Source organism: Phoca vitulina, unplaced genomic scaffold (assembly GCF_004348235.1).
Source record: "Phoca vitulina isolate PV1807 unplaced genomic scaffold, GSC_HSeal_1.0 scaffold9, whole genome shotgun sequence".
NCBI classification, from domain to species: Eukaryota; Metazoa; Chordata; class Mammalia; order Carnivora; family Phocidae; genus Phoca; species Phoca vitulina.
In genome coordinates this window covers 52,568,240-52,786,314 of record NW_022589712.1, presented here as the reverse complement: position 1 = coordinate 52,786,314, position 218,075 = coordinate 52,568,240, and the positions used below count along the sequence as shown (strand labels likewise).

The following is a 218,075-nucleotide window of genomic DNA, read 5'->3' as shown; positions in this document are numbered from 1 at the left end:
CCCCCCCCCCCCCCCCCCCCCCGCCCCGGTGTACGGCCCAGGCAGAAGCAGCTGTGCCTCCACCGGGGTGCAGAGGGGCCCGTGCCCACCCTCTCTTGTCTTGTTCTTCGGAAGGACGCTCAGTTCACCATCCAGGATTCAAAACTGTGTCAGCGACCGCAGTGCTTTTCACTTACAGCTCATATATTAGCTCATTTTATCCTCAAAACAACTCCATTAAGTAGATGGTGTTAGTATTCTCCATGTTTCGTGTGAGAAAACTGAGGCACATCCAAGTTGTGTAAATTGTCAAAGGCCGCACTAGACAGGGATGTTATGGCAGGCAATCAGGCTTCTGAATCCATGCTCTTAACCACAGCATTACGCTAAGTAACAACCTACCAACCACTCTTTACTCTTCCATTGCTGAAGGGAAGCAGTCAATGTGGTTATCATTCAAGCAATGTTGCCTTTTCTTTTTTCAGGTATATCTAGTATCCTGCCCCTTTCGCATCACTCAAAACAAGTGTTAAAACAAAAACAAAAACAAAAACAAAACCTCGTTAGGGGTGCCTGGGTGGCTCAGTGGGTCAGGTCGTGATCCCTGAGTCCTAGGATCCAGCCCTGCCTTGGGCTCCCCTGAAGCTTCTCCCTCTCCCTCTGCCCTTCCCCCCTCCCTTGCTCCTGCTCTCTCTCGCGCTCTCAAATAAATAAACAAACCCTTGTTAATAATGAAAGATATATTGCCCAATTCTACACTCTTAAAAATAGCTTGTAAAACTCTCTTCCACTTTAAAGATGCTTTCAAATTTCTGATTGATATTTTTTTAAATTAGTATCATGCACAATACTGGACCTCTAAATTCGGGCTACATATAAAAATCCAGACTTAAAAAAGGGCGAATTAAAGAGTAATTATTCACTTTGCAGAAAGATGCTTTTCTCTACAAATGTTTAGCCTCAGACTCTCTTTGAATAGCAAAGTTCCCTTGTGATTTAACTTTTCAGGGGTACATTTTAGATGAAATGAATTAAGCTTGTAAGTGTTAAACACAGTCTTTGCCCACAAAATAAGTAAGGCAAGCTGAAGTTCAAAATAATTCCTGTGGAAGAGATAACAAACTCCTGGCAATAAAATTCAGCTCTGTTCTAGATGAAAATAAACGTGGAGAGTGAGATACCTTACCATTTCAAAAAGTTCCAAGGCCTGAGCTTCTGGGTTATCCAAGGTGAAAGAAGTCATGAAAAAATGAAGAGAGATAAAGACTGAATGTGATAGATTGTGCACCTGAGGCTGTTTCTTCAGAATCATGGAATCTTAAGACCAATTTTTCATGCAATTTCCTTAATACCAATTCACAGCATGTACTTTAATTTCTCCACAGAAGCCAAATGCATTATTCTCTGGTCATACTCTATTAACCAAGTTTTTGATTATTCATGGGACTTTTGGTCCCATTTACTTTAAATAATCAGCACTTTCTTTTATACTTACAGTTAAAAGGTTGCATTATACCTAATGATAATCCATTTTTAGAAGGTTAAAATGGTATTTATTCTTTAATCTTCCAGATAAATATGTAACTCCTTTGAGCCTTTCTGACTAAAGAGATTTCTGAATTGATAGTGACTTTTGGAGGAGCAGGGAGAGGAAGTATCTGTGATTCCACCACTCCTCTGCTACTGGTAATACTCATTTTGCAGATGTCTGTGAATATGTGCAAAAAGAAAGAATGTAGCAGAGTTTCTCATCCTTGGTACTACTGACATTTGAGGGCATGGAATTCTTTGTTATGGTGGAGGGCTGTCCTGTGCATGCTAGGATGTTTAGCATCATCCCTAGTTTCTACTCACTATAAGCCAGTGGTAACCCCCTCCAGGGCTGTGACAACCCAATATGCCTCAGGACGTTGCCAAATGTCCCCTGGGGGCAAAATCACCCATGGGAATCTAGGGAAGTGGGAGATGCTGAAAACAAACAAACAAACAAACAAACAAGGACCATTGATGACACTGACTCCCACAAAGCAGCAAAAGAAGAGGTCCTGTGTGTGAGTAGCCCTGCGGGTTAAAATGGCCACTCCACAATCTGTGGAAACTTCCAGCCATACACAGGGACTTCTCCATCTCCTGGGATTTGGGGTTGTTTGGGAGATAACAAGCTGACAAAAGATGGTCATGGCTCTTCCTCCACCTTTCTCAGGATCCTGAAGTTGGTACAATATTGGTGGATTTCACTTACTGTTCTCTCCGCATTCTGCTGACCTTAGAAACAAGTGAAGTTATATTTAATGTCCTTTTCTTGGGCTGGAAACCTAAGCCAGCCTTTGGAAGTGCAAGGTCTTAACAAGGATGGTGTGTGCTTTGGGCGTCGGCATTTCCATAATTAGGTGAGTGGACATAGATAGGGACATGGCAGCCATCCTCCTTCTACCAACCTCAACACAATCACCTATTGTTTATCCTAAGAGAGTTCCTCCAAAAGCAGTTGAAAACCACTGTGGCATATCTTGGGGCAGAATGATAAAAGGAGGCAAGTAATCAGATTAGCAACAACCCAAAAGTTTGACCATCTACTGGGCTGCTGGCTGTAGAGAACAGGAACAACACATATCGCCAGGGAGATTGTAAAATAGTTCACAGCATCTATGGAACGGAATTTGATAATCCCTAGAAAAACTACCTATGCATTTATACTTTGACCCAGAAATCCCAATTCTAGGAACCCTTTCCAAAATACAAAATAACTTATGCACAAGGTTATTTATTGCAATATTATTTGTAATCGCAAAAGATTAGAAACCAACCAAACAACCACAAGTAGGGAGTAGGTTGAATAAACTGGAGTAGGTCCATGTAATGAAATACACTGTGTAACTCTGAAAAAGAATGAGGGCCATCTCTACACTGATGTAATGTGAGCTCCAGAATATGGTTAACTTTAGAACAACAACAGCAACCGCAAACACACCAAGACGCAGAACAGTACAGTGTGTTTTTGGTAAGATAGGTGAACTACGAATATACACTAGCCTATATATTTGGGTTGGGAAGAAACAGCTGGAGGGGACAGGCATGGAACAGACTACCCTGAATATACCTTGACTATATAGTTTTGAATGTGAAGTCATGTATATGCATTATGGTATTGGTCAACTGATAAAGATAACAGTCTCGAGTCTTTTATTACACAATTTGTAAAAAGTAATTTTCCTAGATGTTTCCATTACATATCCCAATTTCTCATTTGTTATTTAACTTCGTTATTTTTTGGTTCTTTTGTTGTTCTGTTTTTCATTTTTTGTTATTGCTATACAAAGTTTCTATATTTAAAAAATAAATAAAGTCATATATGTTTTACAGATCCAAAATAATTTTAAATTCTAAAGAAAAATGTAATTGCTAAAATTTGAAAACAAGCGGAAGCAAATGATCTAAATGTATATTAAGTGGGTGGCATAACTACGGCAAGTAAATAATTAAATGAGTTTAGAAAATAATGTTTTTACAGGGCATTTATAGTGGAATATATTCTCAGGATAAATAAACCTATAAAGAAATCTTAAACTTCAGTCTGCAGTCTTATTGCTGGTAGAAATATATTAATAATAATAATAATAAATATATTATTTTATTAATAATAAAAATATTATCTTCAAACTATTCTTATACATTATAGGTTAAAACAAATGTTAGAATTGTTAGGAACAATGGAGGAAGTAGAATCCATGTAAAATTAAAGTTAAATTGGAAATAGTATGAACTTACAATTTTTCCTTTTCAAAAATGTTTCTTATGTCCCAATAAGAAAAGTTTTACATTTGGGGGGTGGAGAAGCATTTACTTGTTTTGTCCCTTGAAAAGGCCTGGAAATAATGAAAATCTTATAGCAATGAGCACCTTTAGTATTCATATTCATACTTTCTTTTTTTTTTTAAAAGATTTTATTTATTTATCTGAGAGAGAGAATGGGAGACAGAGAGCATGAGAGGGGGAGGGTCAGAGGGAGAAGCAGACGCCCCGCTGAGCAGGGAGCCTGATGTGGGACTCGATCCCGGACTCCAGAATCATGACCTGAGCCGAAGGCAGTTGCTTAACCAACTGAGCCACCCAGGCGCCCCAATATTCATACTTTCAATACATCATTCCCTGTTAAAAGGGGCGAGTCCTTTAGAAGAATGGCAGATTTCAGGTCTGGGGCAACAAATGTGCATGATGAGCCTGGAACACCCTGTTGTGCCAGAAATCAGGGAATCTATTATAGTCTAAAGTCTAATGGGTCAGGTCAAAGGGACAAAGGGATCAGCATAAAGGAGCTCCCACTAGCTGAAAAGGGGACAATCTGAGCGTCAAAACAGAGTAAGAACTACAACTGATCGAAATACATGGATGACATATAAATCCACGTGTTCGTTATTAGACGTAACTAGGGCAATACTCTGAATATGAAATGAAATGAAAGAATTGGACATTTATCCTGCCTTCCCGTAGGAATTGTATTTAGTGGTGTCTTAGTCTGGCTCACCCCCTTGAAAGCTGAACCTGAGACAAGGGCTTACTTTTAGGTAGTTTATTTTGGATAGCCATCTCAGGAAGCAGCAGGGGATGACTAGGGAGAGTGAATCACAAGGGGTCTAATACAAGGGTGTCTCCGAGTTAGTCATCACCGTGGGCAATGAGGCCTTGAGCCTGCTGGGAGTCTGAGTTGCCATGTAGAATGTACTTCATAGTTGTCCTCTTCTTGATGCAAGAGAGGAGCAGTTGTTGACCAGCAACCAGCCCTGATCGGTCCAACTTTTCCTCTTGGGGCATCGGCCCCCTCAGACTTCTAAGCTGTCATGTGAGTGCCAGGCAGATATCCCACCATCATGGAGTCAGAGGACCTCGGGGGCAGAATGTGATACGTACGCAGGGCAGATGTGCTGTCGGGTTACTCCTGCAGGAAGCAGGTAGCTTCAGCAACGGCTGTGGCAAGAGGCAGGCTGAGAGGATGTGCAACAGAGAACAAGCCACTTCTCATCGACAGTCCAGGCTGATGAGGGAAAGTTCTTCTTCATAACATAATTCCATCGACTAAAAGAGGAAGAAAGGATAGAATTGAGAAATCACCTTATCAAATCATGGATTCAGGCAACAATCATCAAAAGATGAGAGGTAGCTGGGAAAGAGCAGAGGAGCCGGGGAGACACGACTTGCACCACTGACTGATGTCGGCAGCACCAGGCACGGGGCTTCCCCACAGCCGTGCCGCCTGATGTGGTGCATTATGAAGTGTACGGCGCTGCCGAGGAACTATTTTTGCCAAAATAGTTGAATCTAAATCTCATCAAGCCGGTAGGTCCAACTTCCAATTTTCTAGAAATATGGGAGGAAGTGGAAGAAATGGACGAGCTTCCCAAGGAAACAAACAGACCAATCCAGCATGTCGGATGTCCTACAGCCAGCTGCCTGGGTTTCTTCAACAAGACAAGGGGCTAAGACGGGCTGTGGAAAAGGACTCCTGTAGATGGAGTTTTTTGAGAGGCATTGCAAGTGTAATGAGTGGACCTTATTTGGATCTTGATTCTAACAAACCAACTGTAAAAAGTAAATCAGGAGGCGATTAAAGAAATTTGAATTATGGTTTTGGTACATTAGATATTACAAAGGAATTATTAACCTTATGTGTGTGTCTATTAGAAAATTCCCATATTTTTTTTTAAAGATTTTATTTATTTATTTGACAGAGAGAGACAGCGAGAGAGGGAACACAAGCAGGGGGAGTGGCAGAGGGAGAAGCAGGCTCCCCACTGAGCAGGGAGCCGGATGCGGGACTGGATCCCAGGACCCTGGGATCATTACCTGAGCCGAAGGCAGACGGTTAATGACTGAGCCACCCAGGCGCCCAAAAATTTCCATAGTTTTAAGTAATGCATACTAAAATATGTAGGGATAAAACAATACAGTGTCAGGAATTTCCTTTAAGACACTTCTGGAGAGAAAAAATAGATAAAGCAAGCATGCTAAAATCTACAAAGTTGCTGATTCTGGATAATGAGTATATGGCATTCATTACACAATTCTATTTTATATATGTTTGAATATTTTCATAATAAAATATTTTCAAAGAGTCAAGTAAACATTCTCATTCTTTTTTAAAAATGGAAGCAAGTCAAATGACTTGCCCAAAGTCATAAAGCTGGAAAGTGGTAGAGGTAAGAATTAAAGCTCAAACCCATCTCTCTCCTTCCCCTGTGTCCTGTTGTCTTCAGAACTGAATGTGCTTATTTATTGATTCATTTATTTTCCAACCTCAAGTGCACATAGTTGCTTCTTGACACACTTTTATCATTGGTCCATGCATTGTGCTTTTCTATTTTATTGTGGTGGTAAACAGCCTCCAGATGGTGCCCAATGATCCCTGCCTCCTGGTAGTCTCACCTGGTGTTGTCCCCTTCCACATTGTCTTATGGTTGATCCGTGTCATCGGTAGTATCTGGCAGAAGTGATGGTGTGTGTCACTTTTGATATTAGTTTTATAAAAGACATTGCAGCTTCCTTCTTGGGCTCTCTCTTGCTTATGCTCTCTCCCTCACTCCTTCTCTATCTCTCCCTCCCACCCCACATTACTTGCTCTGAAAGAAGCCATGTCATTAGTAGTTCTATGGAGAGGCCCATGTGGTAAGGAACTGAGCCTCATGCCAACAGCCATGTGAATGAGGCATCCTGGAAGTGGATCCTCCAGCTCCTTCAGAGACTGGAGCCCTGACTCATAGCTTCACTATCACCTCATGGGAAAACCTGAGCCAAAACCACCAGACTGGCATGTGTACAGATTCCTGACCCTCAAAACTTTGTGAAATAACAAATGTTTATTTGGTGTTTTTTTTTTAAAGATTTTATTTATTTATTTGACACAGAGAGAGAGAGAGAGAGCACAAACAGGGGGAGAGGCAGAGGGAGAAGCAGGCTCCCCACTGAGCAGGGAGCTCCATCCCTGAACTCCAGGATCATGACCTGAACTGAAGGCAGACATTTAAACGACTGAGCCACCTAGGCACCCCTTATTGTTTTAAGCGCTAAATTATGGGATAATTTGTTATATTGCAATAAATAACTAATACAATGATCTGCTGATCTTTGTGTAATGCAATACATGCTGTGAACCCACCACCAACACAGGAACTAGAATATTGACAATAGACCCATCAGTGTGGACTTCTCCATCCCATTCTCCTTCCTCAACCCGAAGTTATCTTTATCTGGAATCTTGTATTTATCATTTTCTCTCTATTATCTCTATTTATCTATTATCTCTATCATGAGATTTTAAAAAATGTAAGTTAATAATATATGCATTTCTAAAAAAGTATATTATTTATATGTGTTAGTTATTTTTTTTTATTTTTTATTTGTGTGTGTGTGTTAGTTACTTTTATCTTGAAAAGAGATTCCATGCTAAATGTAATTTCCTGTGACCTCTTTTCTTTACTCAACATTATTTTATTGAGATTCACCCATATCGGTGTGTATAGTGGCAGTTTATTTGACTGCTGTATAATATCCACTGAGTCGATATATACACACTTGATCCATTCTCCTGTCAATAGACATTTGGATTGCTTCCAGATTTTTTTCTATTACAACAATGTTGTCATGAAGAGGTTTACAAATGCCTCCAGGTTCGTATGTTGAGAGTTTATATGTAGCATTGGAATTACTGGGTTGTAGGGTATGGGAATATTCATAGATAATGCTTTCTAAAGTGGCCTTATCAATTCACATTTCTACCAGCTGTTTATGAGAGACCCTGTTGATCACACTCTCTCAACACTTGATGTTGTCAGCCTTCTTAAAATTTCCAACAGACAGGTACAAAAGAGAATCTCATTACAGGATGGATCTGCATTTCCCTCATCACTAGGAAGATTGCTAAATACCCTTTCCATCTTACAGATGAGCCCTCAGAGATGATGTGGGAAAGTATATATGACTATAATTCTTCATTGTAATTTTTCTTTGGGGTTTAATTTTTTACTTCTTCCCTTCTTAGATCCTCACTCCCTAGGTACACAATAGTCCTTTCTTGCTGTTTCCTTCTGATTTTTCGAGTGTTTGACCTTAGAACAACTGCAGTTAGGGAGGAAATAGACCAAGACCTACTCTCCTTTTTCCCTAGTTTCTCTCCCCACAGGGCAGCAATGTGGAATTGACTAGCAATGCTGCTAGCTAATTTCACACTAGGATTAGCCCAACAGGGGAAGAACTTGGTCTTTTTCTTTTACAAAGGCTCTTTCCAGGAGACTGTTTTCTTTTAGGAACTTGGAATGACCAAAAAAAAAAAAAAAAATCAGCTGAGAAGGTTTTTACTTGAACATAGATGACATTATAAAAGGTCAACAATCTGGGTTCTCCAGCTCTGTCCTGAATAACTGTATGAGCATAGGCTAGTCATTAACCCTTATGAAGTTAAAATTACTCATCTGTAAACAAAAGTAGATGATCTTTTGTGTTCAGTTAAGTATCAAAATCTTTTTAGTCCATGAATGAAATTAACTAATAGACTAATCTGATTTTATGGTCATTTCATTCTCTCTTTCTCTGTCTTTTATTCAACCAACCTGATTGATCTTGGCATTGACATAGATTGAAACTTGAGGTCCACAAGGAAGATTTCAGAGAAGGCCCTATTGTTCTTCTTTAATTGTTTTGTTTGCCACTGCATCCCCATTCTTAATACAGTGTCTGCTGAAGAATAGACACCACATAAATATTTGTTGGTCAGTTGAATGAATAATGAATGAATGTGCTGAGTCTTTACTCTTTATTCCCATGTTCACTTCACCATCACGCTCAAATTCAGAAGTTATTTGAATTGTATTTGGTTTGTCATAAGATCAAGAAGCCCAGGCTAAAGAATATCTCCATCACTACAAGGTCAGCTAGCTGTCCATTGCTATTTAAACATTTCTCATGATGACCAAAAATCACCACAACCAATCAAAATCTCTGGGCTTGAGGACGAAGTATCAGTATTTTTCAAATATTCCTTGGGGGATCCTAATATGCAGCCAGGGTTGAGAATTGCTACTCTAGAAAAATTATAACCTAGTCTTTCTCTGTTTTTTGTGTTGATTCTGTCTCTTTTACTCCCCTTCCTTTCTTCCCTTCCCTTCCCTTCTCTTCCTCTTTCTTTCTTTCCTTCCTTCCTTCCTTCCTTCCTCCTTTCTTTCTTTGAGAAGAAATTCATAGGTCAGACTTCATTCCCCAGAGTTAGAGAAATTTTGATAGAATTGTATGTGCAGAAAAACCCTCATTCTGTTGCATATAATGCATATACAGCTAACATCAGGTAAAAGGGAGTCAGGACATACTGCATTTATTATATATATAAAGATTGACAACCTCAGACTATAGAATTGGCAAAGCACTTTGTCAGTAACTGCTGCCCTATAGTAATAAATACAACCCCTAAACTACCTGAAAATATTTCCTCTATCTTAAAATACAGTATTTTCCCTAAAATTGGAAAATATTTCATTCAGGGATGGATGTATCTAAGGGTAAACAATCAAATCAGCATGGTCAGTTAATTCGAAGAAATCACTTTTCACAAATTTGCTGATAAAAACTCTGTCAAGCCAGTCTTCTCATAACTTCAATGACCAATTCAGTTAAATCAGTCAATTTATTTTTTTAAAGATTTTATTTATTTATTTGACAGAGAGAGAGAGACAGCAAGAGAGGGAACACAAGCAGGGGAAGTGGGAGAGGGAGAAGCAGGCTTCCTGCTGAGCAGAGAGCCCAATGTGGGGCTCGATCCCAGGACCCTGGGATCATGACTTGAGCCGAAGGCAGACTTTAACGACTGAGCCACCCAGGCGCCCCTAAATAAGTCAATTTAAAGCCCTAGGTAGACTCACACTAATTCCTTTCTAGAAATAACTATTAAAAGTCCCCCAAATTAAAGTTACTGTATTGAAAGCCAATTATGATGTGGCCCATAGATAAATCAACTTTTATAAACTTTTTTTTTTTTGCCAAATAAAGACAATGGATCTGAACAGAAAGAGACAGTTTGAGGAAGAGAGAGAGAGAGAGAGGATTCCATTATTAACCTTGGCAATATGGAAGCAGAGATATCAACTTGCTGGGCTGAAAAGAATTTGCAAAAGACCATCTGAGAAGATCAGGTAATTAGGAAAAATTATGTAAGGTCATTTCCCAAAAGCTGACTCCCAAATAAGAGAGATGTCATTGTCAACTACTACAGTTGGTGGTTTCTCCCTCAAAGTGGTTTCTCAAAATTATCCTGGCTTAAATCAATCAGAAGAGCCTGTTGTGATGTTTTCTGTTCTTTGAAATTATGCCCCTAGCATCTGTAACAAATATGTTTGGATATTATACGGCTGGTATGACTACATTGGGAGTAATAGGTTTGAAGTGCATGACAAAACAAAAGGGACATGCTGATGTCAAAAGGAGTAAGAATCCCTGTATTTTTCTAAGAATTAAAGAGTCTCGGTCCCCAGTGTCTAAACAAAGAACAACTCTACAAGACACTTTTTCCATGGAGAGTGACAAAACTTGGTGATTAAGGGAGCAGACACAGGAGCCAGATGCCCTGTATTTGTACCCAGCTTTGCTATTACCAGTAGTGCAACATTGGGCAAATTATGTAATTTAGTCTCAGTATTGTGGCTTTCCTGTGTGTAAGATGGGAAGAACAATAATACCTATATCAATGGGTAATTTTAAATATTAGCATGAGTTCATAAACATAAAGTACTTACTTAGATCAGTGTCTGGCACATAGTAAGCTTACAATATGAACTCCCATCATTCTCCACTATGCAACTGTAGGTCCTCATAACTTCAAATCAATAAAAAAAAAATACAGATACAAAGTGCTTTTGCTCCTTATACTTCTAGGAGAACAACTGTTTTTAATTCCAGACCAAATTTTACAATTCGCCTACTTAGGGTAAGCATGTATATACATACAAAAGACCATTGAAATGCTAAATTGCTTGTGTATACTGTGGCGATGCTGTTTTAAGGATGTTCCAAGTTATATGGCTTAGAACTTATCATTTTATTTTAGAAATCTATTCACTGTTGAAGACATCTTCTGAGCTAGACTTTTCTTTTGGTGGTCTTTTTGTGGTGTTTTTAAATGGACATTTTCTTTTCTTTTTTTTATTATACTGTTTAAACTTAACACAAAAGTAGAAAAAATAGGATAATGAGCTCCTATGTACATATTATCCAGTTTGGGAAATTGTCAACATTTTGTACTCCCCTTCCCAACAATGCTAAAGTTTTTTGAAGCAAATCTCAGATATCATAATATTTTTGCCTGTAAATATTTTAAAATTTGATTATAAGAAATAAAAATTTCCTTTTAAAAAAAAAAGTAACCATAATGCAATTGCACCTAACAAAATTTCCAAAATTCTTAATATTCAAATTGTCTCAAAAATGTTTTTATACAGTTGGTTTGTTTAAATCAAGATCCAAACAAGGTGAAATGCATTGTTTAAGTTGTACCTGTTTGGTTTTATATTTTGGAAGATGTTTCAGCTTTATACTTGTTCTAAAAGGAAATGAATGACCACATCTGCAATTTAAAGTGAAATCATCATAACAGAATAGAGAAAGCTAGAGTGAGAAATGGGGCCCTCACACTAGGTGTGGGGTTTACTTCTAATACTGACCTAGGTCCTATTTCATGACATTAGATTCTTTTGCTACTATAGAAAAAAGAAAAATGATCATTTTAAAGTACTTGTTTTATAGGAAGCATATGAAGTTCAAAAACGGTCTGTGGGCATTGCAAGACGCTGAAGCTGCATGAACTGGTTAACATCTCAATCTTTGAAGTTCCCTGGGTAGAGAACTCCCTCTTGCTTCTCATCTAGCCCAGACTCTCTCTTCTCTTCTAACAAATTTTTCCAAGGAATTTGTTTGTGATGGTTGTACCTCAGTTCTCATATTTTATAATCATGCCTCAGTTTTTTTTCTTTCTATGAAGGATATTTGAACGTCTTAAGGCTTGACTCTAATGTTTTTATTAGACTTAATTTTTTAAAAATACTGATTTAATATGACCGCCACTGACATCCCCAAGTGTTTTTACAAGTATACACTTTATCACTATTTTATAGATAGTTACTCAGAATTATCAGAATAAATGAGATTTCCCTTTCAAAGTAGATGGATAGCAAACAAGTAACAAAGGTATTAGTATTTAAATAGATACAATTTTAACATATTTATATGGTGGGGGGATCTAAAAATAAATGAACCCACATCCTTCTGTGGATTTCTGTGATGTAATCTCCTGCAGTTATGAAAGCTAATAAGAAAATCATCTTTATTGATTAGGTCTCAAAATAGTCAGTCTTTGATCTTACACTTCTTTTCCTCAGGTCCCATTTATTATTGTAAAATTACCACTGCTTCTATATTTCCCTTTGTAATACCTCCTGGAGTCTGGTTTGTTAAAACCATACAGAGTGATAGTTAAGATTCTAGGCTCTGGAATTAGACAGGCTGGATTCAAATCTTGGCTTCATCATTTTCTGAGTCTGGCTTTGGGTAAATCACTTAACCTTTCTGTGCTTTGGTTTATTCATCTGTAAATGGGTATAGACTACCTGTATACCTACCTAATTATATAATATATTTGATTATAATTCGGAAACATTTACTCCCATCTCTCCTGGGGTAGAGTATTTTTTCCTCCCTATGACTGTTGGTCTTGGTCATGAAGTATGGGCAGGAGTGACAATGTGCCAGTTCCACACCTGGCATCATGTGTTTTCACTTCCTGTCTTGCACTCCTCCCATCGCCATGAGAAGAACATGCCTCAGCTAGCTTTCTTTCCAGAATGACAAGAGGCATAGGGAGCAAATCTGAACCTAACACATGCCCTGGAGCCAAGTCTCCCCAGTCCATAGCCTGAAGCGGAGCTATGCAACAGAGCTCAGTCTGGATCACACAAACCACTGCAGACTGAAGAGAAAGATGATAGATGCCTGTTGCTATAAGTTACTGGGTTTCGGGGTGGTCTGTTACAAGGCATTATTGCAGCAGTAGCTGACTAATACATATATTATGAGCAGCAAATGAGATACTTTATGTAAGTCCTTTAGCCTGGTGTTAGGCATATAGTCAGTGCTGTGCTCAATTAATATTTACTGTTATTATAGCAATTGTCATAATTATTATTATTTTGTTTTTTTCTGGGTAAAAATATCCAAGTTATATATTGTGATTAATTTATAACACAATATCAGACCATATACAATGAGCAATGCTCTGAGTTGGCTTCCGCACAGCTCCTGGTATTGACTATAGATGGTGTTTTATCTGGAAGATGCTGACATCTCTCTAACTCTGCTTGTGGCTCATGTGTTTCTACCTCTTCCCTCCTTTAGCTTATTCAGCCTCTCATCTAGTTCAGGGGCGTGTGTGAAAAACTTGTTTCACAAACATGCATCCAAATATTTCTTTAAAAAGATTTTATTTATTTGACACAAAGAGAGAGAGACAGCGAGAGAGGGAACACAAGCAGGGGGAGTGGGAGAGGGAGAAGCAGGCTTCCCGCTGAGCAGGGAGCCCGACGCGGGGCTCGATCCCAGGACCCTGGGATCATGACCTGAGCCAAAGGCAGATGCTTAACGACTGAGCCACCCAGGAGCCCCGCATCCAGATATTTTGTTTTATGTTTATGCTAGTGGTTACTGAACTCCATTTTTGCTACCTTATTTCTCTGGTTACCCCCCAAATAATAGAAGACTAGTATCTAGCTGTATGGTCTATGGAGAAGGACTGATAGAGGAGAAAGTCTTTTGGGATATTAGTCAAAAGATCATATGAGGTAGCAGGGGAGTAGGGACAGGTAAGAGGTAATGAAAAGCCACAGCTTACCGTTTTCCTAGCTTTCAACTTTGCTTACTATATAAATTTTAGTTTCCATTACAGTTAATGCCTGAGGTTATTCTGTTACCTACACTATGCTAAAGAGAAAGTATGTTTATCAAGAAAATTCTCACTAAAAATATGAACTCCACATCATCATGTACATAACAAGTCAACAAATATTTATTGGGCACCGGCTGTGTATCTTGTGCTGATATGTGATAATATGTATAATACATACCATATTGTATTGCTTCTAAGACATGCATTTGTTCACATTTTAACATCTCTGAAATCAAAATGCAGCTTACAATTGGTGGCATGTAGTAGTTTAATTGTCTAAGCTTTTGTCGTGATGATCAACATCTCAGTGGCTCACAAGGATATCTATTTTTTGTTCATATTATATAGGGACATGGGTTGGCTTTGGCTTCACTGGGCTTAGTTCTGCACAGCTACACATGTTGTTCTAGAATCCAGGTGGAAGGACTAGCCACTATCTGGGACTATTCTACCACTATCTTATGGTTGAGGAAGGAGCAAAAGTGGAATCTAATTTCACAAGCACAATTAAAACTGCCTGGATATGGTCTTTGTCATGTCTACTCACACTTAATTGGCCAAAGCAAGTCACATGGCCAATCCTGACAACAGAGTAAGGAAAGTGTATTCTATCCACCAAGAGTCTGGGAAGGGGCAGTGCGGACAAAAATTGAGAGCAATAACACAGTCTATCACAGCAGAATTTTTCCTTTTCTCATGGTACATAAAACAATGGTGTGTCTCACAATTGCTGGCATCTTAGAGTTAATGTAATATAATCACCTGTATTAGGATTTAGGAGAATCTGTTCTTTAGGGATAATATTTTTATGAGTTTCTTTTTATTTTTTTGGTTGGGTTTTAAAGGCCAAAAGCAGAGATTCATTTACTGTTTCTATCTTTCTTTTTCCTCATTAAATCATAACACTTGATAATGAAGGTAAAGAGACTTGTTGACATTGTTTTGCTAATCTTGGGTTGCCATTATTGTTACCTAATTTATCCTAATTTCAGCAGTAGGTGAGGCTAAATTATAAAAAAAAATTGACCCAAGGACTAGGTTCTTGTCATATTTACTATTAATTCATTTGTTTATTTGTCACACAAAAGATATTTATAGAGCACCTACTATGTGCAGGCACTTTCTTGGCACTGGAGATTCAAAAGGGAATAGGGCAGACAAGGTTCTTGATCTTATGGAGATTGTATTCCAGTGGAGAGTGACAGACAATAAACAGAGAGATGAGGACATTTCAGGTGTTGGTGAGTGCCATGAAGAACAGGATTCATGATTATGTAATAGAGAATAAGTGAGAAGAGGCTATTTTAGATGCAACATTGCAACCCGATAGCAAGGAGGCAGCTATGGGTACTCTTGGTGGAAAAGCATTCTGAGCAAAAGGAATAGCAAGAATAAAGACCTCAGAGTAGCAGAAAAGAAGATAGAGGATCAATATGGCTAGAAGGTGGTGAACAAGGAGCTGAGTTTCAGTTAGGATATAGGTTAGACTGTTGTAATAAAGAGCGAAAAATATAATCACTTAAATACAAGATACAGCCTATGTCTTGTTCATGTAAAAGATCAGACAGACAGCTCTGGCTTGATAGTATTGGGGGTCTAGGTCCTTTCTGTCTTGTTGCTTTGCCATGCTCACTGTGTGATTCCATCTTGGGTTTGAGATGGCTAGTCCAGCTTCTACCCTTTTACCATCATACTAATAATCCAGTCAGCAGGAAGTTGCACATGCCAAATCTGCTTACATCCCAGGCCAGGATTTGCCATGTGCCATATCTAGCTTAAGGGAGGCCAGGAGATGTGGTTATTAGCTTGAATTCATGTAACTAAATAAACTGTGGTGACTCTATTTCTTTTCTTTTTTTTTAAGATTTATTTATTTATTTATTTTAGAGAGAATGAGAGCATGAGCGGGAGGGGCAGAGGGAGAGGGAGAGAGAGAATCTCAAGCAGACTCCCCGCTGAGCATGGGGCCTGACACGGGGATCCATCTCATGACCCTGAGATCATGACCTGAGCCAAAACCGAGAGTCAGACGCTTAACTGACTGCACCACCCAGGCGCCCCTGGTGACTTTATTTCAAAAAAAGAGAGAGAGAGAGAGACAGATAGTTGTTAAGGGACCACTAATAGTCTTTTCTACAAAATGAATGGTAGATAAAGTTAGTAATATAGGCAGAATCCTGAGTATGTGGGGGCTTGACGGCCATAGCAAAGAATTTGGATTATATTATAAATATGTGTATTACATATCTATTGTTGCTTTACAGATTTTTCCCAAAATGTAGAAGTTTCAAACCAACATCTATTATCTCATAGCTTCTGTGAGTTAGGAACCTGGATGCCACATAACTGGGTGGTTCTGGCTCATGGTCTTTCAGGTAATTGGAGTCAGGACATTGACTAGGGCTACAGTAACCTGAAGGCTTGACTGAGGCTGGAGGATCTGCTCCCAAGATGGCTCATTTACATGGCTACTGGCAGAAAGCCTCAGTTCCTTGCTGGCTGTTGGCAGGGGGCTTCCGTTCTTTTCCATATGGACCTCTCCACAAGATTGCTTGAATGTCATCATGACATAGTAGTTGGCTTCCCCCAAGCAAGTGATCCAAGAAAAGAGAGCAAGAAGGAAACCACAATGCCTTTTATGTTCTAATCTTGGACATCGTATACCATCACTTTGCCACATTCTATTTCTTAGAAGCAAGTCACTAAGTATAGCACATAATCAAGGGAAGGAGAATCTGGCTTTATTTTTCAAGGGAGAAGCATCAAAGAATTTATGGACATATTTAAAACCATCACAGTATGATAGGAAATCACTGGAACTTTTTAAGCAAAATCTGTTTTACATTTTTAAAGAATTGGTTTGGTTGTTGTGTAGAGAATGGATTACACGGGGACAAGAGTGGAAGCAGGGAGCTCAAGTAGGTGGCGATTACTTGGTTTTGGCAACTGATAAATGGGCCTGAGATTAGGATGGGTGCAGTGGAATTAGAGGGAGGTGGTGAGATTCAGGATACGTTTCAGAGGTTGAGCGGACAGGATGTGATAAGATATTGTTGGATCTAATGTTATTGGGTGTCACTTCCCTTTCACATCTTCAACCACGGTGCTTTCCCAAAATGACTGATCATCTGAATCCCTAAAGTGCTTTAAAAATATGAATTACTGGTCTTCACCTCTAGACCATCTACTTCAACAGGTCTAGGATGGGGAGATGATAAATCAAAACTGGAATCTACGGTTCCACTTACTCAATGAGCTAATTAGAAGTGTAATTATTATTTTTGTTGTTGTTTTGCTGAAAAGATAGTTATTATGCCATGGGCTCTGTTATCCAAATACTCATTTCTTCACACATACACACCTTCCTCCTGTTTCATCAGGTACTAATTCTTATGGACTCTTTTTCTAAGGTAATTCTTTTTTTTTTTTTTTTTACATTTTATTTATTTATTTGACAGAGAGAGAGAGAGCACAAGCAGGGGGAGTGGCAGACAGAGGCAGAGGGAGAAGCAGACTCCCTGAAGAGCAGGGGGAGCTCCATGTGGGGCTCGATCCCAGGACCCTGGGATCATGACCTGAGCAGAAGTCAGACACTTAACAACTGAGCCACCCAGGCACCTTGTTTCTAAGGTAACTCTTTGAAAGAATTTCTCCCAACCACTACTGCACCAACCTCAAAAATCATTTATTTCATCTTGAACTCCTGAAAATACATCCTATGTAATCTCCTCCCTCTGGTCTCTCCTTCTGCCTTTAACCTGTTATCCAGATGACCTTCCTATCCCACTCTTATGATCTTAGCACCTCCATATTAAAAAAGACTCAGCAGCTTCCTAGGATTCTCAGAAAGAAGTCCACACTCCTTTAGGATGGTATTTGAGGCCATTGACAATCTGGTCCTATCCTCCCTTTGGACTGACCTCATAGCTCCCTTTAACGCATTCATCCTAGGCACACCAAATTATACACTCTTCCCTTACCTCTCCCTTCATTTTCACATCTTGACAACTTGCTTCATATTGTTCTTTCTGTCTAGCATGCTGCTCTTCCTCCCATCCTCACCTGACAACATCCTGCTGGTCATCATTCAAGGCCCAACTCAGATGGTTGCCATCTCTGTCTCCCTCACCGGGAATTCGTTGTCCCTTTTTCTTAATTCCTGTCTCACTTTTAAAACCCCTTTATCGGGGTGCCTGGGTAGCTCAGTCGTTAAGCATCCGCCTTTGGCTCAGGTCATGATCCCAGGGTCCTGGGATCGAGCCCCGCATCGGGCTCCCTGTTCGGTGGGGAACCTGCTTCTCCCTCTCCCACTCCCCCTGCTTTTGTTCCCTCTCTTGCTTTCTCTCTCTCTCTGTCAAATAAATAAATAAAATCTTTAACAACAACAACAATAAAAAAACACAAAAAAACCCTTTATCACTTATGTTTATGCTCACAGTGCCTAGTAGTGTGTGTGCCCTTAGTGGGCTCCAAAGAAAATGTTTACATGGACAGAATTTATTTCCTCCTCTTTACCCAACTTAGGCAATGGAGAAAACAAAAGGTAAACTGGCATCAGAAGTTTGGTTGATGAAATGTACATGGAACATCAACCCTGAGAGCTGTACACATTTAGCACAGTCTATACCCATTGTACTTTACAACCACACCTGGTTGCATTAATAATTCCAAGGCATTGCAAAATCTTCACAATCCAAATACTTTATTAAGAATTCCAGTGACAAGGTCTGAAATATAAAAGTTTGTGGGACTTTTTAGAGGCTTAATCACATTTAGTTAGAAATTGAAATGAACAAGAACATTCCATTCCCTAAACATTCTAATTAATTGATGTTTAGCATATGGGTTACCAAATTTGTCTTTTCAAAGGTTGCATTTAGAGATTGCAAATAAATCTATTAGAATGAATTTCTAGGTCAGTCAGGTTTTGATTTGCAATATTTAATGTTTGCACAATTTCACCTATGCCTGACCTTTCAAAATTATTTTAACAGACCTACATTTACTTTCCTAATGGAATGATTTGCTACAAAGTGGCTACAGTGGGTAGTCTGGAAGGACACTGTAACATTCCTTTGGCTGTCAAAATTCATCCCTCCTTAGGTTTGGGGAAATTCACAGAATGTGATGTTGGGATATAGGACCTTATCTTCCTGTGGAAGCCAAAGAGTTTGAATCTCAGTCTCCCCACATCCTGGATTATGAAGCAGGCACCTCAATACCTGGCAGTAGACCCTCACACCAGGCCTGTGCACCCCAAGATGAAAGAAGAACCTCCAGGGCAGCTCCTGGCAGAGGCAGAGATGGTGGGGTCTTAAATAGTCTTCCTATGACCTGGCCTTCTAAGGCCTTGGGCTCCTGCCGGTTTTCCCAGCCTGTTCTCTCAGCCACTTGGGCTCTATGAATCCCCTTTTCCCCAATATTCTTTTTTTCTTTAGACAGAGTTCATTTTCATTCCTTGAAAGCAAAAATCCTCGCCAGTACCATTGGTGTTTCAAGGCAGAGAGAGTTCTAGACTCTGGAGTCAGACTGCTGGCCTACTCAGTCCCATTGGCCCTCCATTTCCTCATCTGTAAAACAGGACCCAACCCAAATATTGTTGTCAACTGTGTGAGGACTGAACACCATAATCTCTGTAAAGTATTTTGCACAGTCCCTAGTGAATAAAGAAGCATTCAATAAATAGTAGCTTTTGTATTACTAAATTCTAAGCAATTGTCCATGTGTTCAGGCCACAAAACTCTACTGCTCACCACATAAAAAGAACACCCCAGTGCGCACTCTGTGTTCAGTAATGCACTTTATTTTTTCCTATGCTGGGTTTTTGTTTTGTTTTGCTTTGTTTTCCAGTTTAGGACTTCAGTGCCTGCCCAGCCTGCACATCCTGGGACTTTCTTGGGGAGTACAGCTTGCAATCACTCTACCTGGATCTTCTCTCTTCTGTCTGTCTCTGCCAGCTCGCCCTCACTTCGATGCTTTCAAAAGGAGATCAGCTGCACGAAAGACCCACCAACTTTACATGGAAAGGGCAAAATGGCGTCAAAGACACAGTCCTTCTTAGCATGTGGCATACAAATTTAGTAGCTTTAACGGACTTACTTAAAAAAACACACACACACACACACACAGCCTATATCCCAAGACCTACTATGGAATCCTTAATTTATGGACTTCGTTTTCGATGAATTTTTTTTCTTCCACTGAAATGTATAATGTCCTCTCATAGTTAAACTGAGGAATCTTTCCCATTCAACTTCCTCCCTCTGGGATGTAATAAAGAGACGACTTATGGCCAAACAGCACATTGGAGACAAATTTTCTGTGAAAGAAAAATGTTTTTTACTACATGTAATGTTTCTCAAAGGAGGTGGGTCAAAACACAGATATCAATCCTGTGTAACCATTTACTGAATACCATATTTGGTTCGAGAATATTAAAATGCAGTATGCTATTTCTGAAAGGTTGAGTGTTTTGGTATAGCTGTTTTAATTTTTATGACAGCCATGTATAAATTAAAATAAAGATGAAATTAAAATTTACCTAGCTGCACGCTCTATTTTCCCAAGAAAAGGGGGTAAAAGGCCTGAGCAGAGAGGAGCAGAGCGCAGTGTAGGTGAAAGCATACCTCACTTGACCTGGCATCGGTGGATCATGGACTTTTATCCTTGATTGGCCACTTCCTAGTGTGACCCTGTGCTCACCCTCACTCTCCTAAGATGTGCAATGGGGACAATTATACTCTCAACCATGGTTAGGAGAGATAAATGACATATTGTTTGCAAAATACTTGACTCGTAGCAGGAATCCACCACACAATAGTTGATGATATCACTCAACAGGACTGTCAGAGGTCTAATAAGTTTAAGGGCATTTGATTATTTGTCTAAAGGAAATATAGTATTATAAGTCTATGTTATTATCTATATTATTCAAATAAAGAGTTCTGATTTCATCAGTGGGTATCATTGAGGAAGGCAATGACAATTCAAGATAACTCGGATGCCAAGTTAGGTTTTATATGTACCAGAATTTTGACTAACTATTGAAAATGTTCTTAAGTTTTCGGGGCACCTGGGGGGCTTAGTCGGTTAAGTGCCTGCCTTCAGCTCAGGTCATGATCTCAGGGTCCTGGGATCGAGTCCCGCATCAGGCTCCCTGCTCAGCAGGGGAGTCTGCTTCTCCCTCTCCCTCTGTGCTCTCTCTCTTTCTCTCAAATAAATAAATAAATAAATCTTTAAAAAAAAGTCCTTAAATTTTTTAAGTTGGTCTTATTATGATATTAAGGCCATAACCCCAAAGAAACTATTTTTGTTTGGACAATACTATTTAGATGTTAAATAATTGGGCAGATAATGCCACAAATTTACTCCAGGAGTCAGAAAACTCCATTTGTAGAAATTGCTTAAAAGCAAATTTGAGTTACAGAATAAATATCTATGTGAATTGTAAGTATCAATGTAAAAACCCCAGGTATTTGTTGCTTGTAAATTTCTTTACTTCCGTATAACTGAACTCAGTCTCTGTTTCATACAACAACTGCTGTGCTAGGAGGCAGAAAACCTCCAGATAATCTAAGTTGATTTGGTCTTCTCTTGTGCCCACCCCCTGGACTTTTCTCACTGGGCTAGCATCTGCATGGCAGGTGGGGGTGGGGTGGGTGGCATTTACTCCTCGGACATAGTCACCTCTCCAGATGGCATCCTCTGAGAAGGAAGTCTTCATGGAGTCTCTCATCCAACATTTTGGGTGCAGGACTACTCTGATTCTGCGGTCTCTCGGAGTCACACCTGCTCCATTCTCAGCCTCACGTGAACACATACATTATGGCGAGTGGAGAGTATTTATGGCTACCCCAGGACCTTCTGCTCAGGCTTCTTCATTCCACTGTGCCTATCCCCACTGCACTTACCTGCTCTGTGTTGGGCTGATTTGTTCTATAAGGCTTGCTGCTGTTTCAGGCTCTGCCTTGAAGGGAGGGAGACACGAGTCATCTCTGCTTTCAGCCCTCTGCCTTCATATTCCCCCAAACCTAGCAAGTGTTCCAGTTTCTCCCATTCCCCAGGGCACTGGGACCTGGTTGGGAATCTACAGTAAGGTTTCTTCCATCATCTAAGCGTCTTTGCTCCTTCTTTATCCCAACCACACAGAATTGTGATCTCTTTCTGTTTTGGAAAAACTTCCCTTGGCTTGTCAATTTTTTTTTCTAAAGCTACTTTTTATGGCATAAACTTTTAATCTAAATCCTTCAGGTCATTGGGTCTTGACACTCAAAATCTAGACTTTTGAAACTCGGAAAAAGTTTTCTCTCAAACTCTCTTTTTCTGCCTTGAATTTCACAATTCCATTTTAAGTCTCAAAAGTCATGGATAACTAACTCATATTTTTCGGTGAATTTATCTCATAGCATCCTTACTCTGAAACAATGGATGCCAAATGAATGAATAAGTACATGGGATAGAAAGGAAGTAGCAAGTGTAAACAAAACAAAGCACTTCTTAATACATCAAAATATTATCTCACCACAAATGGAAGCTGCCTTAAACCTTGAGCTAGTTTCTTCTTAGTTGCCAGGCTTCAATTTGAGAGACTGACTGTACAAATGTACAATGACAAGGCCACATGGCAATAGAACTCTGACCCATCACACTGGAAGCAACAAACCAGAGAAGCCAAATCACCTCTGCCACCATCGGCCCAGGATGGTTGGGACTTGGACAATGACCCCCAGCTCTCCAATTCCTTACCATACTTCCCCTTTCCAACTTGAGACCAACTAGAGAAAGCCAAATATGCTCCCCAAATTAATCACATAGGATGTCCTGCTTCTAGTTGGTCCCCACCTTCTGGTTAGCCTTCAGTTTCTCCATGCCAAAAGCCTTCAATCAGAATGTACCTGAAGCCTTTTATTTTCCGCTATAAAGCTCTCCCACCCACATGCCTGCCTTTGAGTCTCTGCCAAATGCAGGTGATGGTGGCTGACTTCTTGCCCTAGATAAACAGGCTTTGCTTGTTTTCCTTTGGGTGGTCTTCCTTTATTTCCACTGGCTTACTACACATAAAGCTGTTATATTCAGACATACACATTGATAGTGGAGCTTAACATTTTTTTTTTTTTTTTGAGCATAGAGATGCTTGGAGTAAATAAATACTGGGCTTTGATCTCATTTTAATTCAGTGGATACAAATTAAAAATTATAACTCAAATTAATCTTTTCCTTGAATTGGTAGGTAGTGGTATGCTTGCCCCAATGGGTACTGTTGAAATGTTCTTGAAAGTGTATATAAAAATCTCATTTTTATAAATTAAAATTATAATATTCTAGCAAATTACTATTAAAAGGGACACGGGTGAGGGGCGCCTGGGTGGCTCAGTCGTTAAGCTTCTGCCTTTGGCTCAGGTCATGATCCCGGGGTCCTGGGATCAAGCCCTGCATGGGGCTCCCTGCTCGGTGGGAAGCCTGCTTCTCCCTCTCCCACTCCCTCTGCTTGTGTTCCCTCTCTCGCTGTGCCTCTGTCTGTCAAATAAATAAATAAATAAAATCTTAAAAAAAAATGGACACGGGTGTACATCATACTGAAAATGCAGAACACTGCTATTATGTAGGTGATTATTCCTCATGTGTCAGGTTTCCTTAAATTGTGACATATCTCTGTTCATCTGTACATGTAAACCTAAGGCTATTGTAAAACAATAATGATTCTCAAAAGAGCAGATAATACATATTTGTCCAGAGAAACTTGTGCAGTTTTATTTTTAGTTCACTTTAATAGATAATATGTGGTCACAACAACAGTACTCCAAAATGTAACTTACTATTCTCACTTCACATATGAGGAAATGAAGACTAAGGTAAAATCACTTGCTCAAGCCCTCACTAAAGAAATGAAGCCCCTTATTGTCCTGCAAAGAACCCTGAGTCTGTTTGAAGCTACTAGCTGAGGAACTTCTTATATACCTGTGACTGAAAAAAGAAAGTCATGGTCTTCACTTTGACACCATGGCAAAGAGGACATTTTTCTGGGAAAGTCATGGTCTTCACTTTGACACCATGGCAAAGAGGACAAGAATGTTCTTGGAACAGCAAGGAGGAAGGGGATCCCCAATCAGCGGTGTGCTTGGCTGTGTTAACCTGGTGTTTAATGGCAGAACTAATGATGGCCAGATGACCCCTATATACAAATAACGGAGCCAGGAAGAAACTCAGGCCTTCCCATGCAAAGGAAGGTTTCTTGACCCTGCGCATCTGTCCATATTGCTTTTTTTTTTTTTTTTTTTTAGTGACAGGACAGACTTTATTGAGCCCCTCAGCCCAAGTTCTCCTTCTCCCGCACAGGCTTGGCTCCCCGGAGACGCCCGGTCCGGCGGGCAGCAATAAGACCCACTTTGTGGCCAGCAGGGGCATCTCCGCGGATAGCAGAAGGTTTGCCGATGTGCTGGTGGTTGCCACCTCCAAAAGGAAGCTCCACAGGGTTTACGGCCACACCCCGCACACGTGGCCAGCAATTCCTCTTTGCCTTATACTTGTGGTAGGCACGGCCAGCCTTCAGAATGGGCTGGTCAATGCGGCCACCTCCAGCCACCACACGACCACAGCTCTGTTGGCTGAAGAAATGACCTTCTTTGAGCCTGAGGGCGGCTTCACTCGGGTCTTCTTGGTCTCTGGGTTGTGGGAGATGACCGTGGCATGGTTTCCAGAGGCTCGAGCCAACTTGCCCCGGTCACCAGGCTTCTCTTCCAGACAGCACACGATAGTGCCCTCAGGCGTAGTGCCCACCGCGAGCACATCGCCTATGTTGAGCTGGCCGCTGTGGATGCCCTCGGAGGCGATCAACAGCTCCGTCCGCTTCTTAAACCTGTACGGATCCCGGAAGACGACCTTGGCAAGGTGTGTACCGCGGCCCGGGTCGTGGATGATGTCCTTCACGATGCCCTTGATGTAGCCGTGCGGCCGGGCCAAGTCCACGGCGCACAGACGCGCGGCGCCCTTGCGGTGCTTCACGTGCGCGCGGAACACCGAGCCGGCGCCCTTTCTCTGCCCACGGATGACGCGGCCCATGGCCGTCTGCTGCCGAGCGCGGCTGGAAAAGGTCCACATTGCTTTTAAAATAAGATTTTGATCCTTTACGATGGTCTACAGGTCCCATACAATCTGGCCCTGCATTCCTCTTTCCCTGCTTCTCTTGCTGCTCTTTTTGTTCTCTACACTACAGGATACCTTTCCATTTCTCAAACATGCTCAGCGCATCCATTCTTTAGCTCCTTTAAAATTCTGACTAGGGACGCCTGGGTGGCTCAGTCAGTTGAGCTACCAACTCTTGGTTTTGGTTCAGGTCATAATCTCAGGGTCATGATCCAGCTCACGGAGCCCTGGGGCTGGCCGGCTCTGCACTCAGTGGGGATTCTGCTGGAGATTCTCTCTCTCCCTCTCCCTCTACTTGCCCCCTCCCCACCCCCGCTCATGTGCTCACACACACTCTCTCTCTCTCAAATAAATAAATAAATCTTTTTTAAAATATTCTGACCAGAACACTTTTCTCCAGGATTCCCAGATCTTTGCATGGACAGTTCCTTCTCATCCTTCCCATTTGAAGTGAAATTTCTGATTTTCATAAGGATCTTTTATGATCTTTAAAGCAGACCTCCGACCCGTAGCCTACTCCAGTTTCTCTATCACATTGTTCTTTTGTCATCTCTCTGTATCTAAAATTACCTTCTCTATTGCTTGTTTGCTTACTTATTGTCCCCTCTCCAGGCTATAAGCTTTCTGAAATTTGAAAACTTATCTGTTGTGTTTGCTGCTAGATCCGAAGCACCCAGAACAGTGCCTGGAATATGGCAGGGCCTCAATATACATAGTTGTTGAATAAATGAATGAACAAGTCATGAATCCTAAGTGAGAATATGATGACACATATGTGCCCATTCCCTAGAAAAAAATGAACTGAATGTTTTGTATATGATTTTAGGAGTTTCCAAAGCTCTGGAAGCTCACCTGTAGACCCCTGGCTAAAGCCCCTGCATTATAGTTAAGCTGTTTCATAATGTTCTTTTTGAAATTGATTTTGAATTTCCGTTCTCTGAATTTAAACATGAGCATGAACTTTGAAAGTATGTTTTAGGTGGCATATAACAAATCACAGGCCCGTTGCTGCTCATTGGTTTTGAATAAAAAAGATCCCTGATATTTACATTAATTGATCCTAATGACCATATCTCATTCAATGAAGATGTCTTGTGGTATATGTTAAATGCTCCCCCATATCCAGTTCTCCTCTCCTGTGGGGAACATGGGAGAATTAAATTTCCCAGCTTCCCTAGCAGCTGGGCAGAATCATATGATTAACTCTAGTCAATGGATTGGAGGCAGAAGTGACATATGACCCTGCCAGGCTGGGGCATTTAACTGCTGGTGAGAGATCCTGCAGGGTTCCATCTTCTTCTAGAGCAATGGCTGTGGAAGCACATGGTGGCATGGAGGTGCGATGCCAAGCCCTCACACAGAGGACAGTTGCTCTGGAGAGTCACACAGATCTTCAGGAGACTTTTGTGAGCAAGGAGTAGAAATGTTTGTTGCTTTAAGTCCTGAGATTTTCTGATTTGCCATTGCAGCATAACCTAACATAGCCAAATACGCCACTGATGGGAGAATGTGCTATTATTTTATGGAGTATTGAGGAGGGGAAAAGGCTGTCATTCATAATTGTAAGAAATCATTGTAAGATATATTACAATCTTAGAGGTGTGAAAATGTAAAAAAATCCATGGGGCTTAGATTAGATAAAATACAGATTATTCAAAGGGGCTCATTAAATCAGGTTATCGTAGTATCAAGAACTCCATAACTAGAGTTGGACAGAAAGTTACAGACTCAAATCCCGATACTTACTAGCTTGTGACTTAATAACTTAGCTTGTGTAAGCCTTAGTTTCCTCATTTGTGAAATGGGGATAACAGTAAAAGGTGCCTCATAAGATTTTGTAAATATTAAATGAGGTAATTCTTACAATGTGTTCAGCATAGTAACTACCCCATGTATTTTAGTCCCATATTTGGTTAGACCACAGAGCTTATTCAAGACGAGCATTAATTTCAAACAATATACAGTAAAGTCTCTTTGTAAGTTTGTTATTATGTCATACAAATCAATCAGCAAATATTTATTCATTCGTTACCAGGCATGAAGACTGGGCCTCTGAGTTAGGTGTTCTTAGAGATAACAAAGAAGGAGATCTAGAGGTTAAGAGCCCAAAGCACACCATCCTGGGGATTTCCTATCTTCTCTCTGATGTATTTTCCAGGTGAATCTGGTTTGAATGAATATCAAGAGAAGCCTTGAAGAGTAAAAGTCACAAAAATATACCTGAGAAATGTATGAAAAAGGTCACTCCTATGCTTTTCTTGGTGACTGGCAGAGGTAGTAAAGGGAATATTGAAGACGATTTCGATGTCTAGGGCCTTGAATGGTGGTGGTGGTGGTGTGTGTGGGTGTGTGAACTAGTGGCTGGAACATAATGGTAAATCATAGTAGGAAAGAGTGGCTTTTTTGAGATGTAGGAGATTGTTCTTACCTACATAGGGTTATAGTCCAACAGACTGTATAAAGTTACCTACAGAACATTATTAGACTCATGATATGTCCAAATTCATAAAGCAGCAACTGTTGTTATAATTGTCTTCATCTATAACACATTTGAAGAAACCTAAAACTTGCCATTAACAAGGTACAACAATCATTAGTTCTGAAGTTCATTCTGGACTAAAAGTTCCCTCACACATATTATATGGGTTTTCATTCTGTCACTGAAGATATGCATCGTGGATTCTAGGACAACATTCTCACCTCAGTTTTTCTGGAGGACATATGACTGTGAAAGGACAGGTGGCTGATTAATATCACTATTTTTATTAAATGAGCCAGTGCAGAAGAAGAAATTTTCTTTAAAGGAAGTATAGCTGCCTCTAAATATAACTCTGGGCTACAGTTCACCTTTTCTGTTTATTCTTAACTTGTGAAACTGTATCTTAGGACTTCGGGTATATAACTTGTTATTTGATATCAACTGAACAACAGTGAATCGATTGTAATGTTTCTGGCACCAAAGGAAACAGAGGGGACTTAAATATGTTTCCAGAAGACAAAAAGCTTCCTTTTGTGTATACTTTACAACATATGTTTCCACAGTTTAGAATATTCAAAAGTAAAAAAAAAAAAAGTTTCTGACTACTTCTCATTAAAGACCAAGAGGACAAAACAGAGAAAACAAACTACCTCCAACCCACATATTATCAGATGTTTTGGATGAAATTCAGATTGAAAAACCAAAAAGACCCACCCTTCATCTCTCCCTACTGGCAACAGCATTAGGATGCTATTCCTCACTGAGAAATACACCCACTTTCACACGTTGGGGGATCTTGTGTTATTGTTCTAGGAAAGAGGGGGAAGCGTGTGAGTGCAAACAGGATTGGGCTCCTCTCCTCATTCTTGTTGCCAGGGTCATTGTTGGTCATTTGTGGGCTACAACTGGCTTCAAGACTTCCCAGAGGACTTGGGTTCACACCTGTGTATACCTGGGTACGCTCCCAGAGGTTGCTGGAAAAATCTTGAATAAAGGGACGCCTGTACCGCAAAGCGCTCCCTAAAAACTCGGCAATCCTCCTCTCTTGACTTTTTCTGCCCCAGATAACCGCCCCAGGATCTTGAACATTTTTTCCGGGCAAATGTTTTGCTTGGACCCCTTGCAGGAGCAGAGTCTGATTCTGCCTTGCTCACTCTGGCCTCCTGGCTCGCCTGGGATCCAGCGAGCCACGCAGAGTAGGGTGCGGCTCCCCACCCCCTTCCCCGTCCCTCCACACAGGGAAGAAAAGAGGCGAGGGGAGGTGCTCAGCTTTCTTGGACACACTCCCAAGTATTTGTAATTTGGCATTTACGAAACAAAATAATGCTAAGATGCAAAATAGCCACCTTAGAGGTGCTTAGTCCTCCCGAGTACGTTCCCAAATATCTCTAATTCGACGTTCAAGAAACAAAACAAGGCTAAAATTCAAATTAGGCGATGTGATACCCAGAATGAGCCTCATTTGACAGGCCAAACAGATTTTAATGGAAAGCTGACTCACATTCCCCAAACCGATTCATTCAATCTTTAAGTACTTTAAAAAAATTGTGTAATTTTAAGTTCCACCACTGTTATAATGAACATTCCATAATAACAAGCAGTGGAACAATGGACACCCCCATATCGCATTGTGTCAGGTAATTACGAAGTGTCGCGGCGCGGGAAAGCGAAGAGGGGAACGTCAATGTGTCCCCTGCAGCGCGTACGAGCATCCACGGCTGCGTATCTCACGGAAGCTTCATGAAACCGCTCACGCCAGTGCCTCAACCCAGAGAGCGACGAACGCAATCCGAGCTTGGTTGGCCCCAGGCGTGGACCGAGAGGGCCCAAGCGGAGGCGCGAGAGCTCAGGGGGAGCGATCACGGCTGGGGGAGAGCAGCCGGGCGCAGGGAAGTCGCGGTGAAGTGTCGCCGGGCGCTGTAGGGAGGGTCCCGTCGGGCGGGGCGAGGGCAACCAGCTCCCGGAGGACGGAACCCTAAGCGGGACCCTGCGCTCCCAGCAGCACCCAATGCTTTTGAGGTTAAGCCCAGGGCACTGGGACAAGGGCGCGCGCGGGGTCACAGGGTAAAGCTGTTACTTTGTAGTGAGACACGTGTGTGTGTATGTGTGTGTGAAAGAGAGAGAGAGAGAGGGAGAGAGAGAGAACTGGAGGGAAAAGAAAGAAGAAAGAACAGGGGGCTGAGGGCCGAGATGTCCTACTTCTAAGTGGTTCACTGAGAGGCAAAGCGGTCTTGCCAGCGCAGTCGTAGCCCGCGCCGCGTTGGGGACCCGCGGAGCGGACGCAGGGACCTCTCCAGGGGGCCTCCCGCCTCCACGCGCCCTTAGGGGGCCCCCGGAGGGGAACACTGTCCTGGCAACTGTGGGGGGGGGGGGAGGTCAGGGCTGTGGTTTCCTTCCCCCGAGACCCCAGCGCTCGGATCAGCAGGCGGCGAGCGCGGTCTGCCTTCCCCCGGGGGGAAGGAAATCGGCCCTCTTGCAACTCGACCTCGGGTCCCCGTGCCCTCCCACCGCCCAACCTCCTCCCTATACCCCCATTCATTTTTTTTCCCCTCAGCAGCTTCTAGGACGGGCTCCAGACCCACGCGAGCCCACATCACGGAGCTAAGGAGAACAGCTGGGGTCGAGGCGGCCCCGGGGGGCCGTCTCGCCGAGGTGGCAGCCGCGAGGGGCGCCGTGTCCCGCCGGTGCCGGCCGCGGATGAGCAAGCGGCCGCGAGCAGCCCCCGAAGCCGCGCAGCATCCGCGTATTCAGTGACGGTGGAAGCCACGCCCGCTCCGGAGCCGGGGGCCGTCCTAGCCCCCCCCCCCCTCCCCCCCCCCCCCGCCCCCTCCCTACCCTAGCTCCCTCCCGCCCCCTCCTCCCCGCGCCGGCCCCCGGCCCGCCCCCGGCTCGGCTCGCAGGAGGCGCTGGGCGCCGGGGCTGGCGCGCTCTCCCGGGCGCACACACACATCCACGCACGCACGCCCAGAGCAGCTCTCTCCGCGCCCGGCCCTCGTTCCCCTCGCCCATGCAGACGGACAGAGCGACGGAAGATGGCTGACGACTCCACGGGGCACCGAGGATGCAGCCCGGCGGCGGCGGCGGCGGCGGGAGCGGCAGAAGCAGCGGCGGCGGCAGGGGCAGCGGCGGCGGCGGCGGCGTTGGCGGCGGCGGCGGCAGCGGCAGCGGGAGCAGGAGCGGCGGCGGCGGCGGCATCCCCGAGACTCCTCGAGCTACCTTTCCCTCTGACAGCCACTGACGTTCTCCGCCGCTAGAAGAGACCCCGCTTCTCCGGCGCCCGCCTGCCCTCCCCCCTCCCAGCCCCAGCCCCAGCCCCGCCAGCACCGCTACCTCCGCCAGAATTGCCACCATCAGCACCACCTCCACCACCACCACCACCACCACCACCACCACCACCACCACCACCACCACAGCCGGCGGCGGCAGCAGCCATTTCATCTCCACAGAAACCAGACACAAAAACATGGCAGAAATGGAGAAAGAAGGGAGACCTCCGGAAAATAAAAGGAGCAGGAAACCGGCTCACCCAGTGAAAAGAGAGATCAATGAGGAAATGAAGGTATTTTTGGACTTCGGGGCTGGAGAGACTGAGCTCTTTCTTCCTCCCGCTCCCTTTGGGCCGTTGTAGGGATTTGGGGGGCACGGGGAGCGCTTGTCAGTTTCTGTAGGATGCCCAGAAAGCCTCAGCTCCTCCTCCAGGTGCAAAACCGAGGCCAACTCGCGGGCTGCATCCCCGAGATTTGCCTACCTCCGATTTGATGGGGGTGGGGGGGCGCCCGGGAAACCACATACTATTTAACCTTATAAACCCCAGGTTGGCACAGGCGCGTTTCAGTGGGAGGGGACCGGGGGCCCAAGTGGCGGGTGGACCTGGTGAGGAGGCTTTTCTAGTCGGCGGTGTAGTTTTTCCCCCTTTCTTGGGGAACCATTCCTCGGATGCCTCCAAAGTTAAGGAGCTGCCAGGCCGAGGAACCCCGGGAGCGCTCGATTCCACCCTTCCCTCCAGGTCATCTCCCCGCTCCTCGATCCCGCTTCCCCCCAACTAGCCAGCTGCGATGGTGTGAAGAGGCTGTCAGTGCCCCGGCAAGTGCGGCCCCAGCGGCATGGGGCTGGGTACCGTTTTGACCGCCGGTTCGCCTCGCCCGCCCCTGTCCGCTCCTCTCCCTCGGCTGCCTCCGCCTCCCTCTCGCCTTGGCGTGCTCCACTTCACAGTTGAGCAGACCCGGGCTAGCCCGGCTGAGAGATAACTGTCTGAGGGGCGGCCTTCCAGAGCGCCTGCCCATTGTTCGGAAAGGCCAGCCCGGAGTCCTTTCGGCGAGGCCGGGCTCCCCGCCAGGCCAGCGGTGCTCCAGAGGTGGTGAGCGCAGCAGCCTGGCGCTCCAGCTGTTCGCGTTGGAGCGATTGCACAAGAGCACCGCTCAGCTCCGGACCCCCCCCCCCCCCCCCCGCCCCATCAAATCGGAGTTTTTCCATGAAGTTGAAGCTTTTGCCTGGCGAGGGTTTTATTCTGTGTTGATTTCACGAGTCTCTCTGGATTTCAAAAAATATATATTTTTTTCTTTCTGTGAATTACAAACAAGTAGCAGTTTTCAGGGGGACTCTAGTTTTCATTCTGCAGCCGTCCTGGTGTTCCCCATCTTCTGCATAGAATTCTAAACACTGCCAACTGACTTGGTCAGGTTGGGGAAGTTTGTGTTTAAAAGAGAGACTGGATGAAAATGGCATGCAACTAAATAAAATTTATCGCGTTTTGATGCTTTCTTGCTTAGAACAAGCATATTCTATGAGGGTGCCTTCTGGGAAGCCCCTGTTCAGAAGGGAGCACATGGATAAGACTTGCTATATGAGTACCTAGGTGCATATGTTTAGCTTTCCTTTCCACCGGAAAATGTCTGTAGCAATCTCAATTTGGAGATTAGAGTTTTTATTTCTGGGTGAGGAACTTTGTGCCTGAAAGCATGAGGGGCAGCATCAATCAGTCCAAGGAGAGTTAAGGAAGATTTGCCTTGGAAATCAATGCCATTCCTTCTGCTGGAAACCACCGTTGAATTCAATGATAGTTTTTAAAAAGAGAGACCAGTAGGAGTTGTTGTCTTACAATGGGGGTGGAATTCAAACAGTCTACAATAACCATTCTTTCTCACTTACCCTTCCCTCCTGTCTTGCATTTCCAGATTACTTTTCCATTTCATTTTAAATTGGGGGGTGGAGGAAGAGGAGAGAAGCGAAGCCACTAGGAAATCACAGTGTGCACTGGCCCTTTAAAACACTGCCTAATGTGATCTATATGGATGGCAGCTTTTAAGTTTCATAGGTTCTAGAATTACAAATTAGCTAATTTTAATCAAAACATGTGAAATGTTATCCCGGCTGGATATAAAGGCTGACTGTGCTCAATGCTTGGGGCTCGAGTTGTTGACTTTGGCTGCGGGCGCACTCCGTGGTTTGGGAGATAGTTGTCCTTCTACAGTATAACAGATGTTTGTCTGAACTGGTGAGGAAGAAACAAAAACAACATTGTGTGAAGGGGAAAAATTACACAATCTTTAGCCAATGCTGGAGGACTAAGTATGGTATTAACCTTCGTGCACAGAATTTCCTCTTTTTAAAACGTTATTTTTCTTCCAAATCACCACCTACTATTTGAAGTTTTAGTCCTCATCGTTTCTGTGCAGAGTAGCATTAAATAAGAAGTTTCACGCAGCAAATAATTCAGTCTCCTGTAGGACTGGTATTTTCTGTCTGGTTTGGACCCATGTATGAGAGATCCCGGCGGAAATCTTCAGTCATGTCAGTGCACACCATGCCAATAGGCATGAATTCCCATTTCTAGAGGAATTGTTTTGTAGGTATTCCTCTAATAGAAGAGTACCCAAAGTCCTCATTTGAAAAGTAATTTCTCAAACAGTGAAAAGGTTATTTTGAACTCATTACTATTTTTTCTGCTTTTAATATTAATAACCACATGAATAAAACCCCTCCTTAAGCCTCATCGTATTATTACTCCTCCTTGTCCGCAAACCTAAAGTGTAGAGTAACATAACAAGTTGGTTGCCCTGTATAAAAATATGTGCAACAAAATGTCACCGAGAACACAATGTGGCCTTGTGCAGCTTCATATCGGTGCCGCTGGAGCTGCCTGGCTGTGTTTGCCTTCATCTGAACGGCTTTCATCTGGACCAGTGTAAACTAAACCCTGGTAAGTAATCACTGCCCGGCAGAAAGAAAGGAATGTATACAGCTAGCACGGCCTAAGCTGTAAAAACGGAAACCTGAGCCCCCACCGAGGATCACATATCAAGGCTTGAAGGTAGGGGAAATGAAAGGGGGAAAGAGGAGAGAGCGAATGGAAAAGTCAGCCTGGGAAGTAGAGGATCAGGAGGAGGCCCCCCTTAGGGAGATTTGGCTCAGGGATTAGGGAATTTTATCATGGTGTACAGTGACCTACTCAGGTTTCAACACTGGTTGGATCAAGTGGCTTCTCTGTGAGCTGAAAGAAAAAGGACTGGTGTGTATGTGATTTTTTTTTTCCCCTTCGGGTAATAGAAAGGACATTGGTACAAGTGTCTATTTTAAGTACAGCAAATGCAGGGCACTGAGAATGAGCAACAAAATCACCTCATCAGGAGGCTTTCTTCAAGATCTCCTAGTTGAGATAGTTACATATTTATTTAAAAATGGCCAGAGAAGACAGACTGGCTGAGGTTTAGCTGACACCAATAATGGCATTGGAGATTGTCTTCATGTGGCTGGGAGCTAATGTTGGTCGCTGTTTCACTAGATCAGATATTGAGTTACATTTTCGTTATCACTGGTTTAATGTGCATGGCAGTTGTAACAAATTTAAATTTGATACAATATAATTTTGTGTGTGAAAAGTACATGACTTGGCATAGCTTGCTTATAGTGTAGTGAAAATATCTTCAAGTAGAAATGCTTGCCTCATTATGACCTTTACAATGTTTCCTTATCTTTCCTTTTCTTCTTCCTCGCTTCATCCTGGTTTTTCTTGATTAAAGAGACTTGTTACTTTACTGTATTTACAATAAGTATGCCTTATTTAATTAGTGACCAGTAGAGATGATTTTAAAAAATTAGATGGCGATGCAATTTACATTTTGACTATTTTTGGTTTCTAAAGTGAGTATTGTGATTGTATCTAATGAAGACATATTAGTCTTCAATATACTGTTAGCTCATATGTATCATAATAAATGGATCTTAGGAGGGAATCCCAACATATAGAAGGGCTAATTCATTTTAGGAGTTCATCTGGAGCATGGTAGATATAATATAAAAACTAGTTTGTACTACTGGATGTGTGAATGTAAATACATGTGTTAAGTGTAAATGTAGTTGTACTTAAGGGTATGTATTTTGCATACATAGATCTTAGTGAGCATGATTAGTGGCTACCGAACAGTAATGCAACTCAAAAAAACTACACTATGAGTAGAGGTGATGAGTCAGATTTTTATCTTTTAAAGTGCTTTGACAAAACGAATGTGATTAGATCAAGCACTCTGCCCTGGAAACCTTCCTAAACAAACCATAATTAATGCATTTACAATGTTATTTCTCTATCAATTGTTAAACTACAGGATACTCTGAATTAAATGTCTTAGGGTCTCCTTGACTGAAGAATTTTTTTTGTCTATAAATATTCCCAGTAAGTAATTTGTACCTAAAATTATGCTTCAGTCCTAATGCCGACAGTTAGTCAGGCACATCTGTTAGAGTTTAGTAGTAAACTCACCACAAGATTTGCTAATTTGGTTTCTGATGGTCTACATTTGGCATTAAAAAATGACCTGTGTCAACAGCATAGACAATAAACCAAGTTGCAGAGCCAAGCTGGTGAGTGCAGTGAGATAAATAGGTTTCCATTCTAAAAAAAGAGAGAGAGAGAGAAATCACAATGTGGAAAAGTCAGCATGTTCAAGGTTGAAATCAGCTCATTGCTAAAACAGGTATATTTTAAGTTTTGCTGCTGCAACTCCATCCTGATGTCAGACAGAGTCTCAGGAACCTAGAAAGTGGGCTCAGGACAGATCTCACCTTGGTCTTCACAAACCATGTGAGACCTCGCTGCTGAGTAGTACTGGCCTCAGGTGTGCCACGTGGCAGGGCTGGGGACTAATGTTAGCTGGGACACGGTCCTTCCTCCTTGGAAGCTGGAGAAGGATGTTCCTGAGCCCACCAGCTTTTTCCTCCACATTGCTCTCCGTTGTCCTGCTCAAGGCTCCAGTCAAAATCCATTAAGAGATAGTTGTGGGAGGGCATAGAGAGCTATGAATTCTCCTCTGTTCAAACCAGGGTTTTCTGAAAAGTGTCTCTTTCTCTGTCTGTGAACCTGTGAATGTGATAGAGCAAGATTCTCTAAGCCTTATACAACTCGCAGGTTCCAGAGACGAGGAAATGGAAAGGAACCACTCCACTTCCTCCCGAATCTGAAATAAACATTTGAACTAGAAGAAAATGAGTCTGACAGACTCATTCCCTTCTGCGTTTCCTGCCTCCGTGCTTGCCAAGCACTGCTCTGAGAAGCCAAGCCCTGCTCTCCTTGTGTGAAAGGCAGACTCATAGAAACCAAGAGGTAACAGTTTTTAAAGGAAAGTCCAAAACAGGGCCTCGAAAAGGGCAAATATCCGTGAGCACAAGGGACTGAAAAAAGGGGAGTTGCAGGGAGAGATAGTGTCTTGTTAAGGTGACCGTACTTTTTATATCTTCTAGGCAAGTGTCCTTGTCATTCAGAGTCTTTATACTTCTCTTTCTTTAAAAAAAAATTATTAGAAGCAGTAGAAGGCAGAATATTTAAAAAGCTCTGAAGTCTTAAACTTCCTCTTGTGGAATGGGAAGTCAGCCACCCTTACACTTGCAAGCTAATAAGATTATTGAATATTTTCCTAAAAGAGAAGGGCTATTACTAGGTAGAATGAGAAAAAAAAAAAATAGGGTACTTTGTTTTTGATGGTGCCAATTGAAACATGTAAATAGACATGAAAGAATACGGTGAGTAAGATTTTCTGAATGTATATTTTAGGATCTGTAGACTGATGGGTGTTAATATCTCTTATATAACCAAAGGGCTGTGGAACTCTGTCCTGTTTGAAGGCGAGTGGCTTTGGCAGGGACAGAAAGACAATGTAACAAGTCCTGGTGATTTTTGGGCAGTTCTGCAGCTGTGATTGGACACAGCTGCATAGAGCCGCACACCTGCCTTGCTTGCCACAATGTTAGCCTCAGGGCTGGAATCCACAGTTTCACAGCATTTGCTTGACCTTTTTGAGGACATTTGATGTCCTGGCCACAGATTAAAATGTGGGGCCATAACTGTCTGCTCCATGTCACAACAAGACAATAGAGCAATATAGGTTTTATATGTGGAAACACACAATTTTGGTTTCATATTCCAATTATACAGATATCCCATTTAGAATCTATCAATAAGAGAACAAGACTTTCTCCATAGGGCTGCTCCAGGCCGGAGTTGGATTTTAGTGTTATGATGGGTCTTCTGCCCTTTGAACTGCATTGTAATCATTGTGTTGTGGCTGAGAACAATGCTACAAAATGATCCAAATGGAGTGCAGTGACCATCTTTACAGGATCTCAAGATAAAAGGCTGTCGTTCAGGTAAAACCATCAAGGCTCAGTGGGTACTCTTATATAAATCCAACCGCTCTTATGATTCCATGCGTGTGGATAGCCCACTAATGGGTCATCTGTGGGGAGTGGCTCATCCTTAGGATACCATCTGATCCAGTGGGATCATGAATGTGGAAGTACTTTGTAATCTGTAAAGGGCTCTTACAGTATTTCTTCTGCATTATTTAAATTTTACCTTCTGACTTTCTTGCAGAACTCTAAAATAAAACTGATCCAGTGGGTCTGTGTTAAGACAGATGACTTGGACCCAACCTTAGGCCAGATGTGGGGATAGAGCTCAAAACTGACTTGTAATCAAGTTCAGTTCTTATGTCTGCAAAAGAAATCAGCTCTCTTCTGCAGATTGCTCTCTCACCCCCTTTTAAAATCTCAATTAATGAGTTCAATGACGCTTAATAGAAATCTACCTCAGAACACATGGAGATGAAAAGGGAGATAAAATATTTTCCGGAAATAACCATCATTCTGTCATTCATAATCTCAACCAGCAGAGATACTAGCATTTTTTCCCCCTACCTTATAAACTGTTTAGGATTGGGGGTTTCCTTTTCCTTTGAAAGTATTTCTCATAGGCTTCACTTTCATGGACAATGTGTGTCAGAATGTTTTGAAGTTAAGTCATGTAGCTGACAGATCCTTTTTATTGTCATTAGGACTGTGAATGCGACTGACATGGTTGTCTATGAGAAGACTATGTGTTAATTAATTTTTAATTAAAATGACTTATTTTTATAAAAATACATGGACACGATAGAAGTGGTAGAATAAGCAATACAAAGAAGCTAAAAGAAAAACAAAGCCTATAATTTTCCCACCCAGACACAATAACTATCAACATTTGATATATGTCTTTTAATGCTCTTTTCTATGTGTGATATATAGTATTTTTTAAAACAAAAATGGTCTTATAGTGTACTATCCTTCCTTTAAAAACTTAATATATTGTTAATAGCTTTTCAAGGCAGTAAAATTTTATCTACAGTGTATATTTTATTGGCAAAATAGTATTCCATTTTAGTCATTCCATGACTAAGCCGTAATTTATTTAACCAGATTCCTATTGTTTGGCATATAGTTTGTTTCTAAGAAAAAAACACCGAGATAAACATTCCTGAACATGCATATTTTTGCACTCATTTCCTTAGAATAGTTCCTACAGTGCTGAGAAATAAAATTGCTGAATGAAAGGGTATGTACATTTTTAAAGGCTTTTACTGCATACAGTCAAATAACCTTTTCTAAAAGTTGTGTCAACTTAAATTTCCAATACTAGGAGACTGCTCATTAACACTGGATATTACAGTTCTTTTAACTTGCACATACTTATTTTTAGAATCAGTTTCCCTGAAATTTATTTGATCCTTTCTCTGTATTTATACACTTAAGAAAATATTTGTGAATGTATTCAAATGTACTAGCCCATTGACTGAGTATATTCTAAGTGCTAGGCATTGTCCTAGGTGAGGCATGGGGGAAATAAAGGGTTTCTGCCCTTGGGTAACTTATAGTGTATTTGGGATAGGTGACATATTTTACCAAAACTGGGACTTGGAGTGAAAATTGGGATTATGTTTGTGGGGAGAGAGAGGACATGGCTTTTCCCTAATTTGAATGAATGATTGGGAGCTCTCTGAAAACTTTCTGCTCTCTTGGTTAGGATACAAAGTTGAAAACATGTCAGCATTTAGTTTTATGAGGACTGGTAAGAAAGAAATCAGTGATACCTACCTATATTTTAAAGATTTATTTATTAATTTGAGAGAAAGAGAGACAGCAAACATGAGTGCTTGGTGGGAAGGGCAGAGGGAGAGGGAGAGAGAATCCTAAGCTGACTCCTCACTCAGTGCAACTGGGAGCCTGGGGGCTCAATCCCACAACCCTCCCTCCCTCCGGGATCACCACCCCAGCAGAGACCAAGAGTGGGACGCTTAACTGACTGCGCCACCCAGGTGCCCTGGTACCTACCTATATTTTAAAATCTGTTTGGTGTTTTCAAAATAAAATCCTTAGTCCTTTTCAAAGACCTTGAAGTACTTGCATTTCAGAAGTATTGTGAGAATTTGTAATTACTGCAATTTTCAAAGTGTCTTCAAGTTAACTCTTTTTATTTACCGGTAAAATGTTCAATGAAAAATCAGTTAGACTGAACTTTGACTTTTGTATAGTACCTCCAGATAAATAAGGAGAGAATCTAATAAATGTCTTGGGAATTAAGTTTCAACAAAAATATATTTTGCCAGTATCAAAAGAAATCAGAAGGAATGGGGAAATAGTAAAATTTCCAGCCTTTCCATCATCTTTCTGTGACCTATTTTTTTTTAAATTCATGCTTTCAGACTAAATGTTAGGAATGTCTTTTTTCCTTAGGAGCCCTGGAATTGAGAGAGGGGAATTGGAGAGGGTAAGGAAGAAGTATGGGGGTAAATATTAAAAGTACAAAGCAATTAGGGGTGCCTGAGTAGTCGACTCAGTCCATTAAGCGTCTGACTCTTGATTTCAGCTCAGGTCACGATCTCAGGGTTGTGAGCTGGAGGCCCGTGTTAGTTCCCTGCTCGGTGGGGAGTCTTCTTCTGTCCCTCTCTCTCTCTCTCTCCCTCTGCCCCTCCCCCTGCTCATGTTCTCTCTAAATAAATAAATAAATAAATAAAATCTTTTTAAAAAAAAGTACAAAGCAATTAGAATCAGATACAATGCCCCAAAATTATAAAATGAGAAGATTAAATTTTAACAGTGAATTTTGAACACCCCCCCCCAACAATACAAATAATTAAAGAGAATAGAGGCCAATGATCAAATCCAAAAGCAAGTCAAGTGAAGTTTTAACATAGGTAGATAGAGGCCCTAGTTGGAAGGCTCTTTATACGCGATGTTGACAGCCTGTAGTATGATTTCTTTGCAACTCTTTGATTGGTCCAAGGAGGTAGTTTCTTTGGAATTGCTGACACATTGGACTATACGCAATTGATCGTAGAAAGAGGCCTGGTATAAGAATCAGAAGATCTGTGTTTTTGTTTTGACTTTATTGGGTGATGTCTCATGACTGTCATTTACTTTCTGGATGCTCTAATTTTCTGTTGTAAAATGAGGGTATCATATAGGTTCATCAGAAGTTTATTGTGGAAATCAAATACCCAACTTACAGGGTTATTGAAAGGAACAAGAGAGTTAAAGGATGTGGAAACACTGTAAAGGGCTGTAAGAGTGTTAGACATTATCATTATAATTATAGTGACCTATTTTCCAAACCCAAATTGGACCACATGGTATGAGAGAGGATTTTTGTGCCACTTCCAAGGGTGAGAGGCAGTCTGCAAAATGCGATTCAGATGCCAGAATATTGAAATTTCTGGCACAATTTTCATGGTTTATGGGAGCAATGATAAAATATTTGAAATAGTAACTCTTCAGTAAAAATTATGATGTGTGATCATGATAATTATGATATTTCTTTGCAAAAGGTACTTAATTTCTTGTGTAAGTAAAAATTCTTTGATTTTACAGAATCTTACTGCTGGGAGAGAACTTGAGGGACTTCAGTTTCCCATCCTGTTTCTAGGACATTTGCTGGGTGAAGATTTGGTGGGGAACAAATTTCAGTACCTCCCTTGGTACAGTAACCTGTCTTATTATTGGACATCTTTACCTCAAAAATCTCTGTAGTTTATCACCTTTTTAAAAAAAATAACATGCATGAGAAACTTTTGTAGGAACGGAATATTTTTTTTAAATAAAAAACTCCTTTTTTAAGGGTAATAATACAAAAAAATGTGGAAGAAACAACTGCTGGAATTTTCTACCAGAAGGATTTGAAAGCCCTTATGGGCCATAAACATTAAATTTACTTCTTCTAGAATATGTTATGTTTCTTGGATGATAACTGCAAAAATCTATTTCATTTCCTTTGGTTTAGTATCATAATGAGCCCATATGATATCTAGCGTCAAATGCTACCTAGCAATTAAAAATCTTAAACTATCTATTCCTTGGGGTTCTTTGATTTCTTAATACAGTAGTGTATAAGACAGAAGTAATAGTCTATTTCATATGCTACAAGAAACTTTGGCGTTCGTTTTTTTCTTTCTTTCATCTTGCTTCTCCTTTCATGAAAGATTTGAGTTTTATAGCTTGAAGGTTTATAAACCTTTTGTTTTCTGCTTTTGTAGGCATGTATCAAAGCATTAAGGTGTTTATTTTTATTTTCACTGACAAGAAAGGAAATGTTTTAGAGTTTATTTTCATTGACATTTATAGTAACTTGAAAATCATGGAATAGATCAAGTTCATATTGATTGTTCCATGAAGCCTCTGAGTTTTCAGCACAAACCATAAACTAAGTGATGCAGTTAAGATGCCCCAATAATATGAATTTGGTGTTAATAATCCAGTTGAGGTTTCAGTTTTTACCCTAATGTCTGAAACTTCTGGATTCCATCCCTGGGATTGGTTCTGAAAAGCTGAATGGATTTGCAGCTGGACTAAAACAAACAAATCTATATCCTTGGCTGGGAGGTTGTTCCATGAATTATGCATCTGTAGCCTTTGTGTCACTTCAGAGGTTAGACAGAACCGGAGAGGGAGAGGCGCCCAGATACAAACGGTCTAGAAAATTGGATATGGTGGCCGAGAGTTACTATGCAAAAGATTTTCTCTCTCGTTGGCACAGTTCTCTTGGAGATTCGGGTAAATAGCACACAGACCAATAGGGTGTCTTGAACTTGGCTTTTAACACTGTTGGGAATTGGTGTTTTGATGTAAGGTGTAATCCTTATCCTTGGAGATTTCTGCTGCCAGACCACTGATGGAGGGCCTCGATTTGTGTGCTTAGCGACTGTCATTCTCTGGTCCAGGCGCTTAGCTTAGTGAAAAGAATTGGGTGTTAGGGGAGACTGACGCCTCATTAAAGGGATCTCTTTTGATTGAGTAGAGCAGCATTTAGCTGAGTCCTCCTCAGTGGTATTCCAGAAGTTGCTGAGCTTATTATACATATCGATCATATCATCTTTGTGCATTCATGAAAAGAATGTCTATTTAATGTGGACATGACCAGCCATCAGAGAGAATAAATGCCTCACTAAAGCTTGATATGGCTGACTGTTGGCCTTGTGGATGGTAGCACTGAATCAATCTGGCTAGATTTTTTTAAATTGCCGGTGCACTATTCTGTCACAGATAGACCCAGTTGGAACTCTGAGCTTAAGTGGGCACTAAAGCAAAGAACCTAGCATTCTGTGGGTGGTTTGAAATGCCAAGTTTGTTTTTGTGGAGTCAGTAGTGTAATATCTTTTCTTTTTTATGCAACCCCTGCTGAAATCTAAAGTCATGAAATTCAAGAGAACAGGAACTCACACGTCGAGGCTGTGCACACTCTTGGTTTGGCCTGGGTGCTTTGTTTCAGGTATATAAATTATACATCCCAGTGTAATTCGGAAATGACAGCTTCTAGGGAGAACAAGAAAAGGTTCTTTGAGCCACAGAGAAGGTTAGAATATATAGTTTTTCTAGCAAGTCTGGGAAGCTCAGGATGCCTTGCCAGATAGAGATTTTTTTAAAAAAATAAATTCGTTGAATATTTATGAAGCCCTTATTCTGCAGCATAGAGCCCTTCTTTTTATTTTAAAAAATTTTCCTCCGCTTCATTGAGATATAATTGACATGTAACATTGTGTAAGTTTAAGGTGTTCAATGGGCTGGTTTGATGTATTTATATATTGCAAAATGATTACCATGTAGCATTAGCTACCACCTCCATCCTGTCACATAGTTACCATTTCTTTTTTATGGTGAGAACAGTTAAGATCTACTCTCTTAGTAACACTTGAATATATGATACAGTATTAGCTATCATCATGTTGTACATTTTATCTCCAAACTTGTTAATCTAATAACTGGAAATTTGTACCCTTGGACCAATATCTCCCCATTTCCCTCACCCCCCAAACTCCTGGTGACTACCACTCTACTCTATTTCTCAGAGATATTTTAAGGCACATGCAAGCACTAAGATCATTAATACAGTCTCACATCTTGTTTCCAGATCTAGCAGTTGATAAGGTCACAAAAAAATAGTCACCTGATAGTAAAGCTTTAAAGCTGTCCAACTATACCCATCATTTTCACAGTTTGGTATCTATAATAACAACAATAATACTATCTTACATTTATATATTGATTTATAGTTCATAAAGTGTTTTCAGGTGTTCTCTAAAATCTGGGCTATTAGCCTTAAGGTTATTTGGTACTTTTATGTTACTTGTCAGAAGACAATCATAGTGACCTTTCATTTTATGGAGAAAGAATCTGTCACTAGTGGAATTTGTAAAGCAAATTGTGCATTGATTTTTAAAGTATACACTTGAAAAATGGAAAATTAAAAAGGGAGACCCTTGTAGCCTTGACAACTGCGAAATTATTTCTTGGCTGAGATTTTGCTTTATCTGAGATAAGAGTTATGTTAAAAAACAATACCTGAATCAGAAAGCAATTCTAATTTAAATCAGTCTGAACCACAAAAAGGTCAATTAATTGTTTTCATTTTCAAAATATTTTCTTAGCTGTTTTTGTGCTTTACCTTTCAATATTTTTGTGCTCGTGTGGGATATAGACTTTGCAGAATATTCTAAAATATGACTTCCTATTTGTAAGCAAGACTGACAAATACCTTTTCTTCTTATTATCTTTAAATTGCAAATGTCTGAAGGCCTGTCATAATTGGATGCGTCATCCTGAGATTTAAATGCATTACAGTTTTTGAACGTGATTTGAAAAATGAACAGGACTCTAGGGGAGGTGGGGCAGGTCTGGTAGTAAATGGGTAGTGCAAACAGAATTCGATTTATGCATTCTTTTCAAATAGTTATTGATTATATAAAAAAGAAGCCTATGCTTCTCTTTCAGAACTTTGCAGAAAACACTATGAATGAACTCCTTGGCTGGTATGGCTATGATAAGGTTGAATTGAAAGATGGTGAAGATATTGAATTCAGGAGCTACCCTACAGATGGAGAGAGCCGGCAGCACATTTCTGTTCTCAAAGGTAATGACATTTAATGTCCCTTTGTTCATGCAAAGAAGGATTAACTATCTCAACCTGCCAGAATTGAGTTGCTTTGGGACTCATTTTGTTGATTATGCCAATGGTTAATTTAAATGTACAACCCCAGTAGTGCTTTCCCATAAGCAGAATTCCACAGAATATAAGAGCACAACATAAAACAAAAATAGACACAACTTAATCTCCTTCAAGCGATGGAAGAGCTAGCTAGTGAGGGCTAGGGACTTTAAGGGCTATGGTCCTGCACACAGATTTATAGAAAGGGACAGTGTTTGCTAAGTTCTCCTCCTAATTTCCTGAGTCTTTAGTATATTAGTTGTTGGGAACTGGTACTTTCTATTAAGTGAAATATTGGGTTTGGATTTTTAGACTTTAAGAGAAAATTGTGGTTAGTCTGGTAATCCCCTCTTCCTCCTTTTTTGGGTGGGAATTCTAAAGGAAGGCCTTATTTCTGTTTTGTGTTTGAAATTCCTCCTGCTCGCAGCCTTGGATAGGGTAGAGGAGTAAGAGAGTAGTGCATGATTGGATCCTACATTATTTTATAAGAGTTTTCATCAAAGCCTAGCTAAAGAGTGGAAATTAGACCCTTGGCCAAGTTGAATTAACACTGATTCTATCAGCGAATAGCAGTGTCAGATATCTCATAAGGGAAGCCTAGAACCATTGGTGGGTGTTGATATGGATACTGAATTTATGAACATAAATTTGGAGTGGGAGTTTGTTTGTCAAAGAAAAGGAGGATGTAAAGAAGCAATCCATTTGGTGAACTTCAATAAAATGTGGATAAAATTCATTGTGCATCATCATTGGCAATTTGATCAGTGTTTGCACTGCATTCAAAATCTGTTGGCATAAACTACCTGCTCATGCATTTTATTTCCAGTCTCTAAGATAGCGCTTTTCCTTCTTATATGCCAAGCAACAAAATGTAAATGAGCTGTCCTGCAGGCATGTGGAATTGAATGTATGTGACAAATTTCATGTTAAGCCCGCTATGAAATTGTACACATCATGTTACAGAGATAGTATCATCAATTTCACTGTAAATGAAAAATGCAAGTCATGAGTTTATATTCTATAAACTAATAGCTCGTATAATACTTGGTCTAGGTAATAATCTTTGCCTCTGGGGAACATGGAGAGAGTGCCAGGATATGCTACTAGAGGGAAAAAGTTGTTTTCCATGGTTGAATTTTTTTTTTTAAATGATTCACATGCAAGGATAAAATTCACAAAGTTCATATCATTGTAAGTTTTCTTTATTTTCATTTTTGTTAATATTTAATGGATATGAATGGGTTGATTTAAAGAGTTTACCCTATGAAACAAGTTTTCTTTCTAATAATCTGCTTCTTTCTCATTGGTTCTTCTAATTATATTATGACCAAACTTTTTTTTTTTTTTTTTTTTTTTTTATTTATTTGACAGAGAGACACAGCGAGAGAGGGAACACAAGCAAAGGGAGTGGGAGAGGGAGAAGCAGGCTTCCCGCAGAGCAGGGAGCCTGATGCGGGGCTCAATCCCAAGGACCCTGGGATCGTGACCTGAGCCGAAGGCAGACGCTTAACGACTGAGCCACCCAGGCGCCCCTATTATGACCAAACTTTTTAATACAGTGGGACCTAGTGATAGGACTGGAGGGGCCTGCTTTTCGCTTGCCCCCCTGGTAGCCAGAGGGTGATACCTGCTATTTATCACTTTGTACATGGACAAGGTTAATTGCCTCTCAAGTTTCTGTGGGCTTTCCCAGTGCTGAAATTCATCACCATGATACAATTGAGATATTAGCTATCATAGTGGAGCAAACTGTAAAGGAGCCCCCTGGAAATTTATGGTAACAAGACTAAAAAGGTCCAGGATGGTCTGTGGAGTTCTGGTAAAAATCTGCAAGGAAAAATTTGTTTTGTGACATAGCCATTTTACTTGAGAAAATGTGGTCAGAAGGAAAACAAGTCCTTTTATAATATTGAATGTGATTTTTTTTTTCTCTTACAGAAAATTCTTTGCCAAAACCAAAATTACCTGAGGACAGTGTTATTTCACCATACAATATAAGCACAGGCTATTCAGGGCTTGCCACAGGAAATGGACTCAGTGACTCACCTGCAGGGTCCAAGGATCATGGCAATGTGCCCATTATTGTACCTTTAATTCCTCCACCTTTCATAAAGCCACCAGCAGGTAAGTCACTACTGGGGTTTCCAATGAGAACTATTCATAGAAAGTTGTAATTATCTTATAAATAATTATTAAATGCCCAAGGTACCTTTGGAAAAGACTGTTGTAGGAACTTTGTAGACAAGAGATGTTAGTGCATGTGTTATTTGAAGTAGCATTACTCTGTTAGGCAAACTCAGGCAAAGTCCCCAATCTACTTTCAACTGAATGAATTTTTCCTACCACCGGCTAAAAAAAGTACTTTTTCCTTCTCTGAAATCATCTGTTAAAAATAAAAAAAAAGTGAAATAATTTTATATACCGACTGACTGAACCACGTGGTGGTGTTGTGAGGGCCAGGTCTCCTGAGTGGGCTGCCCTTCTTAGAAACAGCCTTTATCCATCTCTGCCACAGAGTTCTTTCTAATTCCTGGAAAACTCTCTTTGAGAGCTTTAAAGAAAAATGGATGTCTGAATTTCACTTGTATGCAAATGTAATCAGTTCTTTAATATTTCCAGAAAATCAGATGGCAGTGTATGAAGCTGAGCATTATGTGATAGAAGCTAGGTTACAGCTGCGTTCCATACAGAGAAAGAAGTTCAATAATATTGTATCTGGCTTGCTGTGAAATGTTAGAATTATGCTAGAATGCTTAATTGCTACACTGGTTATTTTTCTGTATATTGAGTTGAACAATGATAAATAGTGAGTTTTGATGGCAGTACTTACTATAACCTACTGAAGGGAATGTTTGTATTTTTGGGGGTGGGGGGAGATAGGTGTGTGGTTATGTTTCCATAAACAGTGAAGATATTTATAGATATAAATTCCTGGGCTTATGTTATAGATATATTTACACCATATTCTAAGTGTTACTAACATTTTTCTTCATAGTATGGGTACAGTCTCTTGCTTAGCCTACTACATTTTAGTAGTAAAAGTTTCCTTTCGTATTGAGGTCCTCAGACACGTCGTTAAAATTCATTTACCTGTCAAAATCACTTGAAATTGTGTTTATCTAATTACTAATATAATTTGTGTACCACGTAAAGTTTGCCTTTTTAATGCCCCTATTCTCCTTTGGTTGATTGTTTTTGTTGCAGAGGGACCCAGATGTATCTCCCAAGGACCAAAGACACACTTTGCATAGGCCACTGGGAAGGGGAGGGGTGACTCATTTTGTAAATGCAGGGTTCACATTCCAATGTGTGTCCAGTGGCTTGGGTGAGTGGTGATGATAAATGGGATCAGTAAGGCAGTGTGTCTAAGTGGAAAGAACACTGGCCTCAGATTTAGACAGATTTAGACAGATTGGGCTCAAATCTAGGCTTTGTCACTTATCAGCTCTGTGAACATGGACATGTTATATAAGCTCTTTTCTTCTCAGTTTCTCCATCTGTAAAATGGGGACCACAGTTTCATCTCATAGGATTGTGGCCATGAGATCAGAAAATATACGTAAAGCACCTAGCATAGTGCTTGCCACACTAAAGCCATTCAGTAAACACCATGCCTCTTTTTTTTTTCAGTCCTTAGTCTGCCCTAGAATTATCATGCACATAATTTGTGCATAAAAAGGTGTGCATCCAAATGCAAATTCCCTTCTAAGATTTATTTGAGCAAAGCAAACAGCTTTAGAAATTAGCATAGCTGAGGCTAACATGACTTTGGCATGCCAAAAAACCTGCCCTGGAGTTTCCTGCTGAGCCAGCCACGTGGAATTCAAGCACACAGCTCCCATTTAACTCTAATTCCACATCAGATCAGGAAATAAATATGCAAAGGGATACAGGCCAAAAATTGAGCTTTGGAAGTCTTAGACATAGGAACTCAGAGGAATTAGAAGCCAGAGTAACTGAACACCAGTGGTTTTATGCTGTCTTCATGCAACTCCAAAGCACTCATCTGTTGAAAACAAAATGTAGGGAAGGACGTGTTTAATTTTCTGTATCTGCTGTAAACCTTGACTCTGTGCTTCTCCAAGGTTCTATATGACAAGACAAAGAATCAGAAAGGTTCTCCACTTTCAAGGAGTTTTCTCCATTAATCCCTAAACAGAAACACTTACAGGAGAGATGAATTTTGATTTAGTCATATTATCTAGTGCAGGGGTCTGCAGACTTTTCCTATAAAGGGCCAGATAGTGTTTTAGGCTCTGGGCTGTGCTGTCTCTATCAGAACTACTGAATTCTGCTGTTGTAGGTAATACATAAACAAGTGGGTGTGGCTGCGTTCTAATAAAAAATCATTTACAAAAAAAGGAGCAGGGAGGGTTTGGCCCCAGGACCATAGGTTGCTGATTTTTGCATTAGGATAAGATTGGCAAAAGTTTCATGATAGTAAGAAGTTGAATAGAGTTTCTGAGAGTCAGGCCGTGAGCTTTGCCACGGTGCTCTATGTAATATCATAAGGGACAGCAACATGGATAGGAAGATGGTGGGGTTTTCAGGGTATGTGTGAGTTTTGGCACATAGAAGGTGTTCCAATAATGTTTGTTGAAAACTGAATGAATGGCTGATATTCAAATCCCTACTGCACATGCATAAGATGGTACGGGCCACGCTGTTGTTCACTGAGAAAATGCTAGTATCTTGGCTGGCTTAGTCCCAACCTGTCAGAGTTTGACTATAGCGTGATGACAGTGATGTGAATAATTATCCATGGATAAGTAAGGCCCACAGATTACCCAAAAACTTTCATCTAATTAATCATTTCAATTCCTCCTTTTGTTAAAACTTTTTACCAGGGTTATTATTCAGGGTAACTGAGTTGAGGCACATTCCCTGTCAATTTTATAGCTGTACGTAGGTTAACATGGCATTCCCAAGGGAAACTAATAAATGGTACAATAGCTAGAAGTAAAAGGCCCCTCGATAATCAGCCCCTGAATAATTTAGAACTGACTGTATCATGCAACCGTCCACCTCTTGGGTGGGGAAGACAGGGATCATATGTATGTTTTGGATTCCTAGAAAGAAAATAACTGTTAGCATTTAAATTATTCCTGTTCTACCGTAAACTGGCCATGTGACAATAATAATACCTTATGTTTGTATTAAATCCTTTATAGTTCATGAAGCGCATTCACATTCATTATTTGATTTGATTTGATCTTCACAATAACCCTGGGAAATAGCATGCTAGATATAGTTAAATAAAAAAACTGAAGGTCAAATAGGTTAAGTGGCTTTCTCAAGGTCAGGTGACTTCTAAGTACTTGAGCCAAGACTAGTACCAATGTCTTCTGACTCCTGATTCAATATCCTTTTTAATATAAAGTTGTTTTTTCAGCATATTTGTACAACACTTCCTCAGACTGCATCAGAATAAGAATACTTATTAGTCTGCTACTTCAGATTCCCCAGTGACAGGGGATACACTGTGTTTCTGTAAACGGTTATTTTTTAAAGTCCACATCTTTTGGGAGACTTGAGTTCTCTGAACCTGAGAATCTGTGATTCTGTGAACTGGGATGACCTAGTAGGAGTAAAATCCCAGCCTCGTTTTAAAATGCTCGCCATCATGAGGCAAGTTGCTGCCCCTCCGAGGTACCAGAGGGCTCCATCTGGTTGGGCACTGCTTCCAGAGTGTGTTTCATGTGCTGGGGCGGGCTCAGCACTGGATCCCATCCATGTTTGGCAGCCAGTGTGCCCAGTGGAATACTTGTGATTGGGAACATGGTGACACCACACTTGCTTGGATTTCTACTCTCCTTTTGCACAGCTGCATACAGAAGTGTGGGTGTAGCTTATTTCTGGGCCGGGGAATTGCTTTTCTGTTTCTGCCCCCACTTCTCTTCAGAGAAGGGGAGCTCCCTGTGCTTTGGTGATTACCACAAGTGTTGTCCCTGCTTTGGCCACACATGTTTGTGTACAGTCTTGTCTGATTTCCAAGGCTAAGCTGCCCTCCCCCCGTCAGGAACAGAAGTTGGCCCTTGGGGTAGGGTTTGTGACATCACAGTCGTTACTATGGTAATAGATTTGTTATAAACACAGGGTAATAGCCCCGATTTTGCTTTTTTTTTTTTTCCTCCAAGCAGTGAAGGGAATCACCATGATCCTTAAATAAGACTAACAGACTTTTCTGCAGACTAGAAAGTGGACAGAATAAGGCTTTGCCGTATAGAGCCGCCATTAAAAAAAAACAAAACCAAAACCAAAAAAACAAAACAACTGTTAAAAGAATAAAATAATAGAAAGCACTGACCACCTTTTTCTTTTGATGCAAACGTTCCTTTATCCTTTCAGTTTGAATGAATATGAAAGCCTCCTTCTCTGCTAATTTTAAAAATCACAGCATGAGCCTAGTCTGAAGTGGCAGAATATATATCAGCAAGAGTTTTGAAAGATAACTCAGGTTAATTATACTGTAACCTTGCTGTAATTCTTCTCATATTAGAGATTTTAATATAGGCTTCCACCCTTCAGGACTTCATTCGAAGACGGTTGTGCCAGAAAAGGACTTTGAGCGTGGATTGTAAAGGCTGTGTTGTAGTGAGTCTCCATCCAAATACTTAGGCCGACCCTGCTCCGCCACTGCTTTGACTACTGAAGTCAAGCCATTCAAAATGGATTTTAAATACAGATATTTTTTTTTTTTTTTACAAAGACTTTATATTGGTCTTCACTACTTTCCAAATGTAGAGCTCCACTGACAGACATTAGTCCTCTGCGGTGGTTGGGCAGTCTTGGTGCTCCCTACCCTGTCTACTTCTGGTTAAAGCAGCCAGTTGGGACTTGAACCAGAATTTTTATCTCCTAGTCTCAGACTTGCTCCATGACATTTTACTCCCAAGAATTAAAAAAAAAAAAAAATCAATGAAACTATTGGTGTAATTATTTTTGTTCATGATGAAAAGATGAAATGCAGCAACTTTTCTTAGTGGAAGTCGCACTAAGCTCTGCTGCAGAAAACACCGTGTATCTAGGAAATGACATTTTAAACCTGAGTCTTTTGACAGGCTTTCCCAAAGGCTTACAACTCGCCTATTACAAGTCCAGAATCCCTCTAAGTCCCTGAATACTTTAAAATGAAATTAAATGTGCAAAAAGGAGGGAATATATTTCTCTGGTTGCATTTATATGGCAGTTTTGAATAAAATATTTTTTTAAATTTTTACCTCAAACGGTAAGTGACCTTACTCTTTTTCCCTTCTACCCATGTGAGAGGTGAAAGACAGGGTCTGTCCCCACAGCATATACAGGTTTATGTGGAGGGGAATGAGTTCAAGCTTCTAAGAGCTTGATTCCCTACGTGCAGGAGCGTCTTGACTTTCTTTGAAAACAATGACCATTTCCTGTCTTCCAGGATGGTTTGCTTTCAGTGAGCTTTCCAAATTTGTGTTCAGTCATAGTCATGGAAATATGATCTATTTTTTCAGGCAAATCTTAGAATTCTTCAGGGGTTATAAGAACTGGGCTCTAAGGAACCATTAGCTTAACTGAGAATATGGAAACAATCACGTGATCTGCTAAGCCCTATGTATATAGCTGAGCAACCCACAGTTAATAAGCATGTTACTTTTTGGCTCTTAAAATTCTTACATGGAGTTGTACTTGCAGGGAAGTGGGAATCAGAATGTGGTTTGCATTATGATCATTATTTATTTTATCTGTTATTCAATATTCTTGGGGCTTGCATATGAATGATATATTCCAAATAGCCATTGAGAAAACAGGATTTAATCAAAATTGCTCTGCCATTTATTTATTTGTCCAACTTTTAAAATATGATTATTAAATAAAATTACCTAGAGTTAATGGGATTTGGATGATTTACTATTTATGTAGCAGATATTTCTCAAAAAAAAGATGTTCACTGAACCCTCAGATTTGGAGAATTTTCCAATTCACTTAGAAAAAGGACAGGAGGAATTATGGTGAATGGCAGGAATAGGAATAGTTAATAATAGTAATGATATAATCTCATCCTAGCTAATATTTTTTGAGCACTTATTATGGACCAGACATTGTGCTAATAGATTATTATCTCATTTAATTTTCAGAACAACTCTGTGTGGATGCTATTATTAACCTTGTTTTACAGATGAGGAAACTGAGACCCAGAGCAACTTGCCTGAGGTCACACAGGTAATAAGTGGTAGAACTGACATTTGAACTTAGGGATGATGTCTCCTTAACCCATATTTGTAGCCACTGGATTATCCAAAAACCTATGTCAGTCAATTATGTGTTTACTGAATGTGCTTCACATTATGCTAGATAATACAAATGTATATGTCATCATCCCTGACCACCAGGAATTTACAGTGTACTTGGTATAATCAAAACATCATTCCACTTTGACTTTGGAAGGAATTTTAGCAGCATTTGGAGGGTGCATGGTGGCAGTAGAAGGGTAAAATGGAGTAGCAGAAGGTCTATAGGGAGATAATCAGGAACTGTTATTATATTTACACAGTTGAGGAGAAATAGCATCTAAAACTTAATGTAGACCAGAAGATAGTCATTCAGAATTCAAGGTGATTAACAAAAGACACAAAATGAAGTCTAAAAATGTTACATGGTATGATATGGGCCCTGTTTTATCTTTTTTTTTTTTTTATAAAATTGAGAGTTCTTGAAAAGGTGGAAATCAAATTTCAGTATGTTCAATCATTTTTTTTTTTGTAGTAACCATATATCACCATACAAAATTATTACAGTATTATTGACTATATTCCCAGTGCTGTAGTTCTCATCCCCACATTGATTTATTTTATTTTATTTTACTTTTTTTTTTTAAAGATTTTATTTATTTGCGAGAGAGAGAGCATGAGCAGGGGGAGGGGCAGAGAGAGAAGCAGACTCCCCGCTGAGCAGGGAGCCCAACTCGGGGCTCGATCCCAGGACCCTGGGATCATGACCCGAGCCTAAGCCAGACGCTTAACCGACTGAGCCACTCAGGCTCCCCCTGATTTATTTTATAATTGGAAGTTTGTACCTATTAATCCCCTTCACCTATTTTGCCCATCCCCTACTCCTCTGCCCTCTGGCAGCCACTAGTTTGTTCTCTCTCACTCTCTCTCTCTCTATATATATAGTTTTTAAGATTTTACTTATTTATTTGACAGAGAGAGAGACAGCGAGAGAGGGAACACAAGCAGGGGGAGGGGCAGAGGGAGAAGCAGGCTTCCCGCTGAGCAGGGAGCCCAATGCAGGGCTTGATCCCAGGACCCTGGGATCATGACCTGAGCCGAAGGCAGACACTTAACAACTGAGCCACCCAGGAGCCCCTGTTCTCTATATGAGTCTGTTTCTTTTGTTGTTGTTTGTTTGTTTGTTCATTTTTTTAAGATTCCTTGTACAAGTGAAATCATTTGGTATTTATCTTTTTCTGTCTGAGTTATTTCACTTAGCATGGTACCCTCATGTTCTCGTGAATGGCAAGGTTTCATTCTTTTTTATGGCTGAGTAATATTCCATTGTGTATGTTCAAGCATTCTTAATGACAAATCAAATGTGTGTGTGTTTTTTTTAAATTTATTTATTTTAGAGAGAGGGAGAGAAAGAGAGAGAGAGTGAGTGGGGGGTAAGGGGCAGAGGGAGAGGGAGAGAAAGAATCTCAAGCAGACTCCCCGCTGAGCACAGAGCCTGACACATGGCTTGATCTTGTGACTGTGGTATCATGACCTAAGCTGAAATCAAGAGTCAGACACTTAACCGACTGAGCCACCAAGGCACCCCTCAAATGTGTGGTTTGAATGGTAGCATGATGTTGTGGAAAGACTACCAGAGGAAAAATCAGGAGACCTGGGTTGTTAATGCCAGCTCTGCTATTTACTGGCTGTGTAAATAAGGTAAGTCACTTTGCGGGGCAGCTGGGCGGCTCAGTCGTTAGGCGTCTGCCTTCGGTTCGGGTCATGATCCTAGGGTCCTGGGATTGAGCCCCGCATCGGGCTCCCTGCTCAGCGGGAAGCCTGCTTCTCTCTCTCCCACGCCCCCTGCTTGTGTTCCCTCTCTCGCTGTGTCTCTCTATGTCAAATAAATAGATAAAAAATCTTTTTTTTTTAAAGATAAGTCACTTTGTTTCTCTGTGCCTCAGTTTCCTTGTCTTAATAATGATGTAGTTAGCTTAGGTAATCTATAATTACATTTATAAAATCTTGATTTTGTGACTTGTATAGTGAATTTACCACCTGATTTTGTGATCTGAGTCTATTTTAATATGCTGTAATATCTATTTGTTAGTTGATTGAACATATTTAAAGAAAACTCACCTATATGTGTAATTATGGCAGCCAAAAGTCTGATGGAAAATTTATGCCGCTTAGACAACTATCAGTAATTGTTAATTTTTTTACTCTGGAAGAGTGACTTGAAATAATAGATTTAAGTTTTAGAAAAACAGCTAGAAAAAATGTGAAATGTGAGTAAATGAAAAGACTATATCACCCATATGTCATTAGACCTAATAATTTTGATGTTACACCTAAGTAATGATTACTGGAAGTAGTTCCCAGAATTTCTGCAAAAGAGAAGTCATGTTATGTCCAATTTAACTTATCAAAACCGGCACAAGAAGGAATAGAAAACTTGAGTAGTCCTACATCTATTAAAGAAATTAAACCGGTGCCTGGGTGGCTCAGTCGGTTAAGCATCTGACTCTTGATTTTGGTTCAGGTCATGATCTCAGGGTCCCAAGATCAAGCCCTGTGTTAGGATCCACGCTCACTCTGGAGTCTGCTTGAGATTCTCTCTCTCTCTCCCTCTACCCACCCTGCTCCTGTGCTCTCTCTCTCTCTAAATAAGTAAAATCTTAAAAAAAGAAATTAAATAGATCCTTTCTACAAAGAATATTGTAGACGTAGATAGCTTCAGTGGTAGATTCTACCAAAAATTTAAGGAAAAAAATAAAACCAAACAGAGAAACTTTCCTAGAGAATAGAAAAAAAAAAAAAAGAAAGAAAGAAACACTTTCACTCCATTTTATGATTCCAGCATGACTTTGATCCCATGACATGACAAGGACATTAGAAGTAAGGAAAATGATAATTTAATGTAATTGAATTACATTAAAATGGAATATGTCTGTTCATCATGAACACTTATTCAAAAACGCTCAAAAAATCATAGCAAACAAAATCCAGTGATGTAGACAAAAGGATAATACATCATGACTAATTTGGATTTTTTTCTAGGAATGCAAGGTTGATTTAAGTTTAAGAAATCAGTCAATATGTTTAACCACATTAACAGAATAAAATCAAACCTCATACAATATTTTCAATAGATGCAGAAACATAATTTGATAAAAATTTAACACAATAATAAAAACTCTTGGCAAAGTAAGAATAGAATGGAGATTCCATAATATGACAAAAAATACCCACAAAAACCTACAGCAAATATCGTACTTAATTGTGAAATACTGAAAGCTTTTCTTGAGATCAAGAAAGAGGTAAAGATGATCACTATCACCATTTCTATTTAATTTTGTACTAGAATTCATAGATAATGTAATAAGGCAAGAAAAAGAAACAAAAAAATATAAGATTTGAAATGTAGAAATGGCGTTTTGTTTATAACCACCCCTTCTCCATCAATGTACAGGTGAACTATTATAATTAATGAATACCTTTATCAAGGTCTCTAAACATAGGCAATACCCCCAAATCCATTATATCCCTATATACCAGCCACAAATATATTAAAAAACAAAATTTAAAAATACCATTTAAAATAGCATTAAGCCATCAAATACCCAGGGAAAAAAATCTAACAAAATATATGCAAGATTGTTATATAGGAAACTATAAATACTGCTGAGAGAAATGAAAGAAGACCTAAATCAATGGAGGGATACACCATGTTTATGGATTGAAGAATAATATTCTAAAAAGGCAGATTCTTCCTAAATTGATCTATATATTCAATTCTGATAAAAATCCCAGCATAAAGTTTTGTGGAAATTAAAAAGCTGCATCTTAAATTTACATGGAGATGCAAAGGGTTAAGAATAGCCATGACAGGGACGCCTGGGTGGCTCAGTCGGTTAAGCGTCTGCCTTCGGCTTAGTCATGATCCCAGGGTCCTGGTATCGAACCCCGCATTGGGTTCCCTGCTCAGTGGGAAGCCTGCTTCTCCCTCCCTCTCCCCCTGCTTATGTTCCCTCTCTTGCTGTGTCTCTCTCTCTGTCAAATAAATAAAAATTAAAAAATCTAAAAGAATAGCCATGACAATCTTGAAGAAAAAAAAAAAAAGGGAAGACTTATACTACCAGATCTCAACAGTCATTGTAAGACTAGAATAATTAATTAGTAATTAAATAATTTTATGTTATTATCAGTGTTAATTGTACTGTTGTTATTATTCTTCTTTTGAACATACTTTAAGCCTAATCTATGTTTGAGGCATAAGAGAGAAAAGAACACTTTGTGTTTCTCATGTCAATTCTCTTTTGGCTTAATTTTTTTTTATAGAACCTGTTCTTGCAATTATGAAACATACTGCCTTTTGGAAAGTGCATGAAATATACATGTATTTTTTCACAAATAATGATCCTTGTCCACTCACAACTTCCATTCAAGAGGTAACCACTTTTATGGTAATCATTGCCTTATTTTCTTCTACAGTTTTAACACCTCAGGATGCTCCCCACTGGCAATATAGTTTATTATTGCCTATTTTTGGACTTCAGATAAATGAAATTATAGAAGCCACCTTCCAAATTGGCCCTAATGATCCTGGTCTCCTGGGAGTTTCTTTCTACATCGAATCAGGGATGGTTTGTGTGACTGACTGCTGAGGCTGTCATAAAAGGTTATTGCAGTTTTTGCCAATTCTCTTGGATTGTTCATTTTTGAGGGAGCATGAGGAAACTCAAGCAGCCCTGTGAAGGGGCTCATGTGGACAGGAACAGGGCCTCCCATCACAGCCAGCCTTGTGGTTGAGCCACCTTAGAAGTGGGTCCCCCAGCCCAACTCAAGCTTTCAGATGACTGCAGCCCCAAGAGATATTTGGCTGTAACCTCATGAGCAACTCTGAGCCAGAATTGCTCTAAACGACTCCCAATATCTAACTCACAGGACCCGTGAGCAATAATAAATGATTTCTGTTGTATTAAAAGAAGACAATGAAATAATGATAAAAGGATATGCATATAAATCATTGCAGTGGAGTTCAGAAACAAATATAAACAGATTCTGGATTTATGACAAATATATTCATCAGCTTGGGTTACCATAACCAAATACCATGGCCTAGGTGGCTTAAACAACCAAAATTTATTTTCTCACAGTTCTGGAGAATGCAAGTCCAAGATCAACATCATTAGGCTTGGTATCTGGTAAAAACTCTGTGTGGGTTACAGATGGTTACCTTCTCTGGGTGCTCATGTGGCAGAGAGAGATAGCAACTCTCTGCTGTCTCTTCTCAGAAGGACACTGGTCCCATTATATAAGGACCCTACCCTCATGTGGATTATTGAGGAAAAAGATCCTTGTCTCAAAAAATATTGAGTCCTTGACTTGGAGACCTAGATTTTGAAATTTTTTTTTTAATTTTAACTCTTCCTGATTTAGGTAACTAAACCCTAAAATGCAATTTTAACATTATCCCCCCATATCTAGTCTGTTTATAGACTATTCAAAATCAACTACTTAAATCAGCTATTTAAAATCTCATCATTCTTTATTATTAAGGCATTATCATCTATTTACATGAAATATATCACAGCGAGACCTGAAAGTTAAGTTACAGTATAAGACATAAACATCTCCCAGAGTGGTCTACTTGAGAGCAGCTTTTGATATGATGTAAGTAGAGAGAAATGAAGTGGTACTGGGTGAGTGACAAAAGTAGGATATTCGATACTTTACCGCAGTGGTTGCTTTGCCTCCCGGGGGACAGTTCAGAATATCTGGAGATATTTTAGTTGCTGCAACTGGGAGAGAGCAAGTTACAGGCATACAGGGAGTAGAGGCCAACCATGCTGCTAAACGTCCTACAATGCATGGGACAGCCCCACAACAAGGAATGATCTGGCTGAAAATGTCAGTAGTGCCATGGTTGAGAAAGCAGGCTCTACAGCGACGACAGCTGTGTGTATGGGACACCTCTTGTGCATCTCTCTGGATCCTCTTGGTCCCACCTCTTAATCCAGTGATTGCTGTGGTCCTTTGACAGCTTGGGCATGTGCATTCTGAAAGGGCCTTGTCTCACACTTATAGCATATGTCCGTAGCTTCTTGCTGTAGGGCTTCTTTGATATGGCAGTGTGGGCATCATGTAAATCCTTTTGGCACTTACACCTGTGCAAACCGCAAGTGTAGAGGAATTGACACACTGGGTCAGTGGAGCATGAAAGTTGATGAATAAACTCTTCCTTCTTTTGTCCCCTGGGTGAATAGCTAGGAAATGTATTTCATAAACTCCAAGGAATTTTTTTTTTATGATCGAACACCACTTTCCCTTAGTAACACATCATTATATTGGCTCTTCTTCTTCCCCAGGTTCTTTTCCTGTGCCCTTCATTCCTTCTTCCTGGAATCACATACCCAATAAACCACCTGCATGCAAATCTTTGTCTCAGAGTCTGTTTTCTGGGAAACTCATGATAAATATCATGTATATGGAGGTCCGCAGTGAAAGATAAGGCATTACTGGAAAACTTTATGGACATTCATGTTTGTCCCTTTAAAGTGAAGCATAAATATAATAAAGAGTAAAAAGAGGGTACCAGATTCATGGTGGTGCAAATATTGGAGAGCTCAGAAAGGGCCACTTCTAAAATTGTCCCATCAGTCAAAGAATTTTCTAAGCCTCTTGTGGTAATGGCAAGGGACAACAGTGGTGGCCATACAGAAGGATAAAAAGGGAAGAAGTTAAGTCAGGACTTTAAGAAAAAAAGGAAAGGAAGAAGAATATCCTCTGGCTGCCCTCCTTTAAATGAATCTTGTTATTTTGACAGATTTGGAATCCTAGAATTTTAGTTAGAAGGGACCTCAGAGAGTTAAATTCTCTTCTTTTACAGATGAGGAAATGAGGCTGGAGAGGCTAAACAACCTTCTCAAGGTCACTGAGTTGCATTAATGGCAGAGCCAGGGCCAGAACTCACTTCTGAACTGGGGACACCATCTAAACATGGATTCTAAGTCATATACTCCTGATCCATGACACAACCTGGAACTGGGGGTATGACCTAGTTAGGATTCCAGAAAACCCTGTCCCTAGGTCAACAAGGAGCTAAGATGCTAACAGGAAATAAGAGGAAATGTCAGCTGTATTTTCCCTTGCTTGTAGAGGGTGGCTGTGTTTCTGGGATTAGCCTAGACCTGACTGAACTGTTTGCTATTAATTATTTGAAGGTATAAATAAAGTTTGGTTAAGAGAGAAGTGATGGTGAAGTTGGGCAACTCTTGTTATTCTAGGGACATTCCCAATGCTGACTTCTCAAAGTTTCTGTTAAATTGAGAAGACTTAGTTCATGGACTTGGCCAAGGCGAGTGGAAATAACGATCACATTCTGTTCTGGGGCTTTTCACTGGTGTTTCCCACTAAAGCAACTTTGTTCTGAATGATTACCGAAGATGGTATCCTTGGCTTCCTCCCCTAGCCGCCCCCCCCCCCATCTTGGGCATCCAACCACCCAAGGTGCACCTGGTAAGGATTCTGCTTTTTCTGTTCCTTATGCTGAGGTCCAAAGTCAGACATTTCATTCTAGTGAACCAGACATGGTCTCTACCTTAACTGGCTCTCAGTCTGCTGGAGGAGACAGACATTAAAAAGAAATCTCAATCCAGTCTGGTGATGATCAAGTCCAGAGTGTCGTGTGATCTGACCAGGTTTGGGGGCAAGAAAGTCCTCCCTAGGATGAGGTTTAAGATAAGATAATGAAGGGGCAGTAGGACTGAATCAGTCAAGGATTTTGAGGTTGCGGGTGAGGATGCAGCACATGGAAAGGCTCAGAGTAGAGAGAAAACCTAAAGGGAAGTAAAACAAACCAGAGCCCAGAGAATGGACAAACTGAGAGGCTGGTCTGGCCATTGAGGTCACGCTGAGGAGTTCCAACTTCTTCTTGAGGGCAGTGGATGCCACTGAAGGGTTTTGAGCAGGTCAGAGCTGTGATCAGACTTGTGTTTCAGAGGACTTTCTCACATCCAGAGTGGAGGGAATGAACTGGACAGGAATGAGACAGAAGGCCTCCTGGAGAATGGGCAAGAGGTGTTGGTGGCTTCACTGGAATGGACAGCAGTAAACTCCATAAAGATGGGCACTTAGAACAGTTCCTGGTACATAATTAGACTTGGTAAATATTTATTTATTGAATGAATGAATGCATGCATGCATGAATGAATTGAATGAATGTAGGTATATTATAAAAATATTTAGGAGAACCTGGTGAATAATCAGAATGTGGGAGGTGGGAAGGAGGGAAGAAGCAGGAAAGATGCTAGATTTCTGCTAGCAGGTAGCTGCATGTATGGTAGGGGCAGAAACTGAGAGGGGAAACACAGGAAAGGGAAGGTTATGGGGGGGGTGTGTATGCAGTTTTGGGCATGATGGGTTTAGATGCTGGGAGGCAGTTGGAAATAATATCTCAGGAGAGGTAGCTATGTTGATTTGGAAACCTTCGCCTTATGGATGGTAACTGGAGTCACAGGAGTACATAGCCGAAATGGACCAAAGGGAGTGTGTAGAGAGAAGACTGAAAGATTTCCAGTTGGTGTGGCCCTCCTCCACCTTTCCTATAGCTGGGCACTTTTGGCATGTGATGTCTCATGCCAAAACATTTCCGAGTGAGGATCATCATGGGATCCTTTCAGAGAGTCCCTCAACCATCCGTTGCTCTCATTTAAGAAATCTCAATGAGTAGTTCAAGTTGGGAAGGTGAAGTGGGAAGTAAATTACTGTTGGCGGTGTTCCAGCAGGTTCATCTTGGTTCTCTTAACAGATTTATTTGAGTGAAGTTCTTCCGACTCTTCAACCTACTGAACTTGAACTTCAATCTACTCTTCAACCTACTGCACTCAGGTGCACCTTTGACTCCCAGTCTCTAACCTGTTAATTCACCCCCCTAGGATGGCAGTCCCGGCACGGTATGCTGCTTGTCTGGACTGCCCCAAATGCCAAGAGGTGGGACTTGGCTGGCTGGTCAGTCACGATGGGGCTGCTTATGCTCCCTTCCAGTGGCACTGTTTCTATTCCTCTCTGTGGTCATCAAGAATACCTGGCTCCTGTGGCCTCTGGGTGGTGATAGAGCTGTGGGAGCAGGCCTGGCTTTTCCATGGTCCTTTTCTATTGTACCTTGACATTTTACACTGGGGACATCCATAGGAAGCTCCTTGAGGACTGGGATCTTATCTTTCTTGTTTGCCAGTGTATTTCCAGCTTCTAGTGTAGGGCCTGGCACAAAGTTGAGTAAATAAATGAATCCTTTGTCTACAATTAAAATTTCCTCTCTGGAGAGATTTGTTAACCACTCTGGGGCCCATTAAGTGTAATTAATGGAATAGCCAGATTTCAGAAGGGGAAATGAGCCTTTCAGATAAATAGGTGATGGGAATGCTTTTCTTGCTCTGGCTTCCTATGTAAAGCAGCTTGACCCTTTAGTCCTAAAATGCTGCCATTTGTATTTCTTTGGAGATGATGCCCCTCTATTCAGGGCGGGGGCTTGGAATTTCTTTTCCAGCAGTGATGGATTTGCTGGCACACACGTTTTGACCTTGCTCCCTAATCACGTGCATCTGTTGGCTAGGTGCTAGGGCTCAGGGAGTGGACTTCAGCCATGTAGGAGAGAGGTCCAATGGAGAGCAAACCCATGATTTCAGTATCATTGTCCCAAGGCGTCTGGATTGGTCACAGGGTCAGATCCAGGGCTCAGGAATGGGGGAGAGGATTTTACTTGAGCTCCTTGTCCGTGTCAACCACCTGGTAAACATGAATTATTCAGTGTGTTAAGAGCAATATTGCTCTCCCATTGCCTTTTTATTCATTTCTGCTATTTTTTTTCTGTAGGACTTTGCAGGAAAAGGGTTGCCTTCTCTGTACTGGATGCATGGAGCAGACACCACAGGACTTTGTGGACCATGGATGTCTTTGTTCAGTCTGGTGGTGTTTATTGAGGATCAGTGGGTGTTGGTCAGCACACCTAGCCCTGGCCACATGGCTGCAGGCCTTGTCTTTCTGCCCAGTGTAGACAAAGCTCCTGGCAATGGAGGACCCAATTCTGGGCAAAAGAGAAATTTGCCTGATAATTAATGACCCAGTGGAAGTGCTCATGCGTCAGTGCTAATATAGGGTAGTAGAGCAGCACATCCCGGAGAGACTTCCTGTGGATTCTCTGTCTGTGGTCAAATTGGTGAAATATAGGGATGACTGTGTGGCTCAGTTGGTTAAACAGCTGCCTTCAGCTCAGGTCATGATCCCAGGGTCCTGGGATCGAGTCCTGCATCGGGATCCCCACTCAGCAGGGAGCCTGCTTCTCCCTCTGCCTGCCACTCCCCCTGCTTGTGCTCTCTCGCTCTCTCTGACAAATAAATAAATAAAATCTTTAAAAAAAATTGGTGAAATACAGCACATTCTATCTCCCTCTTTTAGGATTCCTAGTTCTACATTGGTGGAACCAAAAAGGCTTATGGTAAAGGGTCTATTATTTAACTTTGTTTAGCCCAGTGTTTTCATACATATTTGACCATGGAAGTCGTTTTAAAAATAAACACCCACTTAAGTATCTCCTGGGATTAGTATTCTGTAGAATGTGCTTTGCGAAATGTCACATGGAGGTTTTCTTGACTCTTAAGTTCTACCATCTTCCTTCTTATTCCATTTTCTTAGGGTAAGTATGTAGGAAAGACAGATTCTCCACAGTGAGTACTGAGGCACAGAGGTGAGATTGTCCAGGAGACTTAGAAGGGGTCCCTTCACTGGCAAATCAGGGAAATTATGGGGAGAAATTCAAGTTAATGGCAAGGAACTGTAGACATGTGTGCTTAGTAGTGTCTTGTTAAAGAATCCAAGTTCAGTACGGAATTCAAGAGAGAATTACTATCTTGAGACTTTATGGGATCTTGTTTCATTTTCCTTCTTTGTTTGAATGTTGGGAAAATAAATGAGGAAGGGACCCTGAAAATAAAGCAAATTCACTGCTTGACTTTTGACTACACAGTCCATTTTCTCAAAGAACTCTTTGGACTTTTCCCTGGTTGTCTTTGACTAGACACACAGGGAGATGAACTGATGAAGGCAATTGGTTAAGTCTTCTTTTCATTTCTTCTGTTGCTGCATAGGTTCCAAACTTCATCTCCTTCCCTCTGTATCCATCCATCTGTCCATCCATCCATCTGTCTGTTTATTTATTCAACATAGTTTAAGCACTGCTATGTGCTAGGCGCTGAACACACAAAGGCGAAAGAGGTGTGGAGCCTACTCCCTTGTTTCTTACTGAGGCTCCTAGACGCAGGACGAGATTCCAGTCTTTCTGAATTCTGATCCACCCTGCTGGAGTAACATTGGTTAGCACATCTCTGATCCTGTTATCTTCTACTAAGAAACATTCAGGAGCTCCCCATTACCTGTGGAATAAGGGTGAGCCCCTTCCATCCCCTTGCCAAACATCCTTCAAGGGATTCCTTGTTCAGGCCCCACTGGGCCCCAATCTGATCTGCTTTTCTCTTCTTGCAATCTTGGTTAATGGGGCAACTTCAGGACTCCTTGTCACCACTGAGCCCCACGCCCTGGCTCCTGCTTTCCTTCTGTCCTTTCCCTCCTCCTCTCGAACTTGCTCCTCCTCCAAATCCTTCAGGACCCTACTCAAAAACTGTGCTTTCTGGGCCTCTAACAGGTTTTGAACCTCTCTTACCACATTCTGCCTGTCATATAGTGAGGCACACAGTTTTCTTTCTGTTCTTGGGAGCAGGGTTATGTCTTATTTAACTGAGCATTCTTGACCAGTTGCCTAGTGCAGAGACCTGCATGCAGATATTTAATTCATTCTGGAGTCACATGTTTTACATATATATATACACACACATATGTGCACATATATATGTATCACACATATATACAAAATTAAAAATTGGCTAGGAAAGTTCCATTAGAATATTAAAAATTAATTTAAATTCTATAATTTTGCTGTCATTTTATGTAATATGTGCTCATTCCTTTTAATTACTGGAACCAAATTTTAGTTTTTGTAGAGAGATTTCGATTTTTTTAAACTTTATTTTATTTTAAAGATTTTCTTTATTTACTTGAGAGAGACCACAAGCTGGGGGAAGGGTAGAGGGAGAGGGAGGAGCAGACCTCCCCCTGAGTAGGGAGCCTGACACGGGGCTCAATCCCAGGACCCTGGGATCATGACCTGAGCCAAAGGCAGACACTTAACGACTGAGCCACCCAGGCGCCCCACTATGATACTTTTTTGAAAGAGCAAACTTCTCGGGCACTTAGGAAGATCCACCCATGTGTAACTAGTTGATGTAATAATTACCAAGAATTCCCATCTATTAATTACAGAACATCTGGCAGTACAGTGATATATTTGGCAACACCTTGTCAACTATTAATTCAAGTTAAGTAATTTTTAAAGAGAATAACTGTAAGTGAAGCTTTTATTAAATGTAATGGCTTTACACTTAAATAGTCTGAGTTAGTGAAATTTAACCAATTAACTGGGTTGCTCTTTGGGTTCAAAGATAGTGGTTCTGCAGATGTCATCCATGGGAGGGGATGTGATTGAGGAAACTGGAGCCTGGTCATCCGGGCCTCTCCAGAGTGCCTACAGCTGACCCCTCCCTTTTCTTGCGGCTCTAATTGCTGGTAATCCTAAGGCAGGCTCATTTACATGTAGGACGTGGCTGCTTTCTAGCATTTCATCCTCACCACAGCTCTGGTGAGGGTGGGCATGACTGTCCCTCAAGCAGAGTGCCATACAACTAGAAGGGGCAGTATTAGTACTTTCACCGATGTCCTCTGCCTCTGTTTCCCGGCACTCCACCACGTTGTCTTTCAAATAATAGCGACTTAGTTTTGCAAAGCAGCATTTATCTGTTACCTCATTCATTCATTCAAAAAAAAAAAAAGTCACCCCCTTGAGACGGTAATAAGTGGATCTGCCCGTTGCTTTGCATTTTCAGAGGTCCCTGGATGTATGCTATTCCGCCCGCCTCCTTCAACTTCCACTGTTTTCTGTTTGATTCTAAAAGGCACTCTGAAGATAGAGTTGCTACAGTATGCTCAGACAGTATTTTTTCCTGTCCACTCTTTGCTTGGCTGCCCTCAGCTTGCTCTACCTGTATGCCCAGGGCTAGACTTTATCAGAGCAGTGAGTGACCAGAGGCTTCTCCGTACCAAAGCCTCTCCCATTTCTGCCCTCCACCTCTTGCATTGGAACCTTGTCCTTAGCCCTTCTCCCCACTCTCTGTGAAAACCACTCATTTTAAAGCATAAGTCATAATTGACATAAAATGTACTGAATTTTCTACTTTTAGGGAATTTGTGTTTTAATGGGATATAAAAAAATATGTGGCCAAACAAATTACTCTCTAATGGTAGAATTTAATTTTAGTGAGGAGTTGTGGCATAATTTTTGAAGGTAGGATATTAGTGGCATCTTTGGAATTACAAATGTAAGTGGTTCCCTGCTTCACCCACATGGGAAATCAATCTTATCCATGTCTTGCTGTGATCCCCCTCCTTACTAAAGAGAAAACTGGGAAGAGTATTGCTTGCCTGTGGGTAGAATGAGTGCTTCCTGAGATCCAGGTATTATTGGCTCTGGCTCCTTGTTTAATGTTTAAGTGGCACTTGCTGGTGAAAGTTCAGACAGAATGTTTGCAGCAAATCCAAGTCTCATAGTCATTAAGAAATAAAGGCTTGCATTGTGAGCCTTTAAATTTTTTTGAAAATCAATCAACAAATATTGATTGAATAACACTTCAGCTGTCCCCTCAAAGACATTTTGACCTTTTTGATTTCATTTTCTTTGTCTTTTAGCGTGTCATGGAGCAGGGCGCCATGTAAGTAGCAGAATCTTGTGAGAGCTTTTAGTCCTTTTTGCAGAGGGAAGTCTGTGTGGATGGCATGTAATCTCACGCTTTTAGAAAGGCCCTGGTCTCTGAGATGTGATAGCCAAGAGCTTGGGCTCTGGAGTCTAGGCTTTGTGTGTACTGGCTCTGTGATTTAGAGTAAATTGCTTACGTTCTAAACCTCACTTTCCCCATCTGTACAGTGGGGATCAGTTAGTATTTGCCTGGGGGGCAGTGGTTGTGATTAAGATGAAATGATGGATTTAAAGAACTTTGCACTGTGCCTGCCACCATTAAATACTGAATAATGGCTAGCTATGATTATTTTCCTTTTGGCTCAGTGTTCCAAATTTTTTCCGGGTCTCCTTGTATGTTCAGTTCTAGAACATACAGAATTATACAGAAGCTTCTATAGGACTCTGTAGAGGCTTTTGAACTGGATTGCCTCAAAATTTTTGGAGTTGAATTATTCCAAGAAGGGCTGCAAAGAAAGCAAACTTTAACCCTAGTTTCTTGCCTGCCTTCCAGGCCATGTCTTTATCTGTGTTCTTAAATATAGCTACTCTGACAAATAGATCGACAGAGTGCTACCCGTGCTGTACTTTCCTTTCATGATGTGGAGAACACCCAGGAATCACTTCAGACTGCCTTGCAACTTGTCTCAAATATAATTCAAATCTTGAAATGATTATCTAGATGTGTGCATTCCAGCAACTGTTGGAGGAGAGAAACATCACCAGCAAATACTTGCAGATTTTGTCCTCAGTCTTGGACTCCCATGAAAGTTACAAAGGGGTGGTAAATCTACAGTTTAATCCCTTGGGGTCCATTAAGACCCTCCTGATTTTCTTTGTGCTCTGGTCAGGTAAGCTAGTATGCATGTTTACAGTCAATTCAAGTGCCCCTAGAATGCCACCGACCAATGGCCATCCTTATTTTTGAAAGTCACCAGATAAGGCAATTTCTCAAACAACTTCAGCAAGGCATTCCAGAAATGCTTGATCTCATACTTCTCTGCATGATGATAAATAAATACAATTTTGATTTCATCTCAGAGTAATTAATCTGAACTTCTCCTTCTGGGATGTAAAATGGAGTAATGTTCTAGAGCTCTTTGAACATTAGATTGGAAAGAAAATGCCCTAAACATTTTGCTTAATTAAATCCTAAAGAGGTGGTACAAACTTTTCATGATTAATAGAAACATGCATATTTTGACTGATGCATATTTATATGATATTATCATATGAAAAATTTATCATGTTATACAAACCATTCACCTTGGGAATGTGACTTAATGCTGTAAATATTTTGCATTTGTTGTTGCATTGTTCATTATGAAAAATACGCAGGCTAATGGCTGTAAGGAAAAATCTGTTATGCCAGTCTTCTTTGAGGTAATCTCAAGTCTCTAATGGCACAGACTTTAGTCTAAATATAAGATAGGAAATCAGGTTCTCCCTAGTTCAAAGAAATATTTTTTTAAATAAATAAATATATATTTTTTACAACAGATCAAGTTAGAAAAGCTAAAATGCTGGGGCCTTCTATTTTGCCAATGTAAAGCATGCACATAATTACTGGGTTTCAGATTAAAAAAAAATGTGGTTGTTGAAATGAACCTATCCCTTTGGTTTTAAGCACTTAAGAAAAACTCACTTTGCTAGGGGTACAGTCATACACATTTAAGATGGGGCACAATCTCATGTCTAGGACCAGAATTTTGAGCTATGTTTTAGCTGAAAAATTAACTTAGATAATTATAGTTCTTAGTTTCTTAAATATAATGTGAATAAAAATGGCTTTTATAAGACTGGAGTACCTGAGATATCTGAAAATGTTTTCTCATCTTTGGAGCACTAGCTATTGGTAACAGTTCGATGACAGAAAAGGAGAAATCCGATGGAATTTTTCCGAAGTGTTTGCCTTTATGAAATGGAATTTTATGAGAAATGGATGGAAATACTGAATTATTTAACAAGACAGATGCTAACCACCATTCTAAGAGTTTTCCAACTGCCACATACAAAACAGAAGTGCACAATTTCTTTTGTCTCATCTTCCCACATTGTTACTTTATAGTATAAATGATTTATAAAAATAATCTCCCTTAAAATTCTACTTTTTGTTTCTCTGTTAAGTCTACTGTAAGAAAGTATCCTTGCCTCCTCTTAAAAAACTGACTAGCCAGTCAGCCTGTGCTGATGGAGGGAAGCGTGAGGGAGATCGCGAGCTGCCCTCTCCCCAGCCTCCTTTCCTGCCAGGCCGTGTGCCTACCTCCTTAGTGCTTTGTTCTCTACCCTTTTTCATCTCAATTTTAGTCCATTATAGTGGATTATTTTATTTTATTTTATTTTATTTTATTTTATCTTATTTATATCCATTAAAGATCTAGAAAGAAAAATTTTAGGTTTTGTTTCCCAAACGAGACAATTTAAGGGAAAGAACAACAAGGGGAACCTAATGGTTGTTCTAAAGCAGCTCCTTAGGAAGGAGGGGCGGTCTCCTTTTTGAACTCTCAGGCCAAATAATTTCCCCCATAAAAATTTCTTTTCCTTACAGATTTCACCAGAATCAAACATATTGCCAGCGGATCATTTGGGAGAGTTCTGCTGTATCATCTTCTTTTTTAGGACTTTAAGATTTTAAAGCAGCGAATCAATTGGGAAGAATAGAAACTCGTAGTTCAAATTAGCTTAGGAATGACAGATGATTATTTTTAAAATATACTATTTCTAATCTAATTAAGAAAAAAACTCCTTTATACTCTGAGGTAATTGTAGAGTTTGGTTCAATTTTCATGTCTATAACATTTCATGTTTATAGGCATTTCATGTAAAATGTCTATATGTAGACAGATGCCATATTAGAAACCATATAAAATATAAATAAAGCTTTCTTTGACTAGAACAAATTATGAAATGCAGTAATTGTATGACATTTGAATTCATGTTATGACTCCATTTAAAGAAAGTTATGTTACCAAAAATGTTTGATTAATATCAATGGTCATTTTTACACTGTCTCATTTGGTAATTAACAATAGATCACATTATGTAATTTGTGGAAAAAAAGTGGTCATTAAAATGACAATATTTATTCCATTAAGGTAAATAAAATGCTGCACATAGTTCTGAGTGATGATACTCAGGGGAAGAAGAGCCGTATCACTGCACTACAAATTAGTTTGCTTCTAATTTTGCAGGCTGATGACCACACTGCCTCAAACCAAATCTTTCCCCTGGAAATGGAATGATTGCATGACAGACTCTATGAACCATGAATATGTCAACAACTCATGGACCAGGCCTTGCTTAGCAATTAGTCTTTGGGGGATTTTATTCAGAAATCAGACAACACTATACCAGAGCTTATTGGGGATTTTGTGATTACCATTCATGTCTGGAGCATGAATCTGGGATAGTTAAAAAAAAAATCCATAAAGGAAGGAGAAATGTGGCTAATAGTGGCAATCAGTCAATGTATACACATTGTCAATTGGGAGGACCAGAAAACTCAAGATATAGCAAAAGTCCCTAGGAGGCAGCAAGAAAATATTTTATAGACTTCTAATTAAAGGCTCCTTTTATTGCCCCCACCCCTAAGTGGGCCAGTATTTCCCAGACTTCAGTCGTTTGAATATCACTGTCACATTTTTGTCATAACTTGTTATCATCTGCATTATGATTTACTCAATATATTTTATTATAAACTGACTCACTTTAAAAACCTCTCTTCACTTTGAGCAGTAATATTTGTGATATCATGGGCTTGTTTTGCCAGTTAAATTTGTTTTCTTCTCTTGCAAAGGAAAAGAAATGCAGTATTTTAATTATTGAAAATATTCGCATGTCACTTAACATCATTCTGTACATCTCCATGACATGGGTAGCGGGTCCTGCAGGAGCTGCTAGGACTACCAGTCTAGCCGAGAATGATCTTTATTGCTGTCGGACCTCAGGTCTCACGGCTGAAACCTCCATTACCATCCCTCCATTTCGGCATTAGGGCATCACATTTGTGGGTTAGCACTTGGGTATCCCACTTAGTGTGGATCTCACAGGCTTTCAGTAGTACCTTTGAAGAAATGGGTCATTTTACAAGCTTCATGAGTACCAAGCCTGGTTTAACCAGGTAGAATATACATTTTTACCAGGCTAAGAAGTCCTGGGAGCCCTCCTGGGTGTGCATTCATGCTCTGGATTTTAAGTAAATGATGTTTTTTGGAGACTTAAGAGCCAACCAAGAAAAAAAAAAAAAAGAAAGAAAGCATTGAGTCTTCCTTTCAGGAGCTGGCTGTCCTACAGAGGTCAGAAAGTGGTGAGGTGCAGAAATTAAAATTAGACCTCAAGTAGCTCTGTCAGGCTCAGGGTGTGTCTAAGTTTGAAGGGATGTTTGCTTCTGATATGAACATTTTTCTTATACTTTTATTATAGAAGATGATGTGTCAAATGTACAAATAATGTGTGCCTGGTGCCAGAAAGTGGGAATCAAGCGCTATTCCCTGAGTATGGGAAGTGAGGTGAAAAGCTTCTGCAGCGAGAAGTGCTTTGCGGCCTGCCGACGAGCCTACTTCAAGAGAAATAAGGTAAGAGCACGTAGAGAGAGGCGGCTATGCAGGCCTCCCCAGACCATGTGCGCATGTGCCTCCTAGCTTCTAGCTGAAAACACTGTGCACATTTTACTTTTTTTTTTCTGTTTTGTCTGTTCTCCTCTGTCATACTTAACCTTTCGGAATGAGGAATCCCCTTCTAAGTGTAACCTGTTCTTCCGTTTCTCTGTCTTGATGTTTGAATTCTGAGAGGGTGAATGAGAACCGGATGAGGAGGGACACGGTGATCGCAGCTGAGTGACATCCGAAGTGACAGTGTCTCTCCAGCAGTAGAGTGTATAGACTAGAGTCCACGGAAGATAAGTGGTAGAGATTTCTTACAGAGGCCAAGGAGCGAGCCACGGAAGTGTGGCCAGAAAGCTTTAGTCCACACAATTTAATATTTGTTCCCAATGGGAATATTGCTCTGGCTCTTTACAACCTGATCCACAAATTCTAATCAAGAACCACAAATTCTAATCAAGAAGAATGTCAAGTCTCTCTTGACGCCTTATGTGCAAGTTGATTGATATTGAGAAAAGGTGAAATAATGAATACCTGAACAAACATTGCTCACACAGCCAAGCGTTGGTGAGCAGCATGGTGGGTGAACACAGGAACAGCCATAGTTAATCAGTTTTTGTTTTGTTTTGTTTTGTTTTAAGACACCTCAGATCTGAAAATGTCCTTTTAGAATAGTATTAGCCACCATTGATGAGAAATGGAATGCATGATGTTTTTACAATAGCACACACACATACACGCACAGCTAGTTCCTTAATCTTTAAAGAACCGCTGTAGCATTTTGCCACTAATTACTGAAGTAAATTGCTAGTTCTTGATTATTTTCCATTGATCTGTAAAGCTTGCTTAATTCATAAAATTGTCCACATTTTGCTAAGCATTTCCATTTCCTAATACAAGATCGAAATTTGTCTTTTCTTGAAGCAAACAATTTTATTATTATTTAAGTCTGATATTTGCAATCCTGAAATGCTAATCTCGGGTTCACTGCATTGCAAGAAGCACTGTTGCAGCAAATTATCTCCTGCAAATTTGGGTCACGTTATTCTGCCAAAAAACATAATGCTGAAAGAATTAGGCTGCAGGATTCAGCGGGGTGGAATTTTAGTAGCAGTCTCTAAGAATTAGGCTCATAATCTTCACTGAACAGGGAGGCAAGTAAGGAAATTGTTTGGAATTCTTTTGGGACAGTCAACAGTCGAGTTCATTTTCCCTCGGGAGGGGCCAGTGAGACTCCAGAGGAGGGCGGTTAGAGCAATGCATGGGAGACACGTTTTGTTTTTATATAGGAGGATTAAAATGATCTCTAAGACCCTGGGGCTCCCATTTTGAACGCTGAGCACTGGGGTAACAATCATAGGAGTGGACCCAGTGCTTTCATCTTCAAAGCCTTACTTACCACAACAAAATATTTTGCATTCCATCCCAGAAGATGGCTAGAGAACAGGGGTTTTTGTCTTTTTATGGTTCTGAAGGATTATGGGTCTGAATCTTGATGGATGGCCTGTAGTGAGGAAAATCAAGCCAGATGAATTTGTCAGAATCCTGGTGATACATGTCATCTTTTGCAAAATGATTTTACTTTAGTAAGCCTCTGAAACAGCCCAGAATACCATATTTATATATATAATACCATATATAAAAATGTATATCATTATAAATAACATGTAATATTACATCATTATAAAGTTTAAGGTCAAACTGAATTTAAACTTCCATAGCATGCAGTTTTAAAAGATGGATAAATGGGAGCCACGATAAGAATTTGTATTTGGAATACTTATGGCAGGTAAAATCAATGGGGAGGGGTGGGGGGAGGACCATTACCTTTCACTTCCTGCAGGGAGTTATTGGGGTAGGTCTTTGAACATCCTGCAAAAGCTGGGAGTCACAGTGGCTTGAAGTTTAGCCAGTGACTTTGACAGCTGATCCCAACAGCCCATTAGTGTACATACAATACCTGTCTTCTCTGCGATCTTCATGCTTATTTATGTATTCCAAAGCTCTGCCACACTATACCTTCTCATTTTTCAAATAGGGGAATAAACTGGTCACATCGCTCGCTGGATTCTTTTTTTTTTTTTTTTAATTTTAAGAGTGTTATCTCTACAACAATATCCTATTGTATTACAATAAACATGTACAGCTGCTGCATTTCTGTTAACTGATAGGATTTTGTGGTCATTTCATTTAGGGCTTGGGTTTCCTAATGGATTGTATTCGATACCAGTCTCCATCCTGCCATTTCTAAGAACTGCTGTAACAAGCCCCAGGGTGTTCCCCACTGAAGACAATTGCAAATAGCTACTTTCCTTGTGTCATTTAACCAAGTCTTTAGTCCTCATTATTAAAATTGTGGACTTTCTTAATCTTAGAAAAAGGGCAAAATTCTTTCCATTCTGTCATAAAAGATTTTCTGGCTAAATTCTGCACTAAATTTTAGATATTCAGAAGGGGATGGAAAACAGTGAATAATGTGTGTGTAGAAGAGAAATTTGCCTTAGGTATAATGTAGATTTTAAAAAACATGTAAAGTTAACTATGCTGTAAATTATGCTTTATAATGACAGCCCGCTTCTTGGTGGATAGCATGCTGGGATCTAAAAATGGTCTCTAAGTTGAACCCAAATTGCATGCATAACTTTACAAAGAAAAATCCTAGTAGAAAAGGTAGCTAATTAGGAGCCGTATTCAGCTGACCTCTGTTTTGTGTCTGAGCAACACCTGCATTTATGAATGTAAATTGGACAGCTGTGCTATCCTCTTCACAAATGCTTGGGTATGGAGGCAGGAATTGATTTGCTGCTAAAAACAAGGACAAAAATAGCCTAACTCTCAAAATGAAGGCCCACTGAAAATTGGCTCTTTAAATTTCATTTGCTTCTCCGCCCTTCCTTTCTCTGGGTCTCTGTGTCTGTTTGATGGAGTAGGTTAAGAATGTCATATCCGTCTCTCACAAACCCTGGCCCTATAAAGTAAGGTGGGGTAGACTGAAGCCAAGTTAACCCTTTATGGCATGTAGTTTATATTTTTAAACCGAATTTAAAATTTTATTTGAAGAGTTGTTTGGATCGCTACACGTATGTAGGCTTTTTTCAAGATGTTTCTGTTAGGAAAGGACTGTGAGTCACAGCTGTATTCACTTAAGGAACCTAACTACTAGCTTATACATTTCAGGATGTTGGCTCTAAGAAGTGATAGTGTTAATTCATAATTATATTTTGTAGAATCCTTATCCCCAACAGGCTCAATTGCTGGCTCAAAAGTTTTTTGAAACAGTGGGTAAGAAAAATACTTTTGTAATCTATGGGCATTGGCCGAACAATGGTATGTCAGTCTCATTATTCGATGCACTGGAGACTTTACAGGGAACCAAGAGCTTGCTCTTTTCCCAGCCCCTTTTTGAGGCCACAAGTAGAGAAGGACTTGAGAACATTTCTAGCCTACTGATTCGCCTAGGAGTTGGAAAGTTGCAGAGGTGTCTTAGTGGTTTTGCAAGAGATGCTGAAGTGTTTTGTGTAACAAATACCAGTTTTACTTTGCACAATAACACTTAAAAATATTCTTTCCTAAGGGAGTATGCCTTGTAACCATTATCCCTTTAAAAACAAGAGTAACACATAAGACCACAGTAGGAGTCATTTCCAAATATCACATGTTTGGTCTTTTTCCTTCTGCTTGGGAAAATATCTTGTTATCTAAACTAATGTCCAGAAATCAAGGAGGAAATAAAAACTCAAGACAAATGGTCAATGTAGGCAGTGTAAATGATTGTTTTTTTTCTTTGTTAAGATCTTAAATTTTAGTGTTCTTTATGGGTTCGTGGCATTGATATTTTAGTAACAGACACAATTTCCTAAAAACACCAAAGTTTTGCTTCCTTGTTCTAATTTTTCTGTAATTTGAAACAAGAAAAATAGAAATACTTCTTCAATACCATGTTGCTGTTCCCCACCAGACCATAGTGGGAAGTAAGCTATGTAGATAAGAGATAACAATAAGGATGAATTAAAGATTAAAAGGTTATATAGACAGAAACAACATTTGCAAATCATGTCATTAAATCGCTAACCATCATGATAATAATAAATATTTAAAGAGGGGAATATTGTATAATAAAGCATTTATTTCACTTTCAAATGATTTCCCTGCATTCACAGTGATTTCTTCTTAGAAGAGATCTCTTTTGGAAGACCCATAACTCATTAGCATGTATCGTATTATTTGAAGACACATTTTATTTAGACTATAGTAGTCCTCCCTTATTCCTGGGGGATACCTTCTAAGACCCCCAGTGCATGCTTGAAACCACGGATGGTACTGAACCCTATTGATACTATATTTTTACCTATACATACATACCTATGATAAAGTTTAATTTATAAATTAAACACAATACAGAGATTAACAATAAGAACTAATAATAAAATAGAACAGTTATAACAATGTACTATCATAAAACTTACGTGAATGTGGATTCTCTCTCAAAATATCTTGACTGTACTGACCCTTCTTGTGAAACTGTGAGACATAGACATTGTGATGTAGTGTTAGACTACTCTTGACCTTGTGATGATAAATCAGGAAGATATCTGCTTCCAGACCACAGTGTACCACAAATAACTGAAACCATGGAAAGTGAACCATGGATAAGGGGGACTACTGTATTGGTCTTTTTATTAAACGTGAAGATATCTTGGAAAAGGTTCTCAGTTTCAGACTTCATTATCAAACCTAGTAGCGCAGAAGAAATGTGTGACAGTTGCCCTGCTAATCTAGTGATTAACCTCTCTACTTTGTTCCCTTGAAACACCTGCAAGATTTAATTTGCAAAATAGTTATCATTCATGAAAGTTTGGGGAAGGACATTAAGAAATTATTTGTAATTAATGTTCTCTGACTGCCTGAATCTCAGGCCACAGACTCGCTTTTGCCAGGTGCTTGCAAATATTCTCAATGGACAAGTAAATGTGGCAAGGGAAGCACCAGAGTTCTTCCTGCAGGTTCACCTGGTTTTTATGGGGCATCAATGAGCCTTTTGGGTCTGTCTACCTCCCCCGGTCTGCAGTGCGATCGCTCTGGGTCTGCAGTGTCTGCTGGATCTGTGCTGCAAGCCTGTCCACTGGGTGCATGGACAGTGGCCCCCTGCCCCCCACAAGGCTTCAGTCTGTAGGCCAGTGGCTGAGTTCCCTCTCGGTCACAGCAAACAGGGGCGTCCTCAGAAAGCTCTAGGGAAAGAACAACAAACCCAACTGTTTTCTCGTTCTGTGGTATTTTGAAATATGGAATAGAATATTGATGAGCGGCTGCAAATGAGAACCTATGAAAAAAGCAATAGCAGAGGAGGGGGAAGGTGTTAGCCCTTTGAAACACGTTTGGGGTGGGGTTCCAGCAGGAAAGTTCCGAGCAGCGAAGTAAGACGTAGGTCAGGTTAAAGTGATTCCTGAGCTCTTCAAGAAAGCCAGAAAGGGTTCCAGGGCAGAGCTTCTGCCGGTTGGGTAGGACCCAGTGCCCCTGGAAGCCATCCGAAGCTCGGGCAGGGGTGAAGCATGTGATCATGTATATCAGAACACGTGAACACCACTTAAGAAGCACTGGTTTAAGGGATACCTGGAACACAAACAGAATGGGGTAAGTGCGTTTCTACTGCAAGAAAGGAATAGCACCCCCATTTAGTTTTTAGTGGACTACATTTTGGAGGTTGTGGGGAAAACAGAGAAATAATTCTAATCTGTTATCCAGAATGGATGTCAACTTCTGAATAATATTAGATATTTTAGACTAAATATGAAGAGATGATTAAAACTCCAAATAGCTTCAAGCCCCAGTGTTTGTTCAACATTTCTTTTCAGTGCACAGAAGCGGGGGAGGATTTTTCATAGATCTGAATCTGATCACCTTGGGGGGTCAATGTGCAGGGCTATTGACATATTTTCGAATGTTCATTTTCAGACACAGTCAGTGTCTGGACATCCTTCTAGTGATAGCTAATGCTATACACTGAAATCAAGTTTCTCTCATTTGAACTGCCGGTAATTATCCAATCCATCTCGAAGGCACGCTCTCTTTTAACATTAACCACAGTGTCAGATTGCATCAGCTGCATTGTGTTCTGGTGAGTGCGGCTGCAGAGTGATGAATGCGTGTGCCTCAAGTTCATAGTCTGGCTGTCTGGTGGGGCAGTGGGCAGTTCAGGAAACAAATGATCAGGAAGGGTTCTAGTTATTTGGGACATGCTTTCTCCTTATCGATCCAGTCACTTGCATTGCCAACTTTCTCATCTTGCTGCTAGCGGTATTCTTGGTTTATCGGAAGAACAGGCATTTAAAGAATTATCTAATGGGTCGTTCTGATGTGCTTCTCTCATCCTGAGCTACATCCAGCCCTCTTTGTGCCAGACTTGAAAAGGAAGGTGTCATGAGACCTTATTAATAAAGACCACAGGAGGGAGAAGTTTTTAGGAGTACTTAATGCCCTGTGCAGAGAAACCAAGAGAGAAGGATTGTGCATTTTCCTAGGACCATAGGTAGGCTGTTAATTCAAATGCTTTGTTAAAAATGTGAAGTATCTTGGGGCGCCTGGGTGGCTCAGTCATTAAGCATCTGCCTTCAGCTCAGGTCATGATCCCAGGGTTCTGGGATCGAGTCCCGCATTGGGCTCCCTGCTCAGCGGGAAGCCTGCTTCTCCCTCTCCCACTCCCCCTGCTTGTGTTCCCTCTCTCGCTGTGTCTCTCTCTCTCTGTCAAATAAATAAAATCTTGAAAAAAAAAAAAATGTGAAGTATCCAAGACAGCCCAGGTGGCTTGCCTTGAGATATTTTAAGGTAGTAGTTTCAATCCAGAATTTTTCTCGTACACTTTTGCAATGTCTGGTCACAAAAGCTAGTACACCCAAGATGGCCATACGCAGGAGATGCAAGCTACAGGCACACCTGTGGTCTTTATTCCTCCCCCGTCTCAGTACCGCCGGCTGGCTTCTGCACACAGAAGCGAACATGTGAACTGGGCAAGCCATGTGCGCTTATTTGTTCCTTGGGCTCTTTGCTCTTTGTTCATATTATCACAGATTAGGATGGAATAAAACGAAGCTTGTTGTAGAATGCCGCGTAATTCCTGCCCCAGAAGTTGAGCTGGAGAATGGGGAATTCCTTATGTTACAGTCCACTCTTAGAGCGGCCATGCACACGGTGGAATCTAATGTCTACTGACAGACTGCCTTTGGAGGTTACAAATGCCAATCTGTTGCATTCTCTGTAAACACAGGCTGTGGGCCAGAGCTGGGCGCTACTACAAGCACAAGAAGGCAGATCAATGGTTTAATGAATCCATAAAAGATGCTTGAACTCTGCTGCAATTTACTGAGCACTCTAGTTAAATGAAACTCCTGTAGTCTTTAACAAAGAAAGAGATAATCAATGGCCGGGGATGGAAGCCAATGTCCGATAATCATAACCTCCCAGAATTTGTGTTGCTGTCTCATTGCTAACAGAGGGTTCGACAGATCCAGGCTCTGAGGCTCAGTACTTCTATATTAATACTTTCCTCAGTGTTTGAGCTGCATTTAACCCAGAGACAACATAATCGTCGAGTGCTGCTCCTGTAAGGACTCTTTTTAAAAGCTATGGAATATTATTTAAATGATATTTCTTTAAAGTAATAAGATTAAGCTCCAGGATTATATTATTCTAACATGTAGTGTCTTTGTAAGGCATCCCCATGATGGAAAGTAAATAGGGGAATAAAATCCATTCATGATTAAGTCCTCAGAATGTCAAATTACATAGTGTTGGAGAGCCCTGATTAATCCTCGCATGGTAAAATATTCCTCATTAGTTTGCTATGGCTAAGGGTTAACCACTCCTATTATAAATTCAGACATTAATGTATTTTCTGCTTAATTCATCTTCTAATAGAAGAAAATACAGTTAGTAGATAGGAATTTTTTACTTCTAAATGTGCCTTGGAAACATTATACTGATTTATAAGAGAGCTTTGGAGGCATATAGGAGAAATCCTTCATAAATATGTTCAAATGAATTTAAAAGTATTTAACTACTTTTGATTGTGGAAAAACAACTGCTTTGACTTTGAAATGATTATTTTTTTTCCACAGAGATAGTAGAATTTATAAATCAAAGATTTTGCCTCTGATTTTTGTCACACAAACTTGAGTTTTCTTAGTGTTCCCTTTCTTGATTGGCTAATTAGCATTACGAAAGCTGGGTCCTACCCCAATAAGTGTATTTTGGGGATTCAGTGGGTAATAGAAATTTTGAGGTATGACAATTGCTAGTCTGCTTCACAGGCCGATTGCCAGGCATTCTAGGGTAAAGTGGTGATTTCTATATGGATCCAAATAAATGATATATTATCTTGTGATCTGTTTTGATAGAATAAATTCATATTATCTTAAATAGGGTGAGCGGTTCTAAGACTGCACATCCAACTCTTTGTTAAAAGACCAATCTTTGAAGGCCCTGATACTTTCTGTGATCACATGTAGGATTAAATGGTTTATAAGTTGGAGCAGTTTAAATTGTTGGTGTCAAAGGATTTAGGGATACAGAGACCAAGGAGTAGGTGAGATAGAGCCAGGCAAATAGACATTTGCGGCAACAGGGATGGACCTAGAGGGTATTATGATGAGTTAAATAAGTCGGACAGAGAAAGACAGATACCATATGATTTCACTTATCTGTGGAATCTAAAAAACAAATGAATAAACAAACACAAACAAAGAGCAGAGACAGACTCATAAATACAGAGAACAAACTGGTGGTTGCCAGAGGGGAGAGGGGGGGGGGGGATGGGCAAAATCGGTGAAGGGGATTAAGAAGTACAAACTTCCAGTTATAAAATAAATAAGTCACAGGGTCATAAATTACAGCATAGAGAATATATCAATAATATTGTAATAACTTTGTATGGTGACAGATGGTAACTAGACTTACGGTGATCATTTCATAATGTATATAAATGTTGAATGACTATGTTGCACACCTGAAATATAATATTGTGTGTCAACTATACTTCAATTAAAAAAAGAAAAAAAGGCGGGGGGAAGCAAGGCAAATACTTAAAGATAAGAGGGATTTGCCTAGTAGGAGACAAGTCTCTGTGCTGCTTTTTTGTTTGTTTTTAGTCAAGATTAGAAAAATTGTTATTTATTCATCCATTTATTTAAACAAATAAAATAAAAGATAAACTGAGTCTCTATAATATGCTAGGCACTGTTTTGGGTTTGGTGGATACATTATTAAACAAGAGAAAAGTCCCTGCCTTAAAGGAACTTACATTCTTTCTCGAAGGGAGATAGATAATATACCAGTAAAAGTACGTATATACGTGACACAATTTCAGGGAGTGACAAGTGCTATGAAAAAAAAGGAGGGTGAGGGGATGGAGAGCGTTGGGGTGCTGTTTCATATCTGGTGGTTACAGAAGTCATCCTTGAGGAGGTGATGTGTGGGTAGGGACAGAATGGATGATGGAGCTGTCACGAGAAGAGCTTGGAGCAGAGAGTTTACAAGGGGAGGGGGAGCAAGTGAATGGCAGAAGCACAAGCTTGGCATTTTGAACAGCAGGAGGCCTGGAGTTGAATGGTCAAGGTGGTTAGGGGACCAGCTCACGTAGGGCGCAGAGGTACTGGTTTGGATTTTCTCCTAACTTTGATGGCAACTTTTGCGAGGTGTTGAGCAGGATGTGCGACATGATCTAATCTTCCCTGTTGATTGGATCTCTGTTAAGGAAGTAATACGTTTAAGATCCTGGATGCAGAGAGGATTTAGAGAGTAGGAAAGGCAATAGCATTCCCATGAAGTTGGGTGTGTCTGGCAATAGAAAATGAAAAGTGTCATATTCACTGAATTATTCACTAGTAGTTATGAAACATTTCCCAGTAGCAAAAGTATGTTGAACTAGTTTAGGGTTTTTTTTTTTCTTTTCTTTTTTTTTTTTAAGTGTGGGGAGAAATGAACCAAGGATGGATATTGTTGGTTAAATGTTCTGACACAGCGATTTTTCTTTCTATATGGCAGGTGGGGCTTGCCCCCAGTCTAGTGGGGGAGGTTAAGACCTCAGAAGGTAAGCTCAACACAGAAACCAAACCTTGGCCTGGGAGACAGACCTATGGCATCCACATGCATCCACAACCCCCCTAGAAGTGGTGTGAGGAAAAGGAGATAGTAACTTTGAAGGGACCATCTTTGGGTAAAGGAAGTGTTTGGATGTTTATTTTATTCTAAGAGTAGACTTAATTTGGTGATAGTTATAGGATGTATCAGGATTTTTAATGCAAGTAACAGAAGACCCAACTCAAACTGGTTTAGACAATAAAGGACATCTTTTATCTGGTGGAATTCAAGTCCTAAGGTAGGGTATGCTTCAGAAAGGTTGATCCTGTAGTGCAGTGGTTTCATTTCTTCCCATCTTTGTACTTTTGTATATGGAGTGTTGGTTATTTTCCAAGGCAAGCTCCCCAGAGGTCATGGGAAGGCTGCTAGCAACAATCAGGCCTATATGCTTCCTTGTCCATATCCAATAAAAGACAGAGTGCCTGTGTCCTAGCATTCCAAGCAAGAGTCTTGAAATTCATATTCGTTGTTTATGCTTAGGTCACTTGCGCATGCCTGAACTGGGACTATGACCAGGGCATTGGATATTCTGATTAGCTTGAGCTAGTCAGAGCTTCCTCAGATGTTAGAGTTAGGCTCATTTTTCCTCTAAAGCCCATGGGAGGCTGCATGTGGAAGGGCAGCTACCAGAATGAAAATTTGGAAACTCTTAAAAGAGGGAAGGGGTCAGAATGATGGCTGATGGTAGGTGCCAGCAAAGATCCACTAGAGAGAAGGAGGAGGGACCTCATGAGGTTATCTCATGAGGTTGAATTCTTTACACAATGCATATGGCATGCCCATCTCCTCTTGTCATGTGGAAGAAGGAATCTGAAATCCAAATATGGATTGAGAGATAAAAATGTGGTTAACATTCATCATAGGACACTTAGGTGAACTACTTCTATCTAGGACCAGCTAATTTGAAAACCTGATTATTAGAATGTTGCCCTTTAGTACCAGGACCAAAGTGCTGACTTGTTCTCTTCTTTTTGGACTCCATAGAAGATGCGATTGCATGGAACTAAGATGAAGGGATTGCGGTTAGCTGTTAGATATGCTTATTTATGAAGAGGAGCAAAGGTGCAGTTAGAATAGTGGATAGCACTATAAATAGTTTCATCAGTGTGAGTGGCCTGGGAGATGCTGGCCAAGGATCATCTTGGATACGGGGAGGCAGATATCTGGTACTAGGTAAGGCTACTGTTATTCATCAAGAGTGAGCCTGCCCCCCATATATATAGGCTTTCTCTGTGGCTGGAAACTGTGCCTGCCGAGCAGAAGGGAGTGGAGAGTGTTCAAACAAATTGGGATTTAGTCTGAGGCTGAATGCATCAAGTTCAGGTAGCTGAAGGAGGAGAGACCTTGAAGGCTGCAACTTTCAAGTTATTAATTTATCTATTAAACAATATTTCTTGAGCAGCTCCTGTGTGCCAGGCACTGCGTAGTCATTGGCACTCCAGCAGACAATGAGAGCCGCTCCTGCCCTCGTGAAATGTATAGGCCAGGGGAAGTCAGGTGTTCATTTACATAATAGCACAAACGTGAACTTGTCACTGTGTCAAGTGCTGTGATAGTGTGGGCACAGTGCTTTGAGAGCTTCTAACAGGGAGGTCTGATTAGTCAGGATACCTGGAAGTTTCCCTGAGGAAGTAGGGCTTGCACTGAAATCTGAAAGATGAAGAGATGTGAAGGAGGGGAAAAGGGGGAAGGAAGAGCTTATTGGGATGAGAATACAGCACCATGATCTGGAATCCTGGCCCCGATCTGCTACTTCTTTGCTAATTTCAAGTTCTTTGTGAGGGAATGGAACGTCACATATAAACAAGAAAACAAACAGATATTCCCTGGAACAATAATCCCATTAATCCATTTGTTTGTGTATTTGTTCATTCATTCATTCATTCATTCATTCATTTCTACCAACCCTTGGGGATTGGTTGCTTGCCTACTGGCTTCTGCCTTCTCTGACTTTTCACTCTGCTTCATGGACGGTGGAGTTAACACAATATTACTAATTTATTTCAGGGAGTATATTGACAGCTTGTAACTCCTGAAGGTAGCAGCATTTTGTAAATAAATAATAAGAATAAGAATAATAACTCTAAGACCCTCAATGTTTTTATTATCAAATGTATCAGAAAAACAACAATAATAGCAGAGAAAAGGTTGGGTGAAAATGCACTGATTTGAGAGAGGAAAATAATGAGTGTCTGACAAATATGGTTGGATGATTGAAAATAAGTGGGGTAAGTCATTTTTTTGATAGAAAGAGCCAGAGAAAGGGCAGATCCTTCCCCCCACCTCCCTCTGGGTGTGGGAAGAGATGTGGTTTTATTATATGTAGAGAGAACTATAGGCCTATGTTAACATTAATTCGGGGGTAGACAGGAAGTTTGGGTGATAAATCTCAGGATAGAGGAACGCTTATTGACTCTCAGGTCCCCAGACTAGACAACTGTGATCAAATGGGAACAGAACAGCAGGTCCACTGGCACAATAGCAGAGGGCGATTCTCATGGCACAATGGTGTGGCGGGAAGGAAGGAATTCTCCTCCCCTTCTTTGTACTCTTTGTTTCAGCCTGGTATCTCATTTAGTGCCTGGGATGACAATGACAAGCCTGTAGAAATGTGATGACTAAATAGGCAGGTAAGCAGTTCAGATTTTATCTTCCTGGGTCTTAACTGGATGATGTGGACACAGATATTCAGAACGAAAGGCCTCTGCATCACTCTTCAGGATGCCAGGTAGAGGAGATGAGCCTTCCCGAGGCTAACCGTACCTGCACCTGCCTCAGACTGGGGATGGGAACCACGGTGCAATTCAGTTGGAGTCAGTGGCCCCCTCTCCAGTTCCAGTAACTTCTGAAGACCACATATAGTGACAGTCGTTTCCAAAAGAGGCTGATTTTAAAACTGTGATGAAAATGGCTAACAGCAGGCTGAAGGTTAAAGTAAAAAACTTAAAAACCATAAAATCTGCCTGGAGGCTATTTAAGCAAACTGTTTTAGAGGCACAGATGGTTCATATACCTCTGAGCCAAAAACAAAAAAGTAAAAAGGGGACAGTAAAGCTGGCGTGATTAAGCAGACAAGTATGAAAGTTTTATTAGTACGAAAAAGGAATCCTTTAGAAAAGTGAAAAATCTGTCTCTGGCAACTCAGAAGACATGTTAAAGACCAGTGGGAAATGGAGAGGACGCACAGATGACATCTCAAAAAGCAACCAGAGAGAGGGAAAACACACAGTGTGCTTCTGTACGTTGGGTATCGGGGGCTGTGCTCTAAGGAGATTAGAAAGCCGTGGAAGACAAAGATGGGGATATGTGGAGGGTTGGGTGTGGCTTCCCTGGCCTGTCTTTTTGAGGTACAACAGCGTTTATAGGGATTTGAGGCAACTTAAATTGTGAGTTGAGTCTCTAAGGAAAAGGAGCTGGAGTAAATCTGAGAAGCTTAAGCGCCCTCAACCAGAAGGCTCGAAGCATGTGAAGGAAGTCCAGTATGATGTTGCTGCCAGTATTACTAAAAAACTGCAAGCATCCCTGAAAGTGGGAAGTCATTGTGGTGGGAGGGCCTCCAGCCTCTTCTGAGGGTAGCCCTCAGTGCTTCCAGTGCACACCTTCACGTGTGTTCCTGTACGTGTGCAAGGGCACACACGTACACTTACATAGAAAAGTCTCCGGATTTTAGATTGCTGAGCTTCCAGTATCACGACTGGGAGAAAACTCAGATTCCGAAAAATAACACAACAGTGCACAGTTTGCAGGGTCGCCGTTTGAGAACCTTCCTCTGAGGAGAAAACAAAACAAAACAAAACAGTACTTGTGTCTTGAGTTAGCATTCAATATAAACCTTAAAAAAATGACCAAATATAGCCTTGCAAAAAGTAAGGTAAGTTGTTTGGATTTTCAAAAATCCAAATAATTCACTTAAGAGTTTGGCTGACTCCCTCCAAAGAGACCCTTGAGGAAGATAAATAACTAAAGGCAAGGAATAAAGCCTTGTCTTGGATTAAGAACCTGGGTAAGGAGTGGATGATATTCCTCAGAGTACTCATAAATTAATAGCATACTGTCCCAGGGGTTTATATTAGGAGTAGTGTCACTTAATATACTGATTGCTTATTTGGAAGTAGATGACAGGAAGGAAGGGAAGTTTGCTACTTTTTCTAAGTTGCTTTCATTTGAAAAACCACAGGGGATTACCTCCTCCCAGCTGCCCCCCTCCCCCTCAAAACACCAAACCCTGCTCTACAAATATATGAATATAATGAGGTAACCTGACATCAGATGCAATTCCATTCACTGAGCTGTCAGCTAGCAGAAGAGGACAAAAACTTTCAATCCTCATACTCCCGGATACAGGCTGCCTCTCAGCATCCCCAGAGAGGGGAACTTGGTTTGGTGTGAAGGGGCCTCAATTGTGTTCCTTGCCTAGACTAAAAAAATAAAAAAATAAAAAATAAATAACATTTAGATGTTTGCTTTAAAGATAGTTTTTTAAAGTGGACAAAAGTATGTCAAACAATAAGCTTTGTCCCACCTTCACAGGAAATGTGTGGTTCATCCTTCTTTAACCTGATTTTTATAAAAGGCTAATGCTGAACTTTGAAAGAGTTGACATAGAGGATTAAGTATATTTTCATTAGGCTCCAGGCTATACAAAGATGGGATACAAGAGCCTGAAAAGTTATACTGAGGGGGACAAAAGAACCAATAATAAAACTAAAGAATTGATAAAGATAAATATAATGAAAGTGTACCCTGCCTCTTAACACTCGGGGGTAACCTTTGCAGTTGGCCACCATGGAGAAAGACCGGGTCAGACTCCGTGGCAGATGGTTTAATACATAGTGCATATATTAATCCGCAGAGGCAGCCCTGGAAATGCAAGCAGGTTGTTAATGATCGTGTACAGCAGTTGTGAGCTGCTCCCGCTCTTGCAGGAAAGAATTCAGATGTCATGCTTCAGGGTTCAAGTTGATGAGTTTCTGGGCTGGGAAAACATTTCCCCCTCTGTAGTGCACTGCACAGTTGATGAGGCATGCTCCAGGGAAGGGGTGATGCAGGCTACATCAGGTAAAGGCAAGAGAGAATGTAGACTCACATCCCAGGTCCATGATTTAGTTTGACAACTTCCTACTTCTGGTTAAAGTGGCACCGTGGAGAGGACATCATATAGTACGAGGACTTTGTGAATCAAATAGGAAGGCAGCAGACACCACCACTGTAAACCTCATAGAACTTCAAACCTGATATTCAAGTCAATACTGATTGAAAAAGAAATAAAGAATCCCCCATCTTATGGCCCGTTGGCACCAGAGAAAGCCTGTGCTGGGGATATCTTTTTCTTTTTCCTGTATCCTGAGTTGCTTAATAAGTAGAAACGAATGTTGGCTTCCCAAATTCCAGAGCATTGAGCTTGACTTAAAGACTGAATTAAAAGCAGATAAACCCCAGAGAATTAATTATGAAGATGTATACTCCCAAGCCCTATACCAGGGATGGAGCTCAGAGAAATTATCTGTATTTATTGAAGCCTAAATCAAGATAACTGGAATTAACTAGAAATTCAGGAAGAGTTGGATGAAAAGTTTAGATGTCTTATATGGTATGTCATAGTGAATGTGATGAGAGAGGAAAATTAAAGTGCACAAAAGTAAACTTAAGAGGTGAGCTTCAGTTAGCACTTCTGATCCCCAACCAGCAGACCTCCCTTTCTTCTTCATTCCCCTTTGTTCACTTCCTTTACATTGCTGATGCAACCATTTAGCACTTAATAAATACCAGTTAAATGTAATTCTTTATGACCATGTAATTCAGCAAGATGTCCCTGGGGCCTAGATATTTGGCTCAATATGTGGTCAGAGGTTGGTAATGATGATTTGTACCTCAATTTCTTTCTCCTTATATATATAGGGACATGGATGACATACTGAATAAAACCTACATCAAAGTGGTTATTACAGTTAGCCCTTGTCATCTGTATTCTCCAGGGCCGTACAGGGGCCCAGCAAGAGGTAGCCATCACTGTGTTACTCTAAACCAGCTGTGCATGGGAGGAGACGTGGAGAGATAGGCCTCACTCACTCCTGGGCAGCCCGGCACCCACCTGGAACGCCAAGCTTGCCCTTAGGGGAGATGGGAAGGAAGTTGGCTTTGTCCATCTTGCTCTTGGGTCCTGACGCTGAAATAACCCCTTCTGTCACTCAGCTCCCTTTCAGGAGCTACTGCTAGCAGATCAGGGACATTTGTACCCATCACTTTTGGCTTGGACCAGGACACTGGACTAGACTGGGGAAGTGAAAGGCTGGAGAGAAGCACAGAAATGCATATTTGGGCAGAGATCCGTGTCCTGCACATCCAGCGAATGAACCGGCAACTCCGATAGGTCCTCGGAGGCTGAGACCTGTCTCAGGTCTGGGTGCCATGGAGCACAGAAATCGGAGACGTGGTTTCTGCTGAGAGGAATGTCTGCCTGAGTGTGTGAGTTTTCCTATGCTTGTATGGAAATTTCATGCCACACATTTATTCACTTACCCATTTCTTCAGCCTCCACAGCATGCTGGGCATTATTCTGTGGCTGGGGAGACCAAGATAAATAAAGGCGATGTCTCTGCCTCTAAGGCTCTCACAGTGGAATCGGGGAGACAGACAAGTAAACAAATGATACGGTGTGAGGAGTGCTGGAACGGATGTGGGTGAGGAGAACTGGGGACCATAGAGTGACTTCCCCAGCTCATGGGCCAGGCTCTCTGCATGAGTGAGCACATGCCAGGATGCAGACTGAAATGCAGATTGGGACAGAAAATGGGACAGATAGGAGAAAAGCAAAGGGAGGCAGGGCAGTTTAAAGGATCTGAGTCAGGAATGGCAGTTCTACTTGTCCCACGTTAAAAGACAAATGTATAGTCCTTATTGTGGTTCCCAGAGTATGTTTTAACATTTTAAAATATCACAGACTTTCTACGGATGCTGAAAACCATATCCTGTGACTTAAAAAATTGATTTTGGACATCCTTTTGTCTTCAGGTTATATTTAGGAAAACGTTTACAAGAGATTAAAGGAGGCAGAGGGGGCCTGCCTGGATGGCTCAGTCGTTAAGCGTCTGCCTTCAGCTCAGGGCGTGATCCCAGGCTCCTGGGATCCAGCCCCGCATCCGGCTCCCTGCTCTGTGGGAAGCCTGCTTCTCCCTCTCCCACTTCCCCTGCTTGTGTTCCCTCTCTCGCTGTCTCTCTCTCTGTCAAATAAATAAATAAAATCTTTAAAAAAAATAAAGGAGGCAGAGAAGGAGATAATATAGACAGGGTTCATGACAGATATGTAAAGAGTTGAATGCATATCTGCACACTTCCCAGACTGTTCAAGCTGAAAGCAATGGGAGAAAGTTTCTCCAACATCCTCCTTTTACAGATGAGAAAACTGTGGCCCTGAGAAGAGAAGTGACTTGCTGGGACCGCACAGCTAGTGGGGGGCGGATACCATCGGTGCTGTGATCAGCGTGAGATCTCTGAAGTCAGCAAGAGGAGAATTGTAGTGGCAGTTGCCTGAAGAGCAATAGAAACTGCTCTTCTTTTTCATTAGAATATCAGTATTTAGTAAGTGTACATATACCTTTTATAAAAGGGCTTAGTATGCTAGTTTTCAAAGTTTTATTTACCGTGAACTTGTAGTAAGAAATGCATCTTGCTTTGTAATTTAGTACACACACACACACACACACACCCCGACTCCTACCCTACTTCATATTTCCTAAGTCACTTTGAGGCTGGCATTTTCTTGATTTTGCCAGGAAGTGTCAACAAAAGATTTTCATGCAGTTATGTCACATCTGCAACCCGGATGACAACAATATAAAATGCATCTTGATTTCAGAAGTATTAAAATATGAAAAATGCTTAGGCTTTAGAATATGCAAAAGAGGGTATATCCATTTAAAAATGAACCAAAAGTGAGGTGCCTGGGTGGCTCAATTGGTTGAGCATCTGACTCTTGATTTTGGCTCAGGTCATGATCTCGGGTTCGTGAAATTGAGCCCCATGTCAGGCTCTGTGCCCAAGCAGGGAGTCTGCTTGAGATTCTCTCTCTCCCTCTTCCACTACGCCTCCCCCAATTGGCGCTCACACTCTCACTCTGTCTCTAAAAAACAAAGAAAAAACTGAACCAAAGGTTTCCTGAAATAATACTTATTTTTTTTTATGTGATGTGCTCTGGTATTTTCTGTTTTGTTCTGTTCTATTTCATTAAGAAGTTGCTGGTTGGGACTCATTAATGGGCTGAGAACCTAGCTCGAAAATACTGGATGAATAGATAGATATGTATTAAATGTAATTATTATGGCAGGATGGGGGGCCTTTAAGGTCTTACCATTGGATTCTCCTTGATTTTGACTACAATTTCACGAAGTTAAACCGAGGTATTTCTGTTAGTTTTTCTAAACTTTAATTGTGGACTCTGTTAATGGAGTCTTATTTATCTCTTAAAAATGGCCAATGGCTGCCCCATTTATAATTTGCTTTGAAGTATGCATTTGTCTTGATGGAGAACTGGGGGCAATGAGGATCTTGATCAGACAGTAAAAGGGAATGCTCAACATTTAAAATATGCTCTGTCAAGCTCTTGTATCAGGTAAAAATGAAGGAAAGGAAGGCAGAAGTGACTTGGTGGGGAAGGAGCCATGGTAAGAAGACCAGACACAGACGGGCCTGAGGAGTGAAGTGAAGGAGAAGCAGCTTCCCATGCAGCTTTCCATGATAGTTCTCAGCCTTGGGCCAAAGGTGATGAGGAGTTAAATGGAGGCATAGACTGTTGCCATGTTTGGTCTGGTGTCCATGGCACAAGGAGATGATGCTCAGGCCTGTCCCGTAGGACTGTGTTGCTATTCATGGCACAAGGCTTATCCTTTACAAGGACTGGCCCATGTCAGGGGACTTGTTTGGGGGGACAGGTTGGCTATCAAGGGAAAAGAAAGTTTGAATTTATTTATTTTTATTTTTATTTTATTTTTAATTTCCATGTATTTAACGTACATTGTTATATTAGTTTCAGCTGTACAGTATAGTGGCTCAAAGATTCTATACATTACTCAGTGCTCATCATGATAAGTGTGCTCTTAATCCCCTATGCCTATTTCCTATTTCATCCATCCCTCCACCCACCTCCCCTCTGGCAACCACCAGTTTGTTCTCTATATTTAAAAGAGTCTGTTTTTTTGTTTGTCTTTTTTTCTCAGTTTATTTCTTAAATCCCATGGGAGTGAAATCATATGATATTTGTCTTTCTCTGACTTATTTCACTTAGCATTGTACCCTCTAGCTCCATCCATGTTGTTGCAAATGGCAAGATTTCGTTTTTTTATGGCTGAGTAATATTCCATTGTATATATAGACCATATCTTCTTTATCCGTTTGTCTAGCGATAGATGGTTGAATCTGTTTTAAAGTAGGCTGATAAAGAAATGATAGCTAAGGCTTTCCCATTTCAATAATTCGGTAAGCTAGCTTAGAGACAGGGTAGGAGGAGAGTGGGGCAGAAACCAGCAGAGAAAACTGGGGAACTGGGGCAGGCGGTTCTTAACCTCTTGTAAGTTCAGAGTGGACCGTTTCTCTAGGAAATAAACAGACACACAGAATTTTACAGATTTTTTCATGGGTTCATGGGCTTTCTGAAATTCATTCGTTGACCTCTTGAATTCAGATTTAGAATCCTAACTAAGAGTGATTGGATGTGGGAAAACTCAGCTCCTCATCTGCTGTTCTGAAAACTAGAGTTCTTCCCTTAAGCCAGACATACAGGATGGATGGCATTCTGACTTGTGCAGCCTGGAATGGAGGTGTGGGACAGGGGGAGGTGTGCTGCAAATCTGTCAGTGTAAGGACGGCACAAGAAGACCGGGGATTGACTGGTGCTGCTTGGCGTCCCAGGCCGGTTTTTAGAATAAGCATGCAATAATCAACTTTACAGTATTAGGAGAGAGAGCAGTTCTGCCTCGGTGCCAGAAATGATGCTTCTTCCAGGATATAGACCTTGAGAATCAAACGACACAATTTTTTCAGTAATTTGTCCAATACTTAGAACAGACAGGTACTTCTCAAAATGGATGTCATTAAAGTCACAAAACTGGTGATGTTATGAACAGATTCTGCCATTTGCATTACAGAGACATAACAGATGTGGGGAAGCTCCCAGTCTTAGCAAGATGTTGGATTAAATAATGCTTGCTGCCTGGATGTCCCGTCAGATGCATTGTAATACTTAACAGAACTCCTTGCCACCTCTTAAAGGAATTTAGACTGTCAGCCCATTTAAGGTTCATCTCTAATGTGAAATTTTTAGATGACACCAATTTAGCTTAATTTACCGAGATGTTGCTTCATGTCTGCGAGTGAGGGGGAGGGGGGAAGAGGAAGGGCTGGAGTCCATTGGAGCTGCCCATTTGCAGAAGTCTGGAACACACAGGACACAGAATAGCATCTTTGGGTCACTGTGCCATTTGTTAAGGAAAAGCAACGTCACCTTGCTACTGCCGTCCCACTCCTGCTCTGGGAAAAAAATATCACTCACACCGCCATTCCAATAGACACAAGAATGATCTCAGAAAGCAGTTTCTCTTGAGTTTCTAGAATAGTCCAAACATTGACCTGTTCTTCAGGGTGCAGGTGGGGTGGGAAGAAACTATTGTTCTCAGAGTCTTGCCTGGGACTGCAGATGGAAGGGCTTGATCAAGAAGAGCAGCATCTTTGTGCTGCAGTTAATGGTTTTACTTTTTTTTTTTTAATCCCCTTCTGAGGGAAATCTGTGATTACATTTTTTTCTCTGCACAGGTGCTAGAATGCATTGCGCAAATACAAACATATCCCACTTCATGAGAAAATTTGGAAGTCATTTTCCTCCCATCTGTCTGAAGTAGACTGTGCTCTAAAACTGGCCATCCACCCACCCATTCTCCCACGCACCTTCTCCGTGACAAGGAGATGGCATTGTAAGAGAATGAGGAAAAAAAAAAGATAAACCCCGCAAGGCATTTAAAAAGGATGGCTTATTAGTATCATTTGGACAGCTATGAATAACACATGATAGCTTCTGGGGCTGCATATTATTCACAGAAGAGTAGCCTTAATTTCCCCTCCCTCCTCTTCCCCATTCCAGTGTCCCTTTATTACAGATACCTTTCTCCGTCTAATTCCCAAACCCTTGCCGAACCTGGGTCTTCTTTGATCACGGATCGTTTTCCTACGTCCACAGTGAGTTGGTGCCCACGTAGGTAGGTGAGCAGTGGCTTTGAGGAAAGGGAGGCAGTGCCCGTTTCCAGAGGATGCTGCAGCTGGAAGCGCTCTGCAGTCAGACAATCAGAGACCCAGCAGGGCACCTTCCGAGCGAGCGCAGCTGCAGGGCTCGGCTCCCGAGCTCACCAGAGGCACTGCGCCCTACGTGCGGATTCCAAGCTACATTTAACACAATTGCCCATGAGCACTTAGGAAGCAGTTACCACAGAAACCCAGCAGAGACCAATTAGTCACATGATTAAATTAATTAAAATAACCCAGGGCATCTGCCATCTTGCCTCCTTCTGCTACAGATAGCGCGTGACCCAGACAGAACTGTAATTGGTTAGCAATGCTGTTGTGTCTCCTCGTCCTAGAATTGTCTTCTGACCATGGAAGGGGGCTCTCCTGATCTGCTTGTCTCTCCCTAAGAACTCTCTTGGGTTGTTTTGGAAGGTATTCCTTCCCTATAAGCCAGGCCATATCCAATTTACAAAACATCAGATTTAATAAACAATGGGATTTGTTATGTTGGGGATAAGAGGATTTGGAAACATTTCCAATTGCACAGTTGAAGACTTTTGGAGGTTTTTTTAATGAGGACTCTAACAATACATGCCAGAGGGTGCTCTGTAATATGCATTTACACTTGACCTGAGAATTTTGTGGCAAGTCGCGGAAACCAGACCGTGGTTTTGCTTGTTAAAATAATAGAGGTGTTATAGTGGGGCACAGGCAGCCGGTGTTCTGAGATGGTCCTGAGTCAAGGGTGGCGTCTAATGATCCCCCTCACGGGCTTGTCGTTTGTAAAAGGCCCAAATGCACACTCTGAAGCTAACTCAGTAAATCAGTGCTTTGTCCTTGATATGCTGAATGACCTCATAATGGCCTTCCCAAAATCTCCATGTAATCAAAGGTTTTCTATTACACCAGTGCCATACTTCTTCTAGGAAAACACACACACACACACACACACACACACACACACACACACATCAGCTTCCCTGAAATCTCATGGTGCTCACAGCGGCATAACTCCATCACCTCAGACATTTTCTGGAGACGGTTTGGATCCATTGCACCTGAGAGCAAATGCCCGAACACAGTGTAGGGATATCAAAGGAGGTAATGGTGTGGTTTCCCAATGTTCTTTCTTTGTAACTTGGCTTGACAAAATGGCATGAATTAATTGTACAGCTCGACTGCATTAATTTGTGCCTGACAAAGCAAGTGGCACAATCTCATGTACAAACCTTGACTGTGAGGAGACGAGTCACAGTTCCACAGGAAGAAGAGGTGGCATGTAAATAATCAGCAGGGACAGATCTTTCAGCAGTTGTAGGCACTGGGCTAGTCTGAATCTTCTTTCTTTCTGGGTGAATCAGAATCTAGTCAGACCTCAGGATGCATGTGTCTGTCCATCTGGCAATTCTGAAAATCAGGTGCCTGATAAAAGAGAGCCATGTGATAATTTAAAAAGTTGTGGCCTAAGGTATTATATAATGAAAGGAAATGAATTGATATGATGTCATAAGTAGCAATACTAGTAAGAAGAATATACATTTATATCACATTTTATGATTTATAAAGTATTCACATACCTCCAGCCTTTGACTTAGTCTCTGACTTTACTAATACTTTTATTAAATGTACATATATCTTGTGTGTACTTGGTACACTCATTTTGTTATTGATACAAGGATTGTTTTGTGATAAGATAAACAAAGAATAGGAGCGCCTGGGTGGCTCAGTCCGTTGAGCGTCCAACTCTTGATTTCTGCTCAGGTCATGATTTCAGGGTTGTGAGATGGAGCCTCCTTAATATTCTCTCTTTCTCCTCTCCCTCTGCCCCTCCCCCACCCTCTCTTAAAAAAAAGATAAACAGGATAAATGCAAAGCAGAGCTAAAATTAAGGTATGGAAAATATATTTCACATTTTAGAGGTTTTTTTCCCTTTGAAATCAACAGAAAAATGAAAACAAACTGTCTTGGCATAAATAACTAATGAATACCTTTGGTAGATTTGAAAAGTAAAATATATATTTTCAACTTTTAAATTATTGAATAAAAATTTAAAAAATATTTATTAAATAAATATTTGTGCTTTTGTGAACTATAGGCTTGGTTTCACAAGCAGAATTCTGTTTTTGCTATTTCCATATAAAATTTTTCTCAAACTATTAAAAATTCTAGAAATATAGCCATCTAAAAACAGAATGGCTACTCTTTTGGGAATGACAAAAGGAACTACAAATCAAAGTGTATCTCATATCCTTTAGTTGTATATCAGGCTTGGTCAAAATAAGTCAAACTTTTGGAAAGTTATTATAAAATGTTTCAACAGATGGACACTGAGTGCCAAGTAGTGGATTTGCAACAGCGATTTCACTTTATTTGCTCACATTTTGTATAGACTACACTTAATTATTCATGAATTAAGTTTTAATAGCAATGCAGAGGGCTGCCTGTCATCGTCATTCTAAATTCTGGCTGCTGGGAACTTTGAGGGGCTGGGATTGGTTATGAGTAGGGGACTGGTTGTGTGCTTTCTTTCCATTGCAATTTTTAGGTTATTCTTTGTCTTGTGTCATTTAGACCACCTCTGTTCTACCAAGGAGGATCAGCAAAAGATGACTGCATGATTTATGAATAATTTCCCCCTTCATTCTGCCTCCACCTTCTCATGTCATGTTGACATTTATTGTATGTCAACTAGAATGCAAAATTTGAACATTTTAGAGTTAGGATGCTGGCTACAGACAATATCAATCCTCATGTGCTCGGAGACTGACACATTGTGAAAAAAATTACGAAGTTAAGTTTCTATGAGAATTGTGATTCTAAGAAGTAGTTGCTGCCTGTATTGATTTTTTAGCCTTTTCATCTGATCTTCCTGGAAAATCTTGGTTCTGAGTACTTACTGACACACTTAAATTGTCAAGGAAATCAACTTGAGATTGAGAGAAAATGAAATACTTTGGAAATGACTTTGTGTCTCTATTTTCATAAAGATCTAGTTCTTTAATAGCAAAGGAGCAGGGCAATTTGTGCAACTGTATAGTAGCTCTATCATAAATCCTTTCAGGAATGAGGCAGAGTACAAATAAATTAATAAATAAAATTGAATTAATACATAAAACTGCAGAAACCATAGCTACGTGTTTGTTCCAACATGCTAATTCATATCACACTCGGGAGATTAGAAAAAAAAATGTAAGTTGCCCTACTGGTATTACAAATTGAGCACTTTATTTTATTCAACAAATATCTACGTAGATCAGCAGCTCCATCATTCTTTAACTTTTTACAACTGCTATTCTTTTCATAGCATGTAATACTCCTGGATATCATACATTTTTTATAGATATTTATTTGTGTATTGTCTGTACTTCCCATTATAATAAAACCCCATGAAGATCACGATTATGTCTGTCTTGCTTACTGGCATAGCCCAGTGTTGAAAACCATGTCAGCTATATTAAAAATTCTTGATAAATATTCATCAAACGAATGAATGAACTGGGTTGGTACTAAATGATGGACTCAATAAACTAAGCCTGACTTTTTGAAATAAGGAACATTGAAAAGAACGTTAATTTGTTTACCAAATTAGATTAATTAGATGTTCAGAGCTAGTTTGTAGGCTAATAGATAACCTCATTTTTACCCTCAAGCCTTGGGTGCATTTTTTTAAACTGGGAACTGTTACAGAGGATGTGGAGGCTACACAAATTACACTAGCTGATAACCAGATTTTTTTCTTCTTTCAATATGCAAATCCTTTAGCACAAAGAATCCAAATGGATTAGAGATAAAAACATTCAGATGACATTTATGTTAACTAAGAAAACAATAAAAACAGGCATGAAACAAGAACAAGAGGAGATCCTGTAAAAAGACTGAGAGCCACAATGTATGTGTAATCCTGTCTGGGGTAAATGGACCCCAAGTTAGGGAGTCCTTAATCTCCTGATCACCCAACCAGATGGCTTTGTTCCCAAGTCCTTGGGCTGTATAAAACCTTTGCAGATTAACTAATCTGTCTTCTCAGGTTTGTAGCAGTAGAAATAATTATCTTATTCTCACCCATTCTGTGGTATCTCCATATGAAACTTATTTTGTATTGTGTGAGAGAATGTGGGTTTGTATGAAGTTTGGGTGACACATAGATCTGATTATTTTCCCTTATTACTATCCACGTGGAGTGTGTATCTTGCAAGCAAACACAGAGTCCTAATCTAATGTAGAAATCTCAGTCATGGTCACTCACTGGTTTGCAATATACATGTCAATTTCTTTCTCCTTTGAAAAAGAGCAGTGCTCCATGTATTGCATAGAACTGACTTATTACCTTAGTCAGGGGGGCAGCAATTAGTGGGGTAGTCTGATATCCCTCTGTGTATCAAATGGAGGCCAGAAAAAGGTAGAAAATAACTAGTTCAAAGTTACTTTTTTAACAGTTGAAATAATACTGTGTGCCATAGAAGAACCTTTCTTTTTTCCCCTCTTGTCTGTCTCGTGGCTCCTACTTTCTTAGCAGCTTCCTGCCTTCATCTTACCAATCATCTTTTTAAAAGAGGATTTCAGGAGTCTTACCTAACCTTCCCCATTCCAAGGAATGCTCAGATAAGCTTTATGTAGCTCTCTCCTGGGTCTCCTGTAGAGATGGAGAGGGTAAGGATAGGACTCGCCTGGCAAGGATTTGAGAGTTTTCCTGGCTAGGACAGTGCAACACCAGGAGGAGATCTCAGCCAAGTGCAGGAATTCTTCCTGCTTCCCCTCCAGGGTCTCCCCTCTACCCACACCCTGGCTCCTCCCTGGCTCCTCTCCTTCTAGAACTTGGCTCCCAGGATCCTCTCCCTTTCCCCAGAGCCTTCCTGACCCCCAAGGGTTATCACGTTAGCACCATTTCCAGACACTCGTGGATACTCACAGTTCCTCCTATTCTTAAAGTTCTCACTGTATCAGACTTTGGGGGCTAAGCACTTTGTGTTGTTTAATCCTCACAGCAACGTGATAAAAAAGGTATTTTGACCCCATCTTACATGGGAGGTAACCGAGACTCAGAGGAGTTAAATAACTTACCCAGGTCAGACAACTCACAAGTGACCAGGCTGGGAACGGCCTCCAGTCTCTTTCCCCACCAGACTGTACTTTTGACTATCCGTGCATCAGGCTGAAAGTGGGTGTGCATGGCCAGGGGTACAGCCGTGCCATGTACGCTCCCTGCTCTGGCCTCTTCCTTATCTTGCCTCCTACTGACACAGCCTAAATGCCTGGAAAAGCCCAACCACCTTTGCAGGCTTTTTTTCTGAGGGACTAAAAAATGTGTGCTTACAGCAGTGAGACCACTGTCAAACTCGCTCTCAGTTTCATTCTGAGGCCTTCTATCTGGAAAGGTCTGTCTCTAGGGTTATCTGACCTATCAGGGTAAGATGCCAATTAGATCTACATGCAATCTAAATGTATCCCAATCAGGCCTGTGCTGAACCTATGGGTGTAAAGGCTGTGGGATCATCAGTGTCTTCCTTGAGAGTGTCCTAGCTAGTAGATAGAAATTTAGGTGAATGTTTCTTCCCATCTTTGAAACATTCCAGCCTAATTTAAGCTGGAAGACATTATGGAAAGGAAACTAAGGAGCATATACTTCATGGGGTTTCTTTAAATTAAGGAAGGAAGGAAGGAAGGAAAGAAGGAAATGTCATCATTGTCTGGAGAGAAGTTGGACTTAACGCAGCCAAATGTGTGGATAATTTCTCCAGTCATAGCCCTTTAATGAGAATTACATTGTTCATAGCCTTTCTTTTCTTTGAATATTCTGTGCCTGCATACTATGGCTCTAAAAATGCCTGCCCTGGCTGAGGAGGCTTCTCCATGGGGTTGAGACAAGTCTCTGGGCCAGGCCATTCCTCTGGGAAGAGATTCTTTTTCTAACCTAGTCCGATGCATGTGCAGAGCTGCCGGTGTGGAGCTCTGAATATAATAAAGGAGCTTGGCTGGTCAGATTCCTTGTCAGGTTAAGAAGCCCTTTGTTTCTGTTTAGTTTTCTGAAACAAGACAAATTATGATATTTTCTGTTAATTTCTTTCCTTAATGAGTTTCATTAAAATCAAAGCTTCCGGAAGACTGAGCCTTGACAGCTGTCTAAGGGCTGTTTCATTTACCGGGGGCTGCTTAGACTGAATAATTATTACAGCTTGATAGTTTAAGAAGAAGTAAGAACAACTGAGAGAAATAGATCCCTTGAATGGTGTGTCATATGTTTCTATTTCTTCCTAGTGTCTGGGATTCTGTGGTGTTCAAAAGAGATCATTAAAATCATGCATTCTTTGAACTAAAATATTACTAAATCATCACACGCTTGCTTCTTAATGGCTCCCTGGTTCTTAAATACTGAATTTCACTTAATGATGATATATTAAAAAGAAGCTTTTTAGAGATTAATAAAAGAAATTTTTTAAAGAAAGATTGTCTTTAGACATTGGTAGGTCATTTGGCACACGGTGCCATGATATCTTGATGAGAATACGGGCAGCAGTGTATTTTATCTTCTGGTTACTGAGTTATATAGTTATGCACATTCACTTGTCTTTCCCAAATCGTTTTTATATGCCAATTTGGCATAATAAAAGAGACTTTAAATTCATGACCAGAATTTTGTATTTCGTGATAGCGTGTTCTTATTTGTGAGGCAAACCTCTTCCCCACTTCCCCCTCTACAAAGTAGGGACAGTGGTTGCAACGTGTTGAGGTGCTGAGACCCCCTGCAACATTCTGAGATAGTTTACCTGAGGGCCAAATATGGAAAGTCTCAAAGAGGGGAAATAAAATAATATCAACATTATGTAAAAACTCATAGAATGAAATGTATACTGATGTATGTAAGGATGACATGATTCAGGATTACTTTAAATACTCCTGCAAAGAAGGCATAAAAAGGGATGGATGAAGTAAGTGGGGTAAAATTTGATAGTTATTGAACCTGAGTGATAGGAATTTGGAGATACACCATTCTATTATCTTTATTTTTGTGTATGTTTTTAAAATCCATAATAAAAATTTTAAAAGTGATAAAATGTTAATTGGTTACATGGTATATAAGAGATAGAAAAATAAGAACCATGGGTTGTAGGAATTTGATGGCCCAAAATAATTTCACAAGGAAAGCTTTCACATCATTTGAGGAAAAATTATATCACTGGGAAATTTTTATCATTGAGAAAAAAATTAATGAGACACAACTCTGCAATCCTTCAAGTGTTGATTTTTTTCAAGAGATAAATGATCAAGTTAGGAGAAATTAAACAGGGGAAATACTCTGTATTTTGGGGAAGGATTCCTAGGAGCAGATTTAAATCCCATAAAGGAAGCACTATTAATAAAAACCAGTTTAGTGGCTCATGTGAAGGAAAAGAAAGTAGGATATAAATAGTGAGGAACAGACTACAGAAAAGAATAAGCATTTTCATTGTTCTTATTTCGCCTTTAGCTATTTAAAAACTTGTAATAGACAAAAGGGCATTGCTCAAAGATTTGCCAATATGCCAGAAAAGTAGAGGATCCCCTTCTCACAATGGTGTTTGGCTTGTAGGGGATGGAGCCTCATAGCTGCCCTCCCCATGAATGTGGAGGCTCAGGAAAGCAAGGGAGGCCCCCACGATTTGAGGTGGAGAGCTGACTAGCACTAGCTCTTGGGAAGAGTACGTTCCATTAGCTGTGGTAGCCCTTGATAATATGCCCTAGAGTTGCATAGCCCCTCTGGAACACGTTCAAAGATAGGTTCTCATTTTCATACAGTTCTACTTAGTGGGAGAGTTGGATGGGTTGTTGGACCAGAGGGTCTCTAAATTTCCTTCAAATTCTGGGATGCTATGATTATATAAGACAAAGAGAAATGGAAACATCCTCAGCAATAACAGTTGGATGCAAGATAGGTATGTCTGTGAGAATGTGACTCTGCATGTTCTCTGTAAAGGAAGATGGATCCATATTGTGAGCTGTAGGCTGGCTGCCCACCAAGTAGCAGACTGAATGTAATCTGGTCCTTCCATTTCTTAAAGCTTTTAATACTAAGAGCTCGGTCTCTCTCAGGAACTCCTCATTAAAGTGGAAAACACTCTCCTGTAGTTTCAACGCTAGGAAGGCGCTCTCCTTCCATAAAGTCTATCACTATCTTATGGCAGTCTCTCCCCCAGGAGGTCACTGAGCCCAGAGCTGCAGCTGTGTTTTAATAAGGGCTGGATAATTTTATGACCAATAACATTTGTCGTTACACATGCTACAAGAAGGTTAATCAAATCTCAGCCTTCAGGGCATAATCTGGGTTCCCACAGGAATTTTCCTGCAGAATTCTCTGTTTGGCTAGGGAAGCTTACTTCCCTCCTCACACATTAGTTGTTGACCATGGCTCCATGATCCTGGATTTGTGCCACGATTGTTCCTCTTACCATCACTAGAATATTTCAGCATTAAAATTGTTTGGGGGCATCATCCTGAGTGGCCTGGCTTTGGGAGGCTGACTTTTAGAGCTCTATGCTTTCAGGCCAATACTTTAGTTTTCAGCCTGAAACGTTAGTGAGGCTGGAGTATTCCATCTATCTGTTTCATTTGCCTCGGGGAGCCAAAGTTTAAGGCAACTTTCAGACCTGAGATACCAAATATTTTTCCAGAATTTCTCTGTTGCTTAGGAAACTCACAAACTGGTTCAAACATCTCACTTGGGGAAATACTGAAGTGACATTTAACTCAGAAACAAACTGCCTTTGGTCTGCTAAAGAAAACAGGATCATTGCCTGAAAGGGCAGCAGATCAAAATAAAGAGGGCAAGAGAGAACAGAGAGATGGGGTGACTGCAACACAGATTTTGAGATCGTCCACGTGTTTTCTTTGGTTTGGATAATATGACTAGATTAATCTGTGGTATTTCAACTCTTGCTGTAATGAAGTCCCCTCATCATTTGAAGGGTCAAGAGACCCTAAGAAGTCTTTCCCTCAGGGCTCAGTGATATTTAATGAAGCAAAGGAAGTGACATAGACCATCAGAAATAGGACCCAGCTGTCCATGGGTTCCGGAGTCTCTGTGAGGTCCTGTGGAGCTCCTCTCTGTGTCAATCTGCTGTAGACTGTACAAGGCTGCCCTTGTAGGTTCAGTCTGATTGAGGCGAGCTTGTCTCAGTCTCTACCATAGAGGAAAGTTCTGCCTCTCCCTGAACCATCTATACATCCTTCTCATGCTGGGTTCTCTGAATCCAGTACGGGCAGGTGCAAAGTGTCTGACTCAGACTATATGAGTGTGTGTGGTGGGGGGAGGGCGGGGGGAGGCAAGGAGGGGCCTAAAGCTGACTCAGTTTGTATATGGTCATCTGGGTAGGAGATGACTTGGGCCTAGTCCAGGTTCTCAGGGCTCCTGGGCTGACAATGAAACTAGATGGGTATGGGATGGGATGAGTGGAGCCCAAGGAGCAGAGGCAGAATTAAGGGAATAACTCCCCAATCCTTGGCACTTTCTTGGATTTTGACTGTAACCAGGGTATCTGGAGAGAAGTAGAATGAGTAAATAATATTAACTGAAAGAAACAAAAACAGAAAATAAAAACGAGATTCTATTAAATTGTACAACATACACCTAATCTCTAAGCCAGAGAACAGAAAATTAAAGTGAACCTAAAAGTGAACTTGATCTGAGTATTCAGATTAATTGACCAGTCTCTGCACCTTCCAGAACTATATGCTGGAATATGGAGAATGGAAATAAAGGAAATGGGGGTGAGAATATACTCTGGCCCATCCCACCCCCACTGTGCAGAGAAGGCAGTGGAAGCCTTGTTTTCTAGTTGCTTCAAGCATAATCTTGTACTCTCCCCCAGTGGGTTTCAGCTCAGTTTGTGTCAGCTGATGTGTACAAACAGATTTTTAAAAATTGTTCCTTGCTAAGGGAGCTGACATCTGCCACTCTCAGAAATTAGAAATGACAAATGCCCCGAAGGGTAAAAGGCTGTGGCTGATTTGCCATAAAAAATAGAATCCACTCAGACTCCAGGATTCACCAAACAGAAAGCATTGTCGAATCCACACCTTTAGTGGTGATTTTCGGTGATGAAGGAAATTGCACCCCTGGTTCTGCTTGTTAGCACTGCTGTCTTCTCCTGCAAAACAAAACAGGACCGTTCTCACTCACGCCTTCCCTTTCTAAGATTTAATGCAGTGCCCAGTCCATCAGACTCAGCGGGTGGTGGAGGTTTGTGATGAGATGCTCGGTGGTTTCGAAATCCTCGTGTTTGTTCACCCTTCGAGGCTCCTTTCATGTGCAGTAGCCGCTTCCCCTCTCCACCGTGGGAGAGAAAGAAAAACAAGCATCTGGACTTTCAAAAAGGAAGAGAGTGGAGTTAAATTGAAGACAGAAGATGTTACTGTCTATTTTAGCCCGGCTCTTCAGGAAAGGGGGCAGGATTTGGAAGCAGAAAGCAGTGAGAACTGAGGCAGCTTTGGGCTTGGCTTCTCTCCATCTCCTCTGTCATGGTATCTCTGATTTTCCTTGGCTGTCTACTCCATGTTTTTCTTTCGATCTTCCGCATAGTCTCTGGTCCTCACCATTCAGCAGGTCTGACTCCCTCACGGCCTCTCCGGCTCCTCTCACTATTATGACCTTTCAGTTCAGCGCCTGTCACTATGTGTTGCAGCCTCCTGGTATATGCTGTTCTCGTTCCTGAGGCAGGAAATCTGATTGAATGAGCTCATGTTTTTGCAACAGGCCATATCATGGGTTGCTGGACACCTCATCTAGTGACTGCTCTTGGGTCACGTGCATATCCTTGGTCCAGTCAGCTGAGGCTCGTCACGTGGCACAAAACATGGTGCACAGTCCCTTGGAAGGAGATGTGGTGGGCAGACACCTTGATTTCTCTCCCAGGTCCACAGCCCCACATTTACTGAGCATTCACTTGTGTCAAGCACTGTGCTAGGCATCCAGGGTATCAGGAGTCTTTCATTCATTTCCTACATATGTAGGAGGGGGGAAAGGAAACAATGACCAAACTAGAAGTAGGTAAGCAATAGCAGGGAGCATATGGGGCCAATGGTAGAAGTTTAGGGCTTAATTATACATAACCAGACTTGTGGTTCTGACCCCAAAATCCAGAATACACTTTCTTCCTCCTCAGCCTTGTTCCTTGAGGGTGAAATTGAAAGTCAGACAGGTCCTGGAAAATAACTATGACTCCTATTGAAAACCTACCTGTAGTGCTCACCTAAAATCCCCTCCCCGCCTGACCACCCCAGCCCAAGACAATGCCTCTCAAGCCTCCCTTGCGAGCCAGGCGTCCCCGGACGAAGACACGCGTTCAGCATCAGCTCCTCCTGGAATGAGAAGTCACTTTCTACACCGTGTTCTTACTCAGTCAAGAAATTACCTCCTCAAAGTCTATATTCTTGGGCATTTCGAGTACTGATACTTGATTTTATATCATCAAAATACCTATGTATTTTACTAGCCCAGTTCTGAGATTGGATTGCATTTTAATACAGCGCATATTCAATCATTAACCAAGGCCCTTCCTAGAGGAACTTCCAGTGTTCTGGACTCCTTTTACTTCATCTCACAGAACGTCAACTCTGGGGATTATGGGAAAGAGACACATAAGATCCGGTCCCTTCTCTCAAGGAGTTTTCTGCTTGGCTTAGAAGATTGGACATATGCACATGAAAGGGAGAAAAAAAGTGGCCAATTCTTGTTTAAATATGTATCCTGCTAGACAAGAGGCTAGGAATTGGCCTGGTTGGGGGTGCTCGTGGCTGCCGTCAGGGAGCTTGAAGGGCTAGGGAGGGCGGGATGTGCTGAGGCCTGGGGCCGACTTCATTCTTGGCTGGTCTGTTTGTGTGTTCAGTTTGGCTCTGGGCCTGGGTCTCTGGGGGAGATGGGCTTGCTGCCTTGGGGGGCACGGAGCTCTGCCTTGGACGAAGTGACACCTGCGTACGACTCTTTTCTACTCCTGTGTTGTATTGAAGTGATGGGGACTGGGGTGTTTTGCAAATAAATCCTTTTTTTATTTTTTCAAAGAGAAAACTAGTAAAGAGGCTCTGAAAGTAGCCCAGAGAATCTCCCCCAGCTCTGACTTTTCTGGCTCTAGAGTGGCTATGTGGAAGGATGAACAGTATTTAAACTCAACTGGCTGGTTCTCTTATGACTTTGTTAGAACGTCCATTTTTAAGAACCTGGGCTTTATCAGAGTATGTAATATTTCTTTCTCTTCCCCTATATATACTCAAAAATCTCCACTGAGAACTTCGGGTATATCCATAATAATTATCATACACTATTATTAATAGAATTAAATGATGGGAGCTATTTCCAATTATTGACTTTATTATGTTTTCTGTATATTTCAACTTATTTTTAAAAAACGGCCGCAAAAACCTGACAAAGAAAAAGAAAGCTGGACAAAGTGCTGAACAGTGGAAAGTTCAGTATAAAGTTGCCTGTGGAGGAGTCCTTCTAAAACACAATCTTTTAAATACGTATTTTATTGTTTCTAGCAGCTCAACAAACTAAAAGCATATTGAAAATGAACAACTGACTGCAATGAGCCAAAGCATGCCTCAGGCAACTGAAAGCTTCCCACCCGTTTGGGGTTAACTTCCGTCACTCCTAGCATTTGTGAGAGGATGATTCTAAATAACATGGAAACGAAATCATGAATTCTGCACACAGAATTAGGGCAGGCACTCACTTCAGCATTAGTGAGCTGGCTGCCGCTTTACAACCTCTGATGCTGCACAGACATAAGGGTTAGGAGGGCAGAGCTGTGTCCTGGGATTAAGAAGGAGCTTGCCGCAGAGAGTGGGGGCAGCATGGGGCATCACTCTGGGTACTCTCTGCTCTTTCCCCTTTGTATACTTGAACCAGTCGGTATTTTGCCAAGAACCCCCCATTGTAGTTTCTCTGTGCCTTCTATTGGATACCTGGTTACGTCTTTTTTTTTTTTTTTTAAGATTTTATTTATTTATTTTTGCAAGAGAGTGAGAGAGGGAACATAAGCAGGGGGAGTGGGAGAGGGAGAAGCAGGCTCCCCGCTGAGCAGGGAGCCCGATGTGGGGCTCGATCCCAGGACCCTGGGATCATGACCTGAGCCGAAGGCAGATGCTTAACTGACTGAAGCACCCAGGCACCCCAGATACCTGGTTACATCTTGCTTTCTTCATTTTTGAGACAAGAACTTACCGTGTTCAGCAGGCTGAGAAAGAGTGACAGAAGCCTTAATGCATTGACCCCTGTAAACATTGTCTTCATTTGTTAAAGAAATCTTTACACCCTCACACTGTTTTATATACTTATATATACTTATATATTATACAAGGCTAATAGAAAAGAAAGGAAGATCTGTAATTTGAATCAAGAAAGGATTTTTATATCAATCTCTGTAGCTCCTTTTAAAGGAGTTATTTACAAAAATCATGGCTTTATTTGGGCACCAGGTAAAGGAAGAGTGGGAAGAAGGAAGGTCAGAACAGCCCAGCACTTTGCCCCTTTCATATCCCAAATACACAGGGAGTTCTGAATCCCGAGCAGTATCGGATTTTGCTTTCAGAAACACTTAGGAAGTGAAAATGATGCCGGTGACTCTCTAAGGGCAGTGGCATCCCATTGCAGGATGGTAGGCTGAAGACCTCAGGATAAGATGGAGGACAAAAATAGCAATTTCGTCATGGTCTCCCACCAAAGTAAATGAGAAATTTCACTTACATTTTTTTTTCCATATAAATCTCAAACTTTCCGTAAAAGAAAACAGCAGTGGCTACAGGCAGAGGTTTCCAGAGGGCATTGTGTGTGTGGAAGGGAAGCCCGTGCACTGGGCCTGAAACCACAGGATGAGGGGAATGAAACCAGTGCTGGTGGGGAGTCTGCCCCTTCGCAGAGCCGCTGCCTTTGTTGCAACGAGCGTGAAGCACACGCCTTAACTCTTAGTTACTTTGGCTTTTTTGGCTGGTGTCGCATCTTATAAGTCACAGTCTAGCTTCTCTTGTCCGTATTTTTACTGCACAGAAGGCTTCCCAATTTGCAAGCGTTTGCAGCACGGCTGGGCCCGGAGATAAAACAGAATGTGTACGTAGTACAGTATGCATTCAACTGATGCACAAGACTCTTTCCACCATATGTGCAAAATAGTGTGCTTTTCACTCAAGGTGCCACTGCCAAACTTGCCAGGAGCACATGCATAAGTGGAGGAGAGAACATCAGACGCAATGCAGCAGTGGGCTTTGCCCCTCCTTGGAAAGGAGACCCTTGATTCCAGCAGCCCCCTGCCCTTTTGTCCCTTGTCTAGTGCACCTGTCACACCGCTTTCCACTTACCTTTACACAGCCCTATTCTCATTCCTCACCCGCAGCCTTGACCTGGGATGTCAGCCATTGTTCAAGCCCATGTGGCGTCCTGGTTGCCCTTCCAGTAGGAGAGGAGAGGTGGTAATTAGCACTTATGCTAATGAGGCTAACAAGACTGAGGTTAAAAACTCATCTGTTACAGAAGAACACAGGAGGGGAAAACCAGCTGATTTTTTTTTTCTTCTTCCTCTCAAATATTTATTACCTTCCATCTCCTGCAAAGCGTAGCTTACCAAGCCCTTTTACAGGAAAGTCACTTTGGTCTGGTTTTTGTAGGTAAATCTTCCAGTGGAACATCTTTTGTGATAAGAGAAAAAAAGATTGAGAGATATAAAAGAAGGGTACTTTTCACTCACTTCCTTGAATCCCTCTTGACTCTCCTTGTATCCCTTAGCCTAAATAAACCCACCCAGAGATTTTGGGGATTCACTTTTTTACTTTGATATTTGTTGCCTAAAATTTGAATCAGCACCTCCTTTGGCTTTACTGAAAACTTCACGTTTGAAAGCATACAGTCTTTCTCATCAAAAGATATCAGTGGACATGCAACTCAAAAATCTTTTCTTGAGCTACACTGTTGGTGTTGCATGGTGGTTACAACCACTCTCTCATTCCACCAAGTGTCGGTAAGTACTAACCCTGCTTCACGGATGGGAAGCTACAAGGCAGAAACTTTCTTTCACCTCTTCTTCAGCTTCTGCAGCCAATGGTCTGGGAAGTAGGGCTCCTCCGCCCATGGGCACAGTGATGGGGCATGTCTGACAGACAGGAGGAGTTCATGGTGAAGGTCACCTAGAATGTAATAACCACACTATTATAACCAATCTGTTGTAAGTAAGTCATTATCTCAACGTTCTACATTGACTTGATTTGAGTTGTTTGCAAGCTTTCTCCCCGCAACATGTTAATAATCTCTGGGCCAATAGAAAGTGATTTTGGGGCTTACATTTTTCATGAATGCTAAAGGATTCGCTTCTCTTGACTATATCCACAACATAGAACAACATGTGGCTTCAGAGGCTACCTGCAAGGGACCCTACCTTTCTTGGGCAGTAGATCTGGGGAATTCCTTGCCTGGTGAGGATATACCTGGAATGTCAGGGCTCTTGGGCTTCAGCATTGTCTTTTGTCCCTATGGGGCCTGGTGGAAGGTGATGTACACCACAGAGAGAAGACTAGGCTGATGGTAGTTACTGCCCTGTTCATGTGGAAATCTGGGTGAGCATGAGAGGCGATGAGTGATATATCCTGGAAAGATCAAGGACAGGAAATGGTAGGGACATTCAGGTGCCAGGGAAATTGGTCTGATATCTATGGTGGCCCTGTTGGACTCTTCATTCCTTAGGGCCAGGGCCAGAGGAAAAACATCCTGTATTTGAGCAAATTCACTGTACAGTGGGAGAGGCTTCTAGCCTTGGAGAGTCTCTTCGAGGGAGGAGCCTCTCTTTAAAGCTGTGCTTTGGATGCACATCATCACTTTACAACAGGGCCTCCAGTTACACTGGAGCTCCATTCTCATTCATTTGGTAATTGGTTATTTTAACACAAACTGTGACTAAGGAACATGATTACACACCTGTCAGCCATATGACAGGAGAGAGAGCTGTCGGTGAGCAGGGGAAGAGGCTGCGGTTCTCCCTGGTCTCTGTGGAGTCTTCTCCATCAAAGATGTCATTTTTCATTTTCACCTTGAAACAAGACAGACGTTATAGCTACTGCCTTGTTTATATCATTTAAGGAATTGCTGCCACAGATGCTGATCTAAACTGATACAATTTCATTTTGATTATATCTTGGTAGACATCCGATCGTAGAGCACAGGAGGGCAGGATGTCATATAAAGAAACAAATGAACGTAAACATTGTATGGTACCTGAGTAGCAGCTTCCTGTGGCAGGGCAGGAGGCGGGGAGAAACAGAAATGAAAATGTTTCATACAAGGAGGACATTTTACTTCAAGATGAAGTAAATCTGTAAGATAAAAGAAAGCTGTTTGCGACTGCACAGGTAGCTAGGAGAGGGGGTTCTCACTTGTGGAGGACAGATTGCAGGGTGGTTCAGGGTCGTAAGGGGTGTGAAGGAAAGACGACGTGTCAGAAAGATGAGGACGAACACGTAAACAACAAGAGTCAAAGGCAACAATTTTGTGCTGAATTCTAAAATGAATAAGGACCTAATAGATGATGAAGCATTTCAAGAAAAAAAACAACAACAACAAACCCTAGCCTTTTGAATGAGAAAATTATGTCCTCTTGTTTGCACATTTTCTGCAAATGGTAAACCACCTATTGGATTGTTTAGAAATTCTCCCCTGTATTTCGTCTGCTGCTCTCTGTCTTTAGTGAGGCCATTCATCTTGAAAGAGTGTGTGGGTTCCAGTGTATGTGTGCCCAACCTCTGCTGAGCATTTAAATCAGCAAATGGTGCAGCTGTCCCCTGTCACTGAGTCAGAAACAAAGTTGATACAGGGTTAGTTAGTAGCAGGGTTAGTTAGTAGTTCCAGTTAGTAGCTGGAAAATATGGAATAAAGGGAGATGATATGAATGGTTAGGAGGGACCAACAGTAAAACCTTGATTGAGTTCTTCTACAGGGGTGGTGATGGGCGTGGAATTCAACATACAGTGAATCCCCGGCGGCTCACGTGGATGGGAGCTGCTCAGCCCACGTAGAAAGTTGCTTGATGGAGATACTGCTCATGAAATGTAAGAGGAGATGGAGAAATAAAAAAGAAAACAAAACAATGCTTTACTTGCAGGGAGCGGAATGGGTAGTCAGATGGCAGAAGAGAGATAGAAGTGGTCATTAATATCCATGTGTAGAGGGTTAGGATCCTGATTAGTGGGTGTATTTATGCATTTCTAACAGTCCTCAAGTCTTCACCAGTGTCTTCTGATTGACATTTGTCTTTGGCTGTTGAGCATGGTCTATAGTTGCACACAATTGTAATCAAGACTTTAATGATAAGAAGAGAGAGTGAGTCCCATTGCCTTCCTGACAGCCGAGTTTTTCTCTCCAGAGAAGAAAGTGGGTCTGTGAAATTTAAATAACTGTCATATATTGAGTGCTTACTCTGTTCCAGGCATTGTGTAGGACATGTGATGAATTGTTTCATTTAATCTTTGCATTGAATTTCTGAGCTGGATGTTAGGTCCCCTGTTTTACTGCTGGTGCAAGAAATCAAACTCAGCTCAGTATTGGCACCAAATGGCCCTCCTCACCCGTTTCTGTATGAACATCCTCAACCAAATGGCACATGGGGCGCTTGGCCTTGGAGAATTTGCTCTCACTCTTTCTTGCTTTTTATTTCCTCATAATTCTTGTCTGCTTATGAGAATGTTTTCTACTTCTTGCCTTTTGTGGTTTACTTTTATTTACTTTTTAAAATTATAACTATTTAAAAATCTAAATTTTAAATAGGCTATAAATGTGTGATATTTGACACTCCAAATTGTGTATGGTTAGACCTCGGCGAGGGATCATTTGTTTTATTGCTATCATTGAACTTAAAAAAATTAAAATGTGTTGGACATGTGGGCTGAATACCATTCATTTTAGATGCTTAGTTATTCAGTTGTCTACAACTGCCAAACACATGGTAGATGCTCAATGAATGAATGAATGAATGAATGGGACGTAAGGAAAAGTTATATAAGTGCCCTTGTCATTGCTGTCTGCTTTCTATGGGGTCACAATGCCACATAGAATGGTTTGGTATAAATACAGAGTAGTTTATAGAATTAGATTTGTTTATAGAATTAGACAAATCATTTTTATCATTCAAAGGCAAAGGTCTGTCATTCCTTAAGGCAAAGGTATGAATGAAATTTCTTTATTTTACACACAAGGATAATTGATTGCATGTAAACACTGCTTATTTTTAGTAATAAGGGAAGGCTAATGTTAGTAATAATTATATCAAGTGATCATTCTTATTCCCCTTTTACCATTTTCCACATCAAACCATAACAGTTTTCTGTTCTATGATTAGGTAAGAACCACAAGGAAAGTTTTATGAATATAGAATCCTTTGTCCTTGAAAACACAGCTCAGCCTATGTTGATTCCCAAGAGAAGATTTAGCCTCCCTTGGAACCCCATCATCTTAAATCTGTAGGATTTGCAAATGAAATATAAGAGGAATTTCAAAACAAGCAGGCCCCCTATGAGAAGTCTGTCAACTTCAGGGATGTGTCCTCCCCCATCTCCATGCAGAGTTTCTCCTGCTGACCTATAGGACTCCCCTGGCAAACTCCCATTTCCATGTGTACTCCTCACCCCCGCTCCTTCCATCCTTCCCTCTTTTTTGCCCCATAACTCAATTGCAGAATACTTGAAAAGGCCATTGCCCTCCATCCTGGTGGGCTTAGGGTTTGGATCTGCTCAACCTTTGGCTGTGTTCTTGTTGCCTATGTTGCCTTTGGCCAAGTAGACTGACCCCCACGCCTTGACCCTCAGGGCGGTGCTGGCTCCCTTGAACACCTCCATTTGAGCTGCAATGGACATTGGTGCTTCACCACAAAGAAAGGAGATCAGAGGGCAAAGTTCTCTCCTGCAAGGATCCATGGGGACATTTGAACCATGACTTCTCTGCCTTCTAGTAATATCTACAGTTTCTGTTGCTCATTGTCAGCCAACATCCTCTGCTGACTGAGCTGCTGTGGGAGAGCCAGTGTGGCGTGGGGGTCAAGACCTGCACATGGTGTGGGAACATCTGCATTTGGACCCCAGCTTGGCCTTTGTCAGCTCTTTAGCTTTGGATAAGTTACTACATTTCAGACTCCTTACTGGCAAAATGGAGGTGGTTGGTAATATAGACCTTACAAGGGTTTGAGGAACTTTAATGAGCCAAAGTATGCAATTGTTTAGCATGGTGTCTGGCACAGAACAAACTTTAATCTTAATTTTACTGTCAAAATGACTTCTATACTGAGTTTTCTTCCTTTGTGGTGACAGTTCTGTGAAGCAGTCATTGAGCTGGAAGTTTCTAGAAGCAGTGATGTTCTCTCCAGTGGGGTCCAGTCTGCAGTCTGGGAGCCTTCTTCTGTTGGGCCCTCCAGTCATCTCATATCTAGAACCACACTGGGCAACTGAGATATCAGGGTACAGAGGAACTGGAATAGTTTGGGAATTTTGGTAACCAGAAAGGTTAGGTGAGAGTTGGAATGGAACAAATGAGAGGGGCAAGGCTGCTCGCAGTGCAGGGAAAAACTACCCTCTCTTGTTCTCAATTATACCCTAAAGAGAGAGGATGTGGAAACCCAGGACACTTTTTGTCTTTTGTCACCTATGCTTTGATTCTAAAATATAACTCTTGGAAATGTAATAATAATAATAATAATACCTTTAAAAAGGGGTGACAGAGGAACAAGTGTTAACTGAAGTTATCTTCTAAAAATGGACCTTAACCTGATACTCAGCTGTTGGCTTCAACAGGCCCTGCCCTCAACACAAGCCAAATTCTGCTGGAAAGATTGTCCCCTATTTAAACATGTCACAATCCCATCTTTTATTACTTCCATTCATTATCTACAGAATGGCCGGGATTTAAAATGAACACTCCAGAGAATGCCATTTGAGCAGAAGCTCCTTTGTTGCCATCTTTACATTTGTCTCCTCAGAGAGGCTGATCAGTCCTGGGTTTGTTTTATTATTATTATTATTATTATTATTGATATTGTTATTATTATTAGAGAGAGAGCGTGTGCTGTGGAGGGGGGCAGAGGGAGAGAGAGAGAGAGAGAATCTTAAGCAGGCTCCACACTCAGCACGGAGCCCCTTGTGGGGCTCAATCTCACCACCCTGAGATCATGACCTGAGCCAGATCCAAGAGTTGGACACTTAACCAGTTGAGCCACCCAGGCGCTCCTCAGCCCTGTGTTTGGAAACAAGGTACTTGGACTTGGTTCCTCTAAGCCTGATGGTGCCTCTGTTAAAGTTCAAGTGGTATGTGGCTCGTAGTTGAAGCTGTCAGGAGGACTATCCAATTCGGAATCACATCCTGACTTCACACCCTGCAAGACCCGGGGGCAGAGTGAGCAGATGTGTCACCTTGTCTTTCTCCCTCACCTGCTTCCACAGGCACAAACCACAGCATCGCTTCATGTTGGTCAGAACATTTGTGTGGACAGTGCGCAGTAAGAGCCAGGATTTTTCTCCTAGTCTTGGTCTTTCTTCTTTATATCAGGCCAATTTTAGATCTTTAAGACCATTGCATAATTCTCACTTCTATTTCTTACTAAAGAAATCTTATCTTTTTTTTTTTTTTAAAGATTTTATTTATTTATTTGACAAAGAAAGACACAGCGAGAAAGGGAACACAAGCGGGGGGAGTGGGAGAGGGAGAAGCAGGCTTCCCACTGAGCAGGGAGCCCGATGCGGGGCTCGATCCCAGGACTCTGAGATCATGACCCGAGCTGAAGGCAGACACTTAATGACTGAGCCACCCAGGCGCCCCAAGAAATCTTATCTTTAGGACACCTTATATTTTGGGCTCCATTATAGGATGCTGAGTATAATACTGTCCCAGTCAGAGCGGTGACCAGGGTGGGATACTTTTCTGTGGCTATCCAGAGTGGAGGACCAGAATGGTCATTTCAAGGCTACTGTCTATGGAGACAGCTCCAGCCAGGCCAAGTGCACAGGTCAGAGTGTCCAAGGCAGGTGCAGAATCAAGGGTGAGGGTTGAGAGCAGAAAGTGGTATGGAAATGGCCTCGAAGCTGGAGCTGGTAGGGAACCAGTGACGAGAGTGCAGAACACTATTGGGCATCTACAGGCCCACTTTGCAGATTGGTGGGCACCCCGGGGATGGGGTAGACTGAGGCCCATGTGAACCATGCAGAGAAGATGTAGGCATCCCTGTTGTATCTGGACCCTCATTATGGCATTTCTGTGGTTGCTGGTAGGAGAAGAAAAAAAGGTTGATTTGAGCACTGAACTTTATTACAGATAACAATTGTGACATCATGGTCTTTGACAAGTATTGCTGCTAATTTGGAATTTATAGTCCTTGGCCTCAGAACTGGAAACTAATTCAAGGATATAGTTGTTTCAGTTCATGACTCATGGCTATCTGTGACCACCATCACCAGGGTATTTCCTCTAGAAGTAGTTGTCTCCTCTAGAAGTAGTGAGAGATACACACTGATTCATCCACATGCTCTCTCATGTTTCCCGGGGTCCATCTCCCCTTTGCTAGGAGCCATATACGTGTGATGTGGCAGGTCATGATGAAGGGTACATGCTGTGGCGGGGACACAGAGCAAGCTAACTTCCAGGACGGGACTCCAAGCCTCTTGCATTGTCTTCTCACCTGCTGAGATAATTAGCCCCCGACCTGACAGGAGCTGCTTTCCTACTGCTCTGTTTCAACTTCTCCCGGTAGCGGAGGGTGTTGTGGTATTGAACAGAGGCTGGTGTACTGGCCTTTGGCTCCCCACAACCCCACCCTTGAAGAATTACCACAGTCTAGGCCTGTTTCCCAGCTAGGCAAGTCCCGTGACTTAATTTCGCCAGTTCATCCAAGAGTCTCCACTGCTTTGATGTGCTGACTCATCTTAACCAAAGCCACAATCTGCATTTATACGCTGGAGGGCCAGGACCGGATGCGATAAGACGCACAACGTCCTTTAGAGTCCGCACAGCACCATTTATGGGATTAATAAAGAATAATATGATAATACTAATAATGCTTTTAGAAATTCACAAAGGAAATTGCTGAAGGATCTGAATAGTTGAGTGAGCTCTGTAGGGCACCTCCTTCTGGAATTGACGCGCTTAGGTGTCATAACCAATGATCCAAAGGTTATTTAATAACAATCAGGTCAAAGAGGTTGGTTTGTTTTAAGGATTAGTTTTATAAATTTTGAAGTAGCATCTCCCTCAGGCTGTGCCAGAGACTTACTGACTCATGTTTGCTCTGTTGCTTTTTTCCTAGGCTCTTCGCAGACCACCCCACCCCCTTCAGTACTGTTTGTTCTTAAACATTCTCCTTTCCTAGTTTCCTTGGTGTATTCAATCTTCAAAACCCAAGAAAACCAAAGAATTACGAAAACCTCCCTTAATTAATAATAAATATTTTTAGCTTCATGACATCAGTATTTTCAAGTTATTTCACACTGATTTTTTTTTAAACCGCTAGCAGTGAGGTAGCAGATTATCAAGCACAGAGTAGGGGCTGTGGAGGCGGATTGCCTGGGTTCAAATCCGGGTTCCAGCCCTTGTTGGCTGTGCGACTTTGCGTGCACTCCATCATTTCTCTGTGCTCTTGTTTCCCGTATGTAAGATGGAGACAGTGATAGCGCCTACTCATAAGTTGTTGTTCTGTTTTGGTATATGTATGGGCGTGTGTGTTAAATGGGTTAATACACATAAAGCACTCAGAATGGTGTCTGCTGCATACGTAACAGCTGTGGGGATGTGAGCCATTACTATGAATCTTTGATAATATCCAGAGCAGTATCTTCATCTGGTTCTGGTATGTTTCCTATTCCCATCTGAGGCCAGGTTATTTCGAGGGAGACTTCTTGCGGGTAGTAAATCCCCTCCATTACGTCTGGATCCTTTCCTAGTCTTACAGATGGGGGTCCTTGCCTGCTCTGCATTTCCTCTAATTTCTTAGGTCCATCCTGAGGTCTGTAAATAAAGACTAGAGTCCGGCCCCTTCTGCCTAGTGATTTCAGAGAAAAGGAATAAAAGGACCACCTGAAATGCCTAGATTAGGCCAATTATTTAAGTATTTTATAGGTGCCAATGGGTAACAAAGTAGAATTGCTTGCCTTTTGTTTCCCCTTGCACGAGCCTGGGTAATAAATACAGATGAATAGTGAGTGAAAAAGCCAAAAGGCAGTTGGTGGGCAGAGGCAGGAGGTGGGGGGGAGGGGAGCCGTCAAGGAGCACGGATAATCCACCATGGATTAAGGGTCCTGAGATAATCAGAAGCTGCTTGGGATGTGGTGGCATGGCTTTCGCAGAGAATACAAAAGCGGGCCGAGTGCCCCAGCTGCTGGGCCTTACCTGTGGACCACTTCGATAAAACAATCCTTACCAAAGAGACTCAGGTGACCTGACGAAAAGCAGTGCAAGATAAATCCAGCAGTCGTGTCCTATAGAGGAAAAATAGATTTAAAAAAATGAAAAGCAAAAACAGGGCTTTTCAGAACCACTTAGCAACTGCTGTGATTATTCTGGACACAGCTGTAATGTGCTGGGATGAGCATGATATATTTTAGCTCGTGTGGTAGCTGTATTTCAGGCTGATGTGGAATCTGTTGCCGTAACTGTCATGCAATCCATTAGGGCCCCTGAGTAAGGGCAGCCATTAATCAGGCACGAGATCAGCCCGCTAGCCTCACACACTCACTGCTCTGAGTGGCTCTGACCTGACATCATTTAAGGAGATGCTCATGGAGGCCATAAACATGATTCGATTCCCATTATCTTCATGTTGCATATTTGTTACTGTTATTCTTTGAAGACTCCAAATTGGATATTAAAAATTTATGATATATATAAAGGTTTGCATGGAGTGAAAAACAGAGCTGCAGCAAATAAGTCCATCTCATCCATCAGAGATGTGGGAGCTGTCAGAGGAGCCTGGCAGGTATGGAGCTTGGAGAATTAGGAGGAACTTCACTGGGGAAACAGCTTCTCCCTTGGCCTACTTGCTAAATGGGAATCTAAATACATTTTGTTAAAAGAACAAAGTAAAACAGCACCACTGCAGGAATCCCATAGTCAATCTTTGATGACAAGCTAATGAAAGGGAGGGCGAAGGATCCTGATGCAAAAATTCGTACTAACGTGAATTGAGCAGATGCCTGGGTCCAGAGACTGATGTTTCTGGAGGCCTGCGGCGTCTCCAGAGCAGGGAGCCTGATGCCAGGCGGGAGTCCTCTGTGCGAGAGAAAGCTCTCTACCCAAGCTGCGTGCACACACAATCCTGTCCACGAGCCGTGCAATTCTCTGCAATCTGATGTTCACTGACTTGCATATTTGCATAGAAACAACTCATACTTAAGGGGATCCACTTAGAGAGGCAGGTAATTCAGGGTGGAGAAAAACAACATTTCTGGGTCTTAGCTTAAGAATCCATCCAACATATACATACAGGTTTCTTTGTTGTACAAGGTACTCTGCTGAGCATGGGGGGCTTCATACATTTTCCGTTAAGCAGTTTCCAGTCTGGTAGGGAAGATCAGACAGGAGTCATAACCAAGAGGAGTTACACCAAGGAGTCCCAGACTGACTTGGGGCACTAGGACTAGGCGAGGTGTCAGAAATAGGGAGCAAGGCACCGGGTGGGTTAATCTGGAATGGAATTTGGGGATGAGAATTTGTTAGACAATGACCCGAGGTTAGAGTGGGAGGCAGAGGAGAGAAACATGTGGACAAAATGATTATTGGCCGAAGTCCAAATTGAGTACAAGATCTGCAGTGAGGCTAAGAGTCTAGTGTCTAACCGGGTGGGAGGGGCAGGTGTGGGGCAGAAGTGCATGGAATAGCCAGTGAAGGTCCAGGGGGGAGGCAGGAGTGATCAGAGAGCTCTGGCAGAGGCCTGCTGAGACTCGGGTATGGAGATGACTTCTGGGCTTCAGCGGCAGGACACCCATCTCTGGGGACTGGAGTGCAAGGCAGAATGTCCAGTTGCTAGGGTTGAAGGATTGGAGTTCATTCACACACTCACTAATTCACTCACCACTTATGGAGCCTTTATAATATGCCAGACAGTAGATGAGGCTCTAGAGATTTACAGCTGAATAGAACACCATTTCTGCACTCAAGGACCTCACAGATTAGTGGGGAAGACAAACACGTAGATGGTCATAATGCAATGCAATGGATGGAATGGATATACACACACACACACACACATGCGCGCGCGCCCAGGTTAGGACCAGGAGGAAGAGGTCTGGAATGGCTTCCTAAAGGAGCTACAGTCTGAATGAATGCTGTATACGAATTTTCCAGGAGAAGTCAGGAGGACAGATGAAATCCAGTTTTACAAGCAGAAAATGGAGGTAAAGGACAGGAATCCAGTTGAGGGCAACTGGGCATTCAGTCATGAGGAGCTGCGCTACCGAGATGAGCGTAACTGGGTCGTAACTCAGTGGAAGCCAGAGCTACTCCGTGGGCCTCCCTGCATTAGTCTCGCCCAGGGCCAGCACGGGCTGAACTTTACCAAGGGGCCCAGAAACCAAGCTGACCTTTATGTCAAGTTCACAAGGATGTTCACAGCACACTGAAAGGCAGGCCACATGAGATGGTTGCAGTTTATTCCTCTCTGAGCCTCCTCAAGAGAAACGTATGTAGGCATTTGACTCAGGAAGGAGAGACCAGACACAGGACATTAGAAAATGAAATTCTAAGAGTTTTCAGAAGTGATGTCCCTGTGCTTTTATCTTGACTTTTGAAAATAAATTCTATTACTTTTGGTTTGCAAAATGAGTTCTAAAATATCAAAAGTTTTTCCCTGCAACTATTCATCTCTAAACTTACTCCCACAAGTTTGAGATGCACTATTTTTGACATCCTCAAGTCTGGTAGCAACACCACATGTGCGAGCTGACAGGTTCTACATCTGCTGGGGCCCTGGAAGGCTGAGTCTGGAGGCTCGGCTGCACCCTCCCCAGCTCTGGCTCCAGGCAGAACCTTCTCTTGTTTTCCGAAGAAATTTTGAAATCACAGTGATGCAGAGGTGTATACTCCCGTTCATCACAGGGAGTTATTAACTGGGAAGCCTAGTTATCTTTCCACTTAAATGGCAACAGTGTTAACCTTTTTGTTGAGTCAGAAATATCTCACTTTTCTGGGGTAGGCCTGTGAAGCTGTTTTTAGAATGTTCCACATTTTCTAAGGGAGTCCTCCAGAGGAGAAAAAAAAAAATGCTGAGCTTGCTTGCATAGGCACATGACACCAAAGCTTTGGGCCAAAGGAAGAAGTGAATTCTTTGAAAGAGAACTAAAGATTGCTGTATGTAAGAACCAAAATAAAAAAGTGAATTAGTGATGATCCACAGGGAAAGAGGTGGATCCCGAAGTTTAAGCCAGAGATTTTAGAAGTAGAGAGGCAAATAGTCTAAATTTCTCGCACAATCTAATATTTATTCAAATGGTAGGCACAACATGAAAATGGATGCATGACTGTCAGCAAGATGGGGAAATCCCCTTGCAGTTGAAACGAAGGATTTTTATTTCTGTTTTATGGCAAGAAGTGGAGCCTTCTTAGAATAATAGATTAAAAATGTACCTTTGGTCTGACAATCATATTTATAGTAAAATGTAAGAAAAAAAATAGCTTCCCATTTGCTTTTCCCCATAGTTGGCATGAATATCCAGCATATTAGTCAGAATAAAGCTGTTGAGAGTAAGACACATGGAGAGAATTAGTTCATCATGTATCTTGGCATTCCTTCTGTCAGAACTGGTCACTCCAGAACAAAGTCAGACATCAACATAGGTCTCCTGGCCCCAGGAAATGCCAAGAGCCGGCGGTGGGGTGGTCTGCCCCAAGACAGGCAGTTAGGGAACTCATTGTCCACGGAGAATTTAAGAACATAATAAAACCAGCTAAAAGTCATTCTGCTTCATGTTGTTACTGTGGCTGGAGATGTTGAGTATCTGCAGGGTTTGCACACCCCTCCCTGCCTGCCTCAGTACGCCATTGTCGGCCACCCCAGATGGGGCAGAGGCAGAAGGCGGCACTGGCTTCAATATATAACAGACTATAAAACGTTCTAAAATGATTCTACATGTAGGGTAAGGAAGCTCCTAGGATTTTGTCTAACATCGCCATCGAGTTGCTGGAAATGAAAATAGAGCTCATTCCCACAGAATAATTACTGTGCACCGAGCAGTGGCAGGGCCTGATGGTCTAATGGTGAGGAACCAGGCACCACCCTGCCCTTAGGAAGTGTGCAGTCCTTGGGTGGTGGTGGGGGGGGGGACAAAAATCACACCAAACAACATAAAAGTACACCTCTGTCCAGTCTAAGAGAGGGCAGGTGGGGATTTTTGACTTGGTTAGAGAGATTCAGAAAGACCTTTTGAGGAACTGGTCTAGTAGTCCTTCCAAGATTAGTTGTCATGCCAGGGACTAAAATAAGGAATTTTTTGCCTGCAAGCAGCTAGTCATGTCCTCTCTCGAATCTTTAGAATAAGAACCATCTCAAGGGCCATATCCTACATCCTCTTAGTTGTTGCAGAGTGGTTCAGTCCAGTGAGGTTGGGACATGGTTAGAGAACATTCTGCCAACACTTTGCCAAGGGCCTCCTCTCTATACCCCTCCTCTGGGCATGCTCCTTAGATCAGTGGTTCTCAGCCCTGCTTGTACATTACAGTCCCCTGAGAGCTTTTTAAAAAAAAAACACCCATGTCCAGGCCCCACCCTGGCCGATTTAAATCAGAGTCTTGGAAAAGTCGGGCGGAAGGGGGAGGACATGCTCCAATGTTAAAAAGCCACCCCAGATGACTCTGGCATGCGGTTGAGGAGAGAACTACTGCCTTCGATGAATGCACTTAATTTCACTTGGTCTAGGAAGAGTAATTTTAGATTTTACTCTAAAAAAGAACTTCAGAATACAAAAGGAATTACTTTGGCAAGAGGTGGGTGAGTGCTTGTGTCTGCACATACACGTGAGGGGCGTGGCTCTCGGTCTCCGTGCGTGTGGTGTGCTTTCCAACTCGGTTGCATGTGGTGGAAACGCAGGATGAAATGTCTTAGACTCTGGAATCAGGTTGATTGTGAGAGGCAGACTGTTCCAAGGGCCATGGAGTTTGATGCAGAGGCAAATATACGGCTCAATAAAGAAGCAGATTTCTGGCTTTCTCTCTTCACTTCCAATTCTCCCAGACTCCCTCTCCTTTCTCTTCCTCTGCTGCTTTATTCAACCTCATAAATTAATAGGCTTTATATGAAGTCTTTTGCTCCTCTGAGGAAGCACTTCAAATCTTACACCATGGGATTTTTTTGTTTTTGTCCTTTAAAAACATAAAAAGGATTGTGATCACCTTACATGTAAGTGGGATGGATGTATTTTTGCCACCAATGTTGAAAATATCCCCAGGCATCTGGTGTGTATGAATGTGTACACATAGTACATGCATAATAAACATATTCCACCTTATGAATATTTATACACAAGATACATATATATTGAATATAGACATATATATGTAAATAGTAGCCCTCGTAAACTATATGCTAAGTGTGTTTCCAAGCATATGTATCATAGTGCATCAGGAATATAATAAACCTACCACCAAGTTTAGCATATTTTGAGGTGGCATTTTCTGCAGAGTTGTTTATGGTAGGGTCTAGTTACTATCCATGTAGGTTTTTTTTTTTTTCCCATCACTTCAATGTTTGTTAAGTACTAACTAAAAGTAAGGCGCTGGGCATGGCAGAATTAAGAAAGATGAAGTAGATGAGGTCCCTGCCCTCAAGAGACCTCGCAGAGTGGCTTAAAATGCACTTACAAAGAATCGAAGATGTAACATTGTTCCTACCCACTGATATCTTATTGTTTTTCCTCCAGCTGCCTTTTTTATATACTCCACTTTAAAGTGGGCCCCATTTAAGACTCTATTGGCTTAGACCCCGATGTAGCTGCAGCCTAGAGCTTGACACCGTGAGAAGGAACATCATTGGTTTCAGTGCCTGCATAACCACCAGATGCGAACGATGCTTACACTTTCTGTCACGTGTAGTCCAATCCTGTAATGGCATTTTTTAAGTTACTCTGATTTGGCAGGGGGGAAAAAAGGTGTCATGAAAAGGCACCGAATCCCAGAGGTGTTCATAAATTTCAAAAATGAAACCAAAACAGACTTCTCCCACCGACTTCTTATAACCCAGATATCCCTGCCCATGACATTCCATTTCCAAATTCCATCTGGTTCCCTCCCTGTAATAAGTGGCAGAAGCCTTTATTAAAGACAAGCTATACCTCCTAAAATGGACAAAATCTGGATCCATTTCTAAAATGACAGTCCCCAGTCTAGCAGAGGAGCTCTGAGTGATACTTGTCAGCGGGCAAATTTCACTCCATGAAAGGAAAAACAATACACAAGGGCTGTCATCACTGTGCCACAGACGTAGACACATTGTTTTCTCCCCCCTCCATCCATACATCACAACAGGTAGTTCTCAGCTGTTTCCTTGGTGCCAGACATACATTTTATCTAAAGAGACAGCAGACAGAACTACCTGCTGCTTCCTGTGCGGCTCTCCCTGTGTTTCTCTCCTTTTTCCTACTTCACTTGGGCTTTTTAAAATCAGCTGGCAGGGAGCCAGGAGCTCATCATTTTAATGCAGTGCAAAATGGAATATGCATAATTATATGCAAGCCATATGTGAGGGAGACAGCTCAGCTGTGAATTTCAGGAGGCCAGGAAAGGGAGAGCAGTTAGGGCTAAGATGAGATGAGAGCAGAGCGGGGTGCAAGTGTCACCCAAATGAATGGTTTAATGAGTGTGTTGCAGACACGCCTCCTCTCACCTACCTCTCCCTCTCTCCAACTCCAAACCAGAGACTGATGGAGATTAGGAAGAGAAGACTGTATGCAAGCGGTATTGCTAATGGGTTCTGTTAATGTCTCCATTTAAACTTCAGCTTTCTTAATTAACAGTGTAGATCAAAATAACCAGTAACTTTTAATGCAGCTTCTTAATTAAATCTATTTTTTTACTGCATTCAATTGAAGAATCATTGTTCTTACTAGATCATTGCTCCTTTCAGATCTTTATTTAAAAATCAAGGGGAATCAGTTTATCTCTAATAGTATTACAATGCAAAATATAACGATGCAAATTGCTTTTCTTATGGCCTTGCTATTAGAATTTTTTTAAAGTGCATTATCTAGAGATTGCTTAAGCATGCCAAAAAGTTTAAACACGTACGTATGTCATATAATCCTAAATGTGCAACGAAAAGTCACTGGAAGATCGAAGTGGTGGTAATTTCCAACAAAATTACTTGATTTTGGTTTGCTTCATATCATTTAAAATATTACACCACGATGAATTTGCATGTTCAAACCAAACTATGTAAAGAAAAATAAATCCCAAATTTTGATATCTAAAAGGCGTACTGCGTATTTAAACAAACTTCTTAATAATGTTGTTATTTCTGGATTCCCGTTTGTTTAATGATCTGAGCTGTTATGCTTTTAGCTTTTTTTTCTTCCATTATTTGTAAGTCCCTAAATAGGCCATTATATTTCCCTTCAGGCTAGAGATGAAGATGGACATGCTGAAAATTTTCCCCAGCAGCACTATGCTAAGGAAACTCCAAGGCTTGCCTTCAAGAATAACTGCGAACTACTTGTAAGAATAACATACTTACAACAAGTCTAGAATGTTACTTTAGCACAGTGAAAACAGTTTTTGAAAGGGTTTGTTCATTATTACATAATTTATGAAGTATTATAGTTTTTCTGTATAGAGTTCTAAATGCTAATTCTGATATCACTGAATATGAATTATAAGATCTCAAATTGTTTGCAAATCTTTTATATCTGATTATAGAGCTTGGATGGCCCTGTCTTTATTAGCTTGTTTTGTATAGTAGTTTATAACCAGCCATTTGGAGAATGGCTAGTAAAGTTAAAAATACAGAGAAAGACAGTTGATATATGTAGCTTGGAAAAAAACAATCCCACCTCCACTCCTCCTCCTACTTCCTAATTGTACACTATTTTAGGAGACAACATGGTAATATTTTGTTCTGCTAGGAAAGATAGCAGAGTTGACACGCAGTACTCCCTTTAGAATTCAAGTATTCCTACACTCTCTTGCCAAACTCAATCAGGCACTTTCTGCTTTTCTATGTAGGAGAAGTCAAAGCAGCGACAGGATGCGGGGATGTTTACAAGTCGTGAGAGAGAGGATATCAGCTGTGACAGGGACTCTGTTCCAATGCAGGGTTAATTTGCTGTTCATTTTAGCATTTACAGCAAGACAAGATGAAAAGCAGGCAGGAATGCCTATTATATTTCTATTAAATGAATCTGTTGGGACCTAATGTTCTTGATTAGCTTTTGAAAATGAGTGCTCCGCAATGCATTTTCTGTTTACCTAAAGTAAACAGAGAATGAATAGTCATTTATTTAGAGATTTAAACACTGCTTTTGAAAATGAAGCTTTATGAGGGATCTAGCTATATTGTCCCTAAATGTTCTTTTCTCTTCAATTGCATTAAAGCAAAAACATTTGCTCCAACTAAATGAAAACACTGAAAGAGAATGAGGATGCTCAGTTGTTACATTCTGAGGTAGTCTCATTTCTATTTCATTTTTTGGCCGAACACAGTTCAGCTCTGCCAGGTCTCCGCATTAGGAAAGCCCACTTCTAACAGTCTTTGGACTTAGCTCTGATACCAACTGTTCATTAAAAACAAGGTGTCCAAAGAGCAGGAGAAGAGAGAAAAATGCCCTTCTTACCCATCCTAGCCGCAGCAGCTGGATGTTGCCAGTGAGAAACGCCTTTCCCCACTCCACAGACTGCATGGTTACAATAGCGCCACTCACTCTATGTCCTGTCCCTTGACCCACCAATCCGCAGGCCAGTTTGCTGCTTATACATGCAATTTTTTTTTTTTTTTCTGACAATTCAGCTCACCTTATATTTTATCTTAGGGCTCTTAAACTTCCAGGCCTGTTAGCGTGACCTATGTTGGGGGAAACTTTTTTCATTCATTTCCGTTTTAGTATTTCACCTATGACTATGGTTATCCAGCAGAAGACCCTAGGCTGTGGGCCATTTATACTATGTTTTGGTATCAAAATGCATTGGGGAGTATCTTATTTCTTCTTAGAGAAATTGTTAAAAGTAATATGCCATATTTGATTTTTTTAAAAATATTTATTGGTAAAATGAACATGCTTGAGTCCTGGTTGTGGTCAGTTTATATAGGAGGAAGTAAGACATACATGTGAACATCTTTTCCAGCTATCTTTAGAGAAAATATATGTTTAATCATTGCTATGCTTAAACACAATATTGTGTTAGCAGTAGTTTTGAGAGATTGGTATAATCTTTGTCCTTCTTGTCACTGTTAGAAATGCTTTATTTTCATCAGCATACTTTTCTGTGATAAAGGAAAAAGGAGAGTAAAGAGAAAAAACAAGTAAGCTTATTTCTCCAAGGAGAAATTTAATTTTTTCAACTGCAAGAGAAGCAGTGGTGTTTGGCTGATTATGAAGCCCAGAGAAGTTATGTTTCTATATGAAAGGGACTTGTACATTCTTAAGAGAGAAATAGGAAGTCCTTGGAGTTTTCTTAGTGCAGCTTAGAGCAAATTTTTAAAGACTTCATGAAAAAAGATTGCAAGTCCCGCTCCAAAGTGCTTTCTTAGCTTAAGAGCCATCTTGCATAATTCCCTGCAGCAAGAGCAGTGGTGCGTTTAGAAAGTGGAGGAACCCCGTGGGGGATGCCGATGGCCCTTGGGAGAAAACACTGGGGCCACAGGTTGCTTCTAGGCTCCCAGCGATCAGGACACAGAGCTACGCAGCTAACCCTCTGGACCACAGGGGCTGACAGAAAGTGCCCTGGCCAGGTAGCTTGGACCTTGCCTCAGACTTTATTAGTGACTGTTTATTGTCTCCGCCCTCCCCCCCACACCCCCAGCCTCTGCTTCTTGGAAGAGGGTTAAGTAACCTAAACAGAAGCAAAGCAGAATCCATGCCTGGAATGCACCAGGCTGTGTAATCAGAAGGCACTGACAAACAAAGCATTGGCTGATGGAGAAATCTGCTGTGCAACTGGAGACCCTGTAGGGTATTGATTTTTCCATTTAAATCCCAAACTGTGCTATGTGCCTTCACACCTAATGTACAACACAGATGACTAGATATTTAGCTTGGTGGCCAAGATTCTTTGGTTGGTGATTGTGCAGCAGCTTCCTTATGCTTTTTATTAATTTTGAAAATGCAAGGCTGTCAAGATGAGTGACATTAGATAAAGCTTGAGACTGTTTGATAGAACACAATTCAGTGTAGCCCCATCTACCTCTTCATAGATAGGTACACATGCACACACACACACACACACACACACACACACCAGGGTATTTTACTGGCAGAGCTAAATCTATGACCAAGGCAAATAACTTTCAATAAAAGAAGCTGTAGAAATTCACATCGCATTAACACTCCAGGAACACAGCTTGTGGGAGTCCAGAAGAGGGAACATTTAGAGCCAGGCGCAGGTGACTAGCCTCTGCCCCAAACTTCACCTCCATTGCTGGTCCCTTTACCATTATTGCCTCATTCTTTGGGGACTAGAAGGCCTTCTCTCCTCTTCTTTTCCTCAGTTACAATGCTCATATTGATATATGAGCTATAGGGAAAGGAGGACCTTTATCATATTATGAGCTCACACCTCATCATCCAGGACCTTCTCAGTTCTTAAAAGCCAGCTGGGAGTAAGACCTTGCAGAAATACAGCAGAAGCTGGGCCCTTGGAGGGAGAAGACCTGTAGCTAAAAGAAGAGGAATGTTGAGAGGGTTTGGGGGAAGGAACTGAAGGCACCCAAGCCTACTCCCAAGGTGTTCTCAAGGCCAGTCCAGAGAACATCACTGCATTCAGGAAGGAGGTCAAAAATATAATCAAAGAACAGCAACAACAACCTCACGTAATTGGGTTGGGAAGAAAGCAGATTTAGGAAGTCTGAAAGGAGAAATAAGAGTAAGGAAACTCAAGGGGGAAATCAGCCTGTTTTTCCTCAGTTCCAGATTCCCAAGTCATCACCGAGACAAAGTCTGACTCCCTTTGGCTTTTCCTAAGGCTGTCAGGGGTGGGAGTTTTACAGAGGGTGGGGGAAGGAGTCCACAGCTGGGAAGCTACATAAAAATAGCATCAGGGAAGAATTCTTTCTGGTCACTTAGAATGCCAGTGTAGGGAGAAGATGAAAACCGTTTTAGTTTTGTGGCCTGTGAACAGAGGTGGTGGGGAGGAGAGATACTTAGGCAGATCTTCTATGGGCTGATCTGTCCATCTCATTTCCTTGTGAAGGTAGACAAAAGTTGGGTTATAAACGTTGGACATGGTCCTTAGGCAGAACTGCTTTGTATTAATACATTGTTCAACTAGCAAGACATTATTGAGCATCTTCTGTATACATGGAATTGTACTACACAGTGCTTTTGGGGGACACGAAATGGAAAAAGGCACAGTCCCTTCCCTGAAGGAGCTTACAATTCAATAGGAGGAACAGGCATATACAGTATTGTAGTCATCAGGAACGTGGGCTCTCAGGTCTTCCTGAAAGTTACAATTTTGCCCCAGCCAGACTTTAACTTATGCTATATTACTCTGGTGGTATCACTAAGGATCATAAGCACAAAGGCTCAAAATTTATGGTGACACATCTGGCATTACATCACAGTGGATCCTCTTAGACCTCTCTGAACCTCAGATCTTCATCTGTAGAGTGTGATAATATAAGGTAATAACCTCAGAAGATATTGTAAGGCTTGAGAGCGATGACATATTTAAAATGCCTCATACACAGTATGAATTAGCTGCTATTATGATTCTTCTTATTGCCATGATTGTTATCATTACACAGTTGGCTGTGCCCAAGAGAGCACCAGCAAAGTTCTGGAGTACAAAGGAGGAAGAGATTATTTCCAAATGTAGTAATTAGAGACTTAACAAAGGAGGAGGATACCTTTGATCTAGGCCTTCCATGGTTGGATTTTGATAGCTGGAGCCGAGGTGTAAGGAAAGGGGGCATTCTAAGCCGAGGGAAATAGCGTGGCAAAGGCAAGGAGGTGGGAGAGTATAGACTAGGTGAGCCACCAGTAGGTGGCACCTGAGTTGACCGGAGTATAGAGTACCTGAAGGAGAAGGGGTTGAGCTGGCAAGCTGGTTTATTTGCACAGGACACCATCCCTATCAGGTTTGGACTTCAGTAGCTCTACTTCATGGAAATTCCTAGTACTTCTGTGGATTTAAAAAAATTATTATGGAAAATCACTAGCATGCACAAGAGTAGAGAGATGATGTCATGGACGCCCCTGTACCTATCACCTAGCTTCAACAGTGATCAACTATTAATCTTGGCTTCATCTATCGCTTTATCCTGTGCCCACCCCATCCCCCTTCTATTATGCTGAAGGATTGTAAACAAAGAAGCTTTTTTGCTTCTTTTTTGGTAAAGACTTTAGCTCCCCCACTTTTCTGGGTAGAAAGAATCTGTTGACACTGGTTAAATTGGGAATTGGAGCTTTGGGACTAAGTACGCATAAAACAAATGACTCTTGGTTATGCAGTGTGCTCTTGCCTCCCTCCTCAGTACAACCTTGCAAGTCTTGGACAATCAGATCTAGTTTAAAAAGCCCTGAAGGTAAAACAACACACCACAATGTCAGTAGTGACTTGGCCAGTGAGGGCCCTGGTTCTAAATGTATTTATTTAAAAATAAAATCAGATCTCTTTGCAACTCAGCCCAGCTCATGAGCATATGTTGGCCTCACAACATCAGCGAGGGGTAATTCTGGGGTTGTAGTCACATATTAGTTAGTGCTAGAACTTTCCTGCTAGATCATGGAGACTTAATGAGAACCACCTACCCTCCCCCACCCCCCGCCCTGAAAAGGTGATAGAAACAGCCGCATTTCACTTGAAACTTGATGGGCTCTTCAAAATAGGTGTAATTAACCAAAGACCCTCCGCTTAACACTTGGTTTAACAGAAAGCTAGATTCATGCCCCTGCTCAGTTTGAAGTTAGCAGTTCTTTGATGTTACAGCTGAGCAGCACAAAGCACTGAGAATGTAAATTCGTGGTGACACACTTGGACTTCCGTCACATCAAATAAAATATCATATGACATTTGTGTATGTAGTATGCCGTGGTGTACCAGTTTCCCGAAATAGTCATTGTAACAGCCCCAAACACGTCAATGACCCAGAAAACCCCAGGGACCAATTGCTATCTAGAGAGAGTGGGCCTCTCCCACCATTTCACACCCACCCTCCAGATCCCTTTAGTCTGGTGCTGTTTTGCCCCAAACTGGGCTCCTACAGTTTTTTGAAATATGTTTTAGAAAAATAGAACTTTTTAGAAAGAGAAGGGCCAACATTAGACTAAGCAAGGGGCAGTTCCAATGGAGGTGGCACGGTGACGCCCTGCAGCAAGACCTCTCTTCTTGGGCAGAGGCAGAAGGGGTGTGTTCTGCTCGGGCTGTCGTGTTCCACCCACACAGCCCTCTGTTTCCGTAGGTGCTAGTGTTTCACGGGCTCTGGTTTTCTGCTTCCCTTTCTCGCCAGCCTCTTGGTTCTCTTGCTGCCGTACACTTATGGTTCGGAGCCTTCTTCTCCTGTACAAAGACCCTCTGCACCGCGGTAGACCATCTCCCTTCACTCCCCAACTAGGCAAACCCATTTCAACTCTCTCTTTTTAGTTTCTTTATTTGGGGGAGAAGCCACTTGGATAAGGGCTAGAGTTCCCCAGCTTCTGCACTCGTATAAGGACATTTCTTGGGGTTAGGGACCCTCGATTTGATCAGGGACCCTCGATTTGATCGGAGACCCTTGGTCCTCGGCAAGCTCCCTTTTCCAAGCCATGGAGATCTTTGCCTTTCTGGTTTCTGGGCCATTGCACAGAAAGGTCAGAGGCATGACGGTTTGGTTTTCATGCTGACTTCCCACGCGGTACATCACAGTGGTTCTTAGAGCCAGAGAGAGGTGTGGAGGACCCTGTGTACTCCAAGGGAGACAGTGTGGTGTGGCGGATAAGAGTGGGTGTCCCAGTGCCTGCTCTGCACACCCCCGGCTGTGCAGCCGGGGCAAGCCCCTATCTGCCCTGAGCTTCAGTGTTGCTATCAACAGAGTGAGAATAAACAGTACGTACCTGATAGGGTTGGTTTGAGGAGTAAATGGGATTATGTATAAAAGTATGCATCTTACAGTAAAAATTCAATAAATGTTAGCCTATGACTAATAAAATGGAACTAGAAGGTGGCATTAGTTTAAACGAAATCTTAATGCAGATGCTGGGAGTACCTGCCCTTATTTTCTCACCAGAGTCTCTTCCCAGTTGGTTTGCATAGAAGCCCGTATGTAATATTTTAGCTTCAGAGAAACCCTTGAGCATCTACCCACTTGCCTATTTATGCTGAAGGCACTAGAGATGCCTGTTGGCTGCATAGCAGATATTGCTGCTTTGTGAGTTACTGCAATATTGGAATACTTTTTTTGAAAAGAGAACTTTCAAAATATAGTATGGTGTTATATTGAAGAGCTTGGACTCTTGAGCTAGACTGTTTGGTTCGGATTCAGGAATCTCCACTACTCCACCCATTGGATGTGTGACCTTGGGCAAGTCACAGAATGTCCATGTCCTCGTCTGTAAAATGAGGACAATATCTGTCCAGTGGGATTGGTATGAGGTCCAAATGAATGAACACCCATAAGGTTCTTAGAACAGTATTTGGCAAACAGTTGTTACTCAATCAGTGTTGTTGTGATTATGATTATGATTATTTCTTCCAAGCCTGCTTCTTTTCAAACACAGCATAGGATACCATACTTGGCCACATTCTCTAGCAATAGATTATCTGAAAGTCTTGGATGTGCACATTTGCATGCAAAAGCCACAAAATTTCCTTGTGAACAATGAGGAGGACAAGATATATTTGCAGATAATTCTTAGAGCTAAGCTTTTTTTTTTTTTTTTTTTTAAATATAACCTCAGGAAGACTCTCTACATGATCCAAGACCCCTTCATCTTGCCCTACCATTTAGTAGTAAAATTGTTAATCTTGGAAGTATGCAACTAAGAAATTAAGTGCAAAGCAAAGGAAAAAATTTAATTTATACTTGGGAATATCTACAGTAGCAAATGGCTGTGGCTGTTAAGGAAAGGAGACAAGAAATCATCCTTTGTGGGGAGTCTCCAATATGCCAGCACTGTGCTTGGTCTTTATACACTTTCTTTTAGACCCTTCATTCTCCATAACTTTGCTAAACAGCAATTGTTATTTCCACTTTACAGGTGGGGAAGTTAAAATTCAGAGGTGTTATGTTCCTTGCACCGGGGGTGGAAAGGGGATCCAATGAGCAGGTGCAGAGTCAAGGTTTGACCCATATCTCTCTGACCTTTGCTCACACCAAGACTCACTGCTGCCTTCTCAGGGTAGGGACCAGGTCTGATACACCCTTCCATTCCAGGGCTAGAGAAGGTATTCAATCTATATTGGTGGAATGAAGGAATTAAGAAATTAATTCAGAATCACTCTTTCTAGCTTCTTTATAGTAACAATTCTTTGGGAGAGTTCTGAAGCCAGAAAGAACACCTATGAGAATGTCAGGAAGGGGAATTTATTCAGAAAGGCCTGTAATGTTGGAGAATGCCCAACTGTATAATAAATTGTGGGGAAAGGAACCAAAGTACATGTTTTTTAGTTTGGTAGACTATAGAAAATATATTTTTCAATATGATATAAGCATTTGAGTATATTATTTTTAAAAATCTGACAGCAATAGATTATGTATGATAAGTGCTATGTCTTCTTTTGAAGATTTGGATTCTTTTCGTGATCAGTAAGGCCATTTTAAAAAGGGCTGATCCCTTTTGATTTAGTACTGTTTTATTCCTGAGAGGGAGCTGATCTATATCCTTCGAGATTTCTGACCATTACCCAGAGTCAGAGGATATGTCAGTCATATCCTCCCCTCATTGCTTTAATTGCTAGAACTGAACAATTACCTAAAATACCAAAGAAAAGTCACCTCTGGTGGCTTCACAGAAACTCTCAGTCATATATCAAGCAAATCCAGAAAATCAGATTGGATATCAATTATCAATATAAAAGCACACAAGTAACCAGCCAGAACTAAAATTCATCATATTCAGTCACGTGTTTGGTTTATGGCTAGAAGAACAAGCTAACCAAATTCTTTTGGGAGAAAAAGGGAAAGGGTATGAAAAATATTTGGAGTTGAGAAGACTGACATATGTGAGTAATAAGGGAGGCAAGAAATTGGAGACGGTGATGTGGGGGTGATAGGGGACTGGTGAGAAGGAATTTTGAAAGGGAAGAAGGAAGATAAAAGCCTATGAGTAAGCTGCGAACGGACAGATTCAGGCAAACAAGAATCATTAAAAGAAAGTATTTTCTCATGGCATTTGGCTTGAAGTCTCTTTCACAATCACGTATTTTGTACACTTCCCAGTCTTCTGGTCTGAGATGTCAGGCCTTCCTGGAGGGATCTCTTCTCCTACTGCATGACCACATACAACCAGGAGAGGAGCTTCTATTTAAGTCCTGATGAGGCTCCCTTTGGCTGAGAGCTCTGTGGGGGAGGAGCTTTCTCTTCCCTCACTGTATCCCTGAGCAGGCACTTGCCCACAGCACATTTCATGGATTGTAAAATGCACTTTCTCCCCCTACCAGTTTAACATCTCAGAAATGGGATTGCAGATTATAGTTGGTGACCTGTCATTTTTTTAATTGGCAGTGTTTTTCCCTAGGAGTGGTATAAAATAATGGTATCTATCTTAACAACCGATGATGATGTAGATTCCATGAACTGTGGAGGTCGGTGCTCGATGATTATTTGTTTAATGAATGCATGTAGTAACATATCCCCCTGGCTCTAGTTCAGGTAAAAGCGAAATGCTTATGGTTGGCTCTGGATTGTGCATCGGCCACCGACAAGTTCAAGTGGGGAGCTGGCTTGTGGTCATCGCGGCTGAGCATGTTACTGCTGTATACTTTCCCTTCAGTGGAGCTGACAGATGGCTTTGTTCATTTTCTCAAGCAAAATGTTGAACCAGTTAAGACAGACCCTAGATAAGCCAGGTTTAAAATAATAAGCACAACTTTTCCCTTAATTATCCATAAAATTGCTTAATGTTCTACCATGGATTGCACATCCACCAGTATTTCTCTTGAAAATTCATGAAGGTACATTGGTAGAAGAGCGATGATTTCTTTCTTTTTCCTGATAAAACACACTGTAGGTTACATTAGGATAAAGTATGTTTTTTATAAATCAGGAGGCCTTTACCCATCATCGTCACCATCACCAACATCTCCTAGAGAAGTTCCCAACCTACTGAAGAGACAAGTACACATGGGTGCATTTCCTACACTTCAAGTTTCATAATCCACATCCAGGATATCAACTTGTATAGGTAACGTTATACCCTTAACTTCATTATGTGAAATACTCTGCTGTTTTATAGTGGTCAGATCTCAATATGGTTTGGTTTCATTTTCATGGAAATTTTGAATCTGATTTTGATATGGCAGCAGGATCTGTTACACACTTCTTTGTGTGAACAAAGAGGGGAAACCCATACAAACATTTTTAAGTGTCAAAGCCTGAGGTGGGAAGAGGGCAATATTTAAATATTGTTCACTGTGCTAGGATAATTAGCTTTACATGTAAAGTGTCCGGATTATTACAATATGTAAAATACTTGGAGAGCCTCTGTTACATATCCATTTCAATCAGTGGTGCTTTTAACTTCTAAATTGTCTGATAAATGTGTGAGGAATTTTTGGCTTAGAGAAATATTTATATATTTGCCAGATACCTTGAATTTTGAAAATATGTGACATTGTTGCATATATATGTATAAAATATGCTATATGAAGGCAGATTGTTATATCCTATGTGGAAATGTGGATACATATATAAGGGAAAATGAAAATAAACTAGAGCATTACAGAAGTGCTTATCAGCCTGTGGCATTTAGCGTATCTCATTTATGCAGTGTTTTTTCTATAATAATTTGATGTTTACATTTGAATACATAAAATAAATAACATAGAAAAATAAAGTTGTAATGAAATATTTATTTTCATTTTTCCTTAGCATTTTGATTTTTAGACAGTGTTCTGACTGTCGTCCAATCAGCCAGGTTGGAAATTGAGCTGTAGCAGTGGAGACAGCCGGTCCTGATAATTCAAGCCCAAAAGACCTTTTCTCAAGGGATATATTCTTCCTGGTTATTTTGGTCTGAACAGTTTCTTATATCTCTAATTTCTTCTTTTGTATACACTGCATGAAGACAACGTCAATAATGTAGTGCAATGTCTATAAAGATTTAAAACCTTTTTAAAAAATCTGGGTATTTAGTGTCATGGATACACATCTGAAAAAGGGGAATGAGTATGAGAGTAGGAGGTTATGATATGTGTGTGTGTGACCAAGATTTTGAAGACAGCTATCTTTCAGTTTCAGCTTAAAAGTCATGTGTTGCAGTGCAAACAACGTATAAAATGTGGATCCTTCTCATAAGGAGTTTATAAACAAACTGTCCTTATATGAACAATGAACTTCCAGTGAATAGCAAAGTGCCAGATGGGTGGTATGCTGATTAGAGAATAGAAATACATATTAAAATATTCTGTATGCAATAAGGAAGTAAAGGGATGGGAAGAGATGGTAGGATGGAGTCATCAAGAGTAGATGTTCAGAGGAGGCGGGGCCTGGGCTGGTCCTTGGAGGGTGAGTGTGCAATATAAAGGTATCCCAGAGAAAGAGAAGACTGGGTGGGGAATGATGATGAAGGAGGTGAGCAGCGAGCACTTGGCGAGGGCCAGTTGAGAAGCTGCCGGACATGCCAGGTGAGAGGACTTAACTTGGTAGGTTGTGGTCAGATAATAAAAACAGTGAGAAACAGGCAGCTAATTTCACATTTGGTGTTTTAGGATGTGGGGCTCTGTCATAGGTACCTGAGCCAGGAAGTACTATTATGAAAGCAGTGCTTTCACAGTTTGGAGGACGGGAATGGGGAGACTTCTGGAAGGTGGTTAGTACAGTCCAGGCACACGGTGATGAGGACAAAGGCTTCTCACAGCTGGAAAGGCAAGAGACTGCAAATGGCTGGCCAAAAATATTGGTCACCAAGTTCTTATGACCATGCTAATATAAATAACAGGCAAAGATTTCATCTCACGCCAATTTTCTTATAAATTTAGATTTTGGATAACAGTCTTAATTGAGTAAGTAGCTAGTTGTGGTCAGTGGCAAAAACAAGATCAAAGTAGAAGCAAGACCCTGACATTTCACATATTTGCGATCCAGGATGATTCAGGGATCAGTGTGATTGGAACTGTAAAAATACAAACGGGAGGTTCTTAATTTTGGGTTATTTAAAGAAGGGTAGAACCTCCATTAACAAGAATGTAATAGTCCCTTCCCTTAGAGAACAGCACAGAGGCAATGTGGTGTCTGTGCCCTGGACTCACATTGACTTGGTCCACTTCCTGGCTATGTGGTTACTAGCTTTGTAGTCTTAGGAAAGTCAGTTTCTGTATCTGTAAAACAGAAATAATAGCTGTTTAGGATTGATGTCAAATCTAAATGAGATAATACATATAAAATGCCTGGCATATAATAAGCAGTCAATAAAAGGTAACTAATAAAGGGAATAAAATCCCTCTTCGGTACTCAACTTTTAAGAGAAGGAAGGAAATGCCAATAAATAAAATCCACAGGACTCTTCAGAATCCTTTTATTTATTTATTTATTTGAGTATAGTTGACGCAATGTTACATGAGTTTCAGGTATATAACATAGTGTGGTTGGACAACTCTGCAGTATGCTATGCTCAGCCACAAGTGTAGAATCCTTTTTTTTTTTTTAATGAAGACAAAAATCTTATACGTACCTTTTGATTATATGGACCTGGCTTATTCTTCATACCTTGCATGTTCAGGATTCTAGAAGGAGAACTGGTATTTATTCAGGAATGACCCTAAAAATTTTAAAGATCTTCATCAAATAAGAAACAATTTATTAAATATATTGAGTTTACTAAGATAAGACATTAAATGAATATCAAATGGTTTTGGGGGAGAAAGTCTCATACAAAAAGGGTATGCTATTTATTCCCTCAAATTAAAATTTTTATAATCCTACATTCCTAGTTATTCTAATTACCTGACCCTTTAAAACTCCACTTTTCTTTTGGAAATGAACACCATCAGCCACTTCTTTGGCCATCTTCTTTATTCATATGCTTGTAAGTTTCAGAATATATCAAATTAGGCACATAATTATTGATTTGATAAATCAGTTTTCCTTTGGTCTGCTTTAGCTGTCTGGAATATATTTGGGACCTGTTACAGTTGTAAAAATGGAAAACAAAGAAAGTTCCAACACAGTGTGAGGAAAACCTCATTTAGTGAACACAAGAAAGCTGGAGAGCATGTTCCCTGGGCTAGAACTTCTCTTTGAAATAGTTGGGCTGCCCCTACACAGATTATCAAGGTTCAAGATTAAAATGAGCTGTGGGACAATAAATTGCCCATTACAACAGAAAAACATGCGAACAGAAAATGAGACCTAATGTCTTTCCTTGTGCCCTGATTTTTTTTCTTTCTGAGCCTAATATACCTAGTTAGTCTAATTTAGTTTTAGCTTTAGTTATGCTTTCTAAAATTACAGTGTGTGTGAGGATTGGAATTTTTTTCTTCCAACAGAAATGAGGGTATACATAAAATGCTTTTCTCCCTCCCGCTGGGAATGGTGAGTCACATATCTCCCTGCTCTCTCTCTGTGTCTAGTCAGTCGGCTGTGGAGATGCTTCTCACAGGGTCCATGATGGGGACCGGCAGCTTGCAGCCTTGTATGTAGGAGACTGGCTCGCAACATCCTCAAAGTGTCAGCCCCAGCAAACAATAAAAGTACAATCCCTTCTTTTTAAATTGTGCAACTAACCACACACAGTTATATTTAGATTTGGAAGTACAAGTTTTAAAAAAAATGTGGTTGAATCTACCGTTTTTTTAAAAAAATGACCACAATACGTGGGTTTACATTTTCAGTTTTCTATTGCAAGAAAGAATTGACAGGACTATTAAGGATGCTGATGGTTAGAGCAGAAGCCTGGGAGTAGATGAAGGTTCTGGAATCAGTTCTCCTTCACTCTCAATAGCCATCATCACCATCTCTTTGGCTTATCCTGGCCAAGCGTTAACATGTCTAATGTGAACTGTTTCCAAAAATTAAATAGGGAATTGTATGCAAGTGCCACACACTATCATGCTTTCTTCACGGCCCACATCGTCGATTTCTTCCATTGTTCGGTCAGCAAGCTCGTACTGAGTGCCTACTATGTGCAGGGCACCAGATCAGCCTGAGTGGGTACGAAATGGACTACATTTTTGCAGGATTCCACCCCTCACTTAACAAGATCTTTCTACGTTTACTTTGTATTATATATATACACGATATAGATAGAGACTGCTATAAAGTCATCTTTAAAAAGTTTTGACTAGGTGCTCAAGAAATACTAACTGTAGGAATGAATGAACAAACCGTACCGGTGTGGCTCCCAGTTGGCACTTTTCCACAGCCGGCCCAGACGCCAAGTTCTCCCCTGTGTCTGGGGAGTTGTCAGGAATGTCTGGAATGCCGTGCATTGGCTGAGTTGAGTTCCTGTCTGACACATTTCTGAGTTGTCCAGTTGCCTGGGCAGAATGAACAGTGGCAGAAGGTGTGGAAGCCACTTACGGGTTCTGCGGACAATCTGTGGCCACTCCGTAAGCTATGGCATACCTCAACCTCTCCCTCCAACCCCAAAAGCTCAGGTTTGTTTCCCAAATGAAAGAATAGAGCCTGGAAAGAATTTTCTCCAAATCACATTTAACTCCTTATAATTCATGTTTATGTTTGAATTTAACTACTAGAGAAGATAGCAAACGGAGTACTGAAGGCATTAGAGTGAAAAACAGGTATTTTTTTCCATTCCCTTTGAACTCTGTAGATTAAGATTTTAAGTGAAAGAATGACTTCAGAAACACCACTACATTCCTAGGGTTAAGGGACACACTCATTCTGGCTAGTCTAGGATAGTCAGCAGAGGTTCCAGAATGCCTTCCCCCACCCACAACCCGCATTTCTTTCTCTTTTTCTCTCAGGTGATTTTCACACAAAATGTCAATGGGTCCAAGGTATAGTTTTCTCTGGAACCCTCATTCTGCTGCATTGGTCCCGCAGAATTGTCATACTTCTTTTTGAAATAGAACTACGCAAAGTCTTGGATTTTATTACAGAATTTAATACCAATAATTACTTAAAATTTAATGAATTTCACTACTGACTTAATTGCTTTTGAGTAGTTCCACTTAACTTATTAAAGAGAAGCAAGGACATATTCATTTAATGAGCAGCAGAAGTCTTGCCCTCACATCTGCCTACATTCTCTTTTCAATTAATCAATTATAGTCCGATGGTGTGTAATTACACATTAAGAAAGTTATTGGATATCTCAGCATGCCTGTCCCGGGAGGCTCATGAATACACTCATATAACACACCTGTAATGCCCTGCGCTCAGATCTGCAAATTATACTCATTTCTCTCTTGCTCTTTCTCTCTTTGCTAAATTAAGATGAGCGCAATTGCCATTAACTTTTTGAGTCACATCTATTCAACGTGATATGGAGAGAGAACGTGAAAGAGAAAGACTGGATGAAAAGTAAGAATGGAAGAAAGAGCCTTTATCTGCAAGTATAAGTAATCTGCATTTTGAAATTAGCTCCCCGAGACCCGGTCCTCGCGAGCTATTGCAGCGTTTCGGAGGGGTAGTGGTCGTCTACTCAGTCATACCAAATACTTGTGAAAAATCAGAGCAGTATCATTTGAACTCAGATAGTGACTTGCTTTTCACCTTCCTTCAGTCTCCTGATGAGAGAAATAGGAAAACAGGAAAACCTTTTGAAATCACATTCAGGCAAATTTGCTAGGCTTGTTTCAAATCAAACCAAAGTCTGGAACTGATCCCCGTGCAGGAGCGCTAAGCCTCTGCATAGCAACTAAGCTGCGTTAAAAAAAAAAGAAAAAGAAAGAAAGAAAGGAAAGAAAGGAAAGAAAGAGAGAAAGAAAGAAAGAAAGAAAGAAAGAAAGAAAGAAAGAAAGAAAGAAAGAAAGAAAGAAAAAAGACCCCATTAAAAATTCACCGCAAACAAAGTGCAAATTTTACTATATTAATGGCCTAAAGGCTCTGGTTATGTGAAGAGTTTATTCCAGTATGTCCTTCTGATTTATGCTAAATCAGTCAAACTCAACAAGAACTTCTTGATCCAAATTATATACTAAGAGGCATTCTAAATGCCTAAACTAACCAAGTGATTTTAAGCAAAATGCCCTGTTAAAATAAGCTTTTGATGTCTGCACAACTCCAACTCAAGAAGCAATCTGTTGACATTTTCGGCAAATGCTATCTTAGTCTGAGAGAGAGACAGCAGTGGCTTCTTCAGAGGATTCTTCGGAGTGAAGTGCTTCCTCTCCCTTTCCCCCTCTCCTCCCCCACGCAAAAACCCTGCTTCTATTATTCAGTCATTGAGGTGCTGACAAGGTCACATCTACTGTGATTAATGGCTGTCCATCAGAATAGAAAGAAGGATACTTTGATACTCAGCTAGCAGATGCTCATGAACACTCAAATGATTGTGGTGAGCCTTCTTGGTAGGGAAGGATTTGCTTTGTTGATGTTTTTAACTCTACGGCCAATTTTGGGCATTTTGTGTGTGCTGTCCCCCACCCCCCCCTTACAGCCATTGGCCAAGCACACCCTGCACTCACTTGGGCCAAGCCTGCGTCTCTGTGTGTCTCCCGGGGATGCCCCGGACCCCGCCACCGGCCCTGAATGGAGAATGTATGTTAGCGACAGGGGCTCCCCGTGTACTTTCAGGGTGTGTCCCTTCCTGGCATTCCTGGCCTGTCAGGACAAATGTCTCTGCCCAAAGGGCTGTCTTCCTGTGTGGGCTCCTTTTGTGGCATCTCATGGGCCCCCGTGGAGTTGAATTGTAAATAGTGGTCACCACATAAAACATGCCATCTGTACCCCTGTGGGTAGTAGGACGGAACACAAAAAAGATTTATTCCAGGAATATGAACTGATGTTTACAGACATGCCGGGGCTGGCTTTTAAAACACAGTGGAAAACTGTCTCCAAAGCAACTTGAGTACCACATAATAGAAGCCTGAAAAAAGTGCTTCGGGAGCATGAAGGAAACCTCTGTGCCCAGGGAGATGTCCCATGCTGGTATGTCCACCCCAGTCCCCTTCACCCAGAGCTGTGAGATGCCGTGTGGTCTCATTGCGAGTTTCTGGGAAAGCAGGGTCAGAAGGAAGAGGAGGCCTGTGGCTCTCATGCTTTGGGGGTCTAGAGTACCCTCCCCCGATCCCTGTAATAATTTCTTGAAAACTGGAGGGTAAGGAGATAAGTTTTGGATTGAGCAAATTATATTGCCACAGGAAAGTTTCCTTATTTGCTGGGCTGGGATTCAGGACTGTATTTGGGGACGTCCTTTGTTGGGAGCATCATACACATAGGCGGACATAGGCACCTTAGCCATCAGAGTGGTGACCACATGTCCCAGGATTTGCACCATCTTCCCAATTTCACACTTGTTGTCGGTTTTCATAAATCATTGGTCTACAAATGGGTTCAGGTGCCCAGCTTTTGGAAATAGTGTCACTCGTTTTAAAACACCACGAATTATTGACCTATTTAATCCCCATTGTATGAGCTGGGAGTAGTTTTTGCTATCTATAAATACACATATGAAATATAAAGTCATAAACAGGTTCACAAATAATCGAGCTGTCTAAGCGGGATTGACAGTTTCTGGTTTTCCATAAGAAGCCCTTTGCCGTTTGCTTGCTGATTTTGTTGTTTTTGAGTGCTTGTTAGCAGATACAGCAGCCTTGGCCTGTGAACTGAGTCCTTTCCTACTGAATTTGGGTAATTCTTGTTTATGCATGCTGCAGTGATTGTTTTATGATGTGTTTATTTCCCTGCTCATCCTGTTCTGGAGACCTGGCCACTCTGCTTATGAGGGAGTAGCATCTCAGATTTCTAACCTCAACCCCACATCTCCACCCCCACTCAAACCGAAGCCCCGGTTGCCCCCTGTCTCCCCTCTCCACCTCCTGTCCTCCAGAATCCAGAAGGGTGTGAGCAGGGGATAGGCCTGTTCTCTCCACTTTCACCACAGTGTGCCTAGGAGGGCGACACCTAGCGATATGTGGTCTAATAACTCCCTCCAGGTTGGCCTTGAAGTTGGGTCCTGTGTCTGGATCCAGGCCTACAGATTGTGCCAACATTTTGGGGCCCATCAGTTTGATGTTTTAGATTCTTGAGCCAGACTCCAGTATGTGTGTGTGTGTGTGTGTATGTGTGTGTGTGTGTGTCCTTGCGTGCATGCATCGGTGAATACAGCAACTTTTCCTGAAGGTTCAAGTTAGTAAAGGGCTTTTAAATCACAGTACTGTGAAAAGCTTAAATATGACATTCCAGTTCATAAAAGTTCTTAGGTCACCAGGAATTTCTCTCTGGCCGAATTTCCGTGCAGGTTCTAGTCATCTGTCAGCCTGCTCAGAGCCATCCTCCCCTTTTCCCACTTCCTTCTCTCACCTGTCTGCCGGCTCACGCCCCCCTGCTCAGTTTCCCTCAGCTTTTTCTCCTGAACAGTCCAGCCATCCGCCAGGCAAGCTTTAGGCTCCCTGTGTTCTCTGGGTACGTTTCCCTTTCGACCTCATATGTTATATACTATAATAACTTTTTTGAAGTCCCAGTGGGAATACAGCAAGTCAAAGGAGGGCTGATGCTTGCCCCGGAGTGTTAAACACTAGGCATCTGCAGAGGCATGTGGGGCCAATGGGGCTGCAGGGGGGACCCCAGAGGTGGTGAAGCTCAGGCGTCACTGCCTCTTTGCTCCATTAGCTGCCTTTCTCCTACCAGAGATTATCCTGCCATAGCTAAATCTCGAAGGCTTCTAATTAAAGCTGAGGAAAAGATATAGGACAAAACCGTAACTGCAAAATCAGTGCATTAACATTTCTCTCCAGTGGTCTGGGAGAAAACAAAAGTGATCTGATTGCAATAGCAGCTTTATTGGGTCCAGCTTATAGACAGTGTGTCCTCAGGAGATGAGTTTGAGAACCACTAGCCCCAATCTCTGAGAATATTCCCGGAAGTGCAAAGCTTCAGCATCCTGGTATGGTTCCCAGACTGCCTCTGGTTCCAGGAAGCAAACCCAAATCTTTCCTCGGACCGTGTGCCCTGGCTTGGGGTTCAGAAAATATGGTCCCCTTGACTTTGGGCTGTCCCTCCAACCCCAACTTGCCTATGGCCCCTCACTACTTAAAATGTGGTCCACCCTCCAGCTGTGGGGACCCCACCTGGGCCCCTGGTAGGAATGCAGCCATACTGAATTAAAACCTGCATTTTAAAAAGATCCCCAGGGGATTCATGTGCACACTGAAATTGGAGAAGCTCTGGGTTAGAGTATGATGATAGATTTTTATCCTGTAAATTTGTGTCTGCTTCAGCAGGCTCCTCATCATTATAGGGCACATGCCCGTGGTATGCTCAGCACATGCACACTCCAGGCTCCTCCCCCATGCCACAAGAATCTCTTTCACAGCCATCGAGAAATTTACTGTGTACAACAGGTAGAATTCTTACCCACAGCTAAGAGAGAATGTTGCTGGGAGTATCCAGCAGGAGCAGGCTGGGGGCGAGTGAAGGTGGGTGTGTCATGGCGACGATGGGGGGGCACAGCCACAAGCGAATGAAGCTCCTCAGGAAGTTCAGCCTGCTGTTTTACCACCTCTGAGTATTTGAAGTCTGAGTCTTAGAGCTCCAATTTAGAAAGAAAATGTGAGGCAGCTAAAGGGATGCTAGATCCCAAATTGCCTCCGGTGCTTGGAATTTGGGCTTCATTGTTTAATCCCTAGAACAAAAAGAGAGGGTCCTTACCTCACAGCTTGCCTTAGGGGAGATGGCGAAGGTGGCAGAAGTGGTGGGGTGGTGGGGTCCACAGGCTGGGTCGGGTAAAGGATGGGGGGCCGGCCTTTGCACCAGGATCCACCCCCCCTTGCTTTCTGCCTGCAGGACCAGGAAAGGCTGGATTTGGCTGGCCTCTCTTTGCTCAGGCAGATGACCAGGTGCTATGGGAAGGGTAGCCAGGGCAATCCCAGTGCCATGACTTCAAAGTAGCTGCCTACAGTGGTGCCCAACTTGGGGCTTATCACCACCCTCATTCCTCCCACCCCTCCCACCATGTGCATTGAACAGGTGAGGGAGCTTAGCACATGGCAGATGGGGAGGCCTTGGGTTTCTCATAGTCTGGGGACAGAGCCTATTGTCTACACCAAGAAAGGGGACTGGGGAGAAGTCCCTGTATATGTCAAGGGATTGGGGCCAGCGAGCACTTGACCTTAAGTCCAGTCCCAGGGATGTGCTCTGGATGATGCTATTGATAGGGCTACTGTACATTCTCCAGGATACCTGGTTCCAAATGTTCTGCCAGTTGTCATTATAAATCATCAAGAGGACTTGGGGCTCCAGCTGTACTTCCCAGTCTGTCTTACACTCCCTACACATGGCAGAATAAATATTGGTCGGATCAAGTGTCCTGATATTTTTCAGGCAATTGGCGACAATTTATTGCACAATAGGAAATGGACAGTTCATTTAAAAGATCATGTCTGTGGCCACCTGGAATTTCTGGGACAGACCCAATGTAAACTATTCTGGCCTGTTATCATTATGCTCCCAAGGAACACTGATGTACCTCCAGCTGGACCCTCATGTTCTGCTGTTCATGTCAAATACTGGCATTATTGCAGAAAAACATTAAGTTAATGAATATAATTTTTTTCCATTTCAGAGTTTCTCTCCTAATTTTTCTTACGCCTTTGGTGTCTGGTACCTATTGTGACAGCATGTGCTAACACCTGGCAAAGTGAAGAAACAATAGGAAAAAACAAATAAATACTGAAGAACTTAGCAAGAGCTGCTCATGTGTAGTTCAAGCCCTTTGTGTGCATGTGGGCAGTATGTGGCTGGAGGTGGGGTTTTCTTGATTACCTATATGCAGTACCATCAACATAATCATTTTCTGGGTATACATTGTTTTTAGTCCAAATGATAGAATTAACCATATCAACATTTCATGGGGATCTATAGGGAGCTTTGCCCTCTGATCAGGTGTAAGAGACCCTGTGTCTCTTATATATGCTGTGACTTGAGGGGCTACTCAAGTAGAAAGGATAGGCCACATGCTCACTTGAAATTCCACCATTAGGTGTTATTTTCTTTGGGTTTTGATGTTATCTAAGGTAAAAGCCTTGGATTGACATTTCGGGTTTTGTTTGCTGGGGATCTGGGCCCTGAAAGATATAACCAATGGGCAGACAGACGGATGAAGACAAGGTGGCACAAACATCTTACACCCTACACATCCTAGTTCTATTCAGACAAGGGGCTTATCTCTCCCTTGACCACCCAGGTGGGGAGCAAAATGCCGTCAGTGATTTGATTGGAGTTTTTGCGTTGTTGCCTCCCTTCACCTCAGAGGTTCCTAAGTGGTGAACTGTGGACTAGGGCATGATGAGTAAGGACGTTATAAAAATATTTTATGTGGCAGCATAAGGTCCCAGAGTCCTTTCTCGGGAAGGATGATCTTTTCTTTCTGAGACTATATCGTTTCTAGCTGTGTGGTATTAAAATGTCCTTTTTCTTTCCTTTTTTTATAAATGAAATGGCAGTGACAATAAATAGTAATTTTAAAAAAGTCTTTAGGCAAAAATAATTCAGGGGACTGACATAAGGTGGCAAGCCTAAAATCTGTTTTTGAGCTTTTACTGACTATAGAATTCAAAGCCAGGAAAACACTGACTAGTGCCCGGTGACCTCACCGTAGACAAGGTCATCTTTTTTTAAATGAAAGCTTTATTATGTTTCCAAGAGTTCTCCATCAGATACTAAGGTGCAAGGTCTTCAGGAGATAACTTAAGAGATAGGTGCTGCCCTCAAAGAGCTGAGAACCTGGAACAGACAGGACAAAAACTCAAGTGACATCAGAAATTACAGTGAGCTTTGAGCAAGGGAAGAAGTGGCAAAGAGGGGTCCCAGAGAAGAACAAATCACATCTGACTGGGGAGAGGGAATCAGGTGGGTCTTTGAGATTTGACATCAGAAAGCTCTTAAGGCAGACACAGAAACAAAGGGCATCCATCACCTTTGATCTGGTCTTCATCTCCTTTTCCAAAGAGAAACCTAGGGAGTATCCTCAAACATGTTCCTTACCCCACTCCTTCCTGCCCTCCCCTCCCCCAGCTATTCAGTTTCATGAAAAGTGAAGGCTGACTGTGTCACTTAGACCTGTGATTTCAGCATGTTATTGATTACACATCTCACCAGTAAACAAACAAACAAACAAAAAACCCCCAAAATAAAAAAATACTAGATGTTCTAAGATTTTCTTCCATGACATCAGTGGATCATGTGTGCACCTGCTGGGGTACCCCACCCCACGTTGAAGATCACCACTCTAGAGTTGTGTGCCTAGGCTGTTAAAGGAAACTGGATTTTATAGTAATAGCTCTTACAGATAAGAAAAGCCCCAAGATGTAGACTGTTAGGCTACACATCCTCTTCCTGAGCAAATACTATGAGTACTTTAGTGTCTATGCATGGTAGAGAGAAATTATGGAACAACCGTGGAGCACAAGGCGGAGATTCCTTGTCATAGATCCACTTGTAGTATGGAATTTGTATTTAACACAAAGGTAGAGGATATATTCCCCAGGACCTCTGTACTTGATCCTGAGGAGTCTTCAGGTTGGAGTAGGGCATGGCATCAACCCTGGTGCCACCTGGCTCCATTGGGCATTAAGAATCACAGGTAGAAAGAGGAGGACATGGATTCTGGGAAGGCCTGGTGGGGAAGCCTTGCACTCTGCACATCATCACCATTCCTAGAGAGGATTAAATTGGGAGGGAAACACTAAGTCAGGACTTGCTGCTGTGGTCATGATCTTAAAATGCTGCCCAGTGTTCCAGGTCTCAGTCATCTGGCACTCTTTGAGCCATTCCTGGCCAAGGGTTTCCAGTTCTATGAGGACCCCACCATAGACACAAATCTCCAGTTTCCCTAAGCCAAGTTGGGGCTCACAGAGGCTCACTTCATAGGAATTCATTGACAGACATCTCTCCCTAGTCACATTTCCTCTCCCAAATGGAGCTCACCTGTACTGCCACATAGGCTGTGAGCTCTGGGGAAAACCGAGAAAGCACTCAACACTCCAGCAAACCTCTATCAAGCACCTACCATGTGTCAGGCACTTAGCCAAAGCTGGGAGCAGAAGGAGAATGAGACAAAGGCTTCCCTTCCCACAGAAGGGGGAAAGCTGTCTGGGGCCCTTTGGAGCATGACAGCTGGGCCAGGACTGCAGAGCTGGCCCATCTTCCTTTCTGGGGGAGAAGGAGCCATAACACTCCTCCAGACTGTCTCTTGTCAGACGTTTCATAGCCAGAATCCTTGATAGCTCCTGAAGAGGAGGGTGCATCAGAGGTGACTGGCCCACAGAGGCAGCTGGGAGTGAGGAAGAGTGGACTGGGGAAGAAGGACACAGCCTATCTGAGCAGCCAGGAGACCCAGGAGCCAACCCGTGGCCTTTGCTCAGGAGGCTCCGACAGGTGCCACATGGCCACACACAGTGCTCAGGGAGGCTCCGCTCGCTGTAGATAACCTGAATCAGCATCCCTGAGAGTCGGGCCAGCAAGAAAGCTCCTTGAGTGATTCCAGGCGTTTAGGTCCTGTTCCAAACAAGATCTTCCGGCTGCTTCTGAGAACACCTAAAGCACCTACACCATTTGTTCCCACACCTCCCCCATCTCCCTCTCTCTTTCCCTCTCTGCCCCCCCTGCCTCCCTGCCCCCCACTCGCTTGCTCGCTCACACCATGGGCAGGAGAAAGGAAGAGAGAATAATAATAAAGGCAATTGAATACTTGCCTTAAGAGGAGTTGAACATGTGCTCAGAATGCATCATCACTGTGGTTACCATGTGCTAGGTGTGCATTTCATACCTGGAAAACAAAATTATTCCAGCCCGGGAGGGAGCAGCCTATCTGCTTGGCTGGTGCAATGTGGCTGCCAACTGTGTCCCAAACACAGAAGCCTCGCCCTCGGGTTTTGCTTCTCAGCCTGCCCAGCTAATCCCATTGGGCTCGTCTTTCACTTCTAGTCAAATGATTCTGCCCCTTGTAGCTGTCCCAGTTCTCTCTTCACTAAAGACTTAGGAGGCAGGGGCCTGTGATAATAACTGAGACCCGATGAGATGCCTTTGTGGGATTGTCTGAGCCCAGCGTGTTTATTATTGTTCAGAATGCTGTTCTCCCAGGAAGGGGAGAGAAGGGGGGTCCCTGGTGGGGCCAAAGAACCGTAATCTTCTTCGGGGAAAGAAAGAAAAGGGCCAGCAAAAGCAACAAAAACTTCCTGCAGATGTGGAGTTTGAAGGAATCCAGAGAAAGCAGGCTTATTTTTAGCAGGAGTAAGAGAGCAAAGTGTGATCGGCGCCACGGGCTGTTGTCACTAACATTTGGCTATAAGCAACGTTTTCATATTTAAACATGACAGCCCTGCAAATTGAAAGGAACCAACATTGTATCGGCTTGCTGAGTAAGAGCTGTCGGCTTCGCTCAGCCCAGTGGGAGGACCCGCGCCATGTGTGGTCTCGCCCGGCCAGGCCTGGGGTTCACCTGTGTCGCCGTGGATATTCACATGTCCACATGCCACTCCACGGCAGTGACGGGGATGCTGTTCTTTCCGGGTGAAAAAGCCGTGCCGTGTTACCTCTGTAGGGAAAATGTCCAGCACGCTTTGCTCAATTAAGCATGCCTGTGTGGAAATACAACACTCAAATGAGCAGGAATAAAAATATATTAAATTTGGAGAAGTTAAGTAATACCATTGGGAAAACCAGTGAACTCAAGGTGAACCCAAGAATGTCAAAAAAGAGAATCTCAGAAATGTGAGCTCTTCAGCAATTTACTCGACCCCAAATGAGACATATGCATTACATCCTCTGAGCCCCATATGAATATCTTGCCCAGATCAATATCACAGAGCCTGGCACTCAAGTTCTTTTGAAACTTTAAGAAGCAAGCACTTTTCTAAGTCCTATCTGAAAACACTTGACTGCTAAATTGGCGAGTGTGGATTGCAGGGTGGGGCAAGGTTCCCGAGGACAAGGCCCAGAAGATAAACTTCTTCACTCACCCTCTAGCCCCTTCTGACTTGCACCTGTGTCTACCCCGCTGAAGTTGGTGTTAATTATTGGCATTCCTACTGGTCAGTGGTGGCTCAAAACTGAGTGAGAGGAAAAAGAGGGAGAAAACCACAGGGCAGAACTGACAGCCTCAAGTCGCCCTGGACGCGGCTGGTTTTATGATTTCTAGCCTGTGTTGACGTTGCTATGCATGCACAGAAGTTCGAGTTTCTCTAGACAATCCACAAAGCAAAGCAGGATGAGAAGAGAGTTTGAAGGGTTGGCGTAGCCTCTCTGGGCTTGGAGTAGTGGTTTCAAGATGTGGTCCCCAGACCAGCAACATCAGCATCCTCTGGGAACTTGTTGGAAATGCAATTCCCGGACCCCGTCCCAGACCTGGCTGCACCCCCAGGAATTTGGGGGGTTAATTTTTTTCTATATTGTGGTAAAATATACATTAACATAACATTTGCCATTTTAACCATTTTAGGTGTATGATTCCACGTCGCTCTCAATGTCATACAACCATCACCACTATCTGTTTCCAAAACTTTTTCATCACCCCGAACAGAAACTTTATCATCGTTAAACAATAACCCCTGACTCCCCTCTCCCACCAGCCCCTGATAGCCTCTAACCTACTTTCTGTCTTTATGGATTTGCCCATTCTAGATATTTCATAAAAGAGAAATCATACAATATGTGGCCTTTTGTGTCTGGCTTTTTTCAATCCACATGACATTTCCTGGGTTCATCCATGTTCTAGCTATATATCAGTACTTCATTCCTTTTTATGGCCGAATAATTTTTCATTGTATATATATGCCACGTTTTATTTATCCACTCATCTGTTGATGGACACTTGGGTTGTTTCTACCCTTTGGCTATTGTGAATAATGCTGCAGTGAACATTGGTGTACAAATATCTGGAATCTGTGTTATAATAAGCCCTCCAGGTGATTTTGATGTATACTCAAGTTGGAGAGACTCTGACCTAGAGCCCCAGAGCTGTCTGCATGCAGGAGCTCAGGACACTCAGGGTTGGGGGGATGCCCTACCACAAGCTTCATCCATCCCATGCTGTTTCTGCTGCAGAGATCAATATTTAGAGCTTCTCAAGGGTCCTTCTAGGACTGACCCCAGATGAAAAATACCTGTCCAGGTTATGGATTCTCTTTGACTTTGCTTCAAGGGTGATAAAAATATTTCAGAGGGATGGCAGAAAAACATTTATTAAAAATGCACAACCATTGGGTTGTTGTTGATTGGAGTTTCATGCAGGTATCTTATGCCACTCCTTAACTGCCTTGATATTAGTGATAACAAGGACCCACTCTACTCCTGTCTGTAGAAATCAGGTCTCTTTTCCTGACAGTTGTAGAGGTAGTAAGTGGGAAGAAAAGAGAGAAGAAAGAATGTGTTTGCTCTAAGTTTACAGATACTCGGCTAATGTTTGATGACTGTTGTCTTAAGAATTTAGGGGCCCCGGGTGCCTGGGTGGCTCAGTCAGTTAAGCGTCTGCCTTCAGCTCAGGTCATGATCCCAGGGTCCTGGGATCGAGCCCCGCATCGGGCTCCCTGCTCAGCGGGGAGACTGCTTCTCCTTCTCCCTCTGCCTGCCGCTCCCCCTGCTTGTGCTCCCTCGCTCTCTCTCTCAAATGAGTAAATAAAATCTTTAAAAAAAAAAAGAATTTACAGGCCCCAATACCTTATCCTCAGCTGATTAACTCCTTCCTATTCAGAGAGGTTATGTGACTTGCTTGTGGTTTTACAGCTGGAAAATGACAAAGTCGCGGTTAGAATCCAGGTCTCAGTCCAAAGATGCTGAATAAATCAATTCCTACTGGCTGCTGGTGGTCTAAAATATTACCCCTTCTGGGGTATTTGGATTTTTAACGGAGTCCTAGATCTTGGAATATTTAAACCTAACAAAAGAAATCTTTAAAGGTAGAATGTCATGGCTGAGGAAGAAGAAGGCAGATCTTTCCAGCAACCACAAAATCACATCATGTAGTCTCCTGGAATCTCAGCTCTGCCCATCCATGGAGGGTGGCCTTAGAGGGTGTCGTGCTTCCCCTGGGTGTCATATATTGAGAATGAAATGGAGATGAGATGAAGGCACTCTGGGCTGTGATGGTCTGGAAGTCATGATGCCTTAAGGACAATAGAAGTGACTGAGGACATCCCTCCTGGGATGAAAAGGCCAAAGGAGCACATACCCCCATTGCCAGGTATATGAAGGGTGGCTGTGTGGACAGGGATGCAGCCATGCTGAGTGGACCTGAGGGGGATGGCCAGACCTATGGGGAGGAGTTGCAGGAAGGCAGACCTCTTCTCAGTATCAGAAAGAGTTTGCTAACAAGAGTAGGATGGGCACCCTTGTGAAGTAGTCAGCTCCCCATTGGCAGCAGCATCACAGTTGAGTCAGATGATGACCAGCCGAGCATATTGTAGTAGGGCTCCCTGCACTGCTTGGGAGGTGGGATGAAATGACTTTATGGGGCCAGTTCAACTCCTAGGTGTCATGACTTTGAACTTGAAAAGTTGCTGAATTGTTAAATGCTGAATGCAAAACCAATATCTAAAGGGAATTTGATAGTGATCTGTCATTTTCACTGTTTAAAGTATGCTCCTCCTTTTTTTAAAAAAAAGAAAAAAAGTCACTCAGCATCATTGATGGAAAATTTTGACATATTTAGACTTAATTACTCTGGGGATTTTTGTCTCCTGTTTACAGATTCAGTGGGAGCATTAGTTTGAATATCTTCTAATAACTGTGTACTGCTCTGACCTATTGGCATTTCCCCTTTTGGCTGATAATTCGGAAACTCAAAATGGAGCTGTTCCACAGATAAGGATTTGGGAGCTAACAAAGCAGGAAAGATTCAGCCGGAGTCTGAGGCACACACAGGGACTGTGTTATCATCCTTTCTACTGCATTTGGCTCACATTAGTGAGGTCTGAGGATTTGGGTGGTTGGCATGATTGTGGTCTTCAGGTATCTGAAGGATGTCAGCACCAAAGAAGGAAGGCATTCATTTATTAATCAAGACAAGGGTATAATTACGGTAGGAATCATGGAATGGAATTAAGCAGAAAAAGATTTAGACCAAATATTAATGGATTTATGAAGCTTTTAGATATTCTCTGGGGAATGCTATGCTTTGTTTTCCAAGTCACTTGAGAATCAGAGGGAAAGAGTCCGAGAGAATCTAAAGGACACCATGGCCTCTGGGGATCAGGGAAATGGAGAGAGCTTCACTTCCTCTGCTTTCCTCTGGTCTTACAACACAAAAAGCTCAGTGGGCGATCCCCTTGTGAACACCTTCTGTCCATCTATAACAAGCGCTTGCTTCCCTTAAAACCAGGAGTTATTCAGGGGATGGTGTGTTCCCAAAGGAGAAATCTGCACACGACAATCAGAGGACAGCTCTGGAGAGAATGTGGGGTTGGGTAGGTGCCCAATTTCTCCCATTTCTCCACTCACTTGTTAGCCCTGCCTCGAGAGGGAAGAGGAGGCGAGGTCCGTTCCTGGGACTGGTGGGAATGGATCTTGAAACTCTGGGTGAAAAGGAGCCTCCTGCCCCAGGGAGAATTGAACACTGCTGGTTGAGGGGGATGGCAGCCTCAGCCATGGCAGAACCCTCAATGAGCCTGGAGCACTTCTTTTCCTCTGGAGCATTTCCCCTGCACGCTGGGAACCGACTTGTCCTCCACATTCTAGGATGGACAGCTCTCCCAAGGTGCTCCCAGCTTCCGGGGCCCACCAGTCACTGTGTCTTGCAGCCTTCCTGGACCAGCCGTGCTGGTACCATGCCTTGTCTGGAGGGTGCACAGGACCCAGGCTTCCTTGTGAGACTAATTAGGGACATTTGCATTTAGGTATTTTGCATGAGCCATTCAATAGTACTGACAGGTAAAACAATATACTGACATCTGGTAGAGATTTTTATGTTTAATCTCCTGGGAGTGTCTGTATGAAGGCACTTTGTGGTCATAGAGCTGGGCAGCTGGGAGGGCCCTTGTTCTGTAGTTAAGGTATCTCCCATGTAATTTGCTGCTTTGAATCCTACATCTTTTTGTATTAAGCGAAATGGTGTTTTACTCTTTAAAACAGTCCATGGCTGCTCTGTGCTGCTAGCTTTGTCTTAAAAGGGAATAAAATTCTCAAATCGAAACCAAATTGGAGACTGTTCTATGGCGTGCACTGCAAGGGGTCGAGTACAGACACGGGTCTGATGATTGCCTTGACTGCAGAAACAGTGGGGTCCATAATCTCCAGAGCAGTGGACACTTGCTGTGTCGGTTCTCCCATCCTTGGATTTAGATGGTCCTTAATTGTCCTGCCTGGCTTAGAATCCCACTTCCATTGAAGTCTGACCTCAGGCCGTCCGCCATTGCAATCAGGCAGTTGAGAAGGCCCCATCTCTGTGTGCAGGAGGTTCTGCGTTTGAGCTGGAAGAGGATGGACAGGCAGCAAAACCTGAGCCAGAGACTCCCAGCAGCAGAGAGAGGGGGCCCCCCGGGAGTTGCTGACAGAGATGATGAAATGGGAGGAGAGGAGGACACAGCCAAAGCCCCAGGAGCGTTTGCCCAGAAGGAGAGTGGCTGCCGGGCACCTGGAGAGAAGCCTTGTCGGCTTGAGGGTACTGTGTAAAGCAAGGTTAGCCCTTAATGAGGTTTTTATGTGTGCTCCTGTTTTTGCATTTTTATGCTGGAGTCTCATCACAGTGTGGGGTAACATCCAAGGAAATGCTCACACGCCTTCCGCATCCATATCCTAACCCTGGTTCTGAGGAGGGCAGCCTCCCTCCCTCTGGAGAGCTCAGGGGGTGTTCTAAAACTCCCCAAAGAAGATTAATTTGGATTCTTGCTAGTTTAAAAAGTCATTGTAATGCTGAGGAAATTGTGAGTGTGCTGAAAGACGGAGGAAGCCACCTTCTAAAAGGTGGGATAATTATGGTAGAGGATGGGGCCAGCGGCACATTTACTGTTACTGAGCAGCAAAGGTGGTTTAAGCTAGGAGCACGGTTGTCTGTCTCAGTGTGACTCCCGCGTACTGCGTGTCAAGCTGCAGGAAGTCCAGTTGATGTAAATAGATTAATATTTAAAAAGTAATACAGAAGAATGAGGTTCCAAACATGTAGCGTTTAATTATTAAAAACTCATAATGGAATTCCAATCCAAACTCATGTCTCACGTCTCACTGGTGCTCAGCAAAAAGCTCAATTAGCCTGCTCACTCCACGGCTCACTGTGACTATCACGGGGCCAGGCCAGAACACGGGGCCGTGTTCTCTGAAAGTCTCTAGCACCAGGGATATGGAGGCTTAGGTAGGGCATGCTTTCTCCTTAGATAAGTGTCACAACCCTTTTTAGTCACATGGATGTTTAACATGACTGTATATACTGTCAAGAGGACTTAGAAAAGAATTCGCCTTGCTTCCAACTGGTGGAACTTGAGAGAGTCGGGTTACCTGTTAGAAACCACGGTATCAGGCCATCCAACACTGCCGTTGGGTTTATCAGGCCGTGAAATATGTGTTACAGGAGGCAGGTGTCTGATTAGAAGAATTTACTTAGGCCAGGGATAGTTAATCACCCATTTTCCCTTGGAGACTGCAGTTCTTCAGGCTCTTTAGGACACTTGTGTCACTCACTCGTGATAAGGGTGACTTTGCCCGGAGGCCTGTGGCAGAGAATGGCCCAAGGAAGAGATAAACCGACTGATGGGACTTGGAGTAGAATAAATCCTCATGGACCAATCAAATTTACTTCAAAATCAGTGTGCCAGCCAGGCTGGTGGAGGGAATATCTCCTGGTTTTATATTTGTGTTCAGCATGACCGGTAAGACCCTCCTTTGTGTGTACATATGAAAATACCGACATGCCGTTTGTTGTTGTGCTGGAAGAGTTGGGCGCCTCGATCGTGGTGGCTTGTCCATGAGATGCTCGTGTGTTCGTCTGTCATGCAGAAAAGGCAGTGGTGTGACCCAGAACGCTCTTGGGTGGAGCCTCGGGGTTTGGAAGGGTCACATGGCAGGTAACGGTATTCATGACATCCTGCCGGGCTTGTGAGCTGTGTGGGGTAGCTAGAACTGAGAGGACAGAAATTGAGTTTGTAGTGACTGCAGAAGCTGAAACCACAGGCTGAAATGTAATAGCATCTAGGCCTGGGGGAGCACAGGAAGCTGATGAGGGCTGAGAAAAGTGCAACAAGGGGCCACATAACCTTGACTCCTGGCAGGACGGAGCCTGCTGACAGGCAGAAGGGCGCAGGCGTGGGAAATCACCTTTCCCTTCTCCTCTGGTTTGGTTGACAACCAACAGTTGCATGGGAACCCTCCCCATGTGCAGGACAGTACATTGGGGGCATGAAAGTTCCATGAGACTCAGACCCAGCACCACAGAGACTTTAGTGGTGAGGCCTAGGTTTCCTGCCTCTGTCTTATATGCAGCCAATTCATTAAAGTAGCATTTTCCAAAGTGTTTTTCTATAGGATTCTACTAGGAAAAAAAGAGTTCTATTTTTGCAAAGTTGAGGAAACTCTGGATTAATGAAGTTAAACATGTTTCTTTTCTGCAGAACTTCTCAGAGGAGGCTTAAATATGGCAATATGCATTAAGACTCTCCAAAAGGAGCATAGAGTATGCAGCATTTCTCAAACTCACTTGGCCATAGAATCCTTTTTCAGGAGCAGGGCATGGATGGGACTAGAGTTTCCCAGAATACCCTATAGGCAGTAGAAAGTTGGGGTAGGAATGGTCAGTGAGAAGGGGGCAGTTGCAATGGGCTTCGAAACAAGCAAGGACCTGATGTGACAGTCATATTTCCTTCCTGTGGTGACCCTCCAATATAGTGCTGGTGTCCAGAGTCATATGTAAGAGGCATGCTGTGGTGTCAACTTCCTGCTTCCATGGGCTGAGGCTGCCCCTGGCAGCCCACACCCGCAGCAGGGTACACAGTGGTAATGTGCTGCAGAGAGCTTCTTCATCACAGGGGCAAGTATCATGCGGATCATTCAAGGACTCTGAAGTCACTACCCCTTCCTAGGTTTTCCCCATGCTTCCATAGAGAGTGATGCTTGACCGAGTTGTAGTAAGGATTAAATCAGAGAAAGTATATAAAACTGCGCTAGATCCTTGGTCTCCTTAAAGTCATAGAGCCTCACTATAAAGAAGCCCAAGGACATAAGCGAGACGGGGGTAGCCACTGCTGCTTATCCTCATGGAGCGTGGGCAGTTGTTCTGGAAGCAAAGACCACCCCACAGTACTAGTAAGTGGACAGCTGGCCTGCCTTACTGCCCCCCCGGGTGCAAGCATCATTGCTTCCTGCTTTAGCACTTGGCCTTTAAGGACTTGCAACTCCCGGACACTTGACTTCTCCTCCTGCCACTTCAGCCCTCTTTTCCCCACTCCACCATGTGACCTCTCCTGTTCCTTGACTCCTGCTTACTGCCCGTCCTCGGTGGTCCTCTGGCTTTATTCCCATAAGCACTCTGCCCACCACTACTTAGTCTCTTGGAGTTATTTTAATTCCCGCCTTCCCAAGGAAGGAATAGCTAATTGGTTTGTTGGATTACTCTGTCCCTGTTAGGAAGAGCCAGACCAAGGTCTTGAGGTGTCCTTGGGGCAAGTGAGCTGTGGCCAGGGAAGCAGCAGGACTATGGCCATAGCAGGCACTTGGCATCTCGTGGGTTCCATTCTGACACAAGGCTAGTTAATACACAGTTCTTTTCCTCCTCCTCCTTCTTTCCTTTCCTGTTCTTCCCCAGCTTCTGCATGTGCTAGTCGGTACCACGTGCATGCCTTGATGTGGCAGAATATACTCAGTAATGCCTTTTATTTCACTCTGACATACTAAGTACTGGAAGAGAGGCCTGGCCTCATGCATTTAGATTACCTCCCAAATATGCCTGTCTTTTGTATCTTACCAAATCAGAGGCCCATTGCACAGGCTGTTTGAATTAGGTAGCTCTGTTATGCTCATTTCTCTTCACCCAGGAGCCAAGAGTCCAATTGTACAATGGCTCAAAATGGAAGTATTCCTCCCTATTTCATTTCCTTCATCAGAGTAAACCAAAGAATGATGTAGTTAGTTATGCAGGGATTATGAGATATCCAAACACTGACAATTGATATATAATTGTTGCTAGTCTTAATTTATTTATCTCTAAAATAAAACATATTATCTGGCCACTTGTCTCTCTCTCTTTTTTCTTTAAGATTTATTTATTTATTTATTTATTCGAGAGAGAGCACAAGTGGGAGGGGCAGGGAGAGAGTCCCAAGCAGTTTCCACGCTGAGCACAGCCCAATGCGAGGCTCGATCTCACGACCCTGAGATGAGGACCTGAGCCAAAACCAAGAGTTGGATGCGTAACCAGCTGCACCCTCCAGGCGCCTCTGGCTGCTTGTCTCTTTACAGACTTCTAGTGAATGATACTGTGGTAGTGTCTATTGAGTCAGTTGAATTTACTGGGAGAAAGGACTTATATGAATAACAGGTATGTTTCAACATATAGGAACACATATCTTTGTCCCAGGCTGTCCTGCTTCATACCATTTAGCACTTCAGGTGTTAAACCTGGATGGGAGGATTGGGTTGGGCTAACCCAGGATTTGCTTATGAGAACGGAGTTGTACGAGGGATCGTCAGTGGAGAATCTGGCTTTGGTGGAGTTTTGGCTTTCAACCAGGTGGTTAGCAAGGCAGGATGGCTAAGTTCATGGAACAAAGATGGAAGAGAACCAGGCAAAACAACCGTCCACAAAGATCCAGGAAGCTTTTTAGAGACAAAGGAACCAACATGTAGATCCAGAATCAGAAGCAGCTCAGCGCATGCCCCTTAGATACTTAAGAAACTGCCACCAAGTGGGTGTTCTCACAGGTTTTAATTAACTAAAAAGACAAGAGAATAGGTAACCTAAATTATTTCTTTTCCCCAAGTTTGTAAGCCCAGCATCCTAGGCCTTTTGAATTTGCAGCATTGTGCACCAGATGCCATAAATGTCACATTTGTGTGTGACTAAGCATAAGGGATTCCATTGGTGACTCTGGCCCAGGCGACTGGTGCTGGCCTGAAGCTGAGCCTAGGGCTAAAACATCCGCAGTGAGCCTAAGACCACAGCCTGGCCCGCAAACCTCCTCATTACTGCAATTACGTTGCTGTCAAACACTCCACAAGCCATTGGAAAGAGTGGAGGATTTGGGGGTCAAGTGTTTTGTTGATTTCAGTTTCTGGGTTTTATTTTTGTGGTGTGCTTTTTTACTTTGAAGTACACATCATAGGAAAATTCATAGTGGTGGATTTTCTCTTTGTTTTTATAACTGAGGTTTAATAGAAGAATACGGGTAAATCAGAGTAGAGTGTAGGTAGACCAGTTGGCTCTGTGATTTGTTTTATACATCTAAATGTGGTTCTTATACATCTATAATCGTAAAATTAAAATATCTATATTTATATGACACTTTATATTTTTCAGAATGCTTCCATTTGCACTATTTGTTTTGATCCTCACAGCAGAACTTGAAGGGAGATAGAGGGCCCAAGAGTGCAGAAATACGAACCAAAGTTACAGGGTGGGCAGGACATGGGTCTTCTGATTCTTAGCTCACCGCTTTCCTCACCAAACCATGCTTCTTCCCAAGTGAAGAGTAAAAGCCTGGGGCATTGAATGAAGATTGGGAAGGATGTATTTAGAGATTTAAGGTTCTCATCAAGAAAAATTTAAATTATCAGGTAAGGAAGAGAGGCAAAACTTCAATAAACCTGTAAAACTGAAGTCAGCAGGTGTGACAGGAAGAGATGGGATAGTGAAGAAGGGACCAGTCCTTCTCAAGAGTAAACAAAGTAATGAGCAGGAATAAACAAATGGCTTCTGACATCTCTCTACCAAGGCAGAGAGTGGGAAGGACCAAGTTACCCTGGATTGGGGGCACAAAAAGATAAAAATAATCTCAGGGATACCTGATATTTGGAGGTTTTTTGTTTTTTGGGGTTTTTTTGTGCCTAGACTAGAGCTAACATGAAGAACTAAAATATAAAACAACATCCCCCCCCCACACACACACATATCTAATAGGTGGGTAAAATTCAGGAAAATATATCCTTGTATGGCAATCCAGGCACTTCAGAGGAAATGTAAGATGGGAATTTTAGGAAAATAAAAAGAAACACCTAAAGAATTATTTTGGGGTATTGAGTACAAAATCTGAAACAAACATTAAAAATAGATTATTTAGCAAAGAAGCAAGACATGGGACAGCTTACCTAAATATCTGCTAAGAATGTCACTCTTAAAAAACAGAGTAATTGACCTCTCTTCCCATGCCTTGTTGATAGTTCTGAGAAGGTAGAGAAACAATGAGGAGAATCTTACTTTGACCCCCATTTGGTTAATAAGGAGGAGAGCTGCTTAGTATGTGGATGGAGAGAGGAAGTAACCCAACTATCTTGGACTGTGCAGTGGAGAGGGAGAGAATGCTGGGATATGACCAGCCACATTCCCTAGAATTTAGAAAAGCAGATTTTGTTTAAGTTCCAAGGAGAGGTGGATTTAGTCCCATAATCAGAGACTCAGTGTAGTCTTAGTGATGGAGGAGCAACATGAGGGGTGGGAAATTCCAAAAATGAATTCTGTGTCAAAAAGGCTAGGATGCATGAGGGGCAGAACCCTTGGGGAACTGCCCCAAGATAATAAAGGGAGCTCTTAGGGCTATGCTCATGAAAGGAACCAGAAGGAGAGTTGGATAGATCCATGTTTAGAGCAAATGGTTAATATTTAACAAAAACAGGTGAGAAGGCAGGGCTGGGCAACTCTTATTTGGTTTCTTTCCATTGTCTCCCTAAAGAGAATGTTCTCGAGACTGGGTAGGACAGATACCATAAAGAAGGCTATGAATTCCACATTGTGGGCAAAGAGATAGGCAGAAAGCACCTGCTATGCTAAGCAAATTTAGATCTCTGAGCCCCTATGAGGGAACTTGTAGATAATTTTCTATCTACTTTTGTATAATCTTTGCTCTATCATGTTAGATGGGAGAGGCTTTTAAAAGACAGAAAAAGGACAAATATTGACCAGATTTTCAAAACTGGGGGAGAGTTTCTCATTTCTGAAACTCTAGACCCAATAGGCTAGATGGCTTACCCTCAAAAGTCCTTGAATATATCATTAAACAAATGATTGATGAGCACTTAGGAGAAAAAGGTTTTGGTTGACCAGAAGCTCAGAATGAAGCAAGCAGTGTGGCAGAGAGAAAGAGGATGGGTTGCAAGTTCTGGATCTGGATCCTGGCTCCACCATTTGTAGGCTGTGAGTGCTTTGGGAAACCACATCATCTCTTTGAACCTTTGTTTTCTCATTTTCAAGTGAAATGGAAAAAGCAGTAGCTTCTTTACAAGTTTGTTGTCAGAATTAAAGGAGATAAGTGAAAGCTTCAAGCTTGGTACATAACAGTTACTCAGTAAATGTTTGTTTTTAAAAAGCAAAGACCTTATAGCGGGATATGACTGCTAAAAAAAAAAAAAGCACATACATTCTTGGGTGGTATTAGTGGAGGTATATTCGTGGAGGTTATTAGTGGAGGTATTAGTAGAGGGAGAGGAGAGTTCCCTGGACTCTCTGCCAGTCAGGCTGCTGCATTCCATTCTGGGCACCACCCTTTAAGATGGGCATTACCAAGGTGAAGTATATGCCCCGGTACAAGGCACAGGAGAACAGACAGGACAGGAGGGCTCTGGGAACTTGTCCTCCTGGAGAATGGGCACAGGAACAGGGGATGTTTAAAAATAACATTCCGAGGAAACTATGATGGCTCTTTTTAAGTATTTGACAGGCTGAGATTGAGAAGAGGAGTTGGCCTGTGCTAGGAGACCCTGGTGAACAGAACTGCTATCAGTGGGTGGAAGTAACAGGGACATGAAGTGGTTAAGCTTTTTGATAATCAGAACTGTCCATCAACAGAACAGGCTGCCTTAAATTAGGCTGCATAGGGCTCTGCAATTGTATCACAATCATCTTTAAAAGGTCACCAGAAAAATCAGTGCAAAGGAGACAGAGCGCTATGATGTGAATCACTGGCTGTGTGGATGTATCTGGATGGTTCTCCCTGTCACAGGAAGTCTGAGTGCTACCTGGAAGACCGTCTATGTATGTGTAGAAGGGAACCCAAGCTTGCTGGGGGAGTCAGGTTGAGCTTGACTTGTGAAGTTCCTTAGAGGACTAACTTCTGGAATTTCAAAATGAGGTTATTATCAAATATTAGTCAACCATCTTAATCCTGTAACTTTAAAAGAAAATGCAAAAATCCTTGAGATAGTGGGGGGGAGGGCAATATGGCCTTTGAAGTCAGACAGATCTAAGTTAGAATCTGGATCTGCCATCTATTACCTGTACAGATAATCTTGGGCACGGTATTTAACCTACCTAAACCCCAGTTATCCAGGTAGTAAGGGACTTGTGGAGATTAAACGAGGTAATCCATGTAACAGGGTTAGCATGGTTACTAATGCTTAAATAATGGTAGCTATCGTTAGTATTAAATTCTTATTACATCAAATCGGGGCTTCCAGCAGGCACTATAATAAAAGTCATAATTTTTGATGGGGTGTCTTGGAGAGATTTGAGGACTGGGCAGAGGTGGACACCAGGGGCTTAAGTGGGGACAATCCCTGAGCATCCACAGGTAGCAGCTGGTTCAGTTTGTAAACCAGGGAGCCAAGAAATGTGCACAAGACTGTTAAAAGAGGATTGAATGAGGCTCTGCAAGTAAAGCTCTTAGCCGGGTGTCTGACAGGTTCCAAGTAATCAGTATAGAGTTGGTAAGTGAATGAGAGTTTACCAGGAGCGGCTATGAGCCTCCAAGAAGCAGCCAGAGAATGGGCTGGTTCTTTCTTCCTGGCATGTTTCTCAGGGAGCGCTGTTAGTGTTGATGAGCTCATCTCACAGCTGAGCACTTGAGGCTCAGAGTGATTAGGTGCCTGACCCCACCAGGAGCTGGAGGCTGGAGGAGTGGACCTGCTGATCTCTAAGATTCTTTTCAGGGCTAAATTTCATTGCTCTGAGATCTCTTGGGCTATTTCTGTGTCCTCTCAGGGCCAATAACTGGAAAACAGAGAGGCAGACATTTGGCACCAGGTAGACCAGATTTTCCAATGTTCAAATTTTTTAGTTTCCATCTGGATGACTTGTGTTAGGAAGGTGTAAGTTGTATTTATTCAGCATAAATGAAGCCGAGAGTTTTGTGATGATATGCTAATACTCTTAGGCAAGCTAACACGTCAGACCAAAGGGACCTTCTTCTCAGTCATGTGTTTGGCTGTGAGGAGGACCCATGGTCACTGACTACAGGCCAGGATTCCATATCTTACTTTGTCTGTAGAAACAGACTTGGGTCAGTAATGAGCCATTTGTCAATGCTCATTGAGATCCTGCAAACCAAGCCCATCTCTTCTCTGCTTGACAGAGTTCATGGCACATGTGCAAAAGAAGGGTCTTGCCCTGGTCACCTGGGCCAAGACTTCTGAAATCCAGCTTAAAATGTATACGAAAACTTTGAGTCATGGTATAAGGTTCCTACAGGGTGGTTTTCTAATGAGATTTTAAATTCTAACAAAGATGCTCGTTGCCTCTCCTTGAGTTCCAGATCCAATTAGAGGAATGAGAAAGGAGAGGGAAGAGAGAGAGACCAAACTACAAAGCAAAACAAAAAACCAAATAAGATCCATAAATAAAAAGAACTATGTAGCAAACATCATCATGTTGAAATCCAAACCTGCAGAAAGTTTATTTTGAAAATGAACTTCTCCATGAATTTGCTTTAAAAAAAAAAAAAAAAAAAAAAAGCCCTTGCTTGTTCTAAATCCCTCTCCTGATTTCTGGGTGGCTTTGCAAAAAATCTATGGCTAGGCCATCTTTTTCTGTCCTTCACTCTAATCCAGCTTTGCAAGGAAACTTGGAATGGTAAGCTTGGTCCCCGAATCAGGTTTTGGTGCACCCCTCCCTGCTCCATGGGGGCTCGTCCTCACATGCATTCTCCCATGCAGGGCCTGGGTCATCCTGTCTGAAAGGCTGGTGCTACTGTGGCTTTTGGCCCTTCCATGTAATGAGTCAAGCAGATCGCTCATCAGCTCTGTTTTTTAATAAAACATGAATAGCACAGTTTATGGCTTCCACTATTCAAACAGCAGTTGAGCCGGAGAGGAATTATTCCTTTTAATGGTTCGAACACTCTTTTCCAAGCAGCCATGCTGCTTTGTCAAGCTTTCGCTTGAATTAGAGAATCACTGGCCTTGGAAAAGGAGGGCTCTGGCAGGAGGAGTTGACTAGGGTCTTCTCAGGCTGGTGGTCAGCTGGGATGCGCATAGAACCATCAGCTCGGTTCCCTGCAGACAACCCCTCTGTTACCCTGGGACAGTCTCCTAGGAAGCTGGGTGGGGGGCTGGTGACTGTGAGGTGCTGCAGGCATTTGCCCAGAGAGAAACACGCTCCCTTCCGTCTCCAAGACACACAGGCTCATAGGAAAGCTGTGCATGACAATTACCCGTTCCTTACTCACATTGCCATAGAAACATCCTCCCATTAGTTAAAATGAACTTAAACATATGGGATGTTCCTGGGACATCAGCAACCATGAGGGAGGCGGGCTAGGGACTGAAAAAAATGCACTGTGCCGCAAGCGGAGGGATGTGCCGCAAGCGGAGGGATCTGCCTTGGCACACAGGCACTGCTCCTTCCTACTGTTAGGTCCGCTTCACAAAGGCGAAAACCGCAGCTGAGATTTCCCTAAGTTGCATCGCTAGTAAACAGCGGAGCCCAGACTCAAACCCACATCTTCTGATTCCAACTCCCGGGTGATTTCCATAGCATCTTTGCTGCCCCAGGGCACTGAATTAGTGTCTAACCCCAAAAAACAGTTGTGGGACCATGGGACCGCCAGGTCAGGCTGGAAGCAGGCTTCCAGGTGGGGTCAGTTTGAGGCCCTCCACTCACGTGGTGAGGTGACGACAGGTAGGGCAGACCACAGACTCTTTAAATAAAAACACTGATCGCCCCCATCCTTGTCTATCTGTCCTCCTTTGCTTCACTCTTGGGTGAGCTCATGATTTTCTTTTTTTTCCTTTTGAGCTAATGTGGACTGCAAGATCAGCGCCACATTTAACAGGCCGAGACCCAGAGAACTGGCCTCTTAGGGCAAGCTACAATTTCGCTTAAGGAGCTATAACTTCTGAGCTATTACCTGGGTGCTATATTTGTGGAAAGTTAGGAGCACATGAAGATTTTGTTTTGTTTTTCAAAATGTTGATGGCATTCAGGGGATTGCTAATATCTTTTTATTGTTCCATTGCGACAAATGTCTTTGCCCAGATAAGAAAGATTTCAGCAAAAGGATTTCTTAATTAAATAGTGCCTCATGCCAAATTACCACTCAGAAGGCAGCGGTGGGTTCCATTAAAGGGTGAACTTCACTCCCACAGTCGACAGATGATTAATGTGTTAATTAGGAACCCTGACCCCCTCCCTGGTCACCCGAATCTTCTCTTAAGCCCAGCAGAATGTATATATTATGCCCATGTGGGTAACCTCATGGCATACTTTGGCTTTGACTTTGGACGTTTATATAAAAATAAAGGCTCAGTTGCCAACATGAATAGCTTTCTTTCTTTCCAGGGGAAATACAAGATGGAAAGAGTTATAGGAACCAGAAGTCCTGCCTTCCAGTTTTCTTCTATCAAGAGCAAGTGATATTTCTGCTGAGGCAGTGTCTTTTGAGTAGTTTAGCGGTGTAGGTTGCCACACATTTATTTATTTCACAGGAAAGGAGTGAATCCATCAGGCCACTGAGCTTATAAGTACTACCCTGGCAGTCAGCCACCAAAATATAAATACTCTAAATGGACTAAAGGAAATGTTCATTCTGTTGTTTAGAATTGGACACATCCCAGGAAGGTAAATTTAATCTTTTTGAGGACTGCTGTTATAGGGTTGAATGGAATACGCATTTGTTTATCTCCTTTGTGATCTTTTTGTCTTCCTGGTGATACATTATGTATTTGTGATACGAAGCATTTCAGCTGTCTTGCTCAATGGCCTTGCCTTAGCTGATTGTTCAGTCCCCAGATTGCCATCGTTAAACGGCTTCAGCTTCAGCTCTGTCCAATCTGGGACCTGTTAGGGAGAGAAGTGGGACCAAAGAGGCCAGATTCCAACAGAAACAAAGCTGGGGTGGAATTAGGGGGAAATCATTCCAGAGCCCAGTGAGTTGAGCTCTGCACTTCTTAATCTTTATCTTTGAAAATATCTGAAGGAATTCTGGTACTTCTTGGCATAATAAGAAAAAACTAATGCCTCAAAAAGTTAAAAAAAAAAAAAAATTAAAGCCGCCTGTGGAAAAAGAAAGGAAGAATACCCCATAACACGCAATTCAGAAAACCATAGTTTATGAGACACATGCTGTGTATTTCAGGGATATGCAAATGTTATTTTATTAAAGAGAGAGCTCTATAGTATATATTTTCACCTAACTGTCACATCTTAAGTAGTCAGCTCAGGCTCCTATGATGAAATCTTTAATTACCAGAAGTGTGTCATTAGTTAGATGTGGAATGAATGATAGAACTGTGTGTTATTGCCTCGCATGATATAGCCATTTGTGCCGTAAATTCATTGACCTCATCTTAAATGATGTGTCCTGTAAGACAGACTTGATTCATTATTTCTTAAGTGACAGATTTTTTTTCCTCTAATAATTTTTTGCTTCATCAGAAGCATTGCTTTTCTGTATTTTTAGGTCAGTGTTCTGAATTGAAATATAATAGGGCAAAGATACACACACATTCACACTCACATTACCCAAAACGAGATAGTCATAAAACTTTCACACTATCACCTAAATGCTTTAGGATGTTGTAGAAAATGAAGTTGTAAACATTAGGCCTTTGCTTTAACCGGAAAGTTTGATGCAATAGAATTTTGCTTTAAAACTTTGATGTCTGAAATTCTTTTTATGTGGAAATAGATAAAATGTGGTAGAGAATTCTCATTTGATCATTGGGATGGATCTATGAGCATTCTTTATTCATCACTGAATTATTAAAAGTGAAGGAAGAGAAGGAGAGAACATTTAAGTTATATTTAGATTATTTTTTGTGACTCCACTTGAAAATATTTATTTAGCTTGAGGAAACAGAGGAATCCTCTGGAGGCAAATAATTCAATCTGGCAATTTAAAAACCAATTAAGGATTTCAGAAAACTCTTTCCCCTTATGGTTAAAAAATAAGATCCAAAAGAAATATGCCAGAAAATTTGGCATATTATTTTAATTAGTTTAATTCATTGATAATATTTTTTAGTTCATGATTAAAGAAGCTATATTTGATCCTTTCCTTCAAGCTTATAAATTTACATTTTAGGCTTTCTATGGATGCCTAATATTGAAACAGAATCGGGTGGCTTTATTTCATACAGGGATTTAAATGTCACATCATTACATATTAACTTTATAAAAATGATCAGGTTTTAAAAATAATAACTTACTTGCCTCAAGGTTTAACTATTAGTTTATTAACCTTTATCTAGATAAGAATTTTGAGGGCCTGATGGATTTTGTGTGTTTCTTTTCATCAGAGACAATTCTGTACTTACTTGTAAACTTGTAGACATCTCAACTATGATTTAAAAAAAAACAATCCCGTAATTCTAAAGAAACCTGAAAATACTGACCGAAACCCAGAAGTATTTTAGCATTGAAATTATTCCTCTCACAACAAGGATTTTTGAAAGGGTAATTTCATATGAGACTACACAAAAAACAAATGTTTGCCAGTAAGTATCTGTTATTCAGTCTCATGCCTTGTAGTATATTACCTGCAAGTATCAGTGGGAAAAAAAAAAGAGAAGGAAGAGAGTGGATTTACACATACAGACCCACATCTGCCGCAAGTGTATGCACCCCCAGTCACATACTAGCATACCACCACTGTTTACAGTCAAGGAAAGCTGAGAGTTAAATGAGATGAGTAATCAAATGCCCAGCATATGTTGTTTTTGCATTGTTGATGTGACCAATCATGATTAAAAGTTATCATCTTTTAATGCTATCAGTTTACCATAGTTAAAAAAAAAATAACATGCACCAACAACGGAACAACACACACCCTCCTCAACAAAAACAAGGTCCCATTTAGAGCGATATTGGAACCAATGCTTTATGGAGGAGAGCCTTGAATTCAGTGAACTCACCATTTCACTGCATTTCAGAATTCTTCCTCTGCTGCTGTATGGATTGAGTGCTAAGGAAATGACGAAAAAAAAAAAAAGAGAGAGAGAGAAAGAAAAAAGAAAAAGGAAAAAATCGTGTGTGTAATTTTCAGTCAGAAAAGTAAGGCACTGAAAGAACTACTGAAAATTTTGACATCTGTTTATCTGTTTATAGCTATGGCAAGATTACTCATATTAATTCTTGTTTAAAATGCCATATGAAGGAAAGACATTTGTGCAAACAAGAGTCATATTTGAATTGTAGATCATGTCTTCACCATCTGTGAGAGCTGATGGTGTTGCAAAATTAATGTGTTAATGAAATCACAATAATTTCTCCAAAGTAATGGGTTCTGAAGCCGAGAATGACTATTTTTTGAACTTTGATGTCTAGTGATTTCCAATTGGGAAAAGCTCTCAGCCTTTAATTAGTTCTGCAGCCCAACTTTAAAATAAATTTGGTGATATCTTTCTTTTGCCAGGAGTAGATTTGAAGGGGGGAAGAAGCCATAACAACTTTTGGAAAACGTTCTCTGGTGTTTGAAAAGTTGTTAAATAAGACTGCCTGCCAAGAAATGTCACCAAAAATTCTGACTACTGAGAGAGAGTGGGCAAACAGCTCAAAAAATAATTCTAGCTTGCTGCAACATCGCAGGTTGCGAATAGCTAAACCTCACACAGACTTCATGACTAATTCCAAGTTTCCCTTTGGAAGCCAGACATAATGATGTTCCGCGCTTTGTGTTATTGGTTAACACAGCACAACCTTTCCAACTGCATTATTGAACATAGTCAATAGTGTAAAGTACTTTGCGTGAGGAGAATTTTATGGGGCTCTATTTCAAAGGCCACTGAACGTTCTGGAGGATCCTCCTCTCCACAACTGTTCACATTTACATTGACAACGAGCCTCTTTGACAGGTGAAAATATGTGGGCAGGTAGATGTACGCCTTTCTGTCAGATCCACCTTTACATTGAGCTTAACAGGCACAACAGGGTTTTGGGTTGTTGTTGAATTGTTTTTAATGGAAGATGGTGATAATTGCTATTCCAAAGAGTTACTATTTAAAAAGCAAGTCTGACTTCCAAGGAGAAGTCATTTCACGAACATTTAAGAATGTTACCTTTCAGAAAGGAACACTTCAGCCTGTTCGAAAAATTGTGATAAAGTTTGAAAGAACCTCTCTGTGAAACATGAAACACGATCTACCAGAGGAAATTGCTTATCTTGTTTTCTTTTTATTACTGTGTTGTAGGTATGTGACTGGTGTAAGCACATAAGACACACAAAAGAATACCTGGATTTTGGGGACGGGGAAAGAAGGCTTCAGTTCTGCAGTGCAAAATGTCTCAATCAATACAAAATGGACATTTTCTACAAAGAGACACAGGCCAATCTTCCAGCTGGGCTGTGCAGCACATTACACCCTCCCATGGAAAATAAAGCAGAAGGCACCGGGGTGCAGCTGCTCACTCCAGACTCTTGGAATATCCCTCTAACAGATGCTCGGAGGAAGGCCCCCTCCCCGGTGGCTGCAGCTGGCCAAAGCCAGGGCCCTGGCCCATCGTCGTCCACCACCGTCTCTCCATCTGACACTGCCAACTGCTCTGTTACTAAAATCCCCACGCCAGTGCCCAAGTCCATGCCCATCAGCGAGACTCCAAACATCCCTCCTGTCTCCGTCCAGCCACCTGCTAGCATCGGGCCTCCCCTTGGTGTCCCGCCTCGCAGCCCTCCCATGGTGATGACCAACCGCGGCCCGGTGCCGCTGCCCATCTTCATGGAACAACAGATCATGCAGCAGATCCGCCCGCCCTTTATTCGTGGGCCGCCGCACCACGCCTCCAACCCCAACAGCCCTCTGTCCAACCCCATGCTCCCCGGCATCGGGCCCCCGCCCGGCGGCCCCAGGAACCTGGGCCCCACTTCCAGTCCCATGCACCGGCCCATGCTGTCGCCCCACATCCATCCCCCCAGCACCCCAACCATGCCTGGGAACCCCCCGGGCCTGCTGCCCCCACCGCCCCCGGGCGCGCCCTTGCCCAGTCTCCCCTTCCCGCCGGTGAGCATGATGCCAAATGGTCCGATGCCCGTGCCCCAGATGATGAATTTCGGGCTGCCGTCGCTCGCCCCGCTGGTGCCGCCCCCCACCTTGCTCGTGCCATACCCCGTGATCGTGCCCCTGCCTGTGCCCATCCCCATCCCTATTCCCATCCCTCACGTCAATGATTCCAAGCCCCCCAACGGATTCTCCAGCAACGGGGAGAACTTCATTCCGAGCGCCCCTGGCGACTCCTCATCGGCCGGAGGCAAGCCAGGCGGACACTCCCTGTCCCCCAGGGACTCCAAGCAGGGCTCGTCCAAGTCTGCGGACTCGCCGCCCGGCTGCTCCGGCCAAGCCCTTAGCCTAGCGCCCGCGCCCGCGGACCACGGCCGGAGCGAGGTGGTGGACCTGACGCGGCGCGCCGGCAGCCCCCCGGGCGCGGGCGGCCAGCTCGGCTTCCCCGGCGTGCTGCAGGGCCCGCAGGACGGCGTCATCGACCTGACGGTGGGCCACCGAGCCCGGCTGCACAACGTGATCCACCGCGCTCTGCACGCGCACGTCAAGGCCGAGCGCGAGCCGGGCGCCGCGGAGCGCAGGACCTGCGGCGGCTGCAGGGACGGCCACTGCAGCCCGCCCGCCGCCGGCGACCCGGGCCCGGGCGCCCCCGCGGGCCCCGAGGCCGCCGCGGCCTGCAACGTCATCGTGAACGGCACGCGCGGCGCCGCCGCCGCCGCCGAGGGCGCCAAGAGCGCAGAGCCGCCGCCGGAGCAGCCCCCCCCCCCGCCGCCGCCCGCGCCCCCCAAGAAGCTGCTGTCGCCCGAGGAGCCGGCGGTGAGCGAGCTGGAGTCGGTCAAGGAGAACAACTGTGCTTCCAACTGTCACCTGGACGGGGAGGCAGCCAAAAAGCTGATGGGGGAGGAGGCCCTGGCGGGGGGCGACAAATCAGACCCGAACCTTAATAACCCCGCGGACGAGGACCACGCGTATGCTCTGCGGATGCTGCCCAAGACGGGCTGCGTGATCCAGCCTGTGCCAAAACCCGCGGAGAAGACTGCCATGGCGCCGTGCATCATCTCCTCGCCCATGCTCAGCGCCGGGCCGGAGGACCTGGAGCCTCCGCTCAAAAGGAGGTGCCTCCGAATTAGAAATCAGAATAAGTAAAAGGTTTGTATGTCCACCGGGGTGCTCCCCCGCACGAGCCAGTGCACCTCTCCTTACTCCTTACAAGGCAGAGGCGTGCGAGAGTTATATTGATAATCATGATTTTACCGTACATGTTTTATAGTTCACCTAGTGTGGTCACACGCTGTCATCAGTTTGATCCAACATCATTCCCATTTTACAGCTGAGGAAACTGAGTCACAGCATGTAGATGCCATGCCCAAGATGACTTATTTAATGGTGAAGCCCAGTCTTGCACCTGACTTGAAACACTACCTACTATTCCTTTTTCTTTTTTAAAGATTTTATTTATTTATTTGACAGAGAGAGAGGGAACACAAGCAGGGGGAGCAGGAAAGGGAGAAGCAGACTTCCTGCCAAGCAGGGAGCCCGAAGCAGGGCTCGATCCCAGGGCGCTGGGATCATGACCTGAGCTGAGGCAGATGCTTAACGACTGAGCCACCCAGGCACCCCTAAACTTTTATTCTTATGCTCATCTCTGTAATTGACCCTGTTGAAGAAGAGGATGGTGTGAAGAGGAAGGAGAGATTACTTGGGACCCTTAAATGTTCAGTCATGAGGTTACAGAGCTGTGTTAAAAGGTGAGCCGGGCCACTTCCTGGAGGCTGGTAGGCGTATTGGCAGAATGTCTCAACTTACCAAATTTTCTCAAAAACCATAGATTCCATTTGCAAGATGAGAATAAAAACTAACTTTCTTATGTGCTTATGCCAACTGAACCCGGGCCACTAAGCCACATTTCCCTGGAAGAGTGTTGGAAAAGTGGCCCATAGCTCCTGTTGAGGGAGTCTCTTCCTTCATGTTGTCATGAAGCATTCCCTAGGGCAGGCCTCTGGCATTGTTGACCAGCTTTGCGTTCTCTCCTTTTTGGGGCTCAGTGGCTCAGCTGGTGGGTTGCTCACCTCTGCAGACAGTGGAAGGATTTGATAGGGCAAAGGGCCACGCTGCCAAAGTGGCTGAGAGTACATATGTCTGACCTCAGGAAGGGAATCCTGCTTCATGCCAAATGAGCTATTGGTAATGAGTCCAGAATTTCAGTAAGGGGGAGAAGGACTAGCATGTGTAAGCATGCCCACCAGAGCCAGATGTGGCCTCTTCTGATCCTCCCACCAACTGGCACGATCGGCATCATCTCTACCTCAGCAAGGAGGAAGATAAGGCATGGAGGTGTTGTCCAAATGAGAGCTACCAAGTGGGGGAAGCAGTATTTAACTCGGGCCTGCCAGACCCAGGCCCGCTATCCCAGAGGACAGCAAATGGGCTAACGTTCAGTTGAGGCTTATCAGCGGTTTGTGGAGAGAAAGGGAAGAGAAATGAACACTTACTGAGCACCTAACTTGTGCACAGTTCCTTCCAGGAGCTGGGGAATACTAAGGTGAATATGATGCAGTGCCTGCCCTCAAGACACTTAAAGTCTGGTGGGGATATAAACCCAGGGAGGAAGGAAGCCTGGGTAGAAGTGGACCTTATAGGAAGAACAGTTGCTCACATTTGTATGTGCAGGCCCTCTTCTAAGTGTTTTTCAGTAGTATTTATTTGGATCTGGATCTATATGATAATTATTGTTGTCTTCATTCTACTGACGAGGAAACTGAGACATAGAAATGAAGTAATTTGCCCAAGAGGACCAAGTTAGTAAGCAGTCAAGATTCAAATCCAGGCTGTTTGACCCCAGAGCTGCATTTTCTTTAAACCGCTGTAAGAGAATAGGCTAAATGGTCCCTTTATTACCCTACTTGATGAAATTCTTTTATTCACCTTAGTTGTCTTGGGGAAGGTTCCTAGACAAAAACCAAGCATACCTACCAAGTTCTCTAAGTGTTGAGACAGTGTTCAGTTTTTTTTTGTTTTTGTTTTTTTTCTGGTCAATGTTCAGTTCTTGTTTTTCCAGCAACAACAACAAACCTAGAATACCAGCCCATTACTCCACAGTGGGAAATATAAATGTGGGCCAGAACACTTGATGTGGCGTGTCCAGACCATTGTCTCTAAGTTGGCATATTTATGGGGGCACCTACCTACCTAACAGCCGGAGGTTTGTTTGGGAAGCAGAGAGCCAGCGCTAGGGGGCTTGTTGGGTGGTGCAAGAAGGCTTTCCCAGTCACCATAGTTTGAGGTTTCCTTTTCCATTGCTGGCTTTGCCAGTAGGAGCAGAACACTAAAAATCAGCTCACCATCTTGGTTTTACATCTACGAGTTCTGTTGTCTGGAGACAGATGGACTCAGCCTTCTCGTAGTCACCTCAGTTACTCTGGTCTTCATCAGAGTAATTTAATCTGGCTAATAAAGCGGTGAGCAACAGGAAGGTATGGGATGAAGAAGTGATGACTTCTAGAAAGCCAAAAAGCATTGTGAATTGGAATTTTAAATATATTCTAGTATCACTCATTCTGATGACGTTACTTACGGGAGGAACGGGAGGGTGAACGATTTTACTACCATTACTAGAGTGAGAAGTGACCAGGTCAAGAATAGTGCCACTGGTCCATGAGTAGCATGGGGCCCAAAGAACATAAAAGCATGAAATATATGATGGCTATTTGGATGATATATGTTGCTGAATAAAGAATCAGGCTAGGGTCTTGTATGCAGACCCCAGAATCGTTACTAAAAATATTAACCTGGCTTCAGCCAATTTCCAGAAGATGCAGTGACAAAATTGCCCATAGCCCCTTGAGATTGGAGAGTTCTTTTTATGATGGGTCCCCCAAGAAATTACACCTTTTCTCTAAAGTCAGAGACACTCAGGCTTGGCCAGCTCCAGCAGGGTGACAAGGCAAGTGATTTAAGATGGGGGAGAACTGCCTCTCCTTCACTAAATCACATTTCCTCTTGCCCTCTGGAGTTGCATGTCACCTCGAAGTGCAGTCTCAACCCGCCGTAAATCACTCACATTCTCTGACCCTTCCTGATTCTCTGTGCACATGTGGTGCTGTTTTTCTTCGGTGCCTTCAGAAACCCAGCCCATTCATATGGTTGTGGAAATTGGAAATGCATCCGTTAAATAAAGGGCGGCATGGCTTTTGTGCCCTGACAGGGAACACTGTTGGTGACGAGTTAAAGCCAAAGTGGAAAGCATTAAACTGGACTGAGTTGTGGCGGATGAGGCACAGCTGAGTGATTTCTCCATGTGCTTGTTGGTGACTCACACGTTATTTCTCTTGGAAAGTCTGTCGGTAACTTGTCAGGGTTCTTCATACTTTTCCCCTCTGCCTGCCGTTCTCATACTCTATTACTGGTTTGTTTGTTTATCATTTTAAGCAGATTCAAAGCAGAATCTGAAATCAGTATCTTGAAATCAGTAATCCAGGGGGCTACAGTTTTCTTCAAAGAAGCCATCATATTTGCTAGTTCTTGGCAAATACTAGGTTTGGTGTTTTTTGTTTTTTCCATTTTGAAGTGATTCTGTTCCTGGTTACCTGACTTTATGCATTCTTCTCTGTTGATATGATTACAAATGATTTCAATGGGCAGATATTGTCTTAGATGCAGAACTAATTAAGTTTTAGTCGAAGATTTTGAAAGATTGTAATCTTCCTTTAATCTTCAACTTTCAAGACTCCAAATACCAGTTCTGCAGCTTCTGTAGGCTGGAAAAAATATTCCCCCAAATAATAAGAAAAACAATGTATAAACATTTTCCAAACTATTCTATCCACAAAGAATTCCATTTGTAAATGGAATACTCCCTTCTTTGTCTTTGCCTGGGAGCTTGGGGGATTGCTGTTTGTATTTGTACATTTTCTGAATTTCTACAGTTTACACTTGTTTATGGTACATTGGGGAGTTCAGAGTAACCATTTGCAAATGTTTGAAGCTATTCAAAAGAAAATATCCCCCCCTCCTCGATTTTCCAGGGAAATGACATATTCTAAGTAAAATAATCAATGGAAAAAATGTGTACCATGAGTAACCTTTTCGCCCTCACTTTTTCTATCCCCCTGGAGCAACAAGTCCGTACAACTTCCCACCTTTGTGGCTTCCAGATTTCGTACATGTTTCTAAAACAGGAAGAAAATCTGGGACTCTTTTCCCTGGCCCCAATTCCACGCTGCTCCCTCAGCCTCAGCAGCAGGGACGCCTCCCACTTTTTGTTTTCTCCGGGAGAGCTGGAGGAGGCAGCCGGAGTTGTGGCTTCTGGGAGTTTAATTATTAGTCTGGTTATGGAGCCACAGTCCCAGGAAAGATGATCTCGGGGGTGGGGGGTGGGGTTGCTGACCTCATTGGGAAAGCCCGAAGGGTGGAGGTGACAGGTAACTGTTTGCCAGTTTAGTTTCTCCAGCTGAGAAGTCTGAGAGAGTCAGCTGCCTGGGAAGTCAGGTCAATACATTGGAAATACTACTATGGGTGCCTCCTATGGAAGCAAGGAGAAAGAAGAAAACCTGAGAGCAAGGAGAGGAAATCCATCCCAATGGGCTGTGCTCAGATCCTCTGCCAGACTAGAGATCCTTAATGTCCTGGTACTTGGTTATGGGATGTGTGAATCGGCCACATAATCCCTGATGTTCAAGTTTCGGCTGTCTGTCGGGATGCAGAGGGCTGTCCAGTTCTAGGTAGGGGTAATTCACAGAGCCAGAGGGAAACCACCAGGTCCGCATCATGGACACGTGTGAGTGGGGAGGAGCTTTCTGTGATCATTTCAGACGCGCAGAGGAGATTTTTCTGGAATGCACAGGGTCAAGATCGGCCGTAGCCACATGTCGTTCAGTGCCGCTGACTCTATTTTAACCCTTGCAACAAAGGGTGGAAGGAGGGCTTTAATGTGCAAGCATCTGGCTTTTGGATATTATTTCAATCAGATTATGGTGGAATAGGAAATGACGTATGTGACCGGGTATTTGCTTCTTTCAGATGTAGCCGTAACCCTCTGTCTTCAGCAGGGCTGGGACTCGGGTGCGCTGAGAGAGTGCTTAGTGCGCCAACTTTAAAGAACTCAGTTTCAGGGGTGTGCAGATGCCGTGCTAATCCTGGCCTGGCTTCCAGGCCTGCCGGCTGATGTGGTCGCTCCCTCAAGCTGCTGTCCTGCGCCCTGGACTAGTCCATGGACGGCCTTCAGCGGCTCCCCCTGGAATTCCAGGGCAAGTTTTATATAGCTGTGCACCGAGGCATTTTCCTAGGAGGAGAGGTCTGTAGATCTTGGCTTCTGAGGAAGCATGCCTGACGTCTCTGAAGGATTATTTTATATTATCACGAAGCCATATCTGAGCTGGAATTTTTCTTGTCGCTCTGAGGAAACTGATTTAATGCTAAAGGTTCCTTTAAAACAGAATTATTCGTAGCGGTTTCCGCCGTGGACCTAATATTGCAGAACCACTGTTGCTGCTACGTAACGTAGCACTTGCTTCCAGAAGATGGTCTTTAGTGACAAAAGGCAAAAGGCTGTAGACCCTTCATATCCCGAGAGTGCAAGAAAAGAAACAAGCTGGATACTTCCCCAGCCCCTTGACTTCTGAAGTTTCTACTGTAGAGGGAGATGCTGTCCTTCAGTGGACAAGCTTCTGCCCTGCTTCTGAGGCCAAGGGAGCAAAATGGCTAGCGCCCGGGAAGTGGATGGCTCAGTAAATACCAAGGCATTGATGGAGCTGTGTCTGGAAGCACTACCCGTTTTCCCTAGCTCCCTAGTATGCTTCTTCAGCTGGAGAGAGTGGGCTTGGAGAGGGGAAAGCATTCGATCACCTATGAACAAGCCATTGCTCAGAAAGGCACTGGAAATAAACTCCCTGTCTCATTTCCAAAGAATCATTCCCTTGCCAGCCTGAGCGGTGGCCTGGGCATCATGGTCCAATCATTTACACCTACCTTCGTGCAGACAAGCACTGAGGAGGGGCAGAGGTGTTTGAGGACCAAAATACACTCCAGCACGGGACACTTCCTCATGTAGTGAAACACCTCCACCCCCAGCATGCTGCCTTTTCCAGATTCTCTTGTCAGAGAGATTGTGCCAAAGGGACAGAGGGGGCCATTCTGTTTCCCTTCACCCTGTCCTGCACAGAATTATTGTGTATTCTTCAGTTGCCGGTCTAGACGGGTGGCACTTCATACGTGAATGCATGTTAAGGTCACCATGCTGCATGTGTAAACTTTTTTGTGTTTAATGCCTCAAACGCATAAAAGGAATCCATTTCAGAGAAACAAATTAGCTTTAAAGGATAAATGATGTAACGCTGGCATCATTTAAAGGGTCCCATTCTCACGGAAAAGGGGTAAATGCCATCTCCAGTTCCATCTCTAAATGTTAACCGCATAGAGCTCTTCTCCAAATCTGTGGATTTCCACAGCATTCTGCCTGACAAACAAGTCGGGTGGGGTCCGGACTGAGAACGTGAGGCCATCCACAAAGAGGGAGAACACACACACACATACACACAGATTATTTCAAGGATCATTTAAAAGATTCTAGTGACAATGACTGGAGCAAAAGCAAATGACAAGAACAACCAAAACTTGAAATCCACCTCTCATGCTTTAGAATAGCTCCTGAGTGCACGACACATTCTTAGATTGGAAACCAGTCAAGTTGTCCCCAAGATCTTTTAACTCTTCGCTTTTCGTACTGAGCTATGGGCATAAGCAACAGCTTGCGTGTGCAGTTTTACCAAGTTTCCCCAGTGCCTCTCTGAATAGGGAGAAGGGGCCTTTCCACAGAGCCGCGGGGTCCAGACTGTGACAAATCAAAGCTGCCAGGCACTCCCAGCCTCATTCCACCCAGCTCTTTGGCTGTGCTGCTGGATGTCTCATCATTTCTCCCTTTGAACCTCTGGTGTGTTGTCTCTTTTTGATAGCAAGCTGTGCTTTGTTGCGGGTGAAAAGGGAGGTAAGAATGTGACTGATAGCATTTACGGAACAGGAGGGAGAGACACACTTTATGGACTCATTTGATATGAACCATTGACCTAACATCCCAAAAATGCAATTAAAAAGTATATCTCTCTCTCGTTTGCATGGCTTATTTCCCCAGACATGTTTTTGGTATTGAAAATGAATGGTATTCCCATACAACATGTGTCTCAATTTGTAATGATATCCTCCTCGCAGCTGGCTGAGTTCTCGAAGTGTTTCTAAAATGTTACTGTCTTAAATTTGAGCCAACCTACACTAACAAATTATCTAGAAGCAAAGTGGCTAAGCTGCATTTGGTGAGAGAAAGGGAAACCCTATATTTCATCCTTCAACTCTTGTTTTGGAAATTCAGACTGTAACATGATCTTTTTCTGAGGAAATCTACACATGCACACTTTAAAAATTGTGCAGATTGGGTGTTGTGGGAGCAAGAACGATCAGGTTTAAGTTTCTCTGCAAAGTTCTGCATCCCATCAATAAGCTCTTTTGATATTTTAAACCCATATTTAGAGTAATTTCAAGATATTTGGAGCACATGTGGTTAAATGTAAAACTTTGTCCTTATGATTTGTTAGATGCTTATACTTTAAATATTTATAAGCCATTTTTAAGTACTTTATCCAAAAGCTCTCTCCCCCTGGAATACTATAATTGAGTGGTATCCGAGCATCATTATATAGAGAAGATATGGGGTGAAGTCACTGCAGCATGCATGTACATTCTTTCTGCTTTTCTGGTTTTAATTCAAATGCTATTTTTAGTAGATTCCGCCTATTTAAAAAATGTATAAAAAGTCATAAACAGGGTTGGTTGTCTGTGATTTAAAAAAAATTACCCAGTTGTCCCGAAGGTAAAATGTTCAACTTGAATCGTGTTGTGTCTCACCACTTTGTCTTGTCCTGGGAGTAATTAGTGAGACTTTCCGGGAGAGCGTTGGATCTGGATCTGTGGCCACATGAGTTTAAAGTGTCATATCGTTCGTCTGAAGTGTTTTAGGGGCAATTTATTGGTGGTTAGATTGAACTCTTTATTATTCGCCTTTAGCCGTCTTGGAAAGTAAGACCTAGGATCCCGTCTTTATCAGAGGTCGTCTGTCTGTGCACTTCATATTAAAAAGAGGAGAGGAAAAATAAAAAAACCTTTTTCCACACTCAGAATCCATTTAAGCTTCAGAGGTTATAAATTTCAAACTGACCACAGGCCTCTGGGGCTCACACTCTTTTATGGCTGGCAAAATACAACTTTCTGGTAAGAACGGGGAGAAGAGGCTTAAAAAGGCTCATAAACTTGCTTGGACATCTAATAGCTCTTACCAAACAGCATTTTCATGAGTTAAGTGTAAATGAGTCAGAAACATATAGATTGAATTTCTTTTAAAATACACATGGGTTTAAAAATTAAGGCCAAAGTGCTTGGCAAAATAAGTTTTGGTTTTAGCCAAACCCCAAATGTTTGAAAAAACTATTTCTTCAATTTGCCAAGCCAAAAATACATCCAGGTCCCTCCATTCCTCTCGTTTAATACGATGGCATCATAAACATGGGACTTAATGTCTATTTTCATATCCACCAAGGTTTGAGCAACATGAATCCTAAATGTTAATTGAAAAACTATGAAAAATGTTGGAAAAACATTATGGCTCTGCAAATGAAGATGAGGGGCCACGGGTTCAGAGTTCTGATTTTGACAGCACTCCTCACCGTCTGATCATCTGATCAACTTGTTCTTTGTCTCAGCTGTGTATGTGCGTGCGTGTGTGCGTGTGTGTGTGTGTGTGTGTGTGTGGCCTATGAAGAGGAATAATAGCTTTTAAAAAAATTCTGTATTTGGAGTTCTTAATTTATACTTAATTCATATTTTACAGTCCACAAATTTAATAAATTCCCAATCATATCCAAACAGAGAGAGGCAGTCCCCTTTCACTTATTGATAGTTAGAGATGGTCTTCATGTCTTTCCCTAAAGAATAAAACATATCTATTTTTTTAAAAAACATATCCATTTTTAACTAATGATATCTAACACACACTTTGTGCAGGGACGCTGTTGTCAAGAGATACAGGGAAGGAAGGAAGGAAGGAAGGAAGGAAGGAAGGGAGGGAGGGAGGGAGTGTAGGTGGGAGGGAGGGAAAAAGGAAGGAAGGGGGAAGGAAGGAAGGAGGGAGGGAAGGAGAAGGAAGGAAGGGAAAAGAAAAAAAAAAGGGAGAGGGAGTGGCAGGTGTCCTTGACTTGAGGAGCTCCCAAGCTGCTGAGAGACAAGCAGCAGCCAAGGCGGCTTCTCCCAGCGCCACGCAGAGCTGCGGACGCGTGGTACCACAGACAGTGTGCTTCGGCGAGGCGGGCCCGGCGCGGTTCGCTCGCTGCGGTAACCGGCTTTCTAGCGCAGGGCTGGCCCCGTGGGCATGCACCTGGTATTCGCTGAATAAATGAAGAAGAGTCCCGGGAGAGCAACAGCGGATGGAGTTACCCTGAGAGGGTTCCATAAAGCACGCGAGTTGCGAGTTAGGTCCTGAGTCTGGGGAGCGGCACGGATGGCAGTCAGAGTGTAAGGCTAGGGGTGCAATAGGATGTGAAAAGCCACAGCGGCAGAGAGGAGTGAGCCCCGTAAGGGATGAGCGCCCCCCCCCCCAAGCCCTGCCCGGCTGGAGCAAAGCCCTACGCGGAGGGAGAGGGGCCCCGGAGGCTGGAGGAGGGCAGTCAGTGGGGGAGCGGCGGGTTGTGGGGTGGGTACTCCATGCGTTAGGCAACGTCACCCCGACCTCGAGCGGAGGAGTGACAGCATGAAATCTGTGTTGGGGGAAAATTACTTTAGCAGCTGTTCGCAGACTGAAAGGAAGCAAGAGAAAGACTGGCATCACTAAAGCTGATCGCTGCATTCTGATGACAGGCTAATTACCAGGGCTGGATGCTAAACATTGCGGGATGTTATCGCTACCGTGCGAGGGGCGGAGGCTGCCCCGTGTGTACTGGAGTGTGTACAGCGCGGCGGCGGTGCGGCGGCGGGAGGAACTCTGTGTCTGGCGTGGGCCTCGAGCGGCTTCCCAGCACGTGGGGGAAGGAACCTCACCACCGACAGACCATGTCCAGGTGCAGTCGCGGCGCGCTGGCCGGGCCCCAGGGTGCTGCAGACACAGGGCTCGGCCCTCGTGCCCGGCCAGCCGGCCAGGCGGGGTGCGGGCTGTGGGCCGTGGCTCTCGGGCACACGGGGGCAGGCCGTGCGCTCCCGGCAGAGGACCTCCCCGCTGATGGGCGCAGAGCCCGGACGGTGGCCGCAGGGACACCCAGACGCTCTGATCTTGGCCTGAGGAGCAGCCATCATGCTTGGGTGGCCGGCTCTACCTCAGACAGCTTCTGAGATGTCCACAGCAGCTGAATCCCACCCTCCCCGGGGCCTGTAGGTACTGTCAGGGGAGGGGGACAGCTTTTGGGGATGTCCTTCATCTTTTTTAACCTCCCATGCCATAGGCCTTCTTCTGAAGCGCCCACACGTGGTGACAGTGGGCTTCTGGCGGTGCAGGTAGGCAGTGGTGTGGTTTCGTGGCAAAGGACCTCTGCTTTGGAGTTGGGCCAGCCTGGGTCCAGATCCCGGCAGAGCCATTTCGTAGGTGAGGAAGGAAGCACTTTGTCTCCTCTCGGTCACGAGTAGCGATCCCGTTGCTGTGAGGGATTGGTAAGAGAGCATGGACAGTGGGGCACATCACAGGTGCCCAAGAGCCAGCAGCTACTGTCCCTAGTAGAAAGGCTGGAGTGAGACCTGCTTGGATTTGAAAACTGGCCGTATCTCTTACCAGCTGTGAGAGTTTGGATACACTTTACAACCTCTTTGTGCCTGTACTCTCATTAAATAATGGTGTCAGCTAATATTTATCAAGCCCACTCTATATGTAGGCAGTGTTCAAATGTTACATGCCCACAACAACGCGATGGGATACCATTAGTAAATCCATTTTACAGGTGAAATAACTGAGGCACAAAGAGGCTAAGTCTCCTACCCAAGGTCATTGGTCAGTCAACGACAGTGCTGGGATCTGACTGGCAGCCTGGCTCCAGAGTCCCCATGCAAAATCGCTGAGCACATCTCATGTCGGAGGAAAATGAAGATAATAGCCCCTAGCTCATAGAGTCATCAGGCTCCAGTGTAGATAACCTGGGTGAAAACGCCCAGGTCGTACCTGGGCCTATAGTAGGTGCTTGCTAAAAGAATTGTCATGGTAGCCCCTATAGCCCAGAACCTGCTTCCCTTGGATGTGTAATGGAAGGTAAGGAAACACTTGCACGCTGTCAACCGTGGAGGTTAGGAAAACCATTCCAGAAATTCTAAGATGTCTGGTTCAACTTGTAAAAACAAGTAGAGACTGGGACAAACAGAGCAAATGCTCAAGGTCAGAGTGGCATAGCCAGGATTAGAACCTGAGTCCTCATCTGCCTTTCCTCTCAGTGGGACACAAGATATGACCCAAGCTGCTTGAGTTACACGCTCCGTGCCAAGAACCAGAGGCATACTTTTGCCACCCATGGTTTTGCTTCGTCACGTTGGGCAGCTGGTCTCAGAGAGGAAGTAAGTTGTACCTCAACATCTGGGATTGGGAGGGTGAAGGGTTGCAGGGAAGCAATTATTAACCACATTCTCCATCTCCTTGGCTGTGTGGGGGCGGGGGTGGGCGGCGGGGTGGTGGGGAGTCAGTATGCTTGCTCTCATTCTGTACAGGGGAGTTAGTTTCCATGAATATGAAGCCTCTCCCTCTCTCTCCCAGTATCTGCCGCTGTCCTTCCTACCCTCCTCTACTCATGACTGGTTGTAAAGAAGGGATAAAGTGCCAGAAAGACCACCTTTCCAGATCCCGCCTGAAATCCTAAAATTTACTGTTGCTCCGTAGACCATAGCTACTTGCTGCAGAAAGCTGCTTTTTGCTCTAGGATCTTTTTCTTCTTCTTTTTTAAACCTAAAATGCCTATGTCCAGATAATATATAGAGAAATAACAAACTCAGTCTTAACACAATAAACATCTACTGTTTTTTGTCCAAGGCAGAATTTTTAGAAGGCACATGAACTAGCATTAGCTAGTTTGTGTATTGGATGGAACTTGATTGAAAATGTAATTATAACTTCTTATCAAATAACTTCTCAGAGTTCTTGTTTGTAAAGCGAAGGACCTGGACTGTGACCCCCACTTGTCAGGAAGGAAGGGGAGAGATGAAACCCCAGACTGGGGGAAGCACTCCATTGGAACCATGGAGCTTGGGGTCACGGGAGCTGGACTCAACCCACTCTGCCCCTTTCTAGCTAGCGACCTTGACCAAGGAAGCTCCTTAACCTTCCTAGGAAAGTTTCCTCATCTGCAAAATGGGGACAATAATAAATACTTAAGTAGCATTGTTGTTTCAATGAAATAAGTGTATAAGTGAAACAAGTATATACAATGGGCTTGTTTTCAAGTGAAATAAGTCTATAAAAGTGCCTAGTACAGTATTTAATATAAAGTAGGTGCTCACTAAAATTTGAGAAAAAAATGCAGCTTTCCCAAACCATCATGGAAGTGCTCAGTCCTAAAAGCCAGAGCATAGAACTTTTGGCTCATTGTCAAAATTTCCTGCAGAACATTAGCTATATTAGGTAATTCTCCTTTTTTTATTTTTCTCTTTTGTGAATGGATGTAGCCACCAGCTCCTGTGTGTTGATGAAAATGTACTCATGAATCCCCCCATGCTTTTAGGAAGGGGCCAGACAGGGTCATTTGTTTTGCTCAAACTCCCAGGTTCCAGAAAGGAGTTGAGGTATTTAAAGAAGATCAGTTGTCCAGGATGAAGAAAAGAACTTGTATGAGTGCACAAGATGGGGTTCCATGGCTGAGGGCTCTTTGTCCCCTAGGAACTTTTAGAGGTCAGGGAGAAATAGCAGTGACCACTTAGGAGAATAAACAGGCCTCTTACCCATTTAACTCATAGAACCAGCCAGGCAAAGAAAACCAAAATTTTAATTTTTCAAACAAAGAATTAAAGATGGAGTTATCCCAGTAGGTGGTCTTATATGGTTGTGATTTTTATTGATTAAAGAGTAAAATAGGAGATATTGCTAAAGGAGAAACCTATAAAAAAGAAAAGCAAGACCTGATGTTTGGCTTAATTTTTTTTTCTGTTAAATATACATGAACCTTGGCTTATCAGAGCTGTGGGGAGGGCAGCACTGTGGCGATGAGGTTTTAGTTCAGACCAGAGCTCAGCCCTGAGCTAACTGAAGCTCACCCTTGGCTTCCACACCCCTCTTCCCACCCCTGGTTATGTCCCATAACAATCACACTAGCAAGGAGAAGGGATGTTTTTCAATGACTTCGCCAACTAATGAGCCATAAGAAAAGAGGTGCCACCCACTTCATAAATGAAAACCCTTTCCGTCTTGGTAAAAGCTGTTTCAAAACTTCACAAAACAATGGTTGATGGGGGAGAGAAGGAACCATTTTTTGGCAAAACCTCGCCACGCTGCAGCCTTTTCTAGGAAGGGCGCATCGTGGAGACCACTCTCTGGCATCACACTTGGGTTTCTCAGCTAACGCAGGTGACTCTGCTCATTGACCGCAGGGCTCTACTCTTGTGAGTGTCCCAGAATAGCTGTGGTTACCTGAGAGCAGTTCAGTCCTCAGGGACTCATTATTGCCCCAGATAAACAGCATGGCCAAAGCCAGCACGTAATGGCTGTATTTAACCGTGCCAAGTGATGGGCTGACGTGCCCGGGGGAACCGCATCACTGCAGGGCTCAGGTAAATGGGCAAAGGCCAGCGGCTCGGCAGTGGGCATCTCTTGCACATCGTAGAGTTGATGCCACAGGGTTGTAGACTCCGGGAGTAAATATGACAGACGTGGGGAGCTTGCCTTCTAAACAGGTAAGACACGACCGACATCCAGGATTTTGATTATGCTAATGACAAAGGTATTTGAGGAAGGAAAGAAGAATAAAAGTTTGGAAAATGGATTAGATAAATCGAGGCAGGCTTCCCGGCAGAGGTGGACTCTTGCACCATGGAGGGACCAGCTTGCAAATGTTGGAATGTAGGATAAGACAGACATTTTTCTCTGGACACACATTTACTTTTGGGAGTGGTTGTGTAGAAATTATAAAATTTCCTTTTGAATGCAACCAGCGTAAGTCTTAGACTGTAAAGGCCAAAGAAGAGAAGGTGAGAATGGTGGTATTTTGACAGTATCAACATCGAAAAAATTTATTAGTACTCAGGCATATTTTTTGTTCTCTGTAGTTCTCCGAAAATTCTTGTGTGGTAAAGGAGGATGAGTAACTCAATCACATTCTTAGCAATACTTTCCTGATGTAAAAAAGGAAAAGCGGGGCACCTGGGTGGCTCAGTTGGTTAAGCGTCCAACTCTTGATCTCAGCTCAGATCTTGATCTCAGGGTCGTGAGGTCAAGCCCTACATTGGGCTCCACACTCAGCGTGGAGCCTACTTGAAAGAAAGAGAAAAAGAAAGAAAGAAAGAAAGAAAGAAAGAAAGAAAGAAAGAAAGAAAGAAAGAAAGAAAGAAAGAAAGAAAAAAAGAAAGAGAAAGAAAGAAAGAAAAGTGCTAGGCAGGCAGAGGCTCTCTCAGTGCACTTGGTTATGCATTCCCTAAGGAAAGTACTTCATTCTTCCGACCTGAAGGGACAAGCGTGCCTAGAATTTTGAAGGCACCTGGCCGTATGAGCCTGCTGGAGACCATGCATTGTGGAGCCGGTCTCCAAATACGGTACATGCATGGTATACTTGTGATATTCCATGTAATAGGACCCTGGGTTGTCCTGCCTTGGGATGAACCCCCGACTCACAGGAAGACCCAAATGTGGGGCACAAGGATAGCCACTTCCCCAGAATTCCTTGCATCATAGGGACACTCCAAACTTCTCTGCCAGAGAGCTGTGTGTGTGTGTGTGTGTGTGTGTGTGTGTGTGTGAGATTAATAGAAAGGAGTCTCTGGAACTTTGGGCTTTGGAGTTCAGAAATTTATAGCCTTCCTTATGTTATGCTCAAGTTCATAATCCTGCATAATTGATACTGGCTTTGGTCCAAAAATCCTACAGTCACAGAGCTTGAGAGATGGAAGATATAATAGAAAAATCTCCCCGAGGCACCCATTTCACAGAAGAATCAAGGCTTGGGGAGGTTAAGGAAGGGGACACGCTGGACTGTAACTTGTGTCTCTCTCCACTTATCATAGCAATTTCCCCTTCGTTCAGATCAAGAAATTTAAAGTGGATGGATTTTCCATAAGATCCCTCTGCTTGGCAAGGGCAACGTAGGAAGTGGCTCGGCTCCGGAGCTTCCTCATGATCACTTTCTAAAACTGCAAGCTTGCTTCCTCCCCACTCTTGAGTGTCATACTTTGCATACCAATCCCTTGGGGAAGGTGAAGCCCAAGCTTGGTTCTTCATTGTCATTGATTCCAGAGTCTATTCCCGTGTCCCCTGACTAGCCAGAGTCACGGGAACAATCGGGGATGACCTCCGTCCCACCCCCTCCTCAAATGTTACCAGCAGACAGGGACTTGTACTGCCACCATCTGGGCTCTGTGGGTGTCCCAGACCCGGCAAGTATGTGGCAAGAGGGAAGGAAACAGCACGAATTGTCTACTTTGCCATTCTCTTAAAACAAGCTCGGTGTGAGGAGGCTTTCAGAGCGGCAGGAATGGGGCTGCAAAAAATAGAGTGTGGCGCAGCTGCACCCTTTAGAACTTGGGGGAAACACATATTATTTACCAGACAATAATAGATACCAGAGAATAATAATGATTATTACAGTGTTTGGGATGGCAAACGCTGTAGTTAAGGTTCCAGAATGGCTCTCATTATAATCCCGTTTTCCCAGTCCCTTATGAAAGCCTTGAAATTTTCTCCAAGTAGGCTGATGCTGTCCATGTTTGGCCTTTGTCCAAAGGTGATTTGAATATAAAGAAACTCATCTGAGAAATATTCCTCTTTTTGAGGTCATGATTACATTACAGGGAAAAAAAGCCACATCCTTGAAAAAGCAGTTAAGGCGTTCTTAAGTAAGTCATTCAAAATGGCAGTGTTTCCCAGTGACTGGAAGAAAGCGTTAAATGCTTTTTTTCTTCTTCTTTCTTTCTTTTCCTTTTTAAAGAAAGGATTCAGAGGCCCCCTCTGACTACAAGATTTGGTCACTCTTGGCCCCAAGCCCAGAGGTGGGGATGGTTTTCCTCCCTCCACAGCAAGCTCCAAGCTCTGCTCCCTAGATGGAAAAGAACTGCCCCAGAAGAAGCTACACTTGTGTCTTTGGATCCATTCATGATTTCTGAAGCTCCTTTCCAATTCTTTATGGCCTCTCATTTGATAGTGGCTCTTGGCATTTTTATTTCTGTAACCCTTCTTGCCATTGTTTCATTCTCAAAAAAAGAAAGAAAGAAAGAAAAGGAAGGAAGGAAAGGAGAGAGAGAGAGGCAAGGAAGAAATAAAAATGAGCTCTTTATTCAGAGATAAATACCCACATTTCCAAATCTGACCATGCCAAATGAAAAGGTTTCCATGGCCTTGTAATTCCACACCCGCTGCATATTTGTGGTGTTTTGCATTTTCACTTTGGTTATTTAATATACATATTAAATACACACAGATCTGGTGATTTAATGTGATTTGGGGAACTCAGGCATTTCCTGTCATGCACATTCAGATTTTCAGACCTTGTTTTTGGCTGATCATTATTATCGTTACCATTAACACCATGCCTTGGAGAGCAGGGTTTAAAGCACAGGCTTGTACTTAGTCCTCCCAATGGGTGTTTTGACCTCCTCATACTTGTGCTAAGTTCATGCTACAGACACCCTGAGCAAGTTTGCACGTCTCTTTGTGGCCTCTTTTTCTTCATCTATAAAATGCGGAAATTATATTATCTCTGGGGTCCCTTCAAGTTTTCCAATTCTATCACCTCTCTGAAATTATGTGTTCGTTGTTCTAGGAATAATCTCAACCGTTGTAAAGATGTTTACGAGTCCTCTGTCACCACCTTCACGTTTAGTCAGATTTTACCCTTTCACATTTCTGACATCCTCACATATCAGCAGGAAAGAAAAGGAATTGTTTTGAGGGGATGAGGGACGGGAGCTGCTTGACCCTCATTCACTTGACATACATGTGTCTAGCTGAACTGGGGGCTGGGTGTGGAGATGTGGGCCAAGCAGACACGGCCCCAAACCTCAGGGACTTTACAGTTTGCTTGGCAGACTTCTAAGTGGCTGTTTACTAGGAATCACTGAGTGTCCTCAGGAGGTTGTATTTCAAACCAAGGGCCTGGTAGCCAATAAAATAAGCCAGTAGGGATGGAGAGGCAGAGCCTACCACCTGCGGCAAAGCTGGGGTGGGCATTCTCCAGAAACTGACTTTCCTGGTGAACGATCCCATTCCGAGCCTCCGCCCCGGGACCCCGAGGCCCTGTTGGTTTATTGTCTTCCAGTCTCGTGCTACTGTTCGGTTTGGATATCAACAGATGGGAATGGCTCACCTTTGTCAGGCCAGACCCACGGAGAGGAGCATTTCTCCCAGCTCAGTTGCCTCTGCAGGAAACCCCTGAAGAGAGGTCTCTGTGTCCACAGTAACCATTCATGTGCTAAAAAGTGCATCTCTCGGCTTTCCTCCTTTACAGCAAACACCAGAGCTGTGACGCGGAGTACCGGGCTGAGGTCTGGAGCTCCAGGGCCCCCTGGTGACCTTGCCTCGCTTTGGGGCGACCTTGGGCAATTCAGAAGAGCTGCCAGTTAAGCGTGCGGTACGGTGGCGGGCGAAGGTCGCCTGGTGGCGAAGCGATGCTGTTGTGGTCTTCGGGGGAGGGCGTGGTGCACCGAGCTCGTTTTGGTATTCCAAGAAGCGACTCGTGTTTCCTTTCCTCACACAAAGCTGGCAGGGCCGACCCCGAGCAGAACTGTGAATTAAAGACACGTCAGAATCATGCTGTGCTGCTCTCGTTCTGGGGATCCGTCATAGGTCGGGCCTGCCGGCCAGAGCGGCCACCTCTGACTCCTGCCTGGGTTCCCCCCACTCGGGGTAGGGGTGTGGTGCGATCCCGTGGATTCTGACGGGCCCCTTCTTCTCTTTTTCCAGGAACGCTCACTCACAGGGTAGCTTGCGTGGAGAGAGGGCACAGAGCAAACCATGTCACGCCATCCAATGACACCAGCTGGTCAGCTCACCACCCCCTCTGGCTAAAACTCAAACAAATAAAGCCGCTTCCTGTCATTAAGCATCTCGGAGGAAGCAGCCCTCCTTCGGTGGCCTCCAGCCCAGAGAAGCCGGCGCGTCTTGGACCCACCAAGCGGCCCAGCCTTCTTGCGGCCACCATCTCTGCTTCTCCCCAGAGGAACGTAGGGATTTCGCCCCTGGTTTTTAGAAAAACAAAACACCGACAAGCCACAAGGACCAACGTAGGTATTCTCCCTGCTCCATCTTCAAGGCTCGGAGGGTGAGGCTGGAAGATGATACAAATTTGAAAACAAAAAATCTTTTTTTAGTCATTTTAAAAACTGCTGTGGTTTTGCTGCTACACTAAGAATTGTGATTTGCATTGTACGGTTTTGGACCTATACTGTTCACGTTTTGAAGGCGGAGAGGGATCGTCCTGGAGTCCCAACACTTCAGCGTCATCTCTGTCCTGCCCAGGATGCACTTTTAAATGAAGAGTTAGAATATTTTATTGGCTAATATACTTTTCTTGTTATTTTTACAAAGGCCACCTTTATCCTTTTTAATGCCATATTTTCAGTGTTACACTTTTATGGCTTTTAATTTTCGATTTGACAGATGTAAGAAGCAGCATGAATAGTTTATACTGTGGTTTTTCAGAGACTGAATGCCAAGAGAACTCGGTAAATGTTTATTCTTCTCAGCTTTCTCTTTAAATTCTCCTAAATAGCGCCCCATTTGGGAACAGAGCAAGAGTGTTGAACTGAAGACCAAAATGCCCTCAAGGTGTAAAATAATCCGAGGGGGACTATTTGCTGGGCGTCACGAAAGACTTGGATGAAATTTCAACCCTGATGGTTTTCGGTGATCCAGGAAGTCAGTGAAGCAATCTCTCTATACGCAGAGTCCTTTCATGATAATTAGAATGGTATGGACGAACCAGTGAAAACAAGAGGGAAAGTGAGAAAGATCGCCCATGATTTTGTTTCACTGTTTGCTTTCTCCTGTCATGGTTAAGAGAAATGTGCAATTCGATCCTCAATCAGTGGGTGGAGGATAACAGGGTAGATTTTCTTGTGTGCACTTGTGCAGTTGTAGCTGCGAGTCCAGAAGTCCTCTAGAGCATGTGTACTGACACTGAGTTGGTGAGACAGTTGTGGAGTATCCCATTCTGATGAGTACAGAAAAAAAAAAAAAGAGAAAAAATAAGAAAAAAAATCCAAAAAAAGAAGAAAACTAAAAAAAAAAAAAAAAATCAAATCACCTTGTGATTCAGTGTATCTGTTTACTAACTCAGATAAAGCAATTGTTCCCTCTTGAGGGGTCCAGGTGCCCCCCCCCCCCAGGGCCGCCGAGCGGGAGGCGGCGGGCGGGTGAGGCCGGGACAGTGTCGCGCCGGCCTTGATGCACCACGGGCCCGTGGATGCCGTGTACATACTGTATTTCTATATTCTCCTTTGTACAGAGTCACTTAACAAGTCAAGCTACTGTTTTACAGGTGCTCCTTATTTATTAGAGCTGTGAGAGCTTGGGGGACACACCTGGCGAGCGAGCTCGCTTTTTAAAAATGAAATTGGGGGGCAGGGGAAGGGAGGTGGGAGGGGGGGAAGCTCGAAAGCCCAGGGAGAGATTTATAAAAGAGAACAAAAGGAAAACTTCCAGCAACAAATTAAACAAACCCCAACACCAACCCCCCCCCGGACCCCCCCTCCCCCCACAGGAAGCAGCAGCCCCTCCTCTGGGTGCTCACTTCCCTGCGGGGCTCCCAACAGTCTCCTCTCTCCCTGACTGGTGTCAGCGTCATCAAACAAAAATAAATCTCTAAGAAAAAAAATGCACTTACATGTGCTTATTTTGCTTTTCTCATTATTATGACTATTGTGTTATTTTCCTTGTTACAGAAGGCGCTCATTTCTTCCCCCCAGGGAAAAAAAAACTTTTAAAAATAAAGTTAGTTCGTTTTAAAGGATGCCGAGCTACAGGGGTGACGTTGGCCTTGCCGACCTGCGGTGTGTCATGCTGGCGCACGAACAGGAGCCCACTGGCCTGTTCGAGGGTCTGCTTCCCCTGCATGCCCTTTGCTGACAACACGGAGGTGCATGAGCAGTGAGGTCCTGGGTCTGTAGACTCTGTCCCTCCCAACTGCCCTCCCAGTCCTGATCAGGGTTGGGGGTTTTTTTTTGGCTCCAAGGAGCACCATCCAGTGGTTGAAACCTCCCCAGCGGGTTTCATTCTCACCAGGACACCCTCTCAACTCCCTGGGCTGGGAGGTGTTTTCGTCTTAACTTTATGTGAATGGGTGGGTCCATCTGGTTTCTCCTTGGTACCCGAATTAAACATCAGAAAATGCCTAAGGTGGTTAGTACATTAGTACCTAGTTCTAGCCGGTGTCGACCCGTCTCATGCTCTTGTTCTGCCCGTGAAAAAAGCTGAAGCCTAGAAAGGTGAATTGATTTGCTGAGTCCCACACGGGCGTGGTTTAACTTATCAAAAAAACGTTGGCACAATCAGCAGTTTCTTCTAAGAGACCTTCCTGGGAGTGGATTCTGGAGACCGAGTTTCTTTCTCTCGTGGAAACAGGGACTCTCGCAGGTTCCTGGTGTGGGGTTATGTTTATGACGACAACTCTGTCAGAGCTCCATAGGCCCCAGCTGTGGTTGTCTGGTGCAGAGTCCCAAGTAGGATTATTCATCTGGACTTGGTCATAGAGACAATCATCCAGGATGCTGATTTTGCTTTTGTCGTAGTCCAAGATTGTTGAGCAAACATTTTGACCCTTCTAGAAACAAAAGATACCTTTGTTCCAACATGAAAGGATTTCATGGCATCTCAGTAGACATAAGCACACCTTTTCCCTTCCTTTCCTTCTCCCAATCTCGGTGTTCCCTAAGTACTATCAAAACTATCTATAAAGAGAAATAGAAATCATAATGTCAACAATACTAGCATGTATTGAGTGTATGTACATTGGCCTCATTTGATCCTCAGAGTAACCCTATGAGGAAGGTCTTGTTATTTCCCCTTTATTATAAAAGAAGAACGAGAAGCTCAGTGAGTTTAATAATTGCCCAAGATCACACAGCCAGTGAGTTGCAGAATGGGATTCAAATCCATGAGGTTTGGGGCCAGAGCCCAGGCCGCACGTTCAATCTGTTGAAAACCGGATGACATCTTCATGAAGAGTCAGTTTGACTTCCTGTAAGTTTGGCAGTGATTCGGTTTTGTTCGAAAGTGGCCCTCAATTTTAAACTAAGCCGGAGTGTTGAGTGTTCGTGGTTCTTGCCCACCACACCTTATCCGGTGTGGGCAAGTGCTGAGGCCACTCCGCTTTCTGAGAAATGAGTCAGGCAGTGTCTTCCTTGTTGGTTATCAAACCCCCACTCAACCCGGGGCCCCATGTCTGATGCTAAGGGGAGACAGGAAGAAGAATAAAGTTCACAGCCCTTGCCCTCGTAGCTTACAGGTAATGGGAAGATGGGGCCATGGAAAAGATGGACCACTTCTTGGTCTCACTAGGAATCCCCTTGGATATTTTCCAAGGTCTACGCAGTTGCACATCTGGAGCCTAGATTCACAGCTTTGCAAAGCTGCCCTCCCCTTGCCATGTAGGCGTTCCCTTGACAATGGGAGGACGGCTTGAGCCATAAGCAGGCCTACAGAAGTCTGCTCATGCTGCCTACATGACATGGCTGAAGGCCAGAGCCCAGGCCCGGGTACAAAGGCATTCCAGACTGTTACTGCTTCCTCCCCTCCTTGGCTTCTCCTCTACCCCAGGAGCCCAAGTCCTAGCTTCCTTGACCGGCTACAACAGGGCCTCACCCTGGGACATGTCACACCCTGCTCACAAGTCCTTAGTGGTTCCCTACAGAAGCAAAGCCAAGGGCACTGTTTCCAGATGCCGCTGCTCTTCGCCCGTCCTCCGTCTTTGCACATCGGGGTACCTCTGCCTCGAATGTCTTTCCCTCATCTGCTCTGGGCAACTTCTACAACTCATCAGGACTCAGCCAACCGCTTGGGTGATGCTGTCTGGGGAGCCTGCAGGAACCCCTGGCTGGGCCAAGAGCCCTTCCATGCCCCACTCTGTCCCGGTGCCCCTCACACTCTGCTTGTCCAGCTGCTCGCCTGTCTGTACCCTTTGCTGGTCTGCAACGTCCTTGAGGGTGCAGATTCTGTCTTATTTGCCTTGGATCTCCTAGGCCCAGCACAAGGGAAACCCTGATGATGATGATGATGATGATGATGATGATGATTACTGCAATTAATAAACCACCCCCTCAAAGCTCAGTTTACATGTCACCCATCCATGAAGCCAGCCTGATCTCCCTCAGGCACAATTCACTGCTCCTCCCTTGGGCTCTCAGGGCTCTTGTTTAAATGGAAGAGGCCATTGCTCATACCGCTCTTCCTGTGTCCTCTGCGCTCCGCGCACGTAGGCCCCTGAGGCCCTCCTAACTCTGCATCGTTGAAAAACGATTGTCCACCCTTGCAAGAGAAAATGGGGGCTGAGTTGGGGCACGAGTCCAGCCTGATGATGGAAGAGGGCAGGACAAGCCTGATGGCCAGAGCTATTGCGCAGCGAACTCAGGAAGCCTGCAGAGCCCCATTTTGTTTCTGGTGCTCACGGGACGGGGGCGCCGGCGTCCCCCCTGCTTCAGCCCCTGGGGCAGCACACCTCTAGCTTCTTCTGAGTGCAGGGAGCTACACAAGAGAATACGACTCCGCCACGGCCCCGGGGTTTCTGTGCAGGGATTCCAGGTCACGGAACTAGGACACTTTTTACCCTGGAGAGCCTTGGAGGTGACATAACCTCTAAGTGTGACCCCTGGACACTCTCGTGGATGGGAAGCTAGGCATCAGTGCCCAGGAATGGTCTCCTGGTCCATCATGCTGACCGTGGCTGGGATGAACAGCTGCCACCAGTCTGTGTCATTCTTCTAGTGAAAGGGGCCCGCCGTTGAGACAGGTGTCCCTCTGGGCATGGCCCGGGGCGGGCTTTCCACACCTTCACTTGTCTGATTCTCACAACAGCCTTGTGAGGGCAGCGCTGCGGTTCTCATCATTCCCCTTTCATAGCCGGGGAAACTGAGGCATGAAGATGAGGGGGCTTCCTGTCCAGGCGCTACACACAGTAAGAGGCAGGGCCCAGCCGCGGGCTCCGGTGTCCACGGCGCCCACTGCGCTGTCCAGCCGCCTCACTAGGGCCCAGGACGCCCGAGGGCTCCGCCGCCCACAGGGCAGCGTCCAGGTCACTGGGTGCCTACACCGCGAGATTGAGACATCGTTGACCTTTCTGTTAGGAAGGGGGAAATACCTCCTCCTACTTTTCCTGACGCCTGGTTTTGAATAACATCAAAAATACAACTGTCAGTATGTCTGTAGTAAAGTTGGAGGGAGATGGGGGCTGTGTCGGTAGCTCAGAGAGAGGGGAGAGAGGAAGAGGAGAGGCACTTCGGCAGCCACGTTCAATTCCTGGGGCAGGGAGAACGGGGACGCTGGCCCAGAGGCTGTTTCCACTCCCCAGGGTGCTGATGCTTGGAGCCGCCGTAAGCTGGGCTTTCTCCCCTGCTACTTGTTTAGATGGGCCACAGGGTGTCCCGCCAGAGCGGGAGCAGAGCTGCCGGGGCCCCAGGGGCTGCGTCACTCCTCACAGACTGTAGGGAGCTGAATCCAAGCCCCATAGTCACTTCTGGGATGGACCACTGGATCCCTGGTCGACTAAGCCAACTGAATAAATGGACAGAAACACGGACAGCCTCCCCATGCCAGATGCCACGAAAGGGGCGGTCACTCAGACGATCTCAGGCAACTGTCACAAAACCACATGTTCTATGGGCGAGCCCCATTTCTGGGTCAGGAAGGCACCGTCCAGGAAGACGAAGCGATGGGCTTGGGTCACTGAGCTAGTGAGCGCTCGAGCCCAGATCTGGACCCTCTGCTCCCTCGTGCGTGCTCTTTCGATATCACCTCAGCTGCAGAAATACCAGCGTCAACTCAGGTCATAACTCAGTCTGAATCTGAATCGGCCAACGGAACACATGCCTGGTGATGTCATGGCAGTCTGCTTCCAGACCTCTGGGAACGTATCATGCTCTTTCCTCACCCGTTCCTCACATGCAGGGTTGGGCCAAACCAGCAGACAGCGAACCCCTCCAAGAGGGAATGAAATCCACTGCTAATTTTCATGGACATGTATCCAGTGCGTACAAAATGCCATTTAGTTGCATCATTTTATTTATGCCTCACAACAACCCTGTGAGAAGGATACTGATATTATTCCCATTTTATAGATGAGGAAACGGAGCACACAGAGGCTAAGTAAAGGCGAAGCCTGAAAGTGCATTTGGTCAGTCTGGTACCAGAGTCCACATTTAACCAGCACACTCCCATGTTAGCCTCCCTCTTGTGGATGGATAGATGCCTGCATGTGTGAATAAAAGAGTATTTAATTGATGAATGTGTGGCCCAATTTTACACCAGTCCCTTTCATGTATGTCATCTCATCTTTGAGATCAACCCTGGAAGTGACATAGAGGAGCCCAAAAGTAGCTCCGATCTCTCGAGTTACAGAAAAAGTCAACTGTCCACATCTTCTTTACCTAACCTCCAGTGGATTCCTGTTCCGAATGAGAACTCTTGTTTGCAAACCCTGCCAGCTTCCTAATCCAACACATAGGCGTGCTCAAGGGGATTCGTGCCACCGCTTTTGCTTCCACTCATCTGCTTTGCTCTACCAGCCCGGGAGCAGGGACCGGGGCTCCTTTATCTTTGTATCCCCTAGGTGCACCCAGCACTCAGCACTCAGGGAGGAAGGACTGAGGGTTTGCTGTGTAGATCTTCCGTCATCCACTGTGGGAACTGCATTAGTTGAATCGCTGCGATCTCCTCCACACCCTCTGTGTCCCCTTTCCCATTTCCTGCTCTGGGTTTCCCTCCAGAGCTTCTGCAGGTGAGGCTGTTGGGAAGCCCTGAGGTCTGAGCAGCAGGTGAGGGGCCGCCACCTCCCCAGCTGTGTGGCCGCGGCTGCTGGGGCAGAGGAGCATGCTGTCTCAGCTGGAAGGCACCTGGTCCTGAGGACAACAAGGAAAGCCCTCAGTCCTTTCCCCTCTGCTACTTCTCACGCAAGCTCGTCACGTTCCATTTAAACATCCCATAGAAGATAATTTCTGATATTTGAAACACTTGAAAAAATATTTGTGTCGGAAAGGCTCATGGGAGGGGCGCCTCGGTGGCTCAGTCCGTTGACTGTCTGACTCTTGCTTTCGGCTCAGGTTGGGATCTCAGGGTCGTGAGATTGAGCCCCGTGTGGGGCTCTGTGCTCAGCGGGGAGTCTGCTTGAGATTCTCTCCCTCTCCCTCTGCCCCTGCCCCTACTCTCTCTCAAATAAATAAATAAATCTTGAAAAAAAAAAAGAGGGGCACCTGGGTGGCTCAGTTGTTAAGCGTCAGCCTTCGGCTCAGGTCATGATCCCAGGGTCCAGGGATTGAGCCCCACATCGGGCTCCCTGCTCAGCGGGAAGCCTGTTTCTCCCTTTGCCCCTCACCCTGCTCGCTCGTGCTCTCTCTCTCAAATAAATAAATAAAATCTTAAAAAAAAAAAGAAAGAAAGAAAGAAAGAGAGGCACCTGTGAGGGAGTGAGCTCTGAAGGCATGCCCTTTGACCCTGGTAATGAAAGGGAGGGTGAAGCATATTTAGCCAGAACCTTTAGACGATGTGGTAATTTTTCCCCCTTCTTTCTAGGTTTATTTACACAAAAGGAAAAGATTATCACAAAATAAAAACAATGGAAACAACGACAGGTAGAAAGAAAGAAGAGTTTTATAAAGCAACAGCACCCTTTTTATTCCACACCCCCAGCACCCCCAGACCCCCACCCTGCACCAAGACCTTCCTTCCTGGCCTCGCCATTTGGTTCAGTGTCTCCTTCACACACAGTAGCTGGATTACGCTCAGGACCAAAGGCCAGGCATGCAAGAAGATACTTTTATACTTATTGATTCTTTAAAAAAGAGTTTGTTTTCATGAAACTTTAATTCACTTTTTCTTCTTTTTTTTCTTTCTTTCTTTCTTTTCTTTTTTTTTTTTTTTTAGCTTTTTAGCTTAACTGCTACACATCTTATCCCTGTTCTTTGTGAAATGCTAATCCAGCCCGGGGTTTTCGTTTTCCGGGTGTAACTTTTCAGAAATTGTATATCTGCATAGCAACCCAGCGAGGGCTGCCGATGTCACGGTATCACATGTCAGAAAGATGAAAAGGACTCCAAATCTAAGCTCTCTACAAACTTGGCCCTCCAATCCTGCAGCAGAGAGCTCGCTGGCCTTAATATAAATGGCAGGAGAGCCATTTCAGGGCCAGAGAGGTGCAAACTTTTATCTTGTTGATGACAGAAAACGACACATGACCTCAGCTCCGCTCGGTGGGGACGATCAACCCAGAAACAAAGGCCGTATTTTCTTCTGCTCTCGTCCCTGCTGTCAGCTTCCAAGTGCAACCTGAGCCCGGATTCCGAACCCAGTGTCCAGATTAGAGATTGTTGACTCAGATTTAGTGGTGAAACGTGAGCCCGACTCTGTTGATGGCAGGCCTTGAAGGAGCAAGTTTACTGAAGCCGAGAGAGATTGTGTGTCAGACGAGAGCCTGGCTGGCTTCTCTTTATCACAAACTTCCTGATCTGCCTCTGTTTTAATAGTTTCCACCGCCACCACCAAAAGAGAGACAGAGACAGAGAGAGACACAGAGAGAGACACAGAGACAGAGAGGAGAGCGAAGAAGCACCGCCCCACCCCCACCTTCTCAGTGTCATGAATCAGGAAATTAACAAGTGTTCGACCGGCCTTCACTGCAGTCGAAGACAAGGAGCTTTTGTGCTTCTTACCGGTGGCCAGCACTTAACAAAATCAATGGAGAGCTCCACTCAGAAAGGATGAAAAATGGGGGCTTGATCTTACCGTTTACAAGGATATTTCCCAATACTCAGGCACATGGCTTTTATGAGGCTCAAACATGGCTTAGAAACTCGCCTTCTCGGTCATTAAGAGAAATCATTCTATTGCTTTCCCTGTCTCTGTCTCTCTCTCCATTTTTACTTTGGCACCCTCCCGGCTTTTCCTTGGCTTCTGATTTCATCCCTCTTTTAGATTCTCCGTGCCTTCAGTAATTTATGTGCAAGATATTTTCCCAACCTCCAAATGTTTTTCCATTTGGCAAACCACGTCTCTAAGCTTCCACACAATGTAGCTGCAGAGTCCATTTATACTAGAAAACATAAGCTTGGTTAATGGAAAAGCCTACCACACCAGTGTCGGTGACCCCGGGTGCCTGGGCCGCAGCGTGGACGGAGCCTCCAGGCCACCCCGCGGATGCAGGGGAGTGAGTGTCGGGGAGGATTGTCCTTTCCAGGTTGCCACAGATGCTTGGCTTCTACCCTCCTTGTCTCCAAAAAGGAAAGAATTCCTTCCAAACCTCTCTCTCATATAGTTCTTGGAAGCTTCAGGGCACCATATGGAGAATCATTTCATGATTCTCCTGATGGCTTTTACGTGAGCAGCTACAAATTGGATGGTTTCCTTCAGGTCTGATATCCCCATAGTACCTGCTATGGATTGTTGGGACTAGGCCCTGAATATGTTAGTCCCGTGCTGTTCTTGATAGAAAAGAAAACCCAGAACCCCTTTTGGTAGGAGACACTGTCACTTTGGGAAGTGACAACTGGGGAGGGGGTGGGATGGGGTGGGGCATGCCTTTCCAATTGGTCATTAGGGTGCTTTGCCCCAGTGACTTTTTCATTCCCATGTCATGGATTTAGGACAGAGGTAGAAGTGGAGGTTAGTGCCTCTTCCCCAATGCAGTGGTCATGGGCTTCTCCCCAGGGCTCTTAATAAGCCAAGCCAGGCTGGGCTGCTCCGTGAGATACAGCGGGGGGCTAGGGGGTAGGATTTACATCTGGTCACTCGTCGGGCATATCTAGACAGCATTTTGGCCTCTGAAGTATGAGCTCTAGTCACTGAGATGCCTTTTCTTCCCAAACAGTTGTAATGCAATGCTACAAACTCCCTGCATCTTACGTTTTTAAAAGGTGGCTCGTGAGGTGATTGACCCAATGTTCTGTGGATGTAATAAGTAAATCAAAGGCAAAAAGAATCATTCTAATAAGGATAAGACTGTAGGCATGTCTTTTTAGGGTGTTTATTTTGCTTGGATAGCATTTCCTCAACTCATTGAATTTCTTCGGCCCTCTCTGTCGATGCCAGGAGGGCAGAGGTTGGTTAATATGTTCTACTGAACCATCAATGAGTGAGGAATCAAGCCCTTAAAGTGTTTCCCAAGCAAATTTTTAGAAAAAAGAAAAGAAAAAGAAAGGCCATAAAAATCATAGTGCTGAAGATTGGTTGGCGCTGGGAGCTCATTCACTCGGATGTATTTTTAGGCTTTTGTTTATCTTTCTTGATTGATAAAGTAATTATCAAAATGCGTTAGAAAATAATAGCCAACTGGTGAGAAAAGGAACAGTTGGGGGGAGCGAAGCAATGGAGGAGAAGCATCCACAGACTGCACTTTAGGCTTTCCAATGAAACCCCATGAAAATTCATCTTCTCTTTTGCCTTTCCCTTCTTTGGGAGGGGGAGCTGGATAAAGCCCCACCCCGACCCTGCCCCGCGCCCCATCACGCAGTATCTGATGAATTACCCCAGAAAGGCTGCCCTCGGCTTCCCTTCCCTGAGTTCCCCTCCTCCTTTCCTCACCTTTCCCTGTCCCTCTCCACTCTGCAGTCTGCCATAGGCCCACCAGAACCCCAGCAGATGTTTGTGTTCTACGGGCCAAATGGGAACCTGAAGGATCAACCAAATATCAGCCCCGCGGAAAGGTGGAACCAGGCCATCTGACACTAGAAACACAGAACATCGGTCCGTCCAGCAGGCTGGGTCTTCCAGGGAGCAGAAGGAGGGCTAGATAATTAGCTGGCACAGCCTGCATATTGGCCCATTGCTCTGCCTTCTGAAGAGCACACAGAGGTCTTTCACGGAGGCTCGGGGAGGCTGGGCGAGACCCTCCATGGGTCTACCGCCCCAGCTGGCAGTCCTGGCCCACGATGGCCTCCCTTCATGCCAGAGCACCATGTAGCACCCTGACTGTGGCTCTCGGCACAGGAACGAGCAGGAGGTTACAGACCACTACCATTGGTAGCTTGGAAGTGCCATGTGGCTCAGGAGACATGCCTGCCCCCCACACCACTGCGGGACCTAATAAGAGAGTGGACAGAGTCTGGGGGTACCGATGGAAGATCTAAGTTTCTGTTTCAGTTCCACAATTTACCATTGTGTGTTATTGGCTGGATTGGTTTTTAAGGTCTCTGAGGCTTGGTTTCTCCATCAGTGACATGGAGATGATAATACCTACTTTTGGGGTTACTTCCAAGATTAAATGATAACATGTATGCTAGCTCTGGAAAACCTCTTTTCCCTCAGGCCCAGTCCATACCTTTCCCTGCTCTGCCTTGTCCAGCAGGGGACCCGACCATGGCTATATTCAACCAATGCGAAGGTGGGAGGAGGTATCCCTTTCCCTCTCTCTCTGCCTCAGGCAGCTTCTCCAGCAGCAACCTCCTTTCCTCTGTGACTAGTCCCCCTTCGAAAGCCCTTGGCATTGCAGCTTCCATTACTCCTCCCTTTGTGCCTTCAGCCTCAGGGTTAGCTCGCGGGCCCCTGCACAGCTCTTCAGCTCACCATCCCCCGTGCAGCCAGCCCCCTTCACTGAGGCGCCCTGCCTGAAAATGTCTGCGGTGCTGTTTTCCTGGTGGGACCTTGGCTGATAGTGTGCGAATGTGCCAACAGGTCACCTGCCTGCATGCATGCAGGCCCCCCTGAGGCCCTCCTTCCACAAAGGGCACGGGGGCAGGGCTCCTTCCCTGGCTCTTCTCACCCAAGGCATCAGATCTGGGACTCGACCCACAAGGTCGGGATCTTCCTGGGCCAGTGGTCAATCTGAAACAATTTCTAGAGAGGTTCTTCAACTTGGGGAATTATGAAGACAGAAAAAAATAGGATAAGAATTATGAATTTTTTTTTATCATAGATTAGTTTAAAATATATACTATAATAAAAAAATATCCAGGGGCCTTCCGGTATGCTTTCCATTTACTCTCGGCGGAGGAACATATAGGTGACGGGGCCTGGGCGGCCTCGGCTCTCCTAGGTTTGCTGACCTGTCAGTGTGTCTCCCGTGTTGCACACCGGCTAGCGTTTTCCTGTTGCCCAGCCTCGTCCGCCGTCCTGGGTTGCGGTGAGTGAGTGTTGAGTTGTGTCATTGTACTGCCGAAAAGGGCGGTGCCCGTGGGGCTGCCTGCTCTGTCCCTCCCCGTGTTTTATGCTCGGCCCTCGGGGCTCTTTCTCTCAGTCTGCCTTCTATCTTCTGGTTCTGCTGAGCTGTGGGAATGGAGAAGGTTGTACCTCCTTTTGGCAGGAAGAGTAACTTCCTCATTGAGGTCAGGATTGAAAATGAATTTCCCCATTGGGCAGAAAGAAGGAGGCTCACACTTCCTGTGTAGGGTTATTACTTGGCCGCCCCTCCCCTGCCTGTGGCAGCTCTGGATCGGGACTGGCGTGCTTAACCATTTCCTGCCCGACGGGGGAGGGCTACAAACGCACGCGGGAGCTGTAAAGTGCCTTCTGTGTAACTGTTAGACTTTGTGGGCCATCGCTCGTTGGGTATTGAGCTATTTGTGCTAGCCTTGCTCCTTCCCTGGGGGGGAGAAGTCAGTGCCCAAGATGTCCCATGGGAGCAGGAAAGCAGAGTCCAGAAGGAGAGGGGCTGAGGCTGAGGAAGATAGGACAGCAGTGCCCTCGGCTGAGGAGCATACTTAGTACATCTTTCTCACCCCATCCCCACAGGCAGAATTATGTTATTTCATCTCAAACAGACAGGCCTTGAAAGACATTCTTTATAGGTAAGGCCTCTCTCCTCTCCTTTTCTAGAATTCATGTCATTCTTATTGAAGTAACCAAACAACATGGGAGCATTTTAAACATATCTGTGACTTCACATACGACATTTGGCACTGAAGTGTAGAGTTGGGAGTCCTTAGGTTGGTACATTTGTACACCCCAAACCTCCTGGATGGCATTCCTGTGACTTCAAAGTCATCCCTTTCTCACAGGTTCCTAAGTCATAAGTTTAGAGCCAGAATGGACTTTACTGTTCATATGGCTCAATGCACCCACTTAGGCACATGGAGGAGCTGAGGAAGACCGAGTGGGTTGGCAGAGAGCTAGCGAGTGGCAGAACCAAGATGAGAACCTGGGTCTTCATGGACTCTCAATCCACGGGCCACCACGGCAATGAAAACTGACTACTACAGGTTTTGTAGCCTTGATAGGGGTGAGCTGTGTTCCATGGAAGTGAAGCTCAGAGAAGATTAATGGCACACTGGTAAATGTGTAACTATGGGCTCTCTGGGGGAGAAATGTGTGCATGTACATACACAAGTGTAATATAAATTTTGCTGATATTAAGGATGAGTAGCACACAATTTACAAAGAATAGGAAATATGCAACACTCTATTATAAAGTCCACAGACCAAATTGATTCTCTCAGAATTCTTTTGTTGATTTTTGCTGAATTCTCGTACCTATACTTGGTTGAAATTGCTGAATGGGTGTTCAGTGACATTTTCCTGTATGTTTTAACATGAGACAAAAGTGCAACCACAAAGACATAGGTTGGAACTTTGCTCATTCACCAATGACATGAGTGACTTCTTTTCTACATCAGTTATTACTTTTCAAATACTGGGAAAATATTTCCTCAAATTTCTGTGCTATCCACAATGTAACAGCCATAGATATGACAATGCTTTTAAAAAGGTTAATTCTCATTATTAACATTTTCCATCACTTTTTTAAGTCTAGACAATTAAGAGAATAATAAATCAAGCCCTGATTTCTAGCATATGTTGATTTCCATGATGTAGACTTTTTTGGGGGGGTGCAAAAAGTGGTTTTATTAAAGCCTGGAGACGGGACCCATGGGCAGAAAGAGTTGCTGTATGGTGTAAATATTTTCACCACAATCGGTTGCAAGCTAACAAAGTGATGCCACTGAACTTGGAGTTGGCAAGATCCCACACGCAGTGGCACCTCATTATACAATATTTCCACTATTTAGATATAATGGGTATAAATAACATCAGGAGGATAGATAATAGTATAATGTGGTAAAATAATTGGGAAATGATGAGTTCAGGGCATCTATTAATTTTGTTTTTCACAAAACTTATTTAATTATAATGTGTATAATTTAATTTTTAATAATGCCTGTATTTAACAAAATATTCCTGAAAATGGAGAATCAGCTCCTGGGAGCTGATAGGAAGATTCCCCCAGCCCAAACCGGCAAAAGATGGATGGGTTGGTGTTCTGCTTCTTCTCAGTATCTGCCCAAGGCCACTGGGCTGAGGCCAGGGATGATGGGCATCTGAATAAGAAGGCTGGGGCAGAACTCAGGCTGAGGGATACAAGGGTGGATTTAAGAACATGGATCAGATCCCAGGTAGTAAGTAACTCAAGGTGAGTTTTTTGGGTACATCTTTCCAAAAGCTACCAAAAGTAAACAGTTTAAATATTAGATAGTCAAGGAAATTGAAAGGATAAAGGGGGAAAGAGGAGAGAAACAGGAAGGAGAATAAGGACTGCTTTTTAAAATGCCTTTGATTAAGAAAGTGATTCGCGGACACGAAATCCCAGGCCGGCTCTTGTGGACATCCGCAGCCCTGCCACGTGTGTGCGGGGATGGACGGTCCCGGCCCCACTTTTGGGCCCTCCCTCCGCAAGGACCTGACCTCTTACTGCTTTGGAAGGAGAGGATGAGATTACCAGAGCTTTGGATCCATTTTTGGATCAAATGAAAACGGCAGGCTAATCCTTAGTGTGCTGCTCTCCTCTTACAGATGCTGGCCTCACTGTCAGGGCGGGGCTTCAGGGCTCTAAGCGACCAGGCCCGGCCCCAGGACAGTGGCTGAAAGTCACATGCAGCTCACGGTGTGGGCAGAGCCGCTCCTACCCTTTTGTGCACCTGGTGAATCCATCTTCCCAGACAACGCCAGCGTCCCTCCCCTTGTGGAGACTTCAGGGATGACATTCCCAGGCAGTTCCCCCCGCCCCTCCTTCTTTCTGCCCCACCATTTGTTGTCACTCACTGTATCTTTTTGTTCACTTGTCCATGTTCCCAACAGGACTGTGGGCTCTTGGAGGGGAAGAGTCTTCTCTTGTCAGTTCCAGGTGCATAATAGGTTCTCAATAACTCTTAGACACTGGATCACCTTGTTCAGTGATTCTCAAACATGTGTGTATGTGAATTACCTGAAGAATGGGTTTGGGAGCGCCTGGGTGGCTCTGTCGGTTAAGCGTCCAGCTCTTGATTTGGCTCAGGTCATGATCTCAGGGTCCTGGGATCAGGCCGTTTTGGGCTCTGTGCTCAGCGGGGAGTCAGCTTGAGGATTCTCTCTCTCCCTCTCCCTTTGCCCCTCTCCCCGCTCATGCGTGTGCTCTCTCTCTCTCAAATAAATAAATCTTAAAAAAAAAAAAAAGAATGGGTTCAAATGCAGATTCTCAGACCTCAGATGAGCCTGAGGATTCTCTCTCCCTCTCCCACTGCCCCTCTCCCCACTCATGCGCTCCCTTTCTCTTTCTCTCAAGTAATTAAATAAATCTTAAAAAAAGAAGAAGAATGGGTTCAAATGCAGATTCTCAGACCTCAGATGAGCAATTATGAAATCTGGGTCTTTAATTAAAGATCAGGTGATTCTGATGCACACATGTTCACAAACCACACTTAAGAAATACAGATTTGTTCAAACTTTTCATTTTATAGGTGGGGAAACAGAGGGCTGGAGATGCAGTGACCTGCTTCAGAACGCTTAGCTACTTGGTGCAATGGGACATCGTGGTGCATTGAGATAGAACTGTCTTAAATTCTTATGATGTGAATTAAGTGAATCACAGCCACACTGATAATTACTATTAGGAACATTAAAAATACTTTGAGCTAAAATAATTGCACACCACATCTTAAGACAGACACAAGACTCTGCAGTCAGATGCCTCTACCATAAGGGTATGCATATGGATGTCAGAAGGTACCTTTCTGCCTATTACGAGCAATGTCTCCTTAGAAGTTGAAGTATTTTCTTGCTGACGTAAGAACAAGTCCCTCGATGATTTCTGCCTCTAAAGTGTCATTTGCCTCCATGGCTGTCACAAAAGGCCATTTGGCACAAGCTCCTTTTCCAGCAGGTGTCCCCTGCCCACGTTCTGAGGCTCAGTTGGCAGCAGCAGACACAGGGCCCCAAAGTAGATCCAGTGTTCAGGTGTCTGGTTCATGCCTATTTTTATGAGCAAAGCCTTGTTTCATCTGTCAGTTGTTTGGCGAGGGCCGTGCAGGCTTGTTACTGCCTTGGGCAGCAGGTGCCATCTAGAGGGCCCTGTGACTGCCACCGTGACTTGACAGGAGCTAGGCAGCCCGCCCTGCGGAGGCTCTGCAGTGACCCACTAAGGGTTACACCCCAAGCAGCCCTGGCGTTTTGGGTTTAGAGGAGACAGTTGCCAGGGGAGCCCGGGAAGGACAGAAGAAGGAGATCTGGCTGGTTCCTAAAATTCAGCCTCCTTTCTGGGTGTGACTCTGATGGGAAATGAGCAGGAACTCTGCCGCAAGGTGTCAGTAGTGGGCTGGCCAGGTGCTAGCTCCGTGCGCAGCCCCAGGAGGAAGCTCCGTGCGCAGCCTCAGGAGGAAGCTCCCGCGCACAGAGAAGGGGTCGCCAGTTGCCCTTTGAAATTTCCTTGTTGGAGAAAGTGCCTTTCTCATTAGTAGCGGCACGCTGATTAAGTTACCAAAAGACCCTCCCTTGGTCTTGCCTGTGGACTGACCACAGGCCTCTATCTGCCTGCCGAAGCGCAAAGCCGCGCTGCAGGGCATCTCGACCAAGCCCGAACCGCACGTGGAAGAGGTCGGCACAGGTGGGGGTGGGGGGTGACGGCACAGAGAGCAATGATGTACAGAGTGTGGAGACAGAAGAGAGTAGGACAGTTATTTTTTAAAAAGCTGGACATGAGTTCTGGCTTGTTTGCTTACTAGCTGTGAATTTGGAGTCTGGGTTTGCTTCCTTCTCGGTAAAATGCCATATTCCCCATTTTTCATATGGCAATAGTCACAGGATCGTTACGTAGATCAAGGGACACAAAATGATTTGCAAACGATGAGGTGTACTACCTGCACATGGGTGCCGTTGTTGGTGTTGGTCTTTTGGCCAGAGCTGTGTCACACAGCTTCCTCCGGACTGGAGGGACAGACACCAAAGCCGGAGAGGGGGCCAGCTCTGCTCCATGTGGGTCACCGGAGTCCCCTGTGTGAGCTGCCGCCCCAAACTCCTGATCTGGCCTGATAGAGTCATCTTCCAACAAGATTCTTCCTGGATGCCTTTCCATGGCTTGTGTCCAAGCAGAAAGCTGGCCACGGCCACTCACTCTTCCTTCTTCACCGAGTCTGCTTTTCCGTATTGGAAGAAGATGAAATGTACATTTCAGAAGTAAGTTTTTCCTGCAGGACACTATCCCCAATGGTGGAGTGATGGAGAAAAATATTAGATGAAGTCAGGGGATAACTGAGTAACATACTGATTTATAAACTCATGGAATGAAATGAAGGCGTTTTTTCCACTGGTGGGTTATTTATTATGTCCTAGCTGGCCAGATCCCAGGGTTGAAGAGGATTTGGTTCCTGAGCAATAGAAATAGCAGGAACCAATTTTCTCCATTGCTCCTCTTTCAAAAACACAGAGCTCAGCTGAGGCTGAAATATAGCCAGTCATAGACCCAACTCAGGACTCTCCTGCTCATCACCTTATTGGGGTGAACAGGAACCGAGGCCCAGAGGTGAGGCTCTTGCCACGGGTCACTGTGCTGTGGCCCATCCCTTGGTGGAAATGAGCGACCCTGGAAATATCCCATGAAAAACTGGTGGGATTTCAATTGTAATTTTACTAAGTTATATATCAATTTATGGAAAAGTGTCACCTTTATGATACAGAATTTTTCCTTCCATGAACATGATGCTTCTTCCCATTTCTTTTTTTTATGTTTCAATAAAAAATTGTGTTTCTTTGTAAAGACCTTGCACATCTTATGTGAGATTCATTCCTAGATAAATTATAGCTTTTTATTGCTATTGTGATGGTATTATTAATAATATCTACATTTTCTAGTTGTTGCTGGTACATAGAAAAGTGTGTGTGTGTGTGTGTGTGTGTGTATTGATAGCGATTAACTGAAGCCTTATTAGTTCTATAGATTGTCAACTGCTTTGGATTTTCTGTGTAAATGATCATATCAAATAATGCCAATATTATTAATTTTTCCTTTTTGATCCTGATATGTTTTATTTCTTTTTGTTTTCTTACAGTACTGACCAGCATTCTGAGGTCATCCTGCAGACAATGATTTGTTTTGCAGACAAGGATTTTGGGGGTATAAGTTCATAAGTGAGATTAGTTTACAATTTTCCTTTCAGTCTCAGTTCTCTGCCCCTAAAATACAAGGGCTGGCACCTAAGAAGCCAGGAATACCTTCATTTATCACTAGGGAAGGTCATAAACATGCAGGTTACTGCCTTTAGAAAAAAAAGGATATGGTTAAGAACAGAGAAGCAAGGGGAGGGAATGGTAATCATGCTGGAGAGGAGGAGGGGGAGTTTGGGCTAATTCAAAGTGAACCCCCAGCCTACAAAACAGCTGCAAGAACTTTTCTCACTTTACTGTCAAGGTCTTCCCCACACATCCCTTAGAACGAGGGGAAGGAGAGACACACTTCATGGGGAGGCACCTCCATGCTGCTTAAGAGACTGGTTACAGAATAAGTGCTCTGTATCCTATGTGCATGGGGTGGACGCTTAGTTTGGTTTCCTCAGTCTTCCTTCCTCCCTTAGACTTCCTTCCTTTAGAGAATTGCTCCTCCATGCCTATGTCATTGGTTCTGATGAGGCCACCAGTGCCTTCATGCTGCCTCATGCCCCTCAACAGTGGTGGGGGTGTGGCCCAAGCTTGGCCTGCTCTCTGGTCGTAATGATCAGTGCATATGGTGGAGCGGGGACTCAAATAGATCTCATCAGAGTCCTTTATGAGATGAAACATGCTGATGGTGTTAGTGGATCTACCTTCCTTCCTCTTGGATCCTGAGCTGGCAGGGCTAAGTCTGGAACTGTCCTCCCTGGTGGAAGGAATTTCTTTTCTTTTTTTTTTAATTTTTAAAAATTTATTTATTTATTTGGAGGGGGAGGGGCAGAGACAGAAGGGGAAGCAGACTCCCCGCCGAGCACGGAGACTGATGCAGGGCTTGATGCAGGGCTCAATCCCAGGACCCTGGGATCGTGACCTAAGCCAAAGGCAGATGCTTACTGACTGAGCCACCCAGGTACTCGTGGATGAAGTTTCTCGAAGGAAGAATGAGATCAACACAAAGAGGGAAGCTGAGATGGAAAACGGAGAAACAGTCCTGCTGCTGGACTTTGAGTCCCTAGCTCTACCTCTGTGCCCTCCTGTTAGATAAGCTGAATGTGACCCCCCCTTTGGCTTAAGCTACTTGGAGTTGCACCCCCTGACTCACCCATGAAATCTGAATGAGGTCAGGAGCGAGGGTAGGGAGCTGCTTCTGTGTTCTCTGTACAAATCCCTCTTGCAGTCCGTGCCATGTACACTCGGGTGTCCTTTTGGTCATTGCTTATTGTGTTTAGAAGAGGGTAATACCTTGCAGGGGGCCCTCCCTTAGGGGGGCCAAGAATTATTTAATAACGGAGTGGGCTGAGGGATCCAGCTTCCAGTGAGTGGGAGCTTTGTCTGCCACAGAATGCCCCTGCACCCCGACCTGCCACGAGCCCAGGCCCGCTGGTATGCCGCCGGGTTTACTGTCCAATCGTGCACGCTACGTGCAGAAGACCCAGGTAAGACCACGAGGGGTCAATCTACAAGATAGTGATTTCTGTTCATTTTTTCTTGTGATGCTCAGTGTGGTTTTAAAGTTGCGTGATTTATCTAAGGCCAAAGAACAAGGTTTCTTGAAAATATCTTAATTTTTTTCCTGATAATAAAATACACAAACAACACTAAACAAACTGCAATAAAAACTAAGCAAATAACGATAATCTAAAATCCCATCACCCACAGATCAGCAGCCTTTACATTTTGGTGTGTATCTTTCTCAGACTTACTGCTACCCACGAGAAAGCTTAGAAGCAGAATCTGGATCAGAATTGAGGTCTCCTGGTGCCTTCTGAGAATATTTGTTTTTATTTATTATGACATATTTCAAATATATGATAAGTATTGAAAAGGGTGGTACAAAAATCTATGAACCAAAGGCCCACACACAACAAAATTAGCATTTCTATATTTACTTCAGATACCTTTTGTTCTAATAAACACAATGTTGCAAATTTTTGACATCCCTCCCCAATCCCTTTCCTCTCCCCTGGAGATAACCAATATCTTGAAGTTGAGAGTTTCTTTCCCATATGTGTTTTATACTCTTTTAATGTATGTTTGCATGCTTGAATTAAATAAGGTATCATTTTTGTGTTTTTTAAAGATTTGTACAAATGATATCAATATGTATATCTCCTTCAGCTTTCTTTATAGCATTTACCACTATATTTCCGGCATTTATTCATACTGATACATCTATATCGTTTTAGTTACTATATAGTATTCCATGAAATGAATATATCAGAATTCATTTATCCATTCCCTTGTTGATAGACTTGGAGGTTGTTCCTCTGTTTTGCTATTCCAGTGTTACCATGAATAGGTTGTTCTCACCTTGGGAACATCTGTGAGAACTTCTAGAAGTGGAATTTTGATGTTGTACTATAGGCATATTACCAACTTTATTAGATATGGCCATATTGCCCTCTAAACTAGCTGTACATTCTGAACCGGACGTAGGTAGTAGCCACCCAGAGCCACACGTGCTACTTGGATTTGGGTTGGCGTGACTCTAACTGCAACTTGTGCTGTCCCATCTGTCTTGGGGCCATGAGGCTGTGGCTGCCTCCACCATTGCCATGGACCAGGCGCCTACTTGCAGGCGTAAAGTGACAATGCTCGCTTTACAATGTTTATAAAGGCAGCTGCGAAGGTCCCCTGCATTGCTATGTGTACGCCCATTGCGGTGCGCCTCTCTTACCCCTCCCATCCAGAGCCCTATTCCCACTTCCATGAATCTGAGCCTCGTGGCCTCTTTGACCAAGAGAATGTGCAGGAGTAACCCTGTGTGACTTCCAAGCCTTAGCCTCTTGTCCCCCATTTTGGAATATGATGCTGCCATATCAGAAAGCCCAGTCTGGCCTCCTCGAGGGTGAACAATCGAGTGAAGAGAGACACCCTGCCACCGGCCGGCAGCAATTGCCCGACATGTGAGCGTGGCCATCTTGGACCAACCAGTCCCAAGGGAGCCCCAGGTAAGCCAGCAGATGACTGAAGCTATGTGCATCCCGCCCCTGGAAAGACCAACAGAGCCCCTCCCCCGAACCCAGCCCAAACTGCTTGTGGACAGAAGTGGCTGTTGGTTTAAGTCCTTAAGTTTTAAGGGGGGTTGGTGGCCCAGCCACAGACAACTGATGCAGTGGCTCTCCCATGCCATGCTGCGTATTTCTTGCCTCTGAGCTTCTGCTACGGGGCTTTCCTACCACTACTGAGATGCAAGAAACTAGGGGAGCCACTGCATCAGTTGTCTGTGGCTGGGCCACCAACCCCCCTCTTTAATGCCCAAAAGAGACACAGTCCAGAAATGGCAACTAGCAAACTGGGACCAGTGGGAGATGGGAGTCAGACATGAAATCCTTCTCCCTTCTTCCCCTGGGAAGGACTGTTTGAGGATGGGTGGTGTCGTATGGTCTCTCTGAGATACCCTGCAGGACTGAGCAATCAGTTCAGCATGGAGCTGTGGCCAGCTGGATAATGCACCTCCTTGTATTTGCTCTGTCTCTTGCCCTCTTTCTTATCTTCTCTTTTGCTTCCCTGGAATTCCATTCTGCAATCAAGTCTTAGCCTATAAGCTTTTGCTCAGCCTCTGTTTTCTAGGAATGGGGACAGACAGAGTTCCAAGAGTGGCCCTAGGAAGCAGCCCCTCAGGGTGGGATTTGGGAGTTGAATTGCCCACCTGTCTGAAGGCAAAGGGCCTGGTAATAACCCCTGGTGTGTAGCGGTGCAATGAGGCTTTCACCGGTGGTTAAGAACAATAAAGTAGAGGTGGAAGATGAAGCACTGATGAGGCAACATGCCAAGATGGGAGATATGCCTGTGGTTTCCAAATTGCTCCACATTAAAATTACGTGGGAAGTTTTAAAATAACCCCATGCTTAGGTCCTACCCCATACCTATGAAATGAAACGGTCCATGGGTGGAAGCCAGGTGTCAGTAGTTTTAGAAGATCAGCAGGTGGTTCTTATATGCAGAAAAATTTAGGAACTGCTGGGATATGCACTTGCCGTGGCTTTTGACTGGTAGAATGAGCTAATTAGAAGGATTGTGGTAGGTGCTGGCTGCTATCGATGGCATTGCGACGCGTGATGAAAGAGTGTTGAGGACAGCTTACTCCAACCTACAGCATGCTGGGAAAGCCAGAGCTCCTCTGGGGCGGCCCATAACTTTATGTCCTGTACCTATGGGACAAACTGTGCTGAAAATCAGCCCCGACGTCTGATAATAATAGTAGCAGAGCTGCAAAGTATACTGAATGTGTAGCCTTGGGTCTCCCATGTCAAATTCACAGCGCTAAAAGTGAAAAAGAGTGGGACCCTGAGACTTGGGATAGGGACACTGATTGCAAGTGTCCAAGAATCTTCATGACCAATTCTCCTTAACTCTCCAGGCCAGCAGCAGCAGGCCTCTCTTATGTGACGTAGAAAAACAGCTTCCTGGGCGTCTGGAGACAATGTAAAGACATCTTCCAAAGCCTCATGAGATGATACATGTACTGCTCCCTGATCTCCACCCCAACCCTTACTGTCTCCAGGTCAATAGCCAGACTCAGGTCTCAACATCAAATGAGGAAATACGGTCCCTGCTTCAGGGGGAAAGTGCTTACACGCCAAGGTTTGCAGGACCTGACTCATGTCTGCTGATGGAAACAGTATGTGCTCATGTGAAGTGAACCTTGAGCAGGTAGACTGAGGAGGAAGGACTGCAGGCTAAATAAGGAAGACTTGATTGCCATCAGTCTGCGTCTCAGGATTCAGTATTCTGGCAAGGATGTTCATCCTAATAGTTTGCTCGAAAGTTAGATATAACAATGGTCTATAGTAAAGGATGGGGCAAATCTGCTGCGCTGTATGTGTGTGTGTGTGTGCGTGTATGTGTGTGTGTGCGTGTGCGTGTGCATGTGCGCTCCTGCTGAGAAGGTGTTTTATCCTTGGCTTCCTTCAGGTGGGCCAGGTGGCAAAAAATAGAATCTCCGTCCATTTTGTGCTTGGCATCTTGGCAGCTTTTTAGAGGCTTGTATCCTAAAGTCTCTGAAAGAAGTAAAAAGGGTCCACCTGGTCTGAGGCCTGGACTGTGAGAGGTGGACATTGCCTAAGACACAGGCCCAATCACAAGACCAGACCACCCAGCCTTGGGTCTTCGTGGAGGCACCAAAGGTTATACAGGGAGACAGGGGCTCCTGCCAGTCCAGCAGGTGGTTTGGTTTGCCCCAGAGATATGCCTTGAGCCTTTCTGCCATGTGCCCATACAGCAGAGGCGTTTGAGGAATCAGTGAGATGTTTGTTGTGCGTGGAGCATCCAGGGCAGAACCTGGCTCAGAAGAAGGGCCAGTTTGTTGCCTTTTTCTCACCTTCTTTCAGCCAGGGTTAAACAACCACTTTCCCAGGCCCTGAGTTTCCTAAGGCCCTTCCCAGAAGTTTCCTCTAAGCTCCCATTGCATGCTGCTGGGCCAGTGAAAACCCCCAGCTGGGAACTGGCTCATGTCAAGAAACCTGCCTGTTAGAGGGCGTGACGCCGCCCAGCTGCATAATCAAACATTAGGAGCCCAAATGAGAAATTGCAGCTTGGAATTACATCCAAAGCCTCAACTAGCTCTGCAAGTCATAAATCATATTCTGTTCTCCGAGAACAGTGGGTCATGAGGACCTCCAGGCACTCCCCACACTTTCCAGCAGCAGTCAGTGCGAGCAATGAGAAAGGAAGGCAACAACCCATCAGGTTCAAAACCTCCCTGCCCCAGGGGGGAGGAATTCTGTGTCAGAAAGAAGGGGACAGAACCCCGGTGTGCTTGGTCTTAGCCTTTCCCAAAGCCCAGGCCTCCTTCTGGCCCCCTCACCAGACAGAGGCCCATTGGGAATTCTTGGAGCTTTTACTGAATGCCTCCTAAAGTGTCTAATTTTAATGAAGAAATCTCTCATCTGCCATTCTGGTTCCAGGAGACAAGTTTGGAAGGAATTTTCACAAGTCACTAAGGCCCTTGGAAGTGTGTTTGCTGGTGGAAAATATAAGGCTGAGAGACATGCACAGAGATGTTCTCACTGGGGTGGGGGCGGAGGAGGCAAGAGGAGGAAATAAAGCCTCAAGAAAAAAAATGCTTCAATAGCCAAGTGTGAGAAGGATGCAGAGGTGCAACCAAAGGAGGAAAGTCACTGGAAATGTCTGAAGAATAATTCAGCCAGAAAACACAAAGTCCCTCCTGGGGGAAGTGATATGCAGCTCTAAGAAACGCCGCGGCCTGCTGGACGCGTGGGAACCGGTGGGCAGGAGCAGGTGGGCGGGGAGAGAAAGGGCGGGAGGCAATACGCCATCAACCACCGGCCTGCGGCAGGCGGCAGGGACGGTCAGCGCATGCGCATAACACACACCTCCCAGGAAGATCTTCGAATCCCTCCCCTCCGAGCTTTTTGAGGCAAAAGGAAAAAATCAGCAAACAAAACAAAACAGCTGAACTGTAAAGTGGAGCACTGTGGGGATGGAATAGGAGGGCCGCTGGGTGTATATCCGTGAGTGGAGGGGTGGTGCTCGGCGGCAGCCCTGCCGCTCTGGAGGTGGTGCCGCGTGGAAGTGCCACTGCTCGTTCTCTTGCCTCCCAGATGCCTTTTCCCGCAGCACCCCTTGTGCTGTATTGTGCTTAGAGGGAAGAGCTTCCCTTGTCCCCCTTCCTGAGGGGCTCCCGCAGCACTTCCCGTCGGCTGCGTGACACACTCACCGCGACACCGCCTCCCCTTCCACGTGGGATGTGGCGCCATCTTGGGAGGCGGTCGAGGCTGACGCCAACGTGTTTAGCGCCCTGGTGCTGCTCTGAGGTTCCCAGGCCCGCGGGAAGAGGGATGGGTGAATATGTGTGAACTCGCACTGAGGGCGTTTGGCCGAGGAGGCTGTGGGGGATTTACACACAGCGGGAGCCAAGGGGCGGTGTGGGGAGACGCAGTTCATGGGCTCTCGAAGTGCCCTGTGCCGAGATGCCAAGCAAGAGTCGTGCGGGTTAATGGAAGCGGTTTTGGTGAGAGAAAGCAGCTCTCCTGGATCACTAAATCACTGGAAAGCCTCCTTCAAGGCTGAGGAGGAGATCAGGGGATGGCGGTGACTTAGCGAAGCTTCTACAAGCCCGTGAATTTATTCGCGGTGGACACCCGAGTGGGTTTCCTGCAGCTGGTGATGAACAAAGAAGCCGTTTCCTACCTCTCTCTCATTCACAGTCCATACAGGCACCAAATGATGAGGGAGAAGGGAAGCAGCAGGCTAACATGACTGAAATATTTGGATCAAAACGTCAGCCTGAATTGCACACAAATGGCATTTTCAGTGTGCTTCTGTTTACCTGGTTTCTGCTAACAAGATACTACTTGTCGATGCAAAATTTTAAGGATGTTATCGTCAGCCTGGAGAGAAAGAAACTGTACTTGGCAGCTTTTGCTAAGAGTGATAACCTTATAAAGTAATGGGATTCGCTGATTAACTGCCGCTAACAAAACATCATTGCCAAACCTGTTAGTCTGAAACCAGCAACCGAGCTACTGTTCGGAGCCCCTGCTCCACCTCCCAATCCCAGGGGATTTTACAGAAGTATTTCTCATTTATTTATTTATTTATTAAGATTTTATTTATTTATTTATTTATTTGACAGAAAGAGACACAGTGAGAGAGGGAACACAAGCAGGGGGAGTGGGAGAGGGAGAAGCAGGCTTCCTGCAGAGCAGGGAGCCTGATGTGGGGCTCGATCCCAGGACCCTGGGATCATGACCTGAGCCGAAGGCAGACGCTTAATGACTGAGCCACCCAGGCGCCCCAATATTTCTCATTTAAATAGCCTTTGCCTTTCAATATTTTTTATTGCTCCCACTAACAGGTTAACAATAAGTTAGGAGCCACTCCTAGATGCATATCGAATCAACCTTGGTGAAGAGTTGAAGGAGAAAAGCAATTCTGCTTTAAAATTTTTTAATGAAAGGGGTAATGGGAAAACGTTCAAGTTCATTGAGCACTAAAATGAATGGAAGTTCTTAGACATCAGAAGGCAAGATCTGTCCGTGCTCAATGTGTGTGATGGCGCTTTAAATTCCTACAGAGGAAGTTCTCTTTTCTGGTAACTTGCCTGAGAAAATCAACTCCATTCTGATCTTAAAGACTACTCTCCCTCATGGATTCTTAGGAGAGGCCCATGAGGTAGGTGGTCATCTCAGTCTCTGCCATCTAAGCTCAGGGATCTCAAGACCATGAAAAAGGGAGTCTAGTTATAAATGGCTTATTCTACTGCTAAGGCGCAGACTCACGGGCTCTTGGAGAGAGCAAGGGTAGGCAAGGGGGAACATGGACCTCAGCTAGTCCAACTCCCTGGTGTCTGGAAGGGGAAAGCATGCCCGATGGCCTCAGTCGGTCCGGTCAGTGGAAAGGCCGGGGCTAAACCCCAGGTGTGGCTTCTGGTCCAATCTATCTTCTGTCTCTCAAACACGGAATACGGCAGGGGCAGTGCATGTACACACACACGGTGAGTTGGGCACACGCCTGTACATCAGCTTCAGACCTGACCATGCACACCAGCTGTACTGTCCCTGCCCTTCAGTGATGGCTGCTTCACACCACACAACTGCTTTAATCCAGGGCCAGATGCCTCCCTTCATCATGGTGTTCCCTCCTTCCTCTCTGGGTCTGTAAGTGTTCAGGTTGCCAAACCCATGTTCAGATTTGGCAGAAAAACCTATCACATTCACTTTGGGATTTCTTCCCCAGTTGGACCTTTTATAATTAGGATACTACATTTGTCCAACAACAAGAAAAAGCTAGTAATGGAAGCTGGGTTTTCAGAGCTTGTGTCCAACTATTAGAGGAAAGCAGGCTCCGAGAAGGGGCCCTTAGGACCAGAGTGTGCGAGGGTACTGGTAGGTGGGTGTTTTGGGGTGGCTCAGGGACTTCACAGACATATGAGAAAGGCTCCCTAGTTGGGATCTGTGCGGGAGGAGAGAGGGAGGGAGATGAATTTGGGAATGGTTTTGTTTGAGGCAGGGCAAGCAGCAGGGTTAATATTTTCAGAATCTATTAAGTCTTAAGCAAAGCACGGGCAAATAGTGAGAGAAGGCTTTGGGGGTCTGTGCCCCCAACCCTCCCCAAGAGCTGTCCCCAGGTCTTCCTCTGGCCTTACCCAGCCACAGAGAGCTCTGGCATGGGAGGACCCCTCCCTGCCCTGAATTGTTTCATTGAGAACCATGCTGCCTTTGTGAAGGATCCTTGCAAAGCACCAGGGACAGGATGGTGGCCTCTGAGAGGGAATTGGCAGGTCAGGGTGAGAGCAGGATCAAAACGCAGGAGCAATCATGACCCCTAAACAGCCAGACTCACAACCAACCCACTGGAGTAAACAGCTGGAATAGCTTTCCAGATTCAACTAACACTGTTCGGGAGGTTTTACAAGCACTGTAATTTATTTCAATCCTCCCGAGTACCAGTGAAGGCAGCCCTCCTCTTGTCCCTGATTATTAACCAGGAAGGAGATCCTAGAGGAGAGACTGGTCCAAGATGACCCTGGGCAGACACCGGGTACCCGGCGCTCTGATCAAATCTCACGTTCCTTTCCTGCCTTGGGCTGCCCCCTTGTACTCACTGGCCAGAAGAGGAAGGTCAGGGAGACAGGAAGTATAGTCAGTAGAGGGCCCTGGGCTCCTGTCACAGGTCATTCCCAGCCAGCTCCGGGCCGCCGATGGAAGTGCTGCAGGCAACTGTGAATCAGGACTTCTCAGCCTTGGCTGTCAAAAGACCCCCCTTTGAAAGGCTTTTCCTTGCTATCCACCGGTGGGAATTAGGTCTAATGAAATAATAATGAACATAGGGAAGCTGATCAGAGAAAAGATACAGTCCCACATAAATTCCATTCTTTATTAAAATACAGAAATACTTTTTACAGCATGAACAGAAAATACTGCATTGTCTTGGAATCTTAAGATTTAGAAATTTTATTGAATCACTCTCAGGCCCACAATACACTGTACTAGAAAAAAAATACTGCATCAAAAATAAAAGCAAAAGCACCCCAAAATATTAAAATCATTAAGGCCAGTAGTGTTTACTTAATGAAACTACACATCTGACTATAGGGTACCTACTAGTCACTATTTAAAGGAATATATTAAAAATAGATCTCTACATAATGAAAGAATTGACCCGAAGGGAAAAGCTCACATACAATAACAAAAAGGCTTTGAAAAATTAAAAGCACATTTTGATATGGTGCTTATATATAATCGTCTATTTGTTAAAACACTGTACATTGCAAAAAATGAGCACATCTACCCACTCCTAAAGAACATGCTTGCTTGGAGCCTGCTTATTGCAAAGAGAGATCTGTAAATATATGCGATAAGAATACATATATGTTTATACACAGATAATTATCTGTATGAACAGCATGTGATGCAATTAAACTAGAGGATAAATAACTTTAATAAACTACATTTTGAGGCACATGAGGAATAAAATTCATATTCTTTCTAAGTTATGGACACAGCATCTTTTCTCCCCCCTGTTTTTTGTACCTTAGTGTAATGCTTATTTGCATTTAACCTAGTTATCTTATGTTTGCATGCTTTGCAAACTGAATTACAGAACCAAATTGCCTCTTACAATTTACCATTATGTGACACAATTACATAGGAACACTTTGAAGGGAGAGGGTTGTCCCGATATTAAGAAACACTGATTACATCATGCTTACAAAGAACAAAAATTAAGGAGAGGCTCTTTCCCAGGTGACAGAGTTTGCTGCTCTTTGTCTCCAGTGTAAATGCTGTTCCCCATTACAATGAGTTTTATTCATTGATTTCTGGTCTGCAAAATTAGATCCATTGAAATTTTAAAAAAGAAAGAAAAAAAGCTAGGCCCTAAAACTACACCATTTCCTAAGCTCAAAGCTCCACACTCTCCAAGCACTTCTAAATAAAGCATGGAATTGAAGTAATGTTCCAGAATTCCATTATGTCCACAAAAAGTGAAAGCACAATGAATTTCCAAGTGTTTAAAGTACCTGTAATACACATACCAGGCCCTCCTTGCACGCACATGTGCCTCGGCACGAACAAATGATGCATAAACTTTCACTGGATGACCTTTATCTCAAATTGCTAAACCCAATCATAAATACACACATGAATATGCATACACACACCCTTTTAAAATCTTTAATTAGAAGGGAGGGAGACCATCTAAGGCAATGCAATCAACCCTATTTTTCTTTTTTTCCTTTTTTTTTTAACCCTATTTTTATTTTACCAAGATGGGGAGATGACCTGTTTGTACCCTTGGTTTCTGGCTCTTCCATGCAGTGCATGGTTAAGGACAGAAGCTTTACCAGGAAAAGGGTTCGGCTGCCACTCTCCCAGGTGGAGAGAGATCAGAAAGCCTCCTGCGTGGGCATAGCAGGGTAGAGAAGTAGAATAAAGACGTGGAAACATGAGATCAACTGAGCCTGAGTTGAAAGAAAGAATCTGACAATAAATCCCTCAACTTACAAAACAAAAGGCATAACATTTCAATCATCATCATTCAATCTCACAGGCTTGGAGAACATGGATTTCCACTTGCTCAGATGCCCTTGTTATTTAGCAAGAGCCTTGTCAGATAATTACAGCCTGGCCTAGCTAGGAAAACAAAAACCTTTTGGCCCAGTGACGCTTTGTGATATTACAATGGCACTTAATTAACAAAAAGTTTTCACTGTTAGTGTAAAGAAAAAATGGCAACAGAAGACAATTATCATGAAATGATTTTGTTTCAACCATTTTTATTTAGTTTTATTGTGTGTGTATAGAATAAAAAGCTAGTTTATCTGCAAATGTACTTAAAGGAGAAAATATATTAATAAAATTACATCTAGGTATATGCAGGAGAGAAACGCTGTAATCAACCAATGTCTATAAAATGGAAATATTTGCTATATAAAGCAACTGATCTTTCAACATTTCTGGAGGATGAGATGAGAGGAGCTCATTTTTGTTTTTTAAACCTCAAGTGATCAAAGGTATAGCCGGAAGATGACAGCAAATTAAATACTGTGGTTTTGAATATGATGGATAATAAAAGAAATTAAAGTCCTTCAAATTCTCACACTTAGGCACAAACACTTTCAGATCCTGTGGTGGAAACAAGTTTGACTTCTAGGAAGACCTTGAGGGTGTGTGATTGTGCTGGATAAAGGCCAGGAATAGAGCATCCCCTTTCCAGAATTTTGCTGCCTTTCTCTCTCTTCTAAACCACATTTTCCTTTGA

At 43.2% G+C, this 218,075-nt stretch overlaps 1 protein-coding gene and 1 pseudogene across 1 annotated transcript; one reads left to right on the top strand and one right to left on the bottom strand.

The window, feature by feature from the left end:
• Nucleotides 1-24,254: 24,254 nt before the first annotated feature.
• Nucleotides 24,255-25,017, bottom strand: LOC116634727 (annotated as a pseudogene).
• A 5,907-nt stretch (nt 25,018-30,924) lies between these two features.
• On the top strand, nt 30,925-189,146 carry SOBP (sine oculis binding protein homolog). The gene is made up of 7 exons (XM_032408132.1): nt 30,925-31,128; nt 44,133-44,271; nt 46,285-46,470; nt 70,849-71,000; nt 123,004-123,099; nt 167,324-169,276; nt 187,227-189,146. Exons 1-6 carry the CDS (start codon nt 31,033-31,035, stop codon nt 169,271-169,273), a joined length of 2,619 nt encoding a protein of 872 aa, XP_032264023.1. The 5' UTR covers nt 30,925-31,032; the 3' UTR covers nt 169,274-169,276; nt 187,227-189,146.
• Nucleotides 189,147-218,075: the final 28,929 nt, after the last annotated feature.

Bases quoted from the DNA above. Each gene is read 5' to 3' on its own strand.
- SOBP (XM_032408132.1), top strand. From the start codon at position 31,033: ATGGCAGAAATGGAGAAAGAAGGGAGACCTCCGGAAAATAAAAGGAGC. The intron at 44,272-46,284 runs GTAATGACATTT...TTTCTCTTACAG, and splicing joins GCACATTTCTGTTCTCAAAG to AAAATTCTTTGCCAAAACCA. The intron at 46,471-70,848 runs GTAAGTCACTAC...CTTTTATTATAG, and splicing joins TTTCATAAAGCCACCAGCAG to AAGATGATGTGTCAAATGTA.